A 288,358-nucleotide genomic window follows, 5' to 3' on the forward strand; every position below is an offset into this window, starting at 1 on the left:
ACTTATCATTTGCCTGTTGGTAATCAAATAAAATGGTAATCAGAAAATCATGGGCATGATGAGAGTTCTTAATCAGTTGAAGAGTCAGTTAAGGGATTTCAACAGCCAGAGTAGAAGAGGTTTGTAGGAAGGGATGAAGTTGCTTTCTAGTCATTTCTTCGACTGATGAGCAGTCAGTCCTTGTGTGGGTTGATATCCAGGTAGGTGGGTTTTGAAGGGGTTAAAATCAGATCCAGAAATAAGGAGGTTATGCTACATATTTATTAGACAGTGGTTAGGACTCAGCTGGAATGTTGCATTTAATTCCAGGCACAAAATTTTAGGAAGGATGCCAAAGGCTTAGAGAGGATGCAGAAGCGATTTACCCAGTGAATGCTCTGGGATTAAAGACTTCACTTATGGGGAGTGGCTGGAGAACCATAGAGTCTCTACAGTGCAGAAGAAAGCCATCCGACCAATCAAGTCTGCACCAACTCTCCAAAAGGGCATCACACCCAAGCCCCCCCCACCTTTGCCCTATCCTCATGACGCCACACATTTATCATGGCTAATCCCCTGACACTAAGAAGTAACGCAGATACCCTGCACATTTTTAGACTGCGAGGAAACCGGAACACAGCGAGGAAACCTACACAGACACAGCAAGACCATGCAAACTCCACACAGATGGTGACCCAAGGCCAGAATCAAACCCGGGTCCCTGGCGCCGTGAGGTACCGTGGAGAAGCTGGTTTGCTCCTTAGAGCACTCCCCTCACATCTTAGTACACTACAAAAGAAGTTCAAATGCTCCTTCCCCTTCTGAAGAAAAATCAAGAAGACTTTGTGTGGGATTTCCATCCCCATGCAGGGTGAACTATGGCTGCAGAGATGGCTAGCTACTGGCCGCCAGTGGGAGTTCCAGGTCCTGCTGATGTCTATGCCATTTTACCTGGCTCACCCACCCCACCCCCAGTGAACCTGCCATTGGAGGAGTCGACTTTGGTGGGACTAGAAAATCCCAATGGTGGGAAGGGGCAGAAAATCTTGCCTTTTGATTAGATAAGTGATCCATTTAATTCACTTTCTTTTAACTCGTTATTAAGAGAACAGGAGGAATTTGCAGAGTTCAGGCTGGATGATTCCGGGAAATTAACGTTTGCAGAGGTGCTTCTGTACAATCTTGGTTTCTGGTGGGACAAGAATGTCCAGCTATTTCAGATTGTGCTGAACTGGATAAGAATTTAGTAGGCATAGTTAGTAAGTTTGCAGATGACAACAAGGTTGGTGGCATAGTGAACAGTGAAGAAGGTTATCCAGGATTGCAATGAAATCTTGATCAATTGGGCCAGTGGGCTGATGAATGGCAGGTGGAGTTTAATATAGGTAAATGTGAGGTGATGCATTTTGATAGATCAAATCAAGGCAGGACTTACTCAGTTAATGGTAGGGTGTTGGGGAGAGTTATAGAACAAAGAGATCTAGGGGTACAGGTTCATAGCTCCTTGAAAGTGGAGTTACTGGTGGACAGAGTAGCGAAGAAGGCATTCGGCATGCTTGGTTTCATAGGGCAGAATATTGAATACAGGAATTGGGACATCTTGTTGAAGTTGTACAATACATTGGTGAGACCACACTTGGAATACTGTGTACAGTCCTAGTCATCCTATTATAGAAAGGATATTATTAAACAAGAAAAGGTGCAGAAAATATTTACTAGGATGCTACTGGGACTTGATGGTTTCAGTTATAAGGAGAGGCTGGATAGACTGGGACTTTTTTCTCTGGACTGTAGAAGACTTAGGGGTGATTTTATAGAGGTGTATAAAAAATTGAGGGACGTAGATCAACATCTTTCCCCAATGATAGGGGAGTCTAAAACTAGACAGCATAGGTTAAGGGTGAGGGGGAGAAGTGCAAAAGGGTCCAGCGGGTCAATTATTTCACACAGAAGGTGATGAGTGTCTGGAATGACCTGCCAGAGGTGGTAGTAGAGGCGGGTACAATTTTGTCTTTTTAAAAGCATTTAGGCTGTTACATGGGTAAGATGGGTATAGAGGGATATGGGCAAAATGCAGACAATTGGGACCAGCTTAGTGGTTAAAAATAAGGCAGCGTGGAAAAATTGGGCTGAAGGGCCTGTTTCCATGCTGTAAACCTCTATGACTCTACAGTTCTCCACCCATTTCTCACAACCTTTGCAACATGACATTCTTCAATCTGGCTGATATGAAAAGAAAAGGATGAAGCACCTGTCAGTGGAATGAGCTCTGTGAGTTTCTTTCTATTGTTTCTTCCTGGATCAAGAGACTCTGCTCACAGAGGCAGGTCCACATGTCACATTAATGTTGCCTGTAAGAAGCTGCTCATAGTATTATCTCCATTTTCATTTTGCTCTGATTCAAATGTAATTACATTTTTCACTTTTCAGATATCAATTTGATTTATTATTGTCACATTTATTAGGATACAGTGAAAAGTATTGTTTCTTGCGCGTTATATAGACAAAACATACTATTCGTAGAGTACATGGTGGAGAAAGAAAGGAGAGGGTGCAGAATATAGTGTAACAGTATCATCAGCAAATTTGAAAATGGAATTTAGCCACACAGTCATAAATGTTTAAGGAGTATATTAAGGGGCTGAGGACACAGCCTTGCTGGGACCGGTGTCGAGGATAATTGTGGAGGAGGTGTCATTTGCTACCTTACTGATTCTTTTTTATTTGCTCATGGGATGTGAGTGATACTGCACCTGATCCTGGGCCCAATCTGAGCCAAACATTTGGAGCCTCAGCTGCCTGAAGATGTCACAGTTATTGCTGTGGTCTTATATTGATAAGAATCAATTTATGCAATAATGAGTACTGCACAATCGATTAAAGCGTCAGCTCTTGGTGAAGACTTGTGTTGTAGAGTATTAACATGCAGCTGCATGGGACCTCCTGGGACAACTGTTCTCAGTGATTTGAAACGAGGTTTGAGCTCCACAACTGATGATAATCGAACTTCTAACTAGGATTAAGAGGAAAGAGCTGGGTCAGCATTTGTTGCACATCCCTGAAGGCATTTAAGAGTCAACCACATTGCTGTGGGTCTGTAGTAACATGTAGGCCAGATCAGGTAAGGATGGTAGATTTCTAACAGACATAAATGAACCAGATGGTTTTTACAACAATTGGCAATGGTTTCACAGTCATCATTTTAATTCCAGATATTTACTGAATTCAAGCTTCCCCATCTGCCATGGTGGGATTTTAATCAGGGTCCCCAGCGCATTAACCTGGGTCTATGATTACCAGTCCAGTGACAATACCACTGTGCCACTGCATTGTGGTCTGCAACTGACCCTGTTGTGTACTTCCAGCATTTCCTTTTTATTTCAGATTTGCAGTTTTCTATTTTGTATCTGTATGGTAAGTACCAGTCTGTAGTTCACTGGAAATCATATCAAAATTGGAGCACTTAACCATCTCGTTACGCATGAAGTTGTGCCCTTTCCTGAAGTAGCAAGGAGTAGGTATCAGTTGTCCCAATCCTGCTTTCTTTCCTTTACAGAAATTTATGTCCCCATTATGTGATAAGCCAGTTATCATAATCTGTTCATGAAATAAATGATGTTGTGCAAGTGGCAAGTCACATTAGCACAACTATCTAAATCTCTTTACTAAGGCTTTTTCCTATTAATCCTGGTTAGAAGTTGGATTATCAGCAGTTGTGGAGCTCAAACCTCATTTCAAATCACTGAAAACAGTTGTCCCAGGAGGTCTGTAATAATGCAGCTTCATGTTAATACTATACAACACAAGTCTTCACCAAGAGCTGACACTTTAATTGAGTGTGCAGTACTCACTATTGTATAAATTGATCCTTATCTATGGATCAATATTTGACCACAGCAATAACTGGTGATATCTTCAGGCAGCTGAGGCTCCAAATGTTTGGCTCAGATTGGGCCAAGGATCAGATGCAGTGCTTTCTCCTTTCAGTTTGGATCGTGTATGTTTCACTTGTGGGAAGATAGAAAACCCATTTTCAGTAAGGACATTCAAAAAACATGGTAGCAACTAAAAATTTCAAGGAAATTTCATGTTTTATGTTCTGAACAGATGAATAAATGTGAGAGTATGAAGTGATAATGACCTAAATTGAACCCATGGTCTGCAGTTCAACAAAGTCCTGCCCAAGACCAATCCACCCTCCCCAATAATTATACAGCAGGATATAAAATTTGATAACAATTCTCTGCCCATCCAGAAAATATTGCAACCTCCTGGAGATTGAAAAATGACACTTTTTTTTTACATATTTTTGCTGGCTTCTGAAACTTTGAAGAAAAGGTTGCAAAAGACAAACAATTATAATTTTTTTCTGTGACAGTTGCTGTTTAAATATGTTTCTGTATCATACTGGCCGGTGACAGTCCTACTTTGGAGCATCTATTATTTCCCATGGAGGTAATGAGAGATATCTGCTTGGTGAGGAAGCTCCAATTAGTAGTTTGGCTGTTAATGTTTCCCTTGTTGTTAGCAATGTGGAAGACAAATTGTAAAGCTAATGGTGAAGCAATGATGAATGCAGACCCTCTGCAGTGTGTAAGGCATCATTTTGTGGAGACTATCAGCCATCCATCAAACAAGTGAAATTGAAAGATATGAGGAAAATCCATTGTATTATAAACCAAACAAATTAGTCTATGGCCTGGACTTTCTGGTTATCACTGGGATCCCATCGTCGATCCCATTTGGAGATCCCACAGCCAACATCATTGGTGTTCCTGCCAGTGTAACTTTCAGGGAGTGACTTCCTAACCATCTGTATAGGTGGGATTAGGCTGGGGGGCTGTGCCTGGGTAAGACGTGCTTTTGGAGAGTTGGTGCAGACCTGGTGGGCCGAATGGCCTCCTTCTGCACTATAGGGATTCTCTGCTCACTTTCCTATTAAGGAGGGAACGTGGGCTCTAAGGTTGAAGGCTCAATCAGGAGGGTCCTCAGCATGTCAAGCTTTCATGAACATATGAATTAAGAGCAGGAGTAGGCCACTTGGCCCCTCAAGCCTGCTCCACCCTTCAATAAGATCATGGCTAACCTGATTGTATCTTTAACTCCACATCCTTGTCTACCCCGCAATAATCTATCTACCTCTCCCTTAAAAATATTCAAAATCCTGCTTCTACTGCATTTTCAGGAAGAAAGCTCCAAAGACTCTCAATCTGCTGAGAAACAAAGGTTCTTTTCATCTCTATCCTAAATGACAATTCCTTATTATTACACAGTAACCCCGAGTACACACTGACCCTGTCAAGATCCTTCAGGATTTTTTTTTATAACAGTCTCACTTCTTTAATGGATTAAAGAAAATGTGTCACAGGAAAGCAACGATGACAGAAGTCTCACTTCACAAGGTTCAATCCCAGTGCAGTGCTCCTGTGCACGGATTCAATGACAATGTTCAGTTTCTTGGGCATGTTGGAGCTGGCTTTCATTGTGAAACCGTGTTCAATCTTGTTCCTTATCGCAACTTCCAGGTGCTTCTTCAGTTTCTGTTGTCAAACCACTTGAATTTTTTTCGGGGCAATTGTTCTTCCTCCCTTCCTGGGCCCCCGGCCGCCACCCCGTCTCTGCTTCTGCTTCGCTTTCTTTCCCCGTGGCCCTGCCGCCAATTTGAACCGACCCTGCGCCATTGTCAGCAGGGCATGTTTCAATCAAATTATCTTTTATTCTTCATAACTCCTGTGGATACAGGTTTAACCTGTCTAACCTTTACTCCTAAGACAACCCACCTATTCAAGATGTCAGTTTAATAAATCTTTGAACTGCTTCCAACGCAGTTTTATCTTTCCTTAAATAAGAGTACCTTACACATTCCAGATTTTCCGGCCTCACTCATTCCAAAACTGTAAATCCCACCCAATATCAACAGACCTTCCAATGTTCTGCTCCTCGCCCGCTCGGATTCCTGGGCAGGCTGGTAAAATTCCAACTGTGGTCACATCAATACCTTGTATAACTGAAGTATGACCTCCCTATTTTTGTATTCAATTCCCCTCAATAAGCTTTATAAGCTGTTGTAGGTAAAGATGCCTCTGAGACCAGTTGTGAGTCAAATTACAGCAAGTTTATTCAAAAGCTTTTGGGAGATACACCTGGTACCTAACAGTAGTTCCCCAGGCTTCTCTCCAAACACAACTTAAGAGCATAATTGTCCTCCATTGTGGGAACATGGCTGCCTTGGTGTTTCTTCATGGTTATCTCAAGGCCGCAGTTGTCGTGTGTGATTAGCCCTTAGCTAACATACAGGCTGACAAGACAAGTTAGAATTAACGGGGCCGGTGTAACAATTTATGTTCACAAGTTGTATAGCATATAATATGTATAATGTGATGGTACATGGCACATAAGCAGTACATAACGAATATATATGAATATATATTTAGGGCATGCAAGCTTCACTATGTTAGGTGAAAGTCCACGAAATTAAAGACACATACATAGATATGAGTTGGGCTAGCCACATTTCTGAACAGGCTATCATAAACTTGTGTACAACAGCAAGGACAGATGCAGCCTCTATGCCTGGGACACACAAACAAATCTTGCATCTTTTTTACTGATCTCCAAGTATTACAAAGTTCATTAGCCCATTCCCTACTGCAAAGCTTTCCTAAGTACTTGCTGTACCTGCATACAAGCCTTTTGCATTCATGCTCTAGAACACCCAGATCCCTCTACTTTCAGAGCTCTGCAACCTCTCACCATATAGATAATATGCTTTTAATTTTTTTTCTCTGCCAAAATGGACAAAAGGAGCAGGGCTCCTTGATACCACAGCTAGTCAAACTTTGCCTTGATGTCAAGAGCTATCACTCTCACCTCACCTCTTGAGTTTGCCTCTTTTGTCAGTATTTGGACCAAGGCTGTAGGGAGATAAGGAGCTGAGTGATGCTGATAAGCAGGTTATTACTAAGCAGCTGCTTCTTGATAGCACTTTTGACGACATCTTTCATTACTGATAATGGAGGGTAGACTGATGGGATAGTAATTGGCCAAGTTGGATTTGTCCTACTTTTTGTGTGCAGGACATACCTGGACAATTTTCTCCACTGCTGTGTTGACACCAGTGTTGAAGCTGTACTTAAGCAGCTTCGCTAGGGATGTGACTAGCCCTGCAGCACACGTCTTCAGCACTATTGCCAGAATGTTGCAGCACCCGATACATTCAGTTGTTTCTTGATGTCGGGGAATTCAGGTGTTAGCGAGGATGAACCACCCACCCCAACTTATGGTTGAAGATGGCTACAAATGCTTCAACCTTAGTGGGATTTGTGGCTGTTGCTGTTGGTGGGATCATCTCATCCTGCCAATGGCCACCATGCTCCGAGTTCCCAGTGACAGACAGTGTGGAAAACAGGAAACTCTGACAGCTACAGGACTGGAAGACCCTTCACCATTGTGAAACATGCCGTAGGAAGGGGGTTGGGGATAGGTGTGGGGGTGTTGAAAACGCTGCCCCTTATCTTCTGTACTGAAGTTCTCAGATCCCATTATGGTGGATGGGGATATCTGTGGAGCCTCCTCCAGTAGTTACTTAATTATCCATCATCATTCACTGACTGCAGACCTTAGGTCTAATCTACTGGTTCTGGGATTACTAAACTCTGTCTATTGCATGCTTTTTCTGTTGTTTGGCATGCATGTAGTCCTGTTGTAGATTCACCAGTTTAACCTCATTTTTAGGTGGGGCTGGTGCTGCTTCCTGGCATGCTGTCCTGCATTTTGAACCAGGGTTAACCCCTTGGCTTGGTGGTAATAATTGTTTTAAAGTTTATTTATTAATGTCAGAAGTAGGCTTACATTAATACTATAATGAAGTTATTGTGAAAAGCCCCAAATCACCACACTCCAGTGCCTGTTCTGAGGGAGAATTCAGCATGGCCAATGCACCTAACCAGCACGTCTTTCGGACTGTGGGAGGAAACTGGAGCACTGGGAGCAAACCCACACAGATTCATCACAAACAGTGACCCAAGCTGCGAATTGAACTAGTTCCCTGGCACTGTGAAGCAGCCAAGCTAACCACTGTGCCACCATACCATCCAAAACATATTGGGGATAAGCCAGGAGATGAGATTGCAGAGTACAATTCTGTTGCTGTTGATCACAATGCATCATGGATGTCCAGATTTGAGTTGTTAGATCTGTTCAAAATTTATCCCACTTAGCATGGTGGTCATGCCACACAAGAGAATGGAGAGTATTCTCAATGGGGAGACAAAGTCCAGTCTCTTCAAGGACTGTACAGTGGTCACTCCTCCCAGTACTGTTATGGTCAGAATCATTTGCAACAGGTAGAATGCTAAGGATAAGATCAAGCAGATTGTTTCCCCCTTATGAAGGGCCTCTTCTCTACTGTATGATTCTACGATTCAATTTGTTCCCTCACCACCTGCCACAGACCCAGTCTAGCAGATATGTGCTTTAGGATACAGCCTGTTCACTAAGTAATGGTGCTACTTAGGTGAGGCAGCAGCGCAGTGGTATTGCCACTGGCCTTGTGATTCAGAGACCCAGAGCAAGATCTGGAGGACCTCGATTCCAATCCTGCCTTGGCAGATGGTGAAATCTGAATTCAACAAAAATCTGGAATTAAAAGTCTAACAGTGACCATGAAAACATTGTTTAATGTTGTAAAGACCCATTTGGTTCACTAATGTCCTTTAGGGAATGTCCTTACCTGGTCTGGCCTACACGTAGCTCTAGGTTCATAGTAATGTTGTTGACTTTCAAATGCCCTCTATTTGGGATGGGCAAGTAATGCAGGCCCAACAGAAACTCCCCACCCAGAATTGTGCTCTTGTCTTTGCTTCTTCCAAGTAATGCTCAATGTGTAGTACTGATTAATTAGCTGAGGGTGGGAGGTAAGTGTTAATTAGGAAGGAGTATTCTTGCTTGATTGACCTGTCTACATCAAAAACGATTAAGTGGAAATGGTCAAGAGCTTCAAGTTTCTAGGTGTCCAGATCACCTACAACCCGTCCTGGTCCCTCCACACTAATGCTATAGTTAAGAAAGCCTACCAGTACCTTTACTTTCTCAGGAGGCTAAAGAAATATGGCATGTCCACGATGACTGTCATCAATTCTTATAGGTGCACCGTAGAAAACATCCTTTCCGGATGTATTAAAGCCTGGTATTACTGCTACGCTGATGAAGACTGCAAGAAACTACGAAGGATTGTGAACGTAACTCAGTCCATCATGCAAACCATCTATTGACTCTGTCTACATTTTCCACGGCCTCAGTAAAGCATAATCAAGGACCCCACATATCCCGTCAGGAAAAGGATACAAAAGTCTGAGTCACTTACCAACCAATTCAAGAACAGCTTCATCCCTGCTACCGTCAGACTTTTGAATGGACCTTCTATATACTAAGCTAATCTTTCAGAAAGTTTGCCCCTGTTGTCAAGTATTTATCTAACTCTGCCTTAAAAATACCTCCCTATTTTTAAACAGTATCTCTTAGTTCCAGTCTCTCCCCAAATAGAAGAATCCTCCTAGCATCCACCCTGTCAACCTCAGGATCCTATATGCTTCAATCAAGTCGTCTTTTATTCTTCTAAGCTGCAGCTTAGACACAGACTGACCTGTCCAACTTTTCTTCAAAAGACAACCCGCCCATTCCAGGTCTAGTAAACCTTCTCAGAACTGCTTCCAACATATTTATCTTTCATTAAATAAGGAGACCAATACTGTATACAGTAATCCAGATGTTGTCTCACCAATGCCCTGCCTAACTGAAGCAGAACAACCCTATTTTGTAATCAATTTCCCTCTACAAATGATAACATTCTATTAGCTTTCCTAATTACTTGCTAAAACTACATACTAACCCTCATTACTGACCTCAGAAGAAGTTGTATTGTGGGTGTTAGATATAGCATTGAGTTTTAGCTTTGAGTTTAGGTGTGTCAGGACAGACAGGACATGAAAAGGGACAAATAACAAGCCCCTAACTAACGAAAAGTCCAGAAGCCAGGGGGTAGGACAAAAAAAAGTCCCAGGAAAACACATCAAGGAACGAGAACAGGAATTTGAACAAGGTCCTGTTAAGCGAAGTCAAGAATGGGGAGCAAAGCAGTTCCAAGGTATAAGACAGAGTTTCAGGAAGCAGATGTGAAGCAAAAAAAGCTTGCGAGAAGCCAGAAGATCTGAGGAGACAGCAAAAGGTGGGTGACTCCTTCTGTTGGCATGGCTGAGTATCCCAAGAGACGTGGGCGGTATCTTATCTTAGGGGTGGCGTGGTGGCACAATGTTTAGCACTGCTGTCTCACTGCAACAGGGACCCAGGTTCGATTCTGGCCTCGGGTGACTGTGTGGGGTTTGTACGTTCTTCCTGTGTTTCCTCTGGGTGCTCCAATTTCCTCCCACACGCCAAAGATGTGTGAGTTAGTTTGATTGACCATGCTAAATTGACACTTAGGACCCGATTTTACCATTTTCATTCTAAGTGCTGAATCTGGGTGTATCGCAGATCCAACTTAGAAATCTACTTTCAAGCACTCCTATACACACTCCGCCTGAAAAAAAATTGTGGATCCCGTTTGCACTGTGGGCAGGGTTTAGTGTGCCTGAAACAATTGGAGCTCTGAACTGCGCATGCGCAGTTAGAAAAAAAATTGAAACAGCGCACCCGTGTCAGATCACTCCTGGGCCGCAGAAAGCGGAGAAAGCAGCCCGGGAGCGAACATCAGGAGCAATGGTGCACACACATATCCCTGTCCCCCTTATCCACTCTCCCACTACCCACACACATCACTGCCCCTCTTATCCACCCCCCCACTATCCATACACATTGCTGTTTTCCTTATCCACTGCACCCCCCCCCCGCAAACCAGGCCGATCATGACTCCCAGCCCCCCCTTCCCCCCCACTGATCGCCCGCACAGTGGCAGCAGATCCCCTGCCCCCCCCTCACCAGAGATCCATCTGCTGCCCTGCCCCCCCCCGCCACCAGTGAGCAATTGGGCCTCCCCCTCACCCGAGATACATCTTATCCACCTCCCTCCTCTCCCACAAGAGAATGATCTGGCCTCACTACCCCCCTCCCGTAGAGAATGGCCTGGCCTTACTCACCACCGCCCCCCCCCCCCCCCCCCCCTCCCCCCGGGTTGGCAAATGTGGTGACAAAGGGGGAAATGCTGATAAAGTTGGGCGGGCAGTTCATTAATTCAATTTAAATGCGTGTAGATGCATTTAATCGCTGTTGCGCCCGTTTTGGGCACGAAGCCGATCACTGCCATTCCTGGGTTTTGGTGAAGTGGCCATCTGCGTGGACGCAGGCGCGGATCACATTAATGGCCTCACACCCGACTTTACCACATTTTTGGATGCGGCGCAATGGTAAAATTCAGTCCTTAGTGTCAGGTGGATTAGCAGGATAAATATGTGGTATTACAGGATAGAGCCTGGGTAGGATTGTTGATGGTGCGGGCTCGATGGGCCAAGTGGCTTGCTTCTGCTCTGTAGGGATTATGATTCTATCAGAATTTGTGCAAGGTACATGGCGATCCAGGGGAGAGGAACATCAAAAACTAAAAGGTAGAACTCCTTTGAGACCAGTTGTTCCAGACCAGAAACCAAATGCTGCCAGAATTGCTGAGGTCTTCCAGCATTTTCTCCTTTGGTTTCAGATTCCAGCATCCGCAGTAATTTTCTTTTGTTAATTAATGTGTTTCATTACTTTGCTAAAAGTTCATCAGCAGTCCCAGTGATTCTGTTCAGTTGCTGCCCTGCATGTTCCTAGATTAAAAAATAAAAAGTTAGGATTTATCAGGCCGGGTTCCACTTGTCCAACAGTAACATCAGCTGGGATCAGAACAACCTACAGTTCTCTGCGACTCAGAGCTCACCAAATAGATGATAATCTTTCTTTAATTCTTCCTGCCAAAATGGACAATTTCACATTGTACTCCTTTCACTTAATCTTTGCCTACTCACTTAACTGATCTACATCCCTCTGTGGGGTGTTGCAGCGTCGGCAGGGCTGGGTGTGCCATTGTTGTTTCCAGTAGCGAGGTCAATGCTGAGTTATCCATTCCGTTTCATTCCTTTTAGACATAACAGCGCTTTGATACAATTGAGTTGTTTGCTAGGCAATTGCATAAAAGTCAACAACATTGATGATTTATTAGTGAACCAGATGGTCACTGGTTTTTAATTCCAGATTTGTTAATGAATTTAAATTTCACCAGCTGCTGTAGTGAGATTTGAACCCATGTCCCTGGAGCATTAGCCTGGGCCTCTGGGTTATTAGTACAGTGACATTACTGACTTCGCTGCCTCCTGTTTGTGAGGGAAGCAAGGCTTTACAGGAGCCTTCAATGTTTCATATGATGCCCAGCTCAGAAACTGCACCATTGGCTGTAAGGGATGGTGTGTGAGCTCTGTCAAAGGGATGTTGTTGCACAGTTGTGGGCTCATCCTGTGCAATGTGCTTAACTGTGTGTTTACTGGTGCTTATAATCTTATCAATATTTAAAGGGTGTGATTCTTAAATCATGTTACTGTCAGCTTTGTGTGCATGATTTGATTATGCGTGAGGTGGTGGCTTTGGAACCTCATTTATAGGAATTGGTGATTTTCTAATGAGGCCAGGTTGTGAGCATTTTTTTAACGATCTGTGTTTAGAATATGTTGAGTCCAATGGTTATGATGGTGAGGGTTTCAGCCATTTTCATGTAACTGTGTTCAACTCATTGCTGATTCTCCCATTTCCAGCATTCCCCAGAGTAATTATCATGTCGGGGTAAAGGGTTCTGTGATAAACCCCATGAGGTCATAGAGTCAAAGAGTCATAGAGATTTACAGCATGGAAACAGGCCCTTCAGCCCAACTTGTCTGTGCAGCCATTTTTTAAAAACACCACAGCTATCCCAATTGCCCACATTTGGCCCATATCCCTCTATAGCCATCTGACCCATGTAACTGTCTAAATGCTTTTTCAAAGACAACATTGTATCCACCTCTACTACTACCACTGGCACCTTATTCCAGATACTCACCATTCACTGTGTGAAAAAATTGCCCCCTGGATACTTTTGTATCTCTCCCCCTCACCTTAAACCTATGTCCTCTAGTTACTAGACTCCCCTACCTTTGGGAAAAGATAATGACTATGTAACTGATCTATGCCCCTCATTATTTTATAAATCTCTATAAGATCACCCCTTAGCCTTCAAGCTCCAGAGAAAAAAGCCCCAGTCTATCCAGCCTCTCCTCATAACTCAAACCGTCAAGTCCCAGTCACATCCTAGTAAATCTTTTCTGCACTCTTTCTAGTTTAATAATAACCTTTCTATAATAGGGTGACCAGGACTGTACTCAGTATTCCAAGTGTGGCCTTACCAATGTACAAATGCAACATGATGTCCCAACTCCAGTATTCAATGTTCTGATCAATGAAACCAAGCATGCCGAATGTCTTCTTCACCATTCTGCCCACTTGTGACTCCACTTTCAAGGAGCTATGAACCTATACCCCTAGATCTCTTTGTTCTGTAACTTGCCCCAACACCTTACCATGGGGAATCACTGATTGATTTCCCTGTGGGGTTCATTGAGTATGAGTTCCCTTGGTAACAGGAAATGGCCTGCCCAGCTGGAACTTGTGATCTGAGCCTTTTATAAGGCAGGCCCAGGACTGGGCCTGCTGAATCACAGTCCCAAGCAGGGATTACTGTGTGTACATCATGGTTATGATTTCACTTTGCATTCTATAATAAACTGTACTCCTTTCCAATTGTGCTTCCTGACTCATTACATTGGTGAAAATTGCTGGAGCCAGGCCCGTACAGAGGGCTGCCAGACTCAGAAAGGTGATTACAAGTGCCAGCTGCCTAAAACAACTCCATGGAAGGGGAACAGAGATAAAAATAATTAAACAGGATAGTGAGGCCAAGTTAGGCAAGTTGAAGAAAGAGAGAGGAAGAGTTCAATCAAATTAAAAAAGACAAGGATAGCCATATAATAAAATTACAGCAGTACGTGGTGGGCGTCACCAATCACACCCATCAGCTAGAAACTGAGGTAGCAATGAGGGAGGAACCATGTCAACCTCATACATACATGTCAATTCCAGGACCAGCATGACAAGGCGCATCAAAAAACACACTGTGCTATTGGTGAGAAAGATGTCGCTGTTGCCCAATTAGAGGAACCAAAATTAAAATGCAACGACCTGCAAGCTGTGGTAGAAGTCTAACAGGGAAAGAGAATAGAGCCCGCGCTATGGACCATACCAAATGTCTGCGCAAGATAGATTACAATCCCAATGGGAGCAATGTGCGCCTTCACCACACATTCTGGACACAGTGACTCGGGTAGAATGGCAGGAAGTAGAAGAGGATGCCTCTGACTATGTAACAGCAAGTCTCACTGCGGAGTTTGGGGAGGGGGGTGGTGGTGGGGCGACTTCCCTGTTCCAAGAGGCAAAACCAACTGCATCTCCTGAACAGACCCCGGAACCGAACCCCATCGCTATGAATCCAGCTGCTACCCACAGACAGGAGATACCCCAATGTCACTGACATGACGCCTTACACTGTGATCTATCTCACTGACTTTGCAAAAGTGAACCCACCGGGGATCCACCATAAGATACAATAGAGACAACACAGTGAATGGCCTCAACAATTATCGACAGAGGCAAGGGGAACATTCGACGGCATTCGCAGGTCTGGAACCAGTCAAATAAACAGAGGGCAATTCGACCCACATCACCGATCCACATGGATCCACACCCTGAAAACCCAAGCCATGGACACCAGTCACAAAGCTTGCTAGAATTACGACCCTGAAGATGATACACACATCGCCTGGGCTATCCAGAAAAAATTACACGCGTGAGTGTGGGACATCAAACAGATAAACATCCCTAAAGTCACCAAATCAGGAAAATGAATCCCATCTCCCCCCCCCCCTCAAATCCTGGCCAGGTGTGGCAAAACAAAGGGGTGGATAGAATCAGGGGACCACAAGCCCACACAGGACGTACATCCAACCCCCGACACCAGGAATCTAACAGAGCTAAGCCCAGAGGTCCACCCCCACAAGCACAGTGTTATAATTGCTGGCAACACAATCATTTCACCTGGGACTGCAAGATGCCACCCACTTACCCCACATGACCGTCTCAGCGTTTCCCTGACAACAGACCCTGACCCATGCCCCTCAAAGGGCCTGCTTGACAAGCCACTATAGTCCTGTACTATACGCCCCAAACCACCACCCAGTGCCTCCAGAAGCGATTCTGGCCCACCCAGTCCCAGCTCCGATTCATCGGATGCCAGGTGGAAGACTCTGTTGAAGTGTTCCCCAAAAGGATGGTTGAACAGTTAAGAGAGACGCTCGACCAAGTTAGCAGGGGGAAAGTTCCCTCCTGGATCAGTGATGAACAGATTGAACATCCTCACTGGGGACCAAAGCAGACCAATATCAATAACTGTGAATTGTGGCAACTGACCAAGGTCTGGTCTAATGATAGTTGCAGAGGTATCCCAGAAACCGCACAGGGAATGGTATTCAGGATCCCAGTAATTTTAAAACCAAAGTCAGATTAAGGCTTTTTGAGGCAGAAAACATAGGAATTAGCCAAGGGGGAATGTGGATGGGATATCAGGGAACCCTACTCTATGTGGTTCAGAAATGAGGGAAGCTTATAGGTACCAGTCTGGACAAATGTGTACACGGACAAAACAGTTGTGTGTCCATAACCAGTACACATAAATGAACGTGCCCTGTGTGGATTCAGGACAATCACCAATCTAAATTGTACACTGAAAGTTCGCAATCTGAAAAGGGGCATCTCCCGAGTAGCCTACAGGGGAAAGGGAGAATACTGTGTCACTAGCCGAACACCAAAATGGGCAGCAACATGTAATATTCCCAACTGTACCTTCTGAATTAGGCCACACATTCCTCCCCGGATAGGACTACTCGAGATGATAGACATACATGGAAGAGAACAAACATTGATAAAGACTAGCGAGGAGTGGATGCAAAATTTTGAAAGGTTTGATACCGGGATGACACTTCTGCCCTACAGACTCCCACAAATCTGGACGCAATTTTGGGACTGCACACAAGACCTTTGTCAAAGTGGTGTAGCAAACAGGGGAAATAAAGCACTACAAGGTGGGAGGACCTGTGGGATTGGGATTCAAATATCCAAATTCACCAATGGTTCGCCTTCGCCTCCTGTCCCACCTGACTGTAAGATGCATCCTATCCATGGCAATGTACCTAAACATCCTCACCCTTAAGTTCTCTGATGGAAAAGGAATTCCTCCGATGCTTGAATTCAGAAAGGGCAGTCCAAAACCATGAAAGACTGCACGATGAGGAACCTTGACACTCCCTCACATGCACGACCAAGTATTTATTTTGAACCACCCTTTATGTACATATATATGTAGGTGTCATTGTATAACATAATGGGCTAGGGAATTAGTATTGTGAACCCAGGATTCAGATACTTGCTCACTTAAGATGGTTTGGTTAGGATTGTGTGATCCGGTTTACTGAAGCTCATTGGATCAAGAGGAGGGACTGTAGTGCTGAGCCCAAAATAAAATTGGATATTTGAAATTAAAGAATTGGGCACTCTAAATTAAACTACAGTCAGTTCCAACAAATAGCCTGCAGAAAATTGGATCTGGCCAAAGTTCAAATATACAGAACTCAGACATGCTACAGGGCATGTCTGGACCTGCCCCCTGATAACCCATCAAGTGGTTATCACTACTATCTGATATGCATGTGTGTATTATCCACAGACTAGATGGGGCCAGACTCCAGGGCACGCAGAGTGGGTTCAGATGTCCTGTCAGCAGGTCATCATCTAGACCATTGGGCAGTGAGATCCCTTTGGCAGAAGGCCAAGGGCAGGTGGAAAAAAAAGTGTGTGGCCACAGAGGGATAAAATAGGCATTCCAGATGTCTTGGGAGTGAAGACTTGATTTGGGAGATGACTGAGACCAAACCAGAGAAGAAAGGAAGAAAGCAAGCAAGAAAGAAAAGCCAGTGAAGGTCACCTTCACAAAGACGAACCAGAGAGACTCACAGACCAGATTGACAGCCTACCAAACCAGTATAGCTGAATCATGGGTGTTTTCTTGTATACATTGTGGGTAATTTACAGATTAACTATATTTAATAAAGTTTGTTACGTTATATCTGTGTCCATACTTTATTCTCATAAATAAAGGTACCTGGGTTAAATTTTGATTAAGAAACAGATTGAAGTATCTGAATTGGATAGCTACAACAGAAGAAACACTTGCAGTGCTTGGAGGACGTCTTTCAACTTTCTTCTGATGCTGATGTCTGATTAAAAAGGGAAAAATGTACGTTCCAGGTCAACGAGGTAACATTTGTCAGGGACCAGATCAGAAACTTCAAGGTATTTTGTGAAGTTAGCCTCAAACCTAACATTTACGTTTGACTTTGGCATTAGGGTGGGCATAAGATGTTCCATTCCAGATATAATTCCAATGACCCACAAGGAAGCTTCTTATCATATTTAGAATATAACAAAAAGAATTAGCATAACATTTACCAATTAAATTACTTAAACATAATAAAGTACAATTCTTAACAACTAGCTATCTCTGCTGTTCCAATTTACTATAACCCCGTATAGACATCAATCTCTACTTTAGAAGCAGTTAGCACAGAAAACAAATATCCATATGTAGCTGCTCAATTTCTAGCCTTTTTGCACCTCTGGAGTGTGAATCGGACAAGACACCTGTCTTCGAATTCTAATGCAGCAACTTTCTGAGAAAGCTCCATTGTCAAACAATAGAATCACAAAGAGATTTAGACTAAGGAAAGTGAAAGTGGAAATGCAGAGATACAAGAAATGCAGAGAAAGTGACCGCTCTCCAAAAATCACAAAAAGCAGACTGATTGGAGTTCTCTGTGAAGGCCCAGCCCCACCCATTCATTTGATTTTACCTGTCAATCAACCTAATCAAGCCCTACTCTGCAACATCCCAGGGAAAGACACAAAACACAGAATGCTGCATTAGTTCAGGTTAAAACAAACATTGCAGCAATTAAAATAAATTATGCTACTGTGGTAACGATGGAGGATACCAATTATAGGCAAAATAAAACTGCTACAACAGGTTCTGCACAAAAAACATGATGAAGTGATATTCTGGCTATCCAAAAAATGCTGTAAGATTAGACCTGTCCCCACCAGGTCTACTCTGCACATGTCATGTTTCAGGCACCTAGGTAACATTTGCAATTCTCCAGTCCTCTTTGACCACCCCCAAGCTAAGGAAGACTGAAAAAAGTTATGGCCAGTATCTCTGCAATTTCCACTTTTACTTCTCTCAGTATTCTTGGATGCATCTCATCCAGTCCTTGTTTAATTACAGATAGCCTATACAATACCTCTTTCTTTTCAATCTAAAATCTATCATCATTTATCTCATCTTTTACCATGATCTGGGTAGCATTGCCTTCTTTTGTAAAAAAGAGATGCAACTTATTCGTAGAAGCATAGAATCCTTACAGTAAAGAAGGAGGCTATTAATTCAGCGATGCCCTCTGCCGTCATGTGTAATTCCCCCTTTTGGTGCTGAATAGGCCCAACTGCTTGACTTACCACCCTTTTACTGTTTACATGTCTTTAGACAACTTTGGGCTTCCCTCTATGTTAGCTGCTAATCTCTTTTCATACTTGCTCTTTGCTTCACTTATTTGCTTCGTCACCCCATCCTTATTTGGGCTGGCCTATATGTGACTCCAGACCAATAACAACATGGCTGACTCTTAACTACCCTCTGGCCTAGCAAACAAGTCAGTTCAAGGGCAATTTGGGATGAGCAACAAATTCTGGCCTTGCCAGTGACGCCCAGATCCCGTGAAAGAGATTAAAATTATTTGAACTGAAATTTCACTTTCATTCATTTTAGATCTATCCCCAGAACTGCTTTGTTACATACAGAGCAATCTGTTTTCTGCTTTCCTTAACTGCTTTCCTTAAGACTCTTCTTACATCATATGACTCCTGTGTGAACTTCCTGTTCTCATGCAGACTTTCAGTAACTTGCTGTCTAACGTGACATATCAGCATCAAAGTGGCTGCTGCATGCAAACTGCATGTGCGCTGTTGTTGCAATAAGCTTTCTGATTTGTTCAGCTTTTAATTCCCAAGTACAAATCTGCTTCTTTAACCTGTCTAGCTCCTGTTTCTGTTTAAAGCTTCATCTCTGAGCACAGTACTTTGCTTGGTAATCCATTAGGTCCCTTGCCCTTTTGGCTCTTAGCTTCTTCTCATCCATCTGTCTCAGGATGAATGCAATTATCTCTCCAACAGAGACACGACCCCCGCCTTTTTCAGACAATTGCTGAGAATTCTTTTGCTAGACTTTTCTTGCCTCTCTTGGCAGAGAGAAGGGACCATTTTAACTGGCATCTTTGACAGTCACATCAATCACTGGTGAGTTCACAATTTTAAAATTTATTTATTAGTGTTACGGGCAGCACAGTGGCACAATGGTTAGCACTGCTGCCTCACAGCTCCATGGACCTGGGTTTAATTTTTGGCTTAGAGCACTGTGTGGAATTTGCACTGTGTCTGCATGGGTTTCCTCTGGGTGCTCCAGTTTCCTCCCACAGTCCAAAGAGGTGTGGGTTAGGTTGATTGGCAATGCTAAATTGCCCCTTAGTGTCCAGGGATGCATAGGTTAGAGGGATTAGCGGGTTAAGTATGTGGGGTTGCAGGGATGGGGCCTGGATGGGGATTGTTTTCAGTGCAGACTTGATGGCCTTCTGCCCTGTAGGGATTCTACGTAGGCTTATGTTAACATTACAATGAAGTTACTATGAAAATCCCTGAGTCACCACAATCCTGATAGGGTACACTGAGGGAGAATTTAGCAAGGCAAATGCAGCTAACCAACATGTCTTTTGGACTGTAGGAAGAAATTGGAGCATCTGGAGGAAACCCATGCAGACATGGGGAGAATGTGAAGACTCCGTACAGACAGTGAGCTAAACTGGGAACCAAAACCAGGTGCCTGGTGCTGTGAGGCAGCAGTGCTAACCACGTGCCACCGTGCCGCCCTTCCACAATCCACAACCTTGTGGGCTTCCCTCTCCAATTGCACTGTTGACCTTGGAAATTCACAAAGATCCTTTGTTACAAACACCTATTCAGTCTCAAAAAGAATTACTTTGAGCTCACCAATTTGTAAGTTCTTGGTACTATTTGAACTTAAATTCCACTCTAGTTCATTTGATACAGGCAACAGGAGGAAACTTTAATTGTAATGTAACACTTATCACAGCCAGTAAGATGTAAATAATGATCAAACTTCAATTTTTTTACATTAGCCATTCAGTCAATTTCATCACTACCTTGCCGCTTTGGGCAGCCATTGGGTTGGATGCTTAGCATAGCAAACGGTTGTTGTAAGTCACGCAGGGGACTTGAACCTCTCAGGAATTGCAAATGTTTGACTGGGTCTGGGAGGAGTCAATAAATATACATATGGGAACTTTGATTTATGTGTAGAAACCTTTATCTAAGATGCACATAGTTAAAACACAACTCAGTTGGGATCAAATTAAAGGAAACCCAAGTACAGGGGATGAGATGGATTAAGCTGTAAAAAGGGGTGGCATGATGGCATAGTGGTTAGCACTGTTACTTCTCAGTGCCAGGAATCTAGGTTCAATTCAGGGTTTGGGCAAATGTCTACGTGGAGTTTTCACTCTCTCGCTATGTCTGTGTGGGTTTCCTCTGGTGCTATGGATTCCTCCCAACTTCCTCCGAAGAAGTGCAGGTTAGGTTGATTGGCCATGCTCAATTGACCCTTACGCCGGAATTCTGCTGCCTCACCTGCCAAGGAATTGGTAATGTCTGTTGAACTCGGGTGGGAATTTCTGAACAATCCCATAAAATCCCAATCCCTAGTGTCAGGGGGATTATCAGGGTAAATACATGGGGTTGTGGAGATAAAGCCTGGGTGGGATTGTTGCCAGTGCAGTCTTGATGAGCCAAACGGCCTCCTTCTGCACTGTAGGGATTCTATGGTTCTAAGCTAAGCGATGTGTTGGGACGAACATCAGCAACAAACAGCACAAAGGTCAGAGACGAAGCTGCACTCTCGGGTCAGAGTGACGATGATGTGGGTATGCCGGCGTTGGACTGGCGTAAACACAGTAAAAAGTCTGACAACACTAGGTTTTAGTCCAACCTATTTATTTGATAATATACTCGCAAGCTTTCGGGTTAGCCCCTTCGTCAGGTGAATGGAGAGTTCTGGCCTCAGACAGAGCATATAAAGCACAGACAGTTTAGAGATTACTGATTAGAATGCGAATCCTTACACCTAACCTGCTGTTCAAGACCTGAAGTGGCTGATAATGTGAGTGGAAGGAGCACTGATCACAGTTTAAAGAGATGTGTATTGTCTCCAGACAGTATATGAACCCAAGATCCCTGTTGAGACCGTCCTCATGTGTGCGGAACTTGGCTATCAGTCTGTGTTCAGCGACTCTGCGCTGTCGTGTGTCGTGAAGGCCGCCTTGGAGAATGCTTACCCGAAGGTCAGAGGCTGAATGCCCGTGACCACTGAAGTGTTCGCCAACAGGAAGGGAACAGTCTTGCCTGGTGACTGTCGAGCGATGTTCATTCATCCGTTGTCGTAGCGTCCGCATGGTCATGCGTCTGCATGACCATGTCGCACTATCTGTAACCCCCGTGACTTGCCTGGGTTTGCAAAACCTCACTTACTATACTGTCTGGAGACAATACACATCTCTTTAACCTGTGATCAGTGCTCCTTCCACTCACATTGTCGGCCACTTCAGGTCTTGAACAGCAGGTTAGGTGTAAGGATTCGCATTCTAATCAGTAATCTCTAAACTGTCTGTGCTTTATATGCTCTGTCTGAGGCCAGAACTCTCCATTCACCTGACGAAGGGGCTAACCCGAAAGCTTGTGAGTATATTATCAAATAAATAGGTTGGACTAAAACCTGGTGTTGGCAGACTTTTTACAGAGTGACGATCCCAGAGGTGGAGCTGCACGCTGAGACCACAGGGAATCATCCCAGAGGCAGAGCTGCACGGTAGGGCCGCAGTAATCTCAGAGGTAGAGCTGCACGGTGAGGCCCGCAGCGATCCCAGAGGCGGAACTGCACGGTGGGGCCCCGCAGTGATTCCAGAGGCGGAGCTGCACGGTGGGGGCCGCAGTGATCTCAGAGGCGGAGCTGCACGGTGGGGGCCGCAGTGATCTCAGAGGCGGAGCTGCACGGTGGGGACCTCCCTGGTGTTTATAACCCAGCGCGGCCGCTGCCGCCGCTGCTACTCGGTTGAGTGCTGGCAGAAGGGACGGAGCTTGAGAACTGGCGGCAACATGACAAGCGAAAAATGTGATGTGATTATCATCGGCGGCGGCATCTCAGGTCAGTCTCAACTTGACTCAACCCTCTTGGCTATATAAAAAAACCCACATTAGGCTAAAAACAAAATTGCAAACGGCTCCAGTGAAGAATAGATGTGGAAGGAAGTGCAGTGGGAATATCGGTTAATTCCATGGCTTTGCCGGTATTGAATTTACAAACGAAGGCTGAGATTAAGCTGTCAAATTCCTCCTGTGCTTGGAGAGGGTGGAATTTGGCCAGAAGCTGCTGCGGTGCGGATGGATCCAGCATCCCGCTGCTTTAACATTTTGTTTTTCATTCCCCCCCCCAGTCTGCTCTGGGCGAGCAGTGTTTATATAGACCTCACTCTTAAAAATAGCGACCAGCAAACTCCCCAGCCACTGCATTGTATACAGACACTCAGTGTGTCATTATTGGTTCTAACCCAGCTGTACACTGGGGATTAACATGTCAGATTGTCTTGTGTGCCTTTTATTATTAGTTCTAGGTTTTACAATGCGGCCCTTGTTGAGAGGGGTTGTGCAATCAACATGCAGCGCTATTTCTGAGCTTTCATCGCTTTTGATTCGCACTAAACCGCAAAGCCACTATCAGTTTCAATACCAGAAGATCAATATTCAATTTGTTTTTTTTGTAAACCGCACAGCCTTGTTCATTGCTTCGCATTGATATCCTGTATTGTAATGGTATTCAGTGGAGGGAGGGGTTGAGGACCGAATGGACTGTTTGCTGAGTTGCATTTTTTAATCCAGTTACGTTGGTTTCACCGTAGAGTTGGAGACGACTTCCACAATCAACAGGCTATTCAAAGCAAAATCTAGCAGTGTGTAAATAGAACCTAGCAATGTAACCTCTGCAGTCATGACCAAAACTCATCAGCAAGATTATGATTTAGCTTCTGATGTCAGAACTATACAAACTAATGTTCCCTTCCAAGTATATCCCCTGTGTGCGACTGTCTCGCCACAATGTATTCACGCTGTGCGGTGGCCCAAATACCTGTCTTTCTGTCTTTGGAAATGTTTTCATAGGATCTAGCCCAAACAAACTTTCAACAAGCACAATTTCACTTCTGTTCCCTTAATTAGTATGGACTGACATGAGTTGGTGGTCAAAGGTTCTTTCAGTCCTTACAGCAAGCATTGCAGTGTCATTGGAGATCTTGTATTGTAAAATACAATGGTTGCAGAATGAAGGCAGATTCTATCCTAGTTGAGGACATAGCAGCAAATCTAATTATGTGTTCTGATTGTTGGATTATTAATGTGCAGGGGATTGAATGTAGCAGTTTAGTTCTGTCCATGATGGAGCCTAACAGCCATGCCGGAGTCATGTGAGCTCTGGAAATTATGCTGTTTGGAATAACTTGCAAGTCCCTTAGCTCCAGACTGGTTTTCCATGGAGTGGAAATTGCAAAGCCAATATCAATTTCAATACCATAGAAGTATATGGATACTCTTGTGCATGGAGAGCTACCAGATGCTGCACCGTTCTCTGCTGGATGCCTGAAAGGACCCGGTGGTAAAGAAGTTGAGGACCATTGTGACCTTCACTGCCAATGGGAGCAGGTGTCCTCTTGTCCCACGAGATACCAGGTCTCCGAGGACCTGTCAAAGGTGCCACACTGTCTCCTTGTTGAGACACAGTCTGCCATGGTGCACAGCATCCAGCAGCCCTTCGGAGGACAAGTGGGTCCTGTACACCCTCTGTCTCCATCTCTGCTGTCCCCTGGACCCCCTCTTGGGCCTATGGGCAGCTGTGTCCTGCCTCTGGTCAGTAGTCCCCTGCCCTTCTGCTTGCATTTGGCCTTGCAGCGGGCGAACATCTCCCTTCCCCTCCTCAGCAGGCATGAGAATCATTGCCAGGTCTATTGGCCTGGGTGCTGTCCATCTGACACCATTCCTGGTACCATGTACCACCTCAATGGGCTGCTGACCATTCCCAAATCTTGGCCAAGGTGGACACAGGGAGCATAAGGAGGGAGGGAGGGGTCCCCAAGGCAGGGGGGTGCCCTTTGGAAACCCTTGCACATAGACATGGGTTCATCCATTTGCAGATTTGGTGCAGTGACTTTCAGGAATGGCAAGCAGTTCAGACAGATAGTCAAGTAGCTCCCTCATGCCTTTCATGCGACAAATTATCATTGTAGGGCATGCTGCAGAGTCCAGGCAGTATAAGGTGCTGTGTTAACACCTGTAGAGCTCCGGTGAGTGGGGTAACAGCTGCCAAACTTGGTTCCTGTCACTGTTAGTGGGCCCTGGGATGGAATGTCAGCAGTAGGCCATAGAGCCTGTCCAGCAGACAGATGGCAGGGAAACCATTTGTGGGGCTGGGTTCCTCATATAAAAGGTGGTGAGAGTCACAGTGGCCAGGGGGAATGCACAGAACACGAGCCCCAAGCCAAAGAGTGACATCTGATCTGAGCACCCCCATACTGGCATGGCCAAACCCCTGTACCCATGCAAGACCCCCATCCCAACCTGCACCATGGCAGAGGCTGAGACCTCCTCCTCTTCCCCTTGCACCCCAGAGGTTGCTGCTTAGTGGTACTCACCCCCTCACTCCCCTTCATCTGACCCACAGTTAATAGAACAGTAAGGATTTGTGCCGGTATCACGTCTTACTGGAGAGGTGGGAAGCATCCAGGAGAAGGGAAGTGTATGTGTTGACTTCGCTAATGATATTGTAATCCATTCAAATGCATGCTAATTAGCTTCACGCCGATGTTCATGGTTCATGCCAGTAAAAAGGGGCTGGGAAGATAGTAAAGCGTTTGGTGCCCATTGTTATTTTTAAAAAAAAATCACATGCTAATTTCCCACCTTGCCATGCTGATCAACAGGCATGACGAGGAGGTAAGATTGTGCTCCCTGGCTGTGATTTTACCAGTTTGCCCCGTCCTTCGATGAGCAGAGTGAAAATTGGTAAAATTGCGCAAGAGCCGAGAAATCAGGATCGTGCCCGATTTTTCAGCTCTTGCGACCTTACAGACACCAGATTTCCGGCGAGAGGCTAAATAAATTACTTCTATTCGGTGAGGAAAGCACCTGCTCCCATGAACGGGGAACAGTCATGTTGCCTCACCGTTAGAACCAGAGGCAATTGAGGCCCCTGGGGAGGTCAAGAATAAGGGGCTTGCCCCTTGGGCAGTGCCAGCCTAGCACCTCAGCAAGGGCCACTGGGCACATTGGCACTGCCCACCTGGTGTGTCAAAAAAGTCTGAAAATGGGAGTGTTCCACAGCTGTTTTTTGGGTGAGTTTGTCATTGAGATCTTCTGATAGCTGGGAGATTTGGGCTGGTGGCGGGGTTGGGGTGAACCTAAGTAGGCAGGGAAGCCAACAGCCTAGCACGCCGTTGGACATCCCATTTTGAATAACGAGAGGAGATCTTATTGAAATAGATAGCAGAAATCTGGAGGATGTGGAAATGAGACCACAATCAGATCAGCTTATTGAATAGTGGAGTGAGGGCTGAATGGCCTACTCCTCTTCTTAGATCCTGTATTCCTATGTGCCAGTGGGCAGCACGGTAGCACAGTGGTTGGCACTGCTGTCTCACAGCACCAGGGATCTGAGTTTGATTCCAGCCTCGGGTGTCTCTGTAGTGTTTGTACATTCTCCCTAAGTCTGCGTGAGTTTCCTCCAGGTGCTCTGGTTTTCTCCCACAGTCCAAAGATGTGCAGGTTAGATCGATTAGCCATGCTGAATTACCCCTTAATGTCCCAGGATGTGTAGGTTAGATGGATTAACCATGGTAGATGTGTGGGATAGGGTGGGGGAGAGGGCCTGGTTGGGACCCTCAGCTGGAGAATTGGTGCAGACTTGATGGGCCGAATGGTCCCCTTCTGCACTGTAGGGATTCTATGATTTATCTACATTAATCCTTCAACTCAAGAGCTGTATTCCTAAGACTAAGAAATATATTCTAAAACATATGAACCAGGGGCTAATTATTGATAACTGGTCCACATATAGAGATTTCTATGCGTTTGCATCTGCTTTCTTTAAAAAACAGGCTTGCCGGAGGAATAAATAAAACCTATTCTCATTCTTAAGGAAAATTAAATGCTTGCACCTTCTGTTTAATCCCATATCCTTCCTCTTGCCCACTAAGCAAAATTTCCAATTAGATTCCCTTTAGCCTTCTCTCTGAACCTGTGTCTTCCTCACTAATTTTTATTTTATCTCTCCTCATGCCCCATCTGAGTCCAATTTCATAGAATCATAGAACCCTACAGTGCAGAAACAGGCCCTTCAGCCCATCGAGTCCGCACTGACCACAAGCCCACCCAGGCCCTGTCCCCACATTTTACCTGCTAATCCCTCTAACCTACACATCCCACTACACTAAGGGGCAATTTTAGCGTGGCCAATCAACCTAACCTGCACATCTTTGGACTGTGGGAGGAAACTGGAGTACCCGGAGGAAACCCACGCAGACATGAGGAGAACGTGCAGACTCCACACATACAGTGACCTGAGCCGGGATTCGAATGCAGGTCCCTGGAGCTGTGAAGCAGCAGTGCTACTCATTTGTTCATAAGCCTCCTCCTGTTTTCTTGTCTTCATTCCCAGTAAACAACTGTCCACTCAACTTCCATTCTTCCACCTCATGTAACTGACATTAGTTGGGAGTTGGGGAAAGGTTTTATGTATTAGTGTCACAAGTAAGGCTTACATTAACACTGCAGTGAAGTTACTGTGAAAATTCTCATAGTTGCCACACTCTGGTGCCTGTTCTCACCAAGGGAGAACTTAGCTTGGCCAATGCACCTAACCAGCATGCCTTTCAAACTGTGGGAGGAAACCAGATCACCTGGAAGAAACCCACGCAGACACGGGGAGCACATGCAGACTCCGCATAGACAGTGACCCAAGCCAGGAATCGAACCTGGGTCCCTAGTGCTGTGAGGCAGCAGTGCTCGCCACTGTGCTATTGTGCTGCCTTAGGACTCATCTGATCATAATAGCAAGGAGAGCTTGTGACCTGCAGACAGTTCGCCTGAGGGGCTGCTGTCAGCAATCCTGCTGTGCCTGCACCAGATGCATTGCTATGAAAAGCAGTCGCCTGCCTGATCCAACTGCTCCCACCTCCACTCTGCTGCTGAGTTTTCCAAACCCTGAAACCCGGCCAGCTAGTGTTAAATTTTAATCTGACTCCCAACTGCACAGATCTGAATTTTATAGCACAGGTCACTATTGTGGCGCGTAAACTACGTTTGCATGAAGCAGATCTGCACCAGGAAATACTGGAACTGACAACTTGACAAGTTGCTGCTCCTGCTGCTTGTCATTTAAAGCCATTCATGGTAATTTTCCCTTCCTTTAGATATTGGTAATCTGCCAACTGAGTTCTTCAAATATTCATGGATCATGAACCAGGTGCATCTCGATAGAATACAGTGATCTAGAGAGAGTATTAATTTTAAACATAAGCAGTGAGTTCCTTTAGGTCAAATCCTTATAAATTTAACATGAAATAGGAGAGCAACGATGGGATTAATGTGGGAAATGAGGACAAAAAGAGATTGTGCTATGTCCAGCTTTATATTTCAAGAACAATGAACCAAGATAAACAGAAAGCAAGGAAAGCGGGCTGAGTAATTGTTGAACAACAATAAAAAATGAGGTTAGGATAGTGGACAACATCACAAACATTTTGCCAAATATATATTCACAGCGGCTAGTTTAAAAAAAGTTGGCACCATTTAAGATCCCAGAGGCGACATCATATCAAGTCGATAGTGAAGATGTGAAAGTATAGATAGCAAAGATATCAAATTACTAATTTCCTGTGATAACAAAGCAATTTACAGATGGCCTTCGCAATGCAAAAAGTGAGTTCCCTGGGGCTGCTGTTCGAAAATAAAATAAATATTTTCATGCACGTCGATTACTGGTTGAGGAAAATAGAGGAAGATCAGTCACAAAACTTTATACGTGAGTATTTAAAGGAATGCCTTGTGGGATTGGCCACGTTTTGTCCAATACCTTTTTGGGATTTTTTAGGAACAGGATGTTGCAAAATAGAGGCCCATAGGCAGGAATGAGGAGTTGTGCCCAAAATCAGGTCAACCCTGAGCTAAAGACCCCATGACCTGCTGCTGCTCTTTATTCAAATGCTTTTGATGTTCTGCACTTTTAATTTCTATTTAATGCTGGCCATCATTCACCTGTTATCAGGTTAAAAGCTGGTGTGAAAACAGCAGTGAATTGTGCTGGTGCTAGGAGTGTCTGTCACTTGGGATTGCCCCACCACAAGCTGTAAATGTCCTCATCCTGCAGTTCACACCGGCCAACCCAGCTGTTCACAGATTCCACCACCACCAAAAAACCTACATGGTGCCCCACTGACCAGGGGAGCACTGCCATCCCGCAGGAGGGGCATCCCCCGCCCCACCACTGCTCAGACCTCTTCACATTTCACAGCTGACAGACTGGAATGAAGATGTTAATCACTGGGCTGCCTGAAATCACCGTGTCGGATGTCATCTTCAGACGTGCCAGGGCTAGAAGGGGCTGTCCAGCCCCTGAGACCCCCATCCTGGGACAGAGTGGTCAGGTCAACCGCTTGCCCCCAGCCTGAGCCCACCCAACTACCAGGATTCTTGGGGGACCCTTTCTCTGCAGCCTGGCAGTGGCAGAGGGAAAAATGGTCACTGCATATCTCCTTTAACACACTCATGGTGCATCCAGCACACCAGTCACAAGGTCTACTCTGGTCATGACCAGCTCCAATTGTATGTTCTGCTGGAGAGGCACGTGAATGGCAGAGGGATGGGGGTACAAACAAAGAACAAAGAACAACCCAGCACGGGAAACAGGCCCTTCGGCCCACCAAGCCCGCGCCGCTGCATCATCCTACACCTATTCTACCCTGCATGTCTACGAATAGAACCCCTGACTTAGCCAGATTCAGGGGAGAATAGTGTCAATTTGGTAAAACCAATCAGCCTAAGAGCACATCTTTGGGGTGTGGGAGGAAACCGGAGCGCCCGGTGGAAACCCACGCAACCACAGGGAGAATGCGCAAACTCCCACAGACACAGGCCCAAATCCATGTATCTGCACAGCCAGCAGTGATAGTCACTGAGCTGTTGCGGCGCCCGTCTACTGGTCCAGGATCAAGCACACACACCGGCACGAAGTACTAGGCCACTCCCAGAACCTCCAAGAGCAGCCCACGCACGACCCACCGTGTGCATGCCCCTCGTTTGACAACGAGGTGGACCTCCACCTGCGGAATAAAAGACAAAAATGTTAATCACAAGCCTGCCTTTCCGGTGTCTCCCGAGGTTCTAACCCTTATTCAATAACCCCTACCATAACCCTCCATCCTCGTTTCACTCATGTGCCTATCTAACTGAACCTTAAACGAGTCCAACGTTCCCGCCTCCACCACCCTACTCGGTAGCGCGTTCCATACCCCCACAACTCTCTGTGTAAAGAACCTTCCTCTCATATCCAAATTATACCTCTCCCCCCTCACCCTTAAATCATGACCTCTTGTATTTGTAACCAATCTAGGGAGCAGTCTCTTACTATTGACTCTGTCTATTCCCTTCAGTATCTTATATACCTCTATCATGTCCCCCCTCAATCTCCGTCTTTCCAAGGAGAACAGTCCCAGTTTCTCCAACCTTTCCTCGTAACCCAGCCCCTCCATGCCAGGCAACATCCTGGTAAACCTCCTCTGCACCCTTTCCAGAGCCTCCACGTCCTTCCGGTAGTAAGGTGACCAGAACTGGACCCAGTACTCCAAATGCGGTCTAACCAACGTTCTATACAACTGAAGCATTAGACGGCAGCTTTTAAACTCTATACCCCTTCCTATAAAGGCTAGCATTCCATAAGCCTTCCTGACAACATTCTCCACTTGTGTTGCAACCTTCATGGATTTGTGAACCTGCACTCCCAGGTCCCTCTGTATTTCTATACTCCTAATTTGTCTACCTTTAATCACATAGCTCCTCTCTACATTATTCCTTCCAAAATGCATCACCTCGCATTTGTCAGGATTAAATTCCATCTGCCACCTATCTGCCCAATGCACCAACCTATCTATATCCTGTTGTATCACCTCACAATCCACTTCGGTACCCGCCAACCCTGCCATCTTGGTGTCATCAGCAAACTTGCTGATCACACCACCTACGCTCTCTTCCAAGTCATTTATGTAGACTACAAAGAGGAGAGGTCCCAGTACTGACCACTGGTCACTGGCCTCCAGCCAGATAAAGTCCCCTCCACAACTACCCTCTGTCTCCTATTACCCAGCCAGTTCTCAATCCACCTAGCTACCTGACCTCGTATCCCATGCGCCTTAACCTTTTCTACCAGCCTACCATGAGGGACTTTGTCAAACGCCTTACTGAAATCCATATAGATGACATCAACGGCTCTCCCATCGCCAACCGTTTTTGTCACCTCCTCAAAGAATTCTACCAGATTCGTAAGGCAAGACCTCCCTCTAACAAAGCCATGTTGCGTATCCCCAATCAGACCGCAACGCTCCAAATGCTCATACATCCTACCCCTAAGTACTTTTTCCATTAATTTCCCTACCACCGATGTCAAACTCACCGGCCTATAATTTCCAGGGTTATCCCTGCTACCTTTTTTGAACAGCGGTACCACATTTGCTACCCTCCAGTCTTCTGGGACCTCACCTGTGTCCAAAGAAGAGACAAAGATTTGCGCCAGAGGCCCAGCAATTTCATCTTTCACCTCCCTAAGCAGCCTGGGATAAATACCATCAGGCCCCGGAGCTTTATCCGTCCTTACGCTACCTAAAAGCCCTAGCACTTCCTCCCTCGTAATAGATATTTCCTGCAGCTGATCCTCAGCTCCCTCTAACAGACCGCACGATTCTGAACCCCTCTCCTTCGTGAATACCGACGCAAAGTATTCATTCAGGATCTCCCCCATTCCCTCCGACTCAATACATATCTCCCCACTTTTGTCCCTAAGAGGACCAATTTTCCCTCTAACTACTCTCTTGCTCGTAATATAGGAATAAAATGCCTTTGGATTTTCCTTAATCCTACCAGCCAAAGCCATTTCATGCCCTCTCTTCGCCCTTCTAATTCCCCTTTTTAGCTCCCTCCTACTCTCTCTATATTCCTCCAGTGCACTCTCCGTACCCAGTCGTTTCGGCCTAACATACGCCTCCCTCTTCTTCCTGACCAAGTCTTCAATACCCCCTGTAATCCGCAGCTCTCTAATCCTACCTTTCCCATCCTTCCGCTTAACCGGAACATACCTCCCCTGCAACCATTTCATTTTGCCCTTAAAAGCCTCCCACTTGCCAACCGTGGACTTGCCAGCTAACAGTCCCTCCCAATCAGTGTCCTTCAGCTCCCTCCTAATCCTGCCATAGTTCGCCTTTCCCCAGTTCAGCACCCTCCCGTTCGGCTGGCACTCGTCCCTTTCCATTTTTATCCTAAAGTAGACGGACTTGTGGTCACTGTTAGCCACATGTTTGCCTACCTCTACCTCTCCCACCTGCTCCGGCTCATTACCCAACACTAAATCCAGTATAGACCCTCCCCTAGTCGGGCTAGTTACATACTGCTCTAGAGACCCTTCCAAAACACATTTCACAAACTCCTCACCCTCCGTACCCCCAGCTCTAGGCCCCCTCCAATTCACTCCAGGAAGATTAAAGTCACCCACTACAACCACCCTATTCTTCCTGCACCTATCCAAAATGCCCCTGCAAATGCCTTCCTCCACTGACCTCGGGCTGTTGGGTGGCCTATAATACACCCCTAGCAATGTAATCCCTCCCTTTTTATTCCTCAACTCCACCCACAGCGACTCAATCCCTGTCTCTTCTATATTGTCCTCCCTCTGCACTGCTGTGATGCTTTCCTTGACTAACAGCGCCACCCCTCCACCTCTCTCCAACCCTCCTCTGTCACACCTAAAACACTCATACCCAGGAACATTCAGCTGCCAGTCCTGCCCTTCCCGTAACCACGTCTCCGTTACAGCCACCACATCTAACCTCCTCACAAACATCAAGGCCCTAAGCTCATCCGTTTTTCCTGTCACACTCCTCGCATTGAAACAGACACAGTTCAACCCACAAGTGTCCCTCGGAACCTCCTTCTCCCTGATACTTTTCCTTTCACCTGACTCTCTCCCAGCCACCTCCCCATCCCCCCTCCATATTAGTTTAAACCCTTCATAAACACCCCAGCTAACCTCCCCGCTAAGACACTAGTTCCCCTCCCGTTCAAATTCTCCCCACCCCTCCTGTACAATTGCCCTTCTCTCCTAAACACCTCCCAGTGATCCATAAAAGTAAAGCCCTCTACCCTACACCAATCCCTCAACCATGCATTCAGCTGCATGATCTCGTCATTCTTTGCCCTGCTGGTACTGGGCAACAACCCAGAGAGTGCCATCCTGGAGGTCCTACTCTTTAGTTTGGCCCCCAACTCCCTAAATTGCCTATGGACCTCTACCCTACTCCTCCTTCCTATGTCCCCCTCCCCTACATGTACTATGACCTCAGCCTGTGCCCCCTCCCCTTTCAAAATTCCCTCTACCCTGTCCGTTACATCCTTTACCCCTGCTCCAGGGAGGCAGACCACCATCCTGGAGTCACGCCTCTGTCCACAGAACCTCCTATCGATACCTCTGACCCTCCCGTCCCCTACCACTATCACCTTGCCAGCCCCCTTCTGTCCCTCTAAGTCAGTCTCCTCCTCCTGCCTATCTTTCTGTGCCCCTGTCGACGAACCTTGGGGGGCCTCTGGGGAGGCCGGGGGACCCTGACTACTCTTCTTCTTCCTCTTTCCCCTCCTAACAGTCGTCCATCCTCCCTTCTCTTCAGCCCTTGAGACCTCCTCCTGCTCATGATTCCCAGCCATTATCTCCTCATTCTCCCTGACTAGAAACGCATCTTCCAGACGCCCCTCGAGTTGCCTGACCCGGGCCCTCAAGCGCTGCAGTTCTAAACATTTACTGCAGATGTGGACCTTGGGGACACGTGACACCACCAGGAACTCCCACATGTGGCACCTGACACAACTTACATTCCTCCCTATGTTCCCTACCATGTCCCAACCTCCTGTAAGTGCCCAAAGGTAGAAATCTGTCACTCACCTTCTCTAAGCCTGCTCTCTCCTAAGCCCAGCGAGCCAAAGCCCTTCTCACTCAGTTCCCACTCACTCCGCTGCCCGCTCCCGACGCTGCCCGCTGTATGCTGCTACCCCTTTTTTATACCCCCCGCTCCCCCTTAACGACACCCCTTAACGGGGTGGGGGGGAGTTGGTGGTGGATGGTGAATTGGAGGGGAGTTGGTGATTGGGAGGGTTGGTAAATGGATGGGGGTGGGTGGTTGGTGAATGGATGGGGGTGGGTGGTTGGTGAATGGATGGGGGTGGGTGGTTGGTGAATGGATGGGGGTGGGTGGTTGGTGAATGGATGGGGGTGGGTGGTTGGTGAATGGATGGGGGTGGGTGGTTGGTGAATGGATGGGGGTGGGTGGTTGGTGAATGGATGGGGGTGGGTGGTTGGTGAATGGATGGGGGTGGGTGGTTGGTGAATGGATGGGGGTGGGTGGTTGGTGAATGGATGGGGGTGGGTGGTTGGTGAATGGATGGGGGTGGGTGGTTGGTGAATGGATGGGGGTGGGTGGTTGGTGAATGGATGGGGGTGGGTGGTTGGTGAATGGATGGGGGTGGGTGGTTGGTGAATGGATGGGGGTGGGTGGTTGGTGAATGGATGGGGGTGGGTGGTTGGTGAATGGATGGGGGTGGGTGGTTGGTGAATGGATAGGGGTGGGTGGGCCATCAAGCCTACTAACTGTACTACAATGATCAGGTTTACATAATACTCAGATTGCTGCCAGCTATGGGCAGGAATCCAATCAAGACTGGTGGGTTGGGTGAACCTCGATAGCTCTCACACCCAGTGGGAATCCCAATTTTTGGCCGACATCCCATTCAGCAGAGTATCGGGATTCCCACTGGCCATCTGATGAAGTCAGTGAATCCCCCCCCACACCCACTATCCTTAACGTCCCTCATTAGCCATGATCTTTCACTTAGAGACTTTCTCAATGGAATGTATTTTTTCTGAGTATTCTGAAATGTATCCTTTAATGTCTGCTACTGTATCTCTACTGACTTATCTCTCAACCTAATTTCCCTGTTCACTTCAACTACCCCTGTGCTCATGTCCACATAATTGGCCTTATATAAGTTCAAGTACTCATCTGGAATCCACTCTTCTTTCCCACAAGCTGAATGTGAAATTCAACTAGGATCACTGTTGCCTAGGAGTGCCTTCGCCATGAGGTTATTAATCCTCAGTGCACATTACCAGATCTCAGATAGCTTGCTCTCTGGTTGACTCTAGAAAGTGTTGCTCTGAGAAAATGTCCCAAAACCATTTTAGGAGCTCTGCATCCAGGCTACTTTTGTCAATCTGACTCATCCAATCTACATGTAGATTGGAAATACCTATGATTATCACCCTTCTCACAAGCTCTCATTATTTTTCCCTGTATACTGTGTCCGACAGTGTGATTACTATAAGGGGGCCTATAAACAACTCGCACAAGATTCTACTGATTCTACACCTTGAATTCCAGAACTAAGATAATCTATCTTTATTGTACCAATGTCATCCTTTATTAACAGAACTACCCCTCCACCTTTTCCTAGCTGCCTGTCTTTTGTAAATGTTACCTTGAATATCCAGGTCTCAGATTCCTTTGTAATGGCTATCTCTTCACACAACATATTTTATTTCTATTTGTTCATTTGTTTTGTTCTGAGTGTTATATGCATTAAGATACAGAGCCTTTAGTTCTGTCTTTTTATTAATTTTGAAACCTCGAGCCTTATCCGTTGGTGCGTTCTGTCCCTTCCTGCCACATTCTGATCATCATTCCCCTTATTGCTACCTTGCTCTCTTGCCTTGTCTTCACAAATTAATGTATCACATGTTCCCAAACTTGATCCCTCAACCCCACTATTTAGTTTAAAGCTCTCTGTACTGCCCTAGATATACAACTCAGCAGGGGACTTGTCTCAGCATGGTTTAAGTGAAGACCATCTTATTGAATGGCGGGGCAGGCTCAAAGGGCTAGATGGCCTACTCCTGCTCCTATTTCTTATGTTCTTATGTTCCAACAGTACAGCTTCCATTTTCCCCAGTACTGTTGCCAGTGCCCCTCAATCAAAGCTCATTTCTCCCATGCTAATCTTTGAGCCACGCATTGGGTCCAGAAGGCTGTAGAATGTCAAAGAGGTGCTGCTCCTCAAGCTTGCATTGAGCTTCATTGGAACATTGTGGCTGGTTGAGGAGAGAGAGCGAGAGCAAAGTGAAGTGTAAGTGACAGGAAGCTCAGGGTCATGAGTGGAGCCGTTCCGCAAAGCAGACACCAAGTCTGTGAATGGTTTCCCTGATGCAGAAAAGATCATGGGCCTGATCTTACCATTGATTCTAAGTGCCGATTCTGGGCGTAGTACAGATCCGTCTCAGAAATCTGCTTTCAGGTGCCCCCATACGCTCTCAGCCATCTCCAGTCCCATTCGCACTGTGGGCGGTTCTTAGCACGGCTGGAACGATCGGAGCTCTGAACTGCACATGCACAGTTAGAAAAAAATTTGAAAAGCACGTTCATGTCAGATTGCTCCCAGATTGCAAAAAGCGGAGAAAGTGGCCCGGGATCGAAAAGTGGGAGCGAGGGTGTATCTCGGGGAGGTGTGGGAGGGTTGGGGAGGGGTGGCTGGATGGATCTCCGGTCGGGGGGCAGGGGTGGTGATTAGTCTGGGTAGTGGGAGAGTGAATAAGGGGGGGCAGTGATGTGTGTGGGTCATGGGGGGAGGTTAAGGGGGACACACATGTCACTGCTCCCCTTATCCAGCCCCCCACTACCCAGACCGATCACCAACCCTGCCCTCCTCCACCTAACCAATTGCCCGCAGACTGGCAGCGGATCCCTCCCCCCACCCCCAGAACCAGAGATCCTTCTGACCCGCCTCCCTCCCCCCCCATCAGACAGCGATCTGACCTCACTCCCCTCCTCCCCTCCCCCCCATCAGACAGCGATCTGACCTCACTCCCCTCCTCCCCTCCCCCCATCAGACAGCGATCTGACCTCACTCCCCTCCTTCCCTCCCCATCAGACAGCGATCTGACCTCACTCCCCTCCTCCCCTCCCCCCCATCAGACAGCGATCTGACCTCACTCCCCTCCTCCCCTCCCCCCATCAGACAGTGATCTGACCTCACTCCCCTCCTTCTCTCCCCCCCATCAGACAGCGATCTGACCTCACTCCCCTCCTTCCCTCCCCCCATCAGACAGCGATCTGACCTCACTCCCCTCCTCCCCTCCCCCCATCAGACAGCGATCTGACCTCACTCCCCTCCTCCCCTCCCCCCATCAGACAGCGATCTGACCTCACTCCCCTCCTCCCCTCCCCCCATCAGACAGCGATCTGACCTCACTCCCCTCCTCCCCTCCCCCCATCAGACAGCGATCTGACCTCACTCCCCTCCTCCCCTCCCCCCCATCAGACAGCGATCTGACCTCACTCCCCTCCTCCCCTCCCCCCATCAGACAGCGATCTGACCTCACTCCCCTCCTCCCCTCCCCCCATCAGACAGTGATCTGACCTCACTCCCCTCCTCCCCTCCCCCCATCAGACAGCGATCTGACCTCACTCCCCTCCTTCTCTTCCCCCATCAGACAGCGATCTGACCTCACTCCCCTCCTTCCCTCTCCCCCATCAGACAGCGATCTGACCTCACTCCCCTCCTTCCCTCCCCCCATCAGACAGCGATCTGACCTCACTCCCCTCCTCTCCCCCCATCAGACAGCGATCTGACCTCACTCCCCTCCTTCCCTCCCCCCATCAGACAGCGATCTGACCTCACTCCCCTCCTTCCCTCCCCCCATCAGACAGCGATCTGACCTCACTCCCCTCCTCCCCTCTCCCCCATCAGACAGCGATCTGACCTCACTCCCCTCCTTCCCTCCCCCCCATCAGACAGTGATCTGACCTCACTCCCCTCCTTCCCTCCCCCCATCAGACAGTGATCTGACCTCACTCCCCTCCTTCCCTCCCCCCATCAGACAGTGATCTGACCTCACTCCCCTCCTTCCCACCCCCCATCAGACAGCGATCTGACCTCACTCCCCTCCTTCCCTCCCCCCATCAGACAGCGATCTGACCTCACTCCCCTCCTTCCCTCTCCCCCATCAGACAGCGATCTGACCTCACTCCCCTCCTTCCCTCCCCCCATCAGACAGTGATCTGACCTCACTCCCCTCCTTCCCACCCCCCATCAGACAGCGATCTGACCTCACTCCCCTCCTTCCCTCTCCCCCATCAGACAGCGATCTGACCTCACTCCCCTCCTCTCCCCCATCAGACAGCGATCTGACCTCACTCCCCTCCTTCCCACCCCCCATCAGACAGCGATCTGACCTCACTCCCCTCCTCCCCTCCCCCCCATCAGACAGTGATCTGACCTCACTCCCCTCCTCTCCCCCATCAGACAGCGATCTGACCTCACTCCCCTCCTTCCCTCTCCCCCATCAGACAGCGATCTGACCTCACTCCCCTCCTCTCCCCCATCAGACAGCGATCTGACCTCACTCCCCTCCTTCCCTCCCCCCATCAGACAGCGATCTGACCTCACTCCCCTCCTCTCCCCCATCAGACAGCGATCTGACCTCACTCCCCTCCTTCCCTCCCCCCATCAGACAGCGATCTGACCTCACTCCCCTCCTTCCCTCCCCCCATCAGACAGCGATCTGACCTCACTCCCCTCCTCTCCCCCATCAGACAGCGATCTGACCTCACTCCCCTCCTTCCCTCCCCCCATCAGACAGCGATCTGACCTCACTCCCCTCCTTCCCTCCCCCCATCAGACAGCGATCTGACCTCACTCCCCTCCTTCCCTCCCCCCATCAGACAGCGATCTGACCTCACTCCCCTCCTTCCCTCCCCCCATCAGACAGCGATCTGACCTCACTCCCCTCCTTCCCTCCCCCTCATCAGACAGCGATCTGACCTCACTCCCCTCCTTCTCCCCCCCCCATCAGACAGCGATCTGACCTCACTCCCCTCCTTCCCTCCCCCCATCAGACAGCGATCTGACCTCACTCCCCTCCTTCCCTCCCCCCATCAGACAGTGATCTGACCTCACTCCCCTCCTTCCCTCTCCCCCATCAGACAGCGATCTGACCTCACTCCCCTCCTTCCCTCCCCCCATCAGACAGCGATCTGGCCTCACTCCCCTCCTTCCCTCTCCCCCATCAGACAGCGATCTGACCTCACTCCCCTCCTCCCATCAGACAGCGATCTGACCTCACTCCCCTCCTTCCCTCCCCCCATCAGACAGCGATCTGACCTCACTCCCCTCCTCTCCCCCCATCAGACAGCGATCTGACCTCACTCCCCTCCTTCCCTCCCCCCATCAGACAGCGATCTGGCCTCACTCCCCTCCTTCCCTCTCCCCCATCAGACAGCGATCTGACCTCACTCCCCTCCTCCCCTCCTCCCATCAGACAGTGATCTGACCTCACTCCCCTCCTCCTCCCCTCCCCCTCCAAGAGAATGATCTGACCCACCTCCATCCCCACCCCCATCACTGACCTGAGTCAGAGAGCCATTGGAAACAATGAAGGCCCTCTTCAGAGGCTGGAGCTCAGACTTTTATTTAGCAGGTCTGTAACAGCGCGGTCCTGCATCAGCGAACATGGTGGTAAAGGGCAAAATGCTGATAGAGTTGGGCGGGCAGTTCATTAACTCAATTTTAATGCATTTAAATCATTGTTGCGCCCGATTCGGGCGTGGAACAGATCCGCACCATTTGCGGGTCTCGGTAAAGTCAGGATCTGTGTGGACTCGGGTGCAGATTGCGATAAAGGCGTCACACTCAACTTCACCATGATTTTGCACCCGAAAATAGGTGCAAATTGTTGATAAAATCGGGCCCCATGTCTTGAGCAGTGAATTCAGCACACTAAATTGAAAGTACAAGTGAATCGTTGTCATTATTTGGAGACCCTTCACCGTCTCACAGACTCTCTGCTTTGTTCTTCCTCCATGCTCCCTGCTATTCTGTTTTTATAGGCAGGATAGCTTGCCTTTGTCATAGTAACATTATATTGTATTAGACTTAATACCCTAAGCTTTAATATAAGCATATTAGAGGCTGGTGCACTGATATTGCCAAAAGCAATTCCTAATCTTTGGTTAAATCTTGAACTTGCTGCCACTGTTAATATTTGTTTACTCAGCATATTGCCTGATCGATGTTAAATGAAAACCACCTTCTCTGGAGAAAGGCTGAATTTTCCTCCCCTCCTGTTATATGTTGGAAATGTAGTTGAATTGTATTGGCTCAGCTAGATTTGGATACAGAATTTCTCAATCTGTGATCTCTAAGCTGAAGAATCACAAACATAAGAATCTTTAAATTGTTTTATTCATCAGTCATGTACCTTGAAATAACATTTATTTGATAAATACCATTAACACTTGACAGTCATGTTAAAGTGTGCAGGGCCAATTTCAGCATTCAGGCTATTCAATTTAAGCATATGGCTATTTTTGTTTTAGCCACAAGTTATGAAATACCTGTACAGTTTATTGATAGGCAGACTATTACCTATTATAGTAATATGCACAGTTCAGAAATTGGTTAATAGGTCTCAACATTTTAACCCTGCAGGTCCAGCATACCTAAACATTTTTCACATTGAACAAATAACCCAGTTTGTAACCCAGTTCTTCCTAGGTCATTTCTCTTTCAGGTTTTCTAACCTGTTGAGGGTTTTCAATGATTTCCCAGCTTACAGCAAAGCTAGGTCCTCCAAAATATTTTCAAATTATTTTGTTAACTTCTACAATGTAAGAGCTATTAAACTTGACATTTACAGCAGGAGAAGGGAAATATTGCCAGGCTGGTGCCTGCTTTGCCCCGCTGCTGATCATCACAGCCTCTGATTGTACCTGTTGGAACTGTGCAGAAAAAAATGACACCCAAGAGCCCAGGAGGGCTCCCTATTTCCCACAGCAGTTTGAAGAATCCGATCCTGATGAGATTGAAGGCTATTATAAGGTCTAAAATGGCAATGCAGAGCAGTCGATTCTGTTTGCGGAACTCTGTTGTAATTGCTGAACTTCTGTTGACTGTCAGTCCGTCAGCTCTGAAACTGCAATGAGACTTTGGACAGGTGTGTGATACCAGGAACTGAAATCTGGCCAGAGCAAGACAAAGAATAAAACAAAGAACAAAGAAAAGTACAGCACAGGAACAGGTCCTTTGGCCGATCACGATGCCTGCCTAAATTGATAGGATGCAGAGCTGGGCGAAAAGTGGCAGATGGAGTTTAACCCTGATGAGTGTGAGGTGATTCATTTTGGTAGGACAAACTTGAATGCAGATTACAGGGTCAACGGCAGGGTTCTAAGGAATGTGGAATAATAGAGATCTTGGGGTTCATATCCATAGATCTCTGAAGGTTGCCACTCAAGTGGTTAGAGCTGTGAAGAAGGCTTATAGTGTGTTAGCGTTTGTTAACAGGGGGTTTGAGTTTAACAGCCGTGGGGTTATGCTGCAACTATACCGGACGTTGGTGAGACCACATTTGGAATATTGTATGCAGTTCTGGTCACCTCACTATAAGAAGGATGTGGAAGCACTGGAGAGAGTGCAGAGGAGATTTACCAGGATGCTGCCTAGTTTGGAAGGTAGATCTTATGAGGAAAGGTTGAGGGAGCTGGGGCTTTTCTCTTTGGAGTGGAGGAGGATGAGAGGTGACTTAATAGAGATTTATAAGATGATGAGAGAGATTGATAGAGTGGACGTGCAGAGACTATTTCCTCGGGTGGATGCAGCTGTTACTAGGGGGCATAACTATAAGGTTCATGTTGGGAGATATAGGAGGGATGTCCGAGGTAGATTCTTCACTCAGAGAGTGGTTGGGGCGTGGAATAGACTGCCTGCTGTGATAGTGGAGTCAGACACTTTAGGAACTTTCAAGTGGTTATTGGATAGGCACATGGAGCACTCCAGAATGATAGGGAGGGGATAGCTTGATCTTAGGATTGGACATAGCTTGGCACAACATCGAAGGCCGAATGGCCTGTACTGTGCTGTAATGTTCTACATTCTAAAAGGAAACCGTATGCACTTATGGAGTCCGTATCCTTCCATTCCCATCCTATTCATGTATTCATCTAGTTGTCCCTTAAATGGCACTCTCGTACCTGCCCCCACCACCTCCCCCGGTAGCGCATTCCAGACATGCACCACCCTCCGTGTAAAAGAAAAAGTGCCTCACACATCTCCTCTAAACTTTTCCCCATTCACCTTTTAACATATGTTCCCTAGTACTTGACTTTTCTATCCTAGGAAAGAACATCTGACTATCCAAGCAAAGACATTCCCCATCATACTTAGCAAGGAGATACCTTGCTAATTGCTGCAGTCGTTGTGAATGACACAGAAGCTTATGGAGATGCTGCAGCAATGCCAGTTTCCCATTTTTAATGATTGCAGGTGGAATGCCACCATTTTCCTGGCGGGACGGTCAGTCACAAAATTGTCATGTTGAGCTCTACTGTGGTGGGTTTGTGGTTCATCTCCTCCAAGACAAGAAACTCTGGAGTGCTGCTGAGGACTTCCTCAGTGGCAATATTCTTCATTGCGTAGAATTTGAGGTAATACCCCACTGATTTATCCGTCTACTTGCTAAGTTCAGTGATGATCACTGCTGCCTTTGCCTTTAAGGGAGCTCATTTTGTTGCTACCCGGCCTGGTGTTTTATAATTCCTTCATAGCTCCTTCCTGCATCCCTGGATGTAGCAACAGAATGTATGCAGTTGCAGAGTTTCAATCAATACAGATTGGCACAGTGCCAAGCAGTCTGCTGAGACTTGTTGCTGGCAGCTTCCAGAGCATTTTTGTTTTATTTGTGGGAGGTTGCTAGTAGTTCATGAGGACTCTTTTCTTAGTTGCTGTAACTGACACTATTTCAGTGCAATAAGCCTCAAACCAGTCAGCAATCCTCAGATCTCTTTTCCCATATACCGTGAATGCAGAATTGTAGACATTGGCACAGACGATCCCACTACAAAACTGGACTTAAGCCTTGGGAGTTGTTGCCCAAAAATATTTGACCAAGGGTAATGAGAAACTCGTGGGTTCTCTCTGGGTCAGTGGATGACCTTTTTGTTTGAATTGGTATACTTTCCTTGGTTGAAGACTCACCTCATGACATACAGAGAGTGGTCAGTATCACTGTCAGTGCTATGATAACTGTGAGTAGTGAGAACACAGTTGAGGGTGGTATGGCGGGTGATGATGAGGTATAATTGGTGGCAGTGATACGATCTGGTCCTCAACCAATTTCGGAGTCAGTGAGTATAAAAACCTGCATTGAAGAAGATATGAAAAATTGGAGTCTCCAAACGATATAATTTTCCAGTGATTAGTGTAATTATTCATATAATAATTAAAGTTTCCAGTAATTGGGTTACTGCCATTTAATCTTTCATTTAATTGTTGTTATGCATCAATTATAGGATAGTCCATTTAGGACTAGAATGAATGTGAACCTGTGGAGTTCTCTACCATAGGCTGATGTGGAGGCCAAATCACTCAATTTATTTAAGAAAGGAATGTATAGATTTCTAGACTTTAAAGGTGTCAAGGGGTATGGGGAGGGTATGGTGTTGAGATAGAGGATGAGTCATGTTCACACTGAATGACAGAGCACGCTCACAGAAACATACTTAGAAACATGAATAGAAAATAGGAGCAACTGTAGGCCATTTGAGCCTGCTCTGTCATTTATTATGATCATAGCTGATTAGTAAATTCAATATCTTGATCCTGCCTTCCTCCCATATCCCTTGATCCCTTTAGCCCCAAGGACTATATTCAATTCCTTCTTGAAATCACACAACTTTTTGGCCTCAATTATTTTCTGTGGTAGTGAATTCCACAGGTTCACCATGGCACAGTGGTGTAGTGGTTAGCATTGCTGCTGCACAGTGCCAGGGGCTAGGTTTGATTCCCAGCTTAGGTCACATTCCTATTCTTGTACAAATCCTCTTGCTGTGAAGGCCAACATACTATTTGCCTTCTTTACAGCCTGCTGTACCTGTGTTGTTTCAGTGACTGCTGCACATGGTCTTGTTGAGTAACCACCTCTCTGAATTTACACCCATTCAAATAATAATTAATGATCAAAACCATTAATAAGATGTTATTGGAGAAATGGGAGGTGAATAGTAGATGTTGTTTAGAAAGGAATTCCAGAATGTGAGACCTATTTGGTATTTTTGTTACTGAAGTGGAGAACCTCACATTGATCCACATTATACTCCAGCTGCCATGCATATGCACACTCACTCAGCCTGTCCAAATCATGCTGAAGCATCTCTGCATCTCCTCACAGCTCACCCTCCCACCCAACTTTGTATTATCTCCACATTTGCGGATGATACTTTCAGCTCCCCCTGCAGTACCCCACTAGTCACTGCCTGCCAATCGGAAAAAACCCAACTATTCCATCTCTTTGCTTCCTACCTGCTAATCCACAACCCACAATCTCATGCACATTAACTTTACATAGTAATCTGCTATGTGAGATCTTATTGAAAGCCATCTGAAGGACCAAATGATTTACTCCTGTTATTTCCTATGTTTCTGTGTCATATTCAGAATCAGCACCCACTTTAATTTGCTGTTCACTTGGGGGTGGAGAGGGCAAAGAGAGATGAAAGACAAGAAAATGACTCCACGATCCTTTAGTGTCATGTAAAAAATGGCTTGCGTTCATTTTTTTATTCCTTTGTAGGATATGGGCGTTGCTGGCTGGGCAGCATTTATTGCCCATCCCTAGTTGCCCAATGGCAGTTGAGAGTCAACCACATTGTTGTGGCTCTGAAGACACATGTAGGCCAGACCAGGGAAGGAGGGCAGATTCCCTAAAGGACATTAGTGAACCAGATAGATTTTTCTGACAATCAACAGTGGTTTCATGGTCAACAGTAGATTCTTAATTCCAGATATTTTGTCTTATTGAATTCAAATTCCACTATTTGCCACGGTGGGATTTGAACCCCAGAACATCAGCTCAGTTTCGGATTAATAGCCTAGCAATAATACCACTGGGCCGTTCCCCCCCCCCCCCATATTGTGCCTTATCACATCTTCAGAAATGTCTCAAAGGGTGTGGTATCCACACAGTCAAGTTACCTTGCAATTCAGGAGATCCTTTAAAAGTCTGCAGTTTGAGATGTGAAGAGTTATGCAATTTTTAAAGTTTTTAAACAATATTGTGTTTATATCCTCTATTTTAGTAATCCATACTAAAGAAAGCTAATACATCAGTGGCCACAAATCAAATGGAGGACTTTTTTTTCTGAATGGTTCAGTTACTTGGCGGCAAAACTGGAATTTGATCAATCACTTCAAATAATCTGTCGGTCCCAGAAACCTGCCAACTCAAAACCAGCCTTGAACCTGTTATGGGTGATAAAATGTAATTACACCACAAGTATGATGAAGCATGGTTTTGTAAGTAATTGTAGGTACAGCCAAATTTTTTTTACTGGTATAGAAAGGAGAAAAAAAAGCATTAGCACATGAAGGCTCATTTCTAGGTGACTTGTTGCCAGCTTAACCTTGTCAGAAAATTTAGATTTTTGTGCCTTTTGCAACACTTCATATTCCCTGATCCACTGCCCTTGCAAATGAAAGCTCAGGTCTCCAGGATACTATAATGAATAAATGAGCAACATTGAACAGAGTACATTTAAACGATTAAAAGTAATAAAATTGGATTGTTTCTATCTCCTCATCAAAATTACAGACACACTCATTGATACGCCATCATACCTTGACTTGACTTCTTTAATCTTTTCCTTCACAACCCCTTAAGCACAAACTTCAACTCATTTAAAAGTCCATTGTCTGCAGTCTCTCATTTTGTCTCTCTTCATCTAACCGCCTCTGCACAACACTGTATTCCCTTCTCACTCCGGTGCTTCTTTTACCTTTAAACGCATCCATGGTGGGCACAGTGCTTAGCATCGCTGTCTCACAGAGTCAGGGACCCGGTTTCAGTTCTGGCCTCGGGTGACTGTCTGCGTGGAGTTTGCACATTCCCCCCGTGTCTACGTGGGTTTCTTCCCACAGTCCAAAGATGTGCGGGTTAGGTTGATTGGCCATGCTAAATTGCCCTTAGTGTCCCAAGACGTGTAGTTTCAGAGGACTAGCAGCGTAAATACATGGGGATAGGGGGTTGGGTGGGATTGTTGTTGGTGCAGGTTCGATGAGCCGAATGGCCTCCTTCTGCACTATAGGGATTCTATGGTTCTATTCACTTTAACCATTCCCCATGATAGTGAGTTCCACATTTTTTAAAGTTCTTTCACGGTGAGTGGGCATCACCAGCTTATTGCTTCTCCCTAATTGCCTCTGTGATGGTGAGCTGCCTTGAACTCCTGTCGGCCATATGCTGTAGGTGCACCCACAATGCTGTAGGGGAGGCAGTTCCAGGATTTTGATCCAGTGACAGTTGGTTTGAATTACTTGTGCTCTTGAAGCTGCCCTTATCCAGGTAAGAGGAGAGTACTCCATCACACTGCTAACACGTGCCTTTCGATGGTGGACAGGCTTTGGGGAGTCGGGAGGTGCGTTACTTGCCACAAGATTCTTAGTCTCTGGCCTGTTCTTATAGCCACTGTGTTTATTTCCATGTATTAACCATATTAAGTAAGCTTTTTTCCAATTTATAACATTCAACTTGGCAATTGATCTGATGTTCAGCCACTGTGTTCCAGAACATTTTGGTTAAAATGAGTTTTTAAAGCAGTTGTTTAAAACAAGGTCCCATTACAAATTCATGGCTCTTCTTCCACATCATCATCATTTCATTGATGTCTGGTCCAGATTCTGGTCAATGGTAACCCCTAGGATATTGGTAGTGAGGATTCTGGGATGGTAGTGCCATTGACTGTCGAGGGGAGATGGTTGGAAGCTCATCTGTTGGAGGGTGGTGATGGTCATTGCCTGGCACTTGTGTGGCCCGAATGTTACTTGCCATTTGTTAGCCTAAGTCAGGATATTATTCAGGTCTTGCTGCATTTGGACATGAACTGTTTCAATGTCTGAGGAGTCCTAAATGAATCACAGAATATTACAGCGCAGATGAGGCCCTTTGTCCCATCGGGTCTGCACCGATGCACAAAATGCCCTGACCTGCTCACCTAATCCCACTTGCCAGAACTTGGCCCATAGCCTTGAATGTTACGGCATACCAAGTACTCATCCAGGTACTTTTCAAAGGATGTGAGGCATCCCGCCTCCATCACCCTCCCAGGCAGTGCATTCCAGACCATCACCACCTTCTGAGTAAAAAGGTTTTTCCTCAAATCCCCCCCCAAATCTCCCTCCCTTCACTTTTAACTTGTGTCCCCTCTTAACTGACCCTTCAATGAAGGAGAACAGCTACTCCCTATCCACCTGGTTTATGCCCCTCATAACCTTGAACACCTCAATCAGGTTGCCCCCTCAATCTTCTCTGCTCCAACGAAAACAACACCAGGTTAAAGTCCAACCAGTCAAATAAAGTCAAATAAACTGGTTGGACTTTAACCTGATGTTGTGAGACTTCTTACTATGTTTACCTCAGTCCAATGCCGGCATCTCCACATCAATGAAAACAACCCAAGCCTATCCAATCTCTGTTCATAACTTAAATGTTCCATTCTAGGTAGCATCCTGGTAAATCTCCTCTGCACACCGACCACTCTCCACCCCCCCCCGCCAAGTGCGTTCACATTCTTCCTATAATGTGGCAACCAGAACTGCACACAGTACTCCAGCTGTGGCCTCACCAAAGTTCTTTACAACTCCATCATGACCTTTCTGCTTTTGTAATCTACACCCCCGTTGATAAAGGTGAGTGTGCCATATGCCTTTTTAACCATCCTATTAACCTGCCTTTTCGCCTTAAGAGATCAAAGGACAAACACACCAAGGTCCCTTTGTTCTTTGCAACTTCCCAGTGTCAGACTTTTCACAGTATACTTCCTTGTCAAATTACTCCTTCCAAAGTGCATCATCTCACACTTTTTAGGGTTAAATTCCATGGCCACTTATCAGCCCATTTGACCATCTCACCTATTGCTTTCTGTAACCCAAGACACTGAGTGTCACTGTTAACCACCCGGCCAATCTTTGTGTCATCAGCAAACTTACTGATCCCACCCCCACACAGAGTCATCTATGTCATTTATATATATGACCAATAATGGAGGCCCAGCACGGATCTTTGTGGGAGGCCACTGGTCACTGGCCTCCAGTCACCATCCTCTGTCTCCTATTGCTAAGAAATCCATCTTATCAGATCATCCTGAATCCCATGTGCATCAGCCTTCTTAGTAAATCCCTCATGTGGTACTCTGTCAAAGGCTTTGCTGAAATCCATTTAAATGACATCAACTGCACTACCCTCATCTACACACTTGGTTACATGCTGAAAAATTTTAATCAAGTTTGTTAGGTGTGACCTCCCTCTGACAAAACCATGCTGACTATCCATGATCAAACCTTACCTCTCCAAATGGAGAGAGATTCTCTCCTTCAGAATCTTCTCCAGTAATTTCCCAACCATAAATGTGAGACTCACTGGTCCTGAACATTGTGTAATCATCAGCAAACTTCCTCACTCGTGATGGAGGGAAGATAATCGATGAAGCAGTTGAAGAAGGTTGGACCTGTGACACTTTCTGAGGAATTCCTGCAAAATTGTCCTGGGACTGAGATGTTTGATCTCCAATAACAACAATCATCTTCCTTTATGTTCGATATACCTCCAACCAGTGGAGAGCTCTCCCTCTTATTCCCATTGACTCCAGTTTTGCTGGGGCTGTTTGCCACACTTAGTCAAATGCCACCTTGATGTCAAAGACAATTACTCTCACCTCACCTCGTCTCTGGAGTTCAGCTCTTTTGATCATGTCTGAATGAAGATTGTAATGAGCCTAGGAGCCCAGTGGCCCTGGTGGAACCCAAACTGAGTATCAGTGCGTAGGTTATAGCTGAACAAGTGCCATTTAATCTCACTGCTGATAACACCTTCCATCATTTCATTGAAGATAGAGAGTAGATATTGGGGCAGTAATTGCTGTGCTGGGTTTGCCATACTTTTTGTGGACAATTCTCGCCACTCTCTGGCTTGATGAAGTTTCCTCTGATTCCCTGATGACTATTTTACAGTCTCTAGCTCTTTGCTGGAGGTGGAAGCATTCTCTCCTTGTCTATTCTTTGTAATCTATTCAAAATTATAAACCCACCTCAGTAGGTCATCCTTTAGCCTTCTCTTTTCAAGAGAAAAGAGAGTTGTCTGTTCATCCATATCTGATACTATAGCAGAAATGTGGGTGTACCTCTCCTTCACATAGTCTCAAGTACCTCGATTTTTTTTTATAAAATGGAGACCAGAGGTTTTTACAGTATGTTCTCCAGGTATAGACTAACCAAGGTTATAATGGGCTGTAATGCCCATGCCCTGGAGTGTCATATTGAGAGGTGCTGGGTGGGGTGCATTGTCTGATGTCTCCTAATAGCAATTCAAAAACCCTCATGTCCTCACGCATCATCCTCTGGAAACGTCTGGGACATTTTCCTCCATTAAAGATGCAGCCGGCTTCCCTAGTCTATTAGCACCCCCCCCCCCCCCCATCAGAAAAAGTACCAATCATCAGAATTCTACCCCCAAAATTCTAAGTGTCGAATTTGTGTGAAAACTGGAGTAGTTCACGCTGTTTTTCTCAGAGTTCAGAGAAGAATCTCCCACATTTTGTGCACTGCAGAGGCCACCAGCGTGAATATCATTAAATTTCAGGGGGTGGGGCCTATTCCCACTGAAGAGGCTGAAATCAGCGCACTGAGTGGGCTACTGCGCGTAAACTGATCTGTCAGTGTCGAGATTGGCACACATGCAGAGGCCTCGCGTGGCCTGCGTCCTGATCGCTGGCCAGTCCCTGACCCCAACAATGCCGTCTCTCTGTATCCCACCCCCCATGGCTTGATCGCTAGCCCCCCAACCATTTGCAAACTTTCCCCACCTGGCCCAGCCCAATCTCCAGCACCGCCCCCCCCGGCCCAGCACCGCCCCACACCCACCCCCACCACCACCACCACCACCCAGCATGCCCCAATCGCTGGTCTCCCTCTTCACTGATCCCTATGCAGAGTGATGGCAGGCCGCTCCCACACTCCCACCAATTGCTTCCCTAGGCTCTGCCCCATTGGCGCTGCCCCATGCCTGAGAATCTCCCGGCCTGCTGGGCTAATAAAAATGAACACAGTGAGATGGGAGAATCGTGGCTGGTGTGTGGGATGACTGGAGTGTCAAACTTCCTCAAAATACTGGTGTGGAACACTCCTGTTTTCAGACGTCTAATGACAATGTGGGAAAATTTATCCTGGTTTCAATGTGTTTGTATAAAACTGTGGCTTTAGGAGTTGTTTGCTTAAACAAGATTTTGGTATTTTTCAGCCTTTTCCAAAACTGTAGAGTTACAGGAACTCAGCAAATACCTTTGGAAGAGAAAAGTAAGACAAAAAAAATCAATGGTTAATTAAATTATTCTGCATATGAGAACAGTATTAAAGAGCTCATAAATAAATATAAATGAATTCAAATGATGCACACTAGTCACTTTTACCTCGAATTTCCAATCGCATCCAGTTTGTCTAGTCACACCAAGTGCTGGTGCATAGAATCATGGAATACTACACCTCTGAAAGAGTCCATTCAGCCCTTAAAGTGCATGCTAGTTTTTCTGAAGAACAATTAGCTCCACTTACTTCCTCTTCCCACATATTCCTGCTTTTTTTTAGTGGTAGGACACACCGCCACTAAATATAAGTGCATATTTCATGATGTAAGCACATGCCAAAGCACTTTACAGCAATTACGTACTTTTGATGTGCAGTCGCTCTTTTGTAATGAATCATCCAATGGTCTCTAATCCTAAAGATAATCAAACAAAACTTCAGAATATTTTGACAGCAGCCTAAGAATTCAGATAAGCATCCAAGTTTTGACTAAATGGCACGTAGTGTTTGCACTTCACAAGTTCCAGGCAGTTTCCAGGAGAATAAGTTAGCACACAGACAGCAAGTCGTCACTGAGTGTGAACTTGGGAATTTGGTGAATAAGGGGATTTTAAAGGCTAAATGTATGGGTTTACATTTAGAGTTCAATCGTAAGTTACTGCTAAAATGAAGTTTCTCTCAGCCTTAGTCAGTGATGGACAAGCTCCCTGCAAAAAAGGCAGCTGCAGTTAATAGTTAGCTGTCCTGTTTGTACTAATTTCTCTAGCCAGCAGTGCTGACACCTCTGTAGTTTCAGCTGGGGTAAACAGAGTAAAGCAGCACAAAGGCAGCAGCTGTTCACTGAGCGCAGCTTGTCACAGATTGTGAACTTGAGAATTTGGCGAGTAAGGGATTTTATTGCATTGAGTAAGGAGGGAAACAGCTGGGAGATTGGTAAGTATCTTATTTTTCTTTCAAAACCCAGGTAATTCGGCAGTAATTATAAGCTTTTATTTGTATTATAAAGGTTTAGTAGAGCTGATCGTGATTAATAGAGTTTATCAATTAAGGAAATGATAAATGAATTAAAACATAAAGATAGCAGGGCAGGTGATGAGTTGAGACTGCAGAATGGGGGAGTTCTTTGGTATCAATGTGATCCACGGCAACCGAGCCTATCAGCGACCCGAGAAGCTTCTGCTCCGAGTCATTGAGCTGCAGACACTGCAACACATCGGGAGAGGGAAAGTTACTCGGGCACTTTGTTTCAGGAGGTGGCGATCCCTCCAGGGGGGAATCGGACGTCATCTGGAGAGATTGAAGATCTTGGTCTGATTGTATGGTGAGGCAGGACTGGCCTGGTGGGTGATGAGGCACTTGCTTCTTGATCCAGTGGTAGATTAGCCAGTAGACTTCCTGAGGCTTGTGAAATCCTGGTTGGACAGAGTGAAATTTGAAAAGGTGAGTGAGCCTCATTGTAATATCTACAAGTGCTAACTCACTTCCTTGCAGCAAGTTAGACCTGATTCTTCACTCCTGCCCCCACCCCTCACTCTTTCTTGCTTTCATTAAATCGGGATATGAGAGAGTTGGCAGCTGGTTGGGGTGTGATTTCCCATACTGTATAATGGCAGGGCCTGCCGGGACCCTCCCTGCCCACTGCACCATTCGGGTAGCACAGTGGGCCGGGAGATGTGAGTGGTGGTTCTTTATCGGAATACGCACTGGGCGCCCGGGCCTCTGCACATCTCCCAATCAGTTTTTCAGCACAAATCCACATGGCAGCAGTTTAAATGGGTTTCCATAGCTTACCATATGATTAGCAAGTTCGGGACGGCACTCCCCCTGCACTCACTAGCATCTCCCCACTCTCTGGCATGACATCTCACCTGTATTGTTTACAGCTGCTTAATAAAAGTCAGAATCGGGCTGGGCAGCATAGGAGAGGAGCAAGGAGGTCAGTGATGTGGAGCTGTAGCCCCCCGGAGTGCAGGGGTGGATGGCTGGTGTGGGGGTCTGTGCACAGCATTCAGGGTGTGTCCATGATAGCTACATCCTGAGGCAGTCGGACATCTCTGAGCGCTTTGGAGACCAAGCCAGACTGCTGGGATGACTCGTGGGGGACAAGGGCCACCTGCTGAGGTCATGCCTGGTGACGCCAGGGTCTGGCGGAGCAGGGCAGCAAGCAATGCACTAATTGCAGCCTGGTTCAGTTGCCGTGCAATGTGATGGCTGCTACCACCACCCTCCCACCACACCCTGGGAGATACTGTAGCCACTCCTCCCCCAAACTGCCCCTTCAATCCCCCTTACCCTTCTCCTTCCCCATCCTCTTTCACTCCACCCCCCACATCATTCTGAGTTGCATCACAACAAAGTGTGAGGCTTGGGCCGGCAATGCTATTGAGTCTTTGGAAAGGGTTGGAGGATAATGATGGCTCGCTCTGAGACATGCTGGATCCTGCCCCAGGTGCCACACAAGTCTGACTGCACACTGGCACCTGGACCCATGTAGGAATAAGAATTTTGACCACAAGTGTGTGGGCTAATGGGCTGGAGGGTGGGAGAAGGCAGATGCCAGGGGGTGGTGTTTGACACAGCGTCTGGTGACTGCTGGGGAAAGTAGGGTAGGCGCTCTGTAACTTTTGGATGTGGGGCTGATACTGCACAGCACAGCAGTCTGCACTTCACTGTGTGGAATTGGGATACACTCAGCCCTGTGGGGGGAGAATCAGAGACAGATTAGTCACAGCTGTAAAAAACATTAAATAGTGACTGTAACATTTACAAATATCTCAACCCTGGCTCTTGCTGACTTTCACCTGTGCCCTCCTAATGACCCTACAACTTTCTAATCTTACATGGCCTCTAGGTCACCTAGGTGACCCTCCAAGATGCACATTGGAGGTGAAGGTGTCCAGCTGTGATGCCCTTGGCGGCCATCCCCTGGGGAGCTGAGACCTGGAGGGCCCCAGCTGACTTGCGGATGACACTGTTTCTGTGTCACCCTGTTCATCCAGCTGGCCCAGATATATCCTGGTCTGAGGAAGGTGGGATTCGGAAGGCCTGGGGATGTCCAGAGTCTCCGGAGTGGAAGACCCCAGCATGGGCCCAGGCCTTTTCTCCTCCTCAGTGTGTCCGTAGGCCCTGGGGACACTCCATGGGATGCCAGAGCATTAGACTGAGCTCCAGAAGCTCTGGCATCACCAAGTTCTGCCAGTCCTGGAGGTCCAGATGTGACTGCCCCACAGTCTGTGCTCCCTCAGCCTTGGCCCTCTGAGACTGGGCCAAGCTCTGGAGCCCCTCTGTTATAGCATCTGTGAATGAGCTAGGCTCTGGAGCCCCTCAGCAGTAGCCCTCTGAGCCTGGGCTAAGTTGTCAAGGCTCACAGTCACGGCCTGCTATGTCTCCAGAGTCCCAGCGAGAACCTCATCCATGGTCAGCAGTCTCTTCAACATGCCCCCGACACCCATGGCTGTGGACTGATGTGCCTCCTGGATGCAGGCAACACCCTCAGCCATGGCCCGCTGGGTCTCCAGGATGGCATGAACCCTATCACCCATGAGAGCAGACACCTGAGCCAGACTTTGCACTGCAGTTGCCACCCTTGCAGTGTTGGCCTGGTTTGCACACTGTGTTGGCACCACCTCTTGTGACAGCACTCTGCTGGACTCCTCTACACAGTCTTGCAGTCGCAGCATGGCTACTGATAGCCCTTCCACAATCCCTGGTTTACTGATGCATCCCCACCAACTTTGGAATGAAAGAACCCTGAGGCCTGGCATCTGCGTAAGGTACAGCTGATTCCTCACCTCTGGCAGAGTTCCGTGTGCCCGAGCCCTGGTATGTGCCCACCTCCACCCAATGTGTATCAGCGGCAGTGATGTGCTCACCAGTAAGTGACCCAGAAACCCCAGCACTAACATAACCCCCTGTGGTGATAATCTCCGTGTTGGTGGGTTGTGTGGTTGATGCCTGTGCCAGTTCACTGGTGCTGTCCTTGGAGCATTCCTCAGGGCCTCACTCCAAGGTGTTGCCTGAGATGTTCTGGGGCACCTCAGCAGGAGGGTAGCGACAACAAAAGGGTCTGCTGCTTCAGGATCATCCCCTGTCGGTAAGGACACACGTTAGTGGAAAGAAGGGAAAAGAGCGCTTACTTCAAAGAAGATCTTCACAATAGGGTTCAGCTGATGCTGATTTACAAGCTGGATGCTGATCTGCCTGTCGGTAACCGTTCTCTGCTCCGCTTCCCCTGCCAGCCCCAGGATGGCAGCTCAGACCCTGAGAGCAGGCGAAGCTTAGGGACACCACCACCAGTTTTCTCCCTCTCTGGTTTTCTCCTGTGGGGACATAAGGGCGATTGAAAGCATGATATAGGAAGGGCATGGGTTGCAATGTGTGTCAGGGATGGGGGTGCTCGGGTGTCCGGGATGGTTTCACATTATAACCTCAGTACATGTGACTGGTTTCAGAATGGGATGCGTGTTCATCCACGCTGCCCGAAGAAACTCATTCATCTTTTTGGAGCACTGGTTGTTGGTCTGAGGTGCCACTGCACGGGCATGTACAGCTGCAGCCACAGCCTCCCTGACAGTGTTGGCTGGGCAACCCCCTTGGGGACGTCCCTCCATCAGGTAGAGCAGCTCGTGACTCTCCTCTGGCATCCAGCAGCTGGACCTGCTCGCCTCTGAGAATCTGAGTGCACTTCTCCCCTGTACCGTGTTCTTGGTGTGACTGCCTGTGTGTCCATTCTGACAGCTTATGTACAGCTCTGCCTTGTTAAGGGAGTCCAAATGCAGTTTGGGCCAGTCATGGGTCCGCTAGGTAAATTTCATGGTGAATAATGTGCAGGTAACCTGGTTTCACTTCAGGGGAGCATCTCCAAAGTTGCTGATTGGGCTAACTCAGCAAGCTACTGTGTCAAGGGAGGAGGGGGTGGTAATGCACAAGGGCCTCACTTAGCAAGGAGGAATGCTCATGATGTGGGGGTCTGCATGGCAGCCTAGGCGCCGAGTGCGAGGGAGTAGTGAGGCCAGCGTGCCGAGTGCGAGTGACCTGGCAGCACAGTGGGGGGAGGGGGGACTTGGTGGTGGTGGACGGTTTTAGTGTTGGAGGCCAGCAATGCCTGGGTCGGGGTAGGGGAGAGCATGGAGAGAGGCCAGTGATGAGGCCAGTGATGTCTGTGGAGGGAGTGAGAGACCAGTGATTTCATTGCTGGGAGGCTGTATGTACCAATCTCCCAGGATAGTGGAAGATTGGTGTATGTGCAGTGGCCCGCTCAGTGCACTGATTCCAGCCTCTCTGGCAGGAATGCTCAGTATTTTGTAACCCGGGTGCAGTTGTTGGTGGACATTACTATGTACTTTTTGACTAAAAGTATCATACTAGTATTTATTTTAATGAGCTAAAAAATTATCTTTATTGATATATTTGAAGGAACTACAATATCAAGGTTCACCAATGATTACACAACATCTTTTAATGCAACACTAACCTGGGATTGTTTATGGGTCACCATGTTGGCCAGAGTTGTTCCTTACAGTCTAACTAAAGTCCTTCATGTTGTAATAATGTTTTTAGTTTCTTCTGTTAAAACTGATTTCTGACCAAAAATAAAACACTTTGTCTCCACCCAGTTGGAAAGAAGCTATCTTCATCACCCTGAAAGTGGATTTTTTAATATAATTTCTGTAATTTCTTCGTGGGTAAAACAATTTAAGTAGTGTTAACAGATGCTGTGCAGTAGCTATATACCTAATATAAGAGCTGCAATGTTGGAAATCAGGAATGTTAAGAATACTCAGCAGGCTAGCAGCATCTTTGGGGAGAGGGAAACTGCTGGTTGATGACCCTTCATTTGAAGTGGAAAATGTTGGCGATTTTATAATTAGAAGGATAGATAATGGTCTACATAGCCATTAAGAAAAGTCCCAAAGGATGAGAGGGTACAGGGTATGGAATCATAGAATCCTACAATGCAGAAGGAGGCCATTCAGCCCATCAAGTCTGCACCGACTACAAACTCACCAAAGCACTATCCCCAAATCCCCATGCTTTTACCCTACTAGTCCCCCTAACGATAAGGGGCAATTTAACATGGTCAATCCACCTAACCTGCACATCTTTGGACTGTGGGAGGAAATCAGAGCACCCGGAGGAAACCCACGCAGACATGGGGAGAACATGCAAACTCCACACAGACAGTGACCCAAGTCAGGAATTGAACCTGGGTCCCTGGCGCTTCTGTGGTTGTATGGTTGATATTTTTCATTCTGGGGGAAGGTTTGTAGTGGGGTTCCCCAGGGTTGATACTGGGAGTCTTGTTTTGCCTGATTCATATTAATGATCTAGATCTTGGTGCGCAGAGGACAATTTTGAAGTATGTAGATGATATAAAATTTGAAAGCATTGTAAATTGAGGAGGATTATAGAATTTCAAAAGGGCATGGGCAGATGGTGGAGTGGGCAGATGGAGTTCACTGTGGGGAAAAGTGAAGTGATACATTTTGGTAGGAAGACAATGGACAACATATAAGGGGTACAAATCTAAAGGACATGCAGGAGTAGAGGGACCTGGGTGCATTTGTGCATGAGTCATTAAAGGTGACAGGACAGGTATTTTAGGGCATGAAACACAAGAATAAAGAGGTCATGCTGAACTTGTATAAGATATTAATTAGACCTCAGCTGGAGTATTGTGTACAGTTCTGGGTGCCATTCACAGAAGCGCAGAAGAGGTTTAAAAGAATGGTCCTAGGGGAGAGAAACTTCAGTTATGAGGTTAGGTTGGAGAGGTTGGGACTGTTCTCCTTGGAGAGGAGAAGATTAAGAGGAGATTTGATAGAGATGCTCAAAGTCATGAGGGGACTTGTTAGAGTATATCGATTGAAAAGGCTTAGATTTGAAAGTGATTTACAAAAGGAGCAAATGCAACGTGAGAAACACTTTTTTCATGCAGCAACTGGTTCGGGTCTGGAATGCATAGCCTAGAGATATGGTGGAGGCAGGTTCAATTGAGGCATTCAAGAGGGTATTAAATGACTTTTTTCTACTCAAACAATGTCCAGGGTATGGGGAAAATGTTAGCGGCATAGCACTGTCATATTGCTCTTTTGGAGAGCTGGTATTGACATGATGGACCGAATGGCCACATTCTGCACCATAAAAATTTTGTGATGCACAATGACTGTATTGAAACTGAGGCTTCTGATACAACAATACTTTGTGAGAAGGGATGAAATACAGTAGGAATTAATTGAGAGCTACAGAAAGTCAAGCTTGGGAGTTGAGTGTCGCAATGTATGCCACATATATATAAGATGGCAAGGAAAAGGGGAGGTGGAGTACCTGTGTTTATTAGAGACTGGCAGTAGAAAAAGAATGATACAACCATCAGTGAGATAAATAGAATCAGGTGGATAGAGGCCTGCATCTGATTTGCAAACACAAGCAGCCCTTCCGGCAACTTCCTCTTGTGATCAGGAGTGAAACCCCTTTCCCTCCTGAAACCAGCTATCTGGCAGTCGCGTGGAAGTGAATATGTGTCTAGGGTGTGTTTTATTTTAAGCTGCGGGCAGTCTGTCTGCATCTGCTGTCCACTGGGTTTAGGCGGACAGTGTACCAATATTTTTTTTAGACTGCTGGGTGGTTAAATCACAGTGGCCTCTTGCTTTCTCCTTTGGGCTGCAAATTTATTCTTGATCAGGATGTGGGCATTACTGGCAAGGCCAGTATTTGTTGCCCATCCCTAATTGCCCATGAAGGGGGTCATCTAGAACCACTGCAGTTGATCTGGTGTAGATACACCCACAGTGCTTTTAGGAAAGGGGTTCCAGGATTTTGACCCAGTGATGGTAAAGGATATATTTTCAAGTCAGGATGTGTATCAGAGCAAAAATGAAAAAAGGGGAAATCTCAGCAGCTTTGACAGCATCTGTGGAGAGAGAAGTGAGCCTGACGAAGGGTTCTCCAGACTTGAAACACTGACTCTATTCTCTCCCCACAGATGCTGTCAGACCTGCTGAGATTTTCCAGCATTTTCTGTTCTTGTTTCAGATTCCAGCACCTGCAGTATTTTGCCTTTATCCTTGTGTATCAGAGAACTTTCCTATTTGAATCCTGATCTGAGTTAAAATCCCCCCAATTTTCTCAAACCAAAGGATAAACTTTGATTAAAGCTACGCATGCATGGAGGTGCATCTCAGCAATGGACTTCTAATGTAAAATAGTCCCATTCAAAATCATTGTGAACGTGTTGCCTACCATATGTAATCAATTCACACATTTGATTCACATTAGGAATTGTATCTGCATTATTTTCTCATTCAAAGCTACAGAGCACCCAGACAGATGGACAATAGTTTAGGCGAAGAATTAATAAATAATGGTGAGAGGGTGATGACTGTCAGGATTAATTTTTCAATTCTGTGATGCTAATGACATTTTCTTTGACTAGCATAGTAAATGCAATAACAAATCTGTTGGTTTTTAGTGATTACTGAGCTCTTAATTTAATTTGCAGTGACTGATAGTTTGAGGAAAGGACAAGATAAAAGAACAGTGTTTGAAATGTCGGGCTCTGGTTATTATTTTAAGGATTGCTCTGTCATTGTGTCACTGACCCTGTTGAAAGGAATGCTGGTTAGAGTTCAGAAGACTGGCCACAACCATTTCGCTGTTTCGTCATGTAATCAATAACGTATAAACAAAGTTAACCTTCACGAGCCTTAAATCGAATTGTGAAGCAAAGGGACTGATAAACAAATCTATTAAAATAACTTAGAGCCGTCCTTCTCTGTCTGGACTGTTTTGATGAGTCAACCTTAAGGGTGTAGTGGCTGCTGGATTTATTTGAACCTGAATGTTACCATAGAGTTTTAAAATATCAAAGTAATCAACTGTCGCCCCATAGAACGAGAGAGTTGTGAGAGCAACCTCAATAAATATCAAGTATTCCACAAGGGGTGAGCGGGATTAAATGGCAGTTATAGAATGGGGAGAAGATGGAATAAGTTTATTTATTAGTGTCACAAATAGGCTTAAGTTAACACTGCGATGAAGTCACTGTGAAAATCCCCTTGTCACCACACTCCGGCACTTGTTCGGATACACTGAGGGAGAATTTGGCATGGCCAATGCACCTAACCAGCCATGTCTTTTAGACTGTGGGAGGGAACCGGAGCACTTGGAGGAGACTCACACGGACACAGGGAGAAGGTGCAGACTCTGCACAGGCAGTAACTCAAGCCAGGAATCGAACTCGGGACCCTGGCACATGAGGCACCAGCACTAACCACTGTGCCGCCCATGGGATGTTGATTTAAAGAAACTCTGTTGCAATACTGATACCAATTTCATTACAATTTTCTACAGATCAGAATGTAAGGGGAGCTCAGCAAGTGATACCCAGATTGGAGGAACTGAAGTGGGTGCAAGGGAGCAGCCTGGGTTGGAGGGCAGCTAAGCAGGGTGAGAATGGAATAGGAAGGGTGGAATGGGTGATAAGGATGGGTGGAATGGGTGATGAGGATGGCATAAGAAGAAGGAATGAAATGTGGGTGATGTAAGAAGGATGAAAAAATTGCAAATGGCATGGGAAGGCTGGAAGGCTGCAATGATACCTTTTGGTATCATTGCAGTAAAGATATTAATTTCCCCACAAATGTTTGGGAGGTCTCTGCTGTGTCTATAATATCTTAGAAGTTTTGAGTTCAGCATTCACTTTCTCTTAAACACAGTAGAATAGTTTAGTTACCTCTGTATAATGATAGAATTGCTTTCAAATTAACTGTGTGCTTTGTACATCTTTCTGTCATTGACATTACTCACCTTGCTGGATTAGCTAGATAACTGTGTTCATAGTGCTCACATGTAAATGATGCACAAGATTTAAAATTTATTTATTAGTGTCACAAGTAGGCTTACATTAACACTGCAATTAACTTACAGTGAAAATCCCCTAGTCTCCACACTCCGGCGCCTGTTCGGGTACACTGAGGGAGAACTTAGCAGGGCCAGTGCACCTAACCAGCAAGTCTTTTGGACTGTAGGAGGAAACCAGAGTACCTGGAGGAAACCCATGCAGACATGGGGACAAAGTGCAAACTCCACAATCAGTGACTCAAGCTGGGAATCGAACTTGAATCCCTGGTGCTATGAGGCAGCAGTGCTAACCACTGTACAACCATGCTGCCCAGTTGAAGGTGACAGGACAAGTGCTGCGAGTAGTTAATAAAGTATGCAGCATCCCATGCTTTATTAATAGGGCATAGATTGCAAGAGCAAGGAGATTATGTTGAACTTATACATTAGTTAGACTTCAGCTGGAGTATTGTGTTCAGTTCTGGTTATACACTTTAGGAAGTTTGTGAACATATTGGAGAGCTTGCAGAAGAGGTTTACAAGACTTAGAGAGGTTAGGACTGTTCTCCTTGGAAGGCTAAGAGGAGATTTGATAGGGGAGTTAAAAAATCATGAAGGGACTGGAAAGAGTAGACGGGGAGTAATTATTGCCACTCATAAAAGAATCAAGAGCAAGAGGGCACAGACTTAAAGTGATTAGAAAAATAAGCAACTGTGAAGTGAGAATTAACTTCACGTGACGAGTGGTTGGGATCTGGAATGCACTGTCTGGTAGTGCAGTGGAGATAAGTTCAATTGAGACATTTAAGAGAGCATTAGATGATATAGTTGAACAGAAACAATATGCAGGGTTATGGAGGAAAAGGCAGGAGAATGGCAGCAAGTCATAATGCTCGTTTGGAGAGCCAGTGTAGACATGATGGGGTGAATAGACTTCTCCTGTACCACACTGATCCTGAATGAGCTGCATCTCTGCCCATCACAATTGATCCAACTCCCAAGCAGCATCTCAAGATCTCCACTACGAGGCTACAGATTGTGGCAAGGAGCCACGATGTGTGTAACATTTGATTCCCTTTACCCCATCCCCATAACCATTCATGCTGCAAGTAAAGCATCTAACTGTTGCAAAGGTACCCCTCATTCCACCACCACCCTTCCCATCGTCCTGCTGCAGAAACCACCTCGTCTACTCTAAGATCACTGCAGCATCGCTCTCTTTCTCCTACTTTCCTTAAACATCCCCTCCCCCAATCTCTCTCGACCTCCACATTACACCACTCAACTCCTTCCCTTTTAAACCCCAACCCCAGCACAGACCATCGGTGCCCAACAGTACCACATGCAGCTGTCCACCTCCAACTCGGATAGCCATGTGACATCCTCTGCACCCATGTGTTCCTGCATCCACCACTCCCATCTTCTGATTTTCCAAGACCTCCTTCCAGGTAAGTTCTGACATGTCCACATTGGTATGGAAGTCAGTGTTCCCAACTGGCATGATATCCCACTGGCGGCGTAGATGATTGGACGGGGGGCTGGGGGGAGGGGTGGGGAGTCGCTACTGGAGTGACCCCTGCAAAGTAAATTCATTATTAGGATCAGTGTGAGTTTTTTTAGCTTCTAAACCATGTAAATTAGTAAAATTCAGGGTGACTTTGCAACACTGACATTTACTGAAGTGGGTGTTCAATGTGGGGGTGGGTGGGTTTGAGTTGTGTGGTAACTCCACCCCCCCCAGCCCACCTGCCTGCCCGCCAATTCCCTGGTCTGAAAGCTGGTGTGATTTTCAGCTTGGCTACTTGGGGATGTGCTGTAGCAAAGGTTTTTTAAAATGTTTTAGTTTAATTTTTAACATTTCTTTATTAGTGTCACAGGCAGGTTCACATTCTGACTGTAATGAAGTTACTGTGAAAATCCCCTATGGCCACACTCTGGTGCCTGTTTGGGTACACTGAGGAAGAATTTAGCATGGTCAATGCACCAAACCAGCACATCTTTTGGACTGTGGGAGGAAACTGGAGCACCCGGAGGGGAAGCACGCAGACATGGGGAGAATGTGCTGACTCCATACAGACAGTGACCCAAGCCAGGATTCGAACCCAGGTCTCTGGACTGTGAGGCAGCCGTGCTAACCACTGTACTATCATGGAAGATCAGTGTCGTCCATAAATCTGTCTGAAACTCTTCTGGAGTCCTTGGTATTCATGCAGCCCGATTAACCACCCTTAAAGTGTTTCAGGGAGATGACCAGCAAAGGGGTTAAGGCTTCTTCAACATGGTGTCAGGAGGAGTGGCACTGATTCCTTCAGCCTTTTACTTTTTACTGTTGTTGCAACCCTTATTACTGATGATGGTTGATGGTCTGTATTCAGTCACTCCCACCCCACCCTGTTACCCTCAGGAGTTAGGCTCATTGGTGGCAAGGCAATTTGCCTAACTTGGAGGAAATGAGTCTTAGGGTTTGTGAGAGCTGATGGGAGTTCCATTGAATTAATAAAGTCTGGCTCTCAGACTGATTTTAGGTGGTCCTTGGGCTGTTCATGTTTGCCACTTGCAATGTGCTTGGGTAAGGTCACTCTGGTGTAAAAGACTAGTGTACAGTACCCTGGGCTTCTTGGGACTCTTCCTGACCCCAATGCCAGGTTTCTCTGGGCATCCAGTAAACATATATTTCCAGTGAACTAAGGCTGGAAGGTGGGCAAGCATTCCCCCCGCCGGCCCACCCACCCTCCTCCCCGGCCCATTACCCTCCCTATGGGAGAAGTATGAATGAAACGGGTCTGCGCCCCTGATTGTGTTTGTGATTGTTGGAATTAGACATTCGTGGGGCAAAGTTGAGAAAAATCGGCCCTTCTTTGCTTTTAGCTTTGTGAAGAGCATTGCACAAATCTGGAACTGAATCAGGAGGAATGCTATTGCTCAATTTTTGACGTGCACTTCGGGACTTTACATAACGGAAGCAAGTTCTCGGTAGCTACAAATGTAAAAGATTCAGCCTCCCTCAGGCTGTCGGTCGCTGGATTATTGAAACTGCTTTTCAATCTCTCAGTCCGAGACAAAAGGTATCGATAACAAAGCAAAATGTCGAGACTACTACACTCAATGCTGCTGTGCTTTCAAATTTGTCACTTATGTTGGAGAAATTTGAAAGAAAAGGAACAAGCTTGTTACTCTGAAAATGACGGCACATTCTGTGAACTCCCAACAGCCTGGGAGAGCTTCTATTGCAATGTTACCTATCTGCAGCCTGTTACATAGTAATTGGTAACCATGGAAACAACTATAGGCACCAAGGTTTATTGTCTGTCCAAGAGACATACCTGATCTAATAGCTGCTGTGTTACATCCTGCAGTACATAAAACCGTGCCATGAACTGCAGTTTGTCATGTCATTATCATTTTTCAGTTTGCAGTCAGGTGATGCATCATTATTTCCCTTGTGAAAATCACATTTAACCAACCACTTGCTTTTTCTTGAAGGTTTCCTTTCAAATACCATTATGTTTGACCATGCTGTATCATTAATAAGTTGTGCAAACCCTGATCCAGGGCGAGGTTACAAATTCTTGGGCACCAAAAGCATTAGATCACCAGGTATATTTCTAAAGAAAATAACAAGTGAAAGGATGGGATTCTCGCCCTGGCTCTCCTTGCTGCCCTTGTCCTGCTCCCAGGTTTTTACTGACGGTGGACTGGTCACCACTTCAGACAGTGCCAGGTAGGTCATCACAGGCAGCAGCAGGCGGTCAGTGATATCTGTAGCTGTCTGCTTCATTTATCCCCTCTGCTGCTTCCAGTACAGGGTTACAGCTGTGGACACAGACCATTCTGTGTTGTGAATATCCTCCACAATGATGGATTGGCAGCTTGTGGTTATAAGTAATTTGATTAATTGCATATGTCCCCCAAGTGTGCCTTCACCTTGAGAGGAACCCTCACGTTCCCCTCGTGGCCCCAGTGGTCCACCACCTCTCCTAATGGAGCTGCAAGTTCTGCCTGTTCCGTCCATCAGGTTGGCCAGACTCCTGGAGGTAGCCATGTATCGGTTGTCTCTGGTAAGATAGTACAGGGGAGGACCAAGCATCACAGGCTGGGTGGGGACCCACTCTTTTGGCCCTGACCTCAGGGAATCATCAAAAGTGGCGCAGTTGTTCACGGATTACCTTTCTCTCAGATTGTAAGCACTGCCGCCCAGGGTTTCGGCAGAATCTTGAACAGAGTAACAGGGTTGGCAACTGGGAATCCTACCACAGATAGGAACTTACGCCTCCTGAAAGACAATCTGAGAACCACGAGGTATGCAAAAACCACAGGAGCGATGGCCTAGTGGTATTATCGCTAGACTATTAATCCAGAAACTCAGCTCATGTTCTGGCAACCTGGGTTTGAAACCTGTCACGGCGGATGGTGGAATTTGAATTGAATAAAACAAAATCTGGCATTAAGAGTCTACTGATGACCATGAAACCATTGTTGAGTGTTTGGAAATAACCATAATCTGGCTTACTAATGTCCTTTAGGAAAATGAACCTGCTGTCCTTGGTCTGGCTTGCACGTGACTCCAAAGCCATAGCAATGTGATTGACTCTCAACTGTCCTTGGGCTACTAGGGATGGGCAATAAATGCTGGCCAGCCAGCGACAACCATGTCCCATGAATGAAAAAAAACTTGCGTCTTGTTCCTGAGCTGCTCTTTTACAGCAGTTTCCAAATCATGATGACTGTCATTTGTTATTTTATCCTTGCCTGATTGTTACACCTGATTCATAAGATCTGTCAATTTTGAATTTTTGTCTAAACAAATGAAAATTAAACCTATTCGATACTAAGTTAGGAAGATTTCTGTCCAAGCTATTAATAACTTACATGGTGAATTTTGTCAGTTTGCAGGAGCTTTAAGCAAACAGTGACATTAACTTCATAAGTGTCAAAGTTTGGAGTTGAACCTTGTGAGCTGCAGACTGGCCTTAGTGGGCTTTGTTTCTATAATGTGGGATTAAGTGGCTACTTTAGGATTAATCAAGATTTATAGCTTTGTCATAGTTTTAGTAATTTTTTTTTGAATGAGGGTCTGGATCATTTAAAAGAAAGTTTATGGACACTTTTAGTCTGGAATCAAATTCTGCTCCAAAGAGTTGAGCCTGCTGTAAAAGCTGGCATTCCAGCGTAGTAGTGAGGGAGTTGCTGCCTAATTGGAGGTGTCCTTTGTCGGATGAAATGTTAAATTGAGAGCCAACCTACTCCCTCAGCTGTGCATAGAAGATCCCAAGGCATTACATATCCAAGAAGAGCAGGGGAGCTTTTCCCTGATATCCTGACATATACTTATCTCTCAATCAACCACCAGAAAAAAAAACGCATTTATCTATTCATTTTTCATTGTTGTTTGTGGGAACTTGGTTCCCACAAATTGATTGCCGTATTTCCTATATAATAGCAATGACCACCCGTTTTAATATCGTTCTTTACTGGTTGTTTGGCTGCCAAGTGCTTTGGAACATCCTGATGCTATGGAAAATGCTATTTAAAAGCAAATCTTTATTTGTGAATCAAATGAAGCTTGACATTTACATAACCTCGGGCGGGACACGTGAGGCCTAACGGACCTTTCCATAATCTGCCTTCACCCGCTGTGAGTCCCTTGCTGGGTGGGGTCAGTAAAGTTCTGACCATAGTGTCTCCTATGACCTCAATGATTAATCATGTTTTACCATCATGAAGACCACCTCCTAAGTGGCTGTTTTGGAGCTCACTGTTTCTGGAGGTGCTCGATAAATGTAATTTTTCTTTTTGATTCTGGCAAGGGTTTGCCATATTCTAGTCAATCCTGAAGACGGCCTCCTAATTGGCTGACTCTGAGCTAGTTCTACAACCTCGGCAGCTCAGCTGACAGCGATGCACATGGTTAATGTAAGTCAGGGACTGCAAGGGTGCCTCAGGGAAAAAGCACTCTTGTGGTGCATGTGATGCCTGTCTCTTTAAGACAGTATGGTAGAATTGGGTCATCTGACTCGAGGGACCAGTAGGAATTTAGACTGAGTGATACTGCAGAGGGTGAAGTCCTCTCTGGGGCAGGATACATCTGGCAGCCATGTAGTTAACGTTATAAAATCTGGGAACACATCTCCAAGGCAACCTAGAGCTGCAATTCCTGTACCTTGTTTCTCTTATCAATAAATACCTTCTTGTACCTAACAAAGTCTGAAATCTCTTGATGACGCCTGGAATGCCACAACATAGCATATTGGCGACGAGGTGAATAAATTGTGATGGCACAGACTACCTGTGGTTTGGCTGAAGCTTGGAAAAGTGGAGTTCTAATCCGGCTGCCGGTTTATGGGTGAACAGATTCAGAGAGTTGTTCAGATAGCGCCAGACCCCAAGAGGCAGAAGAAGTGACGAATCCAGTGCAGCCAACGAGTCAAGAGGATTGGAAAGAGATAGAAAATTAAAATGAAGAGAGATTAGCCTTCAGGAGCAAGGAAAGTGAAACCTGAGAAAGAGATACAAGGGCGGGTGTATTTGAAATAAAAGATATACCCAGCTAGAAGAAAGCTGTGTTTCAGACTTGGAAAGAAAAACCTGGAAAGGAGGCAGATATTGGCTGCAGTTAAATAAATACAGACACGAAAAGAGACAAAGGCAGAAATTTTACTGGCATGCTCGCCCGAGGCGCAAGATCACTTCTGAAGCATGCTTGTAAAATCAGGGCCAACATGCCAGGGAACAGCAAAATTTGGCCCAGTAGTGTGGCAGAGTGAAAAGTTGAGATTGCAGATCTCCCGATCTAAAGAGAGCCTACTGGAGGAACCATCCCCACACTGAGGGACCACAGGCAGTGAAGTCTGAAGGTTTTCAGATGAGGAGAAGTCCTCCATCTGTATTTTTTTAAATAAAGACGAAGTTAAAACTTTAAAAGTATATATTATGGTTCTGAAAGGACAGCATCAATCTCTGAGTGAAGTTAACAAACTGAATGGCACATTCGGGGGTTGGGGGGTGGGGGGAACAGACTCTCCAGCCAGCCAGGAAAAATGAGAATACTGCAGAAATCAAAGTCTTCAGACAACAAAAAGACAAGTTAACAGTCTCAAAAAGAAGGGTCCAAGAAAAAGGAGCTGTAGTTCCCACCAAAGCATGAAGCATGGGAAAAGCACAGACAGACAGAGAAAAAGGGCAGCCGTGAGCCATAAAATAAATGACAGTCTTAAAGTGATAATGCATTTAAAGTTGTACAACATTTAAGGGAACAACCACATGAAGGAACCAAGGACAAAGGACAGGAAAATTGAAGAAGACCTCATATAGAGGGTAACTCGGAAACGGAGGCCCACAAGCAACTGAAAACCTTTAAAGGGGGAAATTAAGACCTCAAGAAAGAGGCAAAGCTGGAGCTCAGAAGAAGTAGTCTGAGTCCCCTGAGAGGGAGCTACTGAGAAACCACAGGGAGGGCAATGGAAGATCCCAGGAAAAGGGAAATGGAAGACCCTAAATGACTAAATGAAGAGTTGAAAGCAAGCAAGACTCAGGTGCAACCCATCCTTTTGTATTATAATGCGAAGTTCCTTGAAGCTTTAGTAATGAACTACGAACAAACGATAAAGCTGTAATCAGTCAAAAAGTAAGACAAGCCACAACAGAAGAAATAAGACCGAAGGAAAGAAAGGAGTTGGATAAACTTCACTGAGAACTACAGCTAATATAAAATGATGTAAACGTCGGTTTCTCTACTCCAAATGCCATGCAGCCCAGCTACATAGAGGCTAAGAAAAACAACAAGTGAAACTGAGCAACAGACGTCATAGCATGGTACTCAAGAAGAGCCACGGAAATTCCATGCAATGGATGCTATCAGCTTTGTGATGGGTAAGAGAGCTGCTAATCTCAGGGTGAAGCACCTCAAGGATTTGATCCATGGAACCCATGTAGGACACCTTTATATCATCTACTGCAGGAATCACTGTACTGTAAAGCAGAACTATCATTAACCAGAACCATACTGGGAATCCTTTAGACATCCAATGGAATGCTCAAACTACCAGTCAGCTGGATTCTAAGCTGAGAAAAAGGAGGTAGACCACCATGAGAAGCTGGCTATTGGAAGCCATGCCTTTTGGCTTACAGCAACGGGGAAGGGTAGAATCCACTGGCTTAACATCACAATCACGGCATTTCAAAATTAACACTCCCAAATGCCACACCAGCAGGAAATCATGTCGGCCTGAATCACATTTAAGAAAGAGCAGCATGCAGTGATTGGATCTTACTTTGCTTGTGACTTTGAGTGAGCGCAACATACATTGCCCACTCACCAGAGCACTGCATCGATCAAAATTAGAAACAGGTTCTAAGGCAGTTTGGGAGGAGTGCATTGCTGGACTAAAGAGCCCTTTCTGGAGTGCTGTCCAACTTGTTGGTGCCACAAGAGTAAACTGAAGCCTGAGCTGAGAGAAAGGAGGAAGACCTCCTTGTGAAGCTAGCCATTGGAACCCATACCTTTTGCCACCCAGTAACAGGGAAAGGTAGAATTCACTAGCTTAACATTACAATCACTGCATTCCAGCATTAACACTCAGGAATGTGAAATTTGGGAATGCAGGCACAGTATATAGTATCCCATCAGTGAAGGACTGTCATGTGCTTTCCAAAATTAGCCATCATGGACACAGAGGACAGAGACAATTTGCTGGACCAGCGCCTGTGTAGACCCCTGCCACTCAGGTTGCGCAGTCTGAAATTTGGGTTTTCTAAAGCCCAAGTTCTAAGACCTGCAATGTTCCATCAACCATGCTGCAGCCACTGGGGTAGCATTAGCTCAGGCAAAGGCATATGCAGGATGGACACTGGACACAATGCAAATGGTTAAGTTGATTTGTGAATGGATTATGATTGATGAATTTGGTTGGGAGCATTTATTCGATGGTGGCTTTTATTTCAGCCTTGTGGTCACTGTGATGGCCCATAACAGGGGGAGAATAAGATGTGGAACGGGATTGCATTCATTTATATGGCACTCAGATAAGCCAAACACAAACAACTCGACAGAAAAAAGGAATGTGTTGTCTGCTTCTTTCTTCTCCCACTCCTCAACTGCTCCACATACATTGACAAGGACCTAGCCGTCATGATGGCAAAGTTGTGCAAAATGCTGCAGTCCACAACGTATCATCGGATGCATTCTACTGAGTACTGCAGGACTCTTTCAGAATGGTCCAGATAGTGAGGCATTGTTTAAGCCCCGGAAGGGTGATCATGGTATTTCTTGACTCTGGTTATATGCTTGCTACTTACATATGCTTGGATTGTCCACGAGAGTCAAAGGCAATTAGTGAAAGTTGGAAGGAAACCAAGATAATATAAAGATGCAAAAATGAGATGCAAGTTGCTGCAAAACTCTGCACTAAACTGAATTTTGAAAAAAAGCAAACCACAAAGCTGAACTATCTCTATATTAAGTTAGGTTTGGAAAAACAGTCGTGATAGAATAGAACAATACTTCACACGAGGAGGCCATTTAACCTATCAGATTTGTACTGGCCCTTTCAAAGAGCAATTCAATCAGTCCAAGATCCCTGCAGTTTCTACCTCAGTGAGAGAAAAACCAAAGGACCTTTGTGTATAGTGAAAGGAGATTGAATAGCCAGGGGAAAAGGGTTACCATTGTTTAATAATCATGGCAAAATAGGTTAGTGATAATATGGCTTTATTTTTTTCCACTTTTTAAATTTGTGTTCCTTCAATCAAGCCTTGGTATCAATCATTAATCAATATGGAGAAAGATTAAAGTTCATTGCAATTTCTGGCTGTGGAAATAACTCAAAACATTTGCTGAAGCAATTGCAATTTAAGCGAAAGAGCTCAAGGCAATAGGCACCACAGGAGATATTGTACATTTACTGTATTTTGTTAGGAAATTTTGTTGTATCAGTCTAAGCCAATTAACTATAATTATTTGCATTGTGCCATTGATCATGGAATAATACTGACAGCACAAATCAATTGTTACTGCAGCAGTTTGCCCAGGAGGTTACATAGACCTGCAGCATTGGTACTCTTGGTTGGGTGTTCGAAATCTGGTTTGTGATAGAAATACTAACCTTCTGTAGTTTGATTATAAATAATCCATCTTGGAGAAGGTTAGCACACAACGGAATGAAATATCCTTCGATTTTAAGTTAAGATGAACAAAATTGGATTAGGCACGAAGAGCTCATATGATGCTGTGATACATGTGGCAAATATTTAATTTCAAACTGATTAAATTTTCTCAATGAGTAGAAAATATTGGTTATCACAGAATGGTCATTAGCAATAAGAATATATTATCTACAGAGAAGATTGAGCTATAAAAGCGAAGGGTTAGATTCTCCTGCAGTTGTGGGGTTAGTGACAATGTATGGACACTAAGGGGCTGCAGTTTTCTTCGAGGCTCTCATTCACAATGCAGGGAAGTTTTTGAATGATACTCCTCTTAATAAGGAGGGAAGGAAACTCAGCAACAGCGTTGGGATTTCTGAAAGAAAGTTATCTATTATCCAGCAGCAGAAAATGCCAGGTGTTTTGAGAGCGAACAAGCATTCTCCGTTTTTCAGATGTATCTGTATCAAAGTCAAGGTGAAGAAGAAGTGAATTTGAGAATGGAAAGCAGGAAGCTACGTACGAGTAATATTTATATTGTGTGGATGGAAGTATTAAAAGCTGTTGTTAAAACTTGCCTTCTACACATTACTGGAAGTTACTCAATCGCCTCTCCAAGATGGTCAAGGCAAGTTCAGACTGGTCATACAACATTTAATTATCCAGTGATGCAGCATTCAGTTATTCCATCATACAATCTTCCTTTTTGTTTCTACATTATCTCTTGTCCTCCTGTCCTCCTTAAACCTCTTTCAAGTGGCTTTCAAATGTAAGTTGATAGGGATTCAGGACTGGCACGTTCCTGTAAGGATGAAAGTTTTGGGAACCTTGGATAACGAGAGATATTGTGAGCTGAGTCAAAGAGAAAAAGGAAGCATTTGTCAAAGCTAGGAGGCTGGGAATGCACAAAGCAAGCATGGAAACAACTTAAGCAAGGAGTAAGAAGAGCTAAAAGGGGTCATGAAAAAGCATTGGCCAGCAGGATTAAGGAAAATCCCAAGGCTTTTTACACTATACATGAACAGCAAAAGAGTAGCCAGGGAGAGGGCAAGGGAGGAAATCTATATGTGGAGCCAGAGGAAATGGGTGAGATATGAAACAAGTGCTTTGCGTCAGTATTCACCAAAGAGAAAGACTTGGTGGATGATGAGCATGGGAAAGGATGTGTAGATAGTTTGAGTCATGTTTGGGTTCTTGAGAAGCATCAAGCTAGACAAGTCTCCAAGGCCTGATGGGATATACTCCAGAATACTGAGAAAAGCAAGAGAGGAAATTGCTGGGGCCTTGAGAAAAATCTTTGTCTCCTCACTGGCTACAGGGGAGGTCCCAGAGGATTGGAGAATAACCAATGTTGTTCCTTTGTTTAAGAAGGGTAGCAAGAATAATCAGGTAACTACAGGCCAGTGAGCCTTACATCAGTGGTAGGGAAATTATTGGAGAGGATTCTTCAAGACAGGATTTATTTCCACTTGGAAATAAGTGGACGTATTAGTGAGAGGCAACATGGTTTTGTGACGGGGAGGTCATTTCTCACAAATGTGATCGAGTTTTTCGAGGAAGTGATGAAGATGATTGAGGGTAGGACAGTGGATGTTGTCTACATGGACTTTATAAAGCCTTTGACAAGGACCCTCATGACAGACTGGTGCAGAAGCTGAAGTCGCATGGGATCAGAGGTGAGCTGGAAAAGTGGATACAAAACAGGCTCGGTCAAAGAAGACAGAGTGTGGCAGTGGAAGGGTGCATTTCTGAATGGAGGGCTGTGACAAGTGGTGCTCATGTGGAGATGCCAGCGTTGGACTGGGGTTGACTTCTTACAAGTGGTGTTTCCCAGGGATTAGTGCTGGGATCTTTGCTGTTGTAATATATATAAATGATTTGGAGGAAAATATAACTGGATTGATTAGTAAGTTTGTGGATGACACAAAGATTGGTGGATTTGCGGATAGTGATGAGGACCATCAGAGAATACAGCAGGATATAGATCAGTTGGGAGACTTGGGTGGAGAGATGGCAGATGGAGTTTAATCTGGACAAATGTGAGGTAATGCATTTTGGAAGGCCTTATACAGATAGGAAATATACAGTAAATGGCTGAACCTGTAGGAGTTATTGATAGGCAAAGGGAATTGGGTGAACAGGTACTGAAAGTGGCAATGCAGGTCGAGAAGGTAGTCAAGAAGGCATATGGCATGCTTGCCTTCATTGGCCAGGGTATTGAGTTTAAAAATTGGCAAGTCATGTTGCAGCTTTATAGAACCTTAGGCCGCACTTGGAATATAGTGTTCAATTCTGGTCGCCAGACTACCAGAAGAATGTAGAGGCTTTAGAGAGGGTACAGAAAAAATTTGCCAGGATGTTGCCTGATATGGAGGGCATTCGCTATGAGGAGAGGTTGGAGAAACTTGGTTTGTTCTCACTGGAGCAACGGAGGTTGAGGGGAGACCTGATAGAAGTCTACAAGATTATGAGAGGCACGGACAGAGTGGATAGTCAGAGGCTTTTTCCCAGGGTGGAGGAGTCAATTACTAGGGGGCATAGGTTTAATGTGCGAGGGGCAAGTTTTCAGAGATGTATGAGGCAGATTTTTTACACAGAGAGTAGTGGGTGTCTGGAACTCGGTGGGGGAGGTAGTGGAAGCGGATATGGTTGTGAGTTCTAAGAGGTGTTTTGGCAAGTACATGAATGAGATGGGAATAGAGGGATATGGTCCCCAGAAGCGTAGAGAGTTTTGGTTGAGTCAGGCAGCGTGGTCGGTGCAGGTTTGGAGGGCTGAAGGGCCTGATCCAGTGCTGTAATTTTCTTGTTCTTTGTTCTTTGTTTTCTATCTCTCTATATAAACTCGCTCAGCCATTTTCATAGTCCCTATTGTATCTGCCTCCACCACCACTCCTGGCAGTTCCAGATACCTACCACTCTCTGTGTGTAAAAAAAAAACAACTTGCCCCTGACATCTCCTTTGAACTTTCCTCCCCTCACCTTAAGTATTAGACAATTCATTGACATCGTGTGTGGGATATGTACATAAGAAAAATGTGCTCGTGGAAACCAGGTTCAGATTGAGTCATCTCATGTGAAAAGAGTTGCACCTCAATCTGTGGAGATTTGGATGCACATATAGACTTTTTGCTCAAAATAAAGAAAGCAAATTGTGTGCCTCAGTTTCTGAGATGCTGAAAGAATGAACCAAAGAAGTTATGCTTTGTTTTCCTGTATCTTCTATCTGTTACGCTCGGTGTATGGTGATGCAGATTTACCAGAACTCATTAGTTAAGCAGCAATGATACAGCAGTAGGATGCAGGCCCAATCTGTTTTGGTGTTGTGGGGGTAAATTTCCTTGCCATTTCCAGTCTACTCACTATGTGGATGATGCGTCATTCAGCCATTTGTTCATACCCTGCCAATCATGACTGAGCTGTAACCTAACTTCCGTTACCATTCTTGGCTCTATATTCCTTTAATATGCTTGGCTAACAAAAATCTATTGATCTCAGATCTATAAGTATTAATGGAGCTGGTATCTGAGTTGGACCATTGCTGCACTTGTTAGCTATGCTTGAGTTCTATCAGGCTGGACACTGCCATCTTGGCTGATGAATGGAAGTGAAAACGTCCTGATGTTTTTACAAGTTTAAATAATTACTGTTCTTCTTTCCCCCAACTTTGGAATATTTTGTGAAATCGCCATGGTTACTGTTTGAAAGTCTCCACTTTGTTTTTCATCCCTTAGGTCTTTCAGCGGCCAAATTGCTAAAAGATTCTGGGCAGAAGGTGGTTGTTCTGGAGGCCCGGGACAGGGTTGGAGGCAGGACATTTACAATCAGGGTGAGTATAAACCATTGCAAGCTAACTCTCTGGTGTGTTATTATGTTCCAGTTGCCACCTTTTTAGCAAATTAAAAGTTGGTCTGGGGAGAGGTAAGTGGCAGCTTGGGTTCTGAAGTTTATTTTTCTGCCAGATCTTTAGTGGTTTTGAAAATTCTTTAAAAGTCAGACTGTTGACCCAGAGTACTGAGTACCATGTCAAAGATTCCTTTGCACTGAGTTTTCTTGGAACTTCCACTTTTTTCAAGTAGAGTTGTCCCTTCAAACCCCCTCCAAACATCCCATGATTGTCATGTCCTGGCTCAACACCGATGTTACTGATATCTTAAGTATAGAACATAGAACACTACAGCACAAACAGGCCCTTCGGCCCTCAAGTTGCGCCGATCACTTCCATACCAACTAAGCCATAGACCTATCTATAACCCCCAATCCCATTAGATCCCATATACTCATCCAGAAGTCTTTTAAAAGACCCCAGTGAGTTCGCCTCCACCACCACCTATGGCAGCTGATTCCATTCACTCACCACCCTCTGAGTGAAAAACTTACCCCTAACATCACCTCTGTACTTGCTTCCCTGCGCCTTAAATCTGTGTCCTCTTGTAGCAACCATTTCAGCCCTGGGAAATAGCCTCTGAGAATCCACCCTATCTATTCCTCTCAACATCTTATAAACCTCTATGAGCTCGCCTCTCAACCTTCGTCTTTCCAGGGAGAAGAGTCCCAGCTCCCTCAACCTATCTTCATAAGGCATGCCTCCCAATCCAGGCAACATCCTTGTAAATCTCCTCTGCACCCTCTCAATAGCTTCCACATCCTCCTTGTAATGAGGTGACCAGAACTGCGCACAGTACTCCAAGTGGGGTCTGACCAGGGTCTTATAAAGTTGCAGCATTACCTCCCGACTCCTAAACTCAATCCCTCGATTAATGAAGGCCAGTACACCATATGCCTTCTTGACCACATCCTCCACCTGCGAGGCCGATTTAAGCGTCCGATGGACCCGGACCCCAAGATCCTTCTACTCTTCATCACAGCTAAGACTCCTACCCTTGATATTGTATTCCTTCATCCCATTGGTCCTGCCAAAATGGACCACTACACATTTATCTGCGTTGAAGTTGATCTGCCACTTCTCCGCCCAGTCTTGCATCCTATCTATGTCCCGCTGCAACTTCTGACATCCCTTCAGACCATCCACAACACCACCAACCTTCGTATCGTCTGCAAACTTACTAACCCATCCCTCCACTTCCTCATCCAGGTCATTTATGAAAATGACAAACAGCAAGGGTCCTAGAACAGATCCCTGGGGCACTCCACTGGTGACCAACCTCCATGCAGAAAAAGACTCATCCACAACCACTCTCTGCCTTCTGCAGGCAAGCCAGTTCTGGATCCACAAGGCAACAGCCCCTCACCTTCTCAAGAAGTCTTGCATGGGGGACCTTATCAAACGCCTTGCTGAAGTCCATGTAAACCACGTCTACCGCTCTTCCTTCGTCAATGTGTCAGTCACATTCTCAAAGAACTCAACTAGGCTCGTAAGGCACGACCTGCCCTTGACAAAGCCGTGTTGACTAAACATGTATGGCTGCCTTGGATCAGGACTTCCCTGTTGTAATGTCCTTTAACTCTGGAGTTTCTGCATTCCTTTTTCTCTCTCTCTCTCTGCTCAGTTTGGCAATACCTAGAGGATCAATTCCTTGTTAGAAGTCCTCCTTTCTTCAGGAAACAAAATTTCAACCAGTTGCTGCTCCCCTGTTCTGGAGTCAAATTGCTGTAAACTACAACTAAACACTGAACCACATCCTACTCACCAGTGTAATTAAATCCTGGCTGCCCTTATCTCCTATTGTTTCATCTATCCTTTAGTTTCTTCATTCAACACATTGCTAAACTTCCTTCCCACTTCTATCGAGACCAGTCACCCAATGTTAAAGCTGAAACGAGGCATGCAAGCTGCCTTCTTAAATACTTAAATTAGGAACCTGCCTGTTGAGAATGAATAGTCAAAAGTCTGACAACACCAGGTTTAAGTCCAACCATTTATTTGATAGTAAACTCACTAGCTTTTGAGGGGTTTCCCTCTTCTTCAGGTGAATGGAGAGTTCTGGCCTCAGACAGAGCATATAAAGCACAGACAGTTTAGAGATTACTGATTAGAATGCGAATCTTTACACCTAACCTGCTGTTCAAGTCGTAAAGTGGCCGACAATGTGAGTGGAAGGAGCACTGATCACGGGTTAAAGAGATGTGTATTGTCTCCAGACAGTACAGTAAGTGAGGTTTTGCAAACCCAGGCAAGTCACGGGGGTTACAGATAGTGCGACATGAACCCAAGATCCCTGTTGAGACCGTCCTCATGTGTGCGGAACTTGGCTATCAGTCTCTGCTCAGCGACTCTGCGCTGTCGTGTGTCGTGAAGGCCGCCTTGGAGAATGCTTACCCGAAGGTCAGAGGCTGAATGCCCGTGACCACTGAAGTTTCGCCAACAGGAAGAGAACAGTCTTGCCTGGTGATTGTCGAGCGATGTTCATTCACCCGTTGTCGTAGTGTCTGCATGGTCTCCCCAATGTACCATGCTTCGGGACATCCTTTCTTGCAACGTATCAGGTAGACAATGTTGGCTGAGTTGCAAGAGTATTTATCGTGTACCTGGTGGATGGTATTCTCAAGTGTGATGATGGTATCCATGTCGATGATCCGGCATGTCTTGCAGAGGTTGCTGTGGCAGGGTTGTGTGGTATTGTGGTCACTGTTCTCCTGAAGGCTGGGTAGTTTGCTGCGAACAATGGTCTGTTTGAGGTTGCGTGGTTGTCTGAAGGCAAGAAGTGGGGGTGTGGGGATGGCCCTGGCGAGATGTTCGTCTTCATCAATGATATGTTGAAGACTCCGGAGAAGATGTCGTAGCTTCTCCGCTCCGGGGAAGTACTGGACAACGAAGGGTACTCTGTCCACCAGGGGATGGACAGCCATGGGGACCAAATTTGCACCTCAATATGCCAACATCTTCATGCACAGGTTCGAACAAGACTTCTTCACTGCACAGAATCTTCAACCGATGCTGTACACTAGATACATCGATGACATTTTCTTCCTTTGGCCTCATGGTGAACAATCACTGAACCAACTATATGATGATATCAACAAATTCCACCCCACCATCAGACTCACCATGGACTATTCCCCAGAATCGGTTGCATTCTTGGACACACGCATCTCCATCAAGGACGGTCACCTCAGCACCTCACTGTACCGCAAGCCCACAGACAATCTCACGATACTCCACTTCTCCAGCTTCCACCCTAAACACGTTAAAGAAGCCATCCCCTACGGACAAGCCCTCCATATACACAGGATCTGCTCAGATGAGGAGGTTTGTGACAGACACCTCCAGATGCTGAAAGATGCCCTCATAAGAACAGGATATGGCGCTCGACTCATTGATCGACAGTTCCGAAGCGCCACAGCAAAAAACCGCACCGACCTCCTCAGAAGACAAACACGGGACACAGTGGACAGAGTACCCTTCGTCGTCCAGTACTTCCCTGGAGCGGAGAAGCTACGACATCTTCTCCGGAGTCTTCAACATATCATTGATGAAGACGAACATCTCGCCAGGGCCATCCCCACACCCCTACTTCTTGCCTTCAGACAACCACGCAACCTCAAACAGACCATTGTTCGCAGCAAACTACCCAGCCTTCAGGAGAACAGTGACCACAATACCACACAACCCTGCCACAGCAACCTCTGCAAGACATGCCAGATCATCAACATGGATACCATCATCACACTTGAGAATTCCATCCACCAGGTACACGGTAAATACTCTTGCAACTCGGCCAACATTGTCTACCTGATACGTTGCAAGAAAGGATGTCTCGAAGCATGGTACATTGGGGAGACCATGCAGACGCTACGACAACGGATGAATGAACAACGCTCGACAACCACCAGGCAAGACTGTTCCCTTCCTGTTGGTGAACACTTCAGTGGTCACGGGCATTCAGCCTCTGACCTTCATAAGAACATAAGAAATAGGAGCAGGAGTAGGCAGCATTCTCCAAGGCAGCCTTCATGACACACGACAGCGCAGAGTCGCTGAACAGAGACTGATAGCCAAGTTCCGCACACATGAGGACGGTCTCAACAGGGATCTTGGGTTCATGTCGCACTATCTGTAAACCCATGACTTGCCTGGGTTTGTAAAACCTCACTTACTGTCCTGTCTGGAGACAATACACATCTCTTTAACCTGTGATCAGTGCTCCTTCCACTCACGTTGTCGGCCACTTTAGGACTTGAACAGCAGGTTAGGTGTAAAGATTCGCATTCTAATCAGTAATCCCTAAACTGTCTGTGCTTTATATGCTCTGTCTGAGGCCAGAACTCTCCATTCACCTGAAGAAGAGGGAAACCCCTCGAAAGCTAGTGAGTTTACTATCAAATAAACCGGTTGGACTTAAACCTGGTGTTGTCAGACTTTTGACTGTGTTTACCCCAGTCCAACGCCGGCACATCCACATCATGACAATGAATAGGTCACTCGCTGTCTGACCCCCAGCCCCGCCTACCCTATCTCCGTTAAAACCAGAGGTGGGCTTGCCCCAGGCAGGTTGTGTTCAGATTTGGAATTTCTGAAGTTTTAACTTCCCACCCAATCCAAACCTACCTGTTTTGGGGTTTAAAATTTTCCCCACTATTTCTGCAGCCTTCATCCTCTTTATCAGTTTTTCATTTTCACCTTTTAATACTCACAATGTGAGCAAAATCAGCACCTCTTCCATCCTGCTTCTTCTGGTATTGTGCCCATCTTGGCATCTTCAAACCTAAGGGTCATGAATGTGTCGGGTGCAAAGCTGCTTCACTAATTTTAGCTGGATGATAGTCAGTGTAATTGGGCCTCGTTTTGCTCTGCTGAAACCACAAACTACTCCAGGATCACCCTGGAGAGCAAAGATAAACTCCTCGGGACATTTTCTGCACTTCTGTCTCCTTTCTCTGTCTCACTTCTTATCTATGTAACCCTTCCCTTCCCTTGGCCCCATCTTTTTCACATACCCTCCACCCACCATACAAGCTTGAAAGGATGAGTAAAAATTTCTCCAAATTCATTACTGTTGCATGAGGGGGTTCTTGAGGTCAGAGCTCCTACCTCCCTTCGGATAACCTGCAATTTGGAGGCTTCCTGACCACAGTTTGTGCTGTTAATGGTGCTTCAAACATCATTCATCCTTCTTCCTAACTTTGAAAAAGTGTTGCTGCTTTTAATTAGTTGCAATCTTTTCAAGAACAAACAAGAACTGCATTTTCATCCCTTCCATTGTCAGTAAATCTATCAGGAGTTTTATTAGTGCTCCCAAACTTGCTTGACATGGCAGAGGAGAGAGTCGGGAGAAGAATTGCAGTAGGTTAATGATGGATTTGTATCTGGATGTATTTCAGTTTTGGTGCTGACGACACCAAGAGACGGAGCATTCAGGGCATCACATTTTTCTTTATTATCCTTCTGAATACCAATTTCTTTGAGTTTCGTACCAACCATTTTTGCTGTCATTTCAGAGTCTGACTAAAAACATTTCTCCTCCACAGCCATTCATTTTGCCCTTATCACTTTTGGAAAGTTTATAACTTCCATCTCTACAGTGCTTCTGGGTGGTTCATATGGAAACTGTAGTTATGAATTGATATCTATGTCACAATCACTGGATTGCAGATACTTTAATGACACCATCTCAGGTTGTAGCCAGAAATTGCATCTCAATTTTATACTGTACTAGTAGCTTAGCCTGTTTAAGTCAATCAGCAGAAAGCTGTACTGCAGTCATTTTGATCCCAATCTGATCCCAATTCGGAGTGTCATGATAATAGAGTGATTGTGGTAGTGGTCTCCTGAATTGGCAACAATATGGTACATTTTGGACTTCATGGGACCAAAGGGTCAAAGGTAGAATAATTTGCAAGATTGCAAATGATCCTCTGAGAGAACGACTTTTGAGAGAAGTGGATCTCACACAGGAGAATGCAATACATATCTGCAGAAACAACAAAATGCCAGATTAAACAGATGAGGGAAGCTGTTGAACTGCACATGCTTAAGCAGTTACATGCAATTAAACAAAAACAGCACTGAGGAAAAACAATTAGCCTGAATGTAAAAAGAACAAAACTGCTATTAAAACATTTAAATGCAGTTGATGTAGCACAGAGCACTTATTATGTAGTTGTCCAGCCTACCAAAAGCAGTTTACAAACTGTAATAAACTGAATCGCGTTGCTAAGATGCATAAATCAAAGAAGGTGCGCACAATTTCAGATGATGACGCAGACCAGAATCTGAATTTTTCATTGGTGCGATAATAGCAAATTCAAAAGAAGACAAATGAAAGGTTGGTTAAAAAATTGCCAGCATGGTGAATTTTAAGCTTGACATAGCTGTAAAGGCAAATGTCAATCCCATAAGCTTGTATCATAAGATAAGCAAAGGAAAACAATTAATCAAAACAAAAGTGTATCTATCCATTACACCGGTGAAGGAATTGCTGCAGAAAGCTACTGCGAAATTAGTGAATTACAGAGAACGGTCTCTAACACTTCCATTTTTTCGGGTGGAAAATGATACAACGCCCATTCTTGGAAACAAAGCTTGTGAAAATCTGGTGTTAATCAAGAGAATAATGACTATCACCACTGATGACACCCTGAATGAGTACAAAGATGTGTTCCATGGAATTGGTTGCCGAAAGGAGTACACACCTTCAAGATTGACCAAACCATGACAGCCAAAATCCACCGGCCCAGGAAAATATCAGCAATGCTGAGAGAGCGACTGAAAGCAGAGCTGGACAGAATGGAGGAACTTCACAACATCAATTGCAATTGGATTAACCCACTTTGTTGGTCCCTCAAGTTTCTTACAGGAAAATCAGATGGCATTCTGCGAGTCTGCCTGTGTTCCAGAAACCTGAACCAGGCAGAACAAAGACAGCATTATCAGTCGCCTACGGTAGAAGAGATCACATGTAAGCTGGCTGATTCTAAATACTATTCATCTTGTATGTGAGTTTAAGCTTCTGGCAGATCAAGCTGGATAAACACAGCTCCTAGCTCTATACCTTCAACACACCATGCGGACATTACAAGTTTTTACGTCTACATTTTGGTATTAACTCAGCTCCTGAGATGTTCCATAGAACAGTGAAGCAGCTGTTTAAGGGTTAGAGCTTGGAGTTAGTGGACTGGTCAGTATTTAAAAACTCTGCAACCAGCCTGAACGAGTACACCACTACAGTAACTGACTTCATCAGAAAGTGTGTAGAAGACTGTGTGTCAAGAAAGCACATCCATGTGTTCCCCAACCAGAAATCATGGATGAACAGTGATATCCACTGCTTGCTGAAGGCCAGGTCTGAGGCATTCAAGTCAGGTGACACTGATCTATATAAGAAGGCCAGAAACGATCCAAAGAGATCCATCAAAGATGCCAGAAGACAGTGCAGCTTCACACGCTGACAAAGAACTTAGCTGAGTCTGTACCCAAACTGGAACCGACTGAAAGCAGTGCCACCCAGAGTGAACTGAGCAAACTGGCTGGCCCACACATCGCAGTGGAGCCCCTTCTGCTGTACAGGACAACTGGAGCTTCGCTGAGGAATTTCACAAAACAGAAGGAATTCTTTTTAAGCAAGAAAGAATAATAATTTCTGCAGTACTGAGGAAAGAAATGTTACATACATGAAAGTCACCTCGGCATAGAAACACACAGGAGGAGAGCTCAAGATGTAGGGCCTGGAATGGAAGCACAATTTGGGGAAATGGTGAATGTACATGTAGTGTGTCAAAAGCACAGTAAATCTCAACAAAAAGAACTACTTCAACTACACAGTGTTCCAGAGAGGCTCTGGCAGAAATCTGGCATGGACGTGTTCACATTTGACTACAGTGAGTACCTACTAGCAGTAGATTAATTCTCAAAGAGTTTTGAGTCTGTGCTGTGGAGAAAGGACAGTAAGAATATCACTGTAATAAATCATTCCTCAATCAGTTTTTGCTCACCATGGCATACCTGAAGTGCTCATCTCAGACAACCATCTGCAATTCTCAGGCATTGAGTTTACAAATTTGCACGGGACTGGGAGTTTTGTCACACTGCATCGAGTCCCAAATATCCACAATCCAAAGGAATGGTGGAATGATATTAAAAGCCTATTAAAGAAGGGGAAAGCGGATGGAAAAGACCCCTCCCTGGCTCTGCTACATTTCAAGAATATTCCATTGAAGGGAGGATCATCTCCTGTGCAACTCCAGATGGGAACAGACTAAGAAAGTTTCCAATTGCTATTTCCACAGTCAGTGAGCTACAACCTACAGGAACTTCTCAAACTGCAGAAGCAGTATTATGATCGAGGAGCCCAATCTTGGTCTGAACTGAACATGGGAAAGACAGAGAGGACTCAGCAGGAAGGGATCTGGAATCCTGCTGTTACAGGAATCACTGGAGTGCCAAGTTCTTACATTGTGCAGACTCCAAATGGACAACAATACAGGAGAAATCGGAAATTCCTCAGAGAACAAATGAAGCATGACCCTGCTCTGAGCCAGAACATGTAGTTGAAGATCAAGAACCAGAATTCACCAGTGAAGCAATAGATAAACAGACAAAGCCTTAGAGTCCTGAAAACTGTCTAAGGAATGAAAGGTCCCTTGTCCTTAAAATCATCTCTGTCACCATCCAGAACATCCAGTAGAGGAATTGTAAAAACAAACAGATTAGTAAAAGGCAAAACAGACTGAATGAAACAAAGTATGAAAGAATTGAGGACCAACTTGAGTGGACTACACTCGTGGTCTATTTTAAAATCTGAAGTTTTTTTTGTTTAATGTCCTGATAGTAGGGTGGTTGTGGTAGTGATTTCCTGTGTTAGATCCAGTAAGGTACACTCTGCTTCATTGGACCACTTGGCCTGTGGGGTAAAGATCAAATGGCGCATTTAAGTGCAGATTGTACTTCATAGGGCCACCCAATCTAGGAGTCAAAGGTCAGACAGCACATCTAAGTGTAGGTTGTAATGAGGCTACAGATGTCTTACAGTTGTGTGTTCCTGTCCTATTATTAAGAAAGTTAGTTTAAAGTAATGGTGTCAGTCAATCTGCATCATAAAAACATGATGCACGGGTCTTCCTCACAAAGCCAATTTCTAAGCTGTCAACCTCTCTCCTTAAATATAATTTCTAACCTTACAATTCCATTGTCTAAACTTAATCTATTTACGTATAAACCAGTTGACCAGGAAAGTCTCCTCACAATTGCATTCACCAAAGGACCTTTAGTCCCTTTCCCTCAACCCTTCCAGATAAAAGGTCTCCATTAATGTTTTCCCAGCTTAAGGAAATAATTTTCACAGATATATATGTGCGCACACACAGATGGCCTTCATTATAGAATAACAATTTTCCACCAAAATATTTAATAATTAACATATATATTCACACACTTGTTCAATTTTGCTTCTTCAGTTAAAATAGATGCCAAAGGACTTCATGACCCCTTCAAGATTAGCAGAAGATACATTTATACCTTTTCTGTCAATTATGCTTTTGGCTATTGGACCTGCTGAATTTTATGGCATATTCATTTTTCCACCTTAGTTTTCTCATTCAAGTTTGATGCTATTATATGTCTTTATAATCTTCTCCATAATGTCCAATTTTGCACCTAGTCTGACCCCTCGGTCTACCTTAATTGGTCTGAAGATGTTGATTTACCATCCATGGCTGTTCTCAGCCAGGGAAATACAGCTTTAATTTTGAATGACATCACAGGAACCGTTTTATTTCTTCTCGCCATTGTCGAGATTTGGTGGGCTCACATTGCAGTTATAGAGAAGTTTTGAATTACAGTAAATATCATAGAATCATAGAACCCTACAGTGCAGAAAGAGGCCCTTCAGCCCATCGAGTCTGCACCGACCACAATCCCACCCAGGCCCTACTCCCATACATTATACCCACTAATCCCTCTAACCCTCGCATTCCTGGGCACTAAGGGGCAATTTCTTAGCATGGCCAATCAACCTAACCTGCACATCTTTGGACTATATAAGTTTGGCCCAGCCAGTTACGTTCCTAAGCTTGGAACGTAATCATTTTTTTATTCTACTTTGATTTCTCTTTAGCATCTCTTGTTTCATTCACACATAGTCGTCAAACATTTAGGTGCCATATCTGGATCTGAGCAGCATTCTTCAAACCTGCTCCTTATAACAATTGATCTGCCAGCGCTACCAGATTATTGCTCTACATTTAAAAGCTCATTTCCAGCATTCTTTGGAGTTTGCTCGCCCTTTTGCACTACAGCTCGGTCCATTGACTCTGCTTTGCTTTTGATCAGGCGTTGTAATGGACCTCCACACATATACGTCAAGCCTGTTTACACCGCAGAGTGGATCTTTCCTCTGCCCTTCAGCCTCCATGCTTGTAATCGCCAGCTGTATATTTGGGATCTTCAATTTAGGCACACCTCTCTGAGGCCAGACTGCAATTTCTTTACTTTTTCATTCTTAGGAATTTTGGGGTCTTTCTCCTGCTGCCACCATATAACATCATATGTTGTCGCTTGAAAACGTCTAGAGGCTTACATGGTCAAACAATAATTGTTTATTAATAACACATAACTCATGCATACATACAGGATTCAGTGCTGTTTTTATGCCAACTTCTAACAGACACACCACTACACTCTACCACTCCCATATGACTCTCTACATCATAATGTGAGTGGTACTCTTTCCCCAATCCCATGTCAACCCTTATAGTCCCAAACATCCTAATTCTGCATATCCTTCGAGAACCAAAGTAATAAGTGTAGCTGTAACTAGATTAAGTTGCTACTGAATGTGTTCACTTCATGCACTTGCAGGGTTTTACATGCTAATTGTAATTACACGCACAGCCCAAACTGCCCGAAAGGCTTACAAATTATGACAGCCTATGCAGCAGGGCAATGCTATGAGATTATTAATTGTATCTTCAGCAGAATTTTAATTGCATCACTTTTTTACATTTTTTTGCCAGAATAACAATGTAAAGTATGTGGACCTGGGTGGAGCTTATGTGGGTCCAACTCAAAACCGAATCCTACGCCTGTCAAAGGAGTTGGGCTTGGAGACCTACAAAGTGAATGAGGTTGAGCAACTAGTGTACTACAGACAGGTAAGAAAATGTTAGGGTTTGAGTTGATCCATTTTGCTGCAAATAATGCTTCTATAAACATGAAACGCTGTATCATCCAATTTACTGTATTTGCCAATATAGATCTTCCAATATGGATGTGAGATGCCGGATACTGGATGTTGTTACAGATGCAAAGTAAACTTAAAATACTGGTTACTTCTGAGCTTCAAAAATCCTGGATCAAACTGCGTGACCACAGTCTATAATTGAGATTTTGGTGTGGATATGGGCCGGAATTCTCCGCTGTCGATGCCAGTGAGAACAGAAAATTTGGCGCTTGGCCAAATCTCCATTCACAGCAAAGGGACTGGAGAATCCCAGTCGCTGATGAGGTTGGAGAATTCTGGCCATGGTATACTGTTGCCATCTTATAAAGGTATATCATCAAAGTTATCGTGAGCTATACAATGGGACATCGTAGTTAGATGGATAGTAGAATGAATGGGCTCTGTGGAAACAGCAAACCTGATGCTTTGGGGGAGTTTTTTTGCCTTGTTCCAAGGTTTTTGCAACATGGAGTGTTCACTCATTTATTTTGGGTTTGAAGGTAGTGCCTACAATGTTGGTATATTTATTGAAATAATATATCTTAAAACGTTTTCTAACTTTTACTAAGAATTCTATGTTTATAATTGAGTTTAAAGTACTTATGGATTTAGCCTGCCAAGTGTAAAGATTATGAAAAAATAGCCAGTTATAAATATTCAATTGAACTTGGGCTATGAACATCAATTACTTTCCAAGATCCATTCCAACCTACCCAAATACACAATCCTATTTGGTTAAAAAATAAGGAAGGCTGTATTATAAATAAGTGCAATATATTTAGGCATAGTAATTGCTTTCTATTTGTGAGAGGCACTTGGTGCTTTCTGTCAGTCTTTTACTACGGCAGACACAGTTAGACCTATTAAATAAAGTGATAAATAACACACTCAGATATGAAACAAATGGGATGAAATTCAGTCTGTACAAATTGAACTCAGGACAGCAATGTGTGTCATGCTACATCAGAGTTCAGCCTCCCCTAATCAAGTTCAAATGGGGACTCAACACGAAATGGAGCAGTTTAATTTTAACTACTCCTGCACTCCTTGCCAATCAAGCAGAGAGCTAAAATTAGTGAAAGGCAGTCAGTTTGCCAAAGAACTTCTGCATTCTCCAAGCGCTAGGCAATTCCTGAATGTACAGACCTGAAAAGGACTACTTCATTCCATCCAGATTTCAAAAGGAGCATACACAGTTTCACCTGTAACCACTCACTTCCTTTTCTTGCTGAACAAGTCTTCAGCTTCGCTTTAAAATAACTGATTTTATCAGCCTCAATTTCCTCCCTGAGTTGTTCATTCCAAATATTCAGCAAATGCTACCTGAAATAGTGGATTCTAACAAAGTTTTTTTTAAATTTCTTTGTGGGACACGAACATTGCTGGCTGGGCCAGCATTTATTGCCCATCCCTAGTTGCTCTTGGAGGGCAGTTGAGAGTCAACCACATTGCTGTGGCTCTGGAGTTACATGTAGGACAGACCAGGTAAGGATGGCAGATTTCCTTCCCTAAAGGACATTAGTGAACCAGATGTGTTTTTCCAACAATCGACAATGATTTCATGGTCATCAGTAGATTCTTAATTCCAGATTTTTTTTATTGAATTCAAATTCCACCAACTGCCGTGGTGGGATTCAAACCTGAGTCCCCAGAACATTAGCTGACTTTCTGGATTAATAGTGTAGTGATAATACCACTAGGCCATCGCCTCCCACTAATAAAGTTTGCATGTTAATGTGTTCATGCTTTAAGTTGATAATTAGGAGTAGGTGTCCCCAACTGGGGAAGGATTAGACCTTCATTACAAGTGTATAAAAAGGTGTTTACGTTCAACTTAACAAGAACTGGAAGGGTCTGTGGGCGTGATTTTACAGGCTGTTCATGGCACATTCCTGCTGCAGCGAAGTCACAGAATTTGGCACCCAGCCAAATCTCCATTCATGACAGCGGGATGGGAAAATATAGACTGGAATGTTCTGGCTATTCACACCGGTGGAGTCTTCCAGTCCCGCTGACGGCACACATCTACCACAGGTTTCCTAGTGGTGGGTGGGTGAAGTCAATGCGGAATCCATTGACAGCAGCCTCCCACTGCGAGAAACATACTGTGTGGAGGCCAGAGGATCCCATCCTGTGTCTTCACTCTGCAGATTTGGGAATAGTCTTGTTTTAAAGTAAAGATTGGCTTCAGACTCATTATTTCTTCTACAGTCAAGTATTGGATTTATCTTGACAGCAGAGGATGGTCAGTAAGCTCTGGTGATTGGTTATGGAATAAAACATTTTGCCTCTGTCCTCTGAGGGGGACAAAAGAAGAAACATAAATTCCAGTAATATTTGTAAATCGGGAGGTGAAGGGGAGAGAGGAACTTGGTGAAATTACAATCATTAGAGAAGCAGTACTGATCAAAATGATGGAGATGCGGCTAACAAGTCTCCGGGTCCTGATGGACTCCACCCTCGAGTCTTAAAAGAGGTAGCTGATGAGGAGATGCCTTAGATTCTGGAAATGTTCCAGCAAGCAGGAAGTTAACAAATGTAACCCCTGTATTTAGAAAGAGAGGGAGGCAGAAAACAGTAGGGTCAGTTAGTATTGATGCCTGTTGTGGGGAAGGTGTTGGAATTGATCTTGGAAGATGTTATAACTGGGCACTTGGAGAAACTCAAAGTAATTTCATAGCGAGGGGGATTGAATACAAAAGTAGGGAGGTCTTGCTGCAGCTGTATAGGGCACTGGTGAGGCCGCAGCTGGAGTACTGTGTGCAGCTTTGGTCGCTGCACTTACGCAAGGATATTTTGGCCTTGGAGGGAGTGCGGAGGAGGTTTACTAGGCTGATTCCGGAGTTGAGGGGGTTGAACTATGAGGACAGGCTGAATAAATTAGGCTTGTACTCGTTAGAGTTTAGAAGAATGAGGGGAGATCTCATTGAGACGTATAAGATGTCGAATGGGATGGATAGGATAGAGGTGGAGAGACTCTTCCCGCTCAGAAAGGACAGTAGGACTAGGGGACACAGCCTCAAGATAAAGGGGAGGCGGTTTAGAACGGAGTTGAGGAGGAACTTCTTCACTCAAAGGGTGGTGAATCTCTGGAATTCTCTGCCTGTTGAAGTGGTGGAGGCTGCCTCACTAAATATTTTTAAGATGCGGGTTGATGGGTTTTTGATAAGTGAGGGGATTAAGGGTTATGGGGAGAGGGCGGGAATGTGGAACTGAGACATGACAGATCAGCCATGATCTTATTGAATGGCGGGGCAGGCTTGAAGGGCTAGATGGCCTACTCCTGCTCCTATTTCTTATGTTCTTATGTTCTTATGATAGCATAGTTTAATGAAAGGAAAATCGTGTTTAACCAATTTGTTACAGTTCTTTAAAGGCTCTATGGGTACTAGAACATAGAACATTACAGCGCAGTACAGGGCCTTAGGCCCTCTGTTGTGCTGACCTGTAAAAAAACAATTTAAAGCCCATCTAACCTAACTATTCCAATATCATCCATATGTTTATCCAATGACCATTTAAAAGCCCTTAATATTGGCGAGTCCACTACTGTTGCAGGTAGGGCATTCCACGCCCTTACTACTCTAGGAGTAAAGGACCTTCCTCTGACATCTGTTCTATAACTATCACCCCTTAATTTAAAGCTATGTTCCGTCGTGCTAGCCATTACCATCTGAGGAAAAAGGCTGTTACTGTCCACCCTATCTAATCTTCTGATCATCTTGTATGCCTCTATTAAGTCACCTTTTAACCTTCTCTCAAATGAAAACAGCCTCAAGTCTCTCAGCCTTTCCTCATAAGATCTTCCCACCATACCAGACAACATCCTGTTAAATCTCCTCTGCGCCCTTTCCTATGCTTCCACATCCTTCCTATAATGCGGTGACCAGAACTGTACGCAATACTCCAAGTGCGGCCGCACCAGAGTTTTATACAGCTGCAACATGACCTCATGGCTCCGAAACTTAATCCCTCTACCAATAAAAGCTAACACAACATATGCCTTCTTAACAACCCTATCAACCTGGGTGCCAACTTTCAGGGACCTGCACATGGATACCAAGATCTCTCTGCTCATCCACGTTACTAAGTATCTTACTATTAGCCCAATACTCTGTATTCCTGTTACTCCTTCCAAAGTGAATCACCTCACACTTTTCCACATTAATCTCCATTTGCACCTCTCAGCCCAGCTCTGCAGCTTATCTGTGTCCCTCTGTAACCTGCAACATCCTTCTGCACTATCCACAACTCCACCAACTTTAGTGTCAACCACAAATTTACTAACCCATCCTTCTATGCCCTCATCCAGGTCATTTATAAAAATGACGAACAGCAGTGGCCCCAAATCAGATCCTTTCAGTACACCACTAGTAATTGAACTCCAGGACGAACATTTCCCATCAACCATAACCGTCTGTCTTCTTACAGCTAGCCAATTTCTGATCCAAACTGCTAAATCACCATCAATACCATGCCTCCGTACTTTCTGCAATAGCCTACTGTGGGGAACCTTATCAAACGCTTTACTGAAATCCATATACATCACATCAACTGCTTTACCCTCGTCTACCTCTCTGGTCACCTTCTCAAAGAACTCAATAAGGTTTGTGAGGCATGACCTACCCTTCACAAAACCGTGTTGACTATCCCTAATCAAATTATTCCTTTCTAGATGATTATAAATCCTATCTCTTATAAACCTTTCCAAAACTTTGCCCACAATAGAAGTAAGGCTCACTGATCCATAATTACCAGGGTTGTCTCTACTCCCCTTCTTGAACAAGGGGACAACATTTGCTATCCTCCAGTCTTCTGGCAGTATTCCTGTAGACAATGACGACATAAAGATCAAAGCCAAAGGCTCTGCACTCTCCTCCCTAGCTTCCCAGAGAATCCTAGGATAAATCCCATCCGGCCCAGAGGCCTTATCTATTTTCACACTTTCCAGAATTGCGAACACCTCCACTTATGAACCTCAATCCTGTCTAGTCTAATAGCCTGTATCTCAGTATTCTCCTCAACAACATTGTCTTTTTCCCGTGTGAATACTGACGAAAAATATTCATTTAGCGCCTCTTCTATCTCTTTGGACTCCATGCACAACCTCCCACTACTGTCCTTGACTGGCCCTAATCTTACTCTAGTCATTCTTTTATTCCTGACATAGCTATAGAAAGCTTTAGGGTTTTCCTTGATCCTACCTGCCAAAGACTTCTCATGTCCCCTCTTGGCTCTTCTTAGCTCTCTCTTTAGGTCCTTCCTGGCTAACTTGTAACTCTCAAGCGCCCTAAATGAGCCTTCACGTCTCATCTTTACATAAGTCTCCTACTTGAAGACCAAGTAGGAAACTTACCAAGTACTGTACTTGGATTTCCAGAGGGCATTTGATAAAGAGCCACATCAAAGCTGAAAATAGAAGCTCATGGCAGGGGATAACATAGTAGCCTGAATAGTAGATTGGCTGACTGGCAAGAAAACAGAGCATCATAAATGGTCTTTACTCGATCGAAAGATGTGACAAGTGGAGTCCTGCAGAGCTTTGTGTTGGAGCCTCAATTTTTTTACAATTTATATCGCTGACTTGGATGAAGGGAGTGAAAGCATGGCAGCTAAATTGGAAGATGGAAAATTGGAACATAAAGATAGACAGGAAAGTATGTTGTGAAGTGGACATAAGGAGGTTGCAGACAGATATAGATAGGTTGTGACAGTGGGCAAAAATCTGTCAGGTGGAATATTATGTGGGAAAATGTGAAGTAGTTCACTTTGGCAGGAAGAATAAAAAGCAGGGTTTTATTTAAATGGAGAACAGCTACAGAATTCTGAGGTGCCGAGGGATCCAGGCGTGCTTGTGCATGAGTCACAAAATGTTAATCTGTGGGTAAATCGTATAATCAAGAGGATAATGGAATGCTAACCTTTATTACAAGTGAAATTGAACAAAAGAGTAAGGATGTATTGCCTTAGTTATATAAGACATTGGCAAGACTGCATTCTGAACACTGTGTTTACTTTGGTCTCCTTAGTAAGAAGAGATGTAAATGCATTAGAGGTAGTTCAGAGGAGGTTTACGAAATTGATACCTGGAATGGGCAGATTATCTTATGAGGATAGGTTGGTCAGACTGGGTTTGTTTCCAGTGGAGTTTAGAAGAGTGAGGAGTGACTTGATTAAAGTATATAAGATCCTGAATGGTCTTGGCAAGGTGGACATGTGTTAAGGGATTTTGTGTATGGTTTGTTTCATTTATGCTAAGACTTCATTTTAAGATACTTCTGCCAATGCAATTACATTTAAATGCTAAGCTTAAAAATATAACTAACATTTGACTGTATTTTAAAACTCAGAAGGCATGCTGGATTAGTTGCATTTTTGAAAAGTACAATGCCAGCAAAATGGGCTTTTCGTAAGCCAAACAAAATTTTTCATCAACAACATCTGCAAGGCCTGTTTCTCCAAGTTAGAGAAAGGATGTGCAAAACAATTTCAATAACAAAGATGATGAATGACATATATTGTAGTTTCAGTTTTGTGTTTGCAGTTCAGTTCAGCTTTCTTATTGAGTTCTATATTCAAGATCAGTACAGGGCTGGCAGAAAAAGTCAGCCTCTCTCTTTCCTCCTCCTTTTCGTTTTTGTAATGATTTCTGTTCGATGAAAAAAATTCATTTAAACTCTGTGCTAGTGCTGCCTTCGCTTATTCAAAGGAATGAATGGACCCTACAACGTGGAAAGGATGTTTCCTCATGTTGGTGAATCCAGAACCAGGGGCTATTGTTTTGAAATTAGTGGTCGCCCTTAAAGGACTGGACTGAGGAGATTTTTTTCTCTGAGGGTAATGCAACTTTGGACCTCTCTGCCTCGGAAGGAGGTGGAAGCCTGATTATTGAACATTTTTGAGATAGTAGTCAATAGATTCTTATTAGGCAAGGGAATCAAAGATTATTGGGGGCAGATGGGAGTGTAGAACTTGAAACTCAAACAGATCAATCATAATCCTATCAAATAGCAGAGCAAGGTGGGGGGTGGGGGTTGGGGGGAAATGTCCTACCTCTCCTATTTCAAATGCATGTTCAGATGTTCTGAGGCCTGTTGTTTTAGGAACATGCAAATAGCAAGTGATACACTCTCAATCCAGGAATTTAAGCACCTAGTCTAGACTGACAATCCATTATAGTCGTGAGGGAGTATTATACTACTAGATGACGTGAGACGTTAAACATCTGTTTCTCAGATACTAGGAGCATGCTGCACTCTTTCAGGTTAGATGTTAAATCAAGGTTCAAGGTATAGGCTGATGTAAATTATCCCATGTTTTTAATAACTGCAGCGGGGTACCCTCTTTCCACCCTGACCAATGTTTAAATCATTTACTGCATGCAGGATTTTTCTGTGCATAAACTATTGTGTTTCTTAGAAAACTATGACTGTACTTTGGTTGTAATACCACAGAAAGGTGACCATCTTGGATGCTAATTCATAAGGCTGCCAATCATTTTAGGGCCAGTAATGTACAAAGGGCTGACTGTGATTGAATGAATCCACATTGGGTTTGGCTTGGGGTATTTGCACAGTCTGTGATACTCATTTTGCCTAAACCTAGTCTTGCTGTTGACTGTCATTTGTAAAGGATGTATTTGTGGTTTGGTGTGCTTCTTCTTGAAGGTGTTTTAGATTCCTGCTACAGTTAGGACAAGATAGAGTGTATATTTGTGCTTTATGATGTTTGGGGACTAATTTAATCTATGTATGGTGAGAGTGCTTCTCTTGTAGAGGCTTACTGTGCCAGATGACCTTGCAATGTAAAGCAGTTTTGATTTGATTTATTATCGTCACATGGATTGATGTAGAGTGAAAAGTATTGTTTCTTGCGCTTATACGGACAAAGCATTCCATAAATGAGAGAAGGAAAGGAGAGAGTGCAAGATATAGTGTTACAGTCATAGCTAGGATGTAGAGAAAGATCGACTTAATGTGAGGTAGGTCTATTCAAAAGTCTGATAGCAACAGGGAAGAAGCTGTTCTTGAGTCAGTTGGTACGTTTCTCAAACTTTTGTGTCTTTTTCCTGATGGAAGAAGGTGGAAGATAGAACGTCCGGGGTGTGCGGTGTCCTTAATTATTCTGGCTACTTTTCCGAGGCAGTGGGAAGTGTACACTGGTTTGGATGGGAGACTGGTTTGAGTGATGGGCTGGGTTTCATTTACAACCCTTTGTATTTTATTGCAGGAGCCATATAAAGCTGTGATAGAACCAGAAAGAATGCTTTCTATGATGCACTGTGAAAGTTGGTGAGAGTCATAGTGGACATTCCAAATTTCCCTAGTCTTCTGAGAAAGTAGAGACATGGGAGGACTTCCTTATCGATAGTGTCGACATGGGGGTCCAGGACAGGTTGTTGGTGATCTGGACACCTAAAAACTTGAAGCTCGTGACCATTTCAACTTTGTTCCCATAGACAGAGGCATGTCCTCCACTACGCTTCCTGCAATCGATGACTTTGTTTTGTTGACACTGAGGGAGAGATTATTGTCACCGCACCAGTTCACCAAATTCTCTATCTCTTTCCTGTACTCTGTCTCATCATTGTTTGAGATCCGATCCACTACAGTGGTGTCATCAGCAGACTTGAAAATTGAGTTGGAGGGGAATTTGGCCACATAATCATAGTTATAGTCAGGGGCTGAGGATACAGTCTTGTGGGGCACTGGTGTTGAGGATGATCATGGAGGTGTTGTTACCTATCCTTACTGATTGCAGTCTGTGGGTTAGGAAGTTCAGGATCCAGTTGCAGAGGGAGGAGCAGAGGCCCAGGCCACAGTGTTTGGAGATGTGTTTTGTAGGAATAATGGTGTTGAAGACTGAGCTGTAGTGGATAAATAGGAGTCTGACATAGGCATCTTCGTTACCTAGGTATTCCAGGATTGAGTGCAGGGCCAGGGAGATGGTGTCTGCTGTGGACCTGTTGCAGCAATAGGCAAACTGCAGTGGATCCAGGCAATCTGGGAGGCTGGAATTGATTTGTGCCATGACTGACCTTTCAAAGCACTTTATAATGATGGATATCAGAGCCACCGGGTGATAGTCGTTAAGGCACGCTGCTTGGGCTTTTCTTTTTTACCGGGATGATGGTCATCTTCTTGAAGTAAGTAGGGACACAGATTGGTGTAAAGAGAGGTTGAAGATGTCTGCAAATACCTCTCCCAGCTGGTCTGCGCAGGATCTGAGTGCTCATCCGCGTCCCTATCTGGGCCAGTTGCTTTCCATGGGTTGACCTTTGAGAAGGCTGCTCTGACATCTGCAGTGGTGACCTCAGATACAGATTCATCCAAGACTTCCAGGGTGGAGGGCATGCTCTCGCTGACCTCTTGCTCAAAACGGATGTAGAATGCAGTAGGCTCATCCGGGAGAGGTGCATTGGAGCCGGTGAATTTATATGCCTACACCTGGTACCCTGTTATGTCCTTCAGACTTTGCCATAATCAACGGGGGTCAGCCTGGGACTCTAGCTTAGTCTAGTTTATTTCTGTTAATATTTGACACACAGTGTATCATGTACTGGGAGCACCACAGGGTCTAGTGTAGATTATTCACTTTTAATGCTGGCCTGCTACTGTGGAGAAGAAATTGCTACAATTTAACCAGGAGAGAGAAACTGCTTCACTTACTGACATTGCTTCCAGAACATATGCTACAGGTCACCCTGTTGAGGAGGGTGCATTATTTTGGAGGTGAAGTTGAATCCACAATAAAGAGCATTGTGAAAGCAGCCTGGGTGGCAAGAGTGAATGTTATTTTGCCTGTGCAATGAAACTGAGAGCAGCTGAGGACGTAATATGATGGTTGAGAAATTGTCAGTGTCATTGCCCTGATATCTGGTTTGATCTTACAATGTTGGCTTACAAAACCTCCCAAGTGTTCTACTGTGAACCGTGCGCCATTGCAGAAGGAAATTGATATGTGTTTTTGAATGATTTGCTGGATTACTGTTCAGTCTATACAAGGAGGCTTGTGATGTGCTTTTCTCAAAGGGTCGCAGGTCCCACCCAAATGCAGCACTGAGGAGGCACCATAGGTACCAGGGAATAAATTCAGTTCTCTCCTTGTTATTTATGGAAGGCTGCAGTGTGCCAAATGACAGCCAGCTCTGGCTTCTGAATATAACACTAATATGACATCTGCAGTGGTGACCTCAGATACAGATTCATCCAAGTTATTGCTCATCAAAGTGTTTTATTGTCCATGAAGGAAGGCTGCTATCCTTAACTTGGTCTATCCTGTACTCAACCCCAGTCCCACCAACTTGTAACTGCTCTCTGAAATGGACCAGCAGGCCACTCAACTGTATCAAACCGCAGCGATGAGTAGGAAGATAAGCACTTTTCAGACATGATCGTAAGAGATAGAAGCAGGAGTAGGCCATTCAGCCCATCATACCTGATCCGCCATTTGACTCAACCATGGCTAGTAGGATTGTGACCTTAACTCCACTTTCCTCCCATAACTGATAACTCTCTTGTCACTCACAAATCTGTCTAACGCAGTCTTGAATATATTCAATGACCCAGCTTCAACTATCTGCTGTGGAAGAGAATTGCAGAAGAGAAAAGAGAATAACTTTCTGAGAGAAGAGATTCCTCCTCATTCCCATCTTAAGTGGGAGAGCCCACTATGTGCCCAAACTTTTTTTATGCTTCATGTACAAGGACACCCAGATCCCTCTGTACTGCAACATTCTGTATTCTTCCTCTATTTAAATAATGGCTTGTAACTCCATACCTACTTACCTGCGATAAACTGCCTGTCTCACCCAATCTTCCTGACTTATGCTGGATGAGATCCTGGCAGCACAGGGATCACCGGATTCCAGTGTCAAAATCTAAAAGGATTGGAGCAAAGGAAGGCACACTCCCTCTTTTATTTGCAATTTTAGCTGCTGTAAACAGCTGGTAAGATTGCGCCCCAAAACCAGAAAATCCCACCCAAGGTTAATGGACCTTTGCACAGTCTGCGCACCCCCCACCCCCCCCACCCCGTTACGATTCCCATGGTGGGCAGGATGGGAAAACTCTCTCCAAAGAGTTTTCTTCGGCAACCTGTTATATTCCCCTTTAAGCACCAATGGGTAAGGCTGAACTATGTTTCAGTTATTAAGGTAGAAACCAACTGACTTTAAAGATACATTTTTCTCCTGTTTTGGATCTTCCATGTTGTCCACATTATACTGTCCACACACAGCCTGAACCTCTGCCAAGCTGTTTGTAGCAATGACCTTGAGTACCCAACTTCTGATTTTATTTTCTCCTTCCTTTAGCTTGTGAAATTTCAATGTTCTGTGATCTGGAATTTAGCATTGATGTGCTACTTTAATCAGCTTTTTACTATCCTGCTGCCAGACGTTTTCTTTGTGAAACAAAGACTCTTTTTCATAAAACACACAGCTGGTTTTTTTTCAAAAAACATAGAGTTTTTTTTGGATAATCAAACATTTTGAATCAAATTTTCTGCCTAATACAGTTGAGCAAATAACTAAATCATCTTTATTATACTAAACTAATGCAATCCCTGGGAACAGCTGAATGGCAACAAATATGAAGAGAGATTGTGGTCGTGTCTTTGAGAAATTAAACATTTAGCTATCAAAACCAGTCTCTCACTAGACTGAGACATGATTTGAAGTAGTCCATTCAGAAACTGCTGTGCACACAAAGTATCAAATAATACATCTGCCTCATTATTCCAGCATTATGATTTTGTAAATATAGATTTTTATACCGACTTTAAAATTGAGGGGAAGGGAAACAGAAGAATAATATAACATATCAAACAACCTGTTAGAAATAGATAAAGTCGTACTTGTGAAAATTACATGTTGTATCAATAAAGAGTGGAACTAAAAGAAAACAATCAATACTAATTTTCAACACTTTTGTATAGAATGCAAACAAACCCTGTTTAAACAAAAACTAATCATTGAAAAACAGGAGCATTTTTTAATTCCCGCCATGAATAGTGGCATGTGGGACAGTGGTTAGCACTGCCACCTCACAGCGCCAGGGACCTAGGTTCAGTTTCAGCCTTGGGTCACTGTCTGTGTAGAGTTTGCACATTCTCCCCATGTCTGTGTGGGTTTCCTCCAGGTGCTCTGGTTTCCTCCCACACTCCAAAGCTGTGCAGCTTAAATGAATTGGCCATGCTAAATTGCCCATTAATATTCTAAAATGTGAAGATTAGCTGGATTAGCTATGTTGAATGTATGGGGTTACAGGGATAGTGTGGGGGAGAGGGCCTGGGTAAGATACTCTTTGAGAGAGCCACTGCATACATGATGGTCCGAATTGCCTCTTCTTCTGCACTAGGGATTCCATAATTCTATAACATACGGGGGAGTGTATTTGGCAAGAGATTAAATGTGAAATCCCATACCAGCCTGCCATGATTGTCCAATCCCAGGATTGGGTGTGTTGAATAACAAATTCCAGCGAGGTGAGGCCGTGATTATGACCCTCCACGCCTCAGGTTAATTCAGAGATTGCAGCTGGCTTTCCTAGGGTTGTGGAAACTTGGAGCGGAAGGAAGTTGGGAGCTACCAGATCTAGTAACTAAGTGCTATTCCAGCACCTCTGTGGGCCGTAGAGAGCAGGCATGTTTCCTCCCAGACCCTCGATCAAGCCTACTGCAATGTGCCCTTCCCTGCAACTGGTATATCCCCACCTTGAATAACCGCTCCACTGTACAGTCTTCCTGCATCTTGTGATCTCTTTTCCATTTGCTCCAGACCCACTCCAGCTGCCTTCCATTGTATGTTGAACTTGCCCAGCAATGGGTCAGCCTCTCATTCTGGACAGATATTTTTAAAAATTGACTAGATCCAGTTGCAAAACTTGAAGGGACCTTTACATTCTCAGGATTTCTGGCTATCCCAGCCAAGATAAGTGCCCCACTTTCTCTATGCCTCCTCTTAGATACTGGCTCCATCATTTCCAATCTCAATTTGAATTTTTTTGTCACTGATAACCAGCAGCCTGAAACATAGACACTCACAGACAAATGTATCAACGTTGTACTCTCTTTTTTTCAGTATCATTCCCTGGTTGGATAGGGTGTAGATATGGGGAACTTGCAGCTCATTATCTGCACCTGCTTTGTGTGTTAGGTGGTGTGCAGCAGATTGGGGTGACTTCACTGGATAGAATCATAGAATCCCTACAGTGCAGAAGAAGGCCATTTGGCCCAACAAATCTGCACCGACTATAATCCCACCCAGGCTCTATTCCTGTAACACTACATATTCACCCTGCTAATCCCCCTGACACTAAGGTCAACTGAGCATGGCCAATCAACCTAACCCGCAAACCTCTGGACTTCTCTCTGGCGGTGTATCTCTCGTTCCAATTTGCTTGACCAAACGCCCCATTTTCCTCTGTGTGCAAGAGGAACTGTTTATCTTCTGTTCTGTGCCTGTCCCATAATGATTGCTAGAATCAGACCACCAATCTGTAACACGGCGTGTTAGACACTGGGACACAAAAATGCTTGTATGTGATCTGCTGTCATAAATGTGTCCGAGAAGGAATCCTGCTATGCTACTGACCTCTGCCAAAGCATACAGTTGTTTTCTTTCATACTTTTGGCAGACATACACACCATTCTGAGTGCATCTTGAGAGTTTGCCAGATTGGAGGGTAGGAGAGAAGTTGCTGGAAGTTCACAGACTGCCTCAAGCAATCTTTTATTGTATGCCACAGAAACATCTTGGCACTAATTCTTGTTATTTCGGTATCTTCTCCAGTGCCTTTGTTTTTTGAAGTCGAGATTGATTCCTAAACATAGCATAGTGCCCTGGTTTAAATATTCTTGACATCATTACTAGTTCGAACAGTACTACATGTCCATTTAGAGAGTAGTTAAATATTACAGTGGAATTTGGAACTCAATAGAATGAGGAAACTGAAACAGACACACACACAGAAGCGCACGCGCACACACACACACACACACACATTTTTACCTCTATTTCCATTTGACCACAAGCAACTATACTGACATCATTTTGGTGCAAAAACTCATCACACATTTGGTCACCTCAGTTTCTGAAATCCCAGTATGCAGGTGGGTTCTGTGTCATGAAAAAGGATTCAAAATGCATGTAATTAAACTATTAATTGCCATTTCTCAGCCTAAGCCTCAATATTGTCTCGATCTTGCGGCACGTGAACACAGCCTGCTTTAGTATTGTAGCAATTCAGATTATTAGAATCATAGATTAGAATCCTACAGTGTAGAAGGAGGCCATTCAGCCCATCCAGTCTACACCAACTATAATCCTACTTCCACCCCATGCATTTACCCTAGCTAGTCCCCCTGACACTAAGGGCAACTGAACATATGGCCAGTCCACCTAACCCGCACCTGGTGGAAATCCACGCAGATACAGGGAGAGTGCAAATTCCACATAGACAGTGACCCAAGCTGGGAATCCAACCTGGGTCCCTGGTGCTGTGAGGCAGCAGCGCTAACCACTATGCCACTGTGCCATCCAAATTAAATTGAATGCTATGTGGAAATCATTGACAATCCCTATCTCCGACGTTATAATGGAGGGAAGGCCATTGTCGAAGCAGTTAGTGATGATTGAGTTAGGACACTCTCTTGAGAAACTTCTGCTTTGAAATCGTAGCATGAGATGATTGACCTCTGATAGATACAACCATTTTCCGTTGTGCTGGTTAAGTCTTCAGCTAGTGGAGAGCTCACCCCCCCCCCCCCCCCCGCCCCCGAATCTGAGTGATTCCTTGATGACACTCAATCAAATGCTCTGTGAGATCAAAAACCATCACTCTTGCTACACCTCTGGAATTTAGCACTTTTGTCTGACTTTAAGGAAAGGCTGTAAAGAGATTTGGAGTTGAGGTGTCCTGGCAGAATTTGGACTGAGCATAGGTGAGCAGATTGTTGCTAAGTGCTGATTGATAGCGCTATCGACAACACTTTCATCACTTTTCTGGTGATTGAGAGTAGATCGTTGGTGTAAAAATTGGCCTGATGGGATTTGCTGTGGCTTTTTGTGAACAGGATATACCTGGATAATTGTCCATTTTGTTGGCAGATGCTGGTGTTCAGCTGTGTTAGAATAATTTGGCTAGCGTTCTGGCGGTCAGATCTTTTACACTATAACTGGACTAATGTCAGGGCCCATAGCATCTGCTGCATCCAATATGCTCAGCTCTTTATTAGCATCAAGTGGAGCAAATTAAATTGACTGCGTACTGGCTTTTGTGATGTATAGAACCCTAGGAAAAAGCTAAAATAGATATTCACTTGCTTTTTCTAGCTGATGTTATGACCATCTGAGAAAGGGGTGGGGGGATTGGCTGCCCTGCTTTCAAACTCCTTGGTTGGTTACAATAAAGGTTTATTTTGTGGGGGGCGGTGACTCTGGGGAGATGCCAGCTGATTGGAAAATGGCTAATGTGACGCTACTGTTTAAAAAAGGAGGTAGACAAAAGGCGGTAACTACAGGTCGGTTAGCTTAATGTCCGTAGTTGGGAAAATGCTGGAGCCCATCATTAAAGTAGAAATAGCAGGACACCTGGAAAAGAATGGTTCAATCAAGCAGACACAGCGTGGATTCATGAAGGGAAAGCCGTGTTTGATGAATTTACTGGATTTTTATGAAGATGTAACGTGGGCGGTTGACAGAGGGGAACCGGTAGATGTGGTGTTTTTAGATTTCCAGAAGGCGTTTGATAAGGTGCCTCACAAAAAGTTGCTGCAAAAGATTAAGTCCAAATCTCTCTGCAGACTTTCCGTGTCCTCCATGCAATTTGCTTTCCCGTTCATCTTTGTGTCATCAGCAAACTTTGTTACTCTACACTCGGTCCCCTCCTCCAGATCATCTATGCATATGGTAAACAGTTGAGGCTGGGGGTAAAGTGTTTTTGTGGATTGAGGATTGACTATCTAACAGAAAGCAGAGAGTTGGAATAAATGGCTGCTTTTCCGGTTGGCAGTTGGTGACTAGTGGCGTGCCACAGGGATCGGTGCTGGGGTCTCAACTGTTCACCATATGCATAGATGATCTGGAGGAGGGGACCGAGTGTAGGGTAACAAAGTTTTCTGATGACACAAAGATGAGTGGGAAAGCAAATTGTGTGGAGGACGCGGAAAGTCTGCAGAGAGATTTGGATAGGCTGAGTGGGCGAGGATTTGGCAGATGGAGTATAACGTTGGCAAGAGTGAGGTTATCCACTTTGGAAGGAATAATAGTAAAATGGACTATTATTTAAATGGTGAAAAATTACAAAATGTTACTGTGCAGAGGGACCTGGGGGTCCTTGTGCATGAATCACAAAAACTCAGTTTGCAGGTGATCAAGGCGGCAAATGGAATGTTGGCCTTTACCGTGAGAGGGATGGAGTATAAAAGCAAGGAGGTCTTGCTGCAATTGTACAAGGTACAGGTGAGGCCACACCTAGAGTACTGTGTGCAATTTTGGTCCCCTTATTTGCAAAAGGATATATTGGCCTTTGAGGGAGCGCAGAGAAGGTTCACCAGGTTGATACCGGAGATGAGGGAGTTGGCTTATGAGGAGAGATTAAGTAGATTGGGCCTGTACTTGGAGTTTAGAAGGCTGAGGGGGGATCTTATAGGGACATATAAGATGATAAAGGGGCTAGACAGGGTAGAGGCAGAGAGATTATTTCCACTTAGAATGGAAACAAGAACTAGAGGGTACAGCCTCAAATAAGGGGAGTCAATTTAGAACAGAGTTGAGGAGGAACTTCTTCTCCCAGAGGGTAGTGAATCTTTGGAATTCTCTGCCCATTGAAGTAGTGCAGGCTACCTCGTTAAATGTGTTTAAGTCACAGGTAGATAGATTTCTGATCAATAAGGGAATTAAGGGTTGTGGGAACAGGCAGGTAAGGGGAACTGAACCACTATCAGATCAGCCATGATCTTATTGAATGGCGGGGCAGGCTTGAGGGGCTAGATGGCCTACTCCTGCTCCTATTTCTTATGTTCTTATGTATTATAGAATCATAGATCATAGAATCCCTACAGCACAGAAAGAGGCCATTCAGCCCGTCAGGTCTGCACTGACCACAATCCCACCCAGGCCCCATACCAATATCCCTACATATTTACCCACTAATCCCCCTGACCTACACTTCTCAGGACACTAAGGGCAATTTTATCATGGCCAATCAACCTAACCCGCACATCTTTGGACAGTAGGAGGAAACTGGAGCACCCGGAGGAAACCCACACAGACATGAGGAGAACGCACAAACTCCACACAGACAGTGACCCAAGCCAGGACTCGAACCCAGGTCCCTGGAGCTGTGAGGCAGCAGTGCTAACCACTGTGCTACCGTGCTGCTCTAATGTGAAATGTTTTTGTATTTTATACCAAGAACCTATTGTATCAATTTATACAATGGGTGTGATCTTACCGGTCGCTCATGCCCCGCTGCCACTGCAAGCGAGGATGGAGAATTTGGTGCTCAGCCAAATCTCTGTCCACTGCAGCGGGACTGGAAAATCCCGCTGGTGTGAACGGCTGTTAAAATTTCACCAATGACTTAAACCAAAAGCAAAATGTTGGAAACCTAAAGCAAAAGCAAAAAATGCTGGGTGCAGTCAGTAGTCAAGGGGAGAAACATAAAAGTTAATGTTTGAGGTTGATGATCTTTTCGTTAAAGCTCCAAGAAGTTACAGCTTTAGCAGTTTTTCAGTGAGACTCACTGAGCTACAGAAATTATTTTGGAGGCTTGTAAGGCTGTTTGGAATTTTCTCTGGCCTATCTGCTGGACAGCGGGACACATGACATACAGCCAAACATTGAATCTGAAGTGGTCCTAAATCTGAGCCAACGTTTAGGTTCACTTTTACTGGCATATCATTGCAACTTACTGCTGGTTTTGGGGGATATCCAAAAATGCTTGTATGTTCAAATTTCAGCACTTATTCTGAGGTCAGCCTCCACCCAGATTTTCAATGTAAACATTCAAATCCTGATGCTGATATGAGGGAACTTGGCCACAGCAATACAATGTTCTTGGGTTCCTTGCCAAGCTGAAGCATGTGGATTTTTTTTAGGTTGGCCCCGATGAATAATTCATCTCAAGCTCCTGGTCCCTCTTGAGCCTGGTGCTGGGAGCTTGCCAAAGTGACGGAAGTGGCACAGCAGCTGAACTTGGGATAGCATTCTTGTTTGCATCTCCCATGAGAGATGTGAGCAGATCCTGAGAGCGACACTGCCCAAGATGGTGTCGAAGCTAGCCTGCGCTATGCAGCATTATTGATCGAACAGAAGGTGTGCATCTCTGAGTGTGGCACTCTGATGGTGAGGTGACATAGGGCTGCTCTGTCTTGCTGCTATTGTGATTCAGTGGGTGAGGAGATGAAACAGCTGTCCAGACTGATTTATACACCAGTTACCTGTCTGATACATGTAGGGGGAGGTTGGAAGCTGATAATGCCAATGTGGCAGATAGTTTGAGCACAGCAAGATCTCACAAACTGCAATGTGGTAATACCACATAACCTATTTGTTCCCCAATGCCGATTACACTGGCAAGGAAACCAGGGATAACTCTGTTACGCTTCTTTGAAATAGGATAGAAAGAGATTTTCTTCATCCACCTGAGATGGAGGCTCAGTTTGGTATCTCATACATAAAAAAATGATGTTTTCTATGAGGATATGCCTTTTCCAAATCAGAATTTGCTTAACTATTTAAGGTTTGAGCAATAAGAAATCAATCAAACGAGATTTTTTGAGTCATAGAAAATTTATTAACCACTAAGTTTGAAAATATAATAAAAACACAACAGTAAATATTTGGCCCTCATGCAATCATTGGCACATATGTGCGTGTCACAAATAATATTAATTAATTAAAAAAAAATTAAATGACATACAATTAAATGTCTTTGGATTTTAAACGCTGCAACCAAGTTGGGTTTGCTAGTTTCTTGGATGCGGTCAGATGTAAAAGATTTCGCATTATCACAAGATCTCAGTTTGTTAGGTTTTTGGTGAAGTTGGCTCCCCACACCAGGCAACATGCTTGTTTCAAAAGAGAGAGAGAGAGAGAGCAGCCTTCACCCTGTTCCCTCCGCTGGAGACTTTCTTAACACTACCTGAATCACTTGCAATCTCTCTCCAGTGGCTGAGTACTATTGCCATGAAATATTGCACCCATTGTGTATTTCCCAGAGGTTTTGGGTGTTTTTATCTGTGGCAGCCATTGTTTCAATATCCAGCACTTTGCATTTTTAATATTTCTCTCTTAAAGAGTTATCAGTTTCAATGGGTGTCTGGATTACAGGAAATGTCTTCCTCTTTATGCTCCCTGAGGGTAAGACAGGTCATACCCAGGGATGGAGGAATTATCCTCAGCTGTTGGCTGAAAGGCATGATTCATTGAATATGGCTGTTAGGCTGTTAAATAACTAGTCTGTGGGACAGTTTTCCCAAAGATGAGGAAAGCAGTTGCGTAGAATTGAATCCAAAAGAGAAAATGCTGAAAAATCTCAGCAGATCTGGCAGCATCTGTAAGGAGAGGAAAGAGCTGATGTTTCGAGTCCAGATGACTCTCTGTCAAAGATAAAAGGCATAGGAAGTGGGAAATGTTTATACTGCAGGGGGAGGGAATGAAAGATGGGTCAAAGGCCCCAGACACCAGGGAAACCAGCTAATAGCTGTCTGCAGAGAGAATAAAGGGCGTGAATGGCCAAATGGCAGAGAAGCTAAAATGAAGAGGTTGGGGGAGTGAGGGGTGGAGGAAAATGGATGGGACAGAGGTAAGATTTAGAAAAGAAGCAGCAAACAGGGAGAAAAGGTAAGGGAAGGGGGATGAAGTAGGGGGGAAGAGTGGGGAGGAAGGAAAATGAAGAAAGGCAATAAAGAAATAAAAGGTAGCGAACAGTAAAAAAATAAAAACAAAGGGGTCAAGGTGGGGTAGAGCAAATCATATGAAGTTGCTGAATTCGATGTTGAGGCTAAAAGGCTGTAAAGTGCCTAACTGGAAGATGAGATGCTGTTCCTCCAGTTTGTGTTGAGCTTCACTGGAACATTGCAGCAGGCCAAGGGCAGACATGTGGGCATGGGAGCAGGATCGTGTGTTAAAATAGCAAGCAACAGGAAGGTCAGGGTCCTGATTGCACACAGACCGTAGGTGCTCAGCAAAGCTACCACCCAGTCTACATTTGGGTCTCTCTGATATAGAGGAGACCACGTTGGGAGCAGCGAATGCAATACACCAAATTGAAAGAGGTGCAAGTGAAACACTGCTTAACCTGGAATGAATGTTTTGGACCTTGGATGGTAAGCATAGAAGAGGTAAAGGGACAGGTGTTACACCTTCTGTGATTGCATGGGAAGGTGCCATGAGTGATGGGAGAGATGTTGGATATAGTGGAGGAGTGGATTAGGTTATCCTGGAGGGTACTGTCTCTGCGGAATGCTGACAGAGAAGTGAAGATGTGTTTGGTGGTGGCGTCACGCTGGAGTTGGCTCCATGCTGGAACAACTTCAGATGATTTGCTCTACCCCACCTTGACCCCTTTGTTTTCATTCTGTTTCACTTAATTTTATACTGTTCTCTACCTTTTATTTCTTTATTGTCTTTCTTCATTTTTCTTCCCACCTCCCACCACCCCCCCCACCTTTTCCCTTACTCTACCTTTCCTTACCTTACCTGCCTCTTCCCTTATCTTTTCTCCCCCTTGGCTTCTCCTTTCTTAAATCTTACCTCTGTCCCATCCATTTTCCTCCCCCAACCTCTTCATTTTAGCTTCTCTGCTGTTTGGCCCTTCATTCTCCCTGTGGATCGGTATTAGCTGGTTTCCCTGGTTTCTGTGGCTATCACTCATCTTTCATTCTCTCCCCCTGCAGTATAACTATCTCCCACTTTGTGTGCCTTTTAGCTTTGACAAAGAAAAGGTCATCTGGATTCGAAACATCAGCTCTTTTCTCTCCTTACAGATGCTGCCAGATCTGCTGAGATTGTCCAGCATTTTCTCTTTTGATTTCAGATTCCAGCATCTGCAGTAATTTGCTTTTATCCAGCATTGAACTGGATGATGTAGGAAGCAAGGTGAATTTTGAAAATTTAAGAATGAGCCGAGATCAAGGCTGGAGGAACTGGTCGGGATTAGTGGGAATGCCAGGGAGCGCTGCATCAAGGAGCACAAGTGAATGCCTTTAAATAACACACAGACACAAGGAGGATTAAGAATGGAGCTCTGTACTGGTGACAGATTATAATATTATAAGTATTACCGAGCTGTGGCTAAATAAAGGTGGAGTGGATGGATACAGCTCAGTGGAGTGAGCACAGGCTAGAAGATTTTGCATCTTACATAAGAGATACGAAGGGAAATAGTTAAAGCTGCATTTAGTATAGATAAATCAAATGTATTATTAGTTTGCATTAAATCTCAATAAATAGAAGGAACCAGTTATTGGTATTTGTTCCACATTACCTCATAGAATTAAACAGTGCAGAAAAAGGCCCATCGACCACAATCACACCCACGGCCCACCCCCATATCCTTGGACATTTACCCACTAATCCCTCTAACCTTCGCATCTCCGGACACTAAGGGGCAATTTTAGCACAGCCAATCAACCTAACCTGCACATCTTTGGACTGTGGGAGGAAACTGGAGCACCCAGAGGAAACCCACACAGACACGAGGAGAATGTGCAGACTCCACACAGACAGTGACCCACAAGCCAAGAATCAAACCCAGGTCCCTGCAGCTATAAAGCTGCTGTGCTAACCACTATGCTACCCTGCCGCCCAAGCAAGGTGGGGTAGAGCAAATCATCTATATAGGGATATATATGTATATATATATATATATAAAAATCTGTATAGGGCATTGGTGAGGCCGCAGCTGGAGTACTGTGTGCAGTTTTGGGCGCCGCACCTGCGCAAAGATATTTTGGCCTTGGAGGGAGTGCAGAGGAGGTTTACTAGGCTGATACCGGAGTTGAGGGGGTTGAGCTATGAGGAGAGGCTGAATAAACTGGGCTTGTACTCGTTAGAGTTTAGAAGAATGAGGGGAGATCTCATTGAGACGTATAAGATGATGAATGGGATGGATAGGATAGAGGTGGAGAGACTCTTCCCGCGACAGTAGGACTAGGGGGCACAGCCTCAAGATAAAGGGGAGGCGGTTTAGAACGGAGTTGAGGAGGAACTTCTTCACTCAAAGGGTGGTGAATCTCTGGAATTCTCTGCCCGTTGAAGTGGTGGAGGCTGCCTCGCTAAATATTTTTAAGACGCGGGTTGATGGGTTTTTGATAGGAGAGGGGATTAAGGGTTATGGGGAGAGGGCAGGAAAGTGGAACTGAGCAGCGACAGATCAGCCATGATCTCATTGAATGGCGGGGCAGGCTCGAAGGGCTGGATGGCCTACTCCTGCTCCTATTTCTTATGTTCTTATGTTCTCATCTGAAGTTGTTCCAGTGTTCGAACCTGACCAGGGTAAAACTACAGATGCTGAACTATGCAAACTGATTAGGTAGGAGTGCTTGGTTGTGAATAAAATTAGTTTATGGAATTTTAATCTGCCAAAAATTAACCAGGAGGACTTTAGAGAAAGAAAGTTAATTCCTCAGAAAATGAACTTGCATTTATACACAGGCTCAACCTCCTCATAGTAATGAGAGTTGGGTTGCCACCCAACTCCTACTTTCCTACCTGATCACCTTTTCTCATCCTGTCTTGGCTGACATTCCAGCTCAGGTCAAGTGTGATCCAGGCACTGAGTATGTTCCTGGGGCCTGGCATCATCAGGATGCACGGAGGTCATGTCCCCAATATTACAGCAGTTTGTTGCCATATACCAGGCAAGTTTAAAAGTCATCAGCGGGTAAGTGAATAGCGTTTGAAGTGGGGCTGAGAGGAGGAGCAGGGTGAGATGATGGGCTGGGGATAGGGGTGGGGCAGTAGGGACAGAGAGGTATGGGGGGGGACAGTTGTCAGAGAACAACAGCATTTGGAGAAGAGCAGTAACAGTTGCACAAAGATGGTTGGAAAAGCTGACTGGCACAAGATAAAAGTATTATAATTGGTGGCAGGATGATAGGAATTTAGCAAAAATGACATATGTTCATGTATCAACTGCAGTTTTAAGGCATTGGAACCCATAACAATTTGAGTACATTTCCTCATTGAGATATCGATTATGTGCATGTGGGCAACCACAAGCCACATGCATGTAATTGATATTTGAGGGTTAAGGATCTCATTGCCCTGCAGCTTCAGATCCTGTTCAAGAAAGTAACACGGTTTAGTGTATACTGCCTTAGCATTGTAGCCGGTGCAGACAACACTGCAGGATTAGTTCTCCAGGCTGTGTTGGAGGTAGAAGTGCTTTCTGAAAACCCTAAGTGTAGATGGACTTCTGATGAGAGCCCTCTGTCTCAACATACCAACGAATTCAAGGATAGCTTCTTTCTGCTGTATGTGCTTCATGTTCACGGCATGCTGCTCCTCAAGATAAACTGTAACCATAGCCCTGTTTGACAGGGAACAGGTTTTCTGCTCAATCCTTCCAAAAGTCCAGTCCCTTTCCCTTCTGATAGAGAACCTGTGTCAACCCCTCTGAGAACACAAAACTTCCACTAATTCTGTAGCAGCAAAAGGAAGTCAAAAGTCCCTGACTTGAAAACACATCATTAGGTTTGTTTGAGGGTCTGTTAAAAGGTCCTGAAGGTTGTTTCTGGCGCATGCACGAAGTTTGCTTGAATCTATTTGGTGACCGGACCAGGTCAGAAACTCCAAGGTGTTTTATGAAGTCAGCCTAATCCATAAGTCTTTCAGTTTGAAGTTTGGCACGGATAAGCATAAGACATTTCACTCCAGGTAATATTCAAATGACCCACTAGGGAGCCTTTATCAAATAAAATTTACTGAAGATTACAGATACCATATAATAAGACAATTAGCAAAAGCTTTTACCAATTACAAACAAGAAAAAGACAACCTTGATATTTGATTTGATTTATTATTGTCACATGTGTTAGCATACAGTGAAAAATATTGTTTCTTGTACGCTTTACAGACAAAGCATACCGTACGTAGAGAAGGAAAGGAGAGAGTGCAGAATGTTGTGTTACAATCATAGCTAGGATGTAGAGAAAGATCAACTTAATGGAAGGTAGATACATTCAAAAGTCTGATGGCAGCAGGGAAGAAGCTATTCTTGAGTCGGTTGGTATGTGTTCCTCAGACATCTGTATCTTTTTCCTGATGGAAGAAGGTGGAAGAAATTATGTCTGGGGTGCGTGATGTCCTTAATTAAGCTGACTGCTTTGCTGAGGCAGCGGGAAGTGTAGACAGAGTCAGTGGATGGGAGGTTGATTTGAGTGATGGACTGAGCTTCGTTCATGACCCTTCGTAATTTCTTGCCGTCTTGGACAGAGCAGGACCCATACCAAGCTGTGATACAACCTGAAAGAATGCTTTTTATGGTGCATGTGTAAAAGTTGGTAAGAGTTGTCACGGACATGTCAAATTTCCTTAGCTTCCTGAGAAAGTAGAGGCATTGGTGGACTTTCATAACTATAGTGTTGGCGTAGAGCAACCAGGCAAATGATCTGGACACCTAGAACCTTGAAGCTGTCGACCATTTCCACTTCCTCCGCATTGATGGATACAGAGGCATGTCTTCTACTATGTTCCCTAAAGTCTATGAACATCTCCTTCATTTTGTTGACATTGAGGGAGAGATTATTTCGTCGCACCAGTTCACCAGATTCGCTATCTCATTCCTGTATGCCATGTCATCATTGTTTGAGATCTGACCCGCTATGGTGGTATCATCAGCAAACTTGAAAACTGAGTTGGAGGGGAATTTGGCCACACAGACTGAGAACACAGCCTTGCGGGGCACCAATTTTGAGGATGGTCATTAGGGAGGTGTTGTGGCTTATCCTTACTGATTGCGGCCTATATGTTAGGAAGTCTAGGATTCAGTCACAAAGGGAGGAGTTGAACCCTAGGCCATGGAGTTTGGAGTTGAGTTTTGTAGGAATAATGGTGTTAAAGGCTGAGCTGTAGTTGATAAATAGGAGCCTGACATAGGTGTCTTTGTTATCTAGATGTTCCAGGGTTGAGTGTAGAGCCAGGGAGATGGCGTCTGCTGTCGACCTGTTGCGATGATAGGTGAACTGTAGACAATCCAAGCAAGAATTGATTTGTGCCATAACTAACCTTTCAAAGCACTTCATAATGATGAATATCAGAACTATTGGATGATAGATATTGTTTACACCTTAACAACTAAGAATACAGTTCCAACCAAACAAACCCCTACAAACATACACCCATTCTGGGCTGAGCACAGAAAGCAAGTATGCTCACATGATGCTGGATTTTGCAACTTTGCAACACCTGCTATGAATCAGTCCTTTGGATGGAGAATTGAAACTCTGACTTCCCTGTCTGGTTTCTGTATCTGAATGCACGAAGCATTCGGAATAAAGTGGATGAGCTGGTGGCGCAGATCAACACAAATGGATATGATCTGGTGGCCATTACAGAGACGTGGCTGCAAGGTGACAGGGACTGGGAGCTGAATGTCCAAGGGTATCAAGTGTTTAGGAAGGATAGGCAGGAGGAAAGAGGGGTGGCGTAGCTCTGCTGATTAAGGATAGCATCAAGGTGGTAGCAAGGGATGATATTGGAGCCAAGGAGCAGAACGTGGAATCGTTGTGGGTGGAGATTAGGAACAGCAAAGGGAGGAAGACGCTGGTGGGTGTTGTCTATAGGCCCCCGAATAATGATCTGGAGGTGGGGCAGGCTGTTAACGCGCAAATAAGTGCGGCGTGCAGGAATGGGACGGCCGTAGTTATGGGGGATTTCAATCTGCGTATTGATTGGTCGACCCATGTTGGACACGGTGGGCTCGAGGAGGAGTTCTTGGAATGCTGCCGGGATAATTTCCTTGAACAGTGTGTGTTGGAGCCGACGAGGGAGCGAGCTATCTTGGATCTGGTGCTATGTAATGAGGCGGGTAGAATTAGGGACCTTGCGGTGAAGGATCCTCTTGGAGAGAGTGATCATTGTATGGTGGAGTTTCTGGTGCAGATGGAGGAGGAGAAAGTGGGTTCCCGGACACGCGTCCTTTGTTTGAATAGAGGGGAGTACGGTAGGATGAGAGAAGAATTGGCGACTGTGGACTGGGGGAGTGCGTTGGAGGGAGGGTCTGCTGAGGAGCAGTGGAGGATCTTTAAGGAGATCTTGGTGCTCAGCAGAAATTTATTCCGATGGTCAAAAAGGACTGTAGGAGGAGAGGTAATAAGCCGTGGATAACGAAGGAGGTGAAGGAAAGTGTTAAATTAAAAGCGGAGGAATTTAGAGTAGCTAAGAGTAGTGGGCGAGAAGAGGATTGGGAGAGGTTTAAATATCAACAAAGATTGACAAAGAAGTTGATAAAGGAGGGTAGGAGAAATTATGAAGCTGGGCTAGCGCTTAATATAAAAAAGGATAGCAAGAGTTTTTATAAATATATAGAAAGGAAGAGGCTGGCTAGGGTGAACGTTGGTCCTTTAGAGGATGAGAAAGGGGACCTAGTGGTAGGGGATGGGGATATGGCTAAGGTATTGAATAACTTTTTTGTTTCTGTCTTCACGGAGGAGGACGTGAATAATTTGCCGGGTGTTAGTGATGGAAAGGTGGTAGGACTGGAGGGTCTTAATGACATTACTGTTACTAGAGAGGCGGTGCTCGACAGACTGGAGGGGGCTGATTGTGGACAAGTCCCCAGGACCAGATGGAATGCATCCGAGGGTTCTGAAAGAAATGGCGGAGGTTATAGTGGATGCATTGGTGGTTATTTTCCAGACGTCGCTGGATTCCGGGGAAGTGCCGGAAGATTGGAAAACGGCTAATGTTACGCCGTTGTTTAAGAAGGGTGCCAGGCAAAAGGCGGGGAATTATAGGCCGGTTAGTTTAACGTCTGTGGTAGGTAAAATGTTAGAATCCGTCATTAAGGAGGAAATTGCGAGGCATCTTGAAGGCAATTGCTTGATAGAGCAGACGCAGCACGGTTTCATTAAAGGGAAGTCGTGTCTGACAAATTTACTGGAGTTCTATGAGGATGTGTCTAGGGCGGTCGATAGAGGAGAGCCGGTGGATGTGGTCTTTCTGGATTTTCAGAAGGCGTTTGACAAAGTACCTCACAAGAGGTTATTGCAGAAGGTCGAGGGACATGGAGTTGGGGGTAGGGTGTTAGCGTGGATAGAGGATTGGTTGTCAAATAGGAGGCAGAGAGTGGGGGTCAATGGGTGCTGTTCGGATTGGCGGATGGTGACTAGTGGGGTGCCCCAGGGGTCGGTGCTGGGGCCTCAGCTTTTTACCATTTATATAGATGATCTGGAGGAGGGAACCGAGTGTAGGGTGTCGAAATTTGCTGATGACACCAAGATTGGGGGAATGGCAAATTGTGCGGAGGGTGTGGAGAGTCTGCAGAAGGATCTGGATAGGCTGGGCGAATGGGCCAGGAAATGGCAAATGGAATTTAATGTTGGCAAGTGTGAGGTGGTCCACTTTGGTAGGAAGAATGGTAGGAAGGACTATTACTTACGGGGCGAAAAACTGCAGCAGGCGACGGTGCAGAGGGACCTCGGGGTCCTTGTGCATGAGTCGCAAAAACCCAGCTTGCAGGTGCAGCAGGTGGTCAGGAAGGCGAATGGGATGCTGGCCTTCATAGCGAGGGGGATTGAATATAAAAGTAGGGAGGTCTTGCTGCAGCTGTATAGGGCATTGGTGAGGCCGCAGCTGGAGTACTGTGTGCAGTTTTGGGCGCCGCACCTGCGCATAGATATTTTGGCCTTGGAGGGAGTGCAGAGGAGGTTTACTAGGCTGATACCGGAGTTGAGGGGGTTGAACTATGAGGAGAGGCTGAATAAACTAGGCTTGTACTCGTTGGAGTTTAGAAGAATGAGGGGAGATCTCATTGAGACGTATAAGATGATGAATGGGATGGATAGGATAGAGGTGGAGAGACTCTTCCCACTGAAAAAAGACAGTAGGACTAGGGGGCACAGCCTCAAGATAAAGGGGGGGCGTTTTAGAACGGAGTTGAGGAGGAACTTCTTCACTCAAAGGGTGGTGAATCTCTGGAATTCTCTACCCATTGAAGTGGTGGAGGCTGCCTCGCTAAATATTTTCAAGAAGCGGGTTGATGGGTTTTTGATAAGAGAGGGGATTAAGGGTTATGGGGAGAGGGCCAGAAAGTGGAACTGAGCCACAACAGATCAGCCATGATCTTATTGAATGGCGGGGCAGGCTCGAAGGGCCAGATGGCCTACTCCTGCTCCTATTTCTTATGTTCTTATGTTTCCACAAGAGAGTAATTTGATAGGATATGGTCCGTGATGGGGTGTTAATTCTGAGATATGGAAGGAGTGGGCTTCTTGGCACAGTTGATCTTTTGCCACTTTCCCAGTTAATTGCTATTTCCAGCACTGCCTGTATGCCAATGAGAGGAGGAGTGATCTCATTTAAATAGGATCCTAGCATAACGACCTCTGCTTTCTGTAAATATTAGAACCATACTTAAGGAATACAATTGTGTAGAATATATCCTACATCAAGAAATAATTAGGGACATTAAATATAAAATGAGAACCAAATCTTATCTTATTATTATTTTGCATATCAGGCCAATGTGAGGAGTCTGAAAAAAAGATATTTTAATAGTGTCACAAGTAGGCTTGCATTAACACTGCAATGAAGTTACTGTGAAAATCTCCTCATTGCCACAGTCCAGCACCTGAAATAAATAAAGTGAGGGGAAGGACATACACCGAAATTCCACCCATCATGGAATTGGAGGGGGCGAAGGGCAGACAATGGAAATGTCTGTTGATCTTGGGCAGGATTTTCCAGTCTTGCTCGAGTGAGGCCATAAAATCCCACCCTGTGTTTCCAAGTCGGTGTCTGAAAAAAAATCTGAAACTATGGTGTTAACAACTTATCAAACTGGCTAACTGGTGCTAACCTCATCTCCCTTAATAAAGCTACAAGATGAAATAGTATCAGGTGCTCTGTTGTGTGTTAAACAGGCGCTGTAATAAGAAAAGGAAATTGATTTTTTTTCCTCTCTCCTTTGTTTGAGTTTTGCCAACAGATTAGATAACACCATTGAATTGTGATAATGATGGAAAAAAATCTAATTTTAGCACAAATGAGTTTTGAGCTTTCCTTTGAAAGATTCATGAGTTTGATTTGTACCTGAAATTAAAAGAAGGAAATAAACTTACCCATGCACATTTTGTTTTTGTTCTTTCCTGGGATGTGGGCGTTGCTGACAATGCCACAATCCTGCAGTTTTGGTCCGAGGAGACATACCAAGCTGTGATATATCTGGAAAGAATGCTTTCTGTAATGCATCTTTAAAAATTGGTGAGAGTCATAGCAGACATGAGGGGGGAGTAACTGCTCTTTAAGTCAACAAAATTGAAGGCAATAGGAAACAGGGCAATTGTTAGGAGTCATACATTGCACAGAAAAGGATGGTTGTAGTTGTTGGAGGCTAGTTCCAGGAGCTTCCAGAGTAGTATCCCAGGCCCAACCACCTTCAGTTGCTTCATCAATGACCTTCCTCCATCATAAAGTCAGAAGTGGGGACATTTGCTGATTGTGCAATGTTCAGCACCATTTGCCACTCCTCAGATACTGAAGTGGTCAATGCCTATATAAGGCTAGTCTTGGACAACATTCAAAGAACAAAAAAAAGTACAGCATAGGGACAGGCCCTTCAGCCCTCCAAGCTTGTGCCGATCATGATGCCTTAACTAAACTAAAAAAAACTTCTCCCCTTAATTGGTTCATATCCCTCCATTCCCTTCCTATTTGTGTACCCATCCAGCCTTGGACTGATGAGCTGCAAGTAACATACATTCCACCTAAGTGCCAGGCAATGACCACCTTCAACAAGTTTCCACATGGTTGGGTGAATCCAGCTCTAACAACACTCAAGAAGCTCGATGCTATTCAGGACAAAGCAGTCCACTTGATTGGCACCCCATACCAACTTAAACGTTCACTCTCTCCACCACTGTTGCACAGTGGCAGCAGTGTGTGCCCCTACAAAATGTACTGCAGCAGTTCACCGATGTTCCTTAGGCAGCACATTTCAAACCCGCATCCTCTACCACCTAGAGGGTCAAGGGCAGCAGACACATGGGCACACCACAACTTGCAGGCTCTCCTGCAAGCCCCACACTATCCTAACTTGGAAATATATTCCCATTCCTTCACTGTCACTGAATCAAATTCCTGTAGTCCATTCCTAACAGCATTGTGGGCGGCAGAAGGAGTGCTAAATGGAGCCATGATTTTGCACTTAGCTAAGGAAGTCAGCCTTTCCCGCTTGGGATCTGCTGCCGGCATCCCAAAGCACAGGCCTTCTCCCAACATTGCAGCACTAATAATACCATGTGGGGTCATGACTTTTGCCTGCCTTTTTCAGGAGCCTGTTTGATGGCCTTATTTGGGTTGTATTAAATTTAAACTGTCGGGAATAGGGTTAGTGTACTCCATCATGATCTTGGTATATGGGCCCCAGACCACAGCAAGTGGTGGCCTTAAAATTTGTGAAATGAATGCAAACTCAACGTCACTTCCTTGCCTGGATCATCAATTGCAGCTTGATTCAAACCCACAATTTCATTGAGATGAAAGCAAATTACTGCGGGATTTAATCCCACCGGACCTCTGCGGTCAGATCAGCAGAGATTTTCCAGCATATTCTGCTTTTGTGCCACAATTGTAGTTGCCTGTTTTACACCCTCTTGCAAAAACACAAGCACATTCACTGAGAACTGTGCTTTACCTCCTTTTAAAGTTTGATACTACACCATTGTACTTGTACTGATAAGGACTCATTTGGATAAATTAAGTGTGCTGATAAAATGCAACTTGGCACGCTATTTGGACTAGGTCCCTCATAAACTTTTATTGCATCCGTATGGCATCTACTAAAAGTAGAATCAAAATTTCAGATTGGCTGCAGGGTATCTTAAATTCCAGTTTTGTTTTCCACAGAGCTTGCTCTGTTGCAATCAATACCTTGCTGGAATTTGTATTAAGAGCAAAAGGCAGCATGGAAAAAGGTCAAAGCAGAAAATAATTCAGCAAAACTCTCTGATCTAAAGTGACACAATTCCACCTCCATGATTCTGTTTAAATCATGTAGGGCACGAAGCATTGGGCAATCCCTTTTGTGGGCTTGACTTGCCTGCCGCAGGTAACTGCTGTTCCCACCTCATTTGTATAATTGTAACATCTGGCTGAGAGGATGCACACTGCTTCCCTCCTTCTACCATTGCTGGCCTTCTCTATACACAGTAAAAAGTCTGACAACACCAGGTTTTAGTCCAACCGATTTATTTGATAGTAAACGCACAAGCTTTTGAGGTTTCCCTCTTCGTCAGGTGAATGGAGAGTGGAGAGTTCTGAACTTTTTATCCGTTCATGGGTTGTAGGTGTTGCTGGCTGGGCCAGCAATGATTACTCCTGTCTAATTGTCTTTGAGGGACAGTTAAGAATCAACCACATTGCTGCAGACCTGGAGTTGGGGACAGTCGATTGGGGAAATTCTGCTGGCATGAAGCCGTTTTGGGACTTCCATTCGATTCTCTGCCCCCCAAAAGTGGAAGCAGAACCCTCTCCCTCCACCCTTATCTGCATTCATACTGATTCTTGCTTCTGATCACCTAAGCCAAGATCTTTCTCACTCCTGTTTTTATGTCATTCTTTATTATCAAGGCTATGTTCAGCTCACCTGATGTCTCTGGAATAGCTATTAGATTAAATCCTTTTATCTCTATCAATGCCATCGATGTGTCTCGCTGCTTATGAATGCTTTGTCCATTTAGACAAAGCATCTTTTAATATTAACATTTACCAGTCGGTCCTGAGTTGACCTTATTCGCTGATTCACTATAATTGTTGGACTATTGGATTTTCCCTGCCACATTCTGCTAATCTTTAACCAAATTGCTGCACTGTCCTGTGACATCCACTTTTCTCTTTAGATTTGTAAATTTCTGCTCCACTTAAATTAAAACCTTAGATACAGTTTTATGGTTTCACTAGTCCAGACTGGGTTATGTAATCTGTCCCAACAGAACAGCTCCCTTTTTCCCCAGTACAGAACCAAAGCCACCGTCTCTCACACCGTTCTTTCAGCGACACATTCTACTCTTTTTAATCTGTTTGACCACCTAACAGTTTGCATTTGGCTCAGGTAGTGACCTAGAGATTATTATCTTTGAGCTGCTTATTAATTTGGACCCTTGCTTTCTCAGTGGAATCTCATTCCACCTCTGTCATTGACTCCTGTGGAGAACATAATAATTAAATACTTCAAGTACTTCTCCAGCTATGAGAATTTCCTTAACACTGACATGGAGTAGGCAGTAGGAACTCCTGGTCAGAGCTGGAGAGGGTGATACCTATTCCTCTGATGGTACTGATATTAATCAATACCACATTCCTTTTCACTCACCCCACTTGAATGGCTTCCTGTACCACAGTGCTGTAGAGTTTGCTAATACACCCATGCGGCAAGAACTGGTATCTGTTTGATCAAGACACAGTCTGAGGGTCCACTGACACTGCACCTAGAGTCCCATTACCTAATGGACTCCATTCATGCCCTTCTGGCCCTGACCACTGACTAGACTCACATCATGCCCTAATCCAAAAGTAGTGACTGTCTCCTGCATCAAAGCCCTGAATTTTATTTGCACATCATGGGTCTGAGACTAGGACAAGATGTGGGTCCCGAGCCTGCGTGCATGAACTGCAGGGCCACGGAGAGGATTTTAGTAGCAGTTAAGAGGTTGTTGCAAATACCACCATCCAGCAGCTGCTCCTTTACAGCTGCCAACCCAGGGTTGATAGCAGCGCCTGAGCCTGCAGGGAGAAGGAGAGGGTATCTCCATGTTGAAACACCCTTGAGATGCAGGTCATTTGTTTCAATGTGCTGGGGCCAGGGCGACCAATGCTCCATGAGTTTACAAAAGCTGTGATTCTCCGACCTTGTCCACGGCTGGTGTTCTCCAGTCCCGTTGCTGTGAATGGAGATTTGGCTGAGTGCCAAATTTTCCATTCTCGCTGGCAGTGGTAGCATAATATGAGACTGGAGAATCCCGGTCAGAATTGTCCCAGAATTGGGGTGGGGGTCCCAGCTCGCTCAAGGCTGAGGCAGTCTTTTTCCTATATTTGCAATATTATAACATTGCACATGTGCACTAGGCAGTGGTGAAAATCCCCCTGCTGAACTTTGAAGCAGTGCCATGGGATCTTTTTACTTTTACTGCAACAGGCAGGTGGAGCCCTCTTCAATATCTCATCAAAATACGGGCCTCGGAAAGTGCATGATACTCTCATTACTCAAACTCTGGAGTACGATTTGACCCTTGAACCTGGTGGCTCAGGGGAAAGTGTGAAAGCAACTAAACCACAGCTTACACCCTGCAGGCAGCTTCTCTGTGACACACTAACCAGACGCTGTTTACTTTTATACACCTTTTCAAACTGCACCCAAACCACGAGCTTTCTGCTCACAGTAATTCACCCTTATTCAGGTAATCACTTACAACTGATTGACTGTTAACCGTTCACCACCACAGAAAAGCAAATGTAGTTATATCTTCAAAATATTGCCGTTTCTGTTATAGTTTTACAGTCTTAAGTTAAAGTCAATAAGTTAAATCTAAGTTTCATTTTGTAATGATTCAGCTTCTGAAGGGCGATTAGGGCTGGATAATAAATGTTGGACTCGCCTATGAAGCCCACATCCCATGAGTGATTTTTAAAAAAAAATACTGCTTACTAGTACATTCCACTCTCAGCAGATTGCCAAGTTTTGAAGACGCACCCTGTTTATTACCACCCTGGCAACACCAGATACTCCAAACATTTATACACATTTTCAAATCACATCCAAGTTACAAGTGCTCACCCAAGCCCTGAGAAGAAAGCTTTGAACTTGTCCTGCTCATCGCAACATATCCTAACACTGACCCCTATCCCATTTCAATAGCTACCTATCTGCCCCACCCCTCACCCTTCTGGTCTCCATGACTTCTTTTCACTCCACCACCCCCACCCCACCTCAGTTTTGACCTTATGTCCCCACCACGATCTACGCCAGGCATGGCAAGGCCAGAAAATCGCCCCTGACATGTCATGTCTCAGTGCCTCCCATAGGTGTTCTGAAGGTACTGCAGGTGATGGTTGACATGGAAATTGTCAAATGGATTATATGGACCCATTCTATGGTTTTAAAATGGTAGTTAGAAACTAAAATTTCATATAAAATACAGAGAGGCTTCTCTTTGAATTTAACTTATAAACCAGTTATTTCGCTCAGTTAGTGGGTAAGGATCCTGTTCACCACAATTCAATCAATTGTTTTGACTGCTAGTAAGTGTAGTTGATTGCATCCTGAAGTATATTGCTGTATTAGAATTGTTGCGTTGGATTGCGACATTAGATTTTAAGATGCGTTGCAAGAATTTTGTAATACGGGTACATTATTCAGAATCCGGTTGTGTGAAAACCGGGCATTTTCTCTTGGGCGATCTGGGTGCCACTCCCAGAACAAAGCAAGTGTGAGAACAGAGAGGCCATTTTTGGGCTGATCCCAGAGGATTGAGTCCACAAAAGTTTTCCACACACAGGACCTGAGTCCATTGTGGCATTTTTAAGATCTCCCTCCCTTCCCTCGCCTCTTGGCCATTCCTATCCTCCGGACACAAAGGTATCGCTGGGATAGCGTTGGAGATTCTCTCCAAAAGGGCCGCAGCTCTGGAGAAGTCACACTTAGAGTCAGAGCATTGAGGCTGGGTCCACTAATTCCTTCCAACTAAAACTAGGATCTACCTGCATTTGCAAAATCCCCTCTAACCAACACACCATCTTGACCAGGAGATGTATCGTTATTCCTTCCCTGTCGTTGAGTCAAAATCTTGGAACTCCTTCCTTACACATCGGTTCAAGAAGGCAGCTCACCACTACCTTTTTGAGGGCGACAAGAGATAGGCAATAAATACTGGCCTATGGGATGTGGGCGACACCCACATCCTATAAAAAAAATACATTTTCTTTTAAATTTCACTGAAGTCCAATGAATGGATCACAGGAGTGGGGGGCAAGATGTCGCATAGCGCACTGAACCTTCAACAATGCTGCTTTATGAACTCCAGATCACATCATAGAATCCTACAGTGCAGAAAGAGGCTATTCAGCCCATCAAGTCTGCACTGACCATAATCCCACCCTGGCCCTATCCCCATAACCCCATGCATTTACCCTAGCTAGGACCCCTGACACCGGGGCAATTTAGCATGACCAACCCACCTAACCCACACATCTTTGGACTGTGGGAGGAAACCGAAGCACCCGTAGGAAACCCACGCAGACAAGGGGAGAATATGCAAACTCCACACAAACAGTGACCCAAACCAGGAATCAAACCCAGGTCCCTGGCACTGTGAGGTAGCAGGACTACCCACATCTAAGTCCTTTGCCACATGACAAGGGAAAACACGTGTCTGCCCCGCTAACCTAAAGGCGGGTAATGCAAAATTCAAAATGCAGCACGGTCCCCAACCCAAGAGTGCCAGACTTGGGACGACAGACCTGGACTATCAGTGTGAAAATGTGTTGTTGAAGTGTCAACATTTACTTGCAATACCAGTTATATTTATAAGTGGTGTTGTGATTATTATTTAACTGGTTTACAAAATGCCTCATTTTACCAACTGCAACTCACTGACAACTGCTTGCAAATTGCTGGCAATTCCACTGGGTGCAATTCTCTTGTTAAAAGCAGTTGTAGGTATATAAAAATCTTCCCTGTAAACTGGCTTCTTCAAATCTTGTGAGCCTGCTCCATGAGAGCTCCCCACTACATGGAAAATTACAACCCTTCCAGCATCTCCCAACAATTGTCCAGATTATCATCAAATCTCTTCACCTAATCTGTAAACAATGGCATGTGCAGGCCAGACAGCAATCACCTTGGCACCATACTATCGAGGCTTCTTCTCAAACTGCAAAATCCACAAACTCCTTCAGTCCTCATTCATTTAGGTTAGCAAGCTCTGTGTCCAGTAACACTTTGCAGAGTACGTGCTCCGTTCTCTGATTCCTGACGTAGGATCCTTTTGACATTTTGCCTTGTATAATGAAACTATTTTTGCACCTCCTCCCCTCAGTAGGCTCCAGTGAGAGCAGAAACAGGACGGGAAGTAGCGCACTCTGATTTTGATCATGCCATTCCAAACCCCACCTTCCAAATAAGGGAGATGGAGATTGCAGCCAACGTGGTTCCCCATGTTTTCATTTTTCTGTTCAGACTTCCACTGTGCTTCCGCTTCACTAAATGATATTTGTGTTTTCTCTGTATTTCACGAGCCTGCATAACGTAGAAACGCGTTTTTAATTTTCCAGACTGGCTGTAAATTGAGTTTGGCAAAATCAGGGCTCCGCTGTATATCTCCAGTAACTTCCTACCATTTATGCCTTTGTCAGAATAAAGTTGTTGATTACATCTTGATTACAGTCTCAGTACTCAGTGTGAACAATATTTGATTACGTGTGCAGACTTGAATAATGAGGCGTCTAGTATAGACACAATTTAATTAACTTTGGCTGCGTTCCATGCTACAGCTTCCAAATCAAAACTACGAGCTGCAGCTTTGAGTTCCACTTACAAACATATTAATTTATTGCAATTTGTTATTTTTCATCCTTTAGCAGTGCTAATTCTCTGCTGCCCCCTTGTGTTCCTTTCGACTTGAGTTAATTGCAGTGTTTAGATGCAATCACGCAAAATCATGGAGAGGGAAGGAAGGGCGTACTGGTCAGCCCAGCCAATCCCATACTGAACCCTCCCTTTCCCACCCGAAGCCTTGGGATTTCCTGGGAGAGGAATGAAAATGGAGAAAGTGCCAGACTAATTTGACAAAGAGATTTAGATAATACCTCTCTGATCCACACTAGCCCAGGCGACAGCCATGATCCTGATTAATTTTTACAGTACTGTATGTCTCTTGGTGCCTTAAGCCCAGAATGAGAGCCAGTGTGAAAGCTGTTTTGGGACGCACCTTGTTTCTCTGCCTCTGTCACAAGTCCCAATGCCAAAAACAGGATTGGAAAATCCCCCCACTCCATGTATCATATTTTGAGGCCAAGTTCTCAAATGTGAAGCCTTCCTTGAAAAGAGTATCAATTGTAGAATCAGGTCTGGGGAGCAGGGCCTTTTCAATTTTTGATGCTATTGACTTAGTAGAAATTAGGGAGTGGCACTAGTTGGAACCCTTGGTCTTCATATCTGTTTTTTGCATTGATTGACTACAGTGTTAACATTACTGGCAAAATCTTCATACAACATTATGTTTTCTATGAAATTCACCTGGAGTGTCAAGGGTTTATTTGTAAATATTATAAACTGAAGTCTCTTATGATGGTCGTTTGGTAGTACAGAACTTGACTATTGCTGAAAAAAGAGATATGTCAAAAGCTTTCCATCTTGCTTTCATCAGGACATTTTGCAATATTGATATAAAGGAAAATCAACAATTTATAGTTTCTGAGAAGATGTTGCTGATTGGTAGAGGAGTTGTCTTGGAGAATGAACCAGTTGATACCTGATGATAGTTAACTGCCAGGCATTGTTCAAAATTTAAACCTGGCAGCTTGACCTTAATGGTCAAAGCATTGACCTGGGGAATGAACCGTCTAATGGCTATCACTTATTTTGTACAGCTGAGACGGCACAATGTGCACATGATCCTTCTGCCTGCAAAGTTCAAGGACTTGTGTATTCAGATATATAGCGACAAGTACCTGAAACTGTACCACACTATGAGCCCAACTGACAAGTCAAACTGGTTGTGAACTTAGCACACCAAGGATTGTTTTGCAAATGTTGTTCAATTGAGGAATCACTTCTGATGTTGGACACTGTTTTGAATTTTCCGGGCACGGGCTGGTTGAGTACAATCTGCACCGTGCCAGTGAACAATGGCTGGGACGTGCTGTTTGATATGATCTGATAGTCTTTGGGACATATGGCCTACATACGTAACATCACACTGACACATGAATTTATGTGCCACGTTACTTATTTGTGTAACAGGCAGAATGTCTTTTTGGCTTGATAGCAGCATCCAGTTAGTAGTGAACACCACTTAAATATTATAGAATCAAGACAGTGCAGAAGGAGGCCACTTGGCCCATTGAGTCTGCACCAACCACATTCTCACCCAGGCCCTATTCCCTTAACCCCTCATATTTATCTGCTAATCCCCCTGACACTAGGGTTAATTTAGGCTGGCAGTCAACCTAACCTGCATGTCTTTGGATTGTGGGATGAAACTGGAACACCCGGAGGAAACCCACGCAGAGTTGGGGAGAATGTGCAAACTCCACACAGACAGTGACCCAAGATCAGAATTGAACCCAGGTCCCTGATGCTGGGAGGCAGAAGTGTTAATCACTGTGCCACTGTACTGCCCTTGTGTTGCTACTGCATGAAAGTAACAATAACCTCCTGTTGCTCAAATTATTGAGATATCTCTTCCTTCCAGGTTATTCTGAGATAAACTGGGCACTTTTCAGGGCTAAAAGTGATGGCCTTTAGCCCACTCGTGAGTTTATGTAAAACACAATGCAAAATGATCTAGTCAGGGTATTTATGCAAAGTGTCCTGATGATTGCAAGATGAAAAGCTTCAACATGTCTCTTTTCCCATAATAATTAGAATTGTAATTAATTTTGAACATCTGTTACACTGTAATTGGTTAGATTCCATGGACATGCGGCTCCTCAAAAGATGCTTTTAATGATAATCAACCCTATTTTTGCTTTATTTCTGTTTGCAGGGAAAGTCCTATCCTAGCAGGTCTTCACTTCCACCTACATGGAATCCATTTGTCTATATGGATTACAACAACCTATGGAGAACCCTGGATGACATGGGAAAGGAGGTAAAGAGTCATTTTAAAGGTATTGATCTACATTTAACAAATGTTGTGCTGTTAATCTGAGAATTATCCCAGTGATGAAGCCTACCGTAAGAAGCAGCAGAGTTCATAACAGGGATTAAAAAATGGCTGAGGAATTACATTTGTACTTTGCCTTCACAAAGGAAGACATGAATAATGTTCCAGAAGTGCTGACAGAAACAAGTTTTAGTGAGGAGCTGAAGGAAATCAGTATTAGTAGAGAAATGGTTTTGGGGAAATTGATGGGATTGAAGGTGGATAAATCTCCAGGTCCTGATAATCTTCATTCTAGAGTACTTAAGGAAGTGGCCCTGAGAAATAGTAGACCCATTGATGGTTATTTTCCAAAATTCTTTGGCCTCTGGAATAGTTACTATAGATTGGAGGGTAGCTAATGTAAGTCTGCTATTCAAAAAGAGAGGTAGAGAGAAAACAGGGAACAATAGACCAGTGAGCTTAAAGTCAGTACTGGGGAAGTTGCTAGAGTCCATTATCAAGAATCTCATAACTCAGCATTTGGAAGGCAGTGGTATAATCAGACAAAATCAGCATGGATTTACAAAAGGGAAATCATGCTTGACAAATATATTGGAATTCTTTGAGGATGTAATTAGTAGAGGTGACTGAGGAGAACCAGTAGATATGGTTTAATTAGACTTTAAGAAAGCTTTTGACTAGGTCTCACATAGCACATGACGATGAAAAGTTAAAGCACGTGGGATTTCAGATAACGTCTTGAGATGGATAGAAAGCTGATTAGCAGATAGGAAGCAAAGAGTTGGCATAAATGGATCTTTTTCTGATTGGCAGTTAGTGACTAGTGGGGTTCTGCAGAAATCTATGCTAGAACCCAACTGTTCATGTTATATATTAATGATTTGGAAGAGGAACTGAAGTATTATCTCCAAATTTGCAGATGATACCTAGTTGGGTGAGAGGATGAGCTGCGAGGAGGATGCAGAGATGCTTCAGAATGATTTGGACAGGCTGAGTGAGTGGGCATCTTCATGGCAGGTGCAGTGTAATGTGGTTAACCACTTTGGTAGAAATAATAGGAAGACAGATTATTACTTGAATGGGTGTAAATTGAGAAAGGCGAATACTCCTTGTGGAGTCCTTGTGCATCAGTCGCTAAGAGTAAGTGCAGGTACCGCAGGTTATAAAGAAGACAAATAGTATGTTGGCCTTCATATTTTGAGTATAGAGATAGAGATGTTTTGCTGCATTGGGTATTGGTGAGGCCACACCTGGAATATTGTGTGCAGTTTTGGCATCCTTATATGAGGAAGGATGCTCTTGCTATAGAGGGAGTACAGTGAAGGTTTACCAGGCTTTTTCCTGAGATGTCAGGTCTGTCATATGAGGAGAGTCTAAATCGGTTAGGATTATATTCACTGGAGTTCAGTGAGATAGGATCTCATAGAAACTTATAAAGTAACAGGGTTTGACAGGGTAGATTCAGAAAGAATGTTCCTGATAGTGGGAAATCAGAACTAGGGGTCATAGTTTGAGAATAGTCAATTTTAGAATTGAGGTGATGAGAAACCTCTTCACCCAGAGAGTGGTGAATTTTTGGAATTCACTACCACAGAATGTAGTTGATACCAAAACAGTGTCTGATTTCAAGAAGAAACTAGATATAGCTCTTAGGGCTAAAGGGATCAAGGGATATGGGGAAAGTAGGGATGAAGATATTGAATTCAATGATCAGTCATAATCAAAATAAATGGTAGAGAAGGCACAAAGGGCTGAATGGCCTACTCCTGCTTCCAGTTTCTGTTACATGTAAAAATGTATATATTGCTTTCCCCTTTGAGCACAAGTAACAGTGATCTTCCCTGATCCCGAAATTGGACAACCAAACTAATCTCTCTCTAACATTCTGGGAATTAAAATCATGTGATGCAAGTATAGTGGATAGATCAAACCATGAGGGATTTAACAGAGATGGTGCAGGCTTAGGAAACCAAACCCATTCTCAGGAGTTGGGCCATTCACTTCAAAATGACAATGTGTGTCTCGGAATGAATCACCTTTTGAAATTTATCCCTGATTGGCCAGGTTTCCTGGGCTTGGGAAATGCTAAATGGAGACATGGGAAGCTGGAACTAGGAAGTAACTGTTTTCCCACTTGCCTGCTGGATCTAGTTTATCTGCTTCACCATTCCTACAATCTGACAGTCCAAAACCCTTATGGATTGCCCCTTTTGGCCTCTGATCTCTCCTTGAGATCCCAAACCTCACAGATCCCGGCCATCAGTCTCCTATTTTGCGGTTAATCCTTCCCTCCTCTTCACTCATATTGAAAATTTGGATGACTGTCAGGATTGCCCGTGCCAGGCTGCAACTGGGAAAAAAAGGCACAAAAAGGAGGTTGAGTCCTGCTGTTAAACTTAGCTGGACTGGAGGGAACCACCTCTCCCCACCTCCAAGATAGGTTTGGAGGTGGAAGTCTTTGGACCAGGATGTAAAATTCTGGCTAGAATAGAATGAGATGGAAGATAGCTCAGAGTGAGTCCAAGGAGTGGAAGGACCAAACTGAGGCCTGGGTCAGACAATGAGAAGGAGTGGATGAGAACAGAGCTGGGATATGGATCAGGATTTGGGAAGGGGAAACATGAAAGAAATTAACTCCTTGATCAAGAGAAAGATTAAAGCGGGAAGAGGCAGCCAAGAGGAGAATTGGGATGGTGATCAGAGAGTGGGAAAGGGAGGTAATGAACCTGAAACATGGATCAACGCATGGATAAGGATCTGTCTTGGAGTGGAAACATGGATTGGAGGATGGATGTGATGGGCAAGAATAAATCTAGGATACAGATCAAAGACTGTTTGGAATAAATGGAATGACAGTGTGAAGATGTAGGTGTGATAATTCAGAGTGGCTTGGGTAGGAGTGAATGAAGGTGACACCTGGATTAAGGAGGAGCAGGGAGCCATATGAAGTGGTGGAGGAAAATGAATCAACAGCGTGGATGAAAATGGGATAGGGCAAGAACAGATCTGGCAAATGGTTCAGAAAGTGGAACGATGAGGGTGAAAATGGAGTCAGCATGATGCATGTGAACAATAACTTATACAAAGCAAAACTCTTCTCTGAGCTCAGAATCTAACATTTTATCTTAAAGGATAAAAGGTCCTCCTGGTAGGAATGCACTTCAATGCAAGTTTTATAATTAATTAATAAAAGTATTCCTTTAAAATACAATGAGCCACATCTTCCCAGATACCAGTGGATGCACCATGGAAAGCACCCCATGCTGAAGAATGGGATAAAATAACTATGCAACAGCTGATTGACAAGATTTGTTGGACCAAGTAAGTTTTCTTTAACATTATCCTTTTATCAGTAGTTTGTTCAAGCTCATTATACACATTCTTCATTCCAGCTGGGTCCTTGCCCCGTTCGGGAGAGTGTGGGTGGATGGCCAGATTTTATACGTGTCCCAATGTTACCTTTGGTCAGTGATTGTGAAATATGAATTAGTGCCTGGATAGAGCACCCAATCTTGGCTTTCCTCCCCCATGCTGGGATGACGAATCACTCTGCTTGGCACAAGTCCAGTTGGGAATTGAGCACAGTTGTGGATTGTATCATCCTGCTCCACTCCAGGGACTTTGGGGGCCAACTTTTTCTTGCAGAGAGTGGTGTGTATATGGAGTGACCTGCCAGAGAAAGTGGTTGATTTAAAAAGCATTTTGGTAAGTACATGGATGGGAACGGATTAGAGGGATATGGGCCAACGCGAGCAATTTGGCCTAGCTGGGAAGGGTACTATGGTTGGCATGGACTGGTTGGGCTGAAGGGCCTGTTTCCATGCTGTATTGCTCTATGACTCTATGATGATCTACTGCTGAATCCCGTCACAGTGCTGGAAAAGTAAAACTATTTTCTTAACTCAAATAACCCTAATTCCCTTGAGAATTTCTGATATTACTGTAATTTTACATAACATTCCTTTACTATTTGTGGACTTCCTGTTCACTTATCTGATGAGGACCAAATTAATTTAACGATTAGCTGAAAAAGAGCTGTAGTCCCAACATAAAATTCTTTTTAAGATATGCAGCATTCAAAATGATTGATAGTCGTGCGCTGTGAGCACAGAGTTCCTATCTTATAGATTTTTTTTCTGTGCTGAAGACGTGAAAAGGTTGTCAGCCTGTTTACATGCAGTTAAGGATGGTGGATGAGGAAGCTGGAGGTTGGGTGTAGGTGCACAGAGAATTAATTCGAAATAAAATTAGGATGATACACAGGGCTGGAAGATATTGTACTGATAAGATGGGATAAGACCACAGATAGAATTAAAGATAAGGATAAGGATTTTAAATGTGCTGCATGGATTCAGTGCAGTTCAATGAAAACAGGGCACAACTGGACTGCCTACAAGGAATAAGGAGGATACAAGGGTGATAGAAAGGTGGAGTTAGGGTTACAATGGGCAGTGCTGCAGAGGTCAAGTCAGCACTCTTAGATTAAGATTCAGCGTGTCAATGAGATTATAAATGGTTTTGTGCAACAAGTAGTCTGGGGTCTCAGACATTTTGCAATTAAGCTAATTTTCTGGTACTGTACTTGCTGCAAGATGTCAACAAGATTCCTAGTTGTCATTGCAACAACACTTGTCTACAGCCTTTCTTGTCAATAATAGGGTCTGTGTTTATTGTTGGACTTTAATGTCCCATTACACTGCAGAAACTCCCAAATGCCAACTGCATCTATGTACACTTGATGTACACTTGCATCTCGACTTGCACGTTTTATGTACAGATGTTTAGCAGTGGGCGGAGGTTACCACTGCTGCCTGACAGTGCCAGGGAGCCAGGTTCAATTCCCAGCTTGGGTCATTGGGAATTGACCCCGTGTCTGCATGGGTTTCCTCCGGGTGCTCTGGTTTCCTCCCACAGTCCAAAGATAGACGGGTTAGGTTGATTGGCCATGCTAAATTGCCTCTTAGTGTCCCGGGGTGTGTAGGTTAGAGGGATCAGTGGGGTAAATGTGCGGGGTTATGGGGATAAGATCTGGGGTGGGATTGTTGTCGGTGCAGACTCAATGGGCCAAATGGCCTCCTTCTGCACTCTAGGATTTCTTTGAGATTAACACTTTGGAGTGCACTAATGTTGTATGAATACATTATCTGTATATGGACTTTGTCAATCAGAATTCCATGGAATATTGTAGTTTAATGTTGAATGCACGTTAATTTAAAGGTTTTGCTGTTGTTGCATTTCAAATATTTTGTTGGTATAATCTTAAAATCTTTTGAATATTGATCTATTTATTTAATCGGCATACTTGAGGAATTGCACCACAAGTCAGTTTTCTGTGAACATCTGAAGAGTTTTTCGAGACATTTTCCTTTTAATTTTCAATCTGTAGGGCTGCCAAGGAGTTTGCGACGATCTTTGTAAATGTAAATGTCACCTCTGAACCACATGAAGTCTCTGCCCTTTGGTTCCTCTGGTATGTCAGGCAATGTGGTGGAACATCACGGATATTTTCAACAACCAATGGTGGACAGGTGAACAACCATTTTCAATTCTGGCCCTGATTGATTTGTTCCAGTACAGCTTGTGAAAAGATTTATAATAAATAATGATGGCGAAAGATGGACATTTTTCATATTTGTGTTGCCTTTGTAGAATAGGGCAAGACCTGCATGGATCACGTGACTTCTAGTAATTGTTGATTGCATTAATCATCGCCTCTGAATGCTCATTGGTCATTTTTGTATTATGGTGAATAAGTTAATTTGAATTGATTTGATTTATTATTGTCACATCTATTGGGATACAGTGAAAAGTACTGTCTCTCCTGTGCATACAGCCAAAGCATACCGTTCACAGAGGACATGGGGAGAAGGAAAGAAGAGGCTAGAGAAGATAGTGTTACAATCATAGTTAGGATGTAGAGAAAGATCAGCTTAATATATGGGAGGTCCATTTAAAAGTTTGATGGCAGCAGGGAAGAAGCTGTTCTTGAGTTGCTTGGTATATGATCTTTTCTCGGATGGAAGAAGGTGGAAGAGAGGGTACATAGGGTCCTAGATTATACTGGCGGCTTCTCCGAGGCAGCGGGATGTGTCGATGGAGTCAATGGATAGGAGGCTGGTTCGCATAATGGACTGGTTGCTTTCTATGACGCATCTGTAAAAATTGATGAGAGTCATAGCAGACATGCCGAGTTTCCTTAGCTTCCTGAGAAAGGTAAGATTTGTTGCCATGGTTGCAGCTCCTGCAATGGAATGTCTGATAAAACATATGCATATGTGTCTCAGCAGTCTGTAAAATAACCAATCCTAGTTTCTATAGACATTTCCTTTAAGAAAGCAGTGCTAGTTTGTACGTATCTCAGCAGTTGGTTAACAGGATGGCAATTGATTCTGTACCAACAGTTTTTGATAGCTGCTTCTGTCTGTATTTGCAAAGGATTGAAGAGAAAGATTATTGGATCTGTTTTTCTCCTTACAATTTCCAAATGATCTGCTGGCTACAAATCTGACTTAGTGGTTCTCCACCTGTGGAATCTTATTTTCTTAGTCTGATATGTTTCAGGTTGTAGCATCTTAGCTCCCCATTCGTCCAAGTGCACACATCCATAGGGTGGGATTCTCTAGCCACTCCACCCATCCCCCCCCACTCCCCACACCCCCCATCTAGCGCTGGATTTTCCCACAACTGAGATGGCACGCCATTGGCAACTGGTGGGATCTTCATGCCAACGTCAATAGCGATTTGCATTCCTTGTCCATGCCACTGTCGGGGAGCCTGCAGTGGGAGTCAACTTCAGTGGGATTAGATGATCCCGCCGGTAGCAAGGGCTGGAGAATTCCACCCGTAGAGTTTGATTGTCTTAGTCTGAAATCCCTGGCAATTTCCATAAAAGGATTAGTGCTCAATCAACAGAAGTCTCCACCCTTAAACATCACATGAGAGAAATTGCTTGTAACATGGCTCACATTTGGCCTTTAATTCTGGAATATTACATCAGGATACTTAAGGACTATCCATTTCGTGCCTGCATTCAATTTGATAAAATATTACGCTGTCAAACTGTTGACTTTATGGTTAATGGTGAATCGTATTTATTTACAAATAATAGGATTTCACAGAGATAGACAAGAAAGGATATTGATTGATAAGAAAAGAATAAAGATAGAACCAAGCGAAATGTAATTACGATATTTTCATTAGGATGTGCATTTGCACAGCCCTCTGAAAATCAAAAAGGCATTTGGGTGAAAGTGTCCTTTGTATATTCTGTAGATTTACATGCAGATAAAGCGATAAACCTAATTTCCATGAGGAAATTTTCTGCCTAATGCTTACACAAGCTTTACATATCACACTTACTAACAAATATATATTAGCAAAGACAAAATAATGTATCCACATAGCAACTTCCACAATGCCTGAACCTCTCAACATGGTTTACAGCTAATTAAGTACTTTTGAAGTGCAGTCATTATTGAAATGTGGAAATGCAACAGCAAATTGCCAATGTGATAATAACCTGATGATCTGTATTTTGCGATTGTAGAATCATAGAAACCCTACAGTGCAGAAGGAGGCCGTACAGCCCACCGAGCCTGCATCGACCACAATCCCTCCCAGGCCCTATTTCTGTAACCCCTCGTATTTACTCTGCTAATACCCCTGACACTAGGGTTAATTTAGCATGGCCAATCATCCTAACCCGCACTGTTTGATGTTGAGGCTAAATATTTGCCAGGACACCAGGGAATAATTTACCTGCTCTTCTTCAGAATAGCTTTACGTAATCTTTTCTGTCCATCTGAGGGTAGACTGGTCCTGTTGTAGAGTCTCATCCAAAGGCAGCACGTCCTATGGTGTAAAGCTCCTTCACTACTGCACAAGAGTGTTGGCTTAAACACTTGTGCTCAAACCCTGGCATGGACAAGAACCCAGAATCTGTGACTCAGAAACAAATGTATTACCGACTGAGTCACACCTGACCCTTGACATCAATGTAATGGCTCTGCATACTAGGACAGTAGAGATACAGAGGAGTAGAAAGAGCCTGGGCCTCTTCATAGGTTCAGATCCTGAAGTACACAAGAAAATAACATAATGTGTGGAATTTTCAGATCCCGCTGGGGGGACACGGACCATGCAAAGATCGGTTGATCTCGTGGGGAAATTTCCGGTTTTGGGGTGACAGCAGTGGAAAATCCTGCCCTATGGGTTATACTGTTTCTAAGAGAGACATGTTAGGCAAGAAGAAGGAAGTGCTCTATTTTGGCTAAAGGAGGATAAACATTCTCCAAAAAGGCCTGGGGGTGGGGTGGGGGCGGGGGTTGCGGATGGCGATTCTCCCAAAAGTGCTGGAAGGAAACATGTTTAGATCATGATTGATCAATCATCATCAATCATGATTGATTCAGACCTGAATCTCCAGATCGCTATGCAATGCAGAGGTCACAATCATGAATATCATTACAAACACAGGGGCAGGGCCTATTCACGCCAGCATCTGACAGCTCTGGAATTCTGCGCATGTGCAGTGACTCCGATCTGTCAGTGGCACCGTTTGCTGGCCAGCTCGATTGCTGGCCAACCCAGGGTCCCCACAGTGCTGCCCCTTCAACCTCCCCCCTCCATGGCTGATTGCAGCCCCCACAACAAGTCCCGGGTCAGCCTCAACCTCCTCCCCTGCCCTGGAGTGCCACAATGTCCATCCCACACCACCCCCCCCCCCCCCCAGCAGTGGCGATTTCCCCCCACTCCCCCTCCACCACAGCAACTTGCCCCAACGCTGGCCTTCCTCCAGCCCAGACCGATCCGCATGCAGAGTGGCAGCAGGACCCCCTGTGCTCATCAATCACCCCCAGGCACCATCCACAATAGGCCCAGCCCCTTGGCACTGCTCCATGACCGGTGGGCAGTGCCAATATGCCTCAGCATGGGCACTTTGCCCCTTGGGCAGTGCCACGGGCACAGGCTGGCACTGCCAGGATGTCCATGTCCAGGCACAGCCCCCGCCTCCTCCCCCGCTGCCAAACTCCCTGGAGGGCCCTGACTGCCTCCCCTTCACTCCAGTAGGGCCTTCTGGTAGTTCTCCGAACATGGGGAGCTACTCTAAACCTCATCGGAATGAAGTATCCCACGCGGGGTGGGAGATGCTATCGGGCCTGGCAAGTTCTGTGTCAGGCCCAATAATGACAGTTAAACTATATCCAAAATATATTTAAAATCACTTACCCCTCTCCCCGCTGGTTTGCAGTGCAGTTCCGACTGCGCCTCTTCCCTGGCTCTGGATGACGCACGTGCATCGGGAACGCATGCGCAAATCCTGCGAAACGGCCAATACACGATTCTCCCGACTGGACCGGCCAGAAAACTTGTGGGTCGCTCCCCCTGGTTCGATCTAAAAAGAAGACCAAACGGAGTTGGTATGGTTAGGGATCAAAGGTTAAAAATTAAAGTGTTGTTGTATCATTGAGATTGTCCAACCTGGACTCCAGCTGTGGAAGGGAAGGAAAATAGCAAACTAACTGAAGTTAAGAATCGAGCCTATGGAGCTCACAAGTATGAGAGAAAGGGTAAAAATAAGAGAAAATATTATAAAATAAAGGAAAATATTAATAGATTGATAAGTGTTATGGTTCAAGCTAGAAACTTTAAAGTGTTTTATGAAGCCTGCCTGAATCACAGGTTTTGCATCTTGAATTTGTCCAGGAATAGCATATGTCCCACTTCAGGTATGAAACAAATGGCCCACTAATGAGCTTTTATCAAACAAAGATTATTAAAGAATATAGATGACATGTATAGTAAGAAAATTAGCAATTACAAACAAGAAACAAATAACCACTATGAATATCTCTAATATGTTCAGTTAAAACCAAAATCCAATTAAAAAACCCTCTTCATAGGTTTATCACGACACAGGCTAAAGCTCACTTAATACTGGAATCCAGTTCCCTGGGTTGAATGCTGATTTCAGATGATCTTGAAAACTTAGAGCAGCTTGTTGTCATCAAAACACCAAACATAGATTCTTTACGGCAGGGTGGCAGATAAGATATGCTTTCAATGAACTGGTCAAACTTTCAAAACAAAAATAAAGTGAGGAGACTTTTCTCATCTATGCTTCTAACACTGCAGCCAAACCGAAACAGGAAACAACCCTTGTCACATGACCAGCGCGGTTTTTTTTTCTATTTCTCCTGAAATCACCTACGGCTCTGAGCTGCAGAAATCATGATTTTAAAAAAATTCTTAAAGGAACACTAACGTTACAATAAGGAAACCAAAGAGGAAGCATTAATAGACTATCTCAAAATATTCATAACAACAATGAAATATTCTACAAATTTATCAGTAAAAAGATACTGGGCGGGATTTTACGGTCTTGCTTGTCCTAAAACAATAAAATCCCACCGAGATCAACGGACCTTTCCACGATCTGCCCCTTGCCCGTGATGGGCAGGACAGTAAAATTCCAGTCAATGACTAAATGTGAGATGGGACCCCGAGAAAAGAAAAGCAAATCAATAGAGAATGAATGATTTTTTACTTGTCCAACTAATTTGGTGCCAGTTCCATACACTCTCCGCAACCCCCATCTCCACTTCTGCCATGTCTGCTACATTACGTCATTAACTATACTTCAATATGATGCTGCAAAGTTTGTCACCTGCTCTGTGCTGCCCTGAGATCATGAAATGCCATTCCTTCATTCTTTGATCTATGTTTTTTGATGTCTTAAATACCTCATTCATAGTGCCATGGTTAATGCACTACTTCAGTGATTTTCAAGTAGTCCATTAATATATATTTTACACTTGCAGGAGCGGAAGTTTGTTGGTGGTTCTGGTCAGATCTGCGAACGATTGATGAACCTTCTTGGAGACTGCGTGAAGCTGAAAAAGCCTGTAATCCGGATTGATCAAACACAAGGTACAGTCATTGTGGAGACATTGGATCATGAGACTTTTGAGGTGAGGAAAATGGACGGCAACAACTAGTAATGTAATTTTCTCCAAAGCACTCCACAAGGTTAGGGTAGTGACGAGAGGCCCAGAGATTCTAATGGGGGGAGGAGGGGTTTCTGTCAGTATAAATGCAGGAGAGTCAAAGCATCATTTGCCTTTCCCCTAAGCCAAAAAATCTCTGCCCAAATCTCAGGGATGGGGTCATTCTTTGGAGTCAGCTTGCAAGAGTGTATTGCCATGTTCACGTTGTAACAAAGAGGCCTGATGTGTCCTTGGATGGATATTGGATTATCTAAAGGTGAGGGAGAGGTAATTAAGGTGGACTGTGTTAAACAGAAGACTGCACTGGCCTGTTAAGCCCCTTGCAGCAGTGATAAAGGAGGCCTCATGATGCTCCGTTTTATGTATAGTTGCTTCCACACAACAATCCAGACCCAAGTTCAGATGTAATGGAGTTGTGCATGGCACACGGGACTACAGTTGTGTGGGCTACACAAGTTGGAGCATATTGTTGTTCAATTCTCAACCTGCATTAACGTGAAAGCCATCCTTAAGACCCTTAAGAGTGCAATGGTCTTCTCAATGACCAGTGTGCTGTAAACTTGTAGTTGTTTGTGCAGTTCTTATTGGAGTCATTTTCCATGGCATCAGGGAATGTACATTGTCACCCTCAAGCTATTCACTGACATTGTCTTCTTCCTTGAAATACTATGGGAGCATTAAATCCTAAAGGATGAATATATCTTGACAACCTCCAGAATCCTTAGTGACATTTAGAATTCTCAAAAGTTTTATCTGCAATCTGCACATTACAGAGTGAAGGCCCATTCTGTTGAGCAACCGGAAGAGAGTGAGTATAGGGCTCACAAATCCGCAGGAGTATCATTGTTGTGTGTTGAATACTGGGAAGAGCCGAAACCCTGTATATAAAGAAGATATAGCTTCCTGTAGCCTTACATGATTCCAAATTGAACAAATCTCCCAACTTTTCGAAAAGATGCATTATCCATTTACCTAATGCATGCTTGATATGTATTCTGATATTACAGAGATGGCTGTTGGAAATGACCTTAAGGATTGAATGCAGTTGTTAGCTTCACCACCACACAGAGCAGTGAGGACAGTGATGACTCTGGCTGAGGCATGTTGATGTACCAGCTGATGGGGATTCCTGTTTGTTGAGACACTTTCTAAAATTTCATTCTCATGTTATCTGTGCTACTTATGTATTCTCTGCGAGTGTAATCGCTGGAAGACTGCATCTTTCTGAAATGCTTTCCCTCACCCTCCTCCTCCTCCTCCTCACCCTCCTTGTTGTTAATGGCATACACTTGGATGCCAATGGATATGGTCATATCCATCCCTCAGAAACCCTCACCATGGGTGAGAGGCAAAACCTTCCAGTGTTTTCAAACTCCACAGGAAGACAGAAACAAGTTGAAGGCTATGCAGGCAAAATCTCCAAAGAAATAATACTCCCAACTTTTCTAATTGCCACTCAAAATTTCGGCAACGTTCAAATTGATCCTGGCTGTAGTTGTACCTCGGTATTTCTCACGCTAACTTAATCTGAGCGCATCGTGAGTGTCAAACTTCAAAATTCAGAGTTGTAGTGCCACTTGCCTGAATTTTAATCCACATTTATTCTGTAACTGGGAGATTGAAGGGTGGGTGTGGAAAATGCTAAAAGGCATATGGAAGCTCAGGTCAGATTTTGGAATTGAAAACTGATGGAAATGGCTTCTGCCCCCAGTGTGCCTGTTTGGGAAAAAGCACTTGTTGTGATTTTACACTCGAGATGTTCTGAAAATAAGGTGTAATTTTGGACTCTTTCTATTTTCTAAAATAGAGAGAATTCTAACACTCTCAAAGGGCTGTTCAAACGCCCTGGGCTGAAATTGCTGTGTTATTCCATAAGTGGAATTTGACAAGTGTCCATATCACTCATTTTATAATGTAGGACAGCACGGTGGCACAGTGGTTAGCATTGCTGCCTCACAGCTTCAGGGACCTGGGTTCGATTCCGGCTTGGGTCACTGTCTGTATAGAGTTGGCATATTCTCCCCATGTCTGTGTGGGTTTCCTTTGGGTGCTCTGAAGTCCGAAGATGTGCAAGTTAGGTGGATTGGCCATGCTAAATTGCCCCTTAGCATCCTGGGATGTGTATGTTGGAGGGATTAGCAGGGTAAGTATGTAGGGCCTCGGGGATAGGGCCTGGGTGGGATTGTTGTTGGTACAATTTCAATGGGCCAAATGGCCTCCTTCTACACTGTGGGGTTTCTATGATTCTATGAACTCTGGCAAATTTGGGGGAACAGTTCCTCATGGCCAATTTAACTTTTGTCATGGCGGGGCCCATGTGCAGTTCAGAACTACGTCAATGCCTTTCAAGCATGGCGTCTACTTCATTCCTGAGAATGCTTTCTCGCACTTCTGGACTGAAATTAAAATATTGAGAGGAAAGGCAGATGAATCATCTATCTACTCATGCCATTCCTACCCCTCCCTCAACGCCAAACATCTCCCGAATTTATCATTTCTGGATCAGTAAAGTATAAAATTGGTAAATCTCAGCTCCTCTGCTGTTCTTATCTCAAAATTCAACCCCGGAAAGAAGAGGAATCTCTGGTCTTGAATCTGCATGAATTGTCTTAATGAAGACTCCTGTTTTCTTGGCTGCATAAGATCTTTTGAGGGCAGACTGAAGGGGTTGAGGAGGTGAGTGGAATTAACAAAAGAGGGAGAAAAGTTATACTTTTTATTGTCTTTTAGGCCAACTATGTTATCAGCGCCATTCCACCACCGCTCGGTGCAAAGATTCACTATGAACCACCCTTGCCAATTCTGCGAAACCAGTTCATCCAGCGTGTTCCCGTGGGATGTGTGATCAAATGCATGGTATATTACAGAGACAGTTTTTGGAGGAAGAAAGGTGAGTGTTGTTTTCTGTGTTGGAGTGGGGAGGGATGGGCAGAATTAAAATTGGACATATTAACTTGCTTAGGTAAAACATTGCCTAGTAGTTTTGTTAGAAGTATCACATTATATTATAACTAAGTTTTCATTTTTTATTAAATTCAGATTTAGCACCTATCATCATAAGTATAATTGTTGCTTGTGTGTCCTGCAATGTCAAATATTAAACAACAGATAATAAGCATTGTGACGATACTGTGCCTTCAAGGAATGTATTTTAGTCATGTTTCTGTGCAGGACTTCTTTTCAGTCTGTTCTGCTGGGTTTGTAACCAGTGTTCTCTGTTGTTACTGCAGCAGCATAATTGTTTCTAATTGTTAGAATTTTTTTGATCTGAACTGATGCTGTTCTATTATTTTAGTCTTCCCCTGGGGTTTTGCAGAGGAGAGCTTGATTACATTGACAGAAAATCATGTGACTGGGTGGAGCTAGGCTTACACAGAGAAATCAAACTTAGATGCTGTTTGGAGTTGTTAGAGAGCAGTGCCTCTTTTTTTCCTCTCTAAAGCTGGAGACTGGAATCTGCTAGGAAATAAGTCTCTTCCTCTGAGATTCTGCCATTTGGCGGGGGGGGGGGAATCTTTCTTTTCAGGTGTCTGGATTTTTGTCCAGAGGTTTTAAAAGTTTGGAAATCTAGCATCGACGTGAACATGTCAGTTGTCATGTTTAAGCATTTCCAAATGGTAAAAGTTATGTTTATTCTTTTTGACATAGAATCCCTATAGTGCAGAAGGAGGCCATTTGGCCCATCAAGTCTGTAGCGACCACAATCCCACCTAGACCCTATCCCTGTAACCCCTTATATTTAGCCTGCTAATCCCCCAACATTAGGGTTAATTTAGTATGAGCAATCAACCTAACCTGCACATCTTTGAATTGTGGGAGGAAGTTGGAGCACCCAGATAAAATCCACATAGGCGGGGAGAGAATGTGCAAGCTCCACACAGATAATGACCCAAGGCCAAAATTGAACCCGGATCTCTGGCACTGTGAGGCAGCAGTGCTAACCACTGTGCTACCGTGCCACTCATATTTTAACTGTGTGGTTAAAAATATAGTTTGTTTTGGTAAATGTTTCTTAGTGGGTTAATTGAATCATACCTGCAGCGATATACCTTATGCTCACCCTAATATCAAAATCATAAAAAGTTAGGGTCTGGGTTAACTGTAAAATAAACCTCTGAATTTCTCTATTTGGTCCTTAATAGCATGTTGTCAGTCAGTTCAAAACTGCTATTAGGAGGAGATGTGATATATTTCTCTTTGAATCAGGTTACTGTGGTAGCATGATCATTCAAGATGAGGAGTCTCCCATTGAACTGACGCTGGATGACTGTAAACCAGATGGCTCTGTTCCTGCAATCATGGGGTAAGTGGTATATTGGCTTAGATACCTGTAACTGTCAATAATAACCTCTGGAAGACTGGTAATCAGAAAAAAATAGGAAGATTTTATTCAGGTCCAGATGAAGAGTACACAGCTGAAGCATTGTAGTCTGTCTTTTCTCTTTCCAGATGCTGACTGACCCATAAATGTCTAACACTTTGAGTCCTTCTTACAATCTACAGCGTGAACGGACAATGATTATTTATGCTTGGCAATAGTTTTTGATTTCATCCCATTTTTGTATGATTTTGCTGTGATTCTGTTAGGGACTGTTAACATTTAAAGAAGAAATTCAAACACACCTTGATTGACTGACAGAGGTGTGCCACACAAATTCACCTTTGTAAACTAAAGCAAATGTTATTGTCTACAAAAATAAATAAAGCACGCATTACTAACTTAACACTATTGTTCGCAACTACTTATGCGATGAACCCCATGGGGGGGGACAGGAAGTGCTTCCCCCTGCGGAGGTCAGCTGGAAACTGCGCTATATCCTCCAGCCCTGATCTTTTTGGTATGCATAGGTGAGTATCTCTTCGAATCACCTGGTTTAGTTAGAAAGAAGTGGGACTCCTAAAAAAAAAGACAGATTTCTGGGGACACTCTGAGGCTGGAATATGGACCTCCTTGATGACTTTGAATCTGAACGATTGACCTGTAGTTGCTCCCCCCACCCACTGCGGTGGTGTTCCAGGGTCCAGGGTTGCTGGCGGTCTCCATCCCGAACTCCGGAGGCAGCCCAGACATTGCTTGACATTGCATGCCACATTGTTCTAGATATGTTCTGGACCGGTGTGTTTTCCTGCCGGTGTCGCAGAGATTTTGATGAGGAGGGAGGAATCCAGTCTCACCTTCATCTGCATCGCATTAGCAGAACGCAAATCCATTTCATACTGCCCTTCAGTGGGTTTCCTGATTCATGGCAGGCACCAGCAGATGATCCCATGGGAAATTCATGCCGGCCTGAAACCGATTTTTTAATTCCCACCAAATTCTCACCCCAAGCCCAGTGGACCTGCATTGAACCTGCCAACGGGATCATGGGAAAATCCTGCCGTGAGTTTTGTGTTTTACTTCCCCTCCCCAAGAATTCTCTAATACATTACAAAAATCCTGACAATTCACTCATTTCTTCAGAAACCAACCCAGTGGTGTGCTACAGCCTTCTGGAATTCAATTTAGTCGTCTTTGGTATTTAAGCTATGCCTTACTGCATCATATTTTTATGAGGATCCTTCAATTAACTTTTTGGCTAAGTGATCCTCTAACATTTGCTTAATATCTCCTGACTGTGGATGCCTCAACTGTTTGTTCTAGGTGCTGAGAGATAACCATCTAAACTCACACAGCTTTCAAGCTAATTCTGCTGGCTGCTTTCTGCCACAAGGCTCCATGAGGATCCATGGAGATTTCTTCCTTTAGCTATAAGCTGGCCAACTGTTCCAGTTACTTTTCACCTCACAAAATTCAAACCGAACTTGGCCCCTACCCATATTCTCTGCAGTGAACAATAAAGTTAGGATATATTTTGCTCGAAAGTGCGGGCCTGACTAACAATCACCCACTTTTGGCTCTCTCAATCCAGTGAGCTGCGATCTAACTCCAAACCAAAACTGCATTCGTCTTCAGTGAGAAACACCCAGCTATGTTGAACAAAATAACCTTCTATCCGACAGCCCATCTCCAAGGGCAGAAGTTTCCGTTTTTGGAACAAGTGTTATGGCAGGCAGATTCCATGGCCTGTTCAGTGATGGTGGGAAGTCGCGGTCAGTTTAGCTCTTGGAAACCCATTAATTATGCATAGGAACCTCATTAATTATGTGTAGGTGAGTATCTCTCTGAATCAGCTGGTAGGTCAGGAGCTGTTACATCCGCCCCGCCGTTATCTGACAGGGTCGAAGGTCCAGGCAGCACCATACTTAAACACCACCCGAGCACAGACATTTCACTTTCTTCTGCCCAGCTGTATCCAGAAGACTATTAGAGGTGTCTGCAAACCCAAAGAAAGTGGCTACATCCCACTACAGCCACAGTACCCTCCAGGCCTTGCTAAGCGCATAGAGATATACTCTATTCCAGGGGTGGCCTCATCTCTCCAGTCAGGGAGGCCAGCACAGAGAGGTTCAGAGTAGCTGGCAACTGCACTCGAAATGTCATCCAGTGCAGGGAGAGGATGAATTGTCTCATCCCCTCTGCCAGGTTAATTCATCCTTCAACTCCCTCTAATATCAAACTATCATCATGGCATCATATACTCGAAGGGCTACTCTGTTCGGGGCTCTCACATACCATTACCGGGGGACACATATCACTACTGATTGTCTCATGGGACATTTTCACCTCACCACCATTCCATCTGTCATGCTGCTCATACTCTGTCCTCAGCCCCTTCTGGGGAAAGATCACCACACACAGGGAAAAGGCATCTTCCCCAGCCTATGCTCTCACATGCCTTCCTTCCGTCTTCACCCAGATGCTTGCCTACAACAGATGGGGAAGATTGCAGACTGTGCTGAGTATAGCTGGCTTATTGAGCAGCTTGAGGCATTAGGTTTGACCAGAGGCAGGGATAATTAAACCATTGTGATTTCCCCATCAGACCAACCCAGTAGGAAGAGTCTAGTGCCAGAAAAAGCCCCAGAAGATCAGTGTTTTTTCTTTTTGTTACTTGTGAATCTCAGGAGATCACAAGGGTTATTTCTCTTGGTATTCAGTGGGCCTTTTCCACCTGACACTCTGTTCATGCGTGCAAGCCAACTGATGGGGCCTAAGCAAATGAAGCCGAGCAGTTAAAATCTCCCAGGCCTCACGATGCTGAGGTCAGCCCCACACCTACCCTCAAAATTTGGGTTTTTCTCTTTTAGCTGACATTCTCTCCTTTTAGTTGGCTTCCAGCCTTGTTAAATCCAGTTTAATCTTTCTTGACGTGGACATTGATGATTTCTGTTCTATTTATGTTTAAATCACTTTGGTCATCAACGTAAATTCTGTATTTGGGACGGTTGCTGCAGATTGTTATGAATTCAGGTCGGCTATAGATACCCTCTTGGATTAAGAGGCTCATTGCTTCTGTAAACATTGAGTTACGTCCCTTTTCTGGGGAGTGTCCCACGCTGCAACATTTCTGCTAGTGGAACCTGGGAATGTAATCCCCTTTTGACCTGAATCAGACATCTGTGTCTTTTACATTTGTATTTCTTCAATCTCTTGCCAGGTTGATTGAATGAACAGATGTGGGGCAAGATTTGTTCGAATCATTAAGCCACTTCATTCTACAGTGTGTGGAGCAATGATTATAATCAGATTCATTTAATTATCCGCAAGACATCTTTGTTATAAAATCCCTGACTTCATGAGTTGTCTTGCTTCACCTAAGACAACAAACTCCTCTGTGTTCTGGCTTTTGAGCTTGTCTTTTTGGGATCATTCCGCAGCTAGTGTTGCAAAAGCCAGACTGTTTTCAAGTGGCTGACATTCTGTTGTATTCTTGACCGTTCTAATTGAGGCGCGAGCCTCCTTTGTATTTATGTTCAGCTACAGTTCTAGGATAGCTTAGTGAAATTATCGATCATGCCTGTCAGCAGCTATCCATTCAGTCTTGTAAGCCTTCAATGGTGCGGGCACAATCGATTCCTGCTAATGGTAGCATCGTGGGAATATGGACATTTGCTGGGTCAAAATCCTGGAACTTCTTAACAACGCTGTGGGTGTATTTACACCACATGAACTCCAGTGGTTCAAGAAAATAGCTCACCACCACCTTCTCGAGAGCAGTTAGGTTTGGGCAACAAATGTTGGCCAAGCTAGCGATGCCCACATTCCATGAAAGAGTTTTTTAAAAATTGCTTATAAAATGATGTTTCTCTGGTCACACACAGCTGTAACATTAATTGAGCATGGATCCTAGGGCTGAATTCCAAAGGAGAGGGAACTGCTGTTGACACCAAGGCAGCATTCAACCAAGTGTGCAACTAAGTAGACCCAGTAAAACTGTAATGACTTGGGAGTCCGCGGGTTATCTCTTAAATGGCTGGAGTCATACCGAGCGTAAAGTTGTAGTTGGTGGAGACCAATCTCCGCATGAGGACCTGGCAGCAGGAATTTCCCAGGACAGCGTTCATCTTCATCTATGGCATCCCCTACATCAAAAAAATTGGAATTGGGCTTTTTTGCTGAGGAGTGCACAGTGCATAATCTGACTGGCAATTCATGGGGAAAGAGAACTGCCTGTGGCAATCTGTAACAAAGCCTGGACAACATCCAAACTTGGGCGAACAGGAGCCAATGGTCTTTGGTCTTTGGGATCATTGTGAGGCTAGATTCTTGTTCAGGTAAGCATCTTTTTTTCAAAAATTACATTTCTGGTGGCAGTCTCCACTCATTCTATCAGTTAAATATAGTGGGCCTAATTTGTGCTTCTGAGTCAGGAGTACAGGGTCTTCAAAAAGCATCCTGAATGCTTGGATTTTAGTTCTGGAGCAGTGGGCACTGAGTCGGGCCCACTGTCTTCCAGAAAATGCTTGGAGGCAGCCATGGGGGGCTGCTGGATGCTGAAGTAGGCTATTTAGAAGGCCAGCCTTGGTACTCTGGGACTTTGTCCCAAGTGCAAAATAAAGCAGTAAAACCAAAGCCAGTAAGCCTTTGCCCTCATGCCACATCCATGTCAATTCATACCATCACATGCCCCATCTGCCTGCCATTGCCCTGCATGCCCTCCATGCAAATCTAATGCCAACCTTTGAGCCCCCCATACTCAGCTCCATAACCCTTTATGGCCCCAATGGAACTTAGTGTCAACCCACCACCCTTTGTCCTTACACCTCCCTGCCGACACACCCAGTATCCACCGTGCGCAAATCTCAGAAGCTATGCTGAGATGAAATAAAGTTCTAAATATCTATTATGGGTTCACTAAATTAAGAAAACATTGGATGATTTAAGCCTATCCAATCAAATCAAAACACTTCAATTACTTAATTCCTTATTGAAAACAAGTATTTCTTTCTAGCACTTAATCCCACGTTTAAAAAAAATTGTATTCATTGTCCCATACCATCTATCTATAACTTCTCTGAGCTTCAATCAAATCGTGAATTTACAAGCCCCCCCAGTGTTACTGATAGATTGTGGAAGAAGTCGAGCAGCACTAATCCTATAATGATAACCTTCGTGCTAATGTCAGCATACATCTATTGACATTGAAAAATTATTTTTTATAAGTACAGTCTAGTTTTTATCTCAAAATTTAAAGAAAGGTGTATTCAAGTGATTTGACAGTTCCAAAGACTTTATCAATTTTTATGCACATTGATGACTACTCTTAATCACATGGATTGCAACAGTTCAAGAAGGTAGCTCACCACTATCTTTCCAAGGCAATGAGGGATGGGCAATGAATGCTGACCTAACCAGTGATGCTTACATCTCTCAAAAAAAATAAAAATGGCAATCCTAAAGCGACAATTGACCTCTCCGAAAGGATACCTGACTTTTCTCAAATGGATATCTTACCTCTCCAGAAGGGCACCTTACCTTGGTAGGTTTAGACCTTTTCTGTGATTTGTCTAAACCCAGGAGTCATATTTCACACACTTGGATGGCCAAACTTTCTTCTGTTTGAAGGTAGTTGCACTTGTAAATGTGCTGCTGCCTCTGGAACCATGGATATCTGAAATACCTTCCCCCACCGTTCCCCCTTCTCCCCAACTTTTGGTGAAAATGGTGGGTGCCAGGTTTGGGGGTGGGATATCTGGATACTGGGCTCTGGTGCCATTTTGGCTAAGGCACAGAACTCTTTTGACTTTACTCTGAAAGTTTTGAGCCAATGGCTTCATGGTGTCCCACTTTCAGAAGGTGATCTGCACACAAACTTGTGAAGTCACCAATTGGCATAAGCAAACGATCTCACACCTTGTAGCAGGCATGGGTCCTGTACATCCATACTTTAATGTTTATCCCTTCGGGCACAATGTGTGTGCACGTGCCCCTCCACGTACTAAATGCTTAGACTCAGTGTCAATGAATTTTTAGGCCCGTGGGTTTTTAAAAAGTCCTTCAGTGCAGCCACAAAATGGTTGCTTCCCATAGATAGGTGCTGCATGAAAGGTTACATTGAAAGCAATTTTTGAATTGTGATTTTAAAAGTACTTAGAGATTTCAGATGCACATATTTCTACAATTCCTTTTCTTTCAGATTTATTCTTGCTCGAAAAGCACGGCGCCTGGTAAATCTCACAAAGGAAGCTAGGTGAGTGAAGCTCTTTAGAAATTATACATGGTTAATGTCATGTTTTATAATTAGACCTTGGCCTGTTCCACCCAACATTCTTTCATCCTCTAAGACTCACCTTAAAACCTGTCCTTTAACCAAGCCCTTAGTCACCTAACCTAATATCTCAATCTTTGGCTTAGTGTCACCTGTCACCTGTGTAAACATCTGGGGTAGTTCCCTACAGTACATGTGCTGTTTAAGTGCATGTTATTGTGTTTGCCAGTAATCATAAATTGCAAATTATTTTTCTAAAAAACACTTGCAGTTAAAACAAACTGCATTTCATGTTAAACTAGTGCTAAAATAGTGCTTAACTACAAGGCCCAAGGCTCCTGGAAATGCCCTCCTTGCTATGTTGCTCCATTGACATTCAGATACCTGGCTGTTCATCACTAATCACAGTCCATTAATCTCTGCTTATTTGATCTGCCTGATGCTGAGAGTTTTGGTCTACAGATGCAATGGTATTCATTCAAAAAGCACTGTATATAAATCATCAGCTTTGTAATTTAGCGATTTAACAAGAACGTTATTCACAAGCCTGTGAAAAATTAGTAACTGAAGTGAAAATGTCTGCATATTGAAGTCATACCACGAAATATCATAAACCCATGAAACCACGTGTTATATACAGCATCTGTCTTACTTACTGCTGCTTATCTTACAGCACATGACCTGGATTAATTTTTGTTGTGCAGGAAGCAAAAGATCTGTGAAATTTACGCCAAGGTGCTTGAGTCTAAGGAGGCATTGAATGTAAGCTACTTCTTCTCATTTAGTCTGTTTAATCTGATAATATTCAGTCATATTTAATGCAATGAATTTCTGCGAAACACACTTCAGTTTCAAGCGGAGGAACCCATATGGTCCTATATTTTGTTTTTCTAAAAAAAAATGTGTAAGACCATCTCTTCGTGCCAGTGTTCTAAAAGTGCTCTAGTATCAATACGTCCTCTAAACTTAGCAATGTTGGAGACAGCTATCTGCTGGTTAAAGGCCAGTCTTGGCAGAACCAGGATAAACACACAGGCTGTGCTACCCATCTTAATGCAGAAGGTTAGAAGGAAGAAGGTGAGCAGCAAGTGGCCAATAGGATGTACAATAGGAGGTTCAGTGGTCCCAAGCAGCATGGTTAGCATTGCCGCCTCACAGTGCCAGGGACTCGAGTTCGATTCCCAGCTTGGGTCCCTGTCTGTATGAAGTTTGCATGTTCTCTCCGTGTTTGTGTGGGTTTCCCCGGGTGCTTCGGTTTCCTCCCGCAGTCCAGAGATGTGCAGGTTAGGTGGATTGGCTGTGCTAAATTGCCTCTTACTGCCAGGGAGACTAGCTTGGCTAAATATGTGAGGTTACGGGGATAGAGCCTAGGTGGGATTGTAGTCGGTGCAGACTTGATGGACTGAATAACCTCCTTCTGCACTGTTGGATTCTATGATTGTAACAGCATTGTGATCGGGTTATTAGGATCTCCTGGCTGCGAATTGCTGATGTGGACAGCACACAAGTGATTCACATTTCCTTGTATTATATTTGAAGAAAGCATTTGAAGCCCTGAGTGGGGTTTTGCTGCCACGTGGTAAATCCCGATGTTGGGACCCCAGTGTGTGAACTGAGCTGGTGCAGAAGGACAGAGGAGCGTTGACCGCAGTCTTGCTAACTGTGGACACTTGGTGACTGTCTGCAGCCTCTTCAAGCTGCTGGATCAAACAGAGGGCAGGCAGCTCTGCAACGTGGCAGTGCCACTGATGGGTGTGGCCAGTGCTGAGGCTGCAAAGGTAAAGCGAAGCTTCTGGTCATCTTGAGGCACCTTCCAGCTAAGTAGAAAGGTGCGCAGTCACAGCAGGTGTAGCAGTTATTTTTCAAGTTAGTCCCAACAGATTCAGGGAGGTGGCTCTTCTGGCGGACTTGCTTTATATCTCTGGTGGAAAAATGGCTGGAAATTAGGATGGGCCCCAGATTGCTGGCCCTGGCTTACTATCAGTGGGACCTTCGAAGGGAAGGACTCCCTCTGTCCTCCCTTTACAGATCAATGGATGTAGAAAGGAGCAGAAGCAGGATGAGGGGGATCCCCATGCCTGGAGCTTTCAGACCCCTCGGAGACCAGGAATTTTACTGGTAGCAATAAATTTCCGAAGTCAGGACAAACCAACCTACCAATGATATATATGGAGATGTGTCCTGGGTTTCCAAAGATAAATAAACTATTATTTATTCATTTTTAAAAGTGCCGTCTGCCACTCGGAAGTTATTTATAGGAATGGTAAACAGCCATCGTGTACAAAGGACAGTAGCCATCTGTTAGAGAGAGAGAGACAATTGATTATACAGCCTGAGGTAAACTCAGCATCCAACATGGGGCGGGATAAGGGGACAGGCCTCCATGAACTGCCACAGCCACTACGGGGCTTCAACTTGTGCCATTGGCATTATTCTGCACCACTGTCTAATGTCACTAATGGCAAGGAAGCCTAAATTGCAGGCCCCCTTGCCCCTGGCATGGTTGCTCCATTTGGACTGAAGCTCTATCCTTCTGTGCAGGGGGCTGATTGAGTTGTGACCTTAATGTTACCAGCATCTATCTGGTATACACCTGTGTTTAAATCACATGAAAACTCTCCCTGCACGTTTGTTGTGCCGACCGAATGATGGAAATGTTGCTTCACAAAATCATTGCCAGCTGCTGAAATCATGATGCGTATTCTTCACAATGTTCAGACTTCACTTCCACCTGTGTCAGCTGATCCTGACAACAACCACGCATATTGCTTTCAGCTTGACTAAGTCTGACTGTTTAGTGAGCGTAAATACAGGTCTGTTGGAGCAGCAGTGTAACTGACCGCATCATAGGATCCTTACAGTGCAAAAGGTGGCCATTCCAACTCTCTGAAAGAGCATCCCACCCAGGCCCAACAGCCCCACCCTATCTCCATAACCCCATATATTTACCATCTTTACACATCTTTGGACACTAAAGGACAATTTAGCATGGCCAATCCCCCTAACCTGGACATCCTTTGACTGTGAGAGGAAACCCACACAGACACAGGGAGAATATACAAACTCCACATTGACTTGTCACCCAAGGCTGGAATCAGGTTCCTGGCACTGTGAGGCAGCAGTGCTAACCACTGTGCCACTGTGCTGCCCTCAACTCACCTTGCTCTCAACTCAGCAGCAAGGGTTAAAAAGTGGTTGAACAGCCAAGTAACCAAGGCACTATCTCCCAGGGTTAAGGACAGGATGCAGGCCTTGATTTAAAGGTGTGCATCCTTGCCTATTGAACTGAGAAAAGAAGGCACACTGCCTTCAAATTACCAGCTGCTGAACCAGCTGCAGGCCAAGGTTGAGAAACTCCTAGTTCCCTTCCTGTCAACTGTGGTGACCTAATATTTGGGGGACCAATGTTCCACCTCAAACAAGGCCCCTGGGAGAGAATCAGCACAGGCCGAGATCTGGCTGATGGGATCCAAGACTAAGAACATAGAATATAGAACACTACAGCACAAACAGGCCCTTCGGCCCACAAGTTGCGCCGATCACATCTATACCTACCAAGCCATAGAACTATCTGTAACTCCCAATCCCATTAGATCCCATATACTCATCCAGAAGTCTGTTAAAAGACCCCAGCGAGTTCGCCTCTACCACCACTGACGGCAGCCGATTCCACTCACTCACCACCCTCTGAGTGAAAAACTTACCCCTAACATCACTTCTGTACTTGCTCCCCAGCACCTTAAACCTGTGTCCTCTCGTAGTGACCATTTCAGCCCTGAGTGAGCTTTCTGCAGCAATCTCTGCTGAGTTGCACTGGGAATGTACCAGAAGCTCTATGGAATTTTCAAACCGTACTTTTTATTGTGCAGCCATTTTAATTCTGGGCATGCAAGTGTCAACCATGTAAATACACCCAGTCAGGGATTAACGCGGGAACTTGAGCATGAACACAACATTACACAACAACAACTTGTATTTATATAATACCTTTAGTGTAATAAAACATCCCTGGGCACTTTACAGAAGCATTATAAAATTAAGTATGACACCGAGCCACTTGGGCGATATTAGGTCAGATGACGAAAAACTTGGTCAAAGAAGTAGCTTTTAAGGAAAGTGAGGTAACAAAAGTGATCTCAAGTAGGGAGGGAATTTCTGAGCGTGGGCCCAAGTAACTCAATGCACAGCCACCAATCACGGAGCAATTTAAATTGAGGATGCCCGTGAGGTCAGAATTAGAGGAACACAGGCACCTGGGCCTGGAGGAGATTACTGAACTGGGTGGGGAATGAGAGGTGAGGCCATGGATAGATTTGGAAAGGTTGTTTAACACTGGGAGTCTGCAGTGCAGGGGTGATAGGTTAATGGGCCTCAATACAAGTTAATATAGGGGCAGCAGAAATTTGGATGACCTCAAGTTTACGGGAGGTAGAATGTGGGCCATCAGTTGGGAATGCATTGGGATAGGCTAACCTCGAGGCAAGCATGAGGTTTCCGCAGCAGATGAACTGAGACAGGAGGTAAGTTCGGTGGTGTTACGGAGGTGGAAATAGATGGTCTTAGTGATGATGCAGGAATGTGAGGTCCGGAATTCATCTTAGAAACAAATATCACGAACAAAGAATAATTCAGCAGGGGACAGGTCCTTTGGCCCACCAGGCCTGCACTGGTTCCTAGTCCTGATTTCAGACCCACTACTTATTGCCCATAAATGGTTTCTGTCCCTCTGTTCGGCCCCTATTCACATGTCAGCAAGATTATGAATGGAGTGGTTTAATCTTAAACTGTTGCCACGGAGAGAGATGGAATCAACCGAAAAGGTTTAGAGTGGGTCCAAAAACATTGGCTTCAGTACTCCCTGTTTAATTGGAGGAACTTTTTGCTCATCCAGTCCCAAATGGTAGGTAATTCAGCAACAGTGGAGGAGTTGAGGGAGTGATAGTGAGGTAGAGTTGGGTGTCATCAGTGTACATGAGAAAATTAACACTGTGCTTTTGGATATTGTTGCCAAGGGGCAGAATGTAGTTGTGAATTAGGAGGGACCCAAGGATAGATCCTTGGGGACACCAGATGTAATGGTGTGGAAGCAGGAAAAGAAGCCATTGCAAGTGATTCTGGCTACAATCAGATCGATATGAATGGAACCAGGTGAGAGCAATCCCAACTAACTGGACCACAATGAAGAGTTATTGGAGAAGGATGGTGTGGTCGACCCTGTCAAAGGCTGCAGACAGATTAATAAGGACCAAGAGGGAAAATCAGTATCAGTATCCTGCGCCATCAGTTAGTGAGGCTACTCCCTGTCACTGCAAGCCTTGTAATAGTATCCCTTTGAACTATGGCCAGAATTCTCCAGTCGTTCATGGCTCGCTGCCATTGTCAGCGAGAATGGAGAATTTGGCGCTCAGCCAAACCTCCGTTCACTGCAGTGAAAACGGAGGATCCCAACTGCGGGCAAGGTTGGAGAATTCAGCCCTATGTGTTGTGAATGTGATTGACAATACACCAGCACAACTCAAGTAACCCAGCAAGAGACCGAGAGGTAAACCAGAGCACTGTCTCAGAAGGCACTTGCGTTGTTAAAGCAATGTTTCTCATGAGGAAGCCTGGCAGGTGGCGTAAAAAAACTCAAACCATAGGATATATTGGATCAGATTTTGCTGTATAAATAATGCTAATAACACTGTTATATGCAGAAATCAGAAATTGATGCCTGAATTAACCTGCTCCTCCAAAAACTGTGCAATAAAGATATCTTGCTGATAGGTTTGGCTTTGAAATACATGGAACGGTGTGAAGCTTTTGTTCTTGTAATTAAGTGTCTACTAAACTTGCCAGAAAAGGGACTTGCAATTTCCAATGTAAGTGAATTTTTAACAGTGCAGTAAGTCTTAATTAACAAAATTTTTCTGGCAATGGAAATTGGCAAGTGTAAAAGAGATGATGGGGTAGTGCTAATGTCACAGGGCTGATAATCCAGAGCCCAGGCTAATGCTTCAGGTATGTGATTCTTCAGTCTGATTAGTTAAGGAATACACAGTGGCTTTCGCTGTACAGGTTTCACATGCCTTATAAAAGATGCTAGCTTTGTTTTGACTTCCTAGTCGCAGCACATATGATTAACAACTAGTTTGTTGGCCACTGAGAGCAGCATCCACCTTGTTGAAAATTGAATTCTTCATTCAGAGTACAAGCTAATTTGAGTGCACATGGTTGATATCCCTGTGCTTTTCCAAACAAACCAATGCATTGAATGCCATTTCCTCATTAAACTGTCCAAGTACAGAACCATCTTTGAACTCAGAATCCCAGGTTCATGGTTATTTGCAAACATTACCTGCACTCATGGCGTTCTCTGCAAATTCATCCCAGGTTTCCTAGACCAAGTGCTTTTTAGATTGTTGGAAACTTGTCCTCAAAGATCTATATCCACTTCAAGAATTTCAGACTTCTTAATGATGTATTCAAAACATAAAGGTGTAATGTATCATGAATTGTGTGTTTTTTGTGCCTTTGTCCAGCCTATTCATTATGAGGAGAAGAACTGGTGTGAAGAGCAGTATTCAGGTGGATGTTACACTGCATACTTCCCTCCAGGAATTCTGACTCAGTATGGCAAGTATGTGCAATAATTTTATTATCTTCATCAGTTAAAAATCTAGCTGAAGTGTGAATGGATTCAGATTAGGCCTCGTAGAGCAGAAAATTGCTAATTTAATCAGCATTCTGGTATAGAGCATTTGTTCAGATTTATATACACCCTGCAGAGTGAAGTCTTGCTTCTCCATAAGAAGTCAATAACACTACCTGTAATATCTATGATCAGGTTAAAAGGCTTTATATTATCAAAACATGATGGTGATGTGCTCTTTTGAATGTTGTGCCCAGTTACATTGACTTAATAAGTCAATAGTGCATGTCTTACATATTGACTGCTCCAGTCACCTGCACACCTTCAATTTGGCAGTGCAAAGTTTAGAACAAAGTTTTGTTAATGGGCCAAAGTAGATGGATGGAACTTTAAACTGTGTTTTGGGATTATATCTGATGCTGCTTGAAGGAAAATGAATGACACAAATGTTGTGTAAATGGAGTTGAGATAGATATGAATGAGGTTAAAAGAAACTTGGGGCAGTATTTTATACTCCCTGGTCGGCGGGTAAAATGCAGCATTTAGCCTCCCGTCCGCCCCAATCTGTCTCCCATTTTACAGGGGGCAGTGGAGTGTTACATGGCGCACCTACCTTTGAACCTATTGAGGCCCTTAAATAGACAGATGGTGGTCACTTAATAGCCTTATCTCATCCCATGGGCAGGGGTGGCCCATGCCAGCCAGGTTGGAAGCCTGGCAGTTTTTACTGGATGAATTGGTGTTGGGCAAGTTGTAGTTGGGGGAGGGAGGGATCACCTTTGAATGAATCTCTGTGCTTCTCAGAGGCTATCCCCTCCTCCCCATAAAAGGTCATCCTCTTCCTCCATCCTCAAACCCAAGTGCCTGACCAGGCCCCCTTGCTGAGGTCTGGTTAATTCCCAGACTTACCTGAAGTCTGGCCCCCATTAACTCCTGTTCTTTGGGAGCTGCTTATGGTCCAAGCGGTGGCCACCACTTCAACTTGGCATCACTGGAACTACAGTGCTGCTGGTCAGTTGGATTGGCTGACGGCTCTAAGACAGATCTTTCTCCCTCAGATGGGGGAACGGATGTCTTTAACCACTGAGCGCTACATTGCTGCAGAACTGCCAGTATTGGCGGGATGCATTACTTGTCAACTCTTCGGGGTGGGGTGGGAAACTTTGCATTTAAAAAAATCCTTCCCCAAGAGTTCTAGTACACTCAATATTTAACACAGCCAACCAGAGCAGTGGAGTGGGCAAATAAAGTCAATTGAATGTTGAATCACATGTAAAAAAAAAGTAAAATTCAAGTCTGAAAATCAGTATCAAACTACATAACCCACTGGTGGATCCACATCTTGAATAAAGTAGCCCGTTCTGATTAGCAAGAAACATGGGAGACATTCAAAAGCTGGAGGCAGTGCAGACTCTCGGTCAGACAATTGATCTCTTGTGTCAGGAGTCTGAATCGATGAGATGGGTTTTTTTATCTTGGACAAGGGGCATTGAGTGGTGAACTTTAGAAAGTTATTTATGACAGCAAAATGGAAAAAGTTTGATCTAGAATATCACTTTCAAAATAAATAGATTAACAAAATAAATACAAAAGGCAAAGTACTGTAGATGCTGGGAATTTGAAATGAATTAATGCAAGTACTCAGCAGGTCAGGCAACATCAGTGGAGAGAAACAGATTGGAACTCCTGATGAAACGTCATCAATCTGAACGGTTAATTCTACTTCTTTCTCCGCAGACTCAGCCTGACTTGCTGAGTATTTCCAGCATTTCCTGTTTTTTGTAGGGAGCTGATGGCTTAATGGTTTTATTGCTAGACTATTAATCCAGAAACTCAACAAATGTTCTGGGGATCTGGGTTCAAATCCCGCCAGGTGGTGGAATTTGAATTCAATAAAAATATCTAGAATTAAAAATCTGCTGATGGCATTGTTGATTTTTGGAAAATCCTATCTTTCTCACTAACATCCTTTAGGGAAGGAAGTCTGTCCTTACCTAGTCTAGCCTACATGTCACGTCAGAGCCATAGCAACATGGTTGACTCTCAATTGCTCTCCAAGCACAACCAGAGATAGGAAATAAATGCTGGCTAGCCAGCAACACCCATGTCCCACAGATGAATAAAAGAAAAAGTAAATGAATCTAGTAAAAGATAACTTCAGGATAGATATCATTCTCCATGCAAAGTGGAAATCTGGAATTCGACCTGTGATACTTCATTGGTAGAATTGTGAAAGTCTCCTGGAATCATTAAAGAAAAAGATTGATAGTTCAATGGGAGGAATGAAGTCGTTCTGGAGACATGAATTAAGATGGTTTAAATGGCCTGTCTCAGCTATAAGCTGATATGCTGCCATTGGATGCCAAAAATGGAATGATGTTCCATTCTTCCCTTTGGATTACCGAATGGGGAAAACACTCACAAAAATTGGTACCAATTTTTATGATTACAATTACAAATATAGTTGTGCTGGTTAGTGTTGACTAGCTGTACATGTGCACAAACAAATTGATTAATTACAGCAGTGTTCAATGTTCTAACCATCATGTTGATGAATATCTTTGTCTTTGAAGAATCCTGAGGCAGCCATTTGAGAAGATCTACTTTGCTGGCACTGAGACAGCCACTGAGTGGAGTGGATACATGGAAGGTGCCGTGCAGGCTGGGGAGAGAGCAGCCAGAGAGGTAGGGCAAAAGCAATCCTTTACTGTAATAGACTAGCATTTCTCATTGTACAGTTCAACAATGTTCCAACCAACTAAGAATATATCTTGTGTTGGCAGGTAAGTGTAACTAAACCGTGCAGTGAAATAAAGATAGCTTTTGCACAAGTGGAATCTTTCCTAGTACCTCATTACTGGGAAGGTGTGTTTGTGTAAGGTGTGTAGCTTGCATCTTTGATACTGGACTCTCACCCGCTGCTGGTTTTGAAGTATTTAACTTCTCAGATTCGATTTGCAGATGGCACATTGAGCCCATGGAAAGTGAAATTTACAACTTTATTGGTAGCTTGATGAGCATTCACGTCTGAGCCTTAGTTCAGTGGTAGCACTCGCCTCTGGTCAGCAGGATGTAGATTCCAGAAATAAGAACATAATCTAGACTGACACTCGGAGGAGTACTAAGGGAACGCTGAAGAGAATTGCCAGCCTCGATTAAACTGAGACCCTGTCTGTCTCCTCAGATGGAAATAAAACATCCTATGGCGTTATCTAAGCTTTCATGATGACATGGCCAAAATTTATCCCTTAATCAACATTATAAAAACAAATTAATCTGGCCATTTACCTTGTTATTTGTGGGACTTTGCTAGGTGCAGATAGGCTCCATGACTAGTGTGAATATGGGCAGGCTTTTACATTTGCAAATTGGGACTGCTGCTCATGTGTTAAATCCAGTGTGATGACTGTTTCTCAGGAACCTAACATTATGACACTTTGTTTCCCCATAATATGTTAAGGACTTACCTACTATGGCACAATCAGTATTCTTTGTGCACCTGCTTGCAGTCCCAACAGTGCCCACTACTGAGTTCTGGCACTTTTGGAACATTCGAGCTGTTTTGGGTGATACTTCCTGTCTCCAGTAGGGGACAGATGTCCCACTCCCCACTCACGTAAGCTGCGGGCAGTGTGTTATTGCTGTGGGGCCACCTTTTTTTAAGCTGACTGGCCTGCAACTGACTTTTTCATGATGGAGCAATAGCTCCCCCTCTGTAAAATCCAGTCACATGTTTCAAAAGTGCTTCATTGACTCTGAAGCACTTTAGGGTGTCATGAAAATATCAAAGGTTCTATACAAAAGCAAGTTCTTTCTTCCATTATTTTCCTTCCCTCCTACTTCCCCTTTTGTTGGGGTATCAGCTTAATGGCACTTTAGAAAATACATAAATCATCGCATTTAATCACATTTCACTTCAGCCAAAAGCTTTCTACCATTGCATATGTTCTAAATGCATTTCAAATAGGAATAAAGGAGCACTTCATTGGCTTATATTGAATTTAGAAGCTGAAGCCAAAATAATATAATCATTATAAGGGAATGTATAAAACCATCTTTGAGACATATATGTCTCTCTATATGCTTTCTATAGGAAGCAAGTAAAAGAGGAGGACAGAAAAACAAACAAAAAATGAAAACCTGAGATGAGCCAATAACAAAAGCCAGAGAAGTATAGCCACTTAACAGGAAATCTGGAGCGCTTTCCTAAACACCTAAGTACAAAATGGCCAAAGAGATGAGATCATCTTATATTCAAGAGGGGGAATTGACAGAGATTTTCCTTCTGCTTTAATAAGAACATAAGAATTAGGAGCAAGAGTAGGCCACCTGGCCCCTCGAGCCTGCTCCGCCATTCAATAAGATAAGATCATGGCTGATCTTTTCGTGGAGTCAGCTCCACTTACTCACCCACTCACCATAACCCTTATTTCCTTTACTGTTCAAAAATTTATCTATCCTTGCCTTAAAAACATTCAATGAGGTAGCCTCAGCTGCTTCACTGGGCAGGGAATTCCACAAATTCACAACCCTTTGTGCGAAGAAGTTCCTCCTCAACTCAGTCCTAAATCTGCTTCCCCTTATTTTGAGGTTATACCCCCCTAATCCTAGTTTCACCTGCCAGTGGAAACAACTTCCCTGCTTCTATCTTATCAATTCCCTTCATAATCTTATATGTTTCTGTAAAATCTCCCCTCATTCTTCTGAATTCCAATGAGCATAGTCTCAATCTACTCAGTCTCTCCTCATAAGCCTACCCTCTCAACTCCGGAATCAACCTAGTGAATCTCCTCTGCACCTACTCCAGTATCAGTATATCCTTTCTCAAGTAAGGAGACCAAAACTGTACACAGTGCTCCAGGTGTGGCCTCACCAGCATCTTATACAACTGCAACATAACCTCGCTGTTTGTAAACTCCATCCCTCTAGCAATGAAGAACAAAATTCCATTTGCCTTCTTAATTACCTGCTGCACCTGCAAACCAACTCCTTGAGATTTCTGCACAAGGACACCCAGGTGCCTCTGCACAGCAGCATCCTGCAATTTTTTACCATTTAAATAATAATCCATTTTGTTGTTATTCCAACCAAAATGGATGACTTCACATTTACCAACAATGTACTGCATCTGCCAGACCTTCGCCCACTCTCAGATTATCCGTATCCCTTTGCAGACTTTCAGCATCCTCTGCACATTTTGCTCTTCCGCCCATCTTAGTGTCATCTGTGAATTTTGACACACTATACTTGGTTCCCAATTCCAAATCATCTATGTAAATCATAAACAATTGCAGTCCTAACACTGATCCCTGAGGCACATCACTAGTCACTGATTGCCAACCAGAAAAATACCCATTTACCCCCACTCTTTCCTTTCTGTTAGTTAACCAATCCTCTATCCATGCTAATACATTAGCATGCACCTTTATCGTATGTAGCAGTCTCTAGTGCGGCACCTTGTCAAATGCCTTCTCGAAATCCAGATACGCCACATCCACAGGTTCCCCATTGTCCATTCCGCGTGTAATGTTTTCAAAGAATTCCATCAAATTAGTACAAACATGACCTGCCCTTCATGAACCCATGCTGGGTCTTACCAATGGGACAATTTATATCCAGATGTCTTGCTGTTTCTTCCTTGATGATAGATTCAAGCATTTTCCCTACTACAAAAGTTAAGCCAAACTGCCTATGGTTACCTGCTTTTTGTCTACCTCCTTTTTTAAACAGATGGCGTCACATTTGCTGTTTCCAATCTGCAGGAACCACCCCAGAGTCCGGCGAATTTTGATAAATTACCTCAAGCACATTTGCTGTTTCCCCCACCATCTCTTTTAGTACCCGAGGATGCATTTCATCAGGGCCAGGAGACTTGTTTACCCTTAACCCCATTAACTTGCCCAACACTTTTTGAAGGATGGTGAAAGCAGAACCTGGAGAGTACTTGAGAAGTATGTGAAAGAACTACTATAGGAGATAAATAAGCAAAAGAAAACCATAGGTAAAAATTTAATGGGATTAAAAACAGCAGAATGGCCAGGTCCAGATGAGTTGTATATCAGGAAACTGAAACTGGTTAGGGATGACAGAGGAATAACTATAAATTAGACACAGGAATTGAACCAAAAGGGCTGGAGAGAAATGTAACACCTCAGTTCAAGAACAGGGAAGGAAATAATGCAGAAAATTCAAGGCCAATGATACTTTGATTGTGGGTGAAGTTCTGTAGTTCATTAAACATGGGATGCATTAATTAACTATGCCAGTTGAGATGGAAAGTAACATCTCCAGTACATAGACAATACATGTCTATGTCAAACAGGCTACTCTTTATTTTAAAAAATGGACCAGGCTTTACCCTGACTAGCCAAGACTCATACCTGAGGAATTCCTAACCTTTGGCCAAAACAGCAGAGCCTTGTTATCTTTAACTAGGTGCTAATGCCTCTTATTGGAGCAACACACATCTTCGTTGCATTTCTAAAGAAGCATTCTAGCCTCCAGAGATGCTGTGTCTCCAAGGACAAAGGCAACTATTTGTGACTCATAATATCTAATGTGGGGTTGATGCCCTGATTGTTGCCCTCTCCAGTGAGTTTCAGCTAGGGATCTCGTTAACCAACCCAAAACCAATTGTCACATGACTGAGACTAGTGATATTTGAATTCCTTTAACTAATAAGCTGGTCAGTTACTAAACTCTGAAGAGAACAGTAATTCCAGGCAAACAGCCTGTTGCTATCTACCATCTTACCATTGAACAGGTAGAAGCAGAAGGTACTTTGTCAAGGTATAGTTATTTAGGCCTTCATCTACACTGTGAACTACTGGAACATTGTAAGTCTCACAACCATGGCCACCCTAGTCCAATGCCGGCATCTCCACATAGTGGAACATTGGAACTGGTGCCTTTGGGTCAAATTCAACTCTACTTCCTTCTCCCCATGTGGAAGTCCCACTTCTGGAAACATAGATCATCCTGCCACAGCCAACCAATCTACATTCCGATTCTCAATTCTGGACTCACATAAAACTCTGACTTGTGGTCTGGCCCTGTACCCCTTCTTTTCTCTTATCCCCCTTTCATTGTATGAGTGCAAAAGGAGTGGACATTGTGAAACCCGTCTTTGATGTTTTGTGCGCGTGTGAAATAAATTAGCCTTTTTGTTTTGTCTTATCTCAAGCTTGCTGGGTGAGTCATTCAGAGAAGATTGCAACGCTCCAAATTTAAGTGTTGGGGAAAATATGCCACCATTTATAAAGGGGGAAATCAAAACCACACCTGTTTCTGGTTGCATACTGAGAGAAGAAATTAGGGCTCTTTAAGTTAATTCCCCTCCTGTCAGTAACATAACAATTGGAAAAGTGTGTGCTAAAAGGAGCAGTTAGCATGGATTTGTAGAGGGTGCATAGTGCTCAATTAAGTTTGTTTTTTTTTGAGGATAACAGTGTATAGATAGAGAGAATCTGTGATTATAAGGCATTTGTAGGAGATCTGTGTAACCATATGGATCGAGTGATGTCTGAAAACAGATAGCAACTAAATGTGGTACATGAATACTTGTGAATTGGCAGAAAGTAGGTAACAATGTGCCTCGGGGAAACCTAATGCAAAAGCAAAATACTGAGGATGCTGGAAATGTGAAATAAAAACTGAAATGCTGTAAATACTTAACTGATCTGGCAACATCTGTGTAGAAAGAAACAAGATTAAGGTTTCGTCAGAACCAAGTGATACAAGATCGTTAGCCTGAAACCTTAAATTGATTTCTCTATCTGTTGCAAAACCTACTGACTATTTCCAATATTTTTTGTTTTTGTATGCTGGAACCTATTTTGCTTTCCATTTAAATAAATTATTTAGACATAGGCACAAGAGAAATTATATTGAAGTTTTTTTTTAAATGTGATAAGAGGAAGAGTGGTGGAGAATGCATCTGAAAAACACCAGTTTTGTTTCCACAGGGAGCTCAAATCACAATGTTAGAATTGTTCTCAATGCCTCCAATAATGCTCTGACTTTAATTAAATAGTCATAAATAAATTCAGGGGGAACATAATGCATGTCAGAATTAATTTAGTATTTTACTTGAATTTAATTTGAAACTACCATTAGAGAATGTCAGAATTAATTGTTTTTTATGTAAATTAATTTTGGAGTGCACTTTTCATTAACCTTAACGTAATTAGAAAATAGAATTTAAGTTAATGCCATGAACATACTTGCTGTCACCATGTTTGTAGAGTCCTGAGATGGCATGCATTTCAAACAACCAGTCTCCCAAAGGGGAGAAATAGGAGTGTCAAGAGAGAAACTTTCAACTTCCTGATTTCTGAATTCTCTTTACAATTGTATCTGCATGTCTCCTCCTCGCATATACAGACACATAATCATACCACAGTCTATTCTACCACCCCCACACGCCCTCTGTATCTGCCACTTGTGAAAAGAAGTCCAGGCAGCAGATGTCCCCATGGAAGCATTTGGTACACAGTGTGTTGGCTAATGAAACCTCTTTGTCTTAGATGGGTTATTTGGTTTGATCTATTATTGTCACATGGATTGGGATACAGTGTAAAGTATTGTTTCTTGCTATACAGACAAAAACATACCATTTATGGGGGAGAAGGAAAGGAGAGGTGCAGATGTAGTGTTGTAGTTACCAATAGAGTATAGAGAAAGATCAGCTTAATATGTGATAGATCCATTCAAAAGTCTGATGGCAGCAAGGAAGAAGCTGTCTTGAATTTGTTGGTATGTGTTCTCAGACTTTTGTATCTTTTTCCCGACGAGAGAAGGTGGAAGAGAGAATGTCCGGAATGCATGGTGTCCTGGATTATGCTGGCTGCTTTCCCGAGGCAGTAGGAAGTGTAGTTGGAATCAGTGGACGGAAGGCTGGTTTGTATGATGAACTGGGCTACGTTTGCCATCCTTTGTGGTTCCTTGCGGGCTTGGTCAGAGCAGAAGCCACACCAAGCTGTGGTACATCTGGAAAGGATGCTTTCTATAGTGTATCTGTAAAAATTGGTGAGAGTTGTAGCGGATATGGTGAATTTCCTTGTTCTCATGAAAAACTAGAGGTGTTGGTGGGCTTTCTTAACTATAGTATTAGCATGGAGGGACCAGGACAAATTGTTGATGATCTGGACACCTAGAAATTTGAAGCTCTCAACATTTCCACTTCATCACTATTGATGTAGATAGGGGCATGCCCTCCAATACGCTTCCTGAAGTCAATGACAATCTCCTTCATTTTACTAGGTTATGCTGCTGACCTGAGGCTTTCCACTTTCCAGCTTTGAGGGAAACTAATGGGTCTTATTAAAATTGAAGCTACTAGCCAGTGTGGAACAGGCTAATGTCTTTAAGATTATTGAATCATCTACCATCTAATTTGCAACTCTTGACACATCATCCCTTTCCTTTCCAGCTCTACGTTGTTCTACTCCCATTGTTTGTGCCAAATGTCATTCTCTCTATTGTCTGAATGTTAAATCACATGCAACAATTGTTAACCTAGCATTCAGAGATATTTTTGACTCAATGGCAGGAATTCTCCCACTAAAGTTCTAAGTGTCAAATTCAGAGAAAATTGCACTGGTTTTTTCAGCATATTTCCCAATTAGAATCTCCCACACTCTGTGCATTGCAGAGAGCACTAGTGTGATTATCATTAAAAACCAGGGGACAGGATCTGTTCCCGCTGAAGAGGCTGAAATCAGTGCAATGAGTGGGACCCCACGCATGTACACGTCTCTGGGAAATCACTAAAACCCTAACCCTAAAACAATCTCTCACTGAGATCACTGCCCTCAAACCCACACAGACATCGCTGGCCTCAGTGCTGGCTTCTCACCAACCGCGCGCCCCCCCCCCCCCCCCCCCCCCGCCTATCCCCCCCCATAACTGCTGGCCTTTCAGGTCCTCACCACTCCCACCCCCACAGACATCACTAGCACCCCTTCTCCACCTGCATGGATATCGCTGGCCTCTCACCCCAACCCCACGCACTAGTCCCCATCCACAGATATCAGTGGACTCCCCCACCCAACATTGCTGGCCTCTCTCCTACGCTCCCTGCCCCTCACACACTGCTGGCCTCCCCTTCTCCTCCAATGGGGGCCTCTGGCCTTCCCTTTCCCCTCCCCACACCCAACCCCCTCCCAGCCCAGACATCTCTGCCCCATCCACACAGTGACCTTTAATTTCTACTGGGAACAGGTGACCACCCCTCTCCTCAGGTGTGCGAGCACCTCACACAGATGCTGGACCATGTCCTTGGATAGTCTGAGCCAATGACGGCACTTAACCTCCGACAGCCCCTCCAATGAATGCCTAGTCTGGTACTGCCTAGACCTCCGCATCCTCCTTCTCCTGGCCACCCTTTCTAGAGACTGCTTTCCCACTTCATGGCCTTTGGCGGCAGCAATTCCACCCCCCCCCCCCCCCCCCCCCCGGCTCCAACCACCCTCATCCCCTGTCTTCCTGAGGGCCTTCCGCTGGTTGCTCCTGGAGTAGCCTCTGTATGCTCGCCACCTCTGGAGTCGCCTCCTGAGCTGCCATCATGAAGGTCAGCTCTAAATCAATCCGTCCCAGACTCATTCTGCACGGTGGTGGTTAGAATTAGAAAGATCAAGAGATATATGTTATTGCTGGCACCTACCCCCGCATCCCCCCTCATCCCCCAATCCCTCATTGAGTCCGGTACCCCCACTTATGGATGCTGGCAGCACAATTCAGTCTGGTGCCATGCTTCACCTGATTGGATTGCCTGCCATTGGCATCATGAACACGGCAGGCAGGGAGAGAATGCAGGTTGGTGTGTGGGTGTGACCATTGCATGGCCTATTGCCAGTAGTGCAACTACAGTATTCCCTTCCAGGCGTGTGTTACAGCTCAGGCACACAGGGCAGGGACGGACTCCTATCACTGCAGAGTACATGCAGTATGAGTGTCTGTGTTAACCTGAGCACTCCGGCTTGGAGCACCAGCTGCTTGAACTGATGAGCCCTCAAACAGCACATGGTGCACTTCCCACCTCGCCCCCTCCCCCCCCCCCCGCCCCGCCAACTCTCTAAAACCCCAGCATTTAGTCCCTCACCACACCCAGAACAAAGAAACAGCCCAGTGACTGCAGAGAGCAGCCTGGCCAGCACTCAGAGGGTACTAGCCTGAAAATATAACTTGCCTTCTTCCCCACCCCTCAGGGCCACGGCACAGAACCTGAACATCTGCAGGAAGCTCCACACATAGAGCAGCAAAACTCTAGGCTGTGCCTCCAACCTCCCCAGCACTCCAGGGGCTGCAGCTCCATCAGACTTACCTCCTCTCTCCTGTTCAACACTACCACACGAATTCCTAACTTTTATATACTTAGTGTGAACCGTGCCAGAGTGACATCACACCAGAGAGGTGGGAGACACTAACAAGGGCGGAGATTGCTGCCTCAGACCTGCTAATCAGATGTTAATATATGCAAAAACATGCAAATGATGGTTACACTGATTTTTGGCGTGGTTCCATCACTGCCAAAAGATTTGGGTTGAGTGATGCAAATGTGGCACAAACGCTCGCGTGAACCCTGCGAATCGGCGGCCGTGGGAATCTTGCGGCCCACTGCACTAGTAAATGAGTGTAGTGGGTTGGGAGAATCAGTCCCAATGTGGTTTCACCACATACTCTAATATTCCATACTCAATGCAACCTCTCAGATTTCTCTTTTTTGCTCGTTTAGCGCTCACTGCACTGGGAAATAATTCATTCCAGAAACCAATTAGAAAACCCACTGAGGGAAAAAATATCCATTTTTCACTTTGGCAGCGGTTCCCTCAATTTCATCGTCTTTCCCCTAATCAGTGTACTGCACAAAAAGTCTTCTAGTATCTATGTGGTTTATCCCCTTAATTGTTTTAAATGCTGAAAATATATCTTCCCTTGTTCTCCTGTTTGTACCGAGGAAAAATAATCCGCATTCTGAGACTGTCATCAATCAGGAATAATCCTTTTTGCCACTTTGTGTAGTCACTGAAAACTGTGAGGTAACCATAGCAATACTATACATCCAGTTACAAACAGTTATCTATTGTTGACAGATTTGCCTTGCATTATAAATAAGGCAGAGGCAGCAATTGGAATTTGGCACATATTAGAGAATTATTTCTGGAAACTTTCACACATCAATGTGCTATTTGAGGTACATGTTTGAGAGCTGCTAACAGTATTCAGCATGTGGTAACACAGTTAATACTCCTGGTATCATCGTCTTAGCTTAGATTGTCTTAGCTTAGGATCGATAGAGGCTATTGGTAAACTTTTTCTAACATATGAAACATACAGAAACATAGAAGATAGGAGCAGGAGGAGGACACTTGGCCCTTCGAGTTCGCTCCACCATTCATTATGATCATGGCTGATCATCCGACTCGATAGCCTAATCCTGCTTTTTCCCTCATAACCTTTGATCCTATTCGCCCCAAGTGCTATATCCAACCATCTCTGGAATACATCCAATGTTTTGGCATCAACTATTTCTTGTGGTAATAAATTCCACAGGCACACGTGAAGAAATGTCTCCTCACCTCCATCCTAAATGGTCTACCCTGAATCCTCAGACTGTAACCCCTGGTTTTGGACTCCCCCACCATCGGGAATATCCTCCCTGCATATACCCTGTTTAGTTCTGTTAGAATTTTATAAGTCTCTGAGATTCCCCCTCATCTGTCTGAGCTCCAGCAAAAACAATCCTAACCTAGTCAATCTCTCCTCACACGTCAGTTCCTCTATGCCCAGAATCAGCTCTTCTGGTTGTATGCAGGTCAAGGCTTAGCACAAGGCTTCACACAGAACCATCCCTCTGTTGTCATGTGATCTTACATCACTAATAATGTAGGCTGTCTACTGACATATTTAACATTAACCCTTTACACTACATCTGACTGCCTCCCCCACCCACCCCCACAGCCCCCTAAATCTCTGACTCTATTCAATACATTATTGACATTACCCAACCTCTCCCCCCAAAGTCTCTGCCTTCATTCCTTGTTTGTAGAGATAAGCATTGTGGTACTTTCACCAATCTCCCTCACCTTGTTCTCAGTTTTCTCAGAGGATGTGTAGGATTCAAGTCCATCTTCTCTTTCAAACCCAGTAGAGTAGTCTGTGAATCATCATATACTACAGCTTGCTATTCAAGTCACCTTCTTCTGGGTAACTGGTCCATTCCATTGGAGGTTTTCTTCTTGTAGGTATGATTACACCACTATTCAATTTTCAGTCTCCACAAGTTAAAATCATGGATGTTGTGCTTTTTCCAAAGCCTTTCCTTCATGATCTTGGTCACAAAGTTATACTGACTCTTAGCCATGTACTCCACAATGTTTCTGATGTGCATGATACACATCCCTCACTCTCCCTCTATCTGCTGCTTTCAGGAATGGCAAAAGCATCCTGAGAAGGGCAGGAAGTTGAGTTCACAGTTGTCTTCTCATTAGTAGTTTGCGCAGAGCCAGACCATTCTGGAGTGGTGCGGAATGATAGCTCAACACTGCCAAGTTAATGTTGTTATTTTTCTTCAACAAAGCCTTCATTTCATCACCCCTTTTTTTGGCCTCCTTACTAACTTGCAGGTGTCTGGCTAGTCTTAAGAACAAACTCATAGATTTCTGTGAGTTGCTTAAAACATTTATGGGCAGACTGGGGCATTGACTGAAGTGACTACGTCTGCAATGCTATGCATTGCAAAGATTTGTTTTAATAATGTCATGACAGCTTCCAGGGTGAGATTTTCTGGTGCCCCAGCAGCGTGTTTTTCAGCGTTGGGGGCAGCTCACCACTGGCCACTGGCAGGATCTATCTACTGTGTTTTGCATGGCTCTTCCATCCTGGCACTGGGGGAATCCACCCTGAGGTGTCACCTTCGGCGAGACTGGAAGATCCCGTCCAGGAAGAGCTGGAAAATCCTGTCCCTAACCTCCATCCATCTGGAGATCATTAACATCTATGAGGCATGTCTTCCTTTGAATACAAAATGATCCATTCCAAAAAGAGTCTGAATGGAAAAGAGGATATCATCAGTGTTTTTGGATATCATCAGTGGTGATTGAAATGTGAAAGGCCCAAAAAGCAGATGAAGATTGCGCTGCTCAAAGAGATGGCCAGAATATGTTCCAAATAATTTCATCAAAAAGCAATACTCTGAGCAATGTAGACATCTGTGTCGTGGACGACTTGTTGATTCATGGTGAGAGTTTGATCATAACTGAGGTCCTCAGTGAGTACACCAGGGACACTAAGACATAACAAAATGTCATGCCAGAGCGCAAAAATTGTTTATTCAATTCATCTGTGGAATATGTGCATCACTGGCTGGCCAGCATTTATTGCCCATCCCTAGTTGCCCTTGCAGGGCTGTTGAGACCAACCACATTTCTATGACTCTGGAGTCACATGTAGGCCAGACCAGGTAAGAACAGCAGATTTCCTTCCCCAAAGGACATTAGTGAACCAGATGGGTTTTTACAACAAACAACAATGGTTTCATGGTCATCATTAGGCTTTTAATTCCAGATTTTTTTTTCATTGAATTCAAATTCCACCATCTGTCGTGGCGGGATTCAAACCTGGGTTCCCAGAACATTAGCTGAGTTTCTGGATTAATAGTCTAGCAATGATAATACCACTAGGCCATTGCCTCTCCCGCAAATCTGAAATCTTATAATGATTTTAAGATGCCTAGCCACCAAACAGACTTCTGTGTTCTGCTGCTACTTCTCGGCTTGATCTGGACCTTCCACATGTTCGAAGCACTCTGAAATGAGAAACAATTTCTCAATGGCTTTTCTTTCTAGCCTGTCTTCAAATTCTGTTGGCATTTCTGGTTGCACTGCTCTTTCCCCACAATTGCTGCTTTTTTAGTTGCTGGGCATTTTTCTTCTATCTTCAGTCTTGCTGGTATCTTACGCAATGTTCTTTCCATTGTCTTTAGTGCTGTCAGCATCTGTTATCATCATTTTGGGTCTTAGATTATCCTTGGTTAGGCTCGATAGAGACTGCTGGAGGCAGAGCTATTGGTAAACTTTACCGTTTAATTAACACTCATCTAACTGTACATAGGACAAGACTTCATACAGAACCATCCCACATTAGGCTTTTAAATCACTGATGATTTAGACTGTTTATTTACATATTTAACATTAACCCCTTACACCACATCTCCCCCCATTCCCCCAGATCTCTGACTCTATTCAATATATTATTTATGTTATACTATAACATTCAGTTTTATTTAAGTTATTACAGTACGGAAGCAAAAACCCAATTAATGTAATTTAAATATTTATCATCTCAGATGAGACAAACTGCAATTATCTTATGTTCAGTAGTTCGAACCAGTTCATATTAAATAAGTTTTAATATTGAGTTAATGTAAACATTCTGTTAGGAACCAAGACCTGACTCAGTATATTCTTTTTGTGAACTAAATATAGAGGATTGCTCTCTAAAAAATTCAGACTGGACAAAGACTTAAAATGGCTGAATCTATATCATTAACCTGGAGACCTAGTGCTAGTGCCCCTACCCACAAACCCTTTCCAAACCGAGTTCAATGGCCAGTATCAGGTGGCCAAAAAGATTAACGAAGTAAACTACCTCATCCACACCCTGGGTAGGATGAGAAAGCACCAGCTGTGCCACTTTAACCTTCTGAGCTACAAAATCTCTGTCTGCTGTTCTACCACCTGACCATCAGCATCACCAACAAGCGAGCTCTGACTCTGCTTGGAGACCTGGCCCCATCTCGCTGCTACTGCTTGGAAATCCTGTACCATCGCTTACAAGGCTGATTCACCTCTGCTTGCCTGCCTCATTGTGTGAAGTCAGTAGCACCACCCGGAATTATCCAGCATCCATTTACCGCTCATTGACCTCCGTGAAGGAGTACCTCATTGGGCTTTGATTGTGGACTTGAACCTACATGAAACAATACTTCTGTTGTCACTGCACTGTCAATTTTTCTTTTCTCAATCCCTGTTTTACTGAATGAGAGCAAAGGAAGCAACGTTGTGACCTTTCTCCTGCATTTTGACTGTATGTCAATAAACTAACACATTGAATTCATCCTATGTCATGTTTGCTGAAGGGTTATTAATAGAAAAGTGGATTGCACAAAAACCCAGGGGTTGGGAAATAGGCCACTCCTTATAAAGGGGGAATTAAATCAAAAATATCATTCTGTTTATGGATGGGTGAAGAAAGGAGGGAAAGGAGCTGTTTAAATTAACAACCCCCCTTCCCCCCATTCGGAACAATCCCTTGATACTCAGTTGTGTAAGAGGAATTTGAATTCATGTGTTACTAAAAAGCTTGAAAACAAAGTTAACTACGTGAATGAAATTCAGTGAAGAAAGGCTTTAATCCTGCTCTTCATTGAAGAAACAGGTTTGTTCTGCAAAATAATTTGATATAATTCAAGAAAAAACATTGTTAAATTCTGTTTCTAGTTCTTTACTGAAGATGTACAGTTTGAATTTTACACGTTACTCTTTTAACTTCCCAATGAATGGAAATATTATCATTACAATTCAATGTGATTATAAATTTTAATGTCAATATAAAGGATTTTATTAGTGGTTCCTTCACGCTTCTATCAATCTCCTATCATTAGTAGCTTTGATCGCTATTGTAGCCGGTGGACCAAGTTTTTTCTGTGTCAGTGCCTCAACTGAGAGGAAAGGAGATTTTCCAGTTCATTGAGCTGTCTTCAGCCCGCGGATGTGTGGCTGTCAAAGTTACTCCATGGACAAATTCACTGCTAGTTAATCATTGCACAATAAAATTGGAAATTCTACAATGTCTAATTTGATAGCTATTGAGATGCATGGCTTAAAACCTGACTTCAAGGTGATTCAGGCTCCTGAAAGATGATTTCAGTTTACATTGCCATTTGACTTGAAAATAAGATGATTGTCAAATTAAAAAATGAACTCTCCTTAATTTACTCTCCCCATTCTCATGATTTTCCAAAGTACTTCAGATCCGAAGAATAATTTTTGGAAGGGTGATTAAAATTGTCCTGTGGGCAAATGCAGAGCCCTTGTACACAGCAAAGTCCCCATCAAAAGCAATGAGATAAATGACCGATTAATCTGTTTTGATTGTGGCAAATTACTGCGGATGCTGGAATCTGAAACAAAAACAGAAAATGCTGGAAAATCTCAGCAGGTCTGACAGCAACTGTGGAGAGAGAATAGAGCCAACGTTTCAAGTCTGACGAAGGGTCATCCTCTATTCTCTCTTTATTGGTGTTGTCAGACCTGCTGAGATTTTCCAGCATTTTCTGTTGTTCGTAGTCTTAGATGTTGACAGCATGGAAGCAGGCCCTTCGGCCCAATTTGTCCATGCCGCCCTTTTTTTTAACTACTAAGCTGATCCCAATTGTCCACATTTGGCCCATATCCCTCCATATCCATCTTACCCATGTAATTGTCTAAATGCTTTTTAAATGACAAAATTGTACCGGCCTACCGCCTAGTTCGTTCCAAGCACTCACCACTCTGCCTGTAAAAGAAAAAAATTGCCCCTCTGTACCCTTCTGCACCTCTCTTTCTGTTTTGATTATGTTTGATGAGGGGCAGATGTGGGCCAGCTTGTTGTTCTTTTAATAGAACCAGGGAATCTTTTACATCCACCTACACAGTTAGCTTGGGTTTCACCTTAATATACCATCTGCAGACATTTCCACAGTATTACACTGAAACATCAGCCTAGATTAGAATCTCAAATCCTGTATTGAAGCTTTAACCCATGATCTGCTGACTCGGAGGCTAAAGTGCTACTACTGAGCTAACCTGGCAGAGCTCGACTCATTTTTTTCCAACCTCCAACCAAAATACATTGTGTCTAGAATATGTAGGAAAATTTTCTTCTGTTCAGAGGATATAGCCTTTTTTTTAATGGTTACTGCCCTTAGCGATATTGTCCAGTGACAATGCAGATTAGGACTTGTTACTATTTTCTGATATGTGCTGGTAGGAGGTGGCACTTCTGCTGCCAGGAGTTATTGGAAAATGATCCTCATTTAACCTTGGTGAGGCTCAAGGGGTTGGTCTGAATAGCAGTGTTGTCCTGGTGATAGTTTAAGGGGAGAAATGTTGCCCTGGTGATGCAGATTGGAGGTTAATGCAGGTGTGCTAATCTAATTTTCTATTTGAGTAGCATTTGAATCAGCGGTTAGTTGGCAAATGTCAGATAACTTGTAACTGTCAGCCAGTCCTCTATTACTTAAGGGTACACTCATTGCTAGGAAATATAAGACAACTTGGAACAGCAAGGTGGTTAGCACTGCTGCTTCACAGCACCAGGGACCAAGGTTCGATTCCAGCCTTGGATGACTATCTGTGTGGAGTTTGCACATTCTCCCCATGTCTGCATGGGTTTCCTTTGGGTGTTCCGGTTTCTTTCCACAGTCTAATGATGTGCAGGTTAGGTTGAGTGGCCATGTTGCATTTCCCCTGAGTGTCCCAGGATATCTAGGTCAGGGGGATTGGCAGGGTAAATACGTGGAATTACACGGATAGAGCCTGGGTAAGGTGCTGTGTCGGAGATACTTGATGGGCCAAATAGCCTCCTTCTGCACTGAAGAGATTCTAATCTATTCTGTTTTTATTTTTCCCTTCAGATCCTGCATGAAATGGGAAAGATTTCGAAAGGTGACATCTGGAAAGATGAACCACCATCTTTGGTAAGTTTCTGAGCATTTCTATGATGTTACTTGTGTGGTCACATGGACTTGCTGCTAGAGGCCAATTGATAATTGCAACATCATGTTTTATCTGTCAGCCTTTTGTTCATCAGCTGGGACCTCCAGCTGCTTTAAAATAAATTCTTCTGTACATTATTAAAATAATTAGTACTACACTAACATTCATGCAGATATAGTGAGTTCAGTTAGTTGTTTTTGTCATGCGCATATGCTTGTGTGCTAATCAGGGGTGATTTTATTATCTTTCTATACCACCTCATGATTTCCACATGGAAGACTTCTCAATTCCACTGAAACTGCTATACTTAACCATTCGGCAGTTCTTCTTCCATTGACTCTCCGTATAACTTCTCAGATATTATCTGTATTTCATTCAGAGGATAGTTTCTAGTACCTTGGAACATAGTTTCCTTTTTTTATAGTTATTGATAAAAGTGACGTCAATTAAAACTTAAGAAAAGCTTCGTCAGTTAAAAATCTATGCTTATTGGTTGTTTCCTTATCTTGCTGTGACAACATTCAGGCTTGTTGCTAAGTGGCAGGTCACATTCACGCCACACAAATGTCAGGGTTGGGGTTAGGGTTAGGGCTAATGCAGAGCATCTCAACAAGAGCGAATCCAACCATCTCCCTTTGACATTCAATGCCATTACCATCACTAAATCCTCCACTACTGACATCTTGGGGTGACTATTGATCAGAAACTGAACTGAACCAACTATGTAAATACTGTAGGTGCAAGGGCAGGTTAGGGACTGGGAATTAAGTGGTGAGTAACTCACCTCCTGAATCCCCGAAGTCTGTCCACCAGAGTGGCACAGTGGGTAACACTGCTGCCTCACAGCTCCAGGGACTTGGATTCGATTCCTGGCTTGGATAACTGTCTGTGTGGAGTCTGCACGTTCTCCCCATGACTGTGTGGGTTTCTTCCAGGTGCTCCAAAGATGTGCAGGAAGGTGCATTGGCCATGCTAAATTGCTCCTTAGTGTTCCGGCTTATCTAGGTTAGAGGGATTAGTGGAGTAAATATGTGGGATTACGGGGGTAGTACCTAGGTGGGATTGTTGTCAGTGCAAACTCAATGGACTGAATGGCCTCCTTCTGCACAGTAGGGATTCTTTGAAGTAGTCTGAAATTCTATCCATAAGGCTCAAATCAGGAGTATATTGGAATACTTTCCAATTTCCTGGACGAGTGCAGCTCCAGCTTGTCAATTCAAGAGGCTTGGACATCATCCAAGTCAAAGTAGCTCACTTGATTGGACCTCCATCCACCATTTTAAATATTTACTCCCTCCACCACTGACACCTAGTGGCATCAGTGCTAATATAAGATGCATTGCAGCAACTCATCAAGCCTCCCTTAACAACACTTTGCAAACCCACAACCAGTTCTGGCTGATTTGATGCAAGATTTTTTAACTTTGACCGTGTAGATCCAGTGTACATGTGCTAAACCATCAATGCAATCTAAAAGATAACCATCCAAGTTGCAGACATGGTGAAAGTATTGCCACTTGTTTTTAGAGGTTGTTTGATGAACTAGTCACTAGAAGTGTTGCCCTGGTGATGCAGATTGGAGGTTAATGCAGGTGTGCTAATCTAAGTTTCTATTTGAGTAGCATTTGAATCAGCGGTTAGTTGGCAAATGTCAGACAACTTGTAACTGTCAGCCAGTCCTCTATTACTTAAGGGTACACTCATTGCTAGAAAATATAAGACAACTTGGAACGGCACAGTGGCTAGCACTGCTGCTTCACAGCACCAGGGACCAAGGTTCGATTCCAGCCTTGGGTGACTGTCTGTGTGGAGTTTGCACATTTTCACTGTGTCAACTAGTCACTAGTTCATATATTCAGCAGAGGCCAAAATATGGCCACCCATATCTGTAAAGTCATTCAAAAGGCCACCCAAAAGTCTGTAACAGGCATGTGGGGGGTGCTATATCAGCCATTGGAGCTTCAGCTGGTCAGTATGACTGGTAAATGGAGCAGAAATGCAAGGAGGGGAAACTCAGAGAGGAGAAAATATAGAGGGGGATTTGAGGAAAAATTATTTTACCCAGAGGGTGGTGACATTCTGGAATGCACTGCCTGGGAGGGTGATGGAGATGGGGTGCCTCACATCCTTTAAAAAGTACCTGGATGAGTACTTGGCACGCCATAACATTGAAGGCTATGGACCAAGTGCTAGCAAGCAGAATTAGGTGGAAAGGTCAGGGCATTTCTTGCATCGGTGCAAACTTGATGGGCCAGAGGATCTCTTTTGCACCGTAGTATTCTATGATTCTGTGATTGAAGACTCTACTCACCTTACGTGATCTTAGAGAGCAATACTTGAACCAACTCAGATTCAACAAAGAAGTAATCATAGGATTGTGTCATTTCTTTTAAGAGGAGCTGCAGCCTCACATCAGGGGAAGAATGATGTTATTAGTGACCATAATGGCCACAGTCTTCCACACAACCAGATCATTCCAGGCAGCCGCAAGGCAATATATTGAACATCTCCCTGTACACCATCTGTCACTACATTTGGGAGGTGACAAAGACCCTACTTGTGAAGAGAGACAATCACATGATGAGTGGGCATGTGGATTTGCTAGGATAGCATGATTCCCAATGTTGGATGGAACCATCAATTGCACACACATGATTCCATGTCCACAGGGAGAGGTACAGAAACTAAAAGGTTACCATTCTATCAGTGTGCAGTTCATGTACGGCCATGCACAAAGAATCACGTTGCTGAGTGCTATTATCCTGGCAGCAGCCACAATGACTGCATTCTGAGACAGTCTGGCATTCCTGCTGTCTTCATGCTTCCAAGCAGAACCAGAGGGTGGCTATTCAGAGACAGGAGATACCCCATATACATCTGTCCCCTTCCATCTCCAAACAGCTGAGTACAACATGTGTTCAATGAAAACCTGATGGGACAGACTATCAGCATCCTAAGCACACTTTCACTGCCTGGACCACTCTGTGGGACCCCTCCCCTACAGACTGGAGCATGTTTCCCAGCTTTATGGTGGTCTTCACTATTTGCATAATATTGCTATCATGGGGGTACATCTATTGTAACCAAGTGTCTAGAAGCTACCTTAAGGGAGCAGGATCTGTCAGAGGGTTTTCAGCCAGACCCCTGACTTCCAGATGAGCTATGTAAGAGTGTCTGTTCAGATTCCACTTCTCAGGTAAACATTCCTTCAGCACCATGGATCCAGCATTCCTCACCTTACAACCCCCATGGGATGGCCATCATTGATTACAATCCCACAATAAAATTTACCAACAAAAAATGCCTCATACATCTTTATTCAAAAATACATCATTATACAAAAACTGCATTTTCTTTACTCTTGTGTGTGCCTTTGCCTGTCCTATTGTCCCTACCCAGTGGGTTGATTTAGCTCAGTTAGTTGGACAGCTGGTTCATGATGCCAAGTGACAGCAACAGTGCAGGTTCAATGCCCATACTGGCTGAGGTTATTCATGAAGGCACCTTCTCAACCTTAGCCCTGGCCTGAGGTGTGGTGATCCTCAGGTTAAATAATCACCGCACCATCAGGCTGAAGAGGCCGACAGTGCCAGGAATCCTGAAATCAGGGTGCTCTTTGACCAATTTTTTAAAAAACAGGAACCCCCATACGGCACCTGCCCCCAACCATCCCAGCACATGGGAAAACCCCATGGGCCCACTCCTCCTGTGGATGTGGGGACTACTCCCCCCCCAGTGGAGCTCTGGCACTGCCAGTGTACCACATTACCACAAAACCTAGTATGTTGGCACAGCAAATAACTAGGAAAGCTATAGAATGTTGTTGTTTATTGCAAGGGGAGTTGAATATAAAAGTTAGGGAGGTTATACTTCAGTTGTACAGGGCATTGGTGAGACCACATAGAGACACAGAGGTTTACAGCATGGAAACAGGCACTTTGGCCCAACTTGTCCATGCCGCCCTTTTTTTAAAACCCCTAAGCTAATCCAGTTGCCCGCATTTGGCCCATATCCCTCTATACCCATCGTACTCATGTAACTATCTAAATGCTTTTTAAAAGATGAAATTGTACCTGCCTTTACTACTACCTCTGGCAGCTTGTTCCAGACACTCACCACTCTCTGTGTGAAAAAATTGCCCCTCTGGACACTTTGTGTCTCCCTCCTGTCACCTTAAACCTATGCCCTGTAGTTTTAGACTCCCCTATCTTTGGGAAAAGATAATGACTAGGTAGCTGATCTGTGCCCCTCATTATTCTATAAGATCACCCCTCAGCCTCCAGAGAAAAAAGTCCCAGTCTATCCAGCCTCTCCTTATAACTCAATCCATCAAGTCCCTATTCCAAGTTTGGCCTTACCAATGTCTTGTACAACTTCAATAAGACATTCCAACTCCTGTATTCAATGTTCTGACTGATGAAACCAAGCATGCCAAATGCCTTCTTCACCACTCGGTCATCTGTGACTCCACTTTCAAGGAGCTATGTGCAAGAACCCCTAGATCTTTTTGTTCTGTAACTCTCCCTAACGCCCTACCATTAAATGAGTAAGTACTGCTCTGATTCAATCTACCAAAGTGCATCACCTCGCATTTGTCTAAATTAACCTCCATCTGCCATTCGTCAGCCCACTGGTCCAATTGGTCAAGATGCCGTTGCAATTGGAGATAACTTTCTTCACTGTCCACTTTTCCACCAATCTTAGTGTCATCTGCAAATTTACTAACCATGCCTCCTATATTCTTATCCAAATCATTAATATAAATGACAGATAATAGTGGACCCAGCACTGATCCCTGAGGCACACCACTAGTCACAGACCTCCAGTTTGAAAAACAACCCTCTACAACCACCCTCTTATTTCTGTCCATGTCTATGTAAACAACTTCAACTGCACATCTGGGCACTGTATGCAGTATTGGTCTCCTTATTTAAGGAAAGATGTAAATGCATTGGAAGTAGTTCAGAGAAGGTTTGCTGGATTGATACCAGGAATGGGTAGGTTTTCTTCTGAGGATAGGTTGGACAGGCTACACTTGTATCAAGAGGTGACTTGATTGAAATATCAAGATCCTGAGTGCTCTTAACAGGGGGATGTGGTAAGGATATTTCCTCTTGTAGGAAAAATTAGAACTAGGGTCTCTGTTTAAAAAATTAGGGATCACCCATTTAAGACAGATGAGGAGAATTTTTTTCTGAGGATCATAAGTCTTTGGAACTCAAAATGCAGTGGAAGTAGATTCTTGGAATATTTTAAGGCAGAGATGGTTAGAGTCTTGATAAGCAAGGGAATAAAAGATTATCAGGAGTAGGTGGGAGGTAGAGTTGAGGGCATAATCAGATCAGCCATGATTGTATTGAATGACAAGCTTAAGGGACCGAGTGGCCTACTCCTCTTAATTCGTATGTTCATATGTAAATGATAGTGATGTGATGTATTAAGCAGCCTGATATGATGGGTAGGAGATGTTCGTTTGAAGGTGCATTCAGTGATCTTGACCATCCAGGTAAGGTGGTTAAACATTTCCCAGCGTGGCTCTGGATCCTCAGTGTCAGGCCCATGGCCATCTACAGGACAGATTTTTCATCACTAGGAATTGGACACAGGGATTCGTGCCCGTTTCTCTGGGGCACTCTGTTATCATGACTGCTGCAGAGGTCTCCATGAAATTCTGCCTTCAGTTTCCAATTGCAGTATCAACACGCATTTCTTTCTGCGCGTGCCCTTTAAGAGAGACAGATTACCTTTAAGACCTTCAGGCTAGCTGGAACACATGACAGCTTTGCATGCTGTTAGGCCACTTTTTGAGTGTGTAGCCAGCCAGCAGCTCGGATCGTGTCATCTACTTGCTAAAATCAGGCAAATGAGGCAGCAACGTGAAAACTGCACACAGCAGCTTCAATGAGATGGATGTAGACATATTGTGTTCCATGTATCAGAATACAAGCAAGCCAATGTTTGGCTCAAACAACGTTGGCAATTTTTTTCCTGCACCAAACTTGATCATACAAATGTTGGTTTTACGTCTGATGCCGTGAGCTCCTTCAAATTCAGCCGTTTCACACAGCAAAACAAGACGCCTGCCACAAAGCTGAACCTTTTGCCCTAGCTGCATATTTTTCTGACTGTCAGGGCCGATGAGCACATTTGGCAAGATGAAGTTTGGCATGACAATAAACTGAATTCCAAAAGAAGTTGAGGTTTGAAGGAAAGAAACAATTGCTGAACAAATGTAAAACAACGTCATAGCAATAAATCGCTGAGTTAAAAAAGAGGAAGCAAAAGATACTAGAATATGTGTGTGTGTGTGTGTGTGTGTGTGTGTGTGTGTGTGTGTGTGTGTGTGTGTGAGTGGGTGGGTGGGTGGGTGTTATGTGAGTCTGCCATACACCCTGTCTCGGTTTTTGCACACACACACACACACACACACACACACACACTCCCTCCCTTTCTCACTCAGTCACCATCTCTTCACTCAAAGGGTGGTGAATCTCTGGAATTCTCTGCCCGTTGAAGTGGTGGAGGCTGCCTCACTAAATATTTTTAAGACGTGGGTTGATGGGTTTTTGATAAGCGAGGGGATTAAGGGTTATGGGGAGAGGGCGGGAAAGTGGAACTGAGCAGCGACAGATCAGCCATGATCTTATTGAATGGTGGGGCAGGCTCGAAGGGCCAGATGGCCTACTCCTGCTCCTATTTCTTATGTTCTTATGTTCCCTGGTCCTGCTTAAATGACAAACTTCAACCTCCCTGGGCCCGACACAACTTTCCCCTCTCTGACCCCGACGTAACTTTACTCCCTGCTCTCCAGTGCTGCCATTTCTTGGCTGTCTGACCTCCAGCCCCACCGTGCCCGTCTCCCTGCGCTCCCACTCCAACTTGCCTTTGCTTCTCTCGCCCACAAGCCTTCAGGACACTGTTCATTGCTGCACCAATCAAAGGCTGTTTTGCTCCCTTATTTTTCCCAGTAACTTCATTGCCGTGTTGATGTAAGCTTGCTTGTAACACTAATAAAACCATAAACTGAAACTCTCCCTTACTTGCTGCTGATAGGCTCACTCATCAGCATATCAGCAGCAAGAACGGGAGAGGAACAGCCTGTGATTGGAGAAGCAGCTCCAGGCAGAATCGAGCATTGAAACTCAGCTGATTGAGAGGGGCCGCGTGGAGGGGCTCCGGAGGGGGGCTGAGTGGAGGGGCTCTGGTGGGGGAGGTGGGGGCCTGCGTGGAGGGGCTACAGGGGGGAGGTGTGGAAGGGCTCCCGGGTGGGGGGGGGGGAGCGCATGGAGGGGCTCTGGGAGGCTGTGTAGAGGGGCTCCTGGAGCGGGGAGGGTGCTGCGTGTTAGGTCTCAGGGCGTGGGAGGGGTAGGGGGCTTCACAGAGGGGCTCTGGGGAGCTGCATTCGGCATGTGGGTTGTACCTTGGACAAGCCTACTCTGGAAGAACAACAATTTGAGTCTTTGACCATTTTATTCTGTGTGCAAGACTCCCTCTCAGAACCCCTGTACACAGTGAAACAATTCGCTTCCTTCATTTTCAAACCTGAGCTTGCATAAAAACTGATGAAATTCTGGGATCTCTTTTCCAATGTGGTTGAGAATTCAAACATGTAACCTCCAGTTGTTGGCTTATTTTTTCAATTCTACCTTTGTCCTTCACGTGTTGAGCCTTCTGCGGAGCCCCCCCTGTTTGGTTAAAGTCTTGCTTGTGTTTTGAAAGTAGCTTTTCAGTTTGCTGGGTCTCTGACGTCGATCTAATTGTTTATTTCAGGATGTCCCTGCACTGCCTTTCAAGACGACATTCTGGGAGAGGAACCTGCCTTCGGTTTCAGGAAGTTTCACACTTCTCGGATGGTCAACGTTCCTCGCCTCTGCAGCTGCCGCAGGTCTCTTTGCATATCAGAAGGGACTGCTGAGAAAGAATTAAGTGGGGGATATTTCGGAGCCAGACCCGTCACCTCTTCCTAAGTGCACAGTTTCACAGTCACAATATGTCAGCTGTGAATCTTCTAAAAATATTTCTGCTCTGCTGATTCATACAATAATTTCATTTCCCATGAGGAAAACTACATAGGAAAATGTCATTGTGAATCTTTATTTCTTTGTATGCTCCATGAATTTTACTCTAACCCACTGGGACACAATGAGTCATAATTGAACTGGCTTTTGGTATTAGGAATCCATGCTTTTGCATCTATCTGCTTTCTTTTGTTACAATTTAGGTTAAATTTTTCTTGATTGGACAATTTACATTGACAAACTTCAGATTCAAACATATAGCTTTTCCTTGATGATTGCATTATTGTGTTCATGTATTCAGAGATAAATTTCTCTCTATAGTTCTGCCTATAGAGTAGCTGAACCTCAATACAGAAACCATTGCATAATATTTAGAACTAAGTATTATTTAAAAAAAATGACAATCCTCGTGGTTACCCATCTTACTGATACCTTTTTAAGCTCCTAAATTGTAACTAATGACTGTGAGATGCATATAAAATCTAATTAACAAAAATTTGAGAAAATGACACTCAAGTTTTGTACAGGGGTACTTGCTGGTATCGTACTTCATCTCCAGCTGTTGCTTCATCCCCACAGCCAATGTGAAAACCTGATTCATCCAGGCAGTAGACTTGAAGGCAACTAAGGCATTTTCATCTGTATACCAGGTTGATAAGGTTGTTAAGAAGGCATACGGTATGTTAGCTTTTATTGGTAGAGAGATTGAATTTCAGAGCCATGAGATCATGTTGCAACTGTACAAAACTTTGGTGAGGCCGCACTTGGAGTATTGCGTACTGTTCTGGTCGCTGCATTATAGGAAATATGTGGAAGCATTGGAAAGGGTGCAGAGGAGGTTTACCAGGATGTTGCCTGGTATGGTGGGAAGGTCTTATGAGGAAAGGGTGAGGGACTTGAGGTTGTTTTCATTAGAGAGAAGAAGGTTAAGAGGTGACCTAATTGAGGCTTACAAGGTGATCAGAGGATTAGACAGGGTGGACAGTGAGAGCCTTTTTTCTCGGATGGTGATGGCTAACATGAGGGGACATAGCTTTAAATTGAGGGGTGATAATTATAGGACGGATGTCAGAGGTAGGTTCTTTACTCAGAGGGTAGTGAGGGCGTGGAATGCCCTGCCCGCAGCAGTTGTGGACTCGCCAACTTTAAGGGCGTTCAAATGGTTATTGGATAGATATATGGATAACATTGGAATAGTTTAGGTTAGAGGGTCATTAGGTTGGTTCCACTGGTCGGCGCAACATCGAGGGCCGAAGGGCCTGTACTGCGCTGTAATGTTCTATGTTCTATGAGAAGGTGTGGATTTGTGGAGTCCACAAAAGTGGGAAATGTGCTGTGAATTAGGCAGGATGAAGGTTAATGTGTGATGTCAGTGGTTGACAGATGTGAGTAATCACATCCTGGGATATACAAGGCCGCCTCCGACATTGACTTTCACCCATCTCTAGTTAAGAGCATCACCAGTGATACACCTGTGGTTAGGCTGATTCTTACCTTTGCAATGGTTCGTGTTCGCCGGCTACTTCTTGACCTTGAGGCCACAATGCTTCTTGCTGCTCCAGGTCCTTCTTCCTCCTAGTCCTGTGCCAAGCTGTGGAGGGCCCTCCTTCTTATTTGAATGAGAACAATTATGAAGCGGGTTGCCTGCAGCCTGCATCATCGATGCCTCAGTGCATGTGTGAGTTTGACTTTTTAATGAGCATTCATGAGATGTAAATGATGGCAAATGTGGTTCCCAACACTGATCAGCAGGAAACTTGACCTGCCTTAACCTGCCATCAAAGTCAGAAGAACAGAATTCCAAACTAATTTCCCACCAGTAAAAAAATGACTTTCCATCACTGCCACAATTCCTGCTGCTCGCAGGAGTGGGAACATTCTGTCCAGTATTTCAATTATGCCTGCTGAGAGTGATCTTGGATAAGATCCTTTACAATGCTTAATAGGGAAGCTCATCTGAGCCTACATGTTCAGCCGTGTCCCACAGAGCGGTGCATACAACATTGGACACTATACGAACATTCAAGAAAGAGTGAACAAAAAACACAACATTGTTTCTCCTAGAGATAGTGGAGAATGGGGATTAGATAGGGGTCATGGGTAGAGAGGTGGTGTTGAGATGGCAGTGTGGGCTCGTTGGGCTGAAGGGCCTGTTTCCCAGGCTGATTTTGTTCTTTGTTCTTTGAAAAAGAATCAGCTATGATTGAATGGTGAAGCAGACTCGATGGGCTGAATGGCCGAATTCTGCTATGTTTTAAAAAAGAAACATCTCTAAATCACCATATAACCATAAATACATGCAAAGCATGAGGAGTGCAAGTATGTTTAAGCACTCAATCAGACTCAACAAATAACATAGATGCACACATGAATAAAATGAAATCAATGCAATGTGAAATATTTACATGTGAAATTTAAGTTTGAGAAACATCTGTGCCACCTTTCAGCCCTCAAGCCTTATGTTACCAGCAAGGTACTTAGGCAGGAAAGTTGTGGCCGTGGTGCAGTACCTCCCTGTTTGACCAGCAAGCTCTTCTCTAGCCAGCCTGTACCCACTGTGTCATCAGCCACAGCAAGTTTCACTACTGAAAAATTTCCCCAACACTGAACCGTACATGTTTTCCGTGACGGCCGCTGGCACTTATAATTTTAATTATAATCGTGTGGGAAATGAGAGCACAAGTGGCGCACAGTCCCAATTATGATGCTGAAAAGCAGGACACTAACAAAGTCTGAACCTCATCTTTCACAAGGAATTCATTTTGCTCGTGTCCTAATTTATAATTTATATTTAAAGGGTAGATTTATATTTAGATTTATTAAAATAACACCTAACTTTGTGTAACTTTAAATATCAAAAGCATGGTTCTGAATTTATTCAATTTTAATAATCAATACTATGGTACTTAGTTACAAATTTTTAAGTCAAATGAGCTTATTAGAAATCATACTGAAATAGACTGATAAGATCTTTGTGATCATTAGTGATTTAATCCTGACTTTCTGATTTACATTTGCGAATGAATGCCCTGGCAATCCTGATGCCCTTTTTTCTTTCAAATGTTCTTCCTTATTCAGATTGCCACATAATTATTGGAAATAAATCTAATTATACCAGAATAAACTAATTTAAGTTCTGGTCTAAATCCTAACCAGTCACTAATTGGGCAAAAAAATTGTTATGCCCTCTTAATAATTATGGTGGTGCTTTTAAAAGTTTAATAATGGAGCAAATTGAGATGGATTGAGAATATATTTACTGATTAAAAATCAGGACATAGATTGATGCTACAGAAGTCAAAACAGTGAGTTACCATTTTGTTAAACTCCTGTATTAAAAAAAGTGACATTACAGTGAAAATTCATGTCACCACAATTCCAAAATATTCAGACTATTTGTAAACATCAGTGTAAGTTCAGTGTAATTGTGCTAAAACAGATTTGGAAATACAGTGATGGGTAGTACAATTTGGGTATCAGTGTCTATGGTAAAATCAGTGTATTTGAACATTCTGCAGTGATGCTGATTCTGTCTTTTTCCCAAAGATATTGTGAGTCTAGTCTTTGTGCCTTATCCTCTTGTGCTGTTATCTTTTCTCAAGTGCCTATGTGACTCTTGTTCTTTCAGTGTGCACATTGACCAGCTGTACCATTTGAAGTTTTATATTGTCAGTTGTAACATCTTATTCCTGGACAGGTAACAGACAGTGTCAGTCTGATGACACCTGCATTGTGTAGATAGATGAATAAATCTGATTTTGAATTGTGTGCAAAGCTCACGCTAATGTCCGAACGGCTTGATAGATCTAATGATTTGGTTTTGCATAAGACCAGAATGGAAGGACATAGGTAATGTCTTACTGATCTCCAGAATGTTAACAACTAACGCAGGTAACTTTGAGAAGTAACAAGTAACTTGTGCTAGCAGTGTATTTCAGTACACTGAAATATTTGCTGCAGAATCTCGATCAACAAATCATGTGAGATCTAGCATTTTAAATCAACCTTGTGCTTATATGACATAAAATGAATACTGTTGGTTACTGATCTGATAATAAAACCATGTGAAAATATTGCTGGGTAAAAGTATTTTTGAAATGTGTAGTTCTTCCTTATTGGATCATACTGTATGCACCAAGAGTGTACGTGCAACTACGAAAAATCAATGGCGCAATGAGTTTATACCAGCAGCGTGAAATGGGCTTGAAGAGAATTGCCAAACCTTATTTTTCATTGTGCCTGATCTTTTTGTTTGAAATTTATAGAACAAAGAGACTTTGGTGCCATTTTACAACTGATCTACATAGGCATGAACCTGGTGACTTCACCTCTGAGGGGATATCAGAGGTGAGCAGCCAAGGTAGCCGTAACTTCCTAGACTCAAGGGGCACCAGGGAGAACACAGGGGTGTCAAAGAACTGCATCTCAGAGATGGGGGGACTGAGGCTCACTTTTGCTATCCGGAGGGGAGGTGGGAGAGGTTGCAGATGGGTGGGTTTGGAGGCTTTGGGTGGGTCACTCACTAACCTTTGCTCCAAGGGGATGTGCTGGCTGACAAACAGGCATCGCTTCCTGTGTCCTCCATGTTGGATTGTGTTCAAGCAGTAGCTGAAAGTAAAGTTTATTTGTTAGACACAAGTGAGGCTTATATTAACACTGCAGTTAAGTTAGTGTGAAATTCCCCTAATCGCCACACTCCGGTGCCTATTTGGACCAATACACCTAACCAGCATGTCTTTCAGGCTGTGGGAGGAAACTGGAGCACCTGGGGAAACCTACGCAGACATGGGGAGAATGTGCAAACTCCACAGACAGTGACCCAAGCTGGAAGCTGAACCTGGGTTCCTGGCACTATGAGGCAGCAGTGCTAACCACTGTGCCACTAGTGGGTGCCCTTCCTTATTGGGAGCTGCAAACAAGGTGGGAGGCAGCCACAAGAAGGGGACAGTACTAGGGGCAACTTTGAGGTTCTGAGGTCCTGTTGTGTGAGAGGCCAGGCTTCAGGGGCAGTACTGGGGAGCCATCTGCCTCATGAGGCATGAAGACCATCTCACTCAAGAAGATGAATGCAATGAAACCTACAACCATCACTGTGTCAATTGTGTGAGGCCAGAGAGGATGACTGGACAGGAAGTTTAACTGCACTTCTCTGTGAACTCTGACTACCAGACAGAGCAGTAAAACAACATTGTTCCCATGTAAGGCTGTTTAACTAGACAGCTTGAAGACCCCAAAGAATGAGGCTGCCCTTGCAGAAAATTGCTTGAAATGCTAATTCAACACCTCTCAACATTCAGCTGTGTCTCCTCAAGATGAATGTTGTTGTCAAACCTGACAAATCTTTGTCCAGCATGCCAGTTTAATAACCGGAGCTAGATCGAGTTGCACAGTCTGGAGCTGAAAGGTGACTCTTTGGAACACCAAGCCTCAAGAATGTAAAAGTGTCTTTCAAGTCAAATCTCAGCAGTACACAGCTCACAGTGTGGAGAACTCCCAGGCAAGGTATGATGGTGATAGCAGACACCACTCACCTTGTTCAATACTATGTCCGGCACCATTTTTGAGTTGCACTGACAGGATGCAGACCTTGTTGTCATTCATTCTCTGTTGAACTTTAGTGCTATCCTACATCGGGATTGATGTTATTTGGCGGGGGAGAGGTTGTGGAATGTGTAGGTCAGATGCATGTCCTGTGCCAAGCTCACCATTCCGGACGCCACCCTCGCAGCATCGGCCTCAGTGTGCCAGAATGATGGCACCATCTCCTCAGACAGAAGGCAATGGGACTCAGCCTTGCAGTCCATTCCTTCCTAACCCTCATGACTCTGCCTTTGTAACTTCAGCAGCTGTGGGATGACCTGATCTAGGGGCATATCATTGATCAGTGGCCCAGCAGAATCCAGGTCTCTGGCATCCCTCCACATTCTGGTTCCCTGGGACATCCCTGCCTCCACTTGCTATGGATCTTCAGCCATGAGGCACTCACCAGTGAGTGATCCAGCAGCCTGCCTACTTATTGAACGCACTGAGATGTGAATATCTGTGCGGGTGCCCAATGTGGGTGACAGCTGTGACACCTCTTCAACAGTAGGATCCGAGAAATCGCTCTCACAGCTGCTGGGGCCAGGGGTGCACAGGTAGTTCAGCCAGCTTGGCTGCTTTGCCTGCAAAAGAACAGAGGTTGCATTAGTGCATTACAGAGGCTAAAGGAGAGAAAATTGATTACTGGCTTGAAATTTGAAGAACAATTGAGTGTCTTGAGGATTCTCACATATTCCTGCTGCCCCCCCACTTCTGCAGGCACAGGCACATACTTCCTCCTCCCCTGCCAGCTCGCTCCTCAAAACACATTAAAGTTCTGAGCTCCAGCGTTACTCTGGTCTGCTTGCTCACACTTGTTGTGGTTTAGTATGTCTTGCAATGACACAGTCAGTGAGAGGGCAGGTGGGATTGTTGACATTTAAGATGGTGATGAAGTGCGGCAGGCTTGGGTCTTCAGTGGGAGTTGGAGTGTGAGGAGCATGGCAGCGAGTAAGGAGGGTCGTGGTGATTGGCGGGGAGGCCTCCTTAAAAGGTGTTGGCAAAGGCTGAAATGGCTGGGTCAGAGATGGAGTTGGAGCTGTGTGAGGGGGTCCAGAAAAAGACTGCCTGAGCGAAGAAGATTGCTCATCTTGTGGCACTGATGCCACATCCTCTTCTGCAGTGAGCTGGCACTCACAACAGCTGCCACTGCATCCCAGGTGGGGATGGTGACCTTCTTGGAAGGATGCCTTCTGGAACAGGAGTAGAGAGCATCCCGCTTCTGCTGCCCCCCATCCAGCAGTCTGGTCAGGGCTCCCTCTGAGAAACACAGCTTCCTGGCTGCCATCCCCTGCGGTCACTGTGAAACAAGTGCTGGGAAGCTATTAATATGGAGTTCCCCAGTGATTGCAGCAATTAAATTGAGCCAGGCTGGGCAAATCCATGAGTGTGGCGTGATTCTTGTAGTCACAAAAGCTTTGGTTAATCAGGCTCAAGATTTGGTCAGAAATTACGCTGGCAGGATTCACTCACCGGAACCGACATATCGCTAAACTCTGATAAGATCGTTCCTCACCACCCCTGCAATTTCAACATAGATATCCCTCACATCCTTTGAAGGTTGAGCATATTATTTGTTAACGACACCAGAAAAAATTTGAAGATATTCTACTTCCATTTCAGGAAAAAAATTAAAAACAACAACCTGACTTCATTCAGCACTGAGTTGGCAGCAGTCTCCCTACTGATTGTCATTTTACCATCTTATTCTCTTGCTAATATTTCTGATCTCAGCCTGTTACAGTGTTTCACTGAAGCCCAACGTAAGCTGAAGGAACAACACTTCATCTTTTAGTTTGGCACTTAGTCTTCTGGATTCAACATTGAGTTCAACAACTTAAAACCATTAACTCTATCCTCCATTCTGATTTTCCACCCCCTCCCCCGCGAGCCCCCCCAGCTCCCTAGGTTCTTCTCCTGTTTTTTTACTTTTAGAAAGTGCTGACCCTTTTCCTACTATTAATACATTCTACTAATTTGTTTTCAGACAGCACTGACCTTTATTCTGCTATTAACCATTGCTTTAGTCTTTAACATTATCATTACCACTCCCTTTGTCTTGTGTTCCATGACATTTTAGAATTTTTTTTTAGAATCCCTACAATTCCCTAGAAGGAGCCATTCAGCCCATCAAGTCTGCACCGACTACAATCCCACCCAGCCCCTATCCCTGTAGCCCCATGTATTCACCCTAACTAGTCCCCCTGACACTAAGTGGCAATTCAGCATGGCCAATCAACCTAACCTGCGTATCTTTGTCATTTAATCCATCATGCCCTCCAATTTATCTCTGATCATTTATTTTCCTCCAGCTCCTCCCACCACTGTAGTAGGTCAGATCTCAAACAATGATGATTCAAAGTATAGGAATGAGATAGAGAATCTGGTGAACTGATGTAGTGACAATAATGTCTCCCTCAATGTCAACAAAATGAAGGAGATTGTCATTGCCTTCATGAAGTGTAGAGGAGAACATGCCCCTGTCTACATCAACAGGGACGATGTAGAAAGGATCGAGAGCTTCAAATTTTTAGGTCTCCAGATCACCAACAGCCTGTCCTGGTCCCCCCATGCTGACACTATAGTTAAGAAAGCTCACCTATGCCTCTACTTTCTCAAAAGACTAAGGAAATTTGGCATGTCAACTACAACTCTCACCAATTTTTACAGATGCACCATAAAAAGCATTCCGTCTGATTTTATCACAGCTTGGTATGGCTCCTGCTCTGCCCAAGACCGCAAAGAACTACAAAAGGTTGTGAATATAATCCATCCCTCATGCAAACCAGCCTCCAACCATTGACTCTGTCTACACTTCCCACTGCCTCACCAAAGCAGCCAGCGTAATTAAGGACTCCACACACCCCGGACATTCTCTCTTCCATCTTCTTCCAATGGGAAAAAGATACAAAAGTCTGAGGTCATGTACCAACCTACACAAGAACAGTTTCTTCCCTGCTGCCACCAGACTTTTGAATGGACCTACTTTGCATTAAGTTGATCTTTCTCTACATTCTAGCTAGAACTGTGACATTACACCCTGCACTCTCATTTCCTTCTATATGAACGGTATGCTTTGACTGTATAGCACGCAAGAAATAATACTTTTTATTGTATGCTAATACATGTGACGATAATAAATCAAATCAAATCAAAAAATTATTCCCCACTTTTTTGATAGCATAAAACCCATCACATGCCTACCCCTTTACAGTTCCAAAGAAGAGCCTTATTGGGCTCAGAAGGTTAATTCTGTTTCTTTCTCCACAGATGCTGTCAGATCTGCTGAGTTTTCTAGAATTTTCTGTTTTTGTTTAAGGTTTCAGCATGAGTGGCATTTTGCTTTGATTGATACATTGCCTTTCATGTAGAGAAGACGTGATATTGGAAGAATGTCGACCAGATCAAAGAGTTTGTATAGAAATCAAATGACCAGACACATGACTGATGCAATTCAATGAAAGACAAGTGGAGTATGGTACTTTGGGAGAAGCAACATGGATAGGCAGCATAATCTAAATGGTAATGCACAGTAAGAAATCTCACAACACCAGGTTAAAGTCCAACATGTTTATTTGGTAGCACAATTCTTCAGAACACTGCCCCTTCATACAGAGGAGATTTACAAGGATGTTGCCTGGACTGGGAGGCATGCCTTATGAAGTTAGGTTGAGGGAGCTGGGACTCTTCCCTGGAGAGACGAAGGTTGAGAGGCGACCTGATAGAGGTTTATAAAATGTTGAGAGGAATAGATAGGGTGGATTCTCAGAGGCTATTTCCCCGGGTTGAAATGGTCGCTACGAGAGGACACAGATTTAAGGTGTGGGGAGGAAAGTACAGAAGTGATGTTAGGGGTAAGTTTTTCACTCAGAGGGTGGTGAGTGTGTGGAATCGGCTGCCGTCAGTGGTGGTGGAGGCGAACTCGCTGGGGTCTTTTAAAAGACTTCTGGATGAGTATATGGGGTTTTATGGGATTGGGGGTGATAAATAGGTGTTGATGTGATCGGCGCAACTCGTGGGCCGAAGGGCCTGTTTGTGCTGTAGTGTTCTATGTTCTATGTTCATCAAGTGAGTGATAATAAATGGTTATGTTTAAAGGAGAATGCAAGACAAGGGGGAGCTGGGAGCCTCTCCTCATAAACACTTAAAAATGGTAGGATCAATTGACAAAGCAGTTAAGAAAATGTATGCGATGCTTAGCTTCACAAAAAGGACAATTGATTACAAAAGAAGGAAATCATGCTAAGCCTTTATAAACCATCAGGTAGGCATCAGGTGGAGAATTTTGTACAACTCTGGCCATTGCATTTTAGGAATGATACCAAAGCCAGGAGGAGAATTTCATCAGGATAATACCAGGGACAAGGCATTTCAAATATGTTCAGGGACTGGAGAAGCTGGGATTCTTCTCTGTGGGACAGAAACTTCATAGAGGTGTTCAAAATTATGCAAGGTTTTGATGGAGGAAGGAGAAAGAAACTGTTTCCTCCGATATGTGAGTTTGTAACCAAATTAAAGTAATTAGCCAAAGAATCCAGGGGAAATTAGAATAACTCTTTTGCACGGAGAGGTATTACGATATCAACACTCCTGCCTGCCCTTTTGCTAACTGTTTCATTGCAAGACAAACTCAACCACAACAAGTGACAAGTAACAAGTGCTGGGCAATGATCATCTCCACAAGGACAGAATCTATCTATCATCCCTTGACTTTCAATGGCACGACCATCACTGAATCCCACATTATCAACACTCTTGGGAATACCATTGACCATAAACTGAACTGGACTAGCCATATAAACACTGCAGCTACAAGAGCAGATCAGAGGCTAGGAATCCTGTGGAGATTAACTCACCTCCTGACTCTCCAGAGCCTGTTCATCATCTATAAGGCATAAGTCAGGAGTGTGATGGAACACTACCCAATTGCTTGGATAAGTGCAGCTACAATAACACTCCGGAAGCTTAAAATCATCCAGGACATATCAGCTTACTTGATTGACACCCTATCCTCAACCATTCATTCCCTCCACCACCAACCCACAGTAGCCATTTGTACCATTTACAAGATGGACTGCAGGAACTCACCAAAATTTCTTGGACAGCACCTTCTAAACCCATGAGCCCTAACATCTAGGATCTTGACCCCTAAAATCTCCAGGTGCTCTGGTTTCCTCCCGCCTTCTGAAAGACATGCTGGTTAGATGCATTTACCCGAACAGGGACCAGAGTGTGGTAACTGCAGGATTTTCACAGTAACCTCATTGCACTTTAGAAGGACAAGGGCAGCAGATACATGGCTACAGGACCACCTGGAAGCTCTCGTCCAAGTCACTCACCATCCTGATTGGAAATAAATTGCCATCCCTTCACTGTTGCTGGGTCAAAATCCTTGAACTCCCTTCGCATTCTGAATGTACCAACAGCGTATGCACCGCAGTGGCTGAAAAAGGCAGATTACCACCACCTTCTCAAGGGCAGTTAGGGATGGGCAATAAATGCTCCCATGCCAGCAATGCTCACATCCCGTAAACAAATGAAGAAAAATAGTCGTGTTTAGTTAATAAACAAAGTTTAGAAGTTTTTGTTCTAACTCGGAGTTTGTTAGAAAGTTAAATCTCTTTGAAAAACAGTAAAGTAGAATCCATAATATATTTTGAAAGGAGAATGGATAAATATTTTAAGCAGCAAAAATTAAAAAAGTATTAGGAAAAGGCACCAGAATGAAATTAAGTGAAAATTTGTTTCAGAGAATCAGCATTAATTTGTGGAGCTATAAAATGTTGTGTAAGTGAATGGAAATACTAATCAGGAGAGCTGTAAAACAGACAGCTAACTCAATACCAGCTGTTTTACACTACTGCACAAAGTTAATGTCTAGTCTATATAACATATTGATCAGATTTTATTCTTTAGAAAATGAAGCACTTAGAGGCGCAACACAAAGCTGGGTTTACAAACTCGAATTATGCAAGCTTTGTTTCTTAGACTATTCTTCAGCATCTGTTCTACCAATTCCTAGCTCGTTCTCACTATTCCTGACATCTTCTGCCAGGAATGATAAATGAGCTTCAGAAATATTTGCCAAAAATATATTCAAAATCCGTGCAAATAATGGAAACACTTCACGCAATGCACTTTTCATCATTGGTGCCCTGCTAATACTGGAATCTTACATTCAATGTGTAAAGTATTACCATGGCAACAGAGAGATGAAGTTCCCAAAGCCTGCACAATCAACAGTATACACACTGAAGCATTCTGTTATTATTTTTCTCTCTAGACAATGGAGGGACAACGAGACATGTTACACTGTGTCTATGTGTCCTGTTACAGTCATTCTCGCCTGCCCTTCATCTCTCTGGAGAAGCCCACTACAGTTATGAAGAAGAACATGACAGCCTGAATTAGCTGGGATCAGGGGCACACTGTGTAACAAATGTAATTCCTGCTGCATTTAGAATCTGATAATGCTGAAATACCAGTCATCATTCAAACCTGATCCTACAGGTCCTAGAACATAAGAACATAAGAACATAAGAAATAGGAGCAGGAGTAGGCCATCTAGCCCTTCAAGCCTGCCCTGCCATTCATTAAGATCATGGCTGATCTGTCGTGCCTCAGTTCCACATTCCCGCCCTCTCCCCATAACCCTTAATCCCCTTGCCTATCAAAAACCTATCAACCCGCGTCTTAAGTATATTTAGTGAGGCAGCCTCCACCACTTCAACGGGCAGAGAATTCCAGAGATTCACCACCCTTTGAGTGAAGAAGTTCCTCCTCAACTCCATTCTAAACAGCCCCCCCTTTATCTTGAGGCTGTGCCCTCTAGACCTACTGTCCTTTCTGAGCGGGAAGAGCCTCTCCACCTCTATCCTATCCATCCCATTCATCATCTTATATGTCTCAATGAGATCTCCCCTCATTCTTCTAAACTCTAACGAGTACAAGCCTAATTTATTCAGCCTCTCCTCATAGTTCAACCCCCTCAACTCCGGTATCAGCCTAGTAAACCTCCTCTGCACTCCCTCCAAGGCCAAAATATCCTTGCGTAAGTGCGGCGACCAACACTGCACACAGTACTCCAGCTGCGGCCTCACCAATGCTCTATACAGCTGCAGCAAGACCTCCCTACTTTTATATTCAATCCCCCTCGCTATGAAGGCCAGCATCCCATTCGCCTTCCTGACCACCTGCTGCACCTGCAGGCTGGGTTTTTGCGACTCATGCAAAAGGATTCCAAGGTCCCTCTGCACCGTCGCATGCTGTAGTTTTTCGCCATGTAAGTAATAGTCCTTCCTACCATTATTCCTACCAAAGTGGACCACCTCGCACTTGCCAACATTAAATTCCATTTGCCAGTTCCTGGCCCATTCGCCCAGCCTATCTAGATCCTTCTGTAGACTCTCCACACCCGCCGCACAATTTGCCGTTCCACCAATCTTGGTGTCATCAGCAAATTTCGACACCATACACTCGGTTCCCTCCTCCAGATCATCTATATAAATGGTAAATAGCTGAGGCCCCAGCACCGACCCCTGGGGCACTCCACTAGTCACCAACCGCCAATCCGAATAGCACCCATTGACTCCCACTCTCTGCCTCCTATTTGACAGCCAATCCCCTATCCACGCTAACACCCTACCCCCAACTCCATGCCCCCTGACCTTCTGTAATAACCTCTTATGAGGCACCTTGTCAAACACCTTCTGAAAATCAAGAAACACCACATCCACCGGCTCTCCTCTATCCACCGCCCTAGACACATCCTCATAGAACTCCAATAAATTCGTCAGACACGACTTCCCCTTAACGAAACCGTGATGCATCTGCTCTATCAAACAATTCTCCTCAAGATGCCTCGCTATTTCCTCCTTGATGACGGATTCTAACATTTTACCTACAACAGACGTTAAACTAACTGGCCTATAATTCCCTGCCTTTTGCCTGCCACCATTCTTAAACAACGGCGTAACATTAGCCATCTTCCAATCTTCCGGCACTTCCCCGGAATCCAGCGACGTTTGGAAAATAATCACCAAGGCATCCACTATAACCTCCGCCATTTCTTTCAGATCCCTCGGATGCATTCCATCCGGTCCTGGGGACTTGTCCACAATCAGTCCCTCCAGTCTGTCGAGCACTGCCTCTCTAGTAACAATAATGTCATTCAGGCCCTCCACTCCTACCATCTTTTCATCGCTAACACCCGACAAATTATTCACGTCCTCCTCCGTGAAGACCGATAGTAGAGAGTAAACAATAATAAAGAAACTCTACCACATACTTAGGGCAAAAAGGTGGGCTGCTGTTGAAGGGGGTCAGGAATGGAATGGCAATATCGGCTGCATGATTAGAGTGATATTACATGCTTAAAATTAGATGCTAACATATAAAAGAATTATGTCACAACCATCATTATGATACCTGCTTGGATTAATTTCAGGCTGGCATTGAGAGATTGCAGCCAATTTCCACAAATATTCTGCCTCGGCCAAGTATTAATGCTGGATTTCAGACATTAAAGTACTGGGTGTTCCTGCATTTCCCATGCTGGAGGTTTCTGAGGCTCCACAATAAGAATTTGCAATGATCTTTTGCTTATTTTGCCACAGCTCACCTCTATTTTTTTGTAGCAGGCAGGGTGGAAGAGAGTTCAGTTTCATTGAAATGTAGATTAAATTGGAGGGATATTCTGCAGGTAGAATCAATAACACTTCCTCAGGCCTATGTATCAGAAGCAGGGCTGGTTAGGGTCTGCTTGTATTTCACTTGGCAGTGTTACAGGAATTAATTTAGTTTTTTTAGAGATTTCCTGAGTAAATCTTTCGATTCAGATTTCAACTTGCAGTCGTCAAACCTGATTTGCTGAGCTCTTTTAGGAGTGAATCACACAAGCAGTGTTTCATCAACATCAGCCACATTACTTTCACACTGCCTGTTTCCTGTTCCTGCTCTTTCTTTTATTTTCCATGTCATTCAAACTGCTCGCTGTCCTTTTCAGAATTCTAGAAATTGAGATTCAGGGATGCTACTCACTCCTGTTACACTATCTTTCTAACCTTCAATTCCTGCAAGCTATCCACTAGGTTCAGAGGCTGACTGATGTAAGCTGATTTTTTTTAATATTTGTTCTTGGAATGGGAGCTTCATTGGCAAGGCCAGCATTTGTAGTCATCCCTAATCGTCCTTGAGAAGGTGGTGGTGAGCCATCCTTTTGAAACTCTGCAGTCCATCTACTGCTAGGATGGCCAGACATCTGGTCTTTGTACCAGGTGGTCCAGGTTCATAGCATCAGGATGTGCTCATGTATTGGGTGGTCTCCTCTCCAGTATTACATAAGCTCACTACCATGGCCACTACCTCATTGAAATATAGGATGTAGAAGCAGGAGCAGGCCATTCAATCCTTCTGCACAAGTTTCACACTGCCTCCATGACAAGCAGTCTCTGATCCTCCCACCCTACCATCAGCTGAGCACTTCAGTAAGCAGGGCGCTCCATTCAAAGGCCATCCCAGCCACTAGCTCAAGATCCAGTGCTGAAAATGGCAGCAAAGAAGTTGGTATCTCGATTCACGGAGACGTCTCTCGGCAGATTGTTGGATGCAGTGGCAGAGCGTCAGCACATCCTGTACCCACACAATCCTCAAACAAGGTCACCAATCCTGCACGGGAAGTGGCTGCAGCAGTGGTATACATCAGTTCCCAACAGAGGAGGAAAGGCATCCAGTGTGGGAAGGGGATGAAAGATCTTCTCTGTTGTGCCACAGTAAGTCACTCTTTTCAGCACTCTTGACTCAAACACCCATCACACAGTCACACAGAGCTTATTCACTGCCCGCTCAAGAGACACCACCACTCGTTTGCCCAAATGCATCTTCATCTTGCCTGCAGTTCCTCATCACCTCACTGTTCCCACTCATTATCCATACCTGCCAGACATCCTTACCATCTGCCTTGACACATGGTCGGTTTACACTCCATCTGTTTTCATGCAGAACAATAACAAAAAAGGAGGAATGCCCAACTTTAAAGTTCTGTCATTAGTTAAGGAAAGGGCCCTCCAGCTGGCGAGGAAGACAACCACCTTGGCGCCAAGAGCAAGGTGGGCTTTAAAAAGCCAAATGAGGATAGAAAACCATCATCCGTCACACCAAGCTAATGTGAATCCTGCCTCTTCTACCGTAACGCCCCTGCCATCCATTATTGACATCTCCCTTCCCTTGCAGGTACATTAGGGGAGGGGCCCAGTGCCTCCACCAGCCAGGTGAAGGAAACCACCCCTGAGGCCAGCGAGGATGAATTCTCAGACTTTGATTTTGAAGGTTCATCACAGCACTCACTCACATCCTCCACCAATGCAGAGGCACACACCTCGGTGGGAGTTAACATTAGAGAGGCCTAAGGGTGACAATTTGTCGAGCACCTCATTCTTTCTGATCTACAGCAGGTTGAGTCAGTGACATGCCAGGATTTTGATTTGATTTGATTTGATTTATTATTGTCACATTTATTAGTGTACTATGAAAAGTATTGTTTCTTGTGCGCTATACAGACAAAGCATACTGTTCATAGAGAAGCAAAAGAGAGTGGAGAATGTAGTATTGCAATCATAACTAGGGTGTAGAGAAAGATCAACTTAATGCAAGGTAAGTTCAGTCAAAAGTCTGCTAGCAGCAGGGAAGAAGCTGTTCTTGAGTTGGTTGGTACATGACCTTAGACTTTTATATGTTTTTCTTGGTGGAAGAAGATGGAAGAAAGAATGTCTGGGATGTGTGGGGTCCTTAACTATGCTGGCTGCTTTGCTGAGGCAACGGGAAGTGTAGGCAGAGTCAATGGATGGGAGGCTGGTTTGCGAATGGTTTGGGCTACATTCACAAACTTTTGTAGTTCCTTGCAGTCTTGGGCAGAACAGGAGCCATACCAAGCTGTGATACAACTAGAAAGAATGTTTCCTATGGTATACTTACAAAAGTTGGTGAGAGTTGTAGCTGCCATGCCAAATTTTTTTAGTCTTCTGAGAGAGTAGGGGCATTGATGGGCTCTCTTAACTATAGGTCAGCAAGGAGGGACCATGACAGGTTGTTGTGATCTGCACACCTACAAACCTGAAGCTCCTGATCATTTGGATGCCAACACTGGGAGGATTGCTGGAGAGCAGGAATCCATTGAGTCCCAATCAGCTGACATGCCTTCGGACTCGGCTATATCTCAGTTGTTTCAAAGGGCATGTTGGGAGGGATGTTAGCTACGCTCCATGGACTGGACTGGAGGAATCCCATTGCCTTCTGTCTGAGGAGATTGTGGAAGCTAGAGAGCTGAACCTGTCACTATCATTTTTACACTGTTTGATGACTGCAATATTAATTGCCATCTTGGGATGAGGGAGATGACGTGGGGTGTGGACACTTCTTCCATTTGCCTCATGCCAACAGCACTTTGTGCATATGTCTGGGAAGGTGGGAGCTGATAGGAAGGAGGAGACTCTGGGTGCACTAGTAAATTCCATTAGATAGGCCAGCAATGCAGTTACCTGTATGTAGGTCTTCAGAAAGATGATGTATCATTCTGTATAAAGGCCAACTAAGAAAAGATCCCAAAATGTTCAAGTGCCATTACACTATTGCCACACCGAGTAAGAGAACAACAAACCTTTAAATGTGGAATCCCTGGCATCTGAGACCAAACTGATCAGTGACTTTTCCCATATAGGTGCAAGGGCCCTTCCTGAGGTTCCCGCATGACTGGTATTTCCAGACAGCATATTGATGTTAACAGAGATACATTCACATGGACGCATCTAAGGTATATGTGAATGATATGCAGATGTTACATTTGATATGCAGTCCTTTAATACAGAATTACCAAAAATGTTAGAAATGGAAACCGACTCTTTAGCGAGAATAACGGAATGAACTGTAGTCATGTTATACTTCCTCTGTACAAGACAATCATTTAGTGTAGAAAGCTAATGAATAATTAAAGAAAAGCTGTACTTCCTTTAGGGGATTCATAATTCCAATATGTGGAGCAAGTGCCAAGATCACACTCCTGAGAAGATAAGTAGTTGTCGTGTGCGGAAAGTTCATGATTGTGATTGGTTCAATCCATGGTATTCTTTAATTAGTGCTGAGAGTAGCTACTCTGTGACCGAGATCCTGCTGTACTCTTAACGGTTCACCAGCTGTGTTTCATTAAGGTAGGACGGTCTCTCAGTTCCTCGTCCGTATTGTATTGTCTGGATAATCCTAACTAGGGAAAACAAACTATGCATATAATGGCTCTGCTGACTAAATGAAAAATGCATCACACTTTTTATTATAAATCATTGCATTCTACTGTTTCCATAATTAATAAGTTAAATTGAAAATCTCCAGATTTATCCTCCCTTGAATCTTATAGCACCGCACTGTTTTCAAGTACCTTACTCAGACTCAAACAAAGACCTTGTGATATTGTAGTGATGCAGTGTGAGGGAGCAGCAATGATGGTGCAGTTTGCAGAGAATGTGCAAATACTTGCAGAATTGCTGGGAGGTTTTGAGCAAAAGGGTCAGTATCTCACTGCTGGAGATAAATATCATGATGTGGAGATGCTCGCATTGGACTGGGGTAAACACAGTAAGAAATCTCACAACAGCAGGTTAAAGTCCAACAGGTTTATTTCGTAGCAAAGCCCACTAGCTTTCGGAGCGCTTCTCCTTCGATAGGTAAATGGGAGTTCTGTAGTTCTGCTCACAAACAGGGCATATAAAGACATAAACTCAATTTACAAAATAATGATTGGAATGCAAATCTTTATAGGTAATCAAGTCTTAAAGGTACAGACAATGTGAGTGGAGAGAGCGTTAAGCACAGGTTAAAAAGATGTGTATTATCTCCAGACAGGACAGTTACTAAGATTTTGCAAGCCCAGGCAAGTCGTGGGGGTTACAGATAATGTGACTTGAACCCAAGATCCTGGTTGAGGCCATCCTCATGTGTGTGGAACTTGGCCACCAGTCTCTGCTCAGCGACTCTGCGCTGTCGTGTGAACTAGTTCAGTCATAAAAGACAGAAGGTAGCAGCGGAAGGGTACATTTCTGAATGGAGGGCTGTGACAAGTGGTGTTCCTCAGGGATCAGTGCTGGGATCTTTGCTGTTGTAATATATATAAATGATTTGGAGGAAAATACAACTGGTTTGATTCGTAAGTTTGCAGATGACACAAAGGTTGGTGGGATTGCAGATAACGTTGAGGATTGTCAGAGGATGCAGCAGTGTATGGATCAATTGAAGGCTTGGGTGGAGTGGTGGCAGATGGAGTTCAATCCAGACAAATGTGTGGTAATGCATTTTGGAAGGTATAATACAGATAGGAAATATATGGTAAATAGTAGATCCCATAAGAGTTTTGATAGGCAGAGGAATCTGGGGTGTGCAGGTACACAGGTCACTGAAAGTGGTGAAGGTAGTCAAGAAGGCGTACAATATGCTTGCCTTCATCATCTGGGGCATTGAGTTTAAAATTTGGCAAGTCCTGTTGCAGCTTTATAGAACTTTAGTTATACGGCACTTGGAATATCGTGTTCAATTCTGGTCACCATACTTCCAGGAGGATGTAGAGGCTTTGGAGAGGGTATAGAAAATATTTACCAGGATATTGCCTGGCATGGAGGGCATTAGCTATGAGGAGAGGTTGGAGAAACTTGGTTTGTTCTCACCGGAATGATGGAGGTTGAGGGGTGACCTGATAGAATTCTACAAGATTATGAGGTGCATGGACAGAATGGATAGTCAGAAGCTTTTTTCCAGGGTGGAAGAGTCATTTACTAGGGGGTCACAAGTTTAAGGTGCGAGGGGCAAGGTTTAAAGGAGATGTATGAGGCAAGTCTTTTACACAGAAAATGGTGGGTGCTTGGAATTCGCTGCTGGGGAACACAGATACAATAGTGACCTTTAAGGGGCGTCTTGATAAATACATGAATAGAATGGGAATAGAGGGATATGGTCCCCGGAAGACTAGGGGGTTTTAGTTCAGTCGGGCAGCATGGTCGGTGCAGACTCGGAGGGCCAAAGGGCCTGTTCCTCTGCCGTAATTTTCTTTGTTCTTTTAATTTTAGTTAAATTAATTGTCATACTCAGTAGTGGCATGTCATATCCTGAACTTTAGGGTCATAGCGTCATGGAGGTTTACAGCATGGAAACAGGCTCTTCAGCCCAACTTGTCCATGCCGCCTTTTTTTCAAACCCTTAAGCTAATCCCAATTGCCTGCATTTGGCTCATATCCCTCTATATCCATCGTACCTAAACTTTTTAAAAGACAAAATTGTACCCGCCTCTACCACTACCTGTGGCAGTTGTTGCAGACACTCACCATGCTCTGTGTGAAAAAACTGCTCTTCTGGACACTTCTGTATCTCTCCCCTCTCACCTTAAAGCTATGTCCTTTAGTTTTAGACTCCCCTACCTTTGGGAAAAGATATTGACTACCTAGCTGATCTGTCCCCCTCATTATTTTATAGACCTCCATAAGATCAACCCTCAGCCTTCTACACTCCAGAGAAAAAAAGTCCCAGTCTATTCAGCCTCTCCTTATAACTCAAACCATCAAGTCCTGGTAGCATCGTAGTAAATCTTTTCTGCAATCTTTCTAGTTTAATAATATCCTTTCTATAATAGGGTGACCAGAACTGTACACCGTATTCCAAGTATGGCCTTACCAATGTCTTGTATAACTTCAACAAGACATTCCAACTCCTGTATTCAATGCTCTGACCGATGAAACCAAGCACGCTGAATGCCTTCTTCACCACTCTGTCCACAATTTCCTCTCTAGCCTCCCATAATACCCTGGGATACACTTCATCAGGTCCTGGGGATTTATCTACCTTGATGCACTTTAAGACTTCCAATACCTCTTTCTTTGGAATATGAGCACTCCTCAAGACATGGCTATTTATTTCCCAAAGTTCCTTAACATCCATGCTTTTCTCAACAGTTTCTCTTTAAACTAATGTTACACTTTTTTAAACAAATGGACCAAAGAGCTGGAAGAGATGGCCACCCAAGGAGACTTGACTTCTTTTGTGGATTCAAACCACTCCCCTGTCTCAAGAGGAAACCAAAGAACATTCCAAAAGACTCTAAGTGTTTCCCAGAAACCAATCATAGGGGTGTTGTCTGACTTGAATGGATCATTCTAAAACAAAGATGCTGTCTCAAAACCTCAGAGGTGCTAACCTATAACACAGGTTGTGGAATCAATATGACCGCCACCCTTTACTTGGAAAAATACCTTGAATTTGTGAAAAGCCACATGAAGGCTGCCATGTTTTCTTTGCCAGTTTAAGGAAGGGACAAGGAGTTGTGTGCAGTCAAATCCACCAAAGCCCTCAGAAGCATCAGTTCAGCCAATCTGTGAGCCAGAACAAGCAATGAGATATCAGGTATCCAGAATATGTAACCTGCACCAGTTAAAGTTTGCCAGAGAAACAACCTTTTAGCTATTTCACTACAGGAAATCTTTATGAATCTTCACTTTACAAGACCCTTGGTTCATCAAATCCATTCAAAAAAACCACAAGTTTCCATATGGAAGATTAGAGATCAAAAATCAGAGACCGAGATAACTGTAACTTGTAAAAGTGTATGACCGTTACCTGTATCCAATCTTTGTGTGTATGAGTGCATAAGTGAGACTGGGTGTGTATGCCATTGCATTTAACCTAGGTAAAAGTGTGAGAGTAAGTAACTTTATTTTAAAGTCACAAAAGCTTGCTGCTGAACTATTTAATTAGAATATACACACCAAGGGGAAGAGAAAACACATCTTTCCATGCAGAATATACTGACTATGGGTCATGAGAAAGCAAGTATGCTCTGTCTCTGACAGAATACAAATAGTTGCAGCAAATTAGCAAAATGAAATCTCCTTTCAGGCCTAAGATCCAATGTACGAGAAGGCACCTCCCTTCCAATGCCCTTTTGATGTGGACACAAGGCATTGTTTGGACACAAAGTGTAAAGCTAACAAATTTCTGAGGGGTATATTGAGCCTTGTACACAATAGGTTTGCAGGCTTGGAGCACCCCAATAATTCTAGGATTGTGCACATTAAGCACTACGGAGGACTCAGCCCTCACTGCCCACTTTGTGGCACGGGGGCGGGGCAAACACTGACAATTGCATTATCTGCTTTGTAGATCTAAATGGAATGTGCACGGAAGGAAGGATCTTGTGAAATTTGTGGACGTTACTGGCTCACATTTCTATTTGAAGTCCTTCTTCATTCTGTTTGATGGAGCAATGAATCCGACTGGTCAAATGGTTACTTCTAGGCATCTACTACCGAACAGCAACATACAGAATACAAAGTTGCATCCATGACTTCACACACTAGAGCTAAATCCCACTAACTTGATTTGTGTAAGTCATATCCTCAGATTCACAGGTCCTTAAAGCACCGATGTCAGCTTGGCTCAATGCTGCAGTACATCATATTAGGTTTTTCTGTTGTCCTGAACACTAACATATTTAGGATTGATGTGTAGAGCTTTGGAAACGTTACTATGCTCAACATTCAAAACATAAACCAGATTTATAGAAAGCAATTCTATGGAAGTATGCAAGATAAAAAGGGTATAAATTGTATTCACAGTTGATTACATCTCTTATCAGCACTGCTTTGATTTGCTGCAAGGTTTCCAGTTATTTACCATGTGCACAGGTTTAGCATTAAACCCCAATTCCTACAAGACACTTGAGAGACTTAATAAGCCAACACATTTGCTTTAAAATAAATTAAATTACGCAATAGGATTAATGAAGGTAGTCTTTGTTCAGGTTTAATGTCACATTGTTTTTGGCCTGAGTTAAATTAATGGATAGCAGCTTTAGATAATTTTAGCACATTTAAAATTAAAGACACTTTCAAAACTATATTACAAGCTTCTTGTGTAATCAAATGGTGTAAAATTAACATCTGTCCTTCCATGTCTAATGACCATTTTATATACTTAATAAGGTGATGGCATAGTCACCTTGTCGCTGGACTAGTAATCCAGAGACTCAGGGTAATATTCTGAGAACTGGGAGTTAAGATCCCACTTTGGAATTGGTGAAAATTGAATTCAGTAAAAATCTGAACAAATGTCCAATGATTACCATGAAACTAAAGTTCTTTCAGGAAAGAGATCCGCTGTCCTTACCTGGTCTGGTCTACATGTGACTCCAGACCCACAGCAATGTAGTTGACTCTTAAATGCCCTCTGAAATTGCTGAGCAAGCACTCAGTTCAAGAGCAATTAGGGATGGGCAACAAATGCTGGCCCAGCTAGTGACATCCACATCCCATGAGTGAATTAAAAAAAAATCATACTTTTATACCTAATTATAATGAAGCAATTATAATAGGGCCTGGCACATAAAGGGTTAATGTGGGATTGAGCACAGTGCCACCCACACAGCGATGTAAGAAATCACATGATCCAGAGCCATGATCAGTTTAGAGATGGACAGAGAACGAAAGGTCATCCAGACTCGAAACATTGGCTCTATTCTCTCCACAGATGCTGAGATTTTCCAGCATTTTCTATTTTTGTTGTGAATATAAGTATGTCCATAGTTATGAGATGTTAATAAAGACTTGTTGTTAACAACTATGAGGCTTATTTTATGGTTTCCAAAGCAGGATGCTTCAGGTATTATTTGGCGTACATTAGGGCCTAGAATTCGATTGTGTATCAGATATTAAATGGCCGCCAAAACTTCCAAATGACGCGCAGGATGACACATTCATTACAAACCAAAAGTCCAACATGTACTATGTTTGTCAAGGCCAAATATTTGGTGTGCTGTTTCCATCCCTTTCTATATGTAACGAAGGAGCTGATGCTTGTATCAGGTGATTGGCATGCTCTTGACTACAGAAGAATTGGTTTTGCTAAGAGCTACAACCAACAAGGTAAGCTTTTAAAAATACCTTCTTGGATGTGGCTGTGGGAGAGCAGGAGGGCTTTTCCCAACCCCAGGCACTAAGACCTATAGAATTCCATAGAATCGCTATAGTGCTGAAAGAAGTGATTCAACCCATCCAGTCTGCACTTACTCTCTGAAAGAGTATCCCACTCAGGTCCTCCTCTCCGCCATAACCCCACATATTTACTATAGCTAATCCCCCTAACCTATACCATGGGTGGAGGGGGGGCACTGGTGGTGTTAAGATGGCGGCGCGGGCTCGTTGGGCCGAAGGGCCTGTTTCCCGGGCTGTTTTTGTTCTTTGTTCTTTGTTCTTCGTATACACCTTGGGACACTATTGGACAATTTAGCATGGTCAATACACCTAACCTGCACATCTTTGGACTCTGGGAGGAAACTAGACCACCCAGAGGAAACCCAATGTGACATGGGGAGAATGTGCAAACTCCACACAGACATTAACCCAAGACCAGAATTGAACCCGAGTCCCTAGCGCTGTGAGGCAGCAATGTTAATCATTGTGCCACCACACTGCTGACCTGGGACACTTTTGGCTGCTGCTGCTCCCTCCCCCTGAATACAGCTGGAAACCCTATTGGCTATGAGGCTGGTCACAGCCATCATATCTTGATGCACACACTCTCTTCCTAGTCAGCCTCCTTGCCTCATTGACTTCAGGGCAGTAGCAACAGCCAGTCAAACAGCCCATTCCTCATTTCCGCTCTGCTTCATAGTAAATGGATTCTCTTTATCGGAGGAGCCTCAAGCCTCATTGTTCAGGCAAAAGATCAGAATCTTGTGTAATTCCTCCCACCCATCCATGCCCCCTCAACAGCCCACATTTCACAATCAGTAGGTGGAATTGTCCCACAATTTGATAAAGCCCGATGATGGGTGGGAAAGGCAGCATTGCGCCCATTCATGCTGGTGGTGGGATTTTGTATCATATTGTGCGATAGATACTTAGGCAAAAAAAGATCTTAGGCCACAGGCTCATTGAATCTCTGATTCTCCTGCTCTGCCATCATCTCATGTTACATTGAAAGGCTGCCCCAGTACTCAGCTTCTTGTTGGTCAACAGCGACTGAACACATCAAGGAAGATTGCCTCCAGGTTCTCTGATGCCGCCCTCAAGAGACTGCTGAACTATAGGAGCAACATAGTGTCCTCCACCCTCACACAGGGAGGAGACCAATGAGCCAGTACATGAGAGGTGGTGTCAATGCAAATGTATTGTAGAGGACGACAGGCATCCAGTGCAAGAAAAAGATGAATGATCTCCTCTGTTCTGCCAGGGTAAGTCACCCTTCTCATCACTGTGATATTCACACACCATTACACATCTATAGAGGGCTCACTCACTGCCAGCTCTAGGGACACGGCCACTCACCCTTGCAGCTCTTATCCTCATCACCTCACTGCTCCCACTCACCATTCACACATGCCAGGCATTCTTATCATCTGTCCTGGCATAAATCCTGCTTACGCAATGTCTGCTTTCACACAGGACAAGCTGGTACATAATAAAAAGGAGGTCCCAGACAGGGGAAAGGATGTCAGAGATACAAGTACTCACCAATTTCAGGGAAAGATCCCTCCAGCTGGTTGGGGAGGAAGTCGACCATTCCTGTGCCAATAGCGAGGTGGGCAATGATAAACTAAGTGGGGATTCAGCACAGCATCATCTATCACACAACATTGTTGTAGATCATGTCCCCTGTATCCAATCACCCATGCCGTGCACTAATGAAATCTCCCTTCTATCAAAGACACACCAGGGGATCAGCCCATGGAGTCCAACAGTCAGGTCCAAGACGGTTCTGAGACCAGCACAGATAGTTTCTGCGAAGCAGCTTTTCCCCACACTCTCCACCAGCGCAGGGACACACACCTTAGTGGGACTTGTCTACAAGACTCAGGGTCACAATCTGGTGAGTACCTCATTCTCTCTGATCCACAACAGGCAGAAACAGAGACATCCCAGGGTGCTTCGGGATTGCTGGAGGCCAGGAATCTGCTGACTTCCAGTCAGAGGATGAGCCTCTAGACTTGGTCATGCCTCAGTTGCCGGAGTTCTAAAGGCAAGGTCGGGATCATCGGGAAGCAATGTTAGCTATACTCCTCGGATTGATAGGCAGACTAGGAGTCCTACTGTCTACTGTCTAAGGAGATAGTGCCGGCATTCCAACGTAATGAAGCCAACACAGCAAGGGTGATAGCTGCCATGGAGACCCTGGTTTCTGTCCTGCACACATGCAGGACATGCACTCCACAGTGCAGGCACTTGTGAGCATCCACGGAATTAATGAGAGCAGACTGCTGGGCTTCAATGACAGATTCTATCACAGCGATGTTAGCCTTAAAATAGCTAGCATTTTTCTGCTTTTGCTTTTCATATTTTGAGAGTGCGGTATTGTAGATAGTGTCTCAAAGTATATTCCATTCCACTTCTGCACACTTGTGTGGGAAAGCCAGAGAGTGCCTGTTCAATTGAGTGGAGGGGATGTCAGATTTTATCTGGGTGGGAAGTATGGCTGACATTAATGTAAGGACAGCATTTCTGCTTTGAAGTAATAAACTGCAACGATTACATCCTAACCCTGATTGTGTGATACAGAATGCTGTTCAGAGAGTCACATCTGGTGATGATCAGATCCAGCAGGGTGCCAATGTCTCCAGGATGCCTTGTGGCGTGGTCCCTTGTGCAAGAAAATGTTTGTTGCACAAAATTCAGCAGCAAAGCTCAAGTAGCCTCTGTCTATTCTCATTTATCTTTCCTACGCCACTATGCCCGAAACAGGAGAGTCATGCCTCACGGTCAGCATCCACGCTTGCATTGAAATCCTTCAGGTTTTAATAATTCTGTCATGGGATGTGGGCATCGCTGGCTAGGCCAGCATTCATTGCCCATCCCTAAGTGCCCTTGAGCAGTTGGTGGTGAGCTGTCTTCTTAAACTGCTGCAGTCCAGGAGGTGTAGGTACACCCACAGAGCTGTTCAGGAGTGAGTTCCAGGACATTGACCCAGCAATAGTGAAGGAACGCTGATACATTTCCAATTCAAGACAGTGAGTGGTTGGGAGGGGAACCTCCAGGTGATGGTGTTCCCATATACCTGCTGCTCTTGTCCTTCTAGATGGTAGATGGAAAGTGATGTCGAAGAAGACTTGGTGTGTTCCTGCGATGCATCTTGTAGATGGTACACCCGGCTGCCACTGTTCATTATTGATGGAGGGATTGACTATTTGTGGAAGGTGTGCCAATCAAATGGGTTGCTTTGTCCTGGATGGTGTTGAGCTTCATGAGTATTGTTGGAGCAGCAGCCATCCGAGCAAATGGAGAGTATTTCGCCACACTCCTGACTTGTACTTTGTAGATTGTGGACAGGCTTTGGGGAGTCACCACAGGATTCCTAGCCTCTGACCTGCTCTTGTAACCACAGTATTTATCTAGCTAGTCCAGTCCAATTTCTGGTCAATGAGTTAACTGAGACCCTTGCTCCAGTTAACTTTCCAAAGGTATACGCAAGGTAGTGAAGCCTTGGTGGTTTGGTTCGTGAGTGCCAGGATGTGTCCACATAGCAATGCGCCTGCACTGAAGTTTTTTAATCATGATTATTAGTGCAAGGGAAAAGACATTGTTCAACTAAAGCAGTTTTCAATTGATTGCTGAAGAACTCTAACTGCAGACAAGGATTGAGCCCTACTCACGTTGCTCTGTTCTCTATATAGGAATTAAGAAAAGAGAAATTAATAAAGGACAAAAGCAATTTTAAAAATGAAATTAACAATGAGCATGACAGCAAGAAGTATCAGAATGTTATTCTTTGTCGTTGCAGTATCCATTTTTCTGTAGTGATGAAGAACGGCCACAAGATGGCACATGGTAGCATTCTGCTAAAGGCCTCTTGGTCCATTTAAAAATATCAAAGCTTTAATATTTACATAAATACTTTGCATGATACATTGTATTTAATATATTAAAAGAAACATTAGCTAGAATAAACATGATCTGAATAATCCTCAACGATCCAAAACCTTTTTTTTGGTTTCCTGACTGCTCCAGTGATAAATACCTCTGGACTCCCGAGCCAGACAGTGTCAGGATGGATTCCAGGTTCCATGACAATCAGACTTGGAAATATTCCTTAATCAACATAGCGAATGGTGCATTTGATGACTAAAAATACACATCTCAGCACATCTTTCGGATTGTGAGGGGAAACCGGAACACCCGGAGGAAACCCATGCAGGCACGGGGAGAACGTGCAGACCCCGCACAGACAGTGACCCAAGCCAGTATGTAAAAGAACATCAGTGAGATGTAAGAAAGACAAAGGAGGGGGCAGAGAGTGAGGGGGAGGGAAGATTGAAAGGAATCAGGTGAACTCCACCTACAACAAAAACATCAGAAACAATCAGACAGAAAACAAGGACAAAAAAGTGACAAGCAGCAGATATGATTCACAGCAAGAGCAAGAGTAAAGAGTACTTTTAAAGCAGAATAGTTGGTAAACAGAAAGCAAATGGAAACATGCCTGATTAGGAATGGAATTCAAAGTCATGGGAATAAACACGTACAAAGTTAATCAAACACTCCGAGGAATATAAAAGCCAAATGCTGCAGATGCTGAAAATCTGATATTAAAACAGGAAATGCAGAAAAGACTCAGCAGGTCTGGCAGCATCTGTGGAGAGAGGAACAAAGGTAACGTCTTGGGTTCGTCTGACTCCTCTTCACAACACCAGTTTTATTGCAAGGACTTTGGTGGCTTCTCTGCCAACATGACCAAAGAAGTATAATTAATGGAAAGCAGCTATCTAAAACTGAATAATAGTGATGTGAGAGTGGAGATTAAATAAAAAACATCTAGGAGAAGTTTGAACTCTTCCCTCAGGAGTGGATGAGCGAAGCGACACCGTGAAATGTTTTCAATTGCACAATTCATTTGATGTGATCTGTGAAAGGGGCAGTTTTTGAAAGTCATATTTGCTTTTATTTATTCTTTTCTGAAGTTCAGCTTTAGTTGCTTTGGTGATTATGAGAGGTGACTGGGCTAGTTGCTGTGTTTTATGGAATGGAGTCACCCACCTCTGCAAAAGGGAGTCTGCAGGGTGACTGATTATTTATAATAATAAAAGCAAAATACTACAGATGCTGGGAACTGGAAGTAAAAACAAAGTGCTGGGAATACTCAGCCAGTCCAGCTGCATCTGTGGAGAGAGAAACTGAATTGAAGTTGAGTCAAATGTAACTTCTTTTCAGAACAGAAGTTAGAAATATGATGGTTTTATGCTTTTGAAAGGGAGGAATGGGAGGATGAACAATAGGGGAGGCCTGGAAAAGGATAGAGGATGAAAAGATTGATTTCATTTGGTTTGATTTGATTTATTATGTCACATGTATTAGTAAAAAGTCTGACAACACCAGGTTTAAGTCCAACCGATTTATTTGATAGTAAACTCACAAGCTTTCGGGGTTTGTCCCTTCGTCAGGTGAAGATGTGAAATTGTCCACTTTGGCATGAAGAATAGAAAAGCGTACTATCTAAATGATGACAGAGCTCTGAGATATAGAGGGAGCTGGCTGTCTTCATGCATGATTCACAAAAGGCTAGGATGCAGGTAAGCAAGTAATTAGGAAAGCTAAAATGTAGTTTTTATAACCTAATCTTTAGCCTAATTTGCCAATTCATTGTGATAAAGAAACAGTGTTTGTCCAAAGTGAAGGTGAATGACAGAATAATTAACCAGGGTGACCAACTGTGGTCAAAAAAAATAAGAGACACTTTGCGATGGAGCAGCTGCTGAAGAGACTGCGGAAGCTCAACTTTTCTTGAAGCTTTCACTGTAGCCACTCAACCTAACCGAGGAATGATATTGCTACCACAGGCTGGGACTTCACTTACCACCCAACCCCTTGCCCCATCCAGACATCCACTGGATAGTCAAGAACCCAAACCACCCACCTACCGAGTGAGGGGAGTGCAGGCTACTGCTCCCATGTAGCTTTGTGGGCTAGGGTCTACAAATGCGGAGCAGCAATGCACATGTGCTCAGATGCAACAGATGCAGACACATCCATCCAAGGAGGCCTGACCCGGGACCTGGGATGGAATGCCAATTTATGGGACAATGCCAGAAAATCTGGAACATTTGGTTACATTATAATTAACAAATCTGTCTAAAAGCAAAACCATTAAAAGTACGATTCGGACAGCATATGGCAAAATGGGAGCAGAGATTATGATCTGAAATTGTTAATTAAACGTTGAGTCCAGGGAGTTTTAAAGTGCCTAATGTTAAAGTAAGGTGCTGTTGTTTGAGCTTGCGGCAAGCTTCACTGGAAACACTGCAGCAAGCTAAGGGTTAAAAGTGAATGTGAGAGCAAGGTGCTGAATTAAAATGATAAGCAACCGGACTGAACATTGAGTTTAACAATTTCAGACAATGAACACTCTCCATTTTGATTCTGGTTCTTTTGCTTGTGGTGGGCTTTTAAGCCCCTTTGCAAGGGTAGCAGGGCCATAAGATGCGGCAAGCCATTCAAAATCCACTGACTTCAGCAGGAATGAAAGACCCCAGTGGCAAGAGGGGCTGTAAAATTCTGCCCTTCTTCCTATTTTCAGCTAGCATTATTCATTAATCTCTGATTCACATTCACTCTGGATGAATACTTTTTTTCTTTACTACTACCACTCCCTTTGCCTTTTGTTCCATGACACCTTTGTCATTTATTCTCTCCTAAACTTCCCTTAAGTTCTTCCTCCCCCTCCTACCCTATTCAATGGCTAAATGAACAGGTCAGAGGCTAGGACTTCTGCTTTGAAATCACTGCCTGACTCCCCAAAGCCTATCCATTATCTACAAGGCACAAGTCAGGAATGCGATGGAATACTCCTCACTTGCCTGATTGGGTGCCATTCCATCACCACTCAAGAGTCTTGACACCATGCAGGACAAAGCAGCCCGCTTGATTGGCACCACATCTACAAACATCCATTCCTCCACCACCAACACTCAGGAGCAGCAGTGTGGATTACCTACAAGATGCACTGCAGAAATTCACCAAAGATCTTTCCAAACCCATTTTCATCTAGAAGAATAAGGACAAGGGGAACACCATCACTGCAAGTTCCTCTCCGAGCCATTCACCATTCTGACTTGGAAATGTATCGCCGTTCCTTCGCAGTCGCTGGGTCAAAATGCTGGAATTCCCTCCCTGACGACATTGTGGGTCGATGCACAGCACATGGACTGCAGTGTTTCCAGAAGGCAGCTCACCATCACCTTCTCAAGAGTAACTAGGAATGGGCAATAAATGTAGGCCAGCCAGTGACACCCTTGTCACATGAATGAATATAAAATAAAACCAGCAAGCCCCTCCCTCTGTTCTGGCGAAGAGTCATATTTGATTCAACATATTAACCCTGTCTCCACAAATGCTATAATGTGGAGATGCCAGCGTTGGACTGGTATAAGCACAGTAAGAAGTCTCACACCAGCTTAAAGTCCAGCAAGTTTATTTGTAGCAAACGCCACTAGCTTTCGGAACTGGCTGTTCCTTCATCAGGTGAGTGGGAGTTCTGATCGCAAACAGGGCATTTAATGACACAAACTCAATTTACATGAATAATGATTGGAATGTGAGTCTTTACAGCTAATCAATTCTTAAAGGTACAGACAATGAGAGTGGAGAGAACATTAAGCACAGGTTAAAAAGATGCGTATTGTTTCTAGACAGGAAAGTTAGTGAGATTTTGCAAGTCCAGGCAGATTGTGGGGGTTACGGATAGTGTGACACGAACCCCAGATCCCGGGTGAGGCCATCCTCATGTGTGACGAACTTGGCTATCAGTCTCTGCTCAGTGACTCTGCGCTGTCATGTGTCATGAAGGCCGCCTTGGAGAATGCTTACCCGAAGATCAGAGGCCGAATGCTCGTGACCGTTGAAGTGTTCCCCAACAGGAAGGGAACAGTCTTGCCTGGTGATTGTCGAGCGGTGTTCATTCATCCGTTGTCGTGGCGTCTACATGGTCTCCCCCATATACCATGTATTTGGGGACATAAAGCTGACAGAGTGAGAAGATGGCTTGACTAGGATGGGGAGGTTGATAGCAATAGGTACATTGCTGCAAGATCTGCTGAGTTTTCCGGGCATTTTCTTTTTATTATCACTCATGTCAGCGAATAATTTACCTGAGTCATGGTGCAGAGGTCCAATGAGCATGTGTAGAGCTGCATAATCTTGAATTATTTCAGCACAATAGCGTTGATGGGAGTTTACTAATGTTCTTGCCAAGTTCAGATGTTGAGATATTGAAGCTGGCTGGAGCTTTGTTGCTCTTTGTTTGGATCCTAAGGGAAGCACAAAACTGAGCTCAAAACAGTAAAACAGAGAAATGAGAATACTGGCCTAAACTGGCCTTGTATGCTTTCAAATGGAACACAAGTGAAAAGGGAAATAAGAATACTGATCCAAACTGTTTGTTCCTCAGAGGGGGTGAGGATTCGTATCTTGGGGATGCCCCCATCTGTCTTTGCCCACTCCCTCTTGCTGATGACAATCTTTGCCTCTAAGGACATAAAGCTGACAGAGTGAGAGGGTGGCCTGACTAGGATGGGAAGGTTGATAGCTGGTGCCCATGTCAACAGGAAAGCCAGGGTGTTTCCTGCTGGCGCTCCCAGTAATCTGCATTCACCATTCAGAATGTGTTAATGGGCCAGCTCTCTCCTCACATGTTTCACCTGCCTCCCTGACGCCTGGGTCCTGATTCGCTGCAGTCAGGAATCAGCAGTTAGTCCTCTACAGCTGGGAGCAGTATTTAGGCGCTCCCTTCAGCAGCATTCTCACTGCAGCTGAGGATATGGCAGGGAAAAGGTCTGCTCCCGGATTCCTGGAATCAGAGGTGGAGAGGATCCTGGAAGCTGTGGGGGTGAGGAGGGCCCCCCTCTTCCAGAGAGTTAGCAGGAAGCTGCCATCAGCAGAGTCACTGAAGAATGGGAAGCAGTAGTGACTCAGTAAGCAGCGGGAGAATCTCCAGGAGGGTGGGCAAGCAATGCCACAAGAAGATGAATGATGTGCTCTGGTCTGCAAGGGTGAGTGCCCACATCCCTGCCCCTGGCATTACTCATGCTCCTAACCGCTGCCATCTCGCCTTGAACCCCATCGATTGAACCCCCCCTGCATCCCGCAGTCACATCACACCCCCTAATTGTCCAAGCCTGTGCTCACACATGCCACCAGCTATCAACCTTCCCATCCTAGTGAGGCCACCCTCTCACTCTGTCAGCTTTATGTCCCTAGAGGCAAAGATTGTCATCAGCAAGAGGGAGTGGGCAAAGACAGATGGGGGCATCCCCAAGATACGAATCCTCACCCCCTCTGAGGAGATGGCCCAGGAAATTGTGGGTGAGATCCAACAGTGAGCTGTCACTAATGCAAGCTCTGCAGACCCAGTAAGAGCCCTAAGCACCATGATCCCCAGATGGACTTTCTCCAATGAGTCTATCTTCCTTCACATGCTTGATATCTCCACCAGCTGACCCCATGGCCTTTATCCTGCAGGATCTCCATCAGATGAGGCGGGCCTTCCGGGGTTACATCCAATCCCTCTGTGAACCCAGGCCATAGCACCAGGGAGGACACTGAAATCTCATCACTGCATCCACCAGCACCAAGCACCAGCGCTGAGACACTCATCTCGGTGGGAAATGTTAGTGGCTTCTGCGATCTCTCAGTACACAAGCCCAGTTTCTTCAATGTCTGTTCATAGCACAGACCCGCCATTCAGGGAATAAGTCTGGTGAATCTTCATTGCACTCCCTCTGTGGCAATTATACCTTTCCTAAGGAAAGGGGACCAAAACTGCACACAATACTCAGAGTGTGGCCTGACCGAGGTTCTATACAATTAAAGCAAGACTTTGTTACTCCTGTATTCAAATCCTCTTGCAATAATAGTTAACATATCATGAGCCTTCCTAATTACTTGCTGCACCTGCATATGACCTTTCAGTGACTTACTGATAGAGACACCCAGGTCCCTTTATCCATCTACATTTTCTAACCTCTCACCCTCTAAGAAATTTTCTGCACATCTGTTCTTCCTACCACCACACCGTTGCTATTGCACATCGGGTGGAGACTGGAACATCCAAAGAGCAGCCAGTCAGAGGCCTGATGGCTTCCCACTTACCACTGGCCCCAAGGCAGTTGCCAGGTGTCTGGAAGCAGTCTCCCAGTAATGGTGAACATGCAAAGGCAGAGCCAGGCTTTACAGGAGGGGGTGTCAGCGACCTTCCAGCAAATGCAGGCACAACTGGAGGGGGCCAGCAGCCTCATCTCACAGGAAGTTAGTGCCAGTATTGAGTGATACCCTGGCCAACACTGCAAAGGTGGTGTCTGCAGTGGAAAGCCAGGCCAAGATATCCATACCATGATGAATGACTTCCAAGGCAAGGCCCCACTCAGTGATGTCCAATGGATTTGGTTGTGGGTCATGCAGACTTGCAGATGTACAGGGTGTATGGCATTATCATTGAGGAAGGAGCCATCATAGTTGAGGCATGCAACTGACACCCCCAAGCTACATAATGCCAGGTCAGTTACCCAAGTGGCATCTTAGTGATTTCTTTGAACTCTTCCCCCACAGTATGACGATTTTTAGCCAAGCCATTCCCATATCCTGGGAGGAAGGGGAAGAGGTCACCCTTGGAACACAATCAGGGCTGGCAGTGCAGCCTGAGAGGGCCAGAATGGACTTGGTACCAGCCCGGGACCCACTTTTCCATCCTTCGAGCTAATGTGATACTCGTGGGGAGTAAGCGGACCTGGAGAATCCCCCTCACTTCACAGTAATGAATTATGTAGAGTACAGATGAAGCTTTTCATCTCTTTTCAGGTGGGCATAGACTCTGTGCTGCATATTTCACTGACTACTCCAAGAATGAATGATACCTGCATTAAGAAAATTGTCAAGCACGTTATTGGACCTTCTTGATCTCTCACACTTGCATTTTCTGCAAAAGGTATTTGTGACACATCTTCTACCCAGACGCAAAGATTTCAGGCCTCAGGTAGCTTGGAAGATACCTAGGATCATACAAATATGGAATCATAGAATGTATATTAATGCACAGAAAGAGGCCGTTCTTTTCCTGCTGGCTCTTTTGAAGAACAATCCAGCTGGTCTCACCTCCCTGCTATTCCCCAAATCCCTGTAATTCTTTCTCTTTCAAATATTTATTCAATTCTCTTTTGAAGGTAGGGGTGGAATTTATGGTGCAGTGCAGCCTCTGAGCCAGAAGCTCTGTGTTTGAGCCCCACTCCAGGACTTGGTAGCCACGGAAGGTGTGTTCATAATGTGCCCAAACAGGAAGGGTATCCACCTGTAATTCCTTCTGATACACCTATGTCAAGTGGTAAGAACAGGGTAGCTTGCTGGTCAGCCATCCTTGATGTGGAGTGGTGCACCTCAAGCTAAAGCCACCGGGCAACATGCCAGCGACCTGTTTCAGGAAAAACTAGCCATAGAAACAGAAGGATGAATTTTACTATCCCACCCACCACAGGAATTGGAGTGGGCGAGGGGCAGACCATGGAAAGATCCATTGACCTCAGGCAGGATTTTCCGGTTTCAGAGTGAGGACGGAAAATCCTGCCCAGAGACTTTCTCAGGAGGCTAACGGAATTCACGACTCTCATCAATTTTTACACAAGAACTTTAGAAAGCATCCTTTCCAGCTGGTACTGCTGCTGCTCTGACCAGGACCAGCAAGAAATGACGTAGCTCAATCCATCACACAAACCAACCTCCTATCCATTGACTCTGTTTGCATTTCGCACTGCCTCGGAAAAGCAGCCAGCATAATTAAGGACCCTACGCACCTCGGACATTCTCTCTTCCACCTTCTTCTGTCAGGAAAAAGATACAAAAGTCTGAGATCACGGACCAATCAACTCAAGAACAGCTTCTTCCCTGTTGCCATCAGACTTTTGAAGGGATCTACTTTATATTAAGTTGATCTTTCTCTGTACCCTAGCAATGATTGTAATGCTACATTCTGCACCTTCTCCTTTCCTTCTCCCCTATGTACTCTATGAAAGGTGTGTTGTGTCTCATAGTGCACAAGAAACAATACTTTTCACTGTATTCCAATATCCATGACAATAATAAATCAAATCAAATCAAAGAGACAAGCTCAGCTTCCCCAGTTTTATCTGGGTAATTAATTACTCACCCCAGAACTGTTCTAGTAAATCTCCTCTGTATCATCTCCAAAGCTTTTTTTCCCCTTTCTTAAGTGTGATACCCAGAATTGAACTCAACATCCAATTGGCGCCAATATTTTTTTCAGACCATTAGCATAAACTCCTGACTTTGGCACTGTATGCCACTATTTATAAAATTCAGGATCTGATATGTTTTATTAAATGCTTTGTTAATCTGTCCCCTCAAAGATACTGTTCAAAGATTTGCGTACAAACACCCCCAGATTCCTCTCTTCTTGCTCTGCTTTCAAAGTTGTATCATTTAAATTGTAATGTTTCTCTTCAATCCTCCTACAAAAGTGTATCACACCACACTTTACATGTGTTGAATTTTATCCACTTTGTGGCCACCCATTCTACCTGCCTCTCTGTATGGGGACATAGGAACAAGAATACGCTATCAGTTCCTCCAGTCCATTGCACTATTCAGTTAGATCACAGCTGATCTGTATCTCAACTCAATTTTCCTGCCTTTATCCATTCCACTTGATGCCCTTACTCAACAAAATCCATTATCTACACCCTCTCTCTCTTCTGCATTCCAACAATTACCAACATATGTCACAATCTTACTTCTAATTCAATGTGGCCACATTTTTGCCAATAACTACTTGTGGAACTTTATAAGATGCCTTCTGAAAGTCTACAAAAACAATACACATAACTGCTTCCCTACTGACCATGTTTGTGACTTTTTAAAAACAACCAATTTGATTTGTCTGACAGGACCTATCTTCCACAAATTCAAGTTGGCACAGTTTCTCGGTGGATACTTATTTAAGCACTCAAATAATTTGCCTCTAAAAGTAGATTCCAATAACTTTCCTAAAGGATAGGATGTATGAACATCTGGAGCGCTGCAATCTGATCAGGGATACGCAGCATGGCTTCGTTACAGGGAGGTCGTGCCTTACGAATCTAGTGGAATTTTTTGAAGAGGTGACAAAAACGGTTGACGAAGGACAAGCCGCTGATGTTGTCTATATGGATTTCAGTAAGGCGTTTGACAAGGTCCCTCATGGTAGGCTGATAGAAAAGGTGAAGGCTCATGGGATACAAGGCCAGGTATGTAGATGGGTGGAGAACTGGCTTGGGAGGAGGAGACAGCGAGTAGTAGTGGAAGGCTCCTTTTCCAATTGGAGGCCTGTCACCAGTGGTGTGCCGCAGGGCTCGGTACTTGGACCTCTTCTATTTGTGGTATATATTAATGACTTGGAAGAGGGGGTAGGTGGTGTGATCAGCAAATTTGCTGATGACACCAAGATGGTTGGATTGGCGGGTACTGAGGAGCAGTGCCTGGCAATGCAACAGGACATAGACAGGCTGGTAGATTGGGCAGATAGATGGCAAATGGAATTTAATCCGGAGAAATGCGAGGTGATGCACTTTGGCCAGAATAATGTGGAGGGGAGTTATACGATAAAAGGTAGAACTATCCGGAGTATAGATACGCAGAGAGACCTGGGGGTGCAAGTGCACAAGTCCCTGAAGGTGTCGGTACAGGTGCAGAATGTGATGAGGAAAGCGTATGGTATGTTAGCCTTCATAGGAAGAGGTATAGAATATAAGAGTAGGAGTCTGATGTTGCAGTTGTATAGAACGTTGGTTAGGCCTCACTTGGAGTACTGCGTCCAGTTCTGGTCGCCGTACTACCGGAAGGATGTAGAGATCCTGGAGAGAGTGCAGAGGAGATTTACCAGGATGTTGCCTGGTATGGAAGGGCTGTCTTACGAGGAAAGATTGAATGAACTTGGGCTGTTTTCCCTTGAGAGACGTCGGCTGAGGGGGGATCTAATAGAGGTTTATAAGATTATGAAGGGGATAGATAGAGTAAATGGTGGTAAGCTTTTTCCGCTACAAGAAATGGATAGAACGAGGGGTCACGGGCTTAGGGTGAGGGGGGCTAGGTATAAGACAAATATTAGAGGGCAGTTTTTCACGCAAAGGGTAGTGGGGGTGTGGAATGCACTGCCGAGTAAGGTGGTGGAAGCAGGCACGCTAGGGTTGTTTAAGAGTCACTTAGACAGCCATATGAGCGGGCTACATATAGGGGGATATAGTAGGCCTTACTGAACATTGTAGGCTTGGGAATACGTTTTGCCTCAGGAATGTTAGTCTTTGCCTGTTTAATAATGAATTTTTTTGTCTCCACAGGCATTTAAGTCCAGCAAGGGGCATGCAGGCGGCAGGTTGTGGTGGGCTGCTCTTGGATGTTGCTTCGGGAGTTGCCTATTGCTTCATGTCGTTAGTGTGCTTAAACTGGACCATCTCGAGGGCAACATGACAGTTCAGAGACTATCTCTGTTGCTGTGCGGACACATAGATTTGGGCCTGTGTCTGTGGGAGTTTGCACGTTCTCCCCGTGGTTGCGTGGGTTTCCTCCGGGTGCTCCGGTTTCCTCCCACATCCCCCAAAGATGTGCTTTTAGGCTGATTGATTGGGTACTAAATTGTCCCTAAATTGGACTTCCCTGATCCTCGCACGTTAGGCGTAGACTAAAATCATGAATAGGTCACTGAGATAGTGGGACGGCGGCGCGGGCTCGTTGGGCCGAAGGGCCTGTTTCCCGTGCTGTGTTGTTGTTGTTGTTCTTCTTCTTCTAAAATTAAAAGTAAGCTAACAAGCCTGTAGTTCCATGACCTCTCCTGCCTCTCTATGCCTCCCAATTTCTTAAATAGAGATGCAACATTGGCAATTGTTCAATCTAAAGGCATAATTCCTAGATCTAAAGTGCTTTGGAAAATTAGGACCAGTGCAATAGGAATGTCCTCACTTACTTCTTTTAATATCTTGGGAAGGAAACCAGTAAGTCCTAGAATTTAGTCTATCTTAAAGCCCATTATTTTTTACTTTACAATTGTTTACTTCTGTTATGGTTCAGGTCAGAAACTCCAAAGTGTGTTATGGAGCTCCCCTGGATCATACGTTTTGCACCTTGAGTTTGGCTAGGGTAAGTATGATATGTTGCACTTCAGGCATAATTCAAATGACCCACTCAGGAGCTTTTATCAAATAAAGCTTATTTAAGAATATAGTTAACATCTATAATAAGAAAATTAGCAAGAACTTTTATCAGTTACAAACAAAAACAACCAAGATAATGTACAACCCTGAAAAAATATATCTAAAATGTCCTAGTCAAACAAAACCCTTGCCATAGACAAAATCCTTTAAACAGGTTCAACACAGCAAAAACCAAAGCTCATGTGATATTCAAACTGAGCCCTTTGGTTGGAAAATTGAAAACTCTCAGTCTCGTACGTTCCAGCAGTTCCCCTTAATACACCAGAACAGCCTTGCAGAACACCAGGGAGAAATTCTGGTCCAGCCACCAGCAGCAGATTCTCCACTTCAGGAAGGTTAGCTGCCAGCTAACAGCAAAATCTCCAAAACCAGGAAGAGAGAGAGACAATTCTTTTCAGCTTAATGCCCCTTCTAAAACTAAATTCTAACTGCAGCCAAACAGAAAACGAAGCCTTAAACTCACTGGAAAGGAAAGAAAAACTGTCCAAAAACGCATGACTATCCTCCCAGTCATGCAGGATCATAAAACAACAGAGTTAAAATAAACAGACCCCATTTAAGCTATTGAAGAAGCAATAAAAGGACCCCTTGTAGATAACTCGGCAGCAATGAAACCAAACCAAAACGTCTGTTTATAACTGCAGAGAACAGGATTTAAAAATAACCTTCTTAAAGATACACAGATGTCACACTTCTCATAAGTCTATTTCATCCTCTTACTTATTTTTACATTCCATTGCAGCTCTGACATTATTGCTGGAATTTTACCGCCTTGTTCACCCAAGGCTTGTAAGATCCCACTGAGGCCAATGGAGAGTGCCGTTCTGCGAGCTTTACCCTACCCGATTCTGGGACGGGCGCGCCGGTAAAAATTCTGGCTTATGTCTTTAAATATTTATTTACAATGGCACAGTGGTTAGCACTGCTACCTCACAGTGCCTTGGATGCAGGTTAAATTCTGGCCTTGGGTGACTGTCTGTGTGGAGTTTACACGTTCTCCCTGTATTTGTGTGGATTTCCTCTGGTGCTTCAGTTTCCTCCCACACTCCAACGATGCACAGGTTAGGTGGATTGGGCATGCTAAATTGCCCCTGATTGTACCAAAATGTGTAGGTTAGGTGGATCAGCCATGGTGAATATGCAGAGTTACCGTGATAGGATGGGATTCTGTTTTGGACAGTTGGTGCAGACTTGATGGGCTGAATGGTCTCCTTCTGCACTATAGGGATTCTGTAGTTCTATGGAAAACAACTCTGCTGTTTTGTTGTTACTTGTTAATTATTCCTTGGTACGTTTGTCTTGAATAGGCCCACATTCCCATTTACCACTCTTCATTTGTAAAAGCTTTTGTTGCTGACTTTGCCACCACTTGCAATTATTTATTTTACATCCCTTTGTTGATTTTATTCCTTTCCCAGTCAGCTTTCCCCTCCCTTTGCCTAAGACTTTCCTTTTCTTTTCATGCTACCATAACTTATTTGGTCACACTTGTTACTTAAGGACACGAGGAGGGCCATATGCATGTTTCGCCTTGAAACAAACGTGGCGATTTTTCAGCACCGTATGTACCTCTGTGGTCTACATTGGAAAGTGGAACAATGTTGCTTCTTAGTAATCCTACAAGGAAGTAAATTTGAAGGAACAATGCTGCAAATATCTTTATCCAAGAGTTGAATCGTAATTTCCATTTAACTTCACCCGGGGGGATCATCGTCACATCCCATTGCTCCACAGGAGTAATCTGCTGTGATGAAAATGGAATTGCAGCCTTCAGAAAGTCAGTTCTGGTTGAAGCATGCAGCAGAAAGCTGGGGAGCAGCATGTAAGGAAGGAATTTCTTTTTTTAGCTCTACCAGTAGATTGATATTTAGCTGGACTGCACATCTCATGACTGCTTTTGTACCACTTTGCCAGCATGTCTAACACAGGATAACCTGGCAGAGACAGCCAAGCAAGAAGCGAGCATGTGACACTGCAATAGAGAAGGTGTCATTATCTCATACATTTCAATCTGAAACAGTTACAGGCTGCTGGATGCCCACAACAAGTCATTGTGCTTTGAAGAGAGACTTAGCACGGGCACAGGGTGCAAAGTTTCTCGCCCCACTGATTATAGGTGAATGCTTTGATCCTCGGACCAATGCACATATGGTAACACACCAACCACTCTCTCTTTTCTTCCTTGCTTACCCTGGGAACAAACACATTTTCAATCTTTTAAGAAGAACAATTGTGCAACTAATCCTTCAAAATACCCTTTGGTTAAGGGGAGCACTATTTAGGATCTTACAGTATGGGCACCTATCTCCCCTAATATTAAAAACCTAGCAGCCTGGTGCTGCTACATGTCATACCTCAGCTTCCCATGCCAAATGGCACAAACCTTTGAATTGTCAGCTACCACCTAACTGGAAGCCCATTAAGCGGCAACCGACATGGTGTGATTTTTAAAATATTCTTACAGAGAGGACCAAGTGTGTTCACCTCAACCCCACATTCAGAAAAGGCAAACCGCTCCACTGATCATCTCCACTATCTCCCGCACTCTGATTCCCACGTACCTCCAGCCACTTTGTATCCCATCCCAATCGAATCTTTTCCTGCTCCTCCACCTCATCACTTATGTGCTAGCTGATGCTATAAAAATAGTTGTCCAATCCTCTATCCGCTTTGTTGATTAGCTAGCTGTTACTGGACGCACTTTGTACGCACCTCACTGACTCAATGGAAGTGTAAACTGAGGGTCAAGGTCAGGTGTGTTTCGGGCCTCACTCAGATGTTGCTCCCTGAGCTCTTGTTGAATAGAGGCAACATAGATCCAAGGCCCAGTGGAAGGACAAAGGCAGGGTTTCACCTGCTTGGCATCGCTGTCTCTCAATTGCCCTTACGTACCCTTAGCGATGAGATGTGCTCTGAAGTCCTTTGCAGCAGTCACGGAGGAGTCCAGTTCTTTATGATGCTCTTCAGTGTCCAAAGCAGCAAAGTGCCACCCCAGATCATTTTGGATTGTGAAACTCTTTAGGGCATAGCAAATCCCTGGCATGGTCTACAGGATATTGCAGAGACTTCTGTCAGCAACAATGTCCTTTTTTGACACATTGATTCACTCGATAACCAATTTTGTGAAAGCACAAGCCTATTGTGTCTTACACTTCTGCTGATGTTCAGGATATACTGTGGGATGGTAATTTTGTAATTTGCAAATCATCCATTGAAAATTTTTCCGTCCATGACAATATCGCTAGATCAAGATTTAATTTCAAACTACATAGACTTCAGAAATAATCAAAATTAGTAACAATTGATGTATAATTGGATTTAGAATTTAAAGTATATCATTCCATTGGAATGTTCAGGAATTAAAGCTTCAATCAGGTGGAATGGACAGGGATTTGGCAATGCAATGAGATGTCACAACCAATTAGTGCCAGAAGTATGCTTTTGGAATTGTCCATTATTTTTCAATTTTGTGACTTATCATGTGGATGCATCAAATTTTAAGATTGTCAATTAATTTTCATCAAAGTGAACAGTACTGAAGTCATTATCATTACATTGAATTTATTGAATTGAACTGATTTATTGCTGTCACATGTATGGGGATACGGTGAAAAGTTTTATTTCTTGCGTGCTATGTGGACAAAACATATCATTCATAGAATACATGTAGGAAAGGAGGGGGTGCAGAATATAGCATTGCACTTACCAATAGGGTGAAGAGAATGTGATAGGACCATTCAAATGTCTGATAGCAGCAGGGAAGAAGCTGTTCTCTTGGTTTGTATGCATTTTCAGACTTTTGTAGCTTTTTCCCAACGCAAGAAGGTAGAAGAACGTATATCTGGGATTATATTGGCTGCTTTCCAAAAGCACTAGGAAGTGTAGATGGAGTCAGTGGATGGTTATTTGGGACCAACAAGGGAAGGAGTTCTTCTCTGAGCCCAAGAAAGAAAGCTCAAGTCGCCCCTGCTTGGGCCTCCCTCCATCACAAGATTCCTGAACCTCTTCGGGTTAACTTGCCTGAGTGGCAGCATTGTTTCCTTGGTTTCCGGTAGCAATCTCCTGCTATCTGGGATTTCATTCCCAACCATGGCCAGCTGTTGCTTCCTCCCAGCTTATGTCTAAATGAGACTCTGGAAATGAGATCCCACTTTGCAGAGATTGGGATAGTTTGCTGCCCACCTTGCCCCTCCACCTCCCCTCCCAACCACCCCTCAATCACCCCTGCCAGCTTCTCACTGAGTTAAAATCATAGCTTTACATAAGAGTCACCAGAAGTTACCAGCTGTTCCTTAAATTTAACCACCTTATCAAATCTGATTCCTGCTCGGTGACCCTTTAATATTCTTCTTTATTAAGCATCTGAGGTGACCAGGAGATAAGCAATAAGAGTTCAAACTTTGAAAAGGTCTCTAACCTCACCATTTCTCATAACCTTATTGGAATCAGTGAGTGCAGCTTTGTTGCCTGACTCCTGCTGTTGGCAAGCCAACTACATGATGTGGGTATGCCGGCGTTGGACTGGCGTAAACACAGTAAAAAGTCTGACAACACCAGGTTTTAGTTGGACTAAAACCTGGTGTTGTCAGACTTTTTACTAAGCCAACTACACACAGCCTTTTAGAAAAGAGACATTTGTAAGATAGAAGATTATGAGAGCTCTGATAAAATGCCTTATATTAATGCATTCAGAATGTGTAGTTGCAAGGGACATTGTGCTGGCATATACTTGGCAGATTTAATAGCCAACATGGCCATTACTATAATATGACAGCATACAGTGTGGAACAGAAGAAAATATAAATGTCAGTGCTATGACAAAGATCAGCTGGTGCCAAAATTTACTGCATTATGATAATGTACCAAATTTTCAGTGAGACTACCTTTTAAGATACCACATGCTGAATCATTGAGTTACATCTATATTAAAAGTTATGTGCCAGAAGGAGGCCAATTCGCCATTGCATCTAGATCGGATTGTAATTATCTTTTTTCCACAATGACTCCATCACTAGTCATTTGCCAACCTATGGATGGTTTTCTTCTCCGATATAAACTGTGAACGATAATGGTCCCAACCTTGATCCCTACAGGACTCCAGTGGTATTAGTGACAACACTTGCCTACCAGAATATAACTAAATCTCTATTCAACACAGGGTTACTCCTCCAATTCTAAAGAATTCTACCAAATATAATCTGGAAGCACAATGTTGTAAATTCAGCTTTGACTTTCTTTGTGTGTGGGAGATACATGGTTGGGAGTGTGGAATTGAAATATGGTCATAGTAACAACGATTCTGAACTGACAATTTTTCCAGAAACTTCCTTACACACTGTACAGACAGAACGAATCAATAGAAGCACTGTTAGTTCCTGAACCAGCAGGCCTCCATCATTCAGTTGTGTTTTATCTACATTCATATAGGCTTGTTCTTCACTTCAACTACTATTGCCAATCTTTGCTAAGGCCAAAACTATCTCGGAAGCAAGAAAGGGCTAGGGCAGATACCAAAGAAGCAAAGAAAAGCCAGGCAGTGTGCTTTAAAGACTACTGCCCGGTGGCTCTGACATCCATCATCATGAAGTGCTTCGAAAAGTTTGTCATGTTACACGTCAACTCCAGTCTCCCAGATTGCCTGGATTCACTGTAGTTCACCTATCACCCCAACAGGTCCACAACAGATGCCATTTCCTCAGTCATACACTCAACCCAGGAACATCTGGACAATAAGGACCCTTATGTCAGACCCCTTTTTATTTGCTCAGCCTTTAATGCCATTATCCCAACTAAACTCATCCCCAAACTCCATGATCTGGGGCATGGATCCTTCCTCTGCGACTGGATCCTAGACTTCCTAACCCTCAGACTGCAATCAATAAAGACAGATAAAGGCACCTCCTCCATGATTATCCTCAATGCCGATACCCTGACTGAAAAGCCACATAAAAATGGCTACCTGGCACAGGCCTCTTGCCTAAAATAGCAGCCTGATCCTAATGATGCAATTGGAGGCTGACGTACATGTTGAGAAAAATATCCTGCAGGTTTCCAAACAGTGTGCATCCGACCTGCGCAGGCAAGTGATTTCAAATTAGGAGAGGAAGCAGAATCTGGGGAGGGAAGGAGGAGGAGCAGGGAAATCCTAGAAGTGATTTTAACAACCCCCTCCCCCTCAGACTATTATCCCCCAGGTAGCTGGGGTTAAAATCAACCCTTAAGTGTCAATCATTGAAATTGTCCAAATATTAATGACTGACATTTTACAGCATAAAACAGATGTCCTGGTTATGAATGATTGATTATGATAAATTAAGAGCAAAGTTGCACTTTTCAAATATTGCTTGGTCAGACAATAGCGCTCCTAACAATCTTGTTTACTCCCGGGATACCTTTTCCTCTGACTGTGAAGGGAGCTATTTTTTGCCCAGGGTTGTTCAGTCTCAGCGTTTTGTTTTGCAGTCCTTTTTTTTTGTAAAAATGCTGCTGGACTGCAAACAGCTCTTCCTGATGGATCAGCATCTGTCTCCCCCCCCCCCCCCCCGTAGCCATAGCAACACAGATGACTTCGGAAGTAGGATTGAATCACATAACGTGCTGTCCACACTAATGAGGTGCCACTACAGTGGATTTGCTTTGAAGCTGTAACATTCACTCTGCTGATTCCATGGGAGGCCAACTGGACTGATCTCTGGAAACAGGGGGGTAGCACCCCGAAAATGGTGGGCAGCGACTTCCACATCGCTACCACCATCATTGTATTTGCTGTAATAATCCCCTGGCTCACCATAACATCAGGGCCTCTGTGTCAAATGGGGGCCAATTTAAAACACTGAACAAAATCATGACCGGAACCGCATTCCTGCCTGAGGCATGTAAGATCGTGCCGGAGGCCAATGGAGAATGCCATTCTGCGAGCCTCGCCCGCCCTGATTTCGGGATGGGTGTGCTGATAAAATCAGGGCCCATATGTCATGTATTGGATCCCAGTTGCCATTCTTGGTCTCACCTAATGGAAGGGAGCATCCACTAGAATCAACTGGCAGTTCAGCCAAGGGGGGATCCCAAAGGTTAAGGTTCTCTTCATTTTTCTGGGACTGGGGCAGCTCCAGACCCCAAATAAACAGCCAAGTCCACTACCACCCCTCATTGATCCTCTCCCACCCCACTTCTTTACCTTCCTTCTACCAAAAGGTCACCGTCTAGCAGCCTGCAGGCAGAATAGTACACCTCTGCCTGCAGACGGCTAGCCGCATACAAATGGAGCTAAACCCTTTAAAGAGACCGGGATCCCGATCAAAGTGAACTATCCACCTCATTCTTCTGAAAAAATCAAAATATCTTAAAACAAAGTCAATTGAGAAAATAGCCCATCGTATTTTAATGCAGTTAATAAAGATAAATTATTTAATTTCTATACAAAGATTAAGCTGGGCTTTACGTTAAAAATAGCACAAGAAGAAAAAGGGTGAAGGGTGCGATAATAGCTTCTATGTGAATTACTGAATGTGGCTTTCAAGGGAAATGTAATGCAAGATTAAAAATATTATATGCCACTGTGTAGTTGGTGACTCAGTTGAAATCTTGACACCCACACAAGAGAGGCAAACAATTATAGAACATCTTGTGCAAATAATTATATTTGTCTGAAGTTAAGGGTGTGATGTTAGTATACAAGAACATTGAAAATTACACATGGAAACATTCCACAAATGATTTGAGGTAATATCTGAATCATAAACAACTACTTACCTAAATCATTCAGGCAAAATTAATAATTTGGCAAATAAACATTAATTAACACCATAAAAATAAAACATAAACACTTTTTTGACAATTGCTGCAATCCGGTATATAAAAGGCCATTTATATAATGCCTTATTAATGCCTTTTTAGATCTCTCAGAAAATGCCAACACATCTCATATAAGCACATTAATGAAGGAATGGAGCAGGAATAAATGTTTAATTTTAAGTTTATTTATTAGTGTCACAAATAGGCTTACATAAACACTGCAATGAAGTTATTGTGAAAATCCCCCAGTGCCCACACTCCGGCACCTGTTTGGGTGCACAGAGGGAGAGTTTAGCATGAGCAACGTACCTAACCAACATGCCTTTCAGACTGTGGGAGGAAACCAGAGCACCCGGGGGAAACCATGCAGACACGGGGAGAACATGCAGACTCCGCACAGGCAATGACCTAAGCCAAGAATCGAATCCAGGTCCCTGGCATTGTGAGGCAGCAGTGCTGACCACTGTGCCACTGTGCTGCCCAAATGTGAGTGGAACAGCAGAATGATTGGCCTAACTCCCATTTTGCAAGGCTGTATTGATAAAACACTAATACTATCATAGAAACATAGAATCCTACATTGCAGAAGGAGGCCATTCACCCATCAAGTCTGCACCGACCACAATCCCATCCAGGCCCTATCCCCATAACTCCATGCATTTACCCTAGCTAGTTTCCCTGACACTAAGGGGCAATTTAGCATGGCCAATCAACCTAACCTACACATCTTTGGGACTGTGGGAGGAAACTAGAGCACCCGGAAGTTGCAGACTCCGTATAGACAATGAACCAAGCCAGGAATCGAATCCAGGTCCCTGGCATTGTGAGGCAGCAGTGCTGACTGCTGTGCCACCGTGCTGCCTTGGTGTGGTGTACAATTTACTCTTATATATTTATATTACATTTCTGAAGATTTCAACTCTCCTGTGAATTCCATTTTTTCCTCTTGAGCCTGCAAGGACAAGCACACAGCACAACTCACAATCACTTGTCAACTGACTTTCTTCACCAAAATTACCATTACAGTTCAGCAGGGATTAGTAAATGAGCTGCTGACACTGCTGTTCCTGTGTCATAGAGTTGTCTACCAGGATCCAGTTAGGTGTGAGACTGCCCCCTGACATTTCTTCTCTCCATTCTCTGCTGGGAGAGATTGCTATCTCTACTTCCCATGTCTCAGTTCTCCGCAGCTCAGTCGGGGAGCTGAGTGCAGTAAAGACATTAAGGCATAGGAGCAGAATTAGGTCACTCGGCCCATCGAGTCTGCTCCGCCATTCAATCATGGCTGATATTTTTCTCATCCCCATTCTCCTGCCTTTTCCCCAGAAACCCTGATCCCTTATTAATCAAGAATCTATCTATCTGTCTTAAAAACACTCAATGACCTGGCCTCCACAGCCTTCTACAGCAAAGAGTTGTACAGATTCACCATTCCCTTGCTGAAGAAATTCCTCCGTTTTAAAGGATCGTCCCTTTAGCCTGAGGTTGTGCCCTCTGGTTCTAGTCTTTCCTACTAGTGGAAACACCCTCTCCACATCCACTCTACCCAGCCCTCGCAGTATCCTGTAAGTTTCAATAAGAACCCACCTCATCCTTCTAAACTCCAAACTGAAACCGGGCAGAATCTTATGCTCATGTTGGTGGGAAGCTTAGAGGTGGGAAGGAAGAAGGGCATATAATTACACAGGATGGTAATGTACCTGAACCTTACTGCTTTCCCATCTTCACCAGGGTTTAGCTCTGAGCGGGAAGACTCATGGTGGTCGGCCTTCCTACTCCACTGTCAATTGAGGCCTTCAAGCAGCCAATTCTTGATCACTTCAGGGCCTCAATTTAGGCAGGCATTATGATCAGAGCAGGCTTGGAGGGCTGAAGGGCCTGTTCCTGTGCTGTACTGTTCTTTATTCTTTATTTTTTGCAGTCAATCCACAATCCTGGGACTCTGGTGCCTGTCCTTCCAGCAGCAGCCACTGCCTCCCAGTGGTGCTGTTGAGCTGCCGGCTTTTGACTGGCTGGCAGTTCACTGATTCATGATATGTCTGCCCCCTTCAGCGACCCCCCCAAACCCTTCATCCCCTCGTACCCGCTCCCCCCCCCTCCCCCAACCTCGGGGATCCTAATTCCAGAGGAAGGCCCACTGCTGGCCCCAACATTGCCTGAATGACTTGTGATTCAACAGGCCTTTCTAAAATGAGATAATGCAGGCCTCTTGCTTGACTCTCCAATGGGCAGGCAAAAGCTCTGACATCCCAACAAGATTCCGCCCACTGTGTCTGTTTCCTGTCAGTGGTAAATACCACCATTGCTTCTTCTCATATCTTATTAAACATAATACCTTTTGAAGCAATTCAGTGGGGTTTGGCAATTGGATCTTACAAACATGTGAAATAGGAACAGAAGAAGACCACTCGACCTCCTGAGCTAGCTCTGCCATTCAATAAGATCATGGCTGATCGGTTTGTGTTTTGCATTCCACAAGCCCAGTTACCCCAGATCACCTTTGATTCCCTTGCCTGACAAGAATCTATCTACTTTTGCTTTAAAAAATATTTAATGACCTGGTCTCCAACGCATTCTGAGGCATTCGAATTCCAAAGTCGACAATTCTCTGAGAGAAAATATTTCTCTCTGTCCTAAAAGGGTGACTCCTAACTTTAAAAGAGTGCACCATAGTTCTAGAGTCAATCACAGGTGGAAACATCCTTTCCACATCCATCTTGTCAAGATCATTCTGAATCTTATATACTTCAATCAAGTGGCCCTCAACTCCAATGGAAACAACCCAGTCTGACCAACCTTTCCTAATAAGACAACCCGCTCATTCCAGGTATCAATTTAATAAATCTTCTATGAACCCCCTTCAACATATTTACATCCTTCTTAAATAAGGGGACCAACACTGCACACAATATTCAAGATGTTGTCTCACCAATGTCTTGTATGAGTGAAGCATAACATCCTTTCTTTAATGTTCAGTTTCTCCCATAATAAAGGATTTTCCATAAGGATGCGTGATTGTGTAATCTGCAGAACAAACAAGGATGTGAAATTTAAGGTTGTGCCCATTTTTGAGTACTATCACTGGCCTTAGAGCTCCAATATGGGCTGGAATTCTCCCATCCCACTGGAGTTTTAGCGGGTAGGGTGCAGAGAATGTGAAACACCATTGATGGTCAGGTGGGAATTTCCAGTTTTTAAACCAGCGCCGCAGGAGAATTCCACCCATGGTATTGCAGCAAACACACATTTTGAGGTGCATTGTACTGAACCCTGAAGCAAGTACACAAAATGGTTAAAATATGCAAACCCTCCTTTACATGGCCATGATCATTTCAACTCCAATGTGGACTTACGCAAAGTCAGTGAAAGCTTCGTGAATGTTAAAGAGTTTCAACAACGTGAAGTTATTTAATGGGTGACCATGAATTACACTTACTGTTGGGAATCCCTGATTGCCAACTTGTGGTAGAAATCATAGGAAATCCATATAAGTTGTGATTCCACTGTTCCTTTGTGTTTTCAGCAAGGTTCCACTGAAGTTAAGGTGAAAAATGGGGAGAATTCTCATGGAATTCTCATGGAATGACATATGTATAGATTGATCTTGGGGCAATTTTGTGCTTCCAACATAGCCTGTGCTGGGAGCATGTTTTATGTTGGTTGTGACTGGACAAGGAGTGGTTGCAGAGACATAGACAAGTCAATAATTGGTTTATTGGGTGGACTACACCATGTACAGATATACAAGACTACAGGCGTTACTAGGTCTAAGCCATAAGCATTCTCCTTCTTGACCCTTAGTCATGTGTCTCTCTTATCATCATCATGTGGGTGGTACTGTTTTCCCAGTCCCGCGCATTAACCCTTTCAACCCTGAACACCCTAATATCACATCTCCCTCCAAGTCTTTGTAAAAACACATTTTGCTTTTATATTTCCACACTACCCTATTTGCCCCCAGGCCTCCTGCTTTTTTAGATTTAATCAGTCTGGAGGTTTCATAACTCTTCCTGATCATGTTTTTGTCCCTGATCATGTTTTTGTCATACTTGGAAGATTGATAGTTTCCCTTTGGGTGTCTTTAGTTTGACTTGGTTGGTCTTTGGCGAGAGTTGCAGCATTTGGTGTATTATCAGTTTGATTCTCAACATCTGGCTCTGCCAAATGTATAATGGAGGTTTCTTCTTTGAGGAATGAGGATAAAGTTTCTTCTGTTCCTTTATATTGTCCCTCTGGGGTATGTATTAAACAAGCTGATTGTTGATATTTATCCTTTGGACAATGATGTCTTCTTGCTTGTTCCCTTACATATATCTTGTCTCCTTTGTTCAGCCTGGGCAGATGCCTGGTATGTTCAAAGTGCGACTGGAAAATCCTTGTTCCTCTTCGAGAGGGTTTTAAAAGTATAGATATCTGTTCTGGCTTGCTATTGGATTGGGGATACCTCAGGGAATTCTGAGGTGTAGGAATCTGCAATATTCGGCAAAATGGGTAAAGTATTCATCAGTGAATTGTGGCTGGTTGTTGGGCACCACCTGGTCTGGAATGCCATTTATTGCAAAGACGTCTTTCAATGTCCTAACTCAGTAGATATTGTTTATAAAGTCAGGAAAACAGAGGTAGTTTTAAGGGATTTATATTTAAACATTAGAAAGAAGGTATAGTCTTAGTTAGGTTTAATTTAATGTTTTGTGTTGGCACCGAAGCTGTGATTAGTTTTCAGATTGAACAAGCAATGTTTGTTTGTGTGGGGTTCTCATTTCAATATCCAGCCAAGATTCTATCATGTATTAGAGCTTCAGAATACAGACTCCCGAGAGTTACCTAGCAAAATGAGAGAGGAGCAGGCAGCTCCCTTTGTCCAGAAATCTGTAGGAAAAACTAAGTAGTTGAGCTAGAGGCTGGAAGAGAGATATGATGGGTCTCTTAAGTCTGCTCGAAGCTGGAACCTCATAAAGGAGGAAGAGTTTCAGACAACCAAATTGAGAGTTCCACAGAAAGTGCTAATGGGGAACCACTGGAGGATCCTGAGATTTGTAACAAGGGACCCAGATTTCCCATTGCAACCCGTAACTTTTCTGGCTAGTCCGGTCAGGAAATTGCATCGTCGGCCTTTTTCCAGGATTTGAGCATGCGCCAGGACTGCACGTGCATCTCCCAGCGCCGGAGAACAGTCGGAGTTGAGGACTTGCTGGAAACCAGATTCTATCGGGACCAGCAAGTTCCCAATAATGAAATGCAAAATGTATTTAAGATACATTAAAATAAGATTCAAATGACTTACCTGTCTTACCTGAAGACAGGTAAGTCATTTGTAAGTATTTTAAATACATTTTGCATTTCATTATTGGGAGCTTGCTGGTCCCGCTAGAATCTCCCACCCTGCCAGGAGTACTTCATTCCGGCAGGTTTGGAGTAGCTCCACATATTCGGCGAACTAGCGAGAGTTCCTGCCAGAATGAAAGGAGAGCAATCGGGGCCAGTCAGGGGGCTGGGCAGCGGGCGTGGGGGTGGGGGGGGGGGGCGGGGGCAGGGGGAGGTGGTGCTGCCCCATGCATGGGCACCTTGGCTGTGCCAGCCTGTGCCCCCTGGCACTACCCAAAGGGCAAAGTGCCCATGTCCAGGTGGCACCTTGGTACTGCCCACCAGGCATCAGTCAGACTTCAGCACGAATAGGCCCTGCTCTCCTGTGGGTTTTTAATGAGATTCCCGATTGTGACCTCTGCAGTGCACAGAGTGTGGATATTCGAGTGTGAAGTTGAACTGAGAAAACAATCGTGATCTGGAATAGTTTTCCCACCAATTCAGCATTTTTAGGAGAATCGACCCCAAGATTTCAGAACATTTGGAACTAAGTGAGCAGAGACTTTGGAGAACAGACTTCCGTACAGAGAACCAGGAAAAGTTGGGACAGATCGATTGACAAGAACTACTAGAAAAGGACTTTATTAAAGTAACTCTAGTGTGGCTCGATGGCACAGGTACAGACACTGCTGCCTCACAGCGCCCGGGGCCTGGGTTCGATTCCCAGCTTGGGTCACTGTCTGTGCGGAGTTTGCACGTTCTCCCTGTGTCTGTGTGGGTTTCCTGTAGGTGCTCTGGTTTCCTCCCAGAGTCTGAAAGACATGCTGGTTAGATGCATTGGCCACTCCCTGAGTGTGGTAACTAGGGGATTTTCACAATAACTTCATTGCAGTGTTAATGTGAGCCTACTTGTCACACTAATAAATAAACTTTAATTGTTAAATTACAGCCTGTGAAAAAATTGCAAAGTTGTAGCCAAGATCTAATACTTGATTGAACCAAGTATTCTAGTTAAGGGTGTAGAGGAGACAAAGAGCTGGTTCCAAATACTGGCATGGATTCACTGCTAAAAATAGAGTGGAAGCTCTGGTCAACCAGGTCTTTTGGAAAATGTGAAATGGATTTTGAAATGCAGATCGCTAAGTGAATATGTTGTTACTACAGTAGATTTTAAAGCATGTTTCTGGGAGTGGAGTTTAGACCCCTTATATGATAATCATCTGAGGAGAATTCCAAGGAAAAATCCACAAATATTGACTTTGGATGCTGATGAGACAATTGTGGCTTAAAATGTATTTTGTCTGATTTTGCTGCTCAGAATGTGACGTAGAATTTGAATGGACGTTTTGCAGAATTCACACTTATCGGTAACTGTCAGTCCCTCTTCTGCAGATGATTCAAGACAGCTTTAATTCTCAGGTTTTGTTCTTCAGAAGTTACTCCAAGGACTAGAATGTCCTCTGTGTGGGAAGTCTTGCAAGACATTATTCACTGAAAAGTTTTAGGTATTGTTGCAGGGTTTTTCCAGAGGCTGCGTATTACCAAAACTCAGCTAATACAAAGATTCACAAAGTCAGTATCCTGGTTAAAGACGTATCTTTATTTGACCAACGATCGCTGGGAGAGATAGCATTGGGCAGTCCAACACCTCTCTGAAGAGAAGGCCCAGAGTTTTCCAATACCATTCTGAAATTGCAATACATCAGACAGGACAATTATACATTTTCAAGTTTGCTTTTCCCACCTTCCCATTAATTATGAACCAGTCATTATTAGCACAAATCAATCATTGTTAACAGTTATTATATACCTTAGCCAATTATATTCTACCCTCTGACATCATGGATTTCATTGGTCCGTAGTGTCTGGATGCATCTTTCCCCTGTCGCTTAGCAACCCTTGATGCTTAACTATAGAATTCAAAGGTACTGTTCTCACCAACTTTCAATAACGTTAATAGTTGATATTCACATTTCTGAGAAGCACTATCATATCAGTATCAATTGAACAGTTCTATTCAGATTATAGCTTTGGAAACCCATACTGTCCATAGGTTACATTGATAAGAATATACACGTTCTGTGATTTCATTGTTTCAAAGAACGTGGTTTGTCTCACTCAGTCTTCATCCCATCATGCTCTGGAGTAGCCTGCCTTTGGCTAAAGTGTACAGATTACTTCAAAAATACCTTTTAAAATCCAAAATAAATGTTTCAATCGGAAATACTTGTTCAAATCTCATAGATGTTTAAATCTCTTACTATGATTATATGTGTCTTTATACAGACAGTACCCCTGTTAGTCTGTAAGTCTGATCTGCAGTCATTTCACTTCTTGTTAGTAGTTTTATTAGTGTCTTCAATCCCTGGTTATTTGAATTTTCTCTAACAGGTACTGAGGTGCCAAATGATTAAAGCAAAATCTATCAAATTGAGTAATCAAGGTTGTCAATAATTAAGATTTTTCATCCCAAGGTCCCTGTCAAAAGCTATTGTTGGCATGGAGTTTCAAGATCATTGTACTCTGGAGTACTTGGTCAAGCTGTTGTCCACCAAGAATATCAGATGGATTTCTCTTGCTATAGCTTTGTTGAGTTGAGTTAATCAACACAGATGAAGGGACTTTGCTTGGTTTAGGAACTGGAACCAACCTGGAACAATTTTCTGTAGTGACAGGGAAATGACTCTTGTCTGGAACATCTTGTCAAGTTGCAGTTGAAACTGTTCCACGAGTGAGTGCAATATTTCTCTGGTGTGAAAATACATACAGGCTTAACATCTTTCCTTGGGGTTATTTTGTATTTGTCTTCAATCACTGTAGCCCAGAGAATAGTTTCGGAAAATTATTTTTGAAGTCAGACTCAAGATCTTTGCTGTTTGATTTCCTCAATTTTTTGGATGAGATTGAGGTTGACACAGGCTTTCTGGCTTGAAAGAGAGAATTCCTGATTGTGGACCACATACGATGTTTCCTGTACCTATTTGTTCTTGTATTCGAGTGTTGCTTGCGGTGTGCCTTTGACCTGCAGCTTATACCCTCCTGGGCCATGTAACTGGGTTGTGGATGGCGTCAGACATTATTTAACAACAGCCACAGTTCCTTGTCAGACGACACTGTTACATTTGCTCCTGTATCCGATATGAAATGAATGATCTGTCCATTAACTCAAATATCCTCAATTCATAATGTGTATCTAGGGGTCTTTAGGAAATTTTATTCCTGCTGAGAGCCCTTAATATTATTAATGCCCTTGCGTGTGAAGATTCTCTTGATTCCTCTCTGTATCTAGAGGCTATAGTTCTGCACATCTTCCCAACTGTCCAAACCTTTTACAATAAAAACATTCTGCAGTGTTTGCAGGGCATTTTTCAACCCACAGGCTGGTATGGTTTCATGGCATTTTGATATTTTGTTTCATAAATATCTTTACCCTGGAGTGCCTTTGACATTCTTTTGTTTAATAAGCTGTACCATCTCCAGGGGTGTCCTAAACCACAGTTTATCTTCTCTATGTATGTTTTGTTTGCAGACCTCCCATTTTAACACTAATTGTATCATCTTCTCCAAAGTTGACATTGATGACTCTATTAAGTTCCTTCATAATTGTCTCACCTCCACCTTGAAAGCCCTCATAACTCTTAAATCCTGCATAATTTCCCATCCACATTGATATAGAAGACACTTCCACAGACTCAAATCAGATACCAATAAACTCAACCATACTTGGCATTTATCTAACCTGAGCGTCCATCAACAGGACACACTAACCCACCACTGGCTCTATCTAGATTAAAACTACTCACCATTTCCAGATCATCTTGGAGCGAAAAGGCAATTCCAAATTTTTTTTCCTGACCACCAGCCACCTTTTTAGACCTCCTCACTGCCAATTCTCACCTCAAGATGTCTTGATTTACTAGTGACTCTTGGGTGTGACGGAGTTGTAGCAGTGTCTATAAATATGACAACAAGGTGGGGAGTAGATACCAGGATCCCTGACAATTAGGCTATGGAATGTTCTATTAGAATTTTTGGTGGCTTGCAGTTGCAGTGCTGGAGATACGATGAACGGCGTCGAGTATGGATTGTGGGAGCATTCTTGGGAGATGTGGATTGCTCAGGTATGTTAGAGCTGGACGGAGGAGGCAAGAAACCGATGGGCCAGTGTCCCAGGGTCAAATAGCATCCGGGAGAAAGTCCAAGGTCCAAACTAATGTCCTGGGATTGTAACCACTTGGAAGGCAGCACCAGGACTAAGAGTGCTCAGAGGAGTGTCTTGATATTGGGAGGAATAGGGAATGAAGTACCCAGGCCTGGTAGTAGTGGAAGATGATTTGCTTCATGAAAGAATTTAGAAAGATTGTCCAAGGGTCCAGCAGTGTCTGTCAAGCCAGCTTCTGGCAACAATGATTTTTATTTATTCATTCAGGAGATGTGAGCAGTGCTGACAAGGCCATCATTTATTGCCCATCCCTAATTGCTTTAAGAAAGTGGTGGTGAGCTCCTTTCTTGAACTGTCGCAATCCATATGGTGTAAGTACACCTACTGTGCTGTTAGAGAGGGAATTCCATGGTTTTGGCCAACAACAGTGAAGAAACAGCAATACATTTTCAATCAGGCTTGGAAGGGTCCATTTGTTCAGGTGGGTGGTGTTCTTATGCATCCACTGTCTTTGCTCATCCAGGTGGTAGAGGCCGTGGGCCGTGGAATTGCTGTTGAAAAAATCTTGGCGAGTTGCTGCCATGTTATCTTGTGGATCATACATTCGGCTGTCACTCTGTTCCAGAGATGGAGACAGGAATCTGACAGAGTCTGGGAGCAGTGAAAAGTGATAGGGAGCTAGGAACTAGCATCACCAAAGATAAATGATGTGTTAGTATAGGGGGCGGGGAGGGGGGAGGGGGGAGGGGATGGAAGGGAAGGGCTTCTGCCAGAGAATCTGCCCTCTTCAATTGCCTCTTTGGTTAGTGTGTCTTTGCATTGAATTCTTGGGAAGGTAACCTGACTCTTAAACCAGAGCTGGTTTTCAGCATGAAGAGCCTTTTATAATAGATGGTACACAGACGATGGTAAGCATCTGTACAATTAATCCAAATGCTTACAATTCATAACACAATGTAATTAACTTCTCATTTACAAGGCTTAAAGCAGTAATGATGCAATAACCTTGATCTGTTTAACTGAAACAAATTACAAAATTCAATTTATTTTTCTTTTAAGGATCTGCATTGAGAAATAGAATTGCCTGAAAAAAAGTGCCTGCTTTGTAAAGGAGTATCTGTTTTGCAGTCCTGTGATTGAATTTAGGCTTTGTTTTTTCAATAGCCACTGAGTTATTTAATTTCATGCACCCCCTAAGGCAGGTTCTAAGGAAGGGGGGGTGAGTGTAAAATTGAATGAGTGGGATTCCACCCAGGTACTTGCTTGCTAAAACCCAATTGCAATCCAACACTTGGGCAGGGAAGACCTCTGGTCTGCCACTTCCACTTAATGGCCATTAAGGGCCTAACTGCCCAACCCCAATTTGTAGGCAGGCAGGTGGGAGGGGGAAAGGGAAACTGACCAAAAAAAAATTATCCCAATCTCAAGCAGAAAGGGGTTAGGGTGCCTCACTCTGAAGGCCCCTGCAGAGTTGGGGCACCATCCCCTCCAGGAGCTCCAGGAGGACCCCTCCACTCCCACCACCATCCACCCTTGGATGCTGCGATCACTCCCCTCTTGTTCTCAGGGCTTCCTCTACCTTCCCCTCCCTGGGACTCCTGGAGCTCTTCTTCTTCCTCTGCCACCATTCCTGAGGATCTGAAAGGAGACGTGCACAAGGTCCAGGTTGTAGCGAGGGGAGGATGGAATTGCTTACACCATCTCGAGCTTGTAAATCAGAAGAGATTGTGGGAGGAGGTGGAAGCGGGTGATGAGAAGGAAAATTAGGAATGAGAATACTGCCAATATTTGTTGCCATTGCTTCAGCAAAGGCTGCTCCAATGATGGTGACCATCATTGTCCTACTGGAATCAGGATATGCATCTATCTCTGCCTCTGCCCCCTGCTCCTGCCAGTTAGAAACTGCTGTCTACAGTTATATGCTACTTGCTCTGTAATATGTTTGTGAATGTGGTGCAATGTGACAGCCATGATTGACTCGCTGACAGCCTGTGTAAGTTGTGAGACATGAGAATGGGTCTTGCAGCAGTGCTAAGTATATGAGAGTGAGGTGAAGCTATAAATGTTAGGTATTAGTCATTATTAATAGGTTGTTGACGGCAGAGTGATGGAGATCTTATAAGTTGAGCACAGTGTCTGACACTACAACCCTGCTATATCATGGACTCATGGAATCTCTACAATGCAGGAGAAGGCCATTGAACCCATTGAGCTTGCACCGACAACAATCCCACTCAAGCCCTGTCCCCATACCCCCATGTATTTACCTTGCTAATCCCCCTGACATGAAAGGGCAATTTATCATGGCCAATCCACTTAACCTGCACATTTTTGGTTCCCTAACACTGTGAAGCAGCAGTGCTAACCACTGTGCCACCCTTAATAATTATTTACAGAGTCTGTGTTATCTCATGGGGAAGTTTATAAGCATCCTTAATATACCTGTAGGTTGTTGATTGTGAAATGCTGCAGGGTTCTGTGGAAAACTCCTAAAACAAATCAGCCATGTAAAAATAGAACCACTGTCACCTTGTGGGCCAAGGACAGGACATGCAGGCCTGTGAACTGTGGTTCCAGATCTTGCTGCAATATGGCATGTAACTCAACCACAATTTCTCAGGGTACTCTCAGCCTCCTTCTACACTGGTTGTCCAGATATGAATCCCTACAGTGCAGAAAGAGGGCATTCAGCCCATCGAGTCTGCACCAACTTTGCGACAGAACATCTTACCCAGGCCCTATCCCTGCAGCCCCAACTATCTACCCCACTAATCCCACTAAGCTATACCTCTTTGGGCACTAAGGAGCAATTTAGATGGCCAATCCATCTACACATCTTTGGACTGTGGGAGGAAAGCAGAGCACCCGGAGGAAACCCATGCAGACACGGAGAGAATGTGCAAACTCCACATAGCCACAGTGACCCAAGGCTGGAATTGAACCCGGATTCCTGGTGCTGTGAGGCAGCAGTGCTAACCACTGTGCCATTGAAGGTATGATCTTTGGAGTCAGTAAATTTGTCCCAGACCTTTCGATAGCTTTCTGACATTTCCACAGCATCACCGTTCACATAAATCGGGTTCGAGCACTTACACTAGTGAAAGCTGCCTTGGATGTGGTCAGCTGTGTTTCGAATGTCCTGCTGGTTCTGTGGCCATCCAGGACTTCCAGATCCGGGTCTCCTGACCTCTGCTTCAGGTGCTTTCTCTGGGCCTTCATAAAAATCTAGGCCCAAGGGAAGTGGAGGGAATTTCACAGGGTCTGGCTGGTGGGCCCTGGTGAGGGGCATAAGGGGAGGTGGAGGCTGGGCTGAGAGCTGGGGGAGGGTAAAGGGTCTGTAAAGTCTGTAAAGTGTAAATTTGTGGTGGGATGTAACCTCCAGTGGACACAGAGGGCCCTTAAATGATGGTCGCCCACCACCCACCCCCCTTGCCTGTCACCAGTCTGTGCAGCTAAAGCTGCTGGCCCTCCACCAGGGTGTGGGCCTCACTCCACCGCAGATAAAATAGTGACATGGGCAGGATTGGCCACTTAAGGGCTTCAGTGGTCACAAGATTGGACAGGTTGTAACACCATCCAGGTTTGAGGGAGGGTGTTAGGGGTGTCACACACTGGATTTAATGAGCCCTCACACCTTCAAAGGAGAATAAACTTCAGCACATGTAATTTATTTGTATTGACTGAATGTGACTTTGTTTTAGAGACTCCTACATTTATTTGAAGTCAGTAAGAATGCCCAAATCTTCTTTTTCTTACAAATTTCCCTAAACACACACACACACACACACACACACACATATATATTTATGCTGAAGGAGGACAGGGTGAGGAACTGTACAGAACCCAAAAGGCCAGCTTTAAATCCTAGAACTGCAGGAGATCTAATCCTACCACAGGTACCAGGCCACGTGAGTGTATAATCCCCGATGATCTTATCTGAATAGCTCAGTGGAATCAGGAGACTGTGATTAACCCCGGCGGCTATGGAAAAGCTTCATATCTGAGAGATTTAAAAATCTCCTAAAAAGGAGGAAAGTCTTTAGTCTGGCTGAGACAGTCACTGAAGCAAGGAATTTCTCAGGTACTGATTCATTTCAAAAGGTAACTTCAACCAGATCAGTCAGTTCATTCTTACAGAAGACAATAAGACAATTCACTAATGATCCAAAAAAGAGGAAAGATTTGTATTAACTGTTTGGGTGGATGGGGAGGGGAGGGCGATGGGTGGGTGCCAGCACTGATCGCGGGGGGTGGTGGGAAGAACAGATTCTGACTCTGATGATTGAGGGTGAATGCTGGCTCAGATCGTGGTGATGAGTGGGCGTGCCTGAGAGCTTCGTGGTGGAGTTGTTGGGGGGGGTGGGGGGTGGGGTGCAGGTGGAGACGCTTGTATTCACATAGTGCTTTTGACAACTTCAAGATGTACCTTTTCCTGAAGGTAGGTAAGGGAGTCTAAAACTAGAGGGCATAGACTTAAGGTGAGAAGGGGGAGATACAAAAGAGTCCAGAGGGGCAATTATTTTCATTGATGGTGAGTGTCTGGAATGAGCTACCAGAGGCAGTAGTAGAGGCGGGTACAATTTTGCCTTTTAAAAAGTATTTAGACAGTTACATGGATAAGATAGGTATAGAGGGATATGGACCAAATGTGGGCAATTGAGACTAGCTTAATGGTAAAACTGGGTGACATGGACAAGTTGGGTCAAAGGTCCTGTTTCCATTTTGTAAACCTCTATGACTCTGTAGCTCAAAAGCCATATAGCCAATGAAGTAGTTCTGGATTGTAATCGCTGTTGATTATATAATGCAGGCGCAAGGCAATTGAGCCAGCAGGCCATTAATTTTCATTATATTGTTCAGTTTTTATGATACTTGAAGCAGTACATGGCAATTAGATAGCCATATGAGTCTCTCGTGTCAACCTATGCCATCGTGTCAACTGGAAAAAATCTCACTCCCTTAATGAGCAATTAGTGTGCAACCACAGGTGAAGGTTATTGCATGCTAATGTCCAATAGGCACAAGAGTAAATGTAAGAGATTTACAACAGAGTACAGGAGAAATGTCTTCAGTCAGAGAAAAATGAGGCTGTGAACTCACCTCCATCACCCAATACCTGAATACGATCAGTCATAACTTGCCCTTGTTCTGTAGCATATAAACAGAAGATTCTGCTGGGATAAAAGCTTACCAAGAAATGTCAGAGTGTTGGCTCCAGTGAGAAAAACCTTATGTTTCTTTCAGGCCAGTCTTCTCTCCAGATCTTATCACACTCTGTCAAAAAAAAATAGAGGCATTCTCCATGTCGCCATGCAGGGACACACTGGCAAAGCCTGACTTCACTGAGATCGGGGTGCCATGTTTAAAGTGTGCTATGATCAGACTAAGCAATAACCTCTCTACCCGCCCCCTCCCTCAACTCCAGCAGAGAGCTCTTAGGTGCTCCCACCCACGCCAACAATTTGAGCCAGCATTCACCCCCAATTATCAGTGTCAGCATTTATTCTTCCCGCTCCCCCACTCCGCCCACCCTGATCAGTGTCGGCACTTCACTCTCCCCCAGCCCCCTGCCCAAACAGTCAATGCTGGCATTGGCATGCTGCCAATCTGGCAGTGCCCACTTGTGCCAGGGGCCATTTTTCTAGGACCCTGTCTGGCCATGTCCCTTTACCCCGGGGGCTAGATTCACCTGAGGAGCATCTTGATGACAGGTTCACATCTGGGTGAGTCTGTTGTAAACCGCAGCAACATGATGTCTACGTCAGTGAGCTTTGTAAATACATCATGGGCTCAATATACAGACAGGGTGGTCTTTAATAACATGTTAATGTATTCAAATCTATTGAGATCAGGTTCATACCCATTGTGCTCATGAAACTTATTACGCAGTGGCAAGGGGTGGTGAAATTCAGAACTCATGAATCTCTCCGGTGAGATTCACGATTTCAGATTTTGACAGATTTTGATTCCCCGCCGCCATTCCTGTGGATGGAAAGCATAGGCTCAGGATCACTTCCTGAGGGCAAAATCTGACTAAGAAAATGGCAGAGAATTAGTTCCAGCGAGAAAAACGGTTTCTCTCCAGATCTTACAACAATCCAGCAAAAAAACAAGGGTAGGCATATTTCACACTTTCGTGTAGAGGAGCGGGACCTAAACGTGTCAGCAAAGCCCAACTGCAGTGAAATCCTTTTAAAGAGTCCCCCGAAGCAGACCAAAAAATAACCTCCTCTCTACCTCACCATGGAGATCCCAGGGGCCCCCCTGCTCCCACAATCAAACTCATCATCTGTTCTCCATCCCACAATCAGTGCTAGTGCCCCCCCTCCACATGCAGTCAATGCCAGCACTAGCCCCCCACTTTCCCCAAACCCCTACACAAACAGCCATCGCCAGCCACTGCCAACACCTCCCCAAACATCAGACCCCTTTGTCCCCAACCCCCCCCCCCAGCCAAACAGACATCCATTGCACCCTCAGCTCCCACATCCGCTTCCCCCCACCCCCAAATATATGATTTCCCCCTCGCCCATGAGGCTTCCACTGACCCAGGTTTGACCCTGGCACTGCTCCCAGCACAGGTTGGTGCTGCCAGGTTAGCGCTGCCAGATTAACATGGTGACATCCTGTGCTGGGGACATTGCCAGGGCACTGACATGGAGGGAACTTCCAGATGGTAGAGTTCCCATTACTCTGCGGCACTTGTCCTTCTAGGTGATAGAGGTCGCAGGTTTGTAAGGAGCTGTTGAAGGAGCCTTGGTGCACACAGATAAGCATCAGAAAGCTGAAATCTTTGAGTATTTTGGAAATTAGCATTTGTTTTACACAAACTGTCTGTGGAGAAAAGACCTTCCATCTCTCCTTCAGTATCACCTCAGCTAAATGCCAAGCTAATGGATTGAAATGTGCTGTTCCCCCCTCTGTAGTTTGTTCTTCCTTCAAATTGTGAACAAACTGTTCCTGCCTAAGTACAGAATTTTCACTCATCAAAATGGGGGATATTGAAATTATGGAGCAGAAATATTTCTATCAGATCTCGCATCAACAGATTCAAAGTAAAGCCCTCAGCATTTCATCCCAAAAATATATGGGTGGGATTCTCTGGCCATTTTTGCTGGTGGGATTCTCCAATCCTGCTGGAGTGAATGGAGATTTGGCTAAGCGCCAAATTTTCCATCCCTACTGGCAGCAGCGGGGCATGAATGGCCGTAGAGTTCTGGCCTATATCTTACGCAAAGAAAAGATCATAAAAGCAAAATACTGCAGATGCTAGAGATTTGAAACAATAACAAGAAGTGGTGGAAAAACTCAGTAGGACTGACAGCATCTGCGGAGAGAAAAGAAAGAGTTGACGTTCCAAAGAGGAATCATATTGGACGCCAACCATTAACTCCGTTTCTCTCTCCAAGAGAAAATCATTCATTTTGCACCATTTTGACTTTCTGGCTCCAACATTTTCCTGCCTTATCCTTTTTCTAATTTTATTCCAATTTAGTGGCAATTTGTGCCAATTTATGGGTAATACTGTGCTCTGGATTTACAGCAATTGGCAACTGAGTTGGGACTAGCTGAATTAATTTCAGTAAGGCCTTTACATCAGGAGAAGACTTTCATCTATTCGTTGTGAACTGGAATCAGTCTGGGTCCCAGAGCTGAAGGGCATTGTGGTAACCTATTGTAACATCCAGCCCCCAAGCTGTTTTCATTTTCATCAGAAAACAAGTGGCAGAGATTAAGCTGCAAGGCTATTATTATTGATTTATTTATTTATCATTTTCACCTCCACTTGTTCTCTGTTGGCAACAGGATTGCATCATTATGCCAGCATTAACACTGGCACCAATTTTTCATTTATAACAGCGTGGCTATTTTGGCATGGATCCTACTTTTAATATAATGAATGTAAACTCACATCGTGGGAAGTTAATTAATCATAGATTTAATGGACTAGTGCACTGCTGTAAATCACTATTTTAAGTAATTATTAATGGATGGCACCAACCTCTGACAACAATAATTATCGTACCACCTTTCTGTGTTTAAAATTGGACGTTATAAAGCACATTTGAAGCAGGGTTTAATTATTTCACCACTCCAAAAGATAAGCCAAGTCATAAATCGGAGAACTCTAACTCCAAAGTTGTAAGTTCTCTGGACAAAGGGGCGCCTCCAATAATATAATTCAATTAAGGATTTTGAGGGCGAATGTTGTGAGGTGCATATTACAAAACATTGTCACCATCACTGAAGCTCCAGGAGAGAGATCCCAATGAAGCCATGAAGAGAATCTGGAAAATGCAACAATTAGAAATTGATGTCATCTGCATTTTTTCATGCCCTCTACAAATACTCCTCTGATGGCAGTCACATACGTCACCCTCATACCACATGAGAAAACAAACCTTTGCAAACACTATCCCTCTATGTAACTGCATTGCAACCAGATTTTTACTGGCAGATTACATTAGTGAGCTGTGTTTGCTTTCACAATATTTCTACACCATTATCCTTCAAGGTGCTCATTCAAGGGAATTAGAATGTGCCATTGTTTGTCTCCTTGCTTCCTTCTCCTAACTCACAGGGCCAAACTTCTCTAAGGTTCTCCCACTGCCCTAGCCTTGAAGTCATATCTTTCTCTAGTTTCTCTTCTATGCCTGTGATGCTGTCCTAAGTGTATCTTGTCCATCAGACCCATTCCTGCTCCCTTGATCCTATTCCAATTAAACTTGGACCCCAACACATCTTTCTTGCTCCTGTATAAACAGATATTATTCATAGTACTCATTCCTCAAGCACTTTGCCACTCTCCATCAAATCTGCTATTATCAACACTCTCCTCAAGGAAATAAGCCTTCCTTCCTTGCAAACTGCCAGTACATCTTTAACACCCTTGAATATGTTCCAAATCCATGTCCCTTTTTCCCAGAACACCATGTTTGAATTCATCCTATCAGGTTTCCATCCTTGACATGGTGCCAAAATGGTCCTTATCATGGTTACAAATGACACCTAATGTGACTACATCCATCTCAAGTTGCCTGCAGCCTTTGACACAGATGACAGTCCCATCCTCTACCAAGTCCATTCCACCATCGTCCCACTGGGTGGGACTCATTCTTGAGTGTTCATTCATAGCCAGAGGACCAACTACAATGACTTCTCTTCCTGGATCTTCACTGTTATCTCTGGTTTCTACAAAGACCTCCTTTGGCCACCTTCTATATCTCATTTACATGCTGCCCCTGTGTGAGATCAACTGAAAGTACATAATCAATTTCCACTCAGCTCTACCTCACCCTCACTTCTGTTGAATTCTCCCGTGCCTTTGAATTGTTAGATTCCTTATCCAACACCAGTACTAGATGAACAGCAATTTGCTCCACCTGAATATTGGAAAGACAGAGCCATTGTCCTTGGTTCACTTCATAAAATCCATTGTATAGCTACTAACTCCATCCCTGTCCCTGGTAACAGACTGAGACAGAATGAGACTGTTGATAATGTCAGTTTCATTTTTCACAGCTTATCTGCCACTGAAACCCTCATCCATGCTGTTGCTATCTCTAGACTTGGCTATCCCAACACACTCCTGGCCAGCCTCCCATGTTCTACCCTCTGTAAAGTGGAGGTCAAGAAATTCCATAATCATGTTCAAAGATGCACCAAGTCCACTTTACCCATCACCCCCATGTTTGCTAACCTATATTGACTCCTGGGCAAGCAATCCCTTGATTTTCATATTCTCATCATTGCATGACCTTACCCCTCTATATTTGTAGTCTCCCCCTGCTCTACAAGTTATGTAATTTAAGGTATACCAACTTTAATTGCTCCACCATTGGCAACCATGCCTTGAGCTGCCGAAGCTCTGGAATTCCCTCCATAAACTCCTCCACCTCTCCACTTCACCCTCCTAGTTCAGATGTTCTTTAAAATCTATTGCTTTAGATAAATTTTTGGTCACCTCCCCTAATATCTCCTTATGTGTCTTGGTGTCAAATGTTGTTTTATAACTCTCCTATAAAGAAGCACTTTGGAATGTTTATTACGGCAAATACAATAGCAATGTTTAAGAGGCATCTTGACAGATAGGGAGGGATAAAGGAATATGGACCACGCAGAGGCAAAATGTCTTTAATTCACATTAGCATCATGTGTTGCCACAGATTTGATGGGCCGAAGGATCTGTTCCTGTGCTGTACAGTTCTTTGTCCTTTGTTAAAGGCACCATATAAATACAAGTTGTTGTCACTGTACATATATAAAAAGAAGTCTCACAACACCAGGTTGAAGTCCAATAAGTTTATTTGGAAACACAACCTTTTGGAGCAGCGCTGTCTCACCCCAGTCCAACAACAATATCTCCACATCATATACACAGATCTCTTGAGATTAAAGTTGTCCCCTCCTCCCAGCTAATGATGCAGGTAGTACCAACTTAATTACTGCATGGGTGGCCAGGCTTTGCCTATTTACTGGTGCATATACAGCAGTTAGACAATACTGCTGGGAGGATCTGGATGAAAGGCAATTTTATATTTGTGCCCACTTCAGCTCTTTGCCTGTTTCTGGGCCCCACCTCCCCATGGCCACTAAATGTTATGATCACAGACCAAAGAAGAACATGGAGAGGAAGGAAGTCCGGCCTCTTGTTTCTCACCTACTCCACCTGCATGCCTGTGAAAATCAGAAATGGTCTTGTGTCCCAGATCTGTATGACAGGAGTCTAAGCATTTACAGGAGAAGCAAGAATTTCCCTTATGTCCGCTGGCATATGGACAAATGAGCAGGTATTCCTGAAGTTGCTAAACACACTGCGCTGACTGCAGCATCATACAGAAGTGCATTGTTTTGTCCATTTGGGAGATTTACAGAGCAGAGCTTTTGCAGGGTTTTTACATTTCAGCTGTAGAATCACATACCACTTCAAACATACACTTGCTGAAACATGACTCAGCTGGGATCCCTTAGCCATCGTGCTCTGAAGTAAGTCAATGTCATTAGCAAAATTCAAATCGATCAGTTCTCAAGCTGTTTAATTTCCATGATTACATCTAACATGCCATTGCATAGTTTAAAGAGCTAGTGCTGTAAAAAAAACTAGATATTGAAATACACTATGTTATTGCTTTATAAATGCATATATTTACCCTGTATTAACTATTTAAATAGCCTTAATGGCCATAGACTAGATGATTCCCCTAAGACTGTTGTGCTGTTTCATTGGCACCACTTTGCTGTGAGGTGCATGAAGCCTATTGATTGCTTTTTTTCAGTCACACATGGCGGTTTTATCTATTTTCAGTAAATGAAATATTCTGATTATAATTGCAACATCAATTTACTGAAAGGCATTTATATTTTTTTCAATTTATGTGCTGGATTGCAACTTTTCTTGTGCTCCCAACTTACATTAAGGCATTACACAGTTCTATTTATTTCAATACAATACCCATACACACTTAAAAGCTTCGAGAACCCTAAACAAAGAGCTGTACAAACCTTCCCATTATTAAACATCTTAATTAAAGCTATTTATCTTCGTTTCAATGTGGATTACATTAATAATTTGAAGGCAATTTATCACTGTTCTAATTGTTAATGTGGCAAAGACCAGTTCAACCTTACACGTTTCAGGTGGTTTTTCCTCCTTTAATATAAATCAGAATCTCAACTAGTTTCAGGTTTTAGTTGATTTTTGGTCAAGTTATGATTAAACACAGATACAGGTTAGAAGGCTGCAGCAAGTCATGACCTGTCTTGTGAACTGTGACCTGACACTTCCTGTGTTGATCAAATAAGGATGGTTGGACAATGCTAGACTCCCTAGAGCCATTTGTACCAAAGATGGTGAGGCTATGTAACTTTGTGTAAACATTTGGGAGTTATTTCCAAGTAACTCCATTGGCTATAATTGAACTGTAATCAGTTTTTGGTGATATCATTCATTGACTGCGTGCCAGAGAACTTTCTGGAAGACTGGGAGACATTTTGGATAAAGAGATGGGTTTGAGTCATTGGACGGAATTTTATGGCCTCGCTCGTCCTGAAACCATTAAATCCCGCTGGAGGTCAATGGACCTTTCCAAGATCTGCCCCTCGCCTGCTCTGATTCCCATGGTGGGTGGGGCGGTAAAATTCTGAACTTTGTCTCCAGTGACAACTCGACATTTCAAGCATTTCCTGAAGTAACATCTTCAGAGAAGACAAAGAACCATGAGGGAAGATCTACATCAGAGAGCAGATCTGGCTAGTTTTTTTCAAAACTGGGTAGTATTTGTTTTCAGTTAAAAGCTTAGAGTTAATGCTAGAGTCAGGGGATTAAAGTTAAATGAGTTAAAGTGTTGCAATATTATGGGTTTATATGAGTATTGATACCTAAAGTGTTGAATAAAGTGAAATGCTTTGTTTCAGCGAATTTTAGTCCACTCCTGTCCTTTGGCTTGTCATACAAAGATAGGTACCCGGGAAGAGGTTTAAGTTTACAGTTGGATAACAATACCAAAAAAAGGCTTAATTTGCATTACAAATAAAATTATTTTGTAAAAACCTGGTAAAACATGAGTGGAATACTCCTTTGTACAATTTATGGGATGTGGATGTCACTAGCTAGGCTTGCACTTATGGCCCATCCCTAATTGTCCTTCAACCGAGTAGCTTGCTAGGTCATTTCAGAGGGCATTTAGGAGTCAACTGCATCGCTGTGGGTCTGGAGTTACATGTAGGCCAATCCAGGTGAGCATGGGAGATTATCTTCCCCAAAGGATATCAGTGGACCAAATGGGTCACCATAAGACTTTCTGATCATGTTGATACATGCATGTTTTTATTAGTGTGATTGAACCTTTTGGAGGTTTCTTGTCTCTGGAAGAGCAGAAATTCAGTCCATACTTTCAATTTCTCAGCAGTCTGATGGTGTGGAAAGGTTGAAGTATGACCAGTCAGAGACTGAGTCTGAGTTGTGAAATATTCCAAAAGCTTAACTTCTAATTCTAATTCACCAGTCAAATATAAAACATCAAGCATGTAGCAATAGGTATTCAGAGTTAACTTGTTCAAAATCACAAAACTAAATTGAGCTTAAATCTACTTCCTAAACCATCGAATTGTTAGGATAAATCAGCATTTGCATTTTCTACTGTGGTGCAAAAATTCAATCCCTAGCCAATGAATATCTTTACCAAAATTACACTTCAAAAATTATAATAAATATGAACTCCTATCTCTTAAGAAAGAGACCAGTGTTTGACATAAATCATTTGTTGTTTCATTTTTATAGTAAGATAATAAACATATCTTTTAAAGAATATCTTCAGCAAAATATTTCTGGGCCTTTGTTCACTCCATACTGTCCAAAAACACAGCTTTGGTGTCTGCTAGTGTTAAAAGCCACACAATACAGTGAAAGCCAATTACCAGGTGTGTTGTTGAAGACAACATCTAGTTAAATGAATCCAGTGTTCAGGAGAAAAGATTTTTTTTTGATCAGGATGGATGAGAAAATCATGAGACACTCAATTATTTTCAGCATTATTACAACATACACAAATATTTTTACTGAACTCATATCAACATTGAGCGGTTATTAAAAACATCTTCCAAACAGACTTAAAGACAATGGTGCCTAAGTGTCCAAAATAGCAGGAAGCATTGTCAATTTCCCTGAGAGAAGTACCATCCACCCTATTGGACCAAGCTCCTCTGTAGGAGCCCAGGGCACGTTGAAATGTTTGAAGAAGCTCCATAATATTTAAATAGGGCCCTGGTTCTGGTTGCAGGATCCTTTTGTGAAATCAGTCCGACCCTGCACCCGACATGTGATGTGATAAATTCTATTGAAGTGTTTGTCCTCTCCTCATAGGTTAGTTGCTGTTTGGGTATTTTTAACTTCTGGTTAACTTCTGTGAACTTTCTGTTTATTTTCAAACACTGTTGTGAAATTCTGACTGGAGACTAGAGGCTTGGAATTGAGGGTAGCTTCAGTTCACAAGCCCGGGCAATAGTTGTGATACCATTAATTCTGTCACTTGCAGCCATGCTGGTCTCGTGTTGCACTTTATTACACTGTGGTCTTCTTCCCTAAATAGCATACATGGCCACTTACAAACCAAATGACTTTATAGTGTTGTTCTGCTTCCAGCCATTATTTTTCTCTCCTGCATTAGGAGAACTTTAAAGACTAGAACAATCTTGACTTCTCAGTAAATGGTGCTCTAAGTGGTGAAAAAAATTCAGATTAGCCAAGCTGGCCATACAGTCAGCACGTGGTCCCTGGGAGCTGCAGCTGATCCGTCATATTGCTGGAACCACTGTGTTTGGACTCCCTGGACTGAACTTTGGAGGGAGGGTGTGGGAGGTGTGGATGTGTTTAGAATGCTAGCCCCATTCCCCAAAGGAAAGTCAGCCAGAGACTGACATGACCAGAACAAGCTCACTCCACAGCCATCACATGCTGGGGGAGAGCTAAATTGGTTGGGGCATTGGACTTAGGCCCTCAGCAGGAGGAAGTTTTACCCTTGGGAGCTGTTAGCAATCAGTGTTTGGTGCTGCAGGACTACAGGAAGGAGGATGAAGGAGATCACGGCTGCCTCAGAAAGTTAAGTCCCAGGGAGGAATCTGAGAAGAGGGTGGAGGATTGTGTTTTGCGGAGCAGGGAATGTGAGAGGAAGGGGTAGATGGCACCCCCAAATGAGGATCCCCCCCGACTTCCTTCCTGTTCTTTGTCATCCAGACCTTAACAAATGGTCTGCCCATGCCCACCCAACTGCCCATGCCAGCCATATTATGGTGTGGGCAATGTATTACTCCGGTTCAGAGGCTTGCTATCAACTGAATTGATCTTTAATCATTTACTTACACATGGCGGGCAGACTACCAATTTTGGCGCAAGCCTGCCTAACATAATATGGGTGCCTGCTCAGGGTTGGATGGGAAGCTGGTGGGCTAGCTATCCACCTATTTTACCTGCCTCAGTGTACCCAAAATACCACCAGTGGGGATATGTGAAATCCAGCCCCATGTTTAATTTCAGAAAAAAGAGCAAGCTTAGGTATGCAGATTGCATCAAAAAATCTCACATCAAGGGCTTGTCCAATATTGACAGCTCAAATACTCAAAGCAAGTGGTTAGGGATTAATTTTGCTTCTGCCTTTTGGGCACATACAGGACAAGCTATAATCAGCACTTCCACTTCCAATGCTGTTTTCCTTTCAGCGACAATATGATAAAGTCAATACTTAGTTGCCATGGATACATTCCCATAGAGACGTTTCCATTCTAATGCAATTTATACATAAGAATTGTGGCACAGTTTCATAAGGCTGAAGCTTAACTCCCAAATATGGGTTGGTTGGGAGTCAGGTAAGAGGTTAAAATGTATAAAATCTGAAACAAGAACACTCCATGCTGCAAACCCGTCCACTTCTAGTTACAACAAAGGCAGGATGAGGGCTTAGTGACCAATAGTGCTTATGGGATGTGGGTTAGCCATTTAAATATTGTAATAAGGCCATTTGCTTTCATTTAACAATCATTCTATATTAACTCATCTAACTGGGTTTCCCAGGCCTGGGGAAACCTTGCATCAGTAGCTGCAAGGAGGTGAGAGGGACTGAATCCACTTAACGAGAGCTTTTACAGCATTGCTTGTGGGCCAAGAGAAGCAAGTCTGTTTTTTTCCAAAAACCTATCCAGTAAACAATCTTTGCAATGTTTCTTCTCTCCCTACCCACATTAGATTGCCATTGACTTTCCCCAGCCACCATCTCTTCACCCTTTAAACAACCATCTGACCCCCTGTTGACTATCATCAGCTTCCCAATTACTACAGAACCATTGGATGCCCCCCCCAAAATGATTGGGATGCCCTCCCAGGCTATCTGAACAGCTCCTTCACCCCACCATCAGGTCCCTACCAATGATTTATCTCACTTGCTGCATCCCAGTCTGTCAATCAGGCCACTATGTGCTGGAAACCAACAGAAAAAATTAAAAGGATCATTCCAGTCATAAAAACTGCAGGACATTCATGACACCCGTTCTTCCAGGCTCCCTACGCTCACAATACCAACCCTGCACTAAACTAATTTCCAGGCTAAAATCCAGACTACGGTGCTTATTCTTCTGCCTAATAATGTTAAGGGAGTCACACAATGGGCATCTCCATACATCCAATAAGCCAAAACACAGTGTCAAGGATTCTCTGACCCAAAAACAGAAAATATTGGAAAATCTCAGCAGGTCTCCGCAGGTGGAGAGAGAATAGAGCCAACATTTCAAATCTGGGTGACCCTTCATCAGAGCCTGGGTCATCCAGACTCTAAACTTTGGCTCTATTCTCTCTCTGCACAGATGCTGTCAGACCTGCTGAGATTTTTCAGAATTTTCTGTTTTTGTTTCAGATTCCAGCATTCGCAGTACTTCGCCTTTATCATAACGTTCCTTGACCCTTGAATTTGATACATTTCCTGGAATTTTGGCAAGTAAAGCCACCTTCAGGGCAGAAATTAGGACATGCTCACCGACAGGAATGGATTGCAATTCTGCATCAAGGAAAATATCTAATGTAAAAAAACAAAAACGTAAGTCCTCCAATGCTTGTGACTTGCACTGGCCCAGCTAGAAATAGGTCAAACCTGTTCTTCTTAAATGAAATATCATTTTAATGGACGTAAATCACCCAGGTTTAGCAAGATGTGTAACTGAAGATAAATATGGTTAGAACAGTCAACTTGCTTGAAATACAAATCCTAACCATTGCAACCTGACTTACTGGATGTATGATCATGTATCCTTACATTAACTTCCATTACTTCAGGGGGTTGAAGAATAAGTATTATGACTTAGATTTTAGCCTGCAGGTGAGTTCCAATCCTGGGGTGGGGTGGGGTGGGGTGGGGTGGGGAGGGGGAGGGGGGAGGGGGGGGTAAGATAGGAAAGTGTGTTTGTGGGGGGGAGGGTGGATCCTGTAGTGTCGTTCTTTTAATTTTCCTTATCTGGATTTACATTTGGGTCGAATGGTAAAAGTGTTGTTTGGGAGCAGTTTATTCACAACAGGGCTTTCCTGTGTGATATTATGCCACCCACAGCATTCAGCATCTTTACATTTCAATTACTTTAATCCTTAGCAGAGTGAAAAATGTTAACTAATTAAAGATTTGAAATTGAGTATGTTTAAACGAGTGTATTTCTGAATTGAGAATTGGCCTTTTTAATTAGACAAATGCAATAAGAGGGGTGTGTCCATTGCACATTATGAATTATTTTGTGTTATCCCTCAAGAATGCATTGTAAACAATAGTTTTTGAATTAGACATAAATTGCAGCTATCAGAATATAATGTTACATTAACAGAAGTTAAAGGTGACTTTTGGTAGGTCACTTCCTATGTTTTCTGTGTTGGAACACTCAGGAGATAGAATCAAAATAAACACTCAGGGCTGGAGTGTTGCTTCTGAGTCAGGTGGCTCGCGATGGAAAATTTGCAAACCAGGCAGACCCAGCCTTCGGCTGAAGGGCTCCATTGGAACCAATTTTCACTCCAGGGCAGTGAGGCCAGGATCTGCCAACTCTGGAAGCAGATCAGTAGCAGCCATAAGGCAGGAGGATGCCGCGACAGACTGATTAGAAGGTCTACTTTGGTTCTCTGGGGATTTATTCCTATTGTTTTAGAAAATTCATTCCCCATCCAGCCCCAAAGTCAACCCATGCCCTCTAACAAGCCTTATGCCCCCTCATGTACACCATGCCAACTCACTCCCCTCACCCATCCCTGTGTTCCCACATACTCCCATGCCCCCTCTAAATCTACTTATGCCCCCCCCCATCCATTCCCTATGGCACCCTAATATTCCCACACTACCTCCGTCTCAATTAATGCACCCTCATGTCACCTACATAGCCTCTTACTCAGTATCAACAATTGGCACACATCTGGTGCCATGTGGATATAAAATAAATAAAATTCTAGCAATTTAATACAGCTCTCACTAATGCACACTTGATAGTTCCCCTGCATCAGGATTCCACAGCCAAGAACTTACATTTTCTAAAAAATAAATACTTCCTGCAAAGTTGGGAGGAGCAAAGATTACTTTCCCGAATCGACAGAACACACGATCACTCCATTTCACTCTAGCTCAGGCCAATATCCTCTAGGTTATATATGAAGACCACTGTCACTGAAACAGGTGACCTTAAATTGATGTCTCCCATTGGGTGAGCTTCCTGTGTAGTCTACCTCAATTATTTGGATGACTCCCAAGAACCAGTTTCTATTGATCCTCGGATCTCTTGCTAAGTGTGTGGCTGCCTTTGCAACAGCCATTGAAGTGCACATGATGTGGAGATGCCGGCATTGGACTGGGGTAAAAACAGAAAGAAGTCTCACAACACCAGCTTAAAGTCCAACAGGTTTATTTGTAGCAAATGCCACAAGCTTTTGGAACACACTGTGCCTTCGTCAGGTGAGTGGGAGTTCTGACCACAAACAGGACACAAAGACACAAACTCAATTTACATGAATAATTGTTGGAATGTGAGTTTTTACAGCTAATCAAGTCTTAAAGGTACAGACAATGTGAGTGGAGAGAGCATTAAGCACAGGTTAAAAGGATGTGTATTGTTTCCAGAAAGGCAAGTTAGTGAGATTTTGAAAGTTCAGATAAGTTGTGGGGGTTACAGATAGTGTGACATGAACCCAAGATGCCGGTTGAGGCCATCCTCATGTGTGCAGAACTTGGCTATCAGTCTCTGCTCAGCGACTCTGCGCTGTCGTGTGTCATGAAGGCTGCCTTGGAGAACGCTTACCTGAAGATCAGAGACCAAATGCCCGTGACCGCTGAAGTGTTCCCCAACAGGAAGGGAACAGTCTTGCCTGGTGATTGTCGAGCAGTGTTCATTGATCTGTTGTCATAGCATCTGCATGGTCTCCCCAAAGTACCAAGCTTCGGGCCATCCTTTCCTGCAGCGTATCAGGTAGACAATGTTGGCCGAGTTGCAAGAATATGTATCGTGTACCTGGTGGATGGTGTTCTCATGTGAGTTGATGGTATCCATGTTGATGATCCAGCACGTCTTGCAGAGGTTGCTGTGGCAGGGTTGTGTGGTGTTGTGGTCATTGTTCTCCTGAAGGCTGGGTAGTTTGCTGTGGACAATGGTCTGTTTGAGGTTGTGCAGTTGTTTGAAGGCAAGCAGTGGGGGTGTGGGAATGGCCCTGGTGAGATATTTGTCTTCACCAATGACACATTAAAGGCTCCGGAGAAGATGTTGTAGCCTCTCTGCTCCTGGGAAGTACTGGACAATAAAGGGTACTCTGTCCACCGTGTCCCGTGTTTGTCTTCTAAGGAGGTTGGCGCGGTTTTTGGCTGTGGTGTGTCAGAACTGTCGATCAATGAGTCGAGCGCCATATTCTGTTCTTACGAGGGCATCTCATAAGACAGCTACGGAATTTTCTCCGGAGCCTTCAACATGTCATTGATGAAGACAAACATCTCGCCAAGGCCATCCCCACACCCCCACAGCTTGCCTTCAGACAACTGTATAACCTCAAACAGACCATTGCCCACAGCAAACTACCCAGCCTTCAGGAGAACAGTGATCGTGACACCACACAACCCTGCCACAGCAACCTCTGTAAGATGTGCCGGATCAGCGACACAGAAGCCATCATCCCACGTGAGAACACCATCCACCAGGTACACGGTACATACTCTTGCAACTCGGCCAATGTTGTCTATATGATACACTTCAGGAAAGGACGTCCCGAAGCATGGTACATTGGGGAGACCGTGCAGACTCTATGACAACGGATGAATGAACACTGCTCGACAATCACCAGGCAAGAGTATTCTCTTCCTGTTGGTGAACACTTCAGCGGTCACGGGCATTCGGTCTCTGTTCTTCAGGTAAGTGTTCTCCAAGACGGCCTTCACAACACGCAACAGCACAGAGTCGCTGAGCGGAGACTGATAGCCAAGTTCCACACACATGAGGACAGCCTCACCCAGGATCTTGGGTTCATGTCACACTATCTGTAACCCCCACAACTTACCTGATCTTGCAAAATCTCACTAACTTTCCTATCTAGAAACAATACACATCCTTTTAACCTGTGCTTAATGCTCTTTCCACTCACTTTGTCTGTACCTTTAAGACTTAAAGACTGTAAAGATTCACATTCCAATCATTATTCATGTAAATTGAGTTTGTATCTTTGAGCCCTGTTTGTGATCAGAACTCCCACCCACTGACGAAGGAACGGCGTGTTTCGAAAGCTTGTGGCATTTGCTACAAATAAACCTGTTGGACTTTAAGCTTGTATTGTGAGATGTCTTTCTGTTTCTACAGCCATTGAGCCCAGGGCAGATCCAGACTAATTTCTAATCTTAAGTTGTCAAGTGTCCCCCACTCCCCAGACAACCTCTCGTGCCTCTCTTGCCTCCATGCCAAGCTATGGCTCCTAAACAACATCTATGGCCCCTGTGCCAACCAATGCCCCCCAAACAAAGCCTATAGCAAATCATGACCCCACCCTTCATACGTTTATGCTGAGATATGATCCTCCATCCAAATTCATGGCCCCCCAAAGTTTTGATGCCAAACTCTGGCACTTCCATTGATCCACTCTACACTGTATGGAACAAATGAACCCTGTAGTAATAATAGTATGAGTAAAGAAGCTTTAAAAGAATCAGTCATTCATTCATAACATTCTACTATGTTAAAAGTGTCCTTTTACTACAGAGCATTAAAATGTCAGTCTCCAGACCCTTTAAAGTTTCAACAGCTAGAACCACAATCATTTTAAACCTCTTAACTTTATGTAAATAAATATTGTGAAATTGACAGCTAAGATCAGAGAGTCAGAGCTGTCTATCAAGCAATGTTTTCTCTGGAGCTCAGGTGTTCTGGTACTCTAATTGATGTGGAGACTCTCAGCCCAAATACATAATGAGTCTAGGCTGAGAGCTCAGAAATCCATTAGTCTGTTGTTTAAATGATCCAGCGGATTCATAATTTGCATCTGTGCACAACACATCCCACTCCATTTCCCCAACAGGTGGAAGTGGGATCTGGAGGAAATGGGGGCAGGTCTTCTGGATCCATTTCCTGTCCGCCATTTCTTAAAGTTCCATGGAGACCCCATAACTCTACAAAAATCCATTTCAATATGTCTGAGGATTATTTGTCTTTGCTAACAAGGGGATAATTACTAATCGGTGAGCAGGATTTTGTGTTGCACAAGAAAAGAACTGCTACATTTTGAACGAGTTCATGAAATATGGGAGTCTGGCGAAGATGACGTTGGAGAAATCAAGCTTGGAATCAACAGAAATATAGTTAAGGATTTCAGAAATAGTGACAGTAAAGTGCTGTGGAGGCAAATTATATTGTGGAATTGAAATTGGCACTTTGGAATAAAATGCGTGATCTGAACACTGGAACAAAAAAAAGACATTGTTTGCACAGAGTGAGTGGTTGATGTAGCAAAATTAGTAACAAGGGGACAGGTTGTCTGAAGTGGGGCATAAATTATAGATTTAATCCTTCAATTCAATTTGTGCTGATGTCTGACAGACAGTCCAACTACACAAGAAGTGATCACAGGGTTAAGGGAGTCATGGCAAAGTGGCACTGGATGTCATCCACATACATATGGAAGCTGATCCCTAATTCTCTGATTGGCATCACTGAAGCGGCGGTATGTAGATGAGGAGAGAAAGAAAGCCGCAGGTAAATCCTTGGGGGAATATGAAGTGACCATTTTGATCTCTGTAGAACTGCTCCGTCTCCAACTAGAATATAGCAAGCAGCACATTACCGGAATATAGGGTTAAACAGCCTAAGGCTGAGATTTTAGTCAAAATCATAATAATTGGTTATTCACACTGGCTAGTTGCACATGCATGCATCTGGATGATATTTTGTACTCTTGCATATTGGACATAGGTAGACTATGAATGCCTGTGAACCTACCAGTGTTTGCTGAGTATTAAAGTATCATAGCCTCTTTGCTTGTCAATGAATGCCTTTGTTCAGATGAAGGTCAGTGCACAGACTAGAATAAAGTTTTCTTAATTTGCAGTCAAGCTACAGCCTCTTGTCACCATCAAAACATGAATCCAGCAAGAGAGCAGGTCTTTAATAAGATAAAGGTAAATATATACTATGTGTGGGAGTGGTGGAAGAATGCCAGCTCACAAGATGAATTTGTTTCACTGGTTGAAAACCAGTCACCAGCATGTTGCTCAGGCGGGTTTATTACAGTTAGTTTGTAGCCCCACCTTATAAGGTTATAAACATTTCTTCATCACAGAGGCAAGTCAACCCCAGTTATCTCTGCATTTGGTTCCAATCAATCACGTTTCCTCGGTACCACAGGAAATAAAAATGCACCCTTTGGCAGTGAATAAGGCTGATCGATGCAATTTTTTGGGCTGGGATCATTTGCGAGATACCTGCACCCATTGCCATGGATGTGGACAGCACGCCAATTTAATACTATCTCCTCATTTAAAGGATTGGAATATGCGGTCCATCATGGTTCGTACTGCTGGCTGGCTGCATTACCAATAGGGAGCATAATCATGTGCAAGACTAGCACGTGTTGCAGTTAGCCTCCAGCTCTTAAAGAGAAGCTACACCAAATAACAAGCTGTTGCAGATTGAAAAGCTAAGCAGTGAATTTGAAACAACAGGCCAGGGAGAAGATTCCAACACTCACATTCAAAGTATTAGTGACCGAGGTGGACAAACAAAGCCATGCTTTCTCAAGGTGCCAGAGTCAGGTCCTCAGGATCCTATAACAGTGCTAAAAGAAGGTTAATGACCTCACAGGTATGCTCAAGGTCAATGAATACATCTTCACATGACATCTCCTACTCAGCAGTCCACCAACCTCTCAAGCTCAATGTACCTGATCTTCATCACTCACCCAGCCGCACTCAATAGCACTTAGGACTCACTCCTAACATTCACAAACTCTACCTCACCCTCACACACCTTGGAATTCTGCCAGCCTCACAGCCACCTCTTACTGCCTCCGCTCACCTCCAGCTGATCAATTATGGCAGGTACAACACCCAAACACAGTGTAACACAATCACAGATATTCTTCCCTCTCTCTTGTAGGCTACTGTGATGTAGAGTGGGAATCTCTGCTTCCCACTCTACATCACTACCCTTGTTGAACCCTCTCCTTCTGCTCTCATGCTTTCAGATAAGTGATAACCCCTAACTGGCCAGCAGCTGTACAGCAGGAGGAAGGACATCCCCACACCTGCACTAAGGTAGAACCATCACTTAGCCTAACACTTGTACTCACCAGCTCAGATATTTGTACTGCACAAACTTTAGAGGTCAGTATAGAGGACGGACCTGCCACACTGCACCCCCCAAAACCCCTGTGTGTGTTACCAGGCAGAAGTAGGCTGGAGCCAAGCCAAGGGAGGGAAGGATGGATTAGCACCAGCTTTCCAGGGGGTGAGGTACAGGTGAATTCTGTCATGGGCTCGGATGAGAATCTTGAAAGAATGTTGATTAACTTGTACACTGAAATGCTGGGTATTTTGGTAGGACATTAGCAGGCCTGCCTGACAGCTCGTTGTATGTCGGGATAGAGGACAGCATTGCACTCAACTTGGAAACCATTCTTTCCACCATGGTAAAGGTGGCCAACTGCATGACAGCACTTGTGGATCCACCTTTGATGCAACATCTGGTGGCTGTTGTCTCAGTTTCCACTGTTACCAAACGCTGGAACGGAAACCCAAACAAAGTCCATGAGATCCATGCTTGCTGTCGTGCAGGCTCAGGCTGTTGTCACAGTTGCAGCCCACAGTGTGACATGGGTCTACAGGCTCTCAAGACAATCCAGCAATCTGTACTCCATCACAGGAAGATAAGGGCAGGAGGAGGCCATCTAGTCCCCTGAGCCTGTTCTGCAATTCAATGTGATCATGGTTCATCTGCAACCTAACTCTATATACTGGGTTTTGTATCATATTTGTTTAATACCCCTTGTTCACAAAATTGTATCAATCTCAGACTTAAAACTAACAATTGATCTAGCATCAACTGCTGTTTTCAGCAGAGAATTCCAAATTTCTAATGTCCCTTGTGTAAAGAAGACTTTCTCAATTTCATTCCTAGAAATTGGACATTTCAGACTGGGTGGCACGGTGGCACAGTGGTTAGCACTGCTGCCTCACAGTACCAGGGACCTGGGTTCAATTCTGGCCTTGGGTGACAGTCTGTGTGGAGTTTACACATTCTCCCTGTGTCTGCGTGGGTTACCTCTGGGTGCTCTGGTTTCCTCCCACAGTCCAAAGATGTGCGAGTTAGGTTGATTGGCCATGGAAAGTTGTCCATTAGTGTCAGGGGAGTAGCTAGGATAAATACATGGGGTTATAGGGAAAGGGTCTGGGTGGGATTGTGGTCAGTGCAGACTTGATGGGCCAAATGGCCTCCTTCTGTACTGTAGGATTCTAAGGTTCTACTACATCCCCTAGTCTGAGGTTATTTCTTGCATCTGTTAATCATATTTTAATAATCACATTGGATTTCCACTGTTTCTGGCCTTTCACCATTTAGTAAATACTCTTTCCTATTCCTTTTAGGTCCAAAGAGGGTGAGGTCACATTTGCCTCCATTGAAATTCATTTGCTCATTCACATAATCTATTTTAATCTCTTTGGAATGTTATGTATCCGAATTATATCCAGATTCTGAGGATTGCTGAAGTGCTGCCCCATGGGAATGGCAGTGACACTGCAAAGTATGAACCTGTTGGCCTCCCTCAGGATTATAGAATTAGTGCTCCCACCACTGCCATACTGATGCCTCTCAGCCTGCAGCCAGGCTGCTGCCATCCATGTCAAGGCGTCCAATACGAAGTTAGGCCCTCAAGATGCTGGGGGGGCACCCCACAAGGCCATCTGCAATCTCTCCTTCCATCAGCCATGGTGAAGGCTTTAGGATAACACCGCGTACTAGGTGCACTAGGCCAGGCAAAATAATCTGCAAAATAAGAACTAAGAGAATACGAGTGAATTAGTTGCCTATCTGAATGTGTTACTGAGTAAAGATGTCAATAAGAAAGTTACTGGCATTTTGGCCAAAGGGACAGGATGATGAAGCATTTCAGGGGGATATGATGGAGGAAATGGTGGTTCGAGGTAGTTTCATTAAGTAGTTTCATTAAGTCCGATCATACATTGTCTGACAGCCCATTTAGAAACATAGAATCCCTACAGTGCAGAAGGCCATTCAGCCCATCAAGTCTACACCAACCACAATCCCACCCAGGCTCTATTCCCATAACTCCACATATTTACCCTGCTAATCCCCCTGACACTAGGGTCAGTTTAGCATGGCCAACCTACCTAACCCACGAATTTGGTTAGAAGGAATCCAGAATGTTCCCTCACTGCCTCCTCCTGTTTCTTTTCTTTGTTGCGAGGTGACCTCCAGATGCCTGGATGCATTGGCTATGCCCTCTTAACAGCAACATTGTAGAGAATGTGCAGCAGCAGACCACCACAGACATCAAGAGCTGCTCTGATGTGTACAGCGTAGCTCCACCTGCCCACTGCACTAACCCCCTCCCCACCCCCCCATACCCTGAGTGGTCAAGGCAGCAGAACAATTGTTTCAGCAGTCCATTTATCTAATCAACAATGTTTCATATGGTTTTATGGCTTGTATCTTATGTGTACTTTCGTCACTTGGTTTGATGTAGGAGGAGATTTATCCCCAACTTGTAGAGGAGTGGTCTTTGTCCCAGAACGACTATCCACTGGTTCTTCCAGGAGGGCTGAATTACAGAGGGCTGACTGGGGCAGGGTGAATGTGCTGCCAGAATAGTGGACACTCATTGAGATGAGGGCCTTGGCATGGTCACACAATAACTGCATGCATGTTTCCCCAATTCATGTGGGGCCAATACAGCCACATGTGTGGAATCAATGGCATCCTGCATCACTGGGAATCCCACTATATTGGTAAAGGAACATACCCTTAATCCTGCTTGTCCATCCAGAGTAAGCAGATAGTGTGACCTCCCAGAAGCACATGATGAACAGAGTATTGGGAAATGTTGGAAATGTCACTTGCCACCACCTGGGAATACCTGAATACATTTAATGATGTACCACTGACAGAATTACCATTGAACTGATTCTCCCTGTTAATGTCAATAACAATGCAGGATAACTGTCCAATACTTTGTGCACATCAATGTGATCCAATAAAGCTTTAAAAGTAAAAGAAACCTAAAAAGCTGCTTATCCAGTGCAGCATGGAAACACATAAAAGCATGCCAAGGCTGATATTTTTATCACAAAAGTCAGGAAAAAATACTGGTTGTGATTTTCAATCATTAAATCTAATGGGCAGAAAATTGTGAACAGCTTGTGCTCAATTTTCTGTTCCCAATTCCACTCCAGTCAACTCCTACACTCTGGTCAGAAAATGGAAAAACTACTCAAAGATTTCATTTAAATTCCATTGATTCCAAAATGAATGCTGAGAATTAGTATTTAAAATATTTGCTGTACGCTTACAGATATTCCCATTTGATGATAACCACAGGTACAATTGTTAAAAAATAGTTTAAAGTGGACAGTTATAACTTCACATATTTATCAACATAAGTGACTGCCTTTAATGTATTCACTAACATGATGGATTCTCATTCCACCTTGATACACCAGGTTATTTGCCCATGCTATAAAATATTTGTCAAGTTGCCATTTAAATGGGCTGGAGTCCCATAATGACGCTCAATTGCAGGACCTGAACCAGCTCCAGTGGGTAGAGACCCTGGGGTGGCACATTGCCAATGGTGGCCAATTAACATGCTGCCACTATCCAATTGAGGGTGGTGATCCACCCCCTGGTGATATTGGCTCAACCAGAGGACCAAAGGCAAAGGTCACTACCAAGGCTGCATCACCAGGAAAGAGGATGTCTGGGTGCCTGTGTGCTTTAAAAGGGAAAGAAGGGTGGGATTTTCCGACCATGCTCGCCTCAACACCAGAAAATCCCAGCCGAGGTCAATGGACCTTTGCATGTTCTGTGCCCCACCTGCTACGATTCCCGTGGCGAGTAGGACAGGAGGATTCTATAAGGAAGTGCTTTGGAGAATCTGGGACCTGGCAGGTAGGTCCTGGAGAATGGCGGGGGGACAGGGGGTGGGGGGTGGTATTACAGCATAATCCATGAGGCTGAGCTGCTCTGCCATACTTTAACTTTACAGAAGTTATAAACTGGAGACCAGGGAATAGAAACTAGAGTTATTCATCAGCTACTCAACATTCAGCTCCTTCTCCTGTGCACACAGCATTTATATTCCTGACGTCACATTGCAAATTCTGCCTGTGTTCTGCTGCTGCTGGCTGTTCTTCCTGATGCCTTCCCACTGCTTCTAATTAGCTAATTAGTTATTTTTAAAATTAATGCTTCTCCTTACTGCCACATTCCATTCTGCTTTAAACTTTAGTAATACAATAAACCTGACCAGTTCAAAATAAAACCATAGATTCACTAGCTTCTTACCTCTCTTCTACTTGCATCTCTCTAATACTAATAATCCTAACATTTGCCCTACACAAGTGCCAGACAATGACCATCTCCAACAAGAGCAGATGCAATCATTTCCCCTTGACATTCCGTGGCATTACCATCTCTGAATCTCCCACTACCAATATCCTGGGGGTTACCATTGACCAAAAGCTGAACTGGACTAGCCATATAAGTACTGTGACTACTAAAGCAGGTCAAAGGCTAGAAATCCTGTGACGAGTAATTCATCTCCTGATCCTCCAAAGGCTGTCCACCATCGCCAAGCATAGGCCAGGAATATAATGGAATACTCTCCACTTGCCTGAATGAGTGCAGCTCCAACAAGACTCAAGAAACTTGACACCATCCAGGGCAAAGAAGTCCACTTGTTTGCTACCTCTTCCCTTTTGAATGGACCTATCTCGAATTAAGTTGATCTTTTTCTACACCCTAACTATGACTATCACACTACAATCTGCACCCTCTCCTTTCTTTCTCAATGTGCGGTATGCTTTGTCTGTATAGTGCCCAAGAAAAAATACTTTTCACTGTACACTAATACATGTGACAAAAAATAAATCAAATCAAATCACTCCCTCCACCACTGAGAAACAGTACAGCAGTGTGCACCATCTACAAGGTGACTGTAGCAACTCGCCTGGATTCCTTAGACAGCACCTTCCAACACATGACCAAGACCATCTTGAAGGAAAAGAGTAGCAGATACCTGGAAACACCATCACCTGGAGGCCCTCCACGCACCAACCTGATGTGGAAATATATCACCGTTTCTTCGCAGTGGCTGAATCAAAATCCTGGAATTCTCCCTAACAGCACTGTGAGTATACCTACACCTCAGAGTTCAAGAAGGCAGCTCACCACCATCTTTTGAAGGCAACTAGATAAGGGCAATAAATGTTGGCCAGACAGCAACACCCACATCCCACAAAAAAAGTAACAAAAAACCTTATTAACATTGAAAATCTCTTATTAATACTTCATACATCTTCCTCGGGGGTTACAAACCTTTATGTAAAAACATAAAAGACTCAGCAGCTACTAATTTATTTCTTGTTGTTAATAGTTAATATTTTAGCCTTTATTAAACTCCCAGTTGTCCCTAAGAAGCAATCCTCACCAAGCAATCAGCTCATGACTTTCCTGTCATGTCACTTCATTTTTATTTCAAACTCAATGTTCCTGTAACATCTTCAACAGGAGTGGCTTGTGTGGTTATCAATAGTGTACATGTGCAACTATGTCAAAACAGTGACTGACTGATCAGCCTTAGCACCACATAGCAACTGAGACCAAAGCACTGTCAAGGGTCTTGGGTCAGGAACACCTCCTCCTGAACATCTCCTCTTCCGGCTGATCAGGGCCTGCTTGTCCCGGGTGATAAATCACAGAGTTATTCACAATGCCGAGTGACACCTAGCCCCCTTGTCTGCGTGCATCCTGATCACACATACGGGCCTGTCATTCACACATTACAAACAAAAGGAAATTTCCACACTCTAAGGCTGATCACGTCTGGTTGCTGAGTATTGCTCCTTTAGAGACTGGGAGGAGGGGATGGAGGTCATTGGGGAGGAGGGAGCATGAGCTGCCATAGACAATAAGGCTGGACCAGCTAGAAGTAAGGATGGAACAGTCACTGTCCTGCTGGAGGCTCACACAGGATGGGTGTGATGAAATGCTTAGATAGTGATCATGCTAAATGTGATTTGTTTTGTTCTCCATCTGAGGATCAGGCAGAAGCAGAGCCCAAAGACTCCACCTCTGGGGACGGAAAAGCCACTGCCTCAGACAATGCACCATAGAATCCCTATCACGCTGAAGGAGGCCATTCGGCCCATCAAGTCTGTGTCAACCACAATCCCTCCCAAGCCCTATTCACGTAACCCCCACGTATTTACCCTTCTAATCTCCTGATATTAGGGTCAATTTAGCACGGTCAACCAAATCAACATAACCCGCTCATCTTTGGACTGTGAGAGGAAGCCAGAGCACCCAGAGGAAAGCCATGTAGACATGGGGAGAATGTGCAAACTCCACACAGACAGTGACCCGATGCCGGATTTGAACCCAGGTCTCTGGAGCTATGAGGCAGCAGTGCTAACCACAGTGCCACCATGCCGCCCCATCATCTGCCTCATCATCAACCTCTGCTAGTGCAGTTATAACCATATGATCCACAGAGGCTTCCTGCATAGAGTCAGGAACACAATCAGGTTCCGAAGCACAGAGAGATCCCAGAGGCTGACGAAGGATGTGACAGAGAGATCCCCAGGTAACTGGTGGACTACTGGGTTTCAATCACCTGGTGAGCCCCACACTGATGATGGGCATGTGATTGTGGCCACAAGATGTCTGCAGCAGAAGCTGGGAAGAAATGGCAGGGATTATGTGCCACTTTGCAATGAGGCATGGAAGAATGCATGCATACCATGACTTCTGCCATGTCTCAACCATTTGAAGATTTGGCTTCGTTCATGAAATGAATTGTGAGCCCCATGGACAGACAAGTCAAGCATTCAGTCTTGATTCCTTGGGTTTTAGTGCAGCTGTGGCTGGGTGAGAGGGGGATCAGGCCCACACATCCTTCCAGGAGCCCCTTCCTTTCAGGGGGGATGGGAGGTGCCATCCTGCAGCCAGATAGAGGAATATGTTTCCTCACAGGAAACCCCAGGGCTGGCGGCAACTCCTCATCCACTCCACCATTGACCCCAGTACCTCCAGCAGGCGAAGCTGAGGTGCATGTCCTTGCACAGGAGATGCCCAGTCGGCTGGAACTGTCAAGCTCCATGCTGCCGAGGACACCCTCCATGGTCATCCAAGGCAAGAGGCCAACCAGTGCTGTGATGTCAGGGTTACACCCAACACAGTGGATGAGGAAGGAGGCAGTTAATTAAATGAGGGCAATTAAGAGTCAACCACATTGCTGTGGATCTGAAGTCACATGTAGGCCATACAAGGTAAGGACAACAGGTCTTCTTCCCTAAAGAACAATATGGATTTTTATGGCAATTAACAATGATTTCATGGTCATCAATAGATGTTTAATTCCTGATTTTTATTGAATTCAAATTTCACCATCTGCCATGATGGGATTCGAACCCGGACCCCCAGAGAATTGCCCTGGGTTTACTGGATTACTAGTCCAGTGGCAATACCACTACACCACTGTCTCCCTATAAGTTCCATGTTTGTCACAATTTGATGGCTAGAAAGGAGATAAGGACACGGAGATTATTCTTGAATGAGATGTGTTGCGTTTTCATGCATTCTTTATTGAATATTCATGTGAATCCTTATTTCTGTGCTGATCGTTCTGTGGAAAATGGTTCTTGATGCAGATACTGTTCCGACAAATTCTCATTATCTGAGAAGGGTTGATGTTCCTCATACTCTTTTCTTTGCAACATATGTCCATGTTTCAGCACCAGCATGGTAGACCACTCCTGTTTGTGATACCCGGAGCGTGTATTGCAGAGCTCCTCCAGACAAGTCAAGGCAGTAGGAATGCATTTTAAGAGCCCAGTGGTGTGCTCGATGATGGCTCTGGTAGAAGCACAAGATTAATTTAGTTCTCCTCTGCATCGCTCTGGGGTTGCCTGGAGTCATCAGCCAGGTACACTGGGGATAACCCTTCCCACCAAGGATTCATCCATCAACCTGGACCAAGGCTTCAAAAGCTCTGTGAGCCATGAATTGAGCAAGATATATCTTAATTCGTGGGGAGCAGAAACCTGCATTATTCTTCTTCTGTGGTCGCACACTGGTTGTACATTCAAGGAGTAAAACATTTTACGATTTACAATAGCAGCTGGCTGTTCTCAGGGAACTTTTGTGGCCATGTGAGTGCAGTCGATGACACCTTGCACTTGTAGAAATCTAGTGATGACCATGAACATGGCTATCCTTGCCACTGGCTACCTTCATTGGTGGGGAAATGGATAAAATCATTGGCATGAGTAAACAGGGCATTGGTCATCTCCTTTATGCACTAGTGAGTGGCAGCCTGTGAGATGCCACATATGTCACTCATCATGCTTTGGAAGTCACTGCTGGTGTAGAAAATGAGCATTGCTGTGACCTTGAGTGTCACTAGCATGGGCTTCCCATCAAATCCATCTGGCTGCAAGTCTGAAGGACAATATGACATATTGCCCAGAACATCCTCAGATTGCACCAGTGCCCAAATTCACCAGTTCTGTTCCTGGATGTCTGTATCTGGACCAGCTTCCTTCTCTGGTGCTGACTGCTATCGGCCTTGCAACCTCTATTATTGGACAGCTAGAGTTTTCCTTCTTCGCATTCCCTCTTTCTGCTCCCAAGGTTACAGCAATATTGGGTGAATGAGATCTATGGTTATTGAAGTAATTGTACTGTGTGAAAAAGGCAGACATATGTAGGAGAGCATATTCATCCATGGTTCCCATCCATTATTAGGGAGTCTCATTAATCAGCTAGCTGTGCCCAAACCTGAATTCCACCCACACAAAACAATCCAATTTCCCACTCTGATCCTGAACCCTCCTGTTATCTTCCCAATGCTTTTGTCAGCTCCTGTTACCCACCCCATGAAACCTTCCAACATCCGCCCTGACTCTGGACCTGCCCCATACCAACTACAACTCCCCGCTTTGACTGTTCCATCCACAATACAGTACTCTTGGTTAGACCCACAGGACTCTATCATTGACCGGTCCCATCCTTTGGACCCATCATGCATCTCATCATCCCTACCTGTAACTGCTCAATATCCTCCTATAGAACCACCACATTCAGGATATTGGGCCTTTCCCTCCACTGCACTTGTGAGCATCTGACAATCTTCCTCTGTCTACTCTTCCAACACATTTACCAGCACCCAAACGAATACAACACTCCCTGCCTTGTGCCATTGAGTTCAACATGGACCACTGCTTACCTTAGTCACAAGTACATAAAGCCAACTGGCATGTGCCACCTTTAAATGATCCACTGCCACGAGATTCACAAATGTATTCCAAGTATGAACCTGCTACAAGACAGTGGGCTCAATGCGCGGCAAACATGCGGCTGACTTTAACCAAACTAAGGCATCCAACAAACCATCACATCTTACCACCACGCCTAACCACCTTGTCTAACCACATACACTGCTCTTGCGGGATCCATAAAATCCCTCCACCATTGATTATCAACTTTTGCCTGAATTAGATGTCCAAATTTTAACCTCGTTTATTAATGTCCGTAATCTTTTGAAATTAGAATGCAAATTTTCAACAGTTGGGTTTAATTCTTAGTAACACCTGATAAGTTTTAACCAACAGAATTTAATCAATGTGCCCTTTAATATTATTTGCTGTGTGTGGCCTATTTACGTAAGTCTGGAGGATTATTAGGTTTAGTTGTGTGACCCCACATGCACAATAACTTAAAAGGGCCAAATTAGGGCACTTCTGAGTTGCTACCTGGTCATGCAGCTTAACTCCCTCTCATCAGCAGCAACCATTAAACCTGAACTATAAACTAGCATCTCGCCTTATCTGGCCCAGATGTTCTGCTAAGATTTATCTCCTTTAATCATTTTTTGACAATATGATTTATGCAAATTGATAAAGCCTAATGATGTTAGGAGGCAGCTTCATTAAATCCTTGAGAATGATGCCAACAATTTTTTGAAGATTTACATGTTTTCTATTGGAAAGTCACTTTCTCGTTTGTGCCAATCTGCAGTTGCCCAATCAATGTGAGCTTTGGTAGAGAGCTGGAAACGGGCCATCTGCTGACAAAGCAAATTACCAGTAGAGAAAGAAATTAGGACGTACGCTTTAATTGGGATGTAATACTATTTTTAAAAATTCACCTTGCATACTAAATGAGGCACTGCTATAGAGTAACATGCAGTCAAATGATATCATTTTAAGATTAACAATTGCAATTTTTTTCAACACATTTCTTGCTTCTAGATTTTAATTTAACCTGAAATGAATCTGTTCTAGGGGCTGGTTGCTATTATTGATGGATGATTAACCTGGCATTCTTTATATAGGATTTTTACAGTGCAGAAGGAGGCCATTCAGCCCATTTAGCCTGCACCGACAACAATCCTACCCAGGCCCCATCCCTGTAATCCCACGTGTGTACCCTCCTAGACCCCCTGACACTAAGGCGCACTTTAGCATGGTCAATCAACCTAACCCGCACATCTTTGGAGGAAACCAATACCCGGAGGAAACTCACGTAGTCACGGGGAGAACATTCAAATTTCACATGAACAGACACCGAGACTGGAATTGAATGCAGGTCCCTAGTGCTTTGAGGCATCAGTGCTAACCAACGTGCCGCCCTAGGTTTTAGACAAACTGTTTTTTCTCAGGGGGAAGCTATTGACATCAAACAGGTGAATACAGGGGATGTCAGTCCAACTATTGATGCTTTAATCTTTACATTTTCTCCCCAAATGCAAAAGCTTTCTTTACTATTATTAAGATTAATACAGTTTATAATCTCCCCTATGCACTCCTTTAAGGCTTCGTTCATTTCCCCTGAATTCTATTTGTAACCTTTCAGTACCTTCCTTAACCATTCCCTGATTAAGCCATTTCTACCCTTCCTGGCACCCTGTAAGCTATCTCTACTTCCCATAATCCCATACAATCTTTTTCCAACTTTCCTTTCAATGCTCACTTATGTCATAGAATCATAGGATCATATGATGCAGAAGAGGCCCTTTGGCCCAACCAGTCTGCATCAGCACCTGACCTCCTCCCACCTAGTCCCATTTACCAGCACTGGGCCCAGAGCCTTGAATGCTATGACGTGCCAAGTACTCATCAGAGATGATCTTTGTAAATTATTCATCTATTCTTTTCCTTGCTGTTTCCATGGTTATCGTGGCCTTGGTTATTCTTTTGCCTAGCTACCTGCTCTTATTAAATGTTCCCTTCTCACCTTACATGACCTTGAACAAGATACAGCCCCAACATTTTGTAGCCATGCTTGGATACCAAATCTTGCTCCCCTGGATGGTGAAAGCTATAATTCTGAAATTATTGATTATCAAGCAAGATGACTGATCGTTAAATTTTATAAAACGTGGGGTTAAAAGCAACAGAATGAAAACCATTAAGCGGATTCTTCAGTGAACTATCTGCTCTGCCAGGTTACTGCCCGGAGATTCATTTTAAAATTACCTAGATAAGTATCAATAGAAAGTCGTTACAAAGTCCTTAAATACAAACAGAAAATTCTGGAAACTCAGCAGGTCAAGAGGCATCCATGGAGAGAGAAACAGAGTTAATGTTTTAGCTCGATAACCTTTTGTGAGAAATATGAACTTCTGAATGGAATATCTGTGGTGCTGTTGTGGTGCAGGGAAACTGCAAGAATTCTGTCCTTCTTTGCATTCTCCAGAATTGCAGCATAAGGCAGCAGTGATATTTTTAACTCCTATGATTTTATAAATAATTGGAGAACTAAATGTTCAAGAACGGAATTTTCTGTTAAAATTTGGAAGGACATTGCATTATTTGGATACAGGATTTTCTTTTGAAGATCATAAAAAGTCAAAAGAAGAACTTAGACTGTGCGAAGGCATGCTTTTTCTCAGAAATCACCAGGCCTCCATAGCAATGGAGGAGGAGAGCTATTTGTTTATTTGAACAATGGCAAAGGCCCTAGGCCGGAATGCTCCCAAAAGAATTCTAAATGTTGAATTTGTGTGAAAACTGGAGTAATTCACACTATTTTTTTTTTGGCGGGAGTTCAAAGTAGAATCTCCCACGCTCTGTGCATTGCAAAAGCCAGCAGTTTGGATATCATTACATTTCAGGGTGTGGGGACTATCCTCGCTGGAGAGGCTGAATCAGCGCGCTGAGCAGGCTACTGTGCATGTGGTCAATCTGTCGGAGCCGAGATCAGCACATGCGCAGTGCTGGCCCCCCGATTGCCAGCCAGCTCAATCGCTGGTCAGTCCCGTGACCCTGCATTGCTAGCCATCCACCCCCACGTGGCCTGATCGCTGGCACCCCGACCATTCCCAGGCCCAGCCTCGGCCCCCCCCCCGCCCCCCCAACCAACCTGCCGTGCTCTCCAGCACCCACCCACCAATTCCCTCCCCTGACAGAAACCCCTCCACTGCAGGCCCAACCGCCCCCTGCAGTGCCCACCCTCCAGAAGGCTGACCACCCCTCCCCCCGTGACTCCCCAACATGACCCAATCTCCTGGCCTTCCTCCTTCCCGCACTGATCTCTACACAGAGTGGCAGAGGGACCCCACCACCCCTCCCCCCCCCCCACCCCCATTGAGCACCTGCTAGACCCTGCCCCCATCAGGCCCGGCCCCTTTGGTACTGCTTGATGGGCAGTCTTAAGGTGCCGCCTGGGCATTGACACCTCGCCACTTGGGCAGTGCCAGGGAACACAGGCTGGTAGTGCCAGGGTGCCAATGCCCAGGGGTCATGCCCCCCCACGTCTGACCCTGATTGCCCCCCCCCCCACTTCACTCGAGCAGGTCCAAAAAAGTGGGGAGCTAATCTAAATCCCGCTGGGGTGAACCACTCTGGTGGTGGGGGGTGAGGAGTGGGGTGAACCACTTTTGGGAGGGAGGGGGTGCGTGGGGGGGTGGTGGGGATGCTGACAGGCCCGGAGACTTCAGTCCCAGACCTGCTAATTATATTTAAATATCATTAAAACCCCCCCATTCCCACCTAATGCAGCTCCGCCTCTATTTCCAGCACAGAGCTAATGGTGCCAGGATTCTGGCACTGGGAGGAGCGCACGTGACCAGACGCCCAGCGTGAATTGCGCTAGTCCGGCCCTGCTGAAATCTCCTAGCCCACTGCACTAATAAATTAGCACAGCGGGATGGGAGAATCCACCCCCACCCCCCACCCCTGCTATTCCACTGGAAATCGCCCGACAAAGATGCGCTTTATATTTTGAACTTCTTTTTAAACTCCGTTGTGAATAAACCAGGAAGGAGGAAAGCCACCATCTCATGCTGCCCTTGCCTGACCTGAAACGATATGGTTTTTGGTATCCAGCTTGGAATAATCATCTCAGTGAAACTCAGCCATTCTTGAAAACCCAGCAGGCTGAGATGAAAAGTCCAAAGGATTGTTCCAACTCTATTCTTCTCCATGCCAAATTTACTTTGCTTAGAACTTCTAGGCATCCAATGGGACAAGCGATCTGTCTTTTCCTGAGGGAGCTGCAGGTCAACAGTGCAGAACCGCTGCGAACTTCATCCTGACTTTTATTAAGTCTTTTCAATTTTCCTGTTCTACAGAGACCCTGTTTGTTTGTCCTTTGTGTGTGCGTGCTTACATGTTTATGTGCTGGAGAATTTTAAAAGGGGTGGTTAGTTGCACAGTTACACTACCAGATTACAAAGTGTTCTTGCAATTTGTTTTGGAAAAACATTGCTCTATAATAGATCTATAATATGATTTATATATTTGCACTAATGGCATGACTTGGGGTAGGGGGTTGGGAAAAATGTGCACTCTTCCCATCCTCATAACAACATACTTTCTGGTTTTATTGATATATTTTTGGGTGAAAACCCTTTTGTGTCACATAAACATGCTTGTTTCAACAGTTCCATAGAGCTACCACCGATCACCCACTGTACCTCTAACAGGAGACGAGCAAGCCCCAGAAAAACCTTACTTCATTTGTGCCATTTCTCTTGGACATGCACTGCTCTCCTGACAGAGGCACAATAATAGACTAATTGCAGCTCCACTGAATTTTAGGGCCTGTTACATTTGGGATGATCTTTTGCGTCCCACCTCCCATTTTTCAGATGAATGACACCGTACAAAGACAAAAAAAAACACTTAAAAAAAGACTTATCATTTAATATTTCAATCAAACTCTCCTTTTATTTGACTGGGGGGAGAGAGCCACTAACTTTACCTCCCTTCCTGAAGCAGAGCACTGAGCTGGCTATTATAGCACATTGATTAGAGAAATGAGGGGAGAATCTCCGTGTAGAAAGTTCATGGCAAAAAAATTGAACATATAAAACTTTTCTTTAAATTATAAAGTTGGAGCCTAACTCCCAGGAAATATCAGCACTGACCCTCTGCTTGCAAGTGTGCTCATTTTTCTTAATGAAGAGTGCCTAATAGCTAAGGAAGTTGAAACCACTGAACTTCAAGTAGATATAATAGCCTGTGGTTCAACCTAAGCCAATATTAATCAATGTGTTGTATACTCACAGTTGCAATTCAACTCTCAGGACTCCCCAGTGAAGAACCTTGGCTACTCTGCCAATGTGCTGGATGCTACAAGGTCAATTCATTGAATAATATTATTTTCTGCCTGTGTAATGGCTCTAATTGAGGGTGAAAGCTGGGCCTATAGTCCTTTCCCTCTCATTTTTGTTAATAAGCTAATAAATGCACTAAATGATGGAAACATTATTCACTTGGATATCAGAAGCTATTAAAGTGCGGGTTTTCCCATATGTCTCACCTACAATGGCTTTAGGCACGGGTTGTAGAAGAATGGACCATCAGCTGAATCCGATATTGAAAATTTTAGGCCTATTAAATGCTCAATGTGCAAAGCCTAGTATTGTATTGTCAGGCTTGCACTGCCATTGTAAAGCTTATGCATTTATGCATATTATCCCCTTTTAATAACTCTATTGCCTATATCTAAAGGCTGTGCATTCAGTTATCTTGGTCCTAAGCTCTGGAATTCTAAACCTCTCCATCTCCATATGTTTCTCCTCTCCTTTAAAATCCACTTTAAAGTGTGCTTCAATGATCAGATTTTTGGCCATCTTTCCTGATAAACGTGGCTGGTGTCAAAAGTGTTTTTATTGATAACGCATTACGAGGTTGTAAGAACAAGCAAGATCCTGTGATGATATAAACTGTGATTCATTAGCATCTGACTCCGTTTGAATTAACTCCTTATACTACATAGCTCTTTAAGTCTCTGACTTCCACTTCTTTTTCTAGGGACACCTGCCTGTGGTGGTTTCACAAGCTTTCCTGACCGGGTCTTCCACTCCTTTGATCTCTTGGGCTCTGTTGGGTAGAAGGAGAATTTGGAGGTAACTCAGGTTCACTAGTCTGGTTGTCATCTAGATCTCTAGATGAACACAGCGGCTGGGATTTTACGACCTCGCTCAGGCAAGGATCGTAAAATCCCACTCGAGGCCAACAGCGAATTCTATTCTGCGAGCTTGCCTGCCTGATTCTGGTGTGGGTATGCTGGTATGGCCTGATTCTGGTGTGGGTATTCCAGCATCTCTAGTCTGTTTGATTTGGTAGAACATAAGAACATAAGAAATAGGAGCAGGAGTAGGCCATCTAGCCCCTCGAGCCTGCCCCGCCATTCAGTAAGATCATGGCTGATCTGATAGTGGTTCAGTTCCACTTATCCGTCTGCTCCCCATAACCCTTAATTCCCTTATTGGTCAAAAATCTATCTACCTGTGACTTAAACACATTTAACGAGGTAGCCTCCACTGCTTCAATGGGCAGAGAATTCCAAAGATTCGCTACCCTCTGGGAGAAGAAGTTCCTCCCCAACTCTGTTCTGAATTGACTCCCCCTAATTTTGAGGCTGTGCCCTCTAGTTCTTGTTTCCATTCTAAGTGGAAATAATCTCTCAGCTTCTACCCTGTCTAGCTCCTTCATTATCTTAATGTCTCTATAAGATCCCCCCTCAGCCTTCTAAACTCCAACGAGTACAGGCCCAGTCTACTCAATCACTCCTCGTAAGCTAACCCCCTCATCTCCGAAATCAACCTGGTGAACTTTCTCTGTACCCCCTCCAAAGCTAAATTATCCTTTCTTAAATAAGGGGACCAAAATTACACACAATACTCTAGTTGCGGCCTCACCAGTACCTTGTACAATTGCAGCAAGACCTCCCTGCTTTTATACTCCATCCCTCTCACGGTAAAGGCCAACATTCCATTTGCCGCCTTGATCACCTGCTGCACCTGCAAACTGAGTTTTTGTGATTCATGCACAAGGACCCCCAGGTCCCTCTGCACAGTAGCATGTTGTAATTTTTCACCATTAAATAATAGTCCATTTTACTATTATTCCTTCCAAAGTGGATAACCTCACTCTTGCCAACGTTATACTTCATCTGCCAGATCCTCGCCCACTCACTTAGCCTATCCACATCTCTCTGCAGACTTTCTGTGTCCTCCACGCAATTTGCTATCCCACTCATCTTTGTGTCATCCGCAAATTTTGTTACCTTACACTCAGTCCCCTCCTCCAGATCATCTATGTAAATGGTACACAGTTGAGGCCCCAGCACTGATCCCTGCGGCACTCCATTAGTCACCAACCGCCAACTGGAGAAGCACCCATTGATTCTAACTCTCTGCTTCCTGTTAGATAGCCAATCCTCAATCCACGCTAACACTTTACTCCCAACTCTGAGTACCCAAACCTTCTGCAGCAACCTTTTGTGAGGCACCTTATCGAACGCCTTCTGGAAATCTAAAAACACCACATCTACTGGTTCCCCTCTGTCAACTGCACTCGTTACATCTTCATAGAAATCCAGTAAATTCGTCAAACACGACTTTCCCTTCATGAATCCATGCTGCGTCTGCTTGATTGAATTTTTCTTTTCCAGGTGTCCTGCTATTTCTTCCTTAATGATAGATTCCAGCATTTTCCCATTTACGGGTGTGAAGCTAACTGGCCTGTAGTTACCAGCCTTTCGTCTTCCTCCCTTTTTAAACAGTGGCATTACATTAGCTGTTTTCCAATCACCTGGCACCTCCCCAGACTCCAGTGAATTTTGATAAATTACAACTAACGCATCTGCTATTACTTCTGCCGTTTCTTTTCGTACCCTAGGAAGCATTCCATCCGGACCCGGGGACTTGTCTACCTTTAGTCCCATTAGCCTACCCAGCACTACCTTTTTAGTAATAGTGATCGTTTTAAGGTCCTCCCCCCTCACAGTCCCATGACCGTCAGTTATCGGTATGTTACTATGCTATTATTGGTATCAGTTGATGACTGCTTCAACTGTATAGAAGTATCTTCTGTGTGGTAACTAGTGCACATCTGTTCTGTCTCACTGCACCATGATTTGTTTGGATGAGGTAGGACTGTGGATATGGCACCAATTCATAGTGAGTTTGCTCTCGCTTGGATCCAAACTGATTCTCCTGGTTGGAGGTCTGGCAGGTTATGTGCTTTGTGACATTTCTCATAGTGCTGGCTGGAAGAATACACATCCCTTTCTCCCTCACCTTGTCCAAGTCATCAGCTTGTACGCATGACGTGAGTGTGTGCAAGAGTAGGAAGTTGAGTTCTCAGTTGTCTTTCCATTTGGAGTTTACCTGTTGCTAAACCATCTTGGAGTGGAATTGAACAAAAGCTCAGATGTGCAGTTGGATGTCATTATTATTCTTCAGTAATGCTTACTCACTCCTCTTTCAAGGAGTGTTGGCTTGGGGGTATCTTGATAAACTGGAAGTACGGATAGATCAATATGACGCCATAAACCCTTTGCAATATTTATTTGCAAACTGTAATCCATTATTTAAAACACAAGGTCTGATGTTCCATGTCTCACCACAATCTCCTTCAGCAATGTAATCACTGAAGTTTGATCTGCTTGCCCCCTGGCGAGCAACACACACTCCTCATACCCCTCCACATACCCCCAGCAACACACACTCCCCATACCTCCCACATACACCCACAACACACTCTCCCCACACCCCCCCACATACCCCCAGCAACACACACTCCCCATACCTCCCACATACACCCACAACACACACTCCCCATACCCCCTCACATACACCCACAACACACACTCCCCATACCTCCCACATACACCCACAACACACACTCCCCATACCCCCCACAGACCCCAGCAATAAACACTCTTGATAGCCCCCCACACCCCCAGCAACACACACTCCCCACACCCCCTCCCACAGATCCCTTTGATAAGATAGGGGATTAAGGGTTATGGGGAGAGGGCGGGAAAGTGGAACTGAGCAGCGACAGATCAGCCATGATCTTATTGAATGGCAGGGCAGGCTCGAAGGGCTGGATGGCCTACTCCTGCTCCTATTTCTTATGTTCTTATGTAAAACCCCCCCCACCCCCCCAGGGATTCCAGGATGGTAAAAACCCACCCCATTCCCTCCCTCTCACAAACACACAGCCAGAGTCCATACAGTAGTGCTGCTTGACAAGCCCTGAGGCTGCAGCACTGCCACTTCAGAGAGTTTCCAGCTTATCTCCCATCTGCAACAGTGCTTACTGCTGCCAGCACTAGGACCCAGAATCGACATTAAGACCTGAAGTCAGCACTCTGAGCCGAGTCAAAGCTGAGAATCTGAGGTTGGACCCTGTGAGTAACAACAGCGCCTCCCCACCATACCCCCCCCCGCCCCCGCCACCCCACACACACACTCGCAGGCTTTCCCCAACCCGAAACACAACATGGCCACCATGAAAACCCGCTGAGCAGCACAGAGCTGTTTGAATGCAGAGATTTACCTTCTCGCTCACCCTCACTGATCAAGCATCTGAATCCAACTTTTATAATGGAGGCATTTTCCTGACCAATCCGGCTGCAGTGAACGAGGTGGTTAAGGCAGGTGAGCTGAGACGATTGGGAGTGAAGCTCACTAATGACATTGTGATCAATGCAAACCAACATGTTTCGCCCGTTTTGGACAGGGTCTCTATCACGTTGATTTTTTTTCCCGTAAGATGGGAATGGGCACAAAAACAGCGCCATTCCCACTAGTTGCATCACACCCGATTTTACAATATTTTTTCACTGCAGAACAGGCGCAGTAAGGTCATAAAATTCAGCCCTATATGCATCGAACTTTGTAAAGACTGAACTCCTTCCTAATTTTGCTAAGCCCTCATCTAATATGACATAGTTTGAATTTTGCGTTCAGCTGCTTTGTTCTTTCTTTCTACAAAAATGACATTTGGGGCAAGATTTTTCAGCCTCGCTCGTCCCAAAACCATAAGATCCTGCTCAAGGTCAGCAGACCTTTCCATGGTCCACCCCTCACCCGCTCCAATTCCTGTGGGGGGCAGGGCAGTAAAATTCCGACCTTGGTCTCTTTGACAGGACAATTTTTATAGGTCTTCTTTCCTGCCGCACTGATACATTTAGCTGGGGCAGTTGATGGACACTCGTCTTGTCTCCCCTGCATTTTTACAGCCACCACTAAATCAACCATAGCTTAGCATAGGGGATATGAGGGGCCATGAGTGGAAGGGCTGAACTTGGCATGTGGGCAAAAAGGGGGCATATGGGTTGGAATTTTCCCATCCTGCCCACCATGGGGTTCATAGCAAGTGGGACACGGACCATGCAAAGGTCTGCTAACCTCAGACAGGGCTTCCCAGTCTTGGAGTGAACATAGCTGGAACGTCCCATCCATGGGTAGGTGGAGGGACATAGGAGCATCAGGAGCCATTGGTATTGGGTGAAAAGGCAAAGCTTAGTATTGGGGACACGAGGCGCCATGGAGGTGTGTGGACGTATGATGTGGTATGGATGTGGCACGGAGAAGGTTTGAAGAGTGAAGTCAGGGATGAGAGCTGGAGGGCCTTATTTTAAATTGCTTTTATTTTAACTGGGACAAAATCCCAGAGCATTGTAGTGAACTCTTTCAACAATCTGCCTCTGCACCCAGCAACCGATGGCTGTTTCCACACTTCTTCCCAGCTCGACTGGCCCTGACTCAAGTCAGCGAAGGAGATCCTGCCTCTGGAGGCACTTTTGAATCAGGGGCCTGAGCGGCAATTTTTCCCGAATCCCATGCCTGCTTTGAGGATGAAAACTCAGGCCAATTTTTCAGAAGCTGTTCTGATGAAAGGTCAACCTGAATTGTTAACTCTGTTCCCTAAAGTTAAAGTTTATTGAAAGTTTATTTATTAGTCACAAGTAAGACTCACATTAACACTGCAATGAAGTTACTATGAAATTCCCCTAGTTGCCACACTCTGGCACCTGTTCAGGTCAATGCACTTAACATCTAAGCTGCCTGACCTGTCAAATATTTCCAGCATTTTTAAACCTTTGTTTCAGATTTCCAGCATCTGCAGTATTCTGCTTTTGTGTTCATTAGTAATTATGTCCCTGGTGCAGTTTTCTTTTGTTCTTCCGCAAATTTAATTAAGCTGAAGAATTGCCTCAATTTTAAACATTGGCACACTTCCAGCAACACTGTGGGAAAAATCTCAACATGCACAAACCAGTCTGATTCACGGGGCATGTCACGAGGTGCCCCACTTTAGCCAAATCTTGGTCAGTATTTTCTAATTGTCAACATATTTGTTAATCAGGTGATAATGAGTTTGTTTGCTTTGAATTCAACTCATGTTTCTGTTACTTTTTCAAGAATAAACGCAAATTAAAATGAGGATGCTCACTGCTGCTTCGTACTGTATAACAATCAATCAGATCTTGATAGTGTTCCCAGGATTCAACATTGCATGTGTTAAAATGGCCGTTACCCACTTCCTGCAGGTGATTTAGCTTTCTGCTCAGCCAAGCAGCTGGCAATAGGGAGAGCCAGCTCCAAACAACTTACAGGTGATTTTATAGAGGTCTATAAAATAATGATGGGCATAGATAAGGTAGAGAGTCAACACTTTTTCCCAAGAGTAAAGGAGTCTAAAACTAGAGGGCATAAGTTTAAGGGGAGAGGTACAAAAGGATCCAGAGAGGCAATTTTTTTCACACAAACGGTGGTGTGTGTCTGGAACCAGCTGTCAGAGGTAGCAGTAGAGGTGGATACGATTTTGTCTTTTAAAAAGAATCTAGACAGTTATATGGGCAAGATGGGTGTAAAGGGCTATGGGCCAAACACAGGCAATTGGGACTAGCTTAATAGTAAAAACTGGCTGGCATGGACAAGTTGGGCGAAAGGGCCTGTTTCCATGCTGTAAACCTCTATGACTCTAACTCCAGAATGGGTAAGTGACTTGGACGATTTGAACTATCCACCTGTTGAGTTGCCAGGAGACAGTTGGGAGATATTACCATTATAATTAGAGACACAGAGAACTAGAAACCCAACTTTACTCATATGTTTCCGTGGATGTCAATGCAAAATACTGCAAATGCTGGAAATCTGTAATAAAGACAGGAAATTCTGGAAATAGGCAGGCCAGGCAGAATCTGTGGAGAGGGAAACAGAGTTAGGTCAGTGAGCTTCCGTCAGAACACTTCCATTTGTTTCGGAGGAATCCTGTTGTAATTATAGTGTTCAATCTGTGTTTTATTAGAGTCTGTTTACCATTGATACTTGCTGTGCTTGATTGGTAAAATCTGAGTGTGGACTCAGGGACAGTAGATTTAGTATGAGTTGAAAGTCAGATTTGAATCAAGAAGTAGATATTTAAAGCATTGAAAATCAAACCTGTTCACTTATAGCTCTGAGGGATATAAAATATACCCAAGTAACTTTACTGGAGGCTAAGTGAAATGGCTGGAAGTACCACCAAATCCAGACAAAGTGGACCTTGCACAAAGCACTTTCAATCAAACATAGCCTCTGTCCATTCCATACCAGGGTACTGATGCGAAGACAAGGAATCAAACGTGAGGACTCCCCATTGTTTGAGTTCACATTCTTGATCTCAATGAGATCTTGCACATATTTGCAGGATGGTATGCCAAGTGAGATGAGCTGCATGTAATCTACGCTGGGTGAGTCAGGGGTGGAATTTCTACATTACAATTCATTGCTCAGGGCACCAATTATATCCTTGTAGGGGTGAGGGTGGGAATTAATCCTACTTGGATCCTCAAATGCTCAAGGCTGCTCTTGCAAGTTCCTCACGTACCCCAACCCCACGAACCTTCACGTTCAGTGTTGGCGTTTCACAGTGAGTACATTCACAGGTTAACTGCTGGAAACCCACTTCTTTGAAGTCAATAGGATTTAGCATGATGGTGAGTGGTATGTTACACAGCAATTTTGCTGAAAGAAAAAGAACTAAGTGCAGTTTCAAGCTTGTGATTTCCTTCCCACAAACTGCAAGTAATTAATGTAATTTGGCAAATATCACTTCTCCTGCAACTCTACTCTGCTTTGATGAAGATGAATGGTCACCAGTCATGCAATATAGACTCTACACACTCCTTATGATTCAAATTGTCTTTATTGATCTGAAGTTTATTTGATTCTCTTTCTATGTGGTTAGTTTGGCTCTGAACTAGTTTGGCATATTTGTGTAATGGAAGCTACTTCCAGTTTGACAACATGCTGCATTGGAACGATGAAGAGCTGGAATAGTAGCAGGCTTTCAAATCACTTTAATTTATAGTTGGTTTAAAACTGGTAGCAAGAGCTATGGCACAATAAAGCAATTAACACTCTTTACATATTGCATTTTAATTAATAACAGCTGGAAAATCAGCATTTAACAGGCAGCTGCCACGTAAACTAGATATCAGAAGAAGGATGTTTGTCAGTCTAAGCTGTGTAATTAACCATTCTCCGACAGGCAGTCTCAAAGGTCATTGTAAGTATCATGCAGAGAACTTAACATTTGTACTGAAAAACCTGGCATTAAGGGCAATGCTTCAGTCATATTGAATCATGGTATTTGAAAATATGGCAACGGGGCTGAACTTCACTTCTGATGGGACTGCAGAAGTGAATGAGCGGTCGTGGATCAGTCACCAGTTACACAAGATCCCCAATTTCCTCAAATTCCTGCTTTTCAATTGCTTATTTTACACTCTTGCCAAAGTTAGATTTAATCTCCCTGGCATTTTTCACCAGCCGAATGCCCATCTCTCAACTTGTGTAGCAACAGCAAATCTTTATTGAAATTAATCTTATAAGAGACTATTTGATTAATGAATATACCCAATAGAAAGCAGGGCTGATTTTCACTTGGTGAAATCGGAGTTAAGAGGCTGGAAAAGGCCTGTGAGTGGAGTGTGTGCATTGGGATCTTACTGATCCATGGAGCCTGGTGATCAGATTGCAGCCACTTTGAAAGTGAACTATTGGGTAGCAGTGGTGCCATTTCAGATTGGAACATGGGTTTCTTTTTAATATGCACACCAAGCATGCTCCTGTTAGAGGTCCAGTACAAAGAATATGAAGTTCTTTGTGTGGGGACAGAAGGAGTAGGATTGCTATAATAATTCCAAGAATTGGCTGTGAAAGAACTATGCTTTTATTGCACAAAATGAACATAAACAATAACCACGAGCCTATGGTGAACACAACTGGTCCCAACCAGGACTGAAAGGTTAATGGACCCTCTCAGAATCTTGCTTTATACAGGGCTTGGTATATTTTATCGTGTAGGATACTGGCCCTGTTTCGAAGAGAATTGTTCCTGCTGTCCATTGGATGTTGCCTCCAGAATTTTGCACCAAGGCCATGTCTCCCTCTGAAAAGACTCTATCCATTTTTTTCTTATCATGGCCCCTTTTTGGGTTTTTTGTATCCCTTCCATTCTTCTATTCAGGTTTGGGAATGTAGGGTTTAGCCTAGTCCGTAGGCACCTGCCCATGAGTAACTCAGTGGGCCTACACCTGTTGATACATGAGACATCATTCTATAACTGAAAGGAAAAGATGCCAGTCTGGTGTCTACAGATCCCTGGTCTATTTTTTCGTTCCCCTTTTAAAAATTCGGACAGCTCATTCCGTTAGTCCGTCTACCGATGGGTGGTAAAGGACTGTGTGGACATGTCATCTTCCATTTGTTTTTGTAACTGTCTTAAATTCCCTACTGGTAAATGAGGTTCCATTGTTCATTGCTAAAACCTCTAGGATTCCATGGGTACTAAAAGGTTGTTGTAGTTTCTCTATTGTGTTATGGGATGTGGTAGGTGTCATCCGGTGCACTTCCATCCACTTAGAATGAGTGTCAATCAACAACAAAAACATGGAGCCCATAAATGGTCCTGCAAAGTCAGCATGTATCCTAACCCATGGCTTTCCTGGACATTCTCAGGAATGTAGGGAAGCTACCAGTGGTGCCTTCTGGTTTTCCTGGCAGACTCTACATGTTTTTACCATTTTCTCTCTGTTCCCATAAATTCCAGGCCACCGGATGTAACTTCTCATCAGCATCTTCATTTTATACATCTAGATGGCCATTACGCAGTTTTTGAAGGATAGGCCTTTGATCGGGAATTGGGATAACAATCTAGGGTCCCCATAGGATAATGCCATCTTCAGTACTCAGATCTGGTATTTTGTCAAAGGTGGCTTCAAGTCTTGTGTCGGACATTCTTCCATTAAATATCACGTGGCTTAGTTTTGCCAATATGGGGTTGTTTAGAGTCCAAGTCTTTATCTGTTTCACCAAAACTGTCAAAATGTTCATAATATTTAATGTCATTGCTATTTTGCCTATTTTCAATGGTGTGGGCAAAGATAAGCGACTCAGGGCGTCTGAGTTAGCGACTTGTGTCCCTGGTCTATGTTCCAGCATATACTCATAAGTGCCAAGACATAGTATCCTTCACTATATTTGGGCTGACACTATAAAAGAGATCATTTTGCGCTCAAGAAAAAGTCCAACCTCTATTTGGACCTTTTGTGGTCTGTTATGATTGTAAAGTGTTGACCATACAAATATTGATGGATTTTCACCACTGCGAAGAGCATTGCCAAACCCTCTTTTTCAATTTGTGCATACCTTCTTTCCACATCGGCTAATGTCCTTGAATCATATGCAATTGGGCACTCCATCCCATTGCTCAATCGGTGCAATTGTGCTGCGCAGCAGCACAGTGGCACAGTGGTTAACACTGCTGCCTCATAGCGCCAGAGACCTGGGTTGGGTCACTGTCTGTGTGGAGTTTGCATGTTCTCCCCATGTCTGTGTGGGTTTCCTCTGGGTACTCCGATTTCCTCCCACAGTCCAAAGATGTGCGGGTTAGGTGCATTGGCTATGCTAAATTGCCCCTTAGTGTCCTGGGATGTGTAGGTTGGAGGGATTAGTGGATTAAAAATATGGGATTGCAGGGATTGGGCCTGGGTGGGATTGTTGTTGGTGCAGACTCAATGGACCAAATGACCTCCTCCTGCTTTGTAAAGTTTCTATTTTCTATCTATTCTGTAAGGAGAGGCGTCACATGTTATGACCAACGACCTTCCCGAGTTAATCATAGAATCCCTACATTGCAGAAGGAGGCCATTTGGCCCATCAAACCTGCACTGACCACTATTCCACTCAGCCCCTATCCCCATAGCCCCATGTATTTACCCTGATAGTCCTCCTGACACTAAGGGGTAATTTAACATGGCCAATCAACCTAAGCTTCACATCTTTGGAGTGTGGGAAGAAACTGGAGCACCTGGAGGAAACCCATGCAGACACGGGGAGAATGTGCAAACTCTACACAGTAATCTGTGTCCGGAATTTAACCCAGTACCCTGGCACTGTGAGGCAGTAGTGCTAACCACTCTGCCACCGTGCCATCCCTAGGATCAGCACATTGTTCGACTACAGTTGGTGTTTTACTCTCACAAAAGTGTCCTCCTGAGGTTTGCTTCTATGCCCATATCTGATACTTTTTCAACAACATATGTAAGGGTGCCAGTAAGGTTGCGAAGTTTGAAATAAACTTTCCATAATAATTTACGAGGCCAAGGAATGATTTTAACTCTGTCCTGTTCCTTGATTTGGAGGCACTTACCATTTCCTCAACTAGGGGTAGACCATTTTTGTATCTTGTATCTGAGATATGTTACCTCTGCTGCTTGGAAAATGCACTTTTCTCTTTTTAGTCTAAAACTGGCTACCGAAAACTGTTGTAAGACTTCTGTTAAATTTGCATGGTGTTCCTTGACAGTGGCTCCTGTGATTAGAGCATTGTCTAGGTAAAAACTGCCACTCTGGGCATTCCCTGCAATATGCCTGCCATTACTCTTTGGAATATGGCACCATGCCGATGACACCCCAAATGGTAGGTGAGTGTATTCGTATAAATCCTCATGCACGTTTACCATCATCTATCTTCTTGATGACTTTTCCTAGTTCTGGAGGTATGCATGACTCATATCAAGCTTTGTGAATATCTGGCCTCCGGATAGCTTTATACAGAGGTTGCCTATTCGCGGCATTGGATATTTATCTAAGCGCCATTCTTTATTTTACCATCATCTTATAATCACAACAGAGGCAGATTGTGTTGTTTGGCTTTAACACCGGGACTACCCAGTGTGGCCCCCTCTGAAAATTGTACAGGTTGAATTATCCCCAGCTCTTCTAATCACTTCAGTCTTTACTTTCACTTGTAGCACCAATGGATCTAGTCTTGCCTTAAAAATCTCGGTTGGGCATTTGGGTCCACGTAAGTGTTTGCTTTGACCCCTTTTATTTTTCCAAGGCCTGTCTTGAAAACATCTGGATACTTCCCAATTATTTCCTATAAGTTTCTATTGTCCATTTTGAAGATTTTTCTCCAACCAACTGGATTTTTTTGTAACTAGTCCCTGGCTGGGGTCTGGCCTTTGTACCATTCTCAAAAAGAATCAAACTGTTTGTTGTTCATATATGACTGGGGCTATGGTGGTCCCTACTACTCATAGTGGTTCTCCTGTATAAGTTGCCAATCTGGCGTTAGTGTCCTTCAACTTGAGTGTAGGGATACCCAAATGTAATCTTCTAAATTCACGCTTCTCTGCAATAGACACCGCTGTCCCCACCTCCACCTCCATATCCAATGAGTGTCCATTTACTTGGAGCTGCATCTGTACTGGGGCTACCTTTGGTGTGGTTTAGTACTGCTGGTTCCTCCTCTTTAGACTGACCTATCTGGTGTGTTCTGTTTTGGGACGGCTTCGCCCTTCGATACCAGCGCTCCACGCTCTGTCTGTTTTGGTAACCTTGCTTGCACGCTCCCTGACCGCATGCACAACCCTGCTGTGCTGGCCGCTTCCTAAACTGTGGAACTCTCTCTTGGCCAGAGTCTGAATTTCCTGGCTTCTTTGCTTGCTCGACTTTCTTCACCCAAGCCAGCGAGTATGTTCAATTGGGGACCTGGGTCTGCAGTAGGGGGCTTGTCTGAGCCTATGGACATTACTCGCTAAAGATTCTTGCAGCCCTTAGATCCCTTTCTCCACATCCTCCCGAGCTAAGGCTGACTCTATGGCTTTTTTTAGATCTAGGTTTTGTTTTGTCAAAAGCCTTCTTCGCATTGCTAGATCATTTATGCCGCACACTAAACGCTCTCTCAGCATTTCCTGTAATGCTGTGCTATATTCACAATGCTCTGCTAGTTTTCTTACTCACGTCAAGAATTTCATCACTGCTTCCCCTGCAATTCTAATAGTTTATTGATCCTGTACCATTACAAGATCACGGAAGGTTTAGGATCATAATGATTTGCCACCATTTCTACTAACTCATCAAAGGTCTTGGAATCCGGTGTTTCCAGATACATCAGGCTTTTTATAATGTTGCAGCCTCACACACAGTTAATAGAATGATCTTTCGCAAAGTATCTCCTTCTATTTCATTTGCTCGAAATAAGTACCACAATCTCTTAGCATATTATGGCCAGTCCTCAATATTCACGTTGTATGACTTCAACTTTCCAAAAAAATGGCATTGCAAAATTGAATGATACAGATTTACCAGGATCTGGTGAGCAGGGTTACCAAAACGTTCCTTTTATCTCGTCACAAATGTAAGAACTCCAGGTGTTGGCTATGAAGAAACCTTGCTTTTATTGCGCAAATGAACCTAAATAATAACCACAAGCCTGTAGTGAGCACAACGGGTCCCAACAGGGCCTAAAAGGTTAATGGAATCTCTTGGGTTCTTGCTTTATACAGGGCTCGGCATACGGACTCCACCTCATTAACTCATTACCAACCTCCAGGGATTTCATATTCAACGCGTCCAACTGAGAGGTGAGTTAATGGTTCTCCATGCAGATTATGGGGCTTCTCAACGCTGCTTCTCCAAACAGCACAAGAAAAATACGGACTGCTGATGCAGGGGGACCCTGTATTCCCCAATTTCATACCACACCCCAGATTAACTTGATGCTGGCCAATTTCAATCTAATGAGCTGCCTCAGGACTCCCATTTAGTATAAAAGGAACCTGAGAACATGGCTGCCTCTTTCCCTCCGGGATGGATGACATATCAATGCTCTCTACCAGTTAATAAAATCAAAATTGGTCCTATTATTTTTGAAGATCAAAAGCTGGTTACATTCCTCTTTGGTTTGGTAAACATAAGGGGCAGGAAACACAAGAAGCAACATCTTTGTAGGCACTGCATTCAAAATACAGATGTTTCCATTCTAGTGTGAGCAATAGAATAATGATGAACTAACGTTCCAGTTATAAATATGTGACACTGCTGCCGACCTCCCACTTTGCTGCTGAGTAGCACACATCACCAGAAAGGTGAATAGCTCACAGCAGTGACCCATTCTATACATTTATAATGGGGATTTTTACTTTATACTCAGCATAAAAATCCAGGCATTCTCCACTGGATATCCTAGCTGATAAATAAGGTCCTTTTTTATTTTTCCAGATTTCCAAATTCTTTACTTTGGTTGAAAAAGCTGGCAGACTCAAAAAGCAGAATGATTAGTCACTGACCCGCTTCTCCGGTTCGCTGTTCAAATTCTCTACTTGTCCACTATTCACTAACATGGTTAAAGCTCTGGTGAAATAGCAGCACCAGCTGCCTGTCTCCTATAGTGCCAATATTGAGTCAGGGGTGCTGTCATCAAAGGAGCTTGCACAACGGCCTATTCATTCAGGCCAATTTCCTGTACCGTTTTTCCATGTTATTTGGTTGCTTGGTTAAGTCTCAGTTTTTAAAAGATGACTGATTAATAATCATTTTTTAAATCTTTTCTTTCCGTTGACAGCCAATGATTCCGTCAAATTGTGTAAATTAACTCATTATATTGGACTTGCTGTTAAATGTTTTCATAAGTAACTCAGTCTACAATGATTATTGAGGTGGCGGGGGGGGGGGGTGATCTCCTGACTCTGTGTTCTCCCCTCCCTCAATGGTTGGCAACCTGAAAGTGCCAAAATTAAAAAAAAAGGCCAAAGGATAGCAATATATCAGAAGAATATTTTAGTGATTATTTTTTAACAGTTATCTCTTCAGATTTACAGCGCCAGCCGTTTGTGTTTCTTTGTGACCTGACTCCTCACTCTCAGCTAAGTATTGATTTTTTGCCTCTGCAGGACATGCAATACTTCCTGGAGACTTGCTTCCCTTGTTAAATCCTTTACCCTAAAATGGAAGTCAAAATGCATTTGTTCAATATCTGTTCAGCAGAGTTTACAGTGCTGGAGTAATCAGTGGCGCTCTCACTGAAATCTTACCAGTCAATCCTGTACAGCGATAAAATAGAAGAATGTAGAATAAAATAGAATAAAAGGTTGCACCATAGCTGCAAGTACAAGAGTAAAAAGGAAGAAGAAAGAGTGGAATTTATATAGCGCCTTTCCTTTCCCTGAAATATTCCCAAAGCACTTCACAGC

At 44.1% G+C, this 288,358-nt stretch overlaps 1 protein-coding gene across 1 annotated transcript; it reads left to right on the forward strand.

Annotated features, from left to right (window-relative positions):
- Positions 1 to 22,321: 22,321 nt before the first annotated feature.
- On the forward strand, positions 22,322 to 183,289 carry mao (monoamine oxidase). Its single transcript, XM_080203830.1, has 15 exons — positions 22,322 to 22,465; positions 73,779 to 73,873; positions 84,955 to 85,092; positions 124,095 to 124,199; positions 127,444 to 127,535; positions 129,601 to 129,742; positions 135,035 to 135,184; positions 137,951 to 138,110; positions 139,427 to 139,523; positions 145,738 to 145,791; positions 146,514 to 146,571; positions 152,331 to 152,428; positions 155,014 to 155,125; positions 171,117 to 171,179; positions 178,969 to 183,289. Exons 1-15 carry the CDS (start codon positions 22,417 to 22,419, stop codon positions 179,122 to 179,124), a joined length of 1,569 nt encoding a protein of 522 aa, XP_080059956.1. The 5' UTR covers positions 22,322 to 22,416; the 3' UTR covers positions 179,125 to 183,289.
- Positions 183,290 to 288,358: the final 105,069 nt, after the last annotated feature.

This window comes from Carcharhinus amblyrhynchos, chromosome 15 (assembly GCF_965287045.1).
Source record: "Carcharhinus amblyrhynchos chromosome 15, sCarAmb.v2.hapA, whole genome shotgun sequence".
Lineage (NCBI taxonomy): Eukaryota > Metazoa > Chordata > Chondrichthyes > Carcharhiniformes > Carcharhinidae > Carcharhinus > Carcharhinus amblyrhynchos.

What these genes read in the sequence shown, in the direction of transcription:
- mao (XM_080203830.1), top strand. Translation starts at nt 22,417, where the DNA reads ATGACAAGCGAAAAATGTGATGTGATTATCATCGGCGGCGGCATCTCA. An exon ending in AACTAGTGTACTACAGACAG is followed by an intron (nt 85,093 to 124,094) that starts GTAAGAAAATGT and finishes TTCTGTTTGCAG; the next exon opens with GGAAAGTCCTATCCTAGCAG. An exon ending in GGGAGAGAGCAGCCAGAGAG is followed by an intron (nt 155,126 to 171,116) that starts GTAGGGCAAAAG and finishes TTTTCCCTTCAG; the next exon opens with ATCCTGCATGAAATGGGAAA.